The sequence below is a fragment of the Corapipo altera genome, unplaced genomic scaffold (assembly GCF_003945725.1).
Source record: "Corapipo altera isolate COAL_440 unplaced genomic scaffold, ASM394572v1 249, whole genome shotgun sequence".
Taxonomy (NCBI): Eukaryota; Metazoa; Chordata; class Aves; order Passeriformes; family Pipridae; genus Corapipo; species Corapipo altera.
The window spans coordinates 791657-1060142 of record NW_020884982.1 but is presented as its reverse complement, the minus strand read 5'-3'; the positions used below and the strand labels follow the sequence as shown (position 1 = coordinate 1060142).

Genomic DNA, 268486 nt, shown 5'->3' with positions numbered 1-268486 from the left:
GTATTTATGGCATAGTACTTCATAGTAAGAGCATGATGTTCCTGATACACAAACAGTACTGGTAATGGCTCAGACAACCAAATACATTTCTGCAATGCATAAACATGTTTCTCCTGAAGCTGGATGCAAAGAAATTGTGTGCCGAGGACAGGCTGTGTAAATTCTGCAAGTCTTCAGTACTCGTGAACGGGATTAGGGACAGTCTTATTTACTTCATCCCTACCACAGACCAACTTGAGGAGAAAGCTCAGTGATGATCTCCCTTATTTCCAGATACCAGAACTTCATCTGTTGTATTAATTACAAAAGTTAGAGTTCTTTCAAATGCAGAATTATCAGTAGCAGGTTTAATGTAGTTATTGCTAGCAGGGATAAATTTACCAGGATTTAAATTCCAATTGGTCTGACCAGGCCATGGAATACAAAAGATTTTCCAGAATGTTTTTGGTTCTGGAGGAATCTGGTGTCAGTGAAGGAGTTTCACTGGGAAGCACTAATTTCTCAAAAATATGAGAGAGAGAAGATTGTTAATTCCATTTGCATTTTTGAAAGACAAGGATTATTTAAATGTCTCATTTAATTAACATTCTTTTACCAATGAATGCCACTGTCACATGTTTAAATAGTCAAACCACCTCCCCATCTGCATGAAAAGCTCTCTTCGGGAGCAAGAAAGAACTCCTGTGCTTTCAGCTAAAAAGGTAAGATGTATTTTTTTTTTTTAGTGGAACCAGGCAGATCCCTGCTTCTTCTCTTTTGCCATTCAACACACATTGAGCTGTAAGCCCTTTTTGTCTTTATTATTCATTCAAAATGTCCTCTGTTGCTGGACAGTGCTAGAAGTGCAGGCCTTCTATGCATCTCTCTTTCTTCTGCTCTGGGACCACAATAACACCAGGGAGAGAAACTAAGTTTTAATTGGTACCAGCCCCACCTACTGCAGTAGATCTCTGTCACCAGGTTACCTCCATCCTCACACCAGCTCCTTCTTGTAGCTGGCTCTGAATGTTGAGCTCCCTGACAGGTGGGTTTGGGTCACCCATTGCACAGCAGTTCATCTGAAGCTGCAGGTCAGCAACTCCTGGAACAGCCACCTGCAATGGTGAGGGCCAGACAATGGATTCAAACTGAGAGAGAGTGCGTTTAGGTTAGATATTAGGAAAAAAGTCTTTCCCCTGAGGGCAGTGAGGCACTGGCACAGCCTGAGCTGTGCAGAGCAAATGAGAGAAAGAGTTCAAAGAAGCTCATCCAGAGAAGCTGTGGCTGCCCCATCCCTGGAAGTGTTCAAGGCCAGGTTGGATGGGGCTCTGAGCAACCTGGGATAGTGGAAGGCATCCCTGCCCATGGCAGGGGGGTTGGAACTGGGTGAACTTTAAGGTTCCTTCCAACCACAACCATTCTCTGATTCCATGAAAAGGAGTGGACAGCAGGTAAAGGCAGTGTCTTCCTCTTACTGTTACTGGAATGCTCCTTTTTTTCTCACCCAGACTGACCCTTCTTATCTCATGAAAGCTGACAGGATTGCAGCCTCAGGCTTCATGGCTGCAGACAGGTCTTCTAATCAGATAACTGTGTGAGTCAGGCACTGGCTTAGACCATGAGAACCTGCTGGCTTTGCTTACAGAACAGAGTCCTGTGGACTTTGGGGTGGTTTATGTGTTATTATTCAGGCCTGGCTAGTACCTCTGTGTTCCAAATCCCTGTTGTGCTCAAGGCCAGAAGAAGCTTCTTCCTTGAAAATCCTGTCATAGGAACAGACAGGCAGGAAAGAAAAAGAGGAAGGGAATATTACATCTCCTTTAGCAGACCGAGGAGGTATACATACATTTTTGGCTTTGACTTGCTGGCATGAGAATCAAACTTTTTCAGGCAGCCTGCCCTAAAAGAGGTGTCTTTTGCCTAAGGCTCAGGTGGTGCTGGTAAGACCATGGTCTCCAACCCCCTCCATGGAGGTTTCATTGCCTTTCTCATGGAGCAGTTGCATTTAGTGCAGCTCCAATATTTTCAGAAGCATCCTTCCCTGACAGAAGTGAAGAGCATAGTCCAGCCTACAATTGCTGGAGTTGCTACTCTGCTTAGTACAGAGCTGCATAATCTGAGCATGAATCCAAGCTTTTTTTCCCCCAAGTACTGTTTTCCAACTCGTACAGACTGTTTGTGGTTCTGGATGGTTTGGAGCTACCCTAGTCCTTGCCTTTCCACCAATGATTCGGGACACATCCCAGCACTTCAGAACTCTGTCTGGACTGCTGAGTGTGCTACAGGATAGATTTACAGGAATGTCAAATGGATTTGGGGAGGAGTCTTACATAACTTCTTAATAATTAAAAGCACCTAATCTCTCTGCTAACTTTTACAGACTTGCAAGCACCACTCCTCTACAGCAGTGAAACACAATCTAGTATATTGGTATTATTTGTCACAGCTCTGCCTTATCAACTAACATCATGCCCAAGTACCTCAGGAAACATGGTGATGCCAAGATATGATTTTCTCCATTGGAAAATCTTTAAAATAGACTACAATCCCAGTTCCATTCTAACCACCTGGATATTGCTTCCTATCATATTGCGTGCTGTGTATATTATTTATTACCTGAGCTAACTGTGTTACCTGTAATGCACCCATCCTTATGGCTTATAGTAATTTGAACCTGTGCAGGCAGAGCTATAAATCCACAGGGATCCCAGCAGGACCTGGCTCTACATTCCTATACATTCCAAAATTAGCAGGTATGCCTTTCTGGTTTTGTGCTTAGTAGATGCTGTGTAGACTGTGGATATAAAATAGTGTAATTTTCAGAAAGTTTTCATTTCCCTCTCCCTGAGATAAGTGTATAGAAAGCAGTAGATTTGTTCTCTATCTAGGAAAGAGATTAATTGTTTTCAAAACTTCTGAATGAAGTTCTGAGAGTTGCTAGCAGGGGTAAAAAGAAAAAAGTATTTGATACCTGTTGATACATTACTTAGAAATTAGGAAATGCTATTCCAAAGGAGAGACTAAGAACAGTGGGGTAAATGAATGAGTTTAAAGCACCATACACATTTCTCAACCATTCTGGGAAAATTTTACATCACCCAGCCCAATTTTTGGGACACAACAGCTGCAGTGCTCCTTTTATATACTCAGCATGTTTGATAGCACAGCCAGAGAGCATCAGCACATCTGTATGTGACACAGACGACTTCTATTCCTTCCTTAAGTCATGACAAAATGTGTGGTCCTAATTCACAAGCCAGTAGAACCACTGGACTTTATTCAGTCATTGAATAAATCCATTTCTCCCTTTCATATTAGAGAAACCATGATAGCATCACAAATAAGCTAAAAGAAGAAAAATATTTGAAGTCCAATTAATTACATCTCCCTCCAATTATCATTAGCAACTAAAAGTCCTTTCTCGGATGGCACTGGGCATCAATAACTTTTCTTCCCAATATATTGCTTAAATTGTAAGGTTGAAGGCTAAGCAGGACCCATCACCTATTCTGATCAGACTGTTGATTACAAGATAATCCCCTGAATATTTCATGCAGGAATGACAGTAAGTAAGGTAACTTGAGAACTTGAAATAGAGCTTTATAGAAAGGTTTCTGCACTTACCTCCTACCTGGAAGCACTGCAAAGCTTTGCAGATATAAAGAGACTCTTCCCCACAGAAACCAAACCACCTCCAAGATGGTTTAAGCCTCGAATGATGGGTCTTTGGATAGAGCTGGCTCTGCTGTAGAGCCCTGGTTCTGCATTAGCTGCTTTTTTGGCTTCTTCTCTTCCACTCCCTCTCCACTGCCTTCTGGGGAGTTAGGACAAAACATGCCTGTGCCTGTTATGTTGCTTGTTGAGGCGTTGTGGAGTATGAAGACAAGATGCTGAAGTTCCAGCAGAGAATTGCCATGGCCCCTCATGTCATGGGAACATTGTCTTTTTCCCCTTCTTTCCTCCATGAGGGTAATCACCAAAACAGAAGGTCTCGCTAATTAGCTTGTTTGTGGTTTGCTTAAAGCAGGATCAAGCCAGGATGGAAATAGCTGCTAGTGCTGCTCACTGCTTAAGCCAGTGCAGGAGCAGGTTGTGCTCAGGATCAGCATAGCCACATCCTATTAGCTCTGACGCAACTTCCAGCCAAACCTCCAGGCAACATGGAAACACACATGCCCGGTAAGTTTATTCTCTGCTTCATTGTTAATTGCTGCCTATGAGGTGGAATAGGTGGAAAGGGGATGGGGAACAGAGAAAAGAATACTTTGGAAGGATTCCTCTGGCTTCTTTCAGGACATTTGGAAAAAAAAAAAAAAGAAGTGAAATCTATGGCCCAGGTTACATACAGAGAGTTCAGAGATAAAACATGCAGAGTTCATTTCTTCTGAAGCCTCAGGAAGTGCAGCTGTGGGTCAGTGTTGTGATCCATGTGGAAAAGGCAATCACTAGGCAAATGCCTTGTGCTGGACTTCTGCTGCTTCCACCTGCATTTGCCTTATTGCAATGCAACTGTGGGGAGTGAGCAATATCCTTTTCCAGAAGACAATGTGCAGGAGTGAGCTCTCAATTCCCATCCAGGAGGAGCAAATCTGTTCAGTGCATAGAACCTTTGTGTTTGAGTTCCCAGTGTTCAAGTTTAGAATGACATTCAGCTGATGTTGAGTCACTATTGCTTTGCTGTTACAGTCTAAACTCTGTGGTTGTTTCCACGTTATCTCACCGTTGCTGGGGCTGTATCTCTGCTGTGATTTCCAAACTGTTACACAGCTCACAGAATCTTGCTGTTTCTGTGCTCTCCCATCCAGTTCCTTTCCTAAAATTTTTTCTATAGCAGACCACAGTGTGCTAGATTTAATGTCATTGCACTAGATTTAATGTCACTGCACTAGATTTAATGTCTACTGCTGATCTTTGAGTTATTCCAGTGCCCTTTTTCTATCTCAGGTCCTTCACTGTTAAAGTTAGTCCTGATATGGGCTTTAGGTCAGAAAAATGAGGTGCTTTCTGTAGTCTCTACATGTACAGTAGAATTGGAAAACAAACAAACAAACAAAGAAAAAACCACAAACAGCAGGAGAGGAGTCTGAAAAGTTATAGACAGAGTTGTACTATGTAGATGAAAAAGCCCAGCTTGTTCCAGAATTACTTCTCGTGCAAATCTCCATTAAACTCAACACAGCTCCAGAAGAGTGAGATTTCTTCCACTGTGTCTTCAAAACCACCATTTCAGTGCCTTTTAAGAATCATAGGAATTAAAGACAGGGCTGTTTTGATTGTCTCTAATACCGTCTAATGCAGCATGGTACAGATTAAAGCAAATTTCAGCTTAGAAGGTATGAAGTACAGGTGGGAAATTGAAGTATAGGTGTGATTTGGAAGATATAAGGGTTTAAGACAAGATCAGAGATGGACAGTTCTTCTAAGGCTTGAGGTAGGCAGCAGTCTCACATAGTTCCCTGACCACTTTAATTTTCAGCACCCTGTCCCAGCCATATGCCCTGGGCTAGCAGACTTCCTGGGGAATGAAACTGGGGATGTAACCAAAGGGAGGAAGAAGTGGAGCTAGAAGCAGAAAACAATTTTTCAGGTGTGCCAGTTCTTCCCTGTTCCCACCTACCTGTGTTCCCACCAAGAGACACACAAGGCAAATCTGAGTGCTTATGGAGTACCTCTCAGACTGCAGAGGGAAAGGGCAAAACCATCTGTGACAAGTCCTGACTAATGCCTTGGACAGCCTGGGTGAATCTGCCTGTCTGAACCACTTCCCAACACCCAGTTTGATTTGCCACATGCTGAGCCTCAAGGACAATCAGCAAGGAGGATCTCTTGGGTAGGAATCAGTATCTCAGTTGTCTTCCTCTGCATTTGACCTTTCATAATGGTGCTTCCCCCTTTCCTTCCCAATCTCCAGAATATGATTAAAGAAGAAATACTCTTTATAAAGAGAACCATCCAATGCAGAGTTTAATTATGGGACTGATTTTAGTAGCAGTTAAGTAGTAAAGGACTAAACACCTAAACAGTTCTTGAACCATCCTAAAAAAAAAAAAGAAATACCAGATATTTGAAATTTAACTGTCAAATTCTATCCTTCTGTCATTCAAATAAGGCATCTGAGAACACTGCACTTACCTAAAATCAGTTATACAAGTGCAGCTGGCTATATTGAAATCAGCAACTCTAGATGTGCATGTCCAGAGGTGAGAAGTCATTTGTTTACTGGAGACCTAAAGAGAACCATATTACATCTTTTTATTTATATATATATCCTTTGGAAAAGATATGTTTGAGTAAATCTACATAGAAACAGTAAATTCAAGTAGTTCTTTTTCCTGCCCTCTTGGAGGGTGGAAGGAATAAGTTTGCCAAACAGTGCTCCTAAATTGCAGATCTTTTGAACAGCCTTTCAGAGGAGTCTGTGCAATAATCTAACTGTGGTGTCTTTCAGAAATTGAGGTAATTTCTAATACTTAACTGGAAAGAGAGAAAGATAAATGAAAGCAGGCTACTGTCTGCGCTCTGGATGGCACTCACAGCGTATTCTGCAAGTAGCTGTGCTGAGATAATCTGATCATCTGGACCACTCAGATCAGTTAATTGGCTGTTACTCAGGATTTAATACAGAGCTCCTATATAGGCAGACTCCATTACTGCTTATTTTACAAGCCGTGTGGTCCTTTAGCACACCCTCTCAGTCCTTCCGCTTTTGACAGCATGTGCAACATCTTCATCCTGGCACTTTGGACAAGGACTTGGAAACACAAGGAGGGAGGTCAACTGGTGCACGTGTGGCCAACCTTTAAATTTACAAAAAGCTGAAGCAAAGGAGAGCAGAGAGACTGAGTGAGCAAACAGGTGTGAATTCACTGGCTGTGAATTGGCACTGGAGTCAGACCTGGTCACTGATCTCTGTCCTTGAGGTGTCTTGTCCTTGGAAGCCATTTACAACTTCAGGAAGTTTGACTGGAGGGGTGGCTCCCCAACTATTTTTCTAGAATCAGCGTGGTTCTTGAACATTTGTTTTCCAGTCTGAATTCAAGATTCACTGTACTGCTGTTCTCTGGGGAGACATATAAATATACACCAAAGCTATGCATGTGTGCATATATAAAATCTTTATATATATGCACATACATACACACACAGCTTGTTCCTATCGGTACTAATTCCTCCAGAATATTTACAGAATGAGAACATGTAAGGCCAGATGCAGTAAAGCCTTACAGGGTAGAATGAGGTCAGGCAGCATCTGAAGCAGAAGCCCATGAGGCTCTGCAGTACCACAGGCAAGTTCTATCAATGTGGAATTCGTTCAAAACAAAACATTTTGGTTCGGTTAGTTTGTTTTGCTAAGGTGAAAAGCTTTTGGGAGAACAGGAGTCTTCCAAATTCAGAAAAGGCAATTGCATTTCCATCAAAAAACTTATTCTGACTGGGAGTCCCTCACTGCCTCACCAGTTTACCGGTGCTAAGGTCAGATTTGTGACACGGTTTCTGGAGGCTGGGAAGCATAATGGAAATGAAATCATTTTATTATAAACGAACTGCAGCTTTTTTCCTAGGCCTAGTTAAAAGGACTGGAAAGAAAAAAGGTCTTTAATTGACTGTGTAAAGGTCTTGTGAGATATCCCAGACTTAGTCTGAAAATACTGGAGAAACATTGTGTGTGGCCTTTGGGAATGAAACCTTCACTTATTAATTATTTTCCTTGGAGTTTCCCTTGTGGCATCATTATGTGCTTCATTAAAGTAAACCAAGCACGAATCTCCTTGGGAGATCAGAAAGGGAAGCCTGGTGAGTCAATCTACTGTACTGTTCAAGTGCTGCTGGACCCTAATCTATTATTGATAGGAAACATAAGAATAATCATAACATTTAGGGGTCAGCTCCCTCCATCTCCAAGCTTTTCCTTCTTTAGCATTCCACTGTCTCCCCACTGTCTCATGGTTGTAGGTAAGTAGATCGAGCTTATTTACAGGGCATAGAAGGAGTTCAGTTAAATGAGGGGGAAATATGGATTCCAGACTTCAGAAATAACACTATGGATGCAGTGTCTCTCTGGATATACCAGAGCTGTTACTTCTTTTTCCTGGGGAAGATAAACGACCTGACTGGGGAGGCATTGGTGCTTTGTCTCTCTAGTGGTAGTGGACAGATGGGTGCACTACACCTTTGTCTTCTCCTTGGGATACTAATACTGGAAGGATCAAGCTCTAGTTTTTCCCCCACAGTAAGAGGTTCTCAAAGAAACTGCGTACAGATCAGTCAACCCTGTTTCAGTTATGGCACCACTAGAGGGGGAAAGAGTATGAAACATTTGCATGTCAACACAGCTTCTCTACCCATTTCTATCAGCATTTTTTCACTGTGCTACTGCCTATCTGGAATTGACCTGTTGGAGTGACTCCAGAGCAGGGCCAGCAAGTTGATTAGAGGGATGGAGCACGTCTCTTATGAGGAAAGGCTGAGAAGATTGGGACTGTTGGGCCTGGAAAAAAAAAAGGCCCTGAGGTAACCTAACTGTGGCCTTCCAGTACCTGAAGGGAGCCTACAAGAAATGTGGAGAGAGACTGGAGTGACAGCACAAGGGGGAATGGCCTCCAACTTACAGAGAGTAGGTTTAGATTTGATATTAGGTAGAAATTCTTTTTTGTGAGAGTGGTGAGGCACTGGCACAGGCTGCCCAAAGAAGTTGTGGATGCCCAATCCCTGGAAGTGTTCAAGACCAGATTGGATGGGGCTCTGAGCAACCTGGTCTAATGGAAGGTGTCCCTGCTATGGCAGGAGGTTGGAACTAAATGAACTTTAAGGTCTGTTATGCTGCACTGTGACCCTGTAATTTTTCAAATACAAGAGATGGTGAACAAGTTTAAAAATAAAGGATTCCAGACATTAGTCTCTCAAACCAAAACATATAGGTATAAACTTAGATGTCCTTAATGAGAATTTCACACCATTACATGTCCAAAAGTAGAGACTACTTTGGGGAAAATGACCATTATCCACAAATTTCTATACAGACCTGATGCCGCTAGATCTGCTCACCTCACACCACAACTGGAATACCATCCATTTCAGGCCCAGCTGTAAGCCATAAGAAAATGTGGCACAACTGGTTGGTGTTCATTTGGCTTCCACCTGCCATGAACACTGCATCCAGAGAACCAGAGTGCAGTCACTGGAGACACACAGATTGGGAAAGCATTTTGTCAATGTTCTCAGGCACATGGTGAAATTCCTAGGGCTGTGCAGAGCCAGGAATTGGACTCAATGACCCTTGTGGGTCTCTTCCAACTCAGAGTAATCTATGGTAGTAATCTATGGTTCTGTTCTTTGATGTCCTGAGAGGTGCTCAGCCAGCTGCAAGCACACTTTCCAGCTCCTAACCTCTTGACCAAATTTCAGGAGTACAAATGCTGTTGACCAACCAGGGTAGTGCTGTATCCCATTGTTCACCATTCCCCAGCAGTTCACACAGGTGAACCTGTTGTTCCTCTGCAGTTGTATTCGCCCCTCTCCCTTTACTGAAGTGCAGCAGCTGAAGTTGAATAGTGTCTTTTGACTGTATCTCCCAGTCCTTTAGGGAACTACCTGCACTAAACCTGCTTGATATAACAACACTTATCTCTCATTCTCAGACTTTCCTCTACCCTCCTCATACCCAACTCTGAATGGACAGAAGGCAGCAAAACCAGCAAGGGACTGTTTTTCAGCCTACAACAGCAAATACCTCACTGTTCCTCACAACAGGACTTCCTTGCACAGCAGCAGGACCAATGGAGCTCTTGAAGCACAAATGGCATCCTACAGTAGCTCTGTAAGTAGGATTTAATGTTCATTGACTTACCTCAAATCCCAGGTGTTTTCCAAAGTGTTTCTGTCCATCCCCGCCCTTCTTTACCTTAAACTGCATTGAAGATATTTCTCTTGTTCCAGCCAAGATCAGTTTCTTGGCATCTGACACAGTTTTTTGCTTCCCTTCCCTGCCCTGCTTTGCTCCACAGGCTCCAGAGGCTTGAAGCAGGGTGAGCAAAGCATGGTGCACTCCTCCTGTGCGTTAATCAAATCCATCCAGAGCTGGGAAAGCGACTATAAAAGTAAAATGGATAGTACAGCCCCAGGTGGTTCAGTTGTCTCTCAGTGTACAGGAAGAACTAATTGCTGCAGTAGTAATCTCACCAAGCTTTTCTTAATTGTTTGCTTTAGCCAAAATCCTTCAGAGCAAGAGAAGGGTGTTGCCATAACCTCTAGTGTAGGAAAAGATCTGCAGGTTGATGACTAAATTGGGTGTGTCTGTTCAAACCCTGAGCCAGCACATGCCCAGGGGCTAGGGGGGCCTGGATTGGAAGGTAGAAATGTAGTGTGGCTGCAGTCTTCAGAGCAGAGCTGTTGGGATGTATTTGTAGTGATGTATCGGCTATCAGAGGACTAGAATAAAATCATCATGAAATGCTGATCCTACCGTTCCATTTTCTTATTGCTTTATTTGAAGGCTTCTTGTCTTGAAAATGTCACTAGAAGCAGTGAAAGTGATACCAAAGATAATAATTTAAATTGATGTTTCTGACTTTTGCAATGGCTGTGAGAAAAGAGGAGTAAAAGATCCTGATAGTTTATTCAGTGGCATTTTGGAAAATTGCAACTTCTTTGCGTTCCTCCCTAATAAAGTCTTCTTGAGCCAGAATGTCACATGGTAAGGAAAGCAGTGCCAATTTAGGGCCAGGAAATGTCTTCACTAAAATCTATGGGAATTTTGATTTGCATTCTGTGCAACAGACACCCATAGTTGTGGGGGATAGTGCTTTGCTGGCAAGAGGGAGGAAAAGAGATAAGAGAGAGGGCGAGAGAGCTGTTGTTGAATCTCTTTATCTTATTGCTCTGTGTAACTCCAGCAACACCAAACGTTGCTATGGTGCTCTCTCAGGTGGCTGGGATGTGGCAGCTGGCTACACACGGTAATAAACAGGAAAACCTCTGAGTGACTTTTTATGTTCTCCAACCTCCTTGTTCCATCTCAAGCTTTTTTTCTGTGCTTCTCGTTTCTGCCCACACTCTCCAATAAAGGAGGAGAGGATGCTTAGAGCTCATCTTCTCCAGAACCAGCTAATGCATTGCCTTGTGCCAGTGGCCTGGTGGTGGTGATGTCATTACTCCTGCCCTCTATAGCCTGAAACTCTTTGGGAGGGAGACTAGAAATCTGCCTCCACAAGGAGGATATTTCTTCACTGTGGCAGAGATGGATCCAGAAGGTTTGCATGGACTGCCCGTGAGTACTACATGAAAATATATCTAATTAGGAAATGGGGAGTGGCAATAAAATGCAGTTTTATATTCTACCAGAAAGTGTAAGTTTAGATATGCCTAAAGGGGCTACATAAAGTCTGTATGCACAGTGTGTATACATATGAAGTGTATATACAGAAAATGTGTGGTAAGTGTAATACGCAGAACAGATCATTTGATGGTAATTTAGTGAGAGAATGAAGGATGTAGTGTGCATACAAAACCAAGATTCATTTAGTGATATGATGGCTGAAAGCTACTTTGTGGAAAACTAAGTGAAGCAAAACAAGAATCTGGGAGATATTTACATATATAATAATATGGACTTTTATATAATACCTTCAAAAATGTGCATTGTGGTAATAAATGAGAGAATTTCCATGCAGCATGTGTGGCTAACTTTGCATTCAGGACTACCAGTGTGGGTGATGGAAGGGGAAAGAAGAAACCTGTAACTGGTACCTGTCAAGATTTTGCCTGTTTAGCCACCCATGGGAACCATAAAAGTCTGGAATTAGGTTGCTTTGGATCAGGCTGACCCTATTTGAATGACACTGTGGAGAGTTCTGTGAAGGGTCTTACACTACAGGATTGTGCTGGGAATGTTGCTTGGTACCAGTTTTGGAAAACTTATGGGCTCCCTTAGTGAACAAGAAGTGCAAGTGAGTGCCCAGGTGTCAGAGCTCCACATGGGTGCTGCAGAACGGGGCACGATGGCAGGGTCAGCTTTAGAGCAGCTTTGCCCCAGAAAGGTTCAGAGAGTGGAGATGAGGAAGCAGGGATGGTCTGAGGGGGAAACTGAGTGCAATTTAGGTGATTTGAATGCTATTAATAATTGATTTCCTTTTGCAGTGTTACTGATCAATCACATGGTCTTTTCATAATACTTTAAAATACAAATCAGCTCTCACTGTTAGCCATCCATGGGATGTACCCTTTCTAATCCCTGGTGTTTTCCAAAGTGTTTCTGTCCATCCCCTCCCTTCTTGACCTTGAACTGCATTGAAGATATTTCTCTTGTTCAAGCAAAGATCAGTTTCTTGGCATCTGACACAGTTTTTGCTTCCCTTCCCTGCCCTGCTTTGCTCCACAGCACATACTTTCTCATCTCCCAGTGTTTGATGTGATCCTTATTCTCACTTCTCCGTCCCATTTCAAAGTGTGAGTGTCTTCTCCTGTATGGTCTGTGTATGTGCAGGACAGAGAGACAGTGAGGATTTGCTCCTCTGTGCCTGCCCCTTGGGGTAAGTATCCCACATGTTGGGATAAGGCCACTATCTCCAGCCATTTGTTTATGGTCAGAGGAGGAATGAAGTGTGACTGAAGCTGGTGTGCAGTGAATGTTTGTAGGTCACATCTACCCCCAGCTGACCTCCCGTCTGGATTCTTCACAGCTTCACGGTCTTAAGCTGTGCCAGGGCAGGTTTAGGTTGAATATTAGGAAGAAATTTTTTACAGAGAGAGTGATCAGATGTTGGAATGGGTTGCCCCTGGAGGTTATTAAGATGAGACTGGATATGGCATCAGTGCCATGGTCTGGTAACCACGGCGGAGTTGCATCAAGGGTTGGACTTGATGATCTCGGAGGTCCTTTCCAATCCAACTGATTCTATGATTCACATGCTTGTGTGGAGACAGACCCCACACCTACCTTCTCCTTGGGCTTTTTTGGTGTCTTTTCTGTGAGACTCCTGTGTTTCTCTCCCAGATTATCAACAACTACCTGGACGGGACACAAAGAGGGGCCATGGACAAGGCATCTCCAAGTGGGATGCATTTCAGGGACAGCAAGAGGAAGGTGGACTATGTGTTAGCCTACCACTACCGAAAACGCCTCACTCGGCCCCTGCCTGGGACGGGCTCACCAGAGCGGACCCACCGATCCGCCTCCTTGGCCCTGGTTTCCAACGGAGGCACCAGGAAGGGCTGTGTGGAGGATGATGGCCAGCGAGCCCTGCAGGAGTGGCCGGGGCTGCCAGGGGTGGAGGTGATGGCACTGAGCCCACTGGACGCCCTGGAGGAGGAGAAGCGGCTGCAGCGGGAGGAGTTCGAACGCAACCTGGTGGAAGCGGGGCTGGAGATAGAGAAAGACCCTGAGGTAAGGGGGGGAAACTCGAGCCTTGTGCCTGGCACTGGGTGTCCCGATGGGAATGGCCACTTTGGTGTCAGAGGTGGCCACGTGCAGGACGTGGCCATGGCTGGGCCGGGAGCCTGGCTGTGGCTTCACTCTTGGCTTGCATCGATGTTAACTGAGAGGCAAATCACACCTGTGCCATTTCTTAAAAATCACTGCTTAAAAACATCTCTTTAATACATCTTAAAAATAAATATATTTTAAACATCTCCTAAAAATATGCTGTTTTCCTCATAACGCAGTCTCGCTGGTTCCCATGTCATCATTTCTGGAGACACAGAAAATGTGGGATGTCCTGGAGATGAGTCTCATGCCCAGCTTGAGGAGCTGGTCCTGAAGACAGTTTGTTACTGCTGAACAGTGGTTCAGTACTGAACATCCCCAACGAGGGATATCCAGAAATATGCTGCAATCACTATTAAATATATATTATATATTTTTTGTGTATTATATATATTATTTATACATACCTAAAATACAGTGTGAAGCCAAGAAGATACCACGGGTGTTTCTGTGTTGCTTGGTTCTTACTACCTGAAAAAACTCTCGTTGTTATTGTTGTTCAATGTGCTATTGAGTAGCAATTTCACTCTTCAGCAGAAAACATATTTCTTTATCTATTGTTCTTATGACATGCAGCAAACACATTTTTCTTATATATATATAAAAAATAAATTTAAATATTGTTAAAATGAAGAAAATACCTCTTCAGTACTTTGCTGGAACACAAAGCACCGTTGAGACATTTCATATTTCCTCAGAATAACTCAGTGATTTTCAGTGTGACTCTCAGTATTCTTATCAGCCATATGTAAGTTCTGTGTCCTTTCTTTGTTCCATCTGTGAAATGAACAGCTCCTGTGCTGCAACAGGAGAACCTCCTAGACTCTCATGTTTTTAATCTCCACATGTGCATGGTGTTGCCTGGTTCTATGGTCGTGTCAGCTGGGAGCTGTGGTTGGGTTACTTGGGCTCAGGTCTTCCAAATCCCCTGTTGTTGCACTGAGTGCTGTGCTCTCCCTCTGTACCTCTTTGAAAGCCATGGGTATTTACATCTGTTGGAAGTCCCTGCGGGGTTCTAGTCTGAGGTGCTCTATTGCTTTGTTACACCAAACTTGAGGAACTTAGGGGCTGAGAACTTACAGCTCGTGTTGCTTCCAGTGCATCCTGTCAACACTTCCAAAACGTGGAGCAAATCACAGATTGCGTCTGAAAATTTGAGTCTGACTGACTTGGCACAGTGTGAGCAGGTTAAATCACTGGCAGGGATGGAAAGAAATAGAAAAGGCTTTTGACTCTTAACATTTTCCTTGTTTAATTTGCTGAGTTGCAGGTGGCTCTGGGTTGTATTTCACTGCACAGCCTGGCTAAGCCATCCTTGCACTGAAGAGAAAAGGGCGAGCTCAGATCCTGATTCTTTTATGCTGAACATTTGGGTTATGGTTCAATACATGGCTGTCTTGCTGCTATGATTTTTATAAACAAGTTTCATAAAACCCATGAGAAGAGCTGTTTTTGGAGACTTCTTTCAGTTCTGAATTTCATCAGAACCCAAAAAGTCTAGCAGGAGATTTGGATTTGATTATTTGACTCATTACTTACCCGAAGTCCAGCTGGATACAAATTCTGGTTCAGCTCCTTTCCAAGTGATGACATATGCTCTTAAATAATATACAAAATGATAAATGATGTTGTAGAGTGTTGATGAAGAAAAAACCTTTTGTCACAGTTTTCCTTACGAAGAGGAAAATGCTTTTGGTAAATGAACTGGGAAGTTCTCAGGAAACTATTTGCTGTTCAGTTTTTTAATGAGAAAAAAATTGATTGAAAATTACAAAAAATATAATTCCGTCGCTTCTCTAACTGTGTATGTACAGAGTCACTCCTGGGCCCTCCCTTTGCCTGTCCCAACACATAGGCTGTCTAATCAAAAGGGGAAAGAGGTTTTTTTCCTCCAGAATCTCCTGAGAATACTGGAAGGGACTATGCATTATCCTTTTTCTTCCCTGCCCATGACATGTGGCTTTTACTTCCTTTTCTTTTTCTCACTTCACTGTTGAGTTTTTTTTTCTTCTGTTAGTTAATTCATGTTGGAACATGCTGAAGGTTCTTGCTGTGTATTTCATAGAAAATGCTGATTAGGAACATGTGAAGGGGACAGCTGGCCTTATATGTTGATTAAAATTGCATGTTGAGCTGATATGAGAACAATTTTTGATTTTATTCGTGGGAAAAATATGTGTCTATAAGTTCATTAAACTCAGAATAGCCCTAAAACACCAGGTTTTTTGGTTTTATTTTTGTTTTGGAATAGTGGGAATTTCCATGATGCTTGTAAACATGTGGTGTTATTATGGTTGTTATATGCTAAATAACTACTGACAAACATCTTTCCCATTTGTATTGTCAATTCATTGTGTCAAAGAATAGAGAAAAGAAAACAAGTGAAGATACATAATTTGTGTGTGGGGAGAAGTGGATTACTCTTTTTTGAATTTGTGGAAAATAAGATTATGGTCTGTCTCTATAACCACCCAGTTATTATTTGTGAATTAAGGACTTTTTGACTAATTTTTCAACTTCCTAATAACTTTCTATCATTTGTTATTGCTATCCTCTAGAGAAACTCTTTTCTTTTAATACAACTTTTTGTTTGTTTGTGGTGGTTTTTTGTTTTGTTTTGTTTTGGGGTTTTTTTCCTGTTTTTAAACTGAGATTATATTTTGTATGTCCAAATCACATCTGATCCATAGCATGTGTTCATGTGTTATAGAAAATACTGCCACTATCAATTTTCAGTCTTGATGTGCTGTGTGTCAGGGACCAGAAGTGGTAGATCAGGTTCAAGGAGCAATTTGGTTGGTTGTCTCTTCAAATCTGAACATTTGGATGGTCCAATATAACCTGTGCTCATGAAATCAACTGAATTTGGATAACTTAGGGTTATGTGGAACTGATATTTGGTGGAAAGAAGAGGCAACTCCCTACTCACTTCTGATGACAGCAGCATAAGAAACTACTGTTTTGCATAGTTTACCATGAGTTAAAATAATGTTTGAATCTGTGGCTGGCCTGTTTGACCAGTCTACAAAGTTAGAAGTTTAGATAAAATAAACCTGGTAGGACTCTTGAATGTGCCCTCAAAAACTGCTTCTCGATTCCCAGGAGAGACAATAAATACCCTGGATATTGCAGGCAGTTCTTGGAATTTATTTATTTATTTATTTATTAGTTATTTTTTCTGGGGAAACTGTTGTGTTTTACCTAATGTGGACCACCAGTAGTTCCCTTAAATTTGAATTGCACTGCTGCTTTAATGACTGCAAATGCAACACACACTGTATTCAATTAGTATTACTTATGGCAAAGCATAATAGGCACAGAATAAGAAGAGGTTGGAGATGCACCTTGGCATTTGGACAAAGTAGGATAATTTTTGAGCACATTGGAAATGATTCTATGATTCTAAATGTACTTTACTAAAAAGCAACTAGGAATTGAAAATTATTTCAAGGGGAAGATGATGACAATTCTAAAACAAGGTGTAAATTACCCTCCAAGAAACTCGTATAATCTGAATTTTAGAGCTAGCATCATTTTGAAAATGCCTCATTAAACTTCCTTGATTGCATTACACTTCAAGGGAAGGAAGTCCTTAAGATCCTCAATGTGTCAGCTTGTGCAGCACTGTTAATAATATTACTGATGCTGATGGTTGTGGTTGGATTTTTCTTCTTCATATTCCAAGGCGTGGTTTTGATTTTTGTGGGGAAAAAAATGCACAAACTTAAAAACCAAACCTGCCAAACAAACCTCCCAACAACCTCCAACCTGAACCAAAGAAATGCTCATAGTGCTGCAGCTACATTTTATTTATGGGATTAAATTTACAATATTTCATTGTACTAAGGTGCTCCCCATTTGTCAGTGGGAAAAGGCTTTGTCTTCTGCCAGCTGTAAAGGAGAAAAGCAGCAAAAATAATATAATAGATATTCCTTAATTTAGGAGTAATTGAAACCCTGAAAAAAAAGTGATGTTCTCTTCCTAAATCAACGTAATTTTTGGATAATCCCAGTAAAAACATCTCATGCCTTTACTACATGGGAGACATCTTGCAAGTACTCAGTGTGAAAGTTTTAATTGTCTCAAAATATTAATTCCTGTAAAGTGCAGAGGAAATCTTAATATTAGCTAACATTAATTTTAAAAGGGTAGGGAAATTGAATATGAGTCCAAGACCTTTATCCATGTTAATGAATGCCTCCCAAAGCCAATGAGAATGCACACAGAGTAATGCAGTATTGAAAGCAGACGGGGGTCTTTTGTGCTCCAGGTCTTTGGACTTTGTATTTCAGTCTCTCAGCACTCAGAACAAGGCAATACTGCTTTGGGGAGCCAATTTATAAATATTTGATGCATATTTTTCAACCACTCTTGTTACAGAAACATTAATTAGCTAAAGCATGTTCTGCTCCTTTGTGTTATATGGAGCTGAAATGTAATACACAGCTCTTATAAAATTAAAGTTGAACAGGCAAGGCAAGGTTTTTAGTGATAGTGAAGTGAATGTGATGAAAATATTGACAAGTTGATGAACTATTTAAGAGGAAATTATGTCTCCATTTTAGAGAGGATTTTGGAGTAGCCCTATGGGAGTTAGGTGTGATTCAATCAGCATTAAAATAATGCTCCATGATAAAAGGTGGTGAGGTAAAATGGCTTTGCTGTCAAAGCTGGAAAGTCCGTATTATGAATCCTGTTTTTTAATGATTGTGTTGTGACTTGAATAGATGAATGGGCTGACAGACTCACTCTGTGTGTTTTAATTACCATCCAGACACTTAATGCTCAGCTATGAAGTATCTTAGTCAAAGTGGCTTCTAAGGGATTTAGAGAAAATTGAAAAGATGTACGAAAATCACCTGTGTGCTATCAATAATATTTATAAAGCTCTTGGGCCAGCAGTGGTAAAGGTAATCAATTTTCTTTAGACTGGGAAATGGAGGCATCAATATCCTGAATTTCATATGGTGGTAGATTGGGGTTTACATTCTGGTGGTATTTACAGTGGGAATTGGGCCATGTATTTTTTAAATAATGCTGTTTCTATCAGACTTGCCTGGTAGAAGTGGCCAATAGACTCTTTAATTCGTGTCTTCATTTCTCTGTGTCCTGTGCTGAGTTCTGTCACCTGCTGGAAGAACTACATCCATTTCTAGGTGGATGAGAAGCCCCCAGAAATGGCTTTGTGCATCTGTCAGGGTGTAGCAGGATGCTTGCAGGATAGGGAGTGAAAAGTAACAAGAATAACAAAATCAGCTGCTTGGCTTGTTCACAGATGATTCCCTCTAAACATTTTTTTAATTATCAGTGGTCTTGTTTGCAGCAGAAGTTTTAATCTGCAAATTAAATCCACGGGGATGGTTTGAAGCCCTGAGGGACGTCACAGTGCGCTGGTGACGCTGCCGTAGCCAGAGTGCCTGTGGAGGATGCTGAGGGAGTGAAAATTTCTGTAAGCTGGTTAGGCCAGTGCAGCTTGAATAGCAGTAGTTTCAGAGAAATAAAGTAGTAAAATATGAGGTAGTTTAGGGATTTTGGTCCTGTGATTTGTCACTTTTCTGAAATGTTAAAGGACAAAAGTCATGCTGCTGTTGATTCAGGTGAGGTGCTGTGTGAGGACTGCCCCAAACTGCTGCCCCATGCACCTCAACCTCTTCTTTGTCGGAGTCAGACATCCTGAATTTCACAGTTTCTTTTGAAGGGAAAAAGGGGCTTTGCTTTCCTGTCCCCAGGCCTCTGCCTACTTTGTCTATAGCAGCAAACAGCCCTCCGGGTATCTCTGGTACCAAAGGAGTGCTCACTTCTGCATTTCTGCTGATTGGATAATTACTCTGTGGTTTTGCTAATTTTTTAGGGGCACTGCTGGTTAGCCATGATTTCATACATCATGCAAAGGAAAACAGGGAGGCCTTCCTGAAACTCCTTTGTATAAATAAGAGTGCTGAGAATCCTCCTTGGGAGTGGATGCAACACTCTGTAGATAAGTGGTCCCTGTTTTTAATATGTTGCTTTTATACATATATACATTAATTTATGTACTGGTTTATGTTGTTGTTATAAAAGATCTGAGCTCAGGTTGTGCCTCTCTGTTCTTTTCTCATGGTTTTTTTTTTGCCTGTAAGAAAACAGATTAAAAGGCACTGCACGAAGTGTCATTCACCAGCTTCTGCCATCTCGGATTCAGGAGCGGATTCCAGCAGAGAAAAGGCTGGAGGGAATCTGACTATGGAAATTAGTCTTTGAAGGATGGGACTGTCTTATGGGAAAACACCAACTGTTCGTGTGTGTGGGGAGTGAGGGGGTGGAATTTGCTGTCTTTTGCTAGATCCAGGGAAAGGTAATGTAAATAATGACTCAGGCTTGTGGGATTCTTGTATAGTTTGAAATCTTTTAAGGTCTTCTTGTCTTACTCATTACTCTAATGGCTATGTGTGTCATTCTGCCCAAATTTGAGTTATTATTAGAAAGTCTGTTTCTCATGACACTGTGCCTAGACAGGCAAGCATATTCATCCAGGAAGTGAGACACTGGACAGAAGGAATTTTCCCCTTCCAGGTGCACAACAAGATATTTTACGTCGTGTACATTTCCAAGTGTTATATTGTATATGAGAAGGAGGAATTTTGGAGTAAAAACTGGATTCATATCCAAGATGTTAAGTGTGGACAGTGGAGGGGTCTTTTATAGAAAAAAAAAAGTAATTTCCCCTCAGAAATCAGCACACCCTCTTCAACACAAACTGCTTTTTACATCCTTTACAGACCTAAGTTCTAGGTAGGGGCTGAGCTCCAGCCACCCAGTAGTAGTTTCTGTGGATGAGCACAGATTTAGTGGGGGAAAGCTGCCACAGAGGGAAAGGTTAATTAACTGTGCCACGTGCCCACATCCTAAAAAAAAAAGGAAATTGTGATATCTAGGCCACACAGAAGCTGTAATCATGTTGTTTTCAATGTGTCTACCAGTCATTACAAAGTCTATTAAATCATAGGACAGGGTAAATAATGAAAAACTGTATCACTGTTCCAGTTGTCCCAGGTCAGCAATCGTTTTGTCCCAAATAGAACAACAAGGAAAGAAAATAATTTAGCAGAGTGGCATCAGGCTGCACAGTTTTCCCATTAACGTTAATGGGAGTTTGGTGTCTAAATCCCCATTCACAGCATGGAAAATTTACCCTTTGGGGTGGGTTCTCTCCTTGATACCCAGTGCTGATAAATGTGTACACTCTAGTAAATCACTGTTATGTGTGCAGGTGTGTGGCTCGTGGTGATAGGCCAAAGAATAAATGGTATTAGAGCTCGATTTATACAATATTGTGCTGTATTCTGTAATATTGTGTAATTTTTAATGCAGTTATTCCAGGTTACTGTTAATATAACAATGATTTAATCACCTGAAACCAAACAGTTTGACAAAATTGTTTATTTTGAACCAGTGCATGGATTTTTATTTGTTGTTTTTGTGGGGTTTCTGATTTTTGTTTGTTTGGTTAGTTGGTTTTGGGAGTTTTTGTTTATTTGTTTATGGAAATGGTGGATATTTTTGCTTTGGGCTTAATACTCAAGATCTGTCATCTAGGAATTAATTCATCAGTTCCCTGCTGGCTTCTCCCATCAATCCCTGGGTCTCTGTAATTATGTTATAACATTATAGAATCAATAAAATGATTGAGACCTATATACTATATCTTTTAAGGAAATTCTTAGTTAGATGATCTTGAAATTTCATAAGGTGTCCAGTGGTAAAACAAATGAGCAAAACATGTTTGAGAGAGAATGACATACTCATATTTAGGGGAGAAACAACTGAACAGCTTTGTAGACTGATATTCCTTCTTTTCTTTGGAAACAACAACCTTTCTAGGGGGAACATAAGGGCACCACTTATAAGCATTCTCCTGACAGTGGAGAGGTGGCCATTATTTTCCATAGGTTGGTGCCAGCACTGAGTGCACTGGAAGAATACCAACATCTTTGTCTTCTGGAGGAGCACAGTGCACTTCCCTTAGACATGCAATCATTTTACCAGTGGGGACAGGGAGAATTTCTCTGCAGGCTTTGTCTACATGTCCACTAAGCTCGGTCACGGTTTAGCTGGAGTAGTTTAATAATACAAAGAAAAATTAGCATCTCAGAGATATAGGATATATATTTAAGATCTTGCAAATACTTAAGGATTCCAACCTGACATCTCTGAAGTGCTAGTTCAAACTACTGTTATTTTTCTTTAGACCCTTAAAAATGGGAAAGAATATCCCTCCCCATCCTATAACTTAGGACTCTTCCTCAAATCATTCAAAGTCTGCTCCCATTGAAACTGGTCACAGGATGTGAAGGATTACTTGTCTTTCTCCAGGCATGTTCTGTGGGTCACCTTTAGTTTTTCAGGTTTTAGTTTTTCTGGATTTATGTGTAATTGCTTCTCTCCCTTGCTCAGCTCACTCCCATTATTCTCACTCATTTGTAAGTTGTAAAGCCCTGATGCCTGACTTGGACACTGCTGGTGTTCTTGTTCTTTTTAGAGCTCTCATATTCCATACTTCCATTTACAGGCTTTGAATAAGCACTGTTTACTTGCCTCTCAAGATTTGCACATGTTCAACTGCAACTGAAGCCTGTTAGGTCATCAGGACAAAGCAGTGTCCTAAAGATAGTGTAGCTATGGAAGGTCACTGGAAGGCTTCTGCATCCTTTCACTGTGCACAGTTGGGTTAGTGGGACCTATGAAATTTTATATGATATTTTTTGTTATGTAGGTGTACTGTCAGCCTTTGCAGCACAGCTCAAAGTGCCCTGTAGCTCTGGCAAGCCTGCCTGCTTGTCACAGGTCTCTGTGAGTTCACTGGATAATGTTTACTCTCTCCCTCCAGTGACACTGCTCAGCTTACATGGGTCAACACACGGTAACTGCTTCACCTCACCAGTGCTTGACCTGCTCACCTAACTCTGGCCTCTGCGTATTCACTGCCCTACCTTCACACCAGTCTCCTGCAGGACTGCCTGCCTGCCCACCACAGACCTCTGCCCTTCCCAGGAGGCTCCATTTCTGTCCATGATGCTCTTTCTTCTCCATATCCTATACCCATAGCAGTCCTGCCACTCCTCAGAGCGACTGTGAGTTTTTCTTTGGTCTGTCTTTCTTTTGTCCTTTTCTTTTGTCAGCCCTTCACTATTCCCTGATGTCCAGCAGTTGCAGACATGAACTCGTAACATCCAAGACATCTGAGAAAAATCCGTGCACTGCTACATACACAGGGACTTCATACTTCTCAGCTGCTTCCCTCTCAAAGACTTCTGTGAAAAGTTTTGGTCCTCCCTTATTCTCTCCTGTTTTAAAGTAAAGCCATCCTTGAGAAACTGCTCTCCCGAAGCTGGCAAAGTTTGGCTTTAGCCAGGCACCAAAGTTTGCTCATTAGAGGACTTGCTTTACTTTTCAACTGTTCTGTTGCAGGAGGCATTTGAGAGCACCATGGTAACGACATAAGTCACAGCCTACACCACAGGGGACCCCAGTTTGTTTTTCACCTGTGAGCCACAGTTCACCAGTGACGCTCCTGGAAAGTATTTGTTAGTTTAGGGATGTTTTGTCACATCTGGCCACCAACTGGCAAGTCTCTTCACAGAAAAATCAGCACAATAAATGCTTTTACAAGATCCAGCTGTAAATGGTTGGTAATTTCCAGATCTTCGTAATGCTCTATGAGCATTATCAGATGCAGGACAAAACCCACGTAATCAGGTGACTTGCTGGATTATGTTATTAAAGGCAGCTCATCTTAGTATTAAAAAGTAGGTGTGGTTTTATAATATAGTGATTCATAATCCTCCTGATATCAGTGTAGCTATTCTGTAGTCATGTACTGTGCTTCTTGTAATTCCCAACTTCCATTATTTCATAAAAGATGCAAATGTAATTATAAGGTAAAAGCAATTTTGTTAATGTAGTAGAATCCTAAGTACTGTGAAAGACTGATAGGTATCTCTAAGTTCTACTCCTCCACTCGTACATCAGTGGTAATTGCCAAAGAAAATAATAATTACGGAGCACTCCAGTTGTAATTAAAATCACAATAGTAAGTGTAGCCAAGGAACTGTGTATCAAAAACTGTAAACCAAATGCAGGAAGTGAGGCAATGGGCATCATCATGCTACCTGGACCCTTGAAATTAGATGGGAAGATGGAAGAAATGTAAGAGCAGAATCACAGAATTGGTAGGTTGGAAGGGACCACAGTGGGTCATCTGGTCCCACCTCACTGCTCCAGCAGGGTCATCCCAAAGCACATGGCACAGGATTGTGTCCAGATAGCTCTGGAATATCCCCAGTGAGGGAGACTCCACACCCTCTCTGGGCAATCTGTTCAGTGCTTGCTCACTGCACAGCAAAGAAGTTCTTCCTCATGTCCAGCTGGAACTTCCTGGGCATCAGTTCCTGCCCGTGGCCTCTTGTCCCATTGCTGGGCACCCCCGAGCAGAGCCTGGTCCATCCTCTGCCCTCTCCCTGCAGACACTGACCCACATGGATGAGGTCCCCTCTCAGTGTCTCCTCTGGAGGCTGAACAGCCCCAGATCCCTCAGCCTTTCCTCCTCAGGGAGATGCTCCAGTCCCTGAATCATCTCCGCAGCCTCCACTGGACCCGCTCCAGGAGCTCCATGTCCCTCCCGTCCTGAGGAGCCCAGGACTGGACACAGCACTCCAGATTAGCCTCACAGGGATGAATGGAGGGGCAGGATCACCTCTCTTAACCTACTGGCATTTCATTAGTACAAACCTAGGTGCTCTTTCAAGTACCAAGAGGACAGAATAAACTCCTGTTGCCTGATACTCTCCATAACCAAGTGCCTGTGTTCAGATGTGTGCTCGTATAATCAGTATAAAGGGGTAAGTGCCTTTGAAAAGTTCATCCTGACTCTCAGCTACCTGTAACACTAACAGCTATATTTATTAAAGACTACTTCTTAGAAATTATAAAATTTTAGTTACTAATCATAAAATAAATACCAATAAATTATGTAGAATTTTCTAGTTATTAAATATTGCTTGCCAATCTCTTTTGTTCAGTTGATGGGAAAAGGTGCACTGCTTCCATAAACTTGGTAATTTTTTTCCTCCAGTAAACTGTGTTTGTTTGACAAATACATCACAATCACACATTGATGTATACTTGCTACCTACAGGCAGCCAAAGTGTGCTGGAGTGGAAAGGGAAATGTGAAAAGCCCAAATGTGGTGGGAGCAGGAAGAGAAGGTTTGAATACCAAAGCAGTTTCCTTGGAGGCTCAATGTTCAAGCAGGGGTTTCTAATTTGGATATATATATATAACTGTGTGTATGTATACTGTGCATATCTATCTATACATATATATGTATCTATCTATACTAACATGTGGACTTTAGGGGAATTAAGGCACTTTTTAGATTTTCAGAGTTATGTAAACTTGTGTATGTGTGTTTGTGCTTTTAGTTGAAAGGAAGCATTGCAATTAGTTGTATTTTTTTTTTGTAAACACTCTCTATAAATATTTGAAAAGTGCTAACACATGTTGCAAATATTTAGTTAAGAGTCTTTGTTAAAACAAAATTTAAGAAAGCTCTAAAATCATAATATCCTACCAGTATTAAGAGGTCATTTTGTATATGTGTGAATGTTCCAGTTGAAACCTGCTTCAGCCAAAACATCTGTTCAGTTATCTTTGATTGATGTGTGAATATTTTGGCAAAAGCCCCACACAATATTTTTAATAGTGAATGCTAAACTTAAAGTTATATTTATAATGTTTTCACATCATGTGCAAAAGCTGTATAACCAGATCTGGATCTATGTGGTTACTGCTATTTATACTACTGTTGTGGTGTACAATAGATGAGAATCCAGCGTGTTCCAAATAAACACAGAAGAAAAAGATGGATTCTGTATTACCAAGGTCATAATTTCAGTGAAAGAATAGAGCAGAGTGGCCAAGATAAATTGTGGTGTGAGTACAAAGAAACAGTGATATGTGCCATCCTCTCAAACTTGTGCAAATTAGATCTTGATCTGACCAAATAATATTATGGTTAAGATATTACAGTGTATTCAAACTATCCTTGACCAACAAATAAAATATCTGGGTAATAGAAATGCCAGTATGGATATTTGGTAGTGGAAGGCAAAGACACAATTTTCTGTACTGTTTCTTTAGCAAGCCAAAATATGCAGATAATACACTGCCATGCCTTGGTCTCCCCATCCCTTATTGTTTGCCAATTACTGCTTAAATCTGCTAATTTTTTCCCTTGTTTGTTTTTTTTTGCTCCCAGTTTTTCAAAATAACTCTAAATCTCTCATCTCAGAATACTCTCCCTATTAAATGTCCAGAAGAAAAGGCATCTTGGGATCAGTATTAAACAGACAGACCCAATCATGCCCCCTGCAAATGGACCAGAGTTTTGCTTGAAACATCCATGTTTATTGAAGACTGCAAAAACAAGTGGTGGGGGGAAAAAAGGCCAAAAAAAACCTCTCCCATTTTTTCATTTCAGTCCTGATATATCCTTTCTTGTAAACTGGGAGTTAATGATATAGCTTGGTGTGTGATCACCTTTGAACTGTTCATGTATGTAACACTTCTCCAACCATGCCAGCTGTGAGGACAGTGAATATTTATCTATATATATAGCAGTTTATTATAAGAATGTGTCCTGACATTCTTTCTCCAGTAAATAGTCTCTTAAGTCCTTAGGAGCACACCCTACTGAGCCACTCAAAACTTAGCAGAAGAGTTTCTGCTACAGAAATGATTTCCTGTATGTTCAATCCGTGAATGCTCCTAAAGTGCTCTCTTAAGATATGAGCTTAAGTGTGTGACTCTCTCAGGGCTTTAAAAGTGATGGCTACATTCTGCAGGCCTTAATAGCTCTGATATAAAGACATATTTTTTCCCTATTGATTTCTGAAAGCTTTGACTTAGCACTTGTGAATTGCTATCGTATTGTATAGAAGGAAATACAGTGGAGACTAAATGTGTTATGGGACATGTCTGAGGATCACAATTTCTAATGTACAGGAATGATTTGTCTTGAGCATCCTCATCCACTGAGCTATAGGCAGACTTTACAAAACTCTCCTGAGAGTACCTGGCTTATGCTGTGCAAGATTTGGTTGAGGGAGGGGATTCTGTCCCCCTGCCCCACTCTGGGGAGACCCCCCCTGCAGTGCTGCCTCCAGATCTGGGGGCACAGCACAGCAAGGACATGGAGCTGTTGGAGCGAGTCCAGAGGAGGCACCAAGATGATCAGAGGGATGGAGCAGTTCTGCTGTGAGGAAAGGCTGAGAGAGTTGGGATTGTTCAGCCTGGAGAAGAGAAGCTTTGGGGTGACTTTTTTGGGTGACTTCCTGAAGGCAGCTCACAAGGAAGATGGAGAGAGACTATTTCCAAGGGCCTGGAGTGACAGGACAAGGGGGAATGGCTTCACACTGACAGAGAGGAGGTTTAGATTGGATATCAGGAAGAAAGTCTTCCCTGTGAGGGTGGGGAGGCCCTGGCACAGGTTGCCCAGAGAAGCTGTGGCTGCCCCATCCCTGGAAGTGTCCAAGGCCAGGTGGGATGGGGCTCTGAGCAACCTGGGATAGTGGAAGGTGTCCCTGCCCATCGCAGAGGTTTGCAAATAGATGATCTTTTAGGTCCCTTCCAACTCATGCCATTCTATGATTCTGTGATTTAGGTGTTCTGTTGCTGAACATATCTTCCCATTATTAATTTACAGCCCAGCATATTATGCACATGGATTTATTGCTTGACCTCCCTTTTGTGAATTTCTAATATTTATCAGAAAATCAATATGGTAAAAATGTAGGAAAAATATGGCACAAACATGCTGAAACAAAAGTACAAAAATGTTCAATGTGATGTAATATATATTTTTAAAAAGTTGTCTAGACAGAGTACAAGGTGATTTTCTTTGAGTAAGCTGATGTCAAAAAAGTAAAAAGATTTATGGAAATGACAAAATGCAGAATACTTCTAATGAGACATAAACTGGATTTTAAGATGTGAAAGATGGAAGATACTTACAGCTATCAGTGTATAGCATCATGTTTATTATAAAACTCTGGTAGTGATTTCCTGTAAATTTCTATTTGTTTGATACCACCAGATTTGGAATAACAAATCTTACCTTTTTGCTTTGCTAATTCATTTTCCCTGAAGGCACAAAACACTTTGGCATTGTATCAGGTTAATATTCAAATTCTGCATTCTATCTGCTAAGTATCTTTTTCATCATTGAAAGTTAATGATCCACCTGACCCTTACATCTCTAGAAGTGATTTCTACATAAAAATAATCTTCATAATCTCTATGTCAACCCAAAAGTAAAATCTTACTAAAATATGGGGGGTTTGCATGCGGTTGAGAAATGTATTGGGGGACCTACAGCTTTATAATGTGTCAAGTTTTAGCAAACATTGGTATTGTGAGAACATTTGCTGACAGTTTATTCTTAGAACTGTAACAGAAAACAAAACCCACATTTTAGTTACAATGACTTGGCGACTAATTTTTTTTTAATAATCCTCTTTTAATTTTTGTGTTACAAAGGATCAAATTGGCACTTGTATATTCTGACTGGCTGTCATGTTCTTTTTTATTTGCAGAGTGTCTCTGAATTTATGGTGATGGAGATGAGGGCATATAATGATGGGATGGATGACTGAAGTATGTGTTGTAATAGATATTCCACTGATATCTACTGAGTGACTACCCTTTGGAACATAATTTTTGGGGAACTGGGTATACTGGGGCCTGATTTTCAAAACTATTGATAACTCAGCACATTCTGCAGAGATCACTAGAACGTGCTGGCTCATGAACATTTCTAAAAATCTAATATTGTCTGTTTACTGTCTGATTTCAGTGATCATCATGCTCCTGTGGGAAGATACTATTTCCTTGGTACCATGTTAACTGAGGGTGCTGGCTCTCTTAGAGCCTCAGAAATATTGTAACACCACACTTTTGGTCCATGAACGAGGTATTTCTTGGACACTGATTCCCCAGTTTGCCAAACTTCTCCTGTTAGTCTCAGCTGCAAAATTTCAAGCAACTATTTTTCTTTCCTTGATGATTTGCTCAAATTTCAGGGCTGCTGCCTCTGTTCTTGCTGCCTTCTAATCATCTGCTTATCAACTCCACATTGCATCTGGAGAAGGCTTGTACTTCTCTGGCTGGGAACTGCCTCTCTAGGTATTGGCATAATTACCACAAAATGTGATTTGAGAGAGTCCATCAGTGCAGTTCTGTGCATATAACAGCTGCAATGGTAAAATGTTTAGGAAGCAACAGGAATGGCAGAAAAATTTATGACACTTTTCCTCTAATGTTCTCCCGATGACAAACACTTTCACTTCAGGTACTTTCCCTCACATGATGTAGTTTGCCTATCTGAAATCCTCCTTGAGGATCTCTATTCCAAAGTCTGGTTTATTTTCTTCTTGAAACATTTTTCAGTTTTTGCACCCACAAAGTCTTCTGACAAGGCAGAGTTATTTACCCACTGCGTTGATATCTATGCCCTTTTGTTTATTTTTAGTCTGGCTTTGAGGCCCTTTAGTGCTTGCTCTCAAAGAGGCACTGGGCTGTTCCTCCACAGCCCATCTGCTTATCATGCATCACTTTATAGACTTCTACAGTAACTTCCTTAAGTTTCCAGAACAAAAGGTCTCGGTCTCCTCGGTGACTCCTCTATAGCTGTCATAGCAAGGCTTTTAGGTATTTATGGTGATTCTTACCTTCCTCTGAACCCTTTTTTTTTAGTCTAACTTACCTCTTCGGAGGTGAGGAGACAAAGAGTGCACATTGAGTTGAAGATGTGGGTACAACTGTGTTTGAATGTTGGATTTTTTTAGAGTCTATTCTATCTTGCCTAATAGAAGGTAATGTTTGCTTTACTTCTTGGCTTTTATAAAATACTGAGCTGATATTTTTATGTTGCAACCCCAAGATGTCATTGCTGACTGCTATAGGTCGAATCAGAGGCCAGCATCTTATGTGTGAATCTGGATTTAACCCACAGATATTGCTTTATTTATATATTTGTGTTGAGAGCCACTTGTCATTGTTCAGGCTCTTACTCTTGCAAAGCTTTCCTGCTATTTTTAACAGTCTACTCTTATCCTTGCTACCTTGAAAACCTTCATCAGCGTTGTTTGCCTTCCTACTGCTTATCTTTTTCCAGGCCAATTAATATGATGTTTTATAGTGCTGACACTGCAAAATACCTTTGGTGACTCTTTTCTTCAGCAGTGCAGGTTCTCCTCCTACCCTTTCCTGCTGTTTAACTGATTATTTATCCACCCCAAGACATGTTGCCTTATCCAAAATGAGTCACATGATGTTACTGTGAGACTGCCAGTGCTTCTTCCCCATCTCTCCCCGTAGCAGTCCAGAGAGGTTTTGAATTCCCTGCCAGCAAACAAGCCAGCCCAAATACTTTGATTATCTTCATCTTAATCCCCTCCTAGTCAAGCCTCTGCAAATACAGCAGCCTTCCTTTCACTGCTACTGATCTTTGGGAAGAGACCTTGAAGGAACACACCATCCTGCAAGGGCTTGTAGCATATGATTAGGAGAACATGCTTATTACATGAAACACATTTGTGCCATCTGTTAACACTTTTAAATTAAAGTAACCCCCTTAAAATAATTTTGCTAAGAATGAATTGAAATTTAAAATCTTTCCACGCAAAATTGAATCATCCTTTTATAGGCTTGTTTGTTAATATCCCAGATCAAGTATTGAGTGATGAAGCAATATTTTAAGGTACCATTCTTCTGTTTTTCAGTTTGGTGTCCTAACTAACTCTTTTTATTTTTTTCTTTTTCTGTTTTTTTCCTAGAAATTGAGTCTACTAGAGTGGGGATTCAGTCTCTGTTTCATTAATCCCCCTACTGGTAACATGCCTGTTATCTGGTCTAAAGATTGACTTCCATGATCTTGCTGCTTCATCTGGAAAATTGTTTAGGTTATAAATCTCTGTGCAGATTAGTGTGTCTCATTCCCTCAAGGGGAATTACATTTTGCCCTTTTCTAATGTTAACTCTTTGGCCTCAAGAAGTTTGTTGATTTTATTATTGATAATCAAGTTCGATATGATGTATTTTACAGAATAGTGGCTTATTTTCTGGCTAATTTGGCACAGAGTGTAGCGAGGTCAGCTGATACTGATTACAGTGATTTTCCATTGACACTGCTGAAATACAGGAGATGGCAGAGGAGATACACTCCTCCCTTCATCTTTGAGGAAGTTTGACTTATGAATGGGGCTTTCAATTTTGCATTTTGTTATTATATATGGTATTCCTCAGTCTCAGAAGATGTACTGAAATTGTGCTACGCTTTTGCAGCAAGAAATTTGTGTCATTGACATATGAGAAATTTTCTGATAAAATTATTCTAAACAAATAGGGATGATTTTGCTTTACATTTAAAAGTCATGTTTTTCATGCTTTAGTAATTAGTGCCCATGGATAAACACTTGGAAAATAACAAGAAAAGTAAAGCAATTTTAAAATCCAAACTGTGTATTTAGAAGGAATTAAAATGACTGACAATCCTGGCATGTTTGTTGCTCACCTCCATGTATGTCCTGCATGGAGTACTGCAGGAATGCACAGGTCTGTGCCTCTTTATTTGGCAGACTCACCAATCTATTCTACATTTGTGCTTGAGTTTCTAACAGCTCGTTTTCATTCTGTTACGTGCCATTAAAAATTTCCATCTTCTTCAGGGGAAGCACGCCTGTGTTTTCAGGCTTCCTGTATCATCTTCCATTCAGAGACACTTCCTGTCTATACATGAGTGGGAAGATTTTGGTTGGAAAGGTAGCAATGCCATGAAGAAACATTGCAGAGGATTAGCAAAGTCAACTGTTTCATTCCACAGTGCTTTATCTAAGAAATTCAGATTATATTGTTGGGGTTTTTTGGGTTTTTTTTAGTGTGTTTTGGCCAGATTTTTCATGCCAGGGTATTCTGTTCTCTGCTTGTACACATTAATATATTACTTAATTGGTCATGTTTACAGGTGGGAGTAAGGGAAGAAAATAAACAGGAGATTTACACTGTCAGTCTTGGTAGAAATTAGAGAAGAGAAAGGCAAATTGTCAAAATGGGTAAATTAGAGCAGCATTGCTTAAGGTGTGAAATCATGACCTGAGCATGTCTATATACACGTGTAGTAAGGTAAATCTATAACCTGGAGAAATAATGAAAATAGAAAAGAGAAAGGTTGGCAAAAGACTACAGTTTCTTGAAGGAAATTGTGAAAGTTATAAGATGCACAAGATGTAGCCACACTCTCTTATTTATTGTATTACTTGAGCACTTCTCAATCTGTAACATATTCATCCTCACATTCCATTATCTTCATTTAATCAGACACAGAATTAAATTAATTGCCTCCAATTGCATAGATAACATGAGCAAGGAGTTGCTTTGGACTGACATATCCCTGTCAAGACATTCTGGGTCTTGATGTCTCACCTGGACTAGTGCCCTGCACTTCCTTTTGCTCGTGCAAGTGTCACACACTTTGGTATCCATGCTTGGTGATTTTGTATCTTGGATACAAAGCTTTTGGGACAGAAAAACACCATCCCTTGTACAGCTAGAGATTCAATACATCTGGCCCAGAGCACAGACACTTCTGCAGTCGCTGTCTGGATCTGGCAGTGCTGTGTCATGCAATCCAGTGCTGCCCGTGCTGGGGGCTAAAAGCTCAGCACTTGGCTCTGCTTTTGGGAAATAACCATGGCCAGAGGTCTGTGATAATAACAAGAAATTGCATTTTATTTGCACTATCACATCACGTTATTTGTCTCAATGTCCAGGGCTGGCATCAGCAGAGTAGACATTAATCTTGTACAATTGCATTTGCAGACATGACGGATCCGTTTGGTGATGGAATAAATGGGAAGATGATTATTTTTACTGAGCTACTAGGACCTGTCTTTTTTTTCCCCCCTCTCTACAAACTGCCTCACTGTTGCTTTTCTAATGCGTCTGTATTACCAATGTCAGCAAAAGATGTCTCATTATATTACCTGAAGCAATTAGAAGTTCCTGTCTGTGTGTGTCTGGTATTTTCCTGTCTATTTAATAAAAACTGAAAATGTTTAAATTCCAGTTAGTTTGTCTTTTAAGAAGGAAGTTTACATGCTTCAGGTTTTATTATTTATGCCTTTTCATTTTCTATGTATTTTTTTTTTTTTAATCATAAAGATTAGCGGTTCCTTTGGTATCCCTTATACAGTAAGTTGATGACTTTTTTCAGCTTCTTTCAACCCCTCAGTGTTACTCTTTTTCTTGTTAAGATATGCAGCAGAGAGGTATTTCTTTGGACAAGCATTTTAAAATAACTATTTATTTAGCATATAATTTATATATCACTATATTCCTTAAATAAAGAATGAGTGATTAGTGATTTCATGATGAGGAAATAATGAGAAATACTCACTAAAATACTGCATTCAGCAATGAATTTTGTATTTGCAAAATTCCTAGGAGCAATATGCTAACTACAAGAAGAGTCTGAATAAAATTATTTGTTTTGCCCTTTCTGTTGTCTTGGCTGTGACTAAAAAATATGATTATTATCTTTAGTACAATATGACTTAGCTCATATTAAAGGTGCCTAAATAAACTTAGTCTCACTTAGTTATGCTTGTCTGGCCATGTTTCAGAATGTTCAGCTTTCAGTAAAAACCATAATAATCAGTTTTTCAATAAGCACTAGTCAAATTATAACCAGTAGAAGTCCATCCTTCATATACATCTATATGAGAGCTTTTGTAGTTGCGTGGGTTTTTTTTCTGCTATGGCCTTGATGATGATAAGTTTGCAATAAATCTTAGACTTGCAGTTGATGCAGGTCCTAATGTATTTTACTGTTAAGGCAGGAAAGATCGAAAAAGTCTCCTTGGAGAAATTTAAATCTTACTCACCCTGTACATTTCCACTCTAAGACAGAAAAAAATGCAATGTAGACTGTTGTTAAAGTCCTGCTTTAAACTACTAAGAATACATGATAGACTGGAAGAAAAACCCAATATATTTTTCTTCATGTGCTGATTGAAAAACAAAGCAGACCTTCCAGATTTCCTTCCATTTGACTTTAATGCTGAGTTTTCCTATTGAAATGGGAAAACCTAATTCAACTTTAGAAATCAGAAAAGAAGCCAAGATATAAATATGTCTTCAATAATTGTGAAATAACTTATTGAAAAACTTCCACCCTTGAAACTTATTGGAAGAACTCTGTAATATGGAATATAGATTTGACCAAAAAAAAAAAAGGGATCATGAGAGCAACAAATCTGTTTGTCATCTGCATAGGAATAATTAGTCATTTGAATAATATAATCGAGGAGTGCAGTGATACAGACACAGAAAAATGCAGGGCCAAGGATAAAGTCCTGTGGGACATCAGCTGTAAGTGGAAAAGGACTGGATTAAGGATGGCTGTATTAAATAACAAGTGAATAGTCTAACAAAAATAACCTTAGCCAGCACTACATGTTGGCTTCAGTGACGCAGCCAGAGTACAGTGAATCAGCAGTGGTGATTTTGAGCATTGAAAATAGCAGAGTGACAGCAGTTCATCAGAGCAAACTGACAAACACACGAACCTTGATCCTTTCAGGGGATTCAGCAGACGACACCCTTTAGGGGATGTCTCCAGCAAACAGTTACGAACCCACTCTGGCAATGAGAAAAGCAAGTTCTAACTCCTGGTGATGTTTGCAACACAATAGGCACTCTGGGAATAAGTTAGTTGAACAGATCTTTGCCAGACATTATAAGGATAATGACAAAAAGGGCATGCAAAGACACCTGGAACTGTTGCAGGTGAAGCCTTGAAAAGTGGGGAAAGGAGCCTTAACAGAAGGGTAGCTCTGCAGGTTTTTATTTTGGTGACCCATAGGAAACTAGCTAGATGGTTTATCCCTTGAGATATGATATGAGATTGATGATTTAAAATGTATTTTAAATTTCTTTGATTCATTTGAATGGTAGGAATATATAGGAAGACATGGGAGATATTGTTCTAATAACCCCAGGCTGAATATTCAGCAGTCCATTGTTCTGCATCTTTTGTTTGCCATGGAACAGGAATCAGCTTGTCCTGTTTTCCCTATTTCATTTACTTTGCATTAGTCTTTATTAAAATTATCTCCATTTCCTATCTTGGGGTGATTTTTAAGCCTTTTAAAGATTTTTAATGGTCTGATTCCTCAGCATCTGATATCACTTCATGAGCAGCACAACCTTCCAACATATTTTTGTTCAAATATACAAAGGTCATATTCTTTTCTCTCAAATTATTTGACTGATTTTATTTGCAATCTGTGTAGTCATATGAGCCTGAGCTGGAAACAACCAATTAGATCAGACTGTCCCTCCTCTTGTCAGTGTGGAATATAGTCCCCCAGACAGGGGACACATGCTTGATTTTAGCCAAAAAGCTGAGAAGAAGCCTCCTGATCTTCACCCACTGAAATTTAAACTCTCATCTGCTATTAATCTATTTTCAGCAGATGATTACCAGAACATCTGCTCATGCCCAGTAAATTTTTACTTCCTTCTCTTAAAGCTGACTTCCCCAGTGGGCTGATGAAAGAGTCATTCTGCAGCTCATTCTTCTCTTTAAAATAGCACTGGTCCACTGAAGAAATGTTAGCTCATTTCCATCTAACTTTCTTTTTTAAAAAGGAGGCATTAGGAAACATTCAGCAAATGCATGTTTGGGGTTTACATGAAGCTGCAAGAATTTATATACTTTAAAAAGATTACAAACTCATTGTAAATGTTGATGCCAATGTGATATGACATAGCCTTGGAAGCTGGAATAAATTGCAGGCAGAACAAACAAAAAAATTACTAAGAGGAGAGGCTTTCCTGAGGTAGAAGTGCTACACAGTCTTTTAGATGTAGACATATATTTACACTCTTTTATTTCTGTTGAAAATTTCTCTTAATTCAAAGCTTTTGAGAAACAGAACTTTCTTGGAGTCAGTTTCCAACAGAACATGCTACATTTCCATGGATATGACCTATGTTCCCAGCTTTGTAGACTTATGCTGCCTGTTGATCATAGTCACATTGAACTTTATCTGTTAACATCCTTTCCCTAGACACATGCAACTATTTGTGTGTATGATGGGCACATGTGGGGCACCCCAGTTTTGCTTTTAAGCCCAACGTGTGACCCGGTTCTGTTTCTCATCAAGTTGGACACCCTGCTTCAGTTTTCTTGCCTCACTTCTTAATTTCAGGTTATATTAGGGAGTGCAAATAGAGGCTCATGCTTCCCTGAGGGCAGGGGACTTTCCTGATCCTTACACACATATGCGGAGGAAAAAACAAGGTGACAATATGCCCCAGTGTGCCCACAGATACACAGAGATCATTAATTTCAGCATTAATCAAACCTTTGAATCACCAAATCACTGAATTATTTATGTTGGAAAAGACCTCCAAGATCGAGTCCAACCTGTGACCGATCCCCACCTTCTGAACCAGCCCAGAGCACCGAGTGCCACATTCAGTCATTCCTTGAACACCCCCTGGTATGGGGACTCCACCACCTCCCTGGGCAGCCCCTGCCAATACCTGACCACTCTTTCAGTGAAAAAATTCTTCCTGAAAGCCTACTCATGTCCACTTCCGTGTCCTTCCCAAAAGGATATGGTCTGACAGTCTGCATTCAGAAGAGTGATGACAGAGGTGAGTTTTAAGGAGGCCTTTGGAAGCTGAGAAGGCAGTAGCTGTTGGGATTTTTGTCAAGGAAATTCCCTCAAAGGTGAGGTGCAGTATGATAGCTGGTGGTTGCCTTGGGACTTCTCTGATATTCTCTTTCTAATCTCCCATCCAACTTTTCTTCCCTACATTTCCACAGCAAGCATTCATCTCCGTGATTTGCTGATATCATTTCTTTGTGTGCATTGAGGAAAAATCTGTCTCAACCTGCCTGCATTTAATTGTTGTGCTTTTGCCAGGGGTGCTGCTTTATGCTCTCAGAGGGCCTTTGTGTAGGTCAGATGTGCTACGAGGGCATCACTCCCTCAACAGCCCAGCTTCCAGCAAACTGGCTGTGCAGAAGCCCTCCTGTGCAGTCTTATGCTTCTGCACAGCATAGCCAGTTATTTACATGAGCATGAGGCTCATATCTCTCTTCAGAAGTTAAATTTGCACGTTTTAGGGTTCCTACCTCAACTGCAGATATTTAGGGCAACAAATGTTGGGCCTGGTCCCCTGCAAGGAACTACTAATCTGATGAAGGGTCCGAGAAACAGCTGGGCAAAACTGAAAGTGGGAGCCTAAAGCAAAGCCCAGCCAGAGCAGGGGAAATGTTTTTCCTTGCTGGTTCAGATGGACATAAAAGCTCACTAATGAAGCCAGATAACTTTACAAAATATCAACACACAAAAAAGCTCTAGCTTGGGGTTTCTTGTTCACATGATTCCAAAATCTGGACCTGTAGCCTTCTGTCATCGTGGTGCACACACAGCTACACTGTATGCAGGAGATTTATGGATTTTAGAGCATTAGAAGATTCATCTTTTAAGGAAAATGTCACTTTGGAGCCCACTTGTAACACAAATTGACTACTCCCTGTGATTGCCTACTGATGAATGATTTAGTTGGAGCTGTCACTTTGGAACAGTACTGCTTCTGTTCAATAATATTTAAATACATTGTTTTGACTTTGTTTTATGTTTCAGAATAAGAGCCAAGGATTGAGTTTTGTCCGTATCCATGCACCTTGGCAAGTGCTTAGTCGAGAGGCAGAACTCCTTAAAATAAAAATGCCCACCAAAAAGGTAGGTATCTCCCATTTCCTATCAACAAATTGTATGACTGAGGGAGGAGGGATCAGAATGGTCATTAACTGCATATTTTATTCCACAGAGTTGTTTGGTTTTTTGTTTGTTTGAGGTTTTTTTTTCATATTGGTTGTTTTCACCCAGCAAAACCTTCAATGTTGTTCACATATCAGGCTGTTACAATTTGTCATTGTTGGAAGATTGGCCAAATCAAGCTTGCATACTCTTGCTGGATTGTGTTTGCACCCCAGGGGAAAAAATCTGAATATTTCTGATCAATCTTTGAAAATGAGGAGGTTTTGGATAACTACAGTATCTCTAGAAACTTTCTAGAAATGAACCTACATATTTAACAGTCTCTTTGATCCCTTCCCAGCTTCATTCCTTTTGTGCATTTTTAGTGACTGCTCATTTCTCCCTCCTCTGCCCTCATGGGAATTGTCTTCTATCTTTTTGCAGCAAAATTTTACACTATTTTAACGGATGAATATTGCCATGATGTTGGTCTGAGTTAAGGTCTTTCCAGGAGCTGCTGGTCTCCAATGGCCTCCCTAGTCATTCACAAATGGTTCTGCATCCCCTTGTCTCCTCTGATTGAGAGAAAAAGAATCATTTGTTATCCCTAGTGAAAAAATGGCAGCACTACCAGAAACCAAGCTTGACAGGAAAATTCTGTTCCTGTCCTATGGCTTTTTTTTTTTTTTTAATTTAAGACAGTTGGAAAAAGAATCAAAAATCAAGTTTGAAAAAACTGAAATCTTGTATATTGGGGATTTGGCAAGACAAAATGAAAAATTTAGTCAGTAACCACTAAAAGAAAATTCTATTTTTGTTCAGAGAGACAAAACGTTGTTCTCAAGGCACATTAGGTATTTTTTGTGATGTTATTTTATTTATTCAAGGATCCCATGAAGCCATTAAAAAAGTATTTTCTGTGGAAAATACTTCTCCAACTCCAAACACAACAAATTGGTTGCAATTATTTTTTTAATTGTTCGGTCTTAAATCATCTTTCAGAACAAATGACAGGCTGGGAAGAAGTACCTTTTGAGCACTTTTTACTATATATAAACTTCTGGGTGGGATAATACAGTTGGTTTTGGTGAGTGAGACTGGGCCACACTCAAATATGAGTGCAGGGAACAAACAGTAGGAGAAAAAGAAGGGAACAGCTGGGAGCGTTGCTCCATTCCCAGAGCTGTGATGTCTCTGGAATTAATGAGTCTTGGCGGAATGAGTCCCACGACTGGAGTTCTGGGATGGAGGACTAAAGGCTGTTCAGGAGGGATAGGCTGAGATGGAACATCCTGAATGGAAAGGCAAAGTTGCAGTTAGAGATTATAAAGTTGAGAGTTTCTGGGTGAGGATTAGGGGAATGGAAAACAAAGCAGATGTTGTTGTGGGTGTATTGTTTGCCCTGCCAGGGTGATAGGGCTGATCAGTTATATCCTAAAGGCAACTAGGTGAAATTACATTTCAAATTCTGAAACATTGACTGTGAATATTGTAATGCTGTCATATACAAGTCTGGCCAGTTCCTGAAGGGTGTTGAAGGATTCGATGAACCAGCTAGGAAAGGTGCCATCCTAGACTTAATATTGATAAATAGATAAGGACTTGTGGGATGTGTGATGGTACGAGGCTGTCTTGCCTAAATTTCAAGAGAGCAAAATTAAAGCTACTCGGTCAGCTAGTTAGCAGTGTTCCCTGAGAATATGCTTTTGAGGGCTTAGGGGTCCATGACTGCTGGTCAGCTTTAAGACCATATTTTAAAAGTGCAGGACCTTGTAATGCTGGTTTAAGTGAAGCAAGTGAGGCAGAAGACCAGCTTGGTTGAACAAGGAATTGCTCGTGGAGCTTAAGACGAAAAAGAAATTTTCCATCTCCAGAAATAAGACCAGGCCTCACAAGATTACAGAGCTGTGACTCACATATTCAGGGAGAAAACACAAAAGGCCAAAGCTCATCCAGAGTTAAAACTGGCCAGTGTTGTGTCATACTACAGAAAGGCTTTTTAAAGTGTCTTAACAGCAAGAGGTGGTGTAAGGAAAATATTGGACCAATATTTGTTGAAGATGGTCACCTGACAAATGGGGATGAAGAAAAAGTGGAGGCCTTCAGTGTTTGGTTTTTTTTTTTTGCCTCAGTCTTTTATATTAATGGTAGACCTTGGGCTGCCTGGTCCTCTAAGTCAGAGGACCACAGCTGTGGGAACAGAGACTTTCCATTTGTGGACACTGAATTCTTAAGGGACTGTCTGCATCAGCTGAATGTTCCTAAGTCCACAGGACCTTGGGAATTCATCCCAGAGTGCTGAAGGAGTTAGCATGACCCCTTTCAATCATCTGTCTCGGGAGTCTAGGGAGGTACTTACCGACTGGAAGCTAAACACTGTCATTAGAATTTACAAGAGGGAAGACCCAGGAAATTGCATACCTGTTATTCTAACCTCAGTACTGGGAATAATTGTGGAGAAGGTCATTCCAGGTGGTATTGAAAGGCACAGACAATATGGTTTCACAAAGGGAAAGTCCTGTCTAACTAATTTTATACCCTTCTTCTATAAGGTTTTCTGTCTAGTGGACAATGAGAAGGCAGTAGATGTGATTTTTTTTCTGGATTTTAGTAAAGCTTTTGATATTATCCCTCACAGCATCCTTCTGGACAGGTTTGACTATGAGATGAGCAGCACATGGAATGCTGGATGAAGAACTGGTTTGAAGGGGTCAGGGCTCTAAGTGTTGTAGTGGCTGGTGACCTCAGGGCTCAATTCTTGGGCTAGATCTGCTTAATATATTTATCAATGATTTAAATGCAAGAGTTGAATGCACCATTGACAAGTTTACTGACAATGGAAAGTGCTGTTGACCCTCTTTATGGGACGAGAAACCTTGCAGAGGGATCTAGATAGATTGGAGTATCGGGCAATAATCAGTAGTGTGAAATTCAACAAGAAGTGATGGGGTCTGACAGGCACAGGTACAAATTGGGTGAGGTGTGGCTGGAAAGCAGCCCTGCAGAGAGGGATCTGGGGGTGCAGGGGCATTGTGAGGCAGCAGTGTGTGCCCTGGCAGCCCTGAGGGCAAAGCCCATCCAGGGGGGCATCAAACACAGCCTGCCCAGCCCGTCAGAGACGGGATCCTCCTGCTGTGCCCAGCGTTGGGTTGGGGCCACCTGGAGCGCTGGGGGCAGTTCTGGGCCCCACGATTTCAGAAGGATGAGAAGGTCCTTGAAGGCATCCAGAGCAGGACAACAAAGCTGGTGGAAGGGCTGGAAGGAATGTGCTGCGATGAGGACATATTTGGTGAGGTTATCTGTGTTTCAGGGAAAAATACCTTCATATTTCTAAGAAGGTTCCAAGCGCTTCACATCAATCTAAACCAGCAAAAGCTGTATCCTTGCACTTAGAACTGTTCCACAGCCACGAGCCCGCCATCCTCCCTTCTAATGGCATGTGTTCATGTGCTGTCACACCATATAGCAATTATCACCCACCAATTATTTATTCTGCTGGGGCAGTATAATTTGCAGAAGGTAAAGGCCCTTCCTGCTTTGTTTGCTCTCTGTATTTCCAGTTACAAAGCCAAAATAATCACTCTGCCTTTTTATCATCTCCGTGCAGCTCCTAGTTTAGTTAGATTTCTTTGGGATAAAATATAACAAAATCATCTTTGGCTGAAAGATTGGATATTAGGAAGAGATTCTTCCCTGTGAGGGCGGCCAGGCCCTGGCACAGGTTGGCTGGAGAAGCTGTGGCTGCCCCATCCCTGGAAGTGTCCAAGCAGGTTGGATGGGGCTCTGAGCAACCTGGTCTAGTAGAAGGTGTCCCCTTCTGTGGCAGAGGGATGGAATGAGATGATCTTTAAGGTCCCTTCCAACCCAAACTGTTCTATGATTTGATGCCTTAAGCCCCTAAGGGTTTTTTATTTTTCCAATACTTGTAAGCCTTGTAAGTTTTATAAGTAGTGGAAGTAGACTCTAAAAGCAGCATCCCTTTCCCTGTAGCACCCTTGTTTACACATTCCTTAACCCTCTTACCCCATTCTATGCTCCCTATATCACTCCTACTCCCAAATCCAGTAGAAATGTTTAGTCTTTTGTCAAGGCAAGGCCTAGATTGTTTGGAGAACAGCATATCAGGGCCTGAACAACAAAATGAAGTCAAGAATTAGGTAACCATGTACCCTTTGTGCTCTGAAGAAGATGAAGATGGATGAACAGAGGGTCCCAAAGTACACCCCAGACCCATTTTCAGGGGGTGGACCCGGGGCGGTCCATAGCAAAGGCCACAGGGGGGACACATTTGGGATTGGATGGATGGTATTATAAAATGTAACATCTTTTGCCTTGGCATAATAAACCCTTTCTTATCTCACCCCCAATTAACTGCTCCGGGAGATTTTTTCAGTACCTAAATCCCATGGCAACAGATTTTATGATTCTACGGTATTTCTTGTATTAACAATTCTGCTCTGAGTTTTTCTCTGAAAGCAGCATTTTGGAAGTGCAACTGATATGTTTTGAAGCTGGCTCCCTGCCAAGTCTCCAAACCTTACCACAAGAAGTCCGTCCCCGCCCCCAAACCTCAGGGAGAAGAGGGGAAAAAAACAACCAAGAAAAACCGAAACGAGAGAGAGACAGCTAAAGCAATATGTATAAATATATTTACACTTATATTACAGTTACATACAATTGAAATATATATACAATTTCACAAGGAAAAGGGAAAGGGAAGGGGGAAGGGAAAAAAAGGAACAAAACCAAAATAAAATATATATATCCCGATCAATAGCCCAAGATCTAGCAACTAAGAGAATTAGCAAAGAATATCTTACTACTCTCCTTGGGACAATGGAGAGTCACTCTGGAACGATCGCCGGCAACCTCCACCTCCCAAGGTCAACAAGGCCTCACCAGGCCTCACTCCCCAACCCGACAGACTCAACAACAGGGAACCTGCACCTCCAAAGCCGCCAGAAGGAAAGAGGGCGAAGACCTTTCCTCCTTTCTTCTTATACCCCGGCTTATGTAAAAATCGTAGGGAATACTGGGTAAATCTGGTCCCTTCCTTGGTTACAAACTGGTCACCAAGGAAGGCCTAGACTAAACTACCACAGCAACTCATATGGGTTCAGGTGCTTGGTACTATATGGGAATATGTCTTCAGAGAAAACACTTATTTAATTACAGATTTAAACGCATGTGTGTAGCAAAATCTTTGGGTTTTTTTCTTCATTTTAGTGGATTTTTTGAAGGCACCTGCTAATGACCAGTTTTATTTACTCAGATGTATGAAATCACAGAAGAGGGAGGAATACTCAAGACATTAAACGAAATATGGTGCAAATTGACTGAACCTCTGCAACCCCAGGTGCCACAACAAGAAAATGCTAAGATGAAAAACCTGTCTTACCCATTTTCCAGAGAGAAAATATATTTGTGAGTATTTGAAAATGTGATAAACAATGAAAAAAGCTGTAATTTATCATTTAATGTTGTCACTTTTTCTACCTGTATTTCAGTCAAAATTCAGAAATTCATTGAATATTTCTGGAAATCCTGAGGAAATGCTCAAGTTGTCAGATTTTCAGTGGATTAACAGAAACCTAAGTTGCAAAGACCTTCTTCTGCTGGATAAAGCATTGGAAGCAGTGCATCAAATAAAATATCCATGTGTTTAGCTTGAAATGCAAAAATCCTACCACCAAATTCCTGATTATTTTATTCAGGATATTACTGCCTGTTTTGAAGAAACAGAGAACTAGTAAAAATCTGATAATATTTTCCCTCTTGATAGATTTATCATAGTAATTAAAATTTGTCTAATAATATGCAGATAAGGAATTCTTGACACTTGCCCTTTCACTCAGAATAATATTTCTGGGTCCGGTTTGACATTAAACATTCTTTTTTTTAACTTGTGAGTGTCTCCTTGTATTTATGGTTGATAAATAAAATTCAGTAATAAATACACTGACCCGCCATATCATTTATTGCCCTCTGACAAGTTTAATTAATTCTGAATACAAGTCAAATTGATGGAGGAGAATAAGCTGGGAAGCTAATTTCACATATCATGATTTTCAGGTTTAAGGGAAGGCATAATTCCAGTGGAATGGCTATTTGAAAGCAAGTGAAATGCTGACTGTTTGGTCGCCTGGAAAAGAGTAATGAACATGTACATTAGGCTGATTGAAACCTAATAGTATCACCTCAGAATGCTGTAGTGTTGAGTGGACGTTATAAGAAAAATATTAAAAGGTCATATTATGTAAACAATAGAAAGGTTATTATTTTATATTAGTTAATAACTGTGCATTTTTATGCCCAGTATAACTGCAATTCAGGTAAAACTCGGAATGTCTGTGTCTTAAATAACATAGTCTATTATGCTGTACTATGTCATCTATATTTTATTTCCTTTAAACATCTGTTTTTCTTATTAGCTGTGGTTTCTAAATGAATTCTAAATTAGAGGCTTATATGTTATCTTAATTATTACTTCCATGTCTCACAAGAGGACTGATTTTTTTTCCTTTTACTGTTTTAGGTATAACATCAAAGACAAAGACACCTTTTTTGACAATGCCACCCGCAGCCGAATAGTAAGTTAACAAAAGTAACATATTACCTTCTTATGGTGGGTGGGATTTGCTTTAGCAGGGAATGGTGGTAAATACTTTGCTAATCTCATCAATTTATGCATTTCTCTGTTCCTATAAAACGCTAAGAAGTCATATGTATCTAAGAAATCCCTTTCTGGAGCTACACAATGGTCCAGGAGTAGGAGGTGTTATACATGGAAACTACTGACTCCTCTCCCTTATTCAAAGCTCTTTTAAGCCCTTTTTCTAATTTTTAATCAGATTTTATTACACAGTATATATATTCCACATATATACATTCATATAATATTCAACTATACTTCATATAGTTTTATAAGGATGTGACACAGCAGGATTTAGCCTACAAGTCTTAGGGCAGATGATCCACTAGCAAAACTTGCTAAATCATTTAAATATATGTGCAAATGAACACTACAGAAGCCACCTATTTTAAAGCTTTGGTTTATTTGTAGCTCCATGGTGAAAGTCGTGCTAAAAGTGGATTTGAGCATTATCCCACTGTTCTTTTCCACAGGTGAGGGAAATTTTGAAGCGCACGTCTACAAAGGCCAGGAACAGCATGGGTAAGATGGAGGGAAGGGAGTTATTTGTGCGCTTCTGAAAGGAACTGCTTGGGTATCTCACAGAATATTGATTTTTCTAGCAGGACACAAAAGTATGCTGGCACACTTTCACAAAAAAAAAAAAAATGTAGATTTTGAAACAAATGCTTTTTCTGAGATATAAAGTCAGGCTTTTTGGACCATGAGTTGGATAGGACATGGTAATGGGAGATTGCTTTTCATTTCTACAGGTGCAGGATCTGGCACATAACTTGCATTTCATGAATTGTTATAAAATTGGATTTGATTACTCTATGATCTGCTTTTGAAAATTCAGATTTCAGGTGCAATATGTTGTATTATTTCTTGCAGGAGCATATTTTTCTTGCCATTTCAATAGAATAATACATCTTTCCAAATTATTTTTATTACTGCAGCCTTAAAAATTATCTCCATGAACTGCCTAGTGAAATATATGACTTAAATACGACCGTTTTGAAGACACTTTGGGGACAACTCTGAAATATTCAGAGCTATTGTTTTCTTGAGGTTCAGAATATATATAGGTGTGCTTATTCTCTTCTATCCCATTCATTGTGAGATCATGACACATATTTCCCTAGTGGCAAAGAAGTGATGGTGCTCCTTGTCTGGCATGTTTTCCTGAAATCTTTCTGCAAGTTTGACCACTTATGGACTGATCACAATGTCCAAGGATAATGTACCTGGAAAAGAATGTGCTGTAGCAAGATTCTTCACAGTCTTGGTGTGACTTTGTCCAGCAACAGATGTCTTTGGTACAGCAGCTGGGCTGGAAAATAGATTAATTTAGGTTTTCCTGAAATAGAGATACAATTTTTTTGAAGTTACATGAAAACCAAACCCAAACAAAAACCCCCAAACAAAAAGCTGTCTCTTTTTCAATCAAAAATGCTTGCCTTTTCCCACTACAAAGTTTCAAAGTTATGATTACTACACTGACACTGTTTCCTTTACAAAAAAATACCTGTAGACATCTCTAGAATCTGTTGAAAAATTAAGGTCTTTGGAGGGTGTTGGGGAGAAAGCTTGAGAGAAGCAATCCGTCCTACAAGGACATAGTAGAAAGGGAAAGAGCACTTTGTCAGTGGAGGTTTTTTGCCTCTCACTTAAAGTTTTCTCTGTTTTAATAGCTTGTTCTGGTTTATAGTGTAATAAAAGCCATTAGTATAGATCAAAGCATTAGCAGTGATTTTTCAGGATTTTTTTAATGCTAAGGTGAAAATACAGGCTGATGCACTTCAAGCTCAGGTCAGCTCAAGATCCCATTTGACATGAGGTAAATATTTTAGTGTTCCCATCCTTTCCATCTTTCTGGTCCACAGCCAAACCATGATTATGCATCATGTTCACCCTAAATTTACTAGTTGTTTTGGTCTTCTGAGACCTTCCCCCAAAAGTACTATGTTCCATATGTCACTAAGGCTTCCCCATTTCTCTGCTCTTAAGCTTAAAACCACTCATCATCATTGGTTTAAAAGATTTTTTTAAACATCATTGGGTTATTGTTTGGGGTTTTTTTAAGAGTTCATTGTTTATTTTGCACAAGAGGCAGGACAGTGATATTGAAGTGCTTGTAGCAGTCTTTGGTTGTCATAAACATGTTTCACAATACAATATGAAGAAAATAACAACACTTCAAACACATTAGCTTATACATTTTTTAACAACTTCTAGGTAATGTCATAAAACAAAGTCTGTAATGATGTTTTCTGTTTGTCTGTGCCTACCTGCTGACCATCTGAATTCTTTTTTCATTTAGGTATTAGCACACTAATAGCAAACAATGTTTATGATGCAGCATATCCACTTCATGATGTATGTATACACTATTAAATATCTAGTTCTCTGCTAGTATCACTCAGTAGTGCATAGACATTAATATTTGCTGTCTGTAACAATGAAAATATATTCTGTGTGATTCTAATATGAAAACTCATATATAAGTACATTTCAAGTTGTGACTTGAAAGTAAAATCAACAATGTAGGAACAACTCAGCAATCTTTTATTTAGTTTTATCTGCTTTTACATCAGTCATTAAATTATTTCCTTTCTCTAGGGTCATTATGAAGGCCAAACAGATGACATGAATGAAAGAAAGGTAAAATACATTGCAAATTTTATTTAATATTAGAATTAATGTGATAAATGGGAATTAATGTTCCAAATGCTATTGTAAATCACTAGCCAGAAGGTTCAAGCAGGTAGATGTTTTTACAAATGCATATAGTTTTTGCATTACATATTTTCCCATATTTCTGCATATCAAATTTTTTGCAAGATTTTTATAAAGTCTTCTATGAAGTTTGTGAGTAAATTAATTTGACATTTATTTCTTGAGGTGCGTCAAGGTTCTCTCCACATGCATAGATAAGATTTTTCAACCCGTCAGGAAGTAGAAGCTGTTAAATAATTTATATATTAATCTTCTTGTCCTAACCAAATGGTACCAGAGAACAGTGTTTACTAGAATAAAACGCAGTTGTATTTTTCATTTGGTTGTGCATGCATTTAAATGGCACGCGATTTCTAAAAATCTGCTTCCAATTATTTTGTAAATAAAGTTTCTATCAAAAGGCATTTGAAAATAGATCACCCACCAACTGTCTGCACCAGAGAAACTGTGAATTCAAACTGTGTTTAATACACATGCTTACTGTTAGAAATGGGGGAAAACATTTAATTACTTTACTCTATTAAGATCTGTTCCATGTTGTTCTCTAATGTTTACTCATTTTATTTTCCTTGATATGCAAACAATAGGATAGGAAATGAAGAGGGAAAATAGTAGGGAGAGGAAGGGGATGAGAGAAGAATGAAGGAAAAGGGAATGTCTGGATACTTACAGTACTTATTATACTAGAAATCAACTTACATATATTTTTGGTGACCTGTAAGTTATTTAATAATTTTTTTTTACTCTGGCATCAGATCTTGGTATGAACCATGTGTTCCTTGAAGGAGAGTTAGGAAAATGCCATTAATTGGCAAAACACAGCCAATAGTTCTCAAGAGTGCAATTGCCACAAATGATAACTACTTCGGCACTAAAATGGAGACTGAGCTCATAGGTCATACAAAGAAATTTGATTTCTCCAGTTCTGGGTTAGTAAAATTTGCAAACATAATCTCTGCAGGTTTTGGTGAATAATGTTAATATTTGGCCACTAGATGTCTTCATGTACCATATACAATTTAGTTCAGTGTATGAATCTTGGTGAGTAAAAGAGACAAAGTTAGAAAACTAACTATAAAGAAGCTTTTATATTTGTGCCCATTACTTTGAATTTTTTTGTTTGTCAAGAAATTGTCTGCTCTGCACTTACAGAATTTTCTCTGAGCAAGTGATAGAGGTACAGCAGTGGACTATGAGAGGCAGCTGCATGGATTACTGACTGAGAAGTAAAGAAAAATTTTTGGAGAAGAAAAAAAAATGAACATTAGTCAATGAAGGAAGATTGGGTACTGTGAAATAGTGGGGGAAGAGGACCTAAAAGAATTAGTGTCTGGAAAAATATTCACCCTACTAGTTGTATTTTGTGCTGCCTTCTTTTTATTCTGCCTATTAGGCTCAGTTATGAAGTGTTAAGTATTAAAGACATAAAAGCTTCTTTCCAGAAATACTTCATTGATTATTCACATATGTCCCTGCTGCCCAGCCATTGAATCTTCTGTAGTATTCCTATGCCTAACATCATCTGTTTTCTATCTGAATCTACTAGTCTCAGTGTTTAATTTCCTGAAAAAAACTGATCAGGTTTAAAGGAAAGAAGGGCATTTTCGAGCTTTTTTTTTTTTTTTCCTTTGGTTTCTACCCCTTTTTCAATTTTGCTTAGTACCTTCTATTTCAATTTTCTTTTGTGTAAGCCCAAAAAAATGAACTGAGTCCATCTGGGCTACTTATGCCAATAAGGCAGCACAAGTAATTAAGCTTTATGTACCAGTTCATAAAATAAAAGGTTAATCCTTATCAACCATCTTTAGAATTTCCTTGGAGAAAATGCATAGTGAAACAACACTTCTGTCACATCCTATGAGAGTTAGAAATCTGCAGTCAGTGGAGCCCTTAGAATAAGAAGGTTTCAGTCTTTCCTAAGTCTTGACTGGAATAAAGGATTTTCCCTGTTTCAGTGTGATTTCTGCACTAGAAAAAAAAATCTTTTTAAGAAAGCTATTGCACAGCAGCCTGGTAATAACTCACCATGAGTATAAACACTGTTTTGGTCTTTAAGCTTCCAGCCCACTGGCAAATTGTAACCCTTCCTTGATATCCGTATGTTTGACATTAAGAAATCCATGAGGGTTTTGTTACCTGCCTGGGAAATATGACCTGTTGTCATATACTACAGCAACATCCCCAGAATATTAGAAGCAGATTAGAGAATGTTATTATAAACTTACAGAGAGCACAATTTTTAAATGAAGCTGATAAAATACAATAAACTGTATTACAAAACTCGTCCTAGAATTCCTTTCAATTTAATAAATATCATGAAAGGAAGCACATTCCAGCTTCCAGATTAAGTTAATCTTGTAAAATTGCAGTGTTGGGACAGAGGTTTAGGGTGGGCAATGCACTGAATGGAAAATTTTCATGCCGCTTTTGCTGCAATGGCTTTTGGAATCAGAATAACCAGTGTGATTCCGAAGTCTGACATAATGCCACATGAGCCTCTTCCTAAACAGACAGCAATTTTAGAAAGATCTTTCTTTTTGCTCCTAAAATTCTGTAGCTGTGTTCAAAATAACTTTTAGGTATTTTTAAGAATTTAGTACTTTTAACTTTCTTCTTTTGTATATTTGAGTGAATGCATTTATTTATATGATTATTTTTGAAAGTAAATAACATTTTGTAGGTCGTGTTGTGGGGTAGTGGCAAGGGGTGATTTTGAATAGGCAACAACAAGTATTCATATGAAAATAGAAATATGTCAGCCTCTTCAACTCCTGATGAAGCCTAAGAAAGTCAAACATAGTCTCATCATTTCTTTCCACAATTGCAAAGCATCTGCTCTGTAAGGGCAATATTCTACAGTCCAAGACTCCACAGTCCTTGAATGTCATTGCTGAATTCCCAATTGCTTAAAAGGTTTGCTCCTTGATCTGCGAACAGAAAATACTTCATGCTGTACTTTTAATGAGTACACAATGGCATAGCTCTGTACACTTAAATTTTCATTATTCTGAACAATAATACTTCATCAGGAGGATGTTTGCAAAATCCAGGTCTTAGATGATCACTTGATATTTATTTAGTTCTTTCACATAGCATCTGCAGGAGGAGAGGCATTCTAAAGAGGAGGAAAATATGATTGGAAAACCTCAAAATATGTTGAGATAACTCTGCATTTACAGTATCTGGACTTTCTCCACACTTATATTAGTTGTACTGTCTGGTCCATAGAGTGGTGTAGCACTGCTGTCAGAATGGACCATCTCACGATGCAACTTCTGATAATTTCGGAAACTTTATGTGTTTTGTTCCTAACACCCTCTGCAGCTCTTGCTGGTTGTGTGTTGCTTGGTTTGTGTCTTACTCCCCACCAAAGTTTACAGAAGAATAGAAATGTCCAAAGTATTAACTCAGGTTACTTCATATAAACTACAATTTCCATTAGACAGGTGAGGGACAATCCGTGCACACAGCAAGGGAGGAAGTGGAGTCTGAGGTCACAGAATCACAGAATCATTTAGGCTGGGAAATAAGATCTAAAATCCAGTCCAACCTCTGTGGTTGGACTCGGTTGTCATTTCGAGGTCATTTTTTAGAGTCAGCAGATATTCCACACAGAAGTTCAAAACACAGTTTCAATCACTTCTCCAATTTTACTAGGAATGATGTGGAGACTTATTTGAAAGGAATTAACCTCACCTCTCATATCCTACTCTTTTTTTGAACTCCCTCCACTTCTTTTGGAAAAGAGGGACAATAGGTTTGACACCTATCTTTTTGGATGATAAAGACCTATAACCTGTAAGCAGGGACATAGTTAATTTAGTTTCACTTATAGTAATTTTCTCTCTTTTTTTTTTTAATGCACTCTGTATTTCAATAAACAGTTTTCAATGACCACGTTGTCTTAGACTGTCCACAGTCCTTTCATAGCCAAACATTCTATGATTCTATGACTGCCCTGATTTTTATTTCCCTCGGAAGATAGAATATGGTGACCAGTCAGCTAACAGATCATGATGATGTTTCCTCTAAGCTTCCTTTGTTCTTCACTTCATTCTGGAAAGCTTCATTTATGAACATCCTTTCTGATTATCAGTAGATTCATCCAAAGTTATAAAACATGCTGCTTTCAGATTAACTCTTTCACCAAGTTGTTAACTGCATAGTAGTTTCTGTCCACCATCTAGCTTTTGTTTCAGAGTAGTGTCAGGTCCTTCACACCTGAATTACCAGTTTCTTCGAGTAGGTGTGTGAAGAAAGTTGTGTTTCCACCATCCTCCCATTGCTGGTGGGGTCGGAGGCTTCTATAAATGTCTGAAAAATACACTTGTAAGTTTGTGTTGGAGTATGGAAAACTTCTTCTTTTTGGTGCACATATTTTTAACTCTTAGAAGATGTTTGTAAAAACAGAAGGGGTAACTTGTTTTAAGTTAATTTTCTGAATTTTTCTTTTTTAATTTATTTAGTTGCTGTATCGAGAATGGGCGAGATATGGAGCATTTTACAAGTTTCAGCCTATTCAGCTCATAAGGTAACATGGACTTGAGTAAAACATCAAGGGACCTGGTTCTTAGCTGATGTTAATTTCTAGTTACTTCAACAAATGAAATCTTGGATTGATGAGAACATTAAAAAAAATATTTTGACTGCTTTTCTGTGGCTCTGATGATTGTTTACTGTAACAAAAATACACTAAACAATTATGTACCTCTGGTTTTTTGTATCGTGCTTATCCCTGGAAGAATATCATACTCTAGGCTGTTTGTTTTGTTTTGTTTTGTTTTTCTAAAGTATGAGTTCTATCAAAAGAAAGGAATTTCCATTTACATTGATAAAGTTTTATTGGAGACTATGTTCATAAAAGCTGGTGAATAATCAGAAGCTGGTGTTCACATTGTGAATCAATGTGAAAGTATTTGACAGTTGATTTGATTTTTTTACTCCTGGTTTTACAAGTTTTAGTAATTTGAACACATCCATATGTGATCCCAGTGGTTTTCTTGTATATTTCTGAATTTTTTCTTTACAAACATAGAACAAGTTGGTCTTAAAATAAGACAAAACAAAGCTACCATGCTTTTTAAGGATTTCAGACAATATCTCTAAAAGAAAGCCAAAACAAAACAATTTTTGTTTTATGCTATAATATAATATAAAAATACTGTAATATTAAAACAATGCTACTATAATACTAATATAATAATAAAATAACTACTAATAATATAATATAATATAATAATACTATAAATATTGAGTAAAGAAAAGCAATATTTGAGAAGACTGCTGATTTGAAATATTCTGATATCTGTATAGGAATAAATGAACCGTGATATTAACAAAGAGAAAAAATAGGAAAAAACTCAACAAATACATGTTTCTAGATAATTTGGGTACATAAGAAATTTGGCATTTGTTACTATTTATCTTCTGAATAATGAAACTCCATCTAGGTTTTATTATATGATCTATTTTTGTGCCAGATTAATGTTCTTTTGGAATAACAGTTATTTCAGGGCAAGCTACTGTATGGAACAGGTAAACTCAGAACAAGAATACACCACCTGCTGTGTTGTTAGTAAATATTACAGCTGTAAAATTAAACTGTGACTGTCTAGAGGAATTTCCCCGTTTTCTTAGACCAGCTGAATTAAAAGTAAAGGTCCATCTGCTTACACTCCGTCTTCATTTGTATTTCACAGTCTCCATTGTAATGTTTCTCTATGCTGATATGATTTCATAGAAACTCTGTGGTTTAAACTTCTGTGAGAAAATTAAAAAAAAGACCAGACATGTGCAATTGATTCTCTGTGCTCAGAGAAGATTTTTCTTGCTTTTATCTTCCATGCTTTGCTTGACTGCAAGTTTGGCTGTTACCACTAAAATAAATGTGGTTTTTATTTCGTAGGTAATGTTAGAACTGTAGTGTATATATACCTGAGGAATGACCACCCCTCTCTTTCTGCAACTGCAGGAGGTTTCTGCACTTCTGCACTGTGGGGGGATTTGAGCTGTCTCAGTGCAGATACTTATTCCCTTGGCAGACATCAGTCACACTTTGTGCATTTTGATAATTTACTGTGATCCTTCTTTCTTAGATTGTTTAGATTATACCCAACATTTTTTTTCTGGTTATAGCAGGACTGTGAAATGTAGCAAGTTTATATTCAGGCTTTGATGGACAGAAGAAGCAGCATTTATTTTGCCTTAAACTGAAACCCTGTTTTGACTGGTGTTTTCAAGTGCATTAACTCTGTTGAAGTACATTGCTTAAATAATAACAAAATGTGAATATTATTACAGAATCTCACTGGTTATTACACTTGCTTAGTCTAATTTTTAATACAGCTTGCAACAGTGGAAATATTTTTAACTATTCCTCATTTACCTTTATTCAGTAGGAATGCAGACTGCAAGCCCTTCTTTAACTGAAGTGCCTATCCTGGAAGACTAGATGTGGCACTGTAGAATTATTATAAATTATTCCTGGTGCCTCAGCACCTTGCTTCTGACAACACAGTTGTCACAGGTTTCCAATTGATTGTACACCAAGGCTAGAAAACATGTATTTGTTATTCTCACTCTTGGTACAGGTCTCTTCTAAGGTCTGATATCCTGAGGGACTTTAACTGCACAGTCAGCCTTAGAAAATTTAAAAGTTCTGAATAACAAAAAGAAATAAAAGACCATGACAATATTCACTGACAGTTCCATTTACCTGTGTCTCTTAATCTGTATAAACATTTTGAGAGGGAAATCACAAATTATTTTCTAACAGATATCTTAGACCAGAAGTACTGAGTACCCTGTCTCTCAGTCACCCCTGGACTGGAAAGCCATGAGGGATGTATTTACAAGCAGAGGATGAAAGCTGCAGTTCTGGGACGTGCAGAGCTCTAGAGATTTGCACCTTTTTTGTCATTCAAGTTTAAGTATTGATTTTTACTAGGGAGGAGTTTCTCTAGTGTGCCTGTCTTGTAGGAATGCACTTATCAACAGTAGTTCTTCCCAGTCCTCACCATGTAATGTAAAAGGTGCTGTAATAACATCTGTAGTTCAGTGGTCTTCTTCTGTTTTGATGGTTTTCTGTCCTGAAATGAAGACGTGTTCAAACCCAGTTTTTAGGAATTTTTGCAGTGATACTACTGTTGATCCAGAGACATGGAGAACACTCCTTAGGAGTTTTATGACCCTCTGTGAAGAAAGCAGGTTTCATGATATTTTTGTATGTTATAGAGGGTTAATCAGAGTTTTAACTATATGATTCTAGAATTAATATGTTGTCCTTAGATCTACCCTCAGGGGTGGCTTAAAAGCCAGGCCAAGAAAATAAGTTTTCGAATCTCCAAGGATGGAGCCCACACAGCTTCTCTGGGCACCTTTTCCAGCAGTGCACCACTCTCAGGGGGAAGAAATTTTTCCTCCTGTCCAGATCAAATATTCCTTGATATGACTTACAGTCATTATTTTTTATCTTTTAGCAGTTCACCTCTGATGAGTTATAGGAAGTCAAGAAAATACACAGCAACTATAAGGAGTAGAATTTATAATAAATTATATTTCTGGTTGTAATGCAAATTTTGTCACTTAGGAGGTCTAAATGACAGAGGAAGGGTGTAATCCAAGGTTACTGCTATCACAAAGAGGTGGTTATCCTTCTGATACAAAATCTTATTACCTCCTGGAAAACCAGGAAGTTTTCTTCTTGATAGACCTCTTAAAGTGCCTGCAGGTGGAAACCCATGTAAGAACTGAAATTCTAGGTAGGGGACCATCACTGTAGAGAGAAGGTCCCCTTTTGATGTCTTGTTATTAATATAAGATTACCTCACCTTAGGAAAATCAAGCAGAGCTGGATAATCTTTAATTCTGATGGAGCTTATTTTAATACTAGTGCTTCTATAAGGTCCCAGCTAATCCATCTCCTTTTTCATGTTCTAATTCCTATTTCCCATTTCTTCACCAAACTTTATAATAGCTAACAGGCTACATCATCTATAGCATGATTACTTTCAAAGCTCCAAGTGCCTCTTGCTGCAAAGCCTAAAGCTGGGAACACATGTGGACATTAAGACTATGTATACAATAACTCTTTTTGCAGGAGTAGGTAGTAAAGCCTACTAACCAAAATATTATTTACAGTGTATAGCCCATAAATCAAAACTTGGGGAGTTTCTGTTGCTCAAACTGTCTACCTAATATATTTCCTCCTTCCTATCTTCAACTGTGTTTTCCTTGGGTATGGAAAATTGTTTGAACTTGGTGTGTAATGAATTCTGGCCTTTCCTCGCAGTGTACCCGTGGTGAACCTGCTCTTGAAAGAACAGTTACCAGTCCCCTCCTGCTCCTGCACATGGATGCTGTGTTCCTAAATCCTGTAGCTTGCTCTTCCTGGCAGTTTTTAAAACAGTGACAGACCTGTGATCCAAAGTTTGACTGTCTCAGCTCTGGACACTGTTGACTTCACTGTCAGTGTCCTGGGGTCTGTGTAGTGCAAGGCTCAATGTAAGCAATATAAGGCTCCCAAAGTGTTGTTGCTGGTTTGCCTTTTTACCTTTTGCTTCTTTCATCAGTCTTCACCATGGGAAACAAAAATGGGTATGTCTGCTCACCCTACTCAGGGGAGCTTTAAAGGAGAGATAAAATAAGAAAAGGGGAGATCTGCTGAAGTGGTGGGTTTATTTTCTTCAGACATAAGTGTTTCTTCCATGGTTAAGATTAATTTGTGGCATTGCATTCCCCTAATTGTGGCCATCTATCCTGCGTAATACACAAGCAAATCACTGCTTCTTTCAGCACCATGCTTTGTAGTCACATGTCTTGAGAAGGAACATTTGTCTCCCCATACAGTCAAGAATTCTAAGGACTTGAAAATAAAGTCTGTGGTGCCCCTCCCTAATTCCAGATGTACACACACATATTGTTCAGTCAGTCTTTATCCTAACTTTGGGGTTATTGATCCTCAAAGTGGAGATTCTCCTGTATGCTTTAATTCCTCTCCTTCCCTGTCACTCCTCAGTTTTTATTGTTAATTAAAATGACCAAATATCTGATCTTTATTTTTTGTGGAATGGAACCTCTTCAGCAGAAAGCAGCCCTGTAGTATGTGGTTATCTCGTGAGGGTTGAACAACCCTCCTCAATGCACTGGGTACCAGGGGAGTTCTCCTCTCTTTTTATAGTTTCCTTTTCCTTTGAGGGAGGAGGGAGCTTGCTTTCTCTTCGGATACTAATGACCAGTGTGTTGAGAGTGCTGTGCTTTCCCCCTTAGTCCAGTGAGTTACTGTAGCATTCCAAGACAAGGCTGATTCCTGCTATCCTGGAGAGAGTTCCCTTTACAAAGATGCTGAGCCTGTATGCAAGGAATTCTGTATTAGGACAAAGAGAAAACAGCTTTAAGCCTGGGAAAGTCCGAAGTGAGAAAACACAGTACTAAGTAGAAAAATGCCCATGAGCTCTACCAGTGACTTTGGCAGCTGTCCATCGAGCTCCTTCCCAAACCTCTGCCAAGAACATGCCTGAGGCAATAATCTGAGCATATCTTCTCACTTTAACCCTGTTGCACTCTGGGTCCAACATCTTTTTATAGTTCCAAGAAACTCTACAACAAAGTTTCGTTCCCACCATGTGATATATTCAGCTTGCAGTTCATCATTACAGGTCTAGGTTACGGTGGGAAGTGCTATGCCAGCATCCACTCATCCTTGGTGTCCTGCATGCCAGTTTTTACAGCAGAGAGCTCCTTGGAGGAAGCCAGAAGGAGATGGGGCAGAGTCCGAGATATTGAAAAAGGAACACTTTCTCCATCATTATAACTCTTTCCCCTTTCCAGTGTCTGTGTGATCTCATTACCTCTCACAACACCACTTTATTTATGAATAGACTTTAGCATCATGTCATACACCCATTAAATGGTCTGCATATTTGATGCTTGGTGCTAGGACAGCAATTTTCATGTGAGTTGTAGGGAATTTCCCCTCCCCTTGCTGGAACTTCTCATCACAGGGCTTACCCGAGTGCTCCAGCCATTGTTTATTGCAAAGCAGAGGGGTTTTGCTCATGATGCATAAATCACTGGAGAGTTTGCGTTGAATTATTCTGCTGGATGCTCTCTCTCCAGCCTCTGACTGGAGTGAGATGATTTACTTACAGCTCTGGGTTTCATAGACTTTGCCAGTCCTGTAGGAAGTGGTTCTCTGTCTGTTTGGCAAGAGCTTGGTCTTATTTATTGGTGCTTGTATGAGAGATGGAATTTTAAACTGATAGGCTTGTGTTGCAGTGGTGAGGAAAAACAGATCCCTGCTTTCTGATAAACATAATTCCCAGCCTTCAGGTCACTGCCTGAGCACTTATATCCTCATTACCACCCAGATTCCTTACTCCTTCAGTGGGATTTTCAAAAGCTAGGTCCAGCAAAAGATGTGCATATCTACATCTACATGTGCATATCTACATCTACAAGCCAAGGCTCTGAAGACTCAAGTTGCTGCACAGCTTCCTTCTGTCTCCCCCTTGAACTGTGGAGTTTATTAGGCAGCCAGAATTCAGTTTTCTCTGTGGGCAAAACTGTCTCAGGCTAAGTTCCACAGTGCCGGTATGAAGCCTAAATTTCACAGCCAGAAACTTATATTTTTTAATGGGCATGAATGATAGGTTCCAAACCAAAAGGTGTCTTTGGAGGGGTATTTTGATAAGAAATGAAAGTTTGTTCTTTCAAACTGGACAAGCAAAAGACAGAGCTGAGAGGCCACATTTGGAAACAAAAGAGAAAGTTCTGCATGTTTTAATATATATGTTCATGTGAATGTTTGTAAGCATCTAGAGGTGCATACGCATGGGAACTGCAGGGAGTGGGAAACAGCTTCTGCATTTGGGTGGTTCCAGTTTTGCTTATCTTTCTTGTGAAACTGCTCTTGACATCTTAATCTCTGCAGAAAGTACTGTCTGTGGCAGGCTGGGGTGAGAGGAGGTCCTTTTCTGACTCCTTGAGTGCTGACCAGGGGTTTAAGACCAACCCATATCTGGTTTAAAGTTATAGCCCAATACTAAGATGCCTTGTATGAGGATTCTCTCTCTCTGTACATAAGTTACATTAGGACAGATCGTAGCTTTGTCTGATTCAGTAATCTGTCTCTAACAGTGGAAAAATCCAGAAGAGAAGGGAAGAGATTAAGTTCTGGGCACCATGTAACAATTATTCCCAGAAAACACAAGCAGAAAGAAGATTTCCAACACAGGAAATCTTTGAACTTCCGCAAAGTTGCAACTGAAGTGCTCAAAGATCAGAGAATCACAGAATGGTTGTGGTTGGCAGGGACCTCTGGAAGTAATTTGGTCCAAAACCTGGGCTCAAACAGGGCCATCTAAAGCCAGTTTCCCAGGACTGTGACTAGATGTTACTTGAATATTTCTTAGAACAGGAAGACTCCACAACTTCCCTGGACAATCTATTTGAGTGCTCAATCAGCCTCACAGTAAAAAAGTGCGTCCTGATGTTCAGAGGGAGCATCCCGTGTTTTAGTCTGTGCTTGTCTCCTGTCACTGGGCACAACTGAAAAGAGCCTGCCTTAAACCTCTTTTTACACCAGGCAAAACAATCTCAGCTCTCTTATCTTTTCCTCACATGAAAGGTACTCCAGTCCTTAATCATCCTTATAGCCCTTCATTGGACTCTTTCAATGTGTCCCTGTCTTGTGCTGGGAAGACTGTACTGAACAATCTGGTATTTATTAACCTCTATTGACTTTAGTATTAATTGACATTAGAATTAACTCAGCCTCGAGAAGCCAGGCTGCCTGCTGTGGATCTTTAATTTTCCAGGTTTGTTATGCAGCCTGTCAAGGTACCTCTGAATGGCAGTATGACCCTCCTGGGGGTTTTCTTATCTTTAATGTGTCTGGAAATGGTTTCCAGGATTAGCTGCTCCGTGACCTTCCCTGATACTCAGGTGAGGCAGGTTGGCCTGTAGCCCTTCTTGAAGATGAGGGTGACATTTGTTTTCTTGGGCACTTTTACACTTTCCATCATCAATCAAAGGTTATCAAGAATTGCCTTGCAATGACATCTGCCAGCTCACTCAGCACTTGTGCATCCTGTCAGGGCCCGTGGATTTAAGTATTTCCACTTTTCTTAGTATTCCTTGACCTGACCCTCTTCCACTGAGGCTTCATCTTCCTTGCTCAAGCCTCTCCATCTGATCTCTGGGACCTGGAATTCCTGAAGGCCTGAAAGATAATGAGCCAGAAACTTGCACACACTTAACTTACAGTATGCACTTGAAGGTATTTTGTTTGCCTTTCCTTTTTTCACAGTCTCAGAAGTCTTGGGGACTACTAGTTTAAATTATAGTTAAACAAGAAAGTTGTGTAACTCTCTCATCGTCTCAAAATGACAAGAGGCAACCCTTGACATCTCCAGGCATGCAGTAATACTGTGAACAAAAACCAATTTTTTATAACTATTTTTATTAGAAATTATACATCTGTTTATTAGCCACTAGATGGTGTCTATCTGACAGTAGTAATACTTAGAGTGGAAGTACTTACCACTTCTTACTTACTAAAACAAACACATTAAATGAATTCAGATTCTAGTAAGGATTAACTGTGTTAGCTTGAAAACCAAGAAAGCATCAATGAAATATTAGTTATTATAAATGAAATTTATTTAGGAAAAGAAGCAAGTATTTGAGCTTCAGACTCTTAACCTAGATGATGAAAATTGTGCATATTATCTTGTGAAAACTGAAGATTAGGAAAGTGATAAAATATCAGTGACCTCACATTTGTTCAAGTAACAATAAGCTAGAAAAGCTAAGTCCTAATAGATATTAAAAAAACAGAAAGAAAATTACTAAGTAACCTCCTGTCCAGTTGAAAAGAAAGGCTGATTCACTGTACTGTATTAAATAGGTTACCCCTTAATTGTATGAGCTGACAGAGTTAGTTATGAGAAAAAAAATTATATTTATAACCGAATGAATTATTTGTTTCTTACATAGAGTGTCACTTGGTGTCCTGAGTAGTTTATAAAATGAAACTATACTCCCTTCCTCACAGGTAACCTCTGATTGACTTACATTAGTATTGACTCAGCCTCAGGAAGCCAGGATACCTGCTGAGGATTTTTAATTTTCCAGGTTTGGAGGGTTACTGATGCTTTTTTAAAATGCTAAATAAAGACAGAATAAAGGAAAGAAGGCTAAAGAGAGACAGAGTTTACATAGATTGTCTTATGCACGAGTTCTTGGAGGTGACAGGACAAACAGTGCATTACTACTCTGGCTGAAAATGTCTCTCCTTAGTAGTCTCTCTTGACATAAGGTTGAGGCCTGCAGTTATTGCATCTGAACTGCTGTGTATGAGTACATTGTTGGTTTTACATTCCTGAAAATCACATTCTCTTTGTGTCTAGATCTCTGATAAAAGGTCTCTTTAATCTGTGGGGATCTGGACATTTTACAAAGGCCGTGCACAAATCAATACCGTCAGGCACATGGTGTGACTTGGGGATGGTCCTGTGCAGGGCCAGGAGTTGGACTGGATGATCCTTGTGGGTCTCTTCCAATTTGGCTTACTCTGTGACCATGTGAAATCAAAACATGCCCTGTAGAAGCTCTGAAGTTTTTTATTTTCCCATAACAGAGGGGAGAATGCAGTTATAGCGCTTCTGACTACCCAGCATGTTTGCTTGCACATTTGGAAGGTAGTCAGCCCTAATTTCTGTCTGGGTCACATTACATGTCTTCTTATTATGCTTCTATTGTTCTTTCTATTACAGTCAGTAAACAAAAGCTTTTTTCAATTTATAATTCATCACCACAAATTATGCACTTTCAGTTGTATTCTGACAACTTCTTGGAATGGATGCATAAGGTTCATGAATCTATGAAGCTCAGTGAGCGGCTTGTCCTACTTTTATTTCTTTGCAGGATAAGGTTTGACCTTTTGCTATTTTAAATTTCAGTTTATACACAAATTCTGGGTTTTTTTATTATTATTATTATTTTATATATTAGTATTTATTATATATTTCCCCTCGGTTTTTGAGTACATTAGAATTCAAGAACTTGAATATTCCCTCCCTCCACACACATCAGCTGCTCCCTAAACAGAATCCTGTTATTTTGTTGAATAGTACTTTTTCTTAAGGGCCAAGAAACCAGGGGAAAACATAGTTCTACATTTAAGTGAATTTCAGAATTTCTGTTGTCTAACAAGTTGCAATTTTTAACAGTGGGTTTTTTTGTCCTAGAAGGGATCACTATTAATATTCCACAGTCTTTCAAAGAAAATATACCTGTAATTTAGACATGTTTGGCTCTAGACTTCAAGTATTGTTGGAGGATGCAGCAGATATTTGTTAACTAATGTTTTCAAACAAGAACTTTAACTCAATGGCTCTCGTGGCACATTTCTTCATTCTGCTTTCAGGGGAAAAGGGTCAGATTTGCAACCATATTCACAAACACCCCTATAATCACTCTCTACTGGATATTCTTCATTTTTATGTCCAGTTTAAGGAAAACCATGTGCTTATACTTTGGATAGTGGCTCCTTTTTCTTTTTTTCTCTCTATGCAGAACCAGTTGGCCTTTCTAATGGACTTTTTCTTTCCTACCTCAGACTCAACTGCAATGTAATTTTTCTGAGGTTCTCTAGTTGGTTTTTTCCCTCCTCTTAAAATTTTAATATAAAAAAGTTTTCCAGTCTCTTGGCAAGTTGTTCCAAGGGGGATTGTCTTCTGCCAGGATCCTTTCTTGGCTTCCATATTGCTCCATTTGGTGCACTCTCTGTATATCTGGATTTAGCAGTGCTGTGTTTCTTCTTGGGACTGTCTGGATGGAATGTGTGAATACAGTCAGGCACAAACATGGTAGAAATCTCTAAGATCTCTGGATGCACAGCAGCCTCAGTGCTGCTGCTGAGCAGTAATTCCACCCAGGTGTCCCAGATGGTTGCAATAAGTGCTTGAATCCTGCCCTGAGAAAATTTTAAATGGAAGAAAAACAACAAATCTAGAAAAGTTTGGACATAGGCAAGTCTACCTGGAGTGAAATGGTGGGGTGGACAGAGTTGTTACTGTTCCTGATTATCTTGCAGTGACTGACATTTTGTCTATGCTCTATCAGTCTTCCTGAATAAGTGTGCAGTTCTGAGATGGAAACTTCAATTTGGTGTGAAGCATTATCTCAGAACTGAGGACAAGTCTGTGTTCTTCACTTAATATGTGCTAGAAATTCATTCTCTGATTGTAAGGGTAGTCATTGTTCTACCTTCAGTTTAATAGTGGATTTTCTTCCAGTGACAAAGGCCCCTGAAAGAACCAATTGTGTTCCTGGCCCTCTGCAACAGGTTTCCATTTTTCCCACTGCTCCATCCCAGCTGTCCACAAGCCTGTACTGGGAACTGTCTTGCTGAAGGTCAGGAAGGGAACGTGCGCCTGGGCTGGAAGCTGGGGAGGGAAAGACTGTTTTTAAACTGGCCTTGGTAGTAGGGGCATTCTGACATGAAACTATACTTTTAGAGGACTTCTTGTCCTTCCTGACAGTAAAAAACCCAGAATCTTGTGCAAATAAGTTTATTTTGAAGGTGTAAGTAATACATGTGACTTGTTGGACCATTTGCATGGGGGAAATGTACCCGATAAGTAGCTGTAAATCAGTTTAGTCTTGCATAGAAACTATTGCGTGTAGAACATCCCTTCACCAAAGGGGTGGTGGAACGATTTGTAAAAATGAAATGACAGCTGGCCTAGAACTGGGTATGGAAATTAAAGAACTGAGGAGTTTTGAACAGATTTCCCAGTTAGGTGACTCACAGCGTCTTTTCCTTGCTTTTTTAACTTTGTTCCTGAACATCTCCAGAGTTCTTTCCAGCGTGTGTCACGCACCACATGCTCTATTCACATTCCAGGTATCCCACACTTGTTTTCACAGAGTCAAAAACTAAGTGTTTTTTTTCCTTCTCTGTTTCTCCCCCCTTCCCCAAACCTTGGTCTATTTATAAATTGCACAACTTGGCACAAGAGCACCGTGACCAACGTGCAAGAGTAGGGTTTAATAATCAGTTCTTCTTTCTGGTGTTGGTTTTGCAACCAGACAGACAAGGGTGCATTGCAGATGTCTGGTTTGAGTGTTATAAGGGTGAAGCACAAGAAACATAGTAAACATTTTCTCTGTGGCCTTCTCAATGCTTCTTATTCCAGTTATGGGAGGGAATACACTTCCTACAGGTGGTTGTTGTTGCTGTTGTTGTAATATTTTCATGTTGTTTCTGATGATTTGCTGCAAGTGCAACTCTAGTTCAGCTGCTGAAGGCGTTATGGATGATTTGGCCAAATCTTTCCTTGAAGACAAGGTTCTTACTCAAGAGAGCTCAGTGTTTGGTAGGGGGCCATTTAACCAGACTTTTTAAAGCTTCTCAAAGTGAAAGGTACGATGTTTCGCCTTATGCTGTATCAGCACAGAACAAGAGCCTTGGCTGCTGCTCCTGATAGGAGCAGTACACACTCCTTATCAAAGCCATTTGCCCCTTGCTTTGGGTGTCCTCATGGCACATGTGTGTATAAAGAGTTATTTCCCTGCATTAGATTACAGCTAATGTGGAAATAAAGCTCATGCAATGTTGAGGGCACACTCTGGTGTTCTGCATTATCCATGAGATACTTTGGAAAGGACTAATCCTTAGCTTGGTCTGGATATATGTGAACTGGATGCCAGTTAGCTGCTGAGGTACGACAAAACTCTCATCTCAGTTCCCCTCTTTTTCCATGCCAGTGCAAACTATGGGTAATTCCTTGAGTATAATAAAGTTAGACATATTTTATCCCAATGTAAATGAGAGAACATGCCAAGTTCTTGGTGTAAATATGCAAAAACTTGTAAAAATTCCTTTTCTTGACTTGTATCTTTCTCTACCATTGAAGAACACTTTTCTTTTCCTGTTCATTCACTACAGAATCCGGCAGTGGCTGCCATTACTTCTCCATAGGTTATTTCACTTTCTGGCACCATAGTGGAAAGAGATTGGGCACACCAGTCTTAATTATTTTTCTTTTTCAAAACAGCTAAGCCACAGAACCCTGTACAGTTTTCTTCTTGGCAATTGCTTTTTTCCATACTGCCAGGACATTGTTGAGCTTTTCTCACTTTCTTTTGGCACAGGTGAAAATAGCAACCCTTGGCTTTATAGGTTACAGATCACATTTATCACTAGAAGGCTCAAAAATTCTAGGGCAAGCCTCATGAGCCACAAACTTCAACTTCTCCGACCCTGGTCAGCTACTCTTTAATGCCTCTGGGATTTGAACACTTTCTGTGCTCATTTGAGGCCCTTTGTCAAAAGAACAGACAGTTTCAACAGCTTAGATTGTGGACTATTTTTCATGTCAGCTTTGACCCCTTTGAAGCACTTTGCTGGCTGTGCATGCTACCCAACTCTACAAACAAGGAAGCAGTAAGAAGACACAATCAGAATAATCTCCCTCTCCTCCTTCTTGTTCTGTGTTGTTAGGATGTGTTCAGTTATATTTGCCTTACTCTCACATGCAATGTGTGTCACTCCTCGGTCCAAAGGAAACTTGAGAGCAAATTGAGTTTCCCTCTATCCTGTGCTGTTCCAAGGCCATTGCTACTGTTTGTTGAATCACACAGGACTGAAAAAAAGCTGTAGACATTCTGATTATTTCTATATTTCAATCAAGTATTTCTTCCTTCGTTTCATATTAAGAAAATACTTAAAAACTCCCAACAAATGTGAACACAAAGAAAAACTACCTCCTAAGAGTTGCCTCAAAAATTACCTGGCATGTGCCAGGTCACAGGACAGTCTCACAAGATTCTGCTTATATTTGCCAGATCAAGACTTATGGTTACCATTTTATGAAATACACTGTATCATATCATATTTCTTCATATTCTCTCCGAATGTGATGATCCATTGCCCCAAGTGCTTAAAACCTATGCTGTGATGTGAATGTGAAGCTACTGATATAAGTTGTTTACTGATATAAGTTGTTTAAAGAATGGTTACTGCAAACAGTATTCCCATTCTGACTCGTACAAGTTGTCTTTCTGAAACAGAAGGATGACAGAGCTAATTAAGTTATTACCCAGAAAGTCCTGAAATTTCCTCATTTCTGTGCTGGTTATCCAAGTTATGGTATCCCCTTATACTGAAGATAATGCCTCTATATCACCTTGAAGTGATTTTGTTCTGTTTTCCCTTTTATGATTTCATGTGTCTTTTCGAAAGGATAAGCAACCTTGCTTAGACATAAGCAAATACAGGAACTCATGGAAGGAAAAGCTGGCAGGATTGCACTGCCAGCTTTTCTGTGTGAGAGCCTGGAACTGTGAAGTTAGTTGCAGCTGGGATGGTGTGAGAACAGCAGGATCTGTAGTAATAAAAACCCCCCACTGTTGTTTCCCTTATCCATTTCATCTGAGCTGGAAATGACTGTGGATTCTTGTCTTGTTGTCCCATGGCTCTCTGCCTTGGTTACAGTCCTGCTCCTGTCTCTCCTATGAAAGGAGCAGTCTGGCCCTCAGACCCAAATCCTGAAGTAGGAAATTTCAATTCGACTTATGCTGCTGAAAGAGCTTGAGCTCAATTCAATATATGTGGAGGTTTGTCATTAAACTTTGTCAAAATAGGATTGTATTTGTTAAAAGAAAGCCTGGGTCTCCAAAAATCTCATTTAACCATTTTCATTAGGAATAATTTAAATCTGGGGTGCTAAACTAGGGTAAAACCTTCCTAGTATGAGTGAGATGAGACTAAATCTCAAGGGATTCTGCTCAACCTTTATGAGGAGCAAGTCTTGTGTTTCTTTTATTACACAGGATATCATGAATTTCTTTCAGTTCTTGCTGCCACCACAGTGTGAACGTGTCTCACTGACTCAAAGGTCATGTCACGCCCTGAGTGCTCTCTGTGTGGCTGCTTTCTGTCCAGCATTGCTCCATCTCGTTCTCTGGCTTGTGGAATGTTTCTAACCATGTTGGGTTTTACCTAAATTTTGGTGACTTCTGGAGCTCTGTCAAGTTCTTGGTGTTTTGTAATATTTGTAATCACTCTCAACAGTGCTTTGGAATGATCAGTGAGGTTCATCCATGTTTAGTTTATTTGCTGCAGTGTGATTCATGAAGATGCTGGGCTGAGTACTAGCACTTGTTTATCAACATCTACAGTGGAATGTACCTCAGAGCAGAAACTGTTTTTTCAAAGCAGCTCCCCAGAGGCTGTTAACTGGACAAAACTATTCTTTCTGGAGAGCCAATTCTAGGTGTATAAATAAAATTTTCTTCTTTAACAGCAATTCAGGATTACTCATCTTTTAACATATTAGAAGATGCTGTCAGTATGATGTCCCATAGATGTCACTTCCATGACTCTCACCAGTTGAATCCAGGAGGCAAAAAATAATTGTATATCTGCAAACCCCTCTGAGGAGTCAAGTATTTTCCAATGTTTTCTACTATTTCACTGACTTAATTTTAGAGGTGCAAAATCCATGGTGTTCCCTAAGCACATATTAGGTATGTATTGTAATGATACCTACTTAATATGTGCTCAGGAGAATGATACAGGACTGTCTTTAACTCCTCAGAACAAGAGAAGCCCAAACTGCCAACTTCACAAATCACTTCCTTTGTTTGGTCATATTGTCTTCAAGATGCTCAGGGTTTTCATTCATGTCTTTGACAAGTAGTATTTTAACTTTTTGAGATTGTTAAGTAGCTATAAGACACATTTAAAAACTATACCCTTGACACATGGTTTTCTTTTTTTTTTTTTTCTTTTTAGGAAGTATTTTGGAGAAAAGATAGGACTTTATTTTGCATGGCTGGGTTTGTACACAGAATTCCTTATTCCATCTTCAGTAGTTGGGATTATTGTATTTCTTTATGGATGCATAACCATTGAAAGTGACATTCCTAGGTAAGTTCATCTGGGATCCACAATTTGTTGCTTGAAATTTATAAGACTGTGCTTTTTGTTCTTAATCCTTAGTGAATATGATTGCTTTTAACTTATGTGAAGAGCAGTGATGTATCATTACCAACCCTGTGAGCATTAGAAACACACATGCATTGAGCAGATATGACATTTGAATGTCACACAGGCTGTTCAGTGCCTCAGCTCCTGAAACAGAACTGTTTAGTGAGTCTACTGCATTAAGTTCTTTTTCTAGGACATTCATTTGCTTTTTATGAGTGTACATATATCCATGTTCACACAGAAAGTAATTTGAAAATCAGATTATTTGTACAAGGAAGATGAACAGCAGTTAGAAGATTTAGTGTATGCCAGCAGGTTCGGAGAGGAGATTCTGTCCCTCTGCCCCTCTCTGGGGAGACCCTCCCTACAGTTCTGCAGCTCGGAGGACCCAGCACAGCAAGGACATGGAACTGTTGGATTGAGTCCAGAGGAGGCACCAAGATGATCAGAGAGATGGAGCAGCTCTGCTGTGAGGAAAGGCTGAGAGAGTTGGGATTGTTCAGCCTGGAGAAGAGAAGCTTTAGGGTGAACTTCCAGTGCCTGAAGGGAGCCCACAAGGACGATGGAGAGAGACTTTGGACAAGGGCCTGCAGTGACAGGACAAGGGGGAATGGCTTCAGACTGAGAGAGGGCCGGTTTAGATTGGATATTAGGGAGAAATTCTTCCCTGTGAGGGTGGGGAGGCCCCGGCAGAGGCTGCCCAGAGAAGCTGTGGCTGCCCCATCCCTGGAAGTGCCCAAGGCCAGGTTGGATGGGGCTCTGAGCAACCTGGGATAGTGGAAGGTGTCCCTGCCCATGGCAGGGGGTTGGAACTAGATGATCTTTAGATCCCTTCCAACCCAAACCATTCTATGACTCTATGGTCTCCATAATATTCTCCATGTGGACAGTTAGAACAAAAATATTAAGTTTTGTGCTGTGTATCATGAGGGTGATACACTACATAAAACTGCCAAGGTGACACTGTGATGTCAACGTCTACTTTCAGTGTAAATAAAAAGGACACTTCCTCTTTGTTATCTGTGTCTGACTTCTGGTGGAGACAGGATATTGCATTACCAGTACTGCTGGTCACACTCACGATGGTTCCTGCATTTGCTTAAATGAACTGACAACTTTTAAAGTGAATCACTGCAGTAGGACAGGATTACTGATAGGTAAATGATGAACTGCATCACATCTGAGTCAGGGTCTGTTTTCTTAGCTTGATCTCAATGAATCTTGATGGGCTGTGCTTGACTGCATGAAAGCTTGTGCTAACATTTCAATTTTAATGAGATTTATGGCTAAGATGTATCTGCAGCACCCTCTACTGCCTTTTGAAATAGAAGAGAGCATTATTGTAACAACAGGAGAGCTGGAAACAGCTGTGTGCATTTCAAATGATATAATATTAAACATACTGATACTACAGTTGAATAGTTCTTTTTTTCATTTGAATTCACATGAAAAGCTATTTAATGATGGTCAATAGAGGAATAAACATAAACATCATATGCCAGCTATCCTTGAAGCAATGGTGCAAGTCTTTCCTTAGCTCGTGATCCTGGTAAGAACACTTGAGCTTTGAACTACTTGGTTCACCTAAATGAGTCTGTGCAGGTATGAACATCTTTCACAATCCAAGCCCTATGGAAAAGACTGAAAGCATAGTCAGCACTTTCAAGTAGGGTTTGGCCTGTTAAAGAAATAATGATAAAGATTTTTTAAAGATTTTTAGAAACTGAACACATAGGTAGCAAATAAGACCAAGAATTAAAAAATCAACCTTACAGTAAAGATTTTAAAATCTGTTTAAAAGTCTCTTTTCCTACATTTTTCTGCCCCCATATTAATGTACGTTTTCTCAAGGGCACTGAATTTCCTCTAAGACCACTTCAGTGTTCTTTTTCATTAACTTAAATCTTATCTGTATCAAATCATGTAACTGACTTCAGAGATGGCAAATTCCACTTTGTGTTTGAATGAGTTTTTTTAGTGTGGTAACCTCAGTGTTCAGTGATGCTACCTTCCCTAATTCACTAATGCAGGGTAGTGATCAGTCTGGTTGAGTGTTGTATTGTTTTTCTGTTGGTAAGGTGCCTGTAAGTATTTTAAAAATTAAAAAACATGGCAATAAGCTTTGAAGAAACACACAGTTTCTGTCAAGTGCAGGCCACATATCTTGCAAATAGCTTGATATCACTGCTGTACATCTCTGTTTTCTGAGCTGTAACGCTCAGAGGAATTTGTGCACTTGTCATTCCTAGTAAAGAGATGTGTGACCAACGCAATGCCTTCACCATGTGCCCCCTGTGTGACAAGTTCTGTGATTACTGGAACCTCAGCTCTGCTTGTGCTACTGCTCGAGCCAGTCACTTGTTTGACAACCCTGCCACAGTGTTCTTCTCCATCTTCATGGCTCTCTGGGGTGAGTATTGCTGTGCTTGTTAACAGTGTCACTTGATTTTTGGACTCTGGACAGAATAATAAAGTGCTGTTAGATTGAATGTGATGCTTTAGGAAGCAATCCTTGGGGGGGGCAGCGAGGGGCTGTCTGTGCTGAGGCTGGGGAAAGCAATATTACAAGGCTTTCTGCTGTCAGCACCAAGCTTTGGAATAAATGGAGAGCAGTTGGGTAATTCGGGGAGGAAAAATATGTCCTTTCTTCCCTACTGCCTTGTTTAGAATCATTGAATCATCAAGGCTGGAAAAGACCTTGTGCTGGTTTAAAGATAAACAGGCAGGGGAAATGAACCCAACTCAAAGGAGAGATTATAAGTCAGAATAACAATTTAATAAAATAATGCAATAAGTATGATTATACAGACAACCAATTGGTTTTAACCCACAAAACCCAAATGTGTAACACAGCACCCTGGGGCATGAACAGAGTGGTGTTCTTTGGGTCCCCTGAGTCCAAAGTAAAAGGAGAGGGGAAAAACCTGTTGATGAGAGTGCTGTTGCAGCCTAGTTGAAAAGTGGTGGTTGCAGTCCAGTCGAGAGTGGTGGTCTGCAGTCTGGTTGAGAGTGGTGATCTGCAGTCTTCCTCTGGATCCCACAAGTGGTTAAAAAAGTCCCAAGACTCCAAGATTATATATCCTTCAGTTCAGGCAGGAATACCCAGTACCTCCCTCAGGGCAGGGAGTTCCTCAATGGGCGTGAGGACAAGAGCACCCTCCTGTCTCGCAGGCCTCTTAACACCCAGTTTATAGCCTGAGGAGTCAGGCTCTATGTGCAGAGGGTGTAAATGGTCTACTGATACCAGTTTCTGGGAAATGGCCTGGAAGGCTATAGAATACACAGTTTTGGGTTACACCCATATAGTGATGAACTGGTCCCAGCTGTTCTAGCTAGGGCAGACCTCCAGGGTGATCGAGTCCAACCTGTGACCGATGCTCATCTTGTCGCCCAGACCAGAGCACTGAGTGCCATGTCCACTTCATTTCCTGAACACCTCCAGGGATGGGGACTCCACCACCTCCCTGGGCAACCCCTTCCAATGCCTGACCACCCTTTCAGTGAAGAAATTCTTCCCGATGTCCAACCTGAACCTTTCCTGGTGCAGCTTGAGGCCATTTTCTCTACGGAGGAAATTGTGCCTTTAATGGCACTTCTAATCTTTGCTGCTTCTTTGTTCTCTCTTCTTCCTCCTCTATCGACATTTAAGTCCTTTTAACACCTTCTGCATTTGGGGCCAGAATGCGTTTGAGGATTGCTATGGTGCAGACAGCTGAAAGGGTTTAATATAAGCACAGAGTGCACTTCCTTGAGGGACAACTTAGTCACATAATTTTATCAAAACTTTATGGGCTTTGAAGAACAATGGGACTATTTTCATTTTATTATAATCTGTTTTAAAGTATTCCATTTAAACAAGCTTGGTTTTCTTTAATGGCAAATATCCCTGTCTCACTGAGGATGTCAAAACACTTCATGAACACAAATGAATGCATTGTAGTATTATTCTTATTATTTCTGGCCTCACCTCTTCCCTGAAAAGTGTGTGTACTGTACTTGCATAAATTATTGCTGGTGTTATGCCCTTATACACTCTAGATCTTCTTTATTGTGAAAGTTAAAGGTGTTATTGCTACTGTAAAATGATTTTTTTATTTCCCTATCTGTTGCTCCCCGAAAGTAATTTTCATTCTTGATATAAAATGGAGCAAATATGTTATTGTAATATAGCCACTCCTCAGCAATTAGTGTGTTATGCTTTGCAACCCTATTAAAATTTTACAGCTTGTTTTAGAAAAGAGTGGTTGGTAGCTTGGTGTTCGGTCAGGACAACAGAATTTTTAAGGAACTTGCAGCCAGAACACGTCATGGAGGTAAGAAGAGTTTATTTACCAGTTCCTGGAAACCCTAGAGCAGAAATTAGGGAATATGTGAGAACTATAACTGAGAAATGGAAAAAGAGGATGAATTTATAGTCTCTCACAATGACTTCCTATTTCAGATTGCTACCAGTTACAGGGTGGACTGGCAGATAAAGTGTCGCAGCTTACGTTACCTTGTCCAAATTTCAGTGCAGCTGTTTGGGCAGCACCTGTGTGCAGGACAATTCATTTACTCTTTCATAGGTAAATAGCATTTTCCTGACAGAGAATCTCTCCTGTAAACTTGCATCCATGTAAATGACCATTTCCACACAGCCTCATCCAAAGCAATTATATTTTAGTATTAGCAATGTGTTGTGCAAAGGAAAATGTTGATACATCCTTGCACTAAGACAAATTAGTAGAATCTGTTATGGAACAGAAAAGGACAAAAAGTTCCATATGCACTGCTTTTAAAAAAGGCATACCAGAATAACAAAATTCGTTCTGAGCTGTAGCCCGCCTCCAAAAAATGTTTCCCACAGATTGGAAAAGTCTGTTCTTGGGACCATGATAACTGAGCTTGTCAGTGCACAAAAATACAGCCGGCGTATACAAAGAACAGCAAAGTGAAATAAAGTAGCCTTTACTAACTCTGCCCAGCTTGCCTCTTAAGTATTAGATTACACTAAATTTCGGTGCCTAACTGCTAGAAGACTCTACTGGTTGTATCTAGACCTCAATCTGTTGAAAGCAGTGCTCATTCACACACTGATTACAGCTGTACACTGAAAAGAGCTGTGTGGTCATCTGGGTTGCCTTCACTTCACCGTGGTGTTGGACATAAGAATTCTTTCATTCTGCTTGTCTTCTCCCATCCTTTAAAGAGTAGATGGCTTGCTATGGTCAATATCTCAAAAGGAGTCATGCTTTTACTAGCTGATCCTGATACCTTATAAAGTGTCTCTGTGATTCCAGCAATCCTGCTTGCAAGTGACCATATTCACAAAATAGAGAGGAATGCCTGGCTGACTGTGCTGAATGTCACTGGTGTTCTGGGATGATGGATTTCAGCTGTCAGAGGCATTTATTGCGACAGTTTCACAGAATCAAAAAATAGTTTGAGTTGGAAGGGACCTTAATGATCATCCAGTTTCAACCCCCTGCCATGGGCAGGGACACCTTCCACTAGCCCAGGTTGCTCCAAGCCCCATCCAACCTGGCCTTGGGCACTTCCAGGGATGAGGCAGTCACAGCTTCTCTGGGCAACCTGTGCCAGGGCCTCCCCACCCTCACAGTAAGGCATTTCTTCCTAATCTCTAATCTAAACCTGCTCTCTTACAGTTTAGTTTCTGTGCTAGTGTAAGTCAGTGCAAAATTGCTGATTTCAGAACAGGTGCTGCATCAAGCCAAGGAAGTTCTTACTGAGCTAAATGTGGAACTGACTTTTTGTATAACAGGAAAAAATTGAATGAGTGATAGCACCCTCTAAACTAACCAAATGCTTTTGTATTTAGGATATCTAAAAACCCTTGAGTTTTCAAACCATGCTAAATATAGCTTTTATATGTTCTCTCCCCTGTAAGGAAGGAGCACAGATAGGAGCTTAGTTGCATTATGTCTTGATTTGCTTTCAGTCCTGTCTTTAAATTATATTTATTTCTTACATGATGGGAGGATATCTGTGCAGAAAATATTTGCAGCAAACTGTTGGAATAGATTATGACATGTAAGATCCAGGTTATTTTCCTAGTGTTCTAACTTTTCACAGAGTTATCTTACAGTGTAGATGAAGTCAAAGGAAGCTGGATCTAACTCTCCATTGTTGTATGTCTTGTGGGGCCACCTAAAAGTTCTTTAAAGTCATGTAAATACTGTTGTAATCAAACAGTGTTTTTACAATACCCTTTTCACCAACTGAAAAGGTGAAGTGAAACATAAGTCAGTGGAAAATGGTGCTCACAGTTGTCTATAGGTATAGTTTTATCAGCATAGTGGGTGTTTCTGGTTGGCATGTCCTGGTTTAGTTTTGATATTGTTATCTGAAAATAGGTGCCAGCAAGTCATGAGTCAGAAGTGCTATTTCTAATAAATCTTTAAGTCCATAAATCATGAGCAGTGAGATAAAGGGCTGTCTGGAGGAAACAGGAATTGTGAGAGGAAAGCCAGGAGACTGTAAATATGAGAAAACAGTAAAGCATCTGTTCCTTCATATTAATAAAAAGGAGAAGCAGGAGGCTGAACCAGTCACCAACCCTTTAGAAAAAAGTGACCATGTCCATGCAGGACAAAGCCATTCAACTGTAGCACTATAATATATTGCAAAGTAAGATATTTTTCTACATATTAGTGGGTATCCTCATTATTTCAGTGGCAAGCTGCACCTACTTCATGGTGAATAAGAAGAGGTGATGTCTTGAGTGGTAACAGCAGATGTGGGTTCAGTTCCATTCTCTGACAAGAACTTACCAGTGGCTTTGGGCACCCCATGTTGTATCTTCCTCTATTTTATTTGTAAAAGACAGTAGTTATTGTTTCCGTGCTTTACTTGTGTTCCTTCTTTAAGACTGGGCCTGAGACTGTTTCTTGGTGCTTAATTATAAAGGGTCCATTGTTTTATTTTTTTTTTAAAGCTACTATGTTCCTTGAACAATGGAAGCGATTGCAGATGAGATTGAATTACTTCTGGGATCTAACTGGACTAGAGGAGGAAGAAGTAAGTTTCCTCTCCATGTGTTAATTTGCTGTATAAATTATCCTATATTTGAATATATGTATCCATAGTTTTCTCATGAGTGTTTTCTAGTTCAGTGCAGTTCGTAGTTGTGTTTTTCTAAAGGACTGTAGTTGCTACAGTTTTGAGCACCAAAGTGTCATTTAAGAAATCATCACCTCTATCTTACTAGTCAGCACTCTAATATTAATAATTAATGTTGAAAAGGATTATAAGTTCACAGTATGTCGTGTTCTGCTGACAACGCCTGTATGCCATTGTGCAGTGTGCAGCAACAAAATGACACAGGATAAATATTTTGTCCTATAGATGTTACTTCATTAGGTATAACTAAAATTCTCCGGGGTGATGATAGCCACAGGTCACATAAGCAATATTTGCATCCAGGTCTGTGTGACGTCTATGATGCCTTAGATACATCATCCTGAGCTCCAGGTACTCATGAAGAGAGCTGTTTCAAAGCAATAAATGGGGCTGGTTTCTTCAAAAAGTGCTTTACAATGAGCCATGGGGATTCCAGCTGTACCTGAATTGACTGAAAAGTGAGATATACTTGCTTATTGGCATTTACAATGTCCCTAATTTTGTTCTTAATTCTGTTCTTGGCCATTGGTCTGTTTAAATGCCTCTGTTTAAATGCTGAACTGCTTCTCATCAAAGGATTAATTTCTGACTAAAGAGAGTGCAGTTAGTAGCTATAAATATCATATTGAGAACAGGTAGACTTTGGACCTTCCCCTGGCAGTATATGCTGAGGTGTCTCTAAGGTCAGGGTCTTATTCAGGAATTCAGAACTGCAGCAATTAGATTCTTTTATGGCATGTGGTGAGCCAACTACCTGTCTGGAAAAATTCAATGTGCCTTGCTCTCTTCATTAACTCAATAAAATGTACTCCAGTTCCTGGAAAGTGAATTGCAGGCCTATCTTGATATGATGGGAGGTTTTGAATCCATTTCTTCTCTTGGTGTTCCAGTACAGTTCTTTAAACAACAGACCACAAACAAGCCTTCAGCCCTGCTGCTTGAGCTTAGCTAAAAAGAGGATGTAGAGTGCAAATAACATAGAAGGAAAGTAAGCTGATATCATGAACTTCATGATGTAGGATGGTGATAATATTATTCCACTTTCACCTATTCCCCAGATAGGTAAAATTGGATAAAATTAAAAGATAACCCTGAGAACAGAGAGCAGACTCCTGTATTCCTCTTATTCCATCACTATGCCATCATGCAGCAACATCTTTAACGAATGGGAGACCTCCCAAATATTCCCAAAAATTTCACTGATCACTTGACTACAACTTCCTCTATTTTTCACCTGATTTCTCAGCTTTTTCACTACTCTCTCTCCAGTTATGACATGGGTGATGCTCACAGTATAACCCTCCCAATCTGGGAGTTCTGATACAAGCCCAGTGCATCAGGACATCAGAAGTTTCTGCTTGTCCTATGTGGAATTCTATAGCAATTACAGTACAAAAGGAGAGGCTGGAGAGTCATCTGTTGGCTCTGCAGGGTAGTTGATGAACCAACTAGATTTTACTGAATTTCAACTTGCAGTACAAAATCCTAAGGTTTAGCTTAATATCTGTAAAATGCTGTGAAAGAATCTACAGATTTTGAGGTCCTGTGATGAAGAGGCCTGACACGGTGAAAGTTTGTGGATAGGAACTGTGGGATCAGCAGGAATCCTTTGTTTGTGACAAGTGAAGGAGTGCCAGACAAATCTCAACACAAGTTGAATAATTAGGAATGTAGAATCATAAAAATAAGGCTGGAATGGACCTTAAGGGGCCATCCCTTGTGCGTGGTAGGATCAACTCTACTTAAATCATTACGAAGAGATGTTTGTCTAATTTGTACTTAAATAAATTCAGCACTGGAGATTTCAATTCCTTCCTAGGTAATCTATTCTAATGCTTTTCTATCTGTATTGCTAATAAGCTTTTGCTAATGTTTTTTTTAAATCTCCTTGTTACATGTTAATTTTTTTCTCCTTTTTTTTTTCATCTTTTAAAGATAAAGAGAAGGAATAGTTCTGTCCCCTTTTCAACAAACCAACACAATATCATATCTCTGTCACCTCACTTTTTTTTTTAGATGAGCTAGCCTCTGCTCTTTCAGTCTTGATTCCTAAACATTTTCATACAATCATGGAATCATAGAATGGTTTGGGTTGGAAGGGACCTTAAAGATCATCCAGTTCCAATCCCCTGCCATGGACAGGGACACCTTCCACTAGACCAGGTTGCTCAGAGCCCCATCCAACCTGGCCTTGGACACTTAGAGGGATGGGGCAGCCACAGCTTCTCTGGGCAACCTGAGGCGGTGCCTCACCATCCTCACAGGGAAGAATTTCTTCCTAATATCTAATTTAATCCTACTCTTTGTCAATTTGAAGCCATTGCCCCTTGTCCTGTCACTCCAGGCCCTTGGAAATAGTCTCTCCTCATCTTCCCATCTATAGGCTCCCTTCAGGTATTTGAAGGATTTTCTATTTGTCTGTTTATTCTTGTTCCTTTCTGGATGTTTTCTAGCTGATCCAGTTCGTTTTTGAAGACTAATTTTCAAAATGGGCATCTCTTTACATGATCTCTTAAGCAAAAAGTCATGGTCTGTGTCATCTTCTATCAGCTCTTGGTACTTTTTGTGGCAAAACTCACAAAAATTAGACCAGGTTTTGTTTGCCTTTCGTTCATGAGATTCTTGAGATTCATGAAGATGAGGATAAAGTTGTCTGTAGGGAGATACTGGCACCAGGTTTCATTGGTAGTGAATTCATTACAAGTGTTTAAAATAATACTGGAAATTGGAAAATCTTGTCTGATGTTAGGACAGAAGGAACCAGAAGTGGAATGCACAAGATTACTTAACAGAGCAAGAAAAGGACAAGGAAGAAGTTCAGGAGGTTTACCAGTTTTAAGACTAGATGGGTTTAAGTAATGTATTATCAATTTCTTTAGGAAAGGAAGTTATGGAACGAAAGCATGGAGGAAAACAACCATAAAGATTTAAGAGCTGAGAAGTACTTTGTGAGAATAATATTATTGAAATAAATTGAAATAAATGCCTTCAGTGTAATTTTTCTCGACTCTTGACTATAAAGTTTTCAGTAAATTACTTTCTTTAAGCACACTGGGCCAAAACTTTTGCTTCAAAAGAGTCACACAAGAGATTAATTTAGTGCCTTTATTTGTAAATATCTTGGCAAGGGCAGTCTGAGAAAGCAGACTCCCCAAGGCTTACATGCATATTTGCAGCTGGCAGCTTTACAGACTTAGAACATTTGTGTTCTTACATCTGAAAACCACAAAAATAATAGGTAGCATTGGGTACAAACTGCAAAACAGATAATTGTGTTAAAAAGCAATTGAGCAACTGATAAATAAATAGCAGAGAAAAAGGAAAAAACCAAACTCAGCCCAGAACCATGACAACAGACAAAGCCTCGGAAATACATAAACACTCACAAAATCACAGAATCATTAAGGTTGGAAAAGACATCCAAGATCATCGAGTCCAACCTGTGACCAATCCCTACTTTGTCAACCAGACCAGAGCACTGAGTGCCACATCCAGCTGTTTCTTGAATACCTCCCTTGGCAGCCCATTCCAATGCTAGACAACCCTTTCCATGGAGAAATTCTTCCTGAAATTCATTCCCTCAACATGTCTTGCCACAAATGTGTGATTGTGTAACCCAATCAAACAGGTTGTGAATTTGTTTATAATTTAGGCTGTGTGATAAGGGATACGGCCAATTGATAAAGCAGGGGTGGAGGTGGGAGAATCCCACTCTTCTGCTTGTAAAGGAGCTGGTGAAGAAGTACAGAGGGACTCTAATTAATGATGTGGGCAGTAGAAACTATTGCCTTCCCATGAATCTTCAGAAATTGTATTTCTAGGACTTAGGATATTCCTGCTTTAGATTTTTTGGTGGAAGAGATTTTACATCATTTTTCTGTATAAACTGAAATAGAAATGCAACTATAAATGATGAAATTTTAGAATGTGGACCAGAACTTGGAAGTCAAATGGACAGAAAATCTGCCCTAACTGAAAGGCCAAGGATTCTCACTCATTGCTCTTGTTATTGCTTGAATAGTCATGTTGTCACACAGTTTCATTATAACAAAGAGGAGCTTGGATGTCTATCTTCATTAAGAACATTTTTGGTAAGATATAATTTCAAGTTAAAATCCTGTGCTCTGTAAAATGTTTACTAGCTTTTTTTTGTTGTTGTTTTTATTTTTTTGTTTATTTGTTTTTCTTTTCAAAATAATTCCCAAAGTCTCATTCTTCCTTCAAGATCCCTGTGGATTACAGCTGAGTTAAGAGACAGTAATAAGGAAGGTAAACTGGGTAAGATAGAATTAAATAGCAAGCTGACTTTGTGACATTAAATAAGTTTACACATCCACTCCATTCTGTCCTAACTCTATTTTGGTTTAAATTGGTGTTCTGTACTATGCTTTCAAAATTCATTGTGATCTGAGGAGTTTGATGTTTTCACATTTCCTTCCACTTTGCAAACTATAGGAGCAGATTCCTTTTTTGAAGTTTCAATAGTACCTACTAAACTTGGAAGTACAAGATATTTTTGTTTGCTTAAAAAATAAAGTAACTGTGTAGCCCTCTTGGAGAAAAAATGGTCAGTAATGTTAAAAGGGGAATTTGTGGCTACAATATTTTGTCTTGTCTCAAATCTCTCCTTTCATCCTCTCTACATCCTTTGGTTTCTTATGCCAATGACATCTTTACTTTGGATTCTTTTCCCCAGATGCATGATCTCACATTTTTCCCATACCTACTCTAATTTTCCTGTTAGGTCCACATTTCCAAATATTTTTGAACTCCTTGTCTGCTTTTTTTACTAGCTTTCCTCAGGTTTCATCCCTCTTTCCAGTGAATCTTCTCTCACCTTCATTAAATTCCAATTAACACTAGTTATTTAATGATCCCATGATAGCCCTGGCATACTAACCAATTCATTTCAACATTCTACTTAAGTCCTATGTTTAAGAGGATGAGAATTTTATTAGGATAGTTGGGAAGGGAATGCTGAAACCCGGATGTTGTCCCTCAGGTCTTTGGGGAAACTATTAAGGGGAAACTGTTGCTCCACTGAAAAATTACATGTGACGACCCCCTTTAAACATGTTTTAAGTTGTAGACTGTAAGAACCAAAGTAGGTGACAATTGTTTTGCTTGCCAAGAAGTTGGTAAAGATGTATGATTACATTTTTTCATTCCCAGACAGCTGATCCAGAGGTCTGCCCCAACATCCTGGGACTCTATTTAATTTTGCTCTTCTATGTCTCTTCTAGCTGACATATCAATGTGCTCTCATTTCCTTTCTTTTACAGAGTAGGTTTAGATTAGATATTAGGTTGAAATTGTTCCCTGTGAGGGTGGGGAGGCCCTGGCACAGGTTGCCCAGAAAAGCTGTGGCTGTCCCATCCCTGGAAGTGTTCCAGACCAAGTTGGATGGGGCTCTGAGCAACCTGGGATAGTGGAAGGTGTCCCTTGCCGTGGCAGGGGGGTTGGAACTGGGTAGTCTTAAGGTCTCTTCCAACCCAGGCCATTCTGTGATGCTGTGATTCACACAATTCCATTTACCAGTATAGGAGTATTTAAATAGATTGAATTTGAATTGTAAAATAAACAAAACCAAATGATGCTGTATTCTGCTGCAGTTACCCTCAAAATGTTATCTACAACTGAAATGACAGCATTTGGTTGTTTGATCCCAGCCTAAGGGCATTTAAAAATCTGAGGCCATATTTCAAAATTTAGTTTTGCAAGTAGTCTCCTGAAGCACTATCACTGTTCTCGCTCAATGAGAGCAAAGATCTATCTGTCTGGGAAATGTATTCCCATAATAGATCTTATAGTTTCTTTTAACTCCTTCAGTTTTATGTTGCTTTAGAATACCTTTGATAGCTGAAGTCCCGTGTACTTGCTCAGTGGCTTTTATCAAAGGTATCGTACAAATGATCTGGACTAAAAAGATTGGGGACATCTACCAGCAGCCCCATGTTGAGATATAAAACCATTTTTCTTTGGTTGAGCGTCCCTTTAGAGGGACAGTCTGAACAGATCCTTGGTGTGAATAACAAACTCTTCCTTGGACTTCTCACCCCACCACCCTCTGTCATCATCATCATAATAAAGAGAAGGGTTTGGTCCTTGATTTGTAATAATTAACCCTTCTGCAGCAAAGAACACCTGGGCTCTCTGCTCTGTTCATTCCAAGTTTCCATTATGCTTTGGGGCAGCAGCTGGGTCATTCCAATTTTTCCTTTTGGAAACCTTTCTTCCTATCAGTGTGCACTGATATGCTGCTCTGCTTGTGCACAGCATATTAGGATAAGGCTGTTCAATGAATTTATACTGGTTTTTTGACTTTAAGCATATGGCTTTTTTTTTTTTTTTTGATGGTAACTCCTTTGGTCTCCCAATCTGGAGTAGTTTCTAAGGTTTTATCTTTTCTTCTTATAAATCCAATGAATTTGTCACGTATGCTTTGTAAAATTCTGTTATCACTTTCTTCCTAAATCAAAAAGAAATTAAGGAGAGATGAGTTCACATCTTATGTTCTTATCAAACTAGATCGTTACCCATGCAGCCAGAATTTGCAATGTATACTGGGTGTACATGTATAGGTTTGAGGCAAATCCTGGAGACCATTCTCAGGGAAAATTCCCACTGACGTCAATCTGAGTTTAGCCTGAGTAAAGATTCCATGATTTCGCTTTTTGTTTTCAGAATGGGAATTACAGTTTTTCTACTCTGAGCGCTCATTTGGCCTCAAAGTACCTTGGCTCACATGGTTTTCAATAAGTGTCTGGCAGCTGTACTGGCAAACTTCCAGCGTCGTGGGATTCATATTTATCCCTACATGGACATTTGGCCTTCTTGAAGTCATCACAACTATTTCTAGCTTATAAAGTGTAGAACTCTTCCCATTTTCAGACAAAGAATTGATTCTGAATCATGCTCTTTTTACAGCTGAGTGGAACTGTCCCTTCACATCCATGTATGTATGGGTCAAATATCTCTGAGTCTGGACTGTAAAGAAATATTTTGTGCAAAATGTTCATAAAAGGAATATATAGAAATTTGCAGTCCAGGAAGATCTGTGGTCTGTTCAATCAAGGTTAAGATGACTTGGCAGATTCAGAGAAGACAGATCAACTAATTATCCAATCCAGATGTAGGTGTATGAAATGCTGTTAAAAAGGACATTGGCATCTCTAACTAGGAAAACTAAGCATAACTTGCCCAAATTTGAACAGAATATGCACTCAAAGCAAAACTGTCAATTGCAAACAGTAAGTTTGCAGTGTTCTGCTTGGCATTTATCTTCTCACCCTTTTTCCATTCAAGTCAGTTTTCAGAAGTTGCTCTGACCTCTGGAAGTTGCCCCTGGTGGCTCAGAATGCTGTGCTTACCAGAAAGTAAGATGAAAAAAAGGAAAAAAGCTGATTCAGATCTCCAGGTGCTGCCATAGAGTCATTAGATTTCTTAAGTCTAAAGATGTTTCTTGCATCTGACCTCTGTACTGTAGCTAAGGGAGTGTGACAAAAAATGATGCAGATCAAAAAGGTGGTGAAAACTTACAAAACATCAAGATAGAGGTGTTGACTGCAGCATCTTTAAACATTTACACTGATTTGTTTAGAAAGTGAGAAGCCCATCTTCAGTGTGGGGAAACCTATCCATATAAAGGTACCCACCCCAAACCCGGGTGGCATCCCCCAGGATGAGTGTCTGGATATCCCATCAGCTGGATTGATGGTGGAACCAGGACTGCTGAATTAACTCACTCTTTCTTTCTTTCGCTAATTATTTCTTGAATTCTTCTCTTCTTTTCTCTCTTCCTTTTCATTTTACCCCTTAATCCCAAACCCACTGCTGTGTGCTTGTGTTCAGGGACTAACATACCATTTTCCATGCCAGTTGTGCAATTTACTATTAAGACTTTCTAATTGTTTGCAGACCCTCTGACTATTCACCATGAGCATTTATGAAAATCAGGTGTCTCCTTCCCCTTAGTGCTGGGACATCACAGCTGGTCTAGTGGAAGGTGTCCCTGCCCCCATCAGGGGGATTGGAACGAGATGATCTTTAACGTCCCTTCCAACCCAAACCATTCTGTGATTTAAATGATAGTATGTCACATACCTTTTTAATAAATCAGGAAAATCTCATGATCAAGATAAATAATAGGTTGGGGGTCTCACAGTGTTCATATTCTTGTGTGCATCAGAGAATGGTAGAGGTTGTGTCTGAAGTAGTTAAAATGTTACAGATATGGAAAATGAACATCACCGGTATCCCTCAAGGAAGACTGCCAAAGTTCCATGTAGCCTCCATTGTATTGCTTATGAGGATTAAATAATTTTATTTAAAATGGTTTTTGGTCTCTTCATGGCTACCAGATTCATTAAAAAGTGTTAGTAACCAAAAATTTTTGATAGGGCTGATAAGCAAATGTTCTAATTATAGTAAAGATGATAATATGACCAATGCTAGAGGAATAGCCTTTTTTTGGTGGAAGGTATCAAATCTAAATTCCAGGCTCTGAATGAATTCAGAACTTGGTGGGAATGAGGAGATACATGACACTTGTCCTTTTTATGAACTGCTTTCTTTGAAAGCCTGGTGAATTTTTGCCACCATGCTTAATTTATACTCTAATTTGGAAAAGAAAATCATATTTTGAAAGGGAACCTTGAAAGGTTGTTTATAAGGGAAACTGGGCCAAATCCAGCAGCCCAAGAGAGGTGAAGCAGCCACAGCTCCACACCCCTGGGCTGCACCTATAGTGAAGCAAACCATGTATTCTCAGTAGACATTTGTACACAGAGCACATACACACAGCACACATGTGCACATATGCATGGACAGTACAAAGATCACACAGACATGCACAAAACACAACATAACAGCCTTATCCTGCTCTTCTCCCTCACTGCAGGGGTCTGTTAGGGAGAATATATATGTGTGTGCATATATATCATAGAATCATCAAATCAACTGGGTTGGAAAAGACCTCTGAGATCATCAAGTTCAACTCTTGATCCAACCCCTCCATGGTTCCCAGACCATGGCACTGATACCACATCCAGTCTCATCTTAAGACATCCAGGGATGGTGACTCCAGCCCCTCCCTGGGCAGCCCATTCCAGTGTCTGATCACTCTCTCTGTAAAAAATTTCTTTCTAATATCCAGCCTAAACTTCCACTGGCACAGCTTAAGACCGAGCCCTGTTGTCCATATGCACAAATGTACAATGCAGATCCCCCCAGCAGCTGGGGTCACTCACTCTGCCCAACAGCTCACCCTGGGCCCCAGTCTCCCCAGATTCAGGCACTCAGGTACAAGCCCACAATGCTACATCCCCTGTCCAGGTGCTCACTCACACACGCATCCTGCTCCCCCAGAGCTGACTGGGACTCCCTGGCCCCCCAGCAACCAAACCACCCTATTCTTGACCTTGAAGACACCACCCCACACCCTAGTGCGTCACACTCCCAGAGACCCCCAGACCCTGTGATCTCTCTGGCAGTTGGCTGGGATTCTCCTGGTCCCTCTGATAACCCAACTCCACCGTGGTCTCATCCTTAGAAACTTACACTTTCCTGATTCCCAGGCACTTCACCTACCTGCTAGCTGAGATGGGCTCTGGTGGGTAGAGCAGAGTGCTCTAGCAATGGCAAGGGACCATTCACCTTGAGTTTGAGTTGGACTCTATGATCCTTGTGGGTCCCTTCTAACTCAGAATATTCTGTGGTGGTGATCAGGATGATCTCCCCTAGCACTTAGATCCTCAGCCTCACACCTGTACTTCCTGCATGTGCTGTAGGTCAAACCACCAAACTGTTTGTATATGACCATCCCTTTTTATCCCCTTATCCATCTATTTTTTCACAGTTGTTCTTCCCCAGGTGGCTTAAATCTCTCCCTTGTCCACCTTTGGCTCCTCCTCCAAGCATTCCATAGTAAGTCCTGTGCAATCCCTAAATGCTCTTCCCCTGCATCCTGTAATGTATCAGATACCTTAAGGCAGTGATCCCCTTAGTCCAAAAGGTGCCATAGGGTTGAATCCTCTGGATGGCTTGGCTTGTGAATAAGTGACCATAATTTTGTGGGTTTTTTTCCCTTAATCATAATCACATGTTTGCTTATTTGTTTGTTTGTTTCAGGAGCATCCCAGACCAGAGTATGAAACCAAACTGCTGCAGAAAAAGCTGAAAAATAAAACCATCACAACAGACAACCCAAATGAGGTAAGATGCGGCTTACCCTTTTCATTTATGTTGGATTTGTGTTTTGCTATGTTGTGATTATCTTCTTGTCTGTGTCTGATAGTTTGCAAAAGGTGCTTTTTGGTGCTCTTAAACAGCCTTGTAAGTTGGTTGCTGGTGGTCTGGTGTCATGCAGGTTTTGAGGTCATCACTTTGCTGGCTCTGCAAACTAAAGCAATTTGCATAGAAATAGGGTTGACAGGTGGTTTAGGATCTAATCTGTGGAGTAGTGAATGATTCCTAAGATAATCAGTGCAAGAATTCTTACAGCAATGACCTAGAATGTCACTACTTTTTGGACTTATAGTGATTTTATTTGCATAGGTAACAATGGTGTCTTTAGTCATGTCTCAGTTACACAGTTGTGAAGTTTTGACAGCATTTCCAGGATAGATGGAAAAAATAATAATTGATAAATCATTTTTAGATTGAAGTGAGTTTATGATTTTTGTGGCTATTTCAAACCTTTTAGAACAGGTCCTTTTTTATCAATCTCCTCTTGTTGACAAAGGTGTATTTCCTAAGCATTCACAAATTCTGTAGACTTGGTCCATTAGGCTTGGTTAACCATTGCTCATTCCCTGCATACCACGTGTGCCAGTAAAGCCAAAGCATTCCAATACCATTTTCTGTTTCCAGGTAGAAGAAAACAGCTAAATTTTTTTAAACACTGAGGACCAGTATATGAACTGGAGAATACCTTAGGTTTGGTCCAACAAATTTAGCCCTGCAGCTTAAGGAAGAACTCCACTATCCCTTTCTTCTGGTCACCACCAGGATTGTGAAGTGTTTCTGGGGAATGTTTCATTTCAGTGAAACTGCTTTTCACTTGCTATGCCCCAGCTATGTCTCCACAGAAGACAATGAAAAATTCCCAGTTATTTTAGTGAGCTTTGGATCTTGCCCAGCATGAGCAGAGACTGTCACACAGCACTATGGATAGGTCTTCCCTTACACAATATGCAGTTCTCTTGGCCTTCCATGTGAGGGAAGGCTGTAAATTTGGATAAAACAGTTGCTGCTGTTCAGCTTTTTTTGTTTTAAAGTATGCGAAAACTGGGCACAAGTCGGTGACTGATGCTGTAGAATAGAATTATCTTGCTTACCTGAGATGCAGAAATCATAGCATTATAAGTTAGAAATTAATGTAAGGTAAAACAAAAAAAAAACAAGCAAAAAATAGTGAAAAAAAAAGTGTGGAAAATAAGGAACAATGCACTATAAAACCAGGAACAACTCTTTTCAGACATCAAGAATAAAAAGGCTTTCCTGAAATACTTTTTTCTTTAATTACTTTCTGTGCCAATGTGGATGGAAAAATTGCTGAATTTCTAAATCTTGAGTTAGTGTTCCCCAAACTACTGAAATATATTCTAAAACCAACTGAGCAGTTTTCTTTCAGTCAACATGCTGCTTACTAATTCTGTTGTAATTCTGTCCAGCAAACAGCACATTAGTTTGGGTTTGGAAGATGAGTTGCTCATATGTTTGTACCTCAATGTCTTATGGTATTATAAGAGCAAGAAATGATCATGTGAGACCTGCTGAAGAGAAAACAGGACAGTTCTTTAACTGGACTGTTATGTTTAATTAACTGTGGAGATGCACCATTACATTTTGCTCTGGAAGACCCTCAAAAGTTAGATATTAAAAGTGATGAGTATTTAAAACTTCAGTAATTCTTCAGCCCTCCTTTTAGAGGTTTCAGTCTTTTCTTTTTCCTACTTCAAATGGCTTTGTTTTATAATCTTTGCCAGACCATTAAATCAGGAGCTTTGCAGGGCAGGTTAATAGTAAGGCACAGGTTTCTGTGAGGCCTCTGGCTCAGTATTTCTGGTTGGGTGGAAGCCAGGGTACAGGACTTTGTCCTATTAACAGTGCAGATCTACTGGCTGGACAGGCATCAAAGTAGAGATGTCTCTGTAGTTTAAGATTCAATCCTCCTCGTTTCTTGGGTTTGTGTGAATACACAGATGTCTGTGAGGTGTCCATCTCTTCATAACTTGGTTGACAGTCTCACGTCATGGGAGAAGTCTCTGTGAAGTTGTCTCCTGAATATTTTTAGCTAATCAGTGTAAATTAAAGGCATATCTCTTTGATGTGGCTGGTCAACAACTGTAGCATGCTGTGTTAATATCAAAGGACAGAGTCTGGCACTGCTGCATGAAACTTCTCATTACTTATCTAATATGAAGTCAGAAGTCTCCAATTCAGCAGCTGTGGCTTGTTGGGATAGAAATGATGCCAAAGCTGTGGCTATTGTGAGAATACTGATTTAGAGCTTACTTAAAGGCATATATTTCTATAAAATTACTGGCTTGTTTCCAGTATGTTAATTCCTCTGTTCCGGTGAGGATGTGACAGGTTTTATGGCAAGAAACTGAGCTTTTATGTGCAAAGCTCTGTGTATGGTGGATTTTTTTTCCTTGCCTTATTCCAACAGGAAATTCCTGTGAAGCTAATTGAGTTATTTTTGCAAAGAAGAGTAAGGGGTTTGGTTATGGGCTGGTTTTGTGATTGCAGAAGAAAATTGACACCACTTACATACTCTCTTAAATGATAACTTGGGAATATCTGTTAAGAGAAAACCTACTTCAACATATAGTTTTCCCTGTCTGCTGTTGAAGTCATTAACTTTAATGAGTGTGGAAGATGCCCAGCACCTGTCAGGGCCAGTAAACATATGAGTCACTCTACCCAGGCAGCAAATTCCAAATCAGCTTGATGAGACTGGCAATAGAAAATATGACACATCTAATGTATTACTTGCCCAATGGGGTTTGTGTTCTAGAACACAGCTTTCATACAAAATACTGCTTAGTGTGTAATAAGCAAAGAACAAAATTTCAGCCTACACTACTCTGTGTGGTTCAGGCTCTTTTAATAAATATTTTATTGGTTATTTGGAGAGTGGTAAAGAACCTGTGAAGGCTCAAAGCACTTCACAGAAGATTGGTGTGAAGTTACTCTAACAATAACACCCTAGGGTTCTACTGTTTCCGAAGATAATTAATTTAAAGCTAAAGGAGTTGAAACATGTCTGAGGTCAAGTAGAAAATTCATAAACAGACAGTCCTTATGAATTAAAACATTCATTTTAAAAATGACAAGTTCTAAGGGACTGATTCAAGAAACCTGCAACGATCTGACCTATAGACAAGAGGACTGTTTAATTCTTTGTGGTCACATACTATTTACAAGAACATGTAGTGACAGGACGAGGGGCAATGGCTTCAAACTGATAGAGAGTGAGTTTAGATTGGATATCAGGGAGAAATTTTTCCCTGTGAGGGTGGTGAGGCCCTGACACAGGTGGTGAGGCCCTGCCCAGAGAAGCTGTGGCTGCCCCATCCCTGGAAGTGTCCAAGGCCAGGTTGGATGGGGCTCTGAGCAACCCGGTCAAGTGGAAGGTATCTCTGCCCATGGCAGGGGAGTGTTTTGTAATGAGATGGTCTTTAAAGTCCCTTCCAACCCAAACCACTCTATGATTCTATGATGTAAAGGCTTGCTTTGTGATTCATGTACATTAAAAGGCGTCTTGCAGCGGAGATGAGGGCTTACACATGCAGGAATGTGTGTGTCTGATAACACGTTCATGAAAATACAGCAGATGCAAATTTTGTAATGAAGCAATTAATGTATTTTGTTGTTCTAGTTTAATGCACTGTAACACTGAAGATCTTGACAGAAATATTTAATGAATAGGGTAAAGTTACTATATCTGCACAATGGTAACTAAGAAGGTGTTGGATATTTATAATCTTGTGATAAGTTGTTCTCTCTCTGCAATAGCGACATCCTCGATGGAATTACACACAGGTCAGGAAATGAAAATTGGTTTTGTGCCTGAAAACATGCAGATGGGGCTAATCCAACTCTCACTGGAGCTGATGGAAAGAAAGTTTCCAGTTGTTTTTAGGAGAAATGGATCAGGCCCTGACTCTTTTTCATTAAATATCCAGCTGATCTGGCAAACATGATGCAACATCTCATATATATATATATATATATATATATATATATATATATATTCTTATCTTTCCTATTTGGCAGGAAAATGAATAACTCATTCTACATATTTCTCAAGGAACATTTTCTTTATAGGGGCTGCTCTCTTGGCTCATGTCCTTACTTGGAGCCAATCCTGGGAATAATAGAATCTGACATTCTGTCTTTCCATTAATCCATTTTAGATATGAAAGTGGTGGAATAAGTTATTTAAATTGTTAATTCAACTAGTAATTGAAACAAAAGAAAGAACTACTTCTTTCTGGACCATTCCTTCAGTTAATAACTGAATTACACCAAGCTGGTTTGAAGAGGAAGGTTTCTAGTGTAAGAATGATACAGGTAAATATAAAGATGAATTGTACATTACTGACCAATATTTCATATATATATATTTAAAATTTCAACATTGCAAATTAGGAAATAGTAATTCTTGCTAGCAGTTGATTCCTTACCCAGTCTTGCATAAGCATATCTCCCACAAGGCCTAAGATGTTGGAGCCCATCTCTTCATTAAGCAAATCCTTTATAGGATTAGCTAAAAAAAAAAAAATCTTTTACTTTTTTTTTATATATTAGCTGAAACTCTGCAGAAGAAACCAAGATATTTGGTCACAAATATTAATTTGAACAACCAGAACTGTAAAAGAACTTTAAATAAACCCACAGTTCTTAACCACTAATACTTTAGCATTTACTGAACCTTATTATTAGTTTGATAAATCCATCAATTTGATCCAGTATTTCTTAAGTTGGCCAGTGTCTTTCTATCCTTTCATTTCTTTACTTGGACAAATAACTTTCTAAGCATATGTGATAGTAAGAGGAATATGTACTAAATGATCTTCTTCTTTTTCCTTTTCAACTTATTTCTTATCTTTAACTTTTGAAAATAAAAAATGATTGGATAAAAATAAGAGAACAATTGAAGATGGATGAGGACACTTATCAGGATAATCTTATACAGACCTCTCGTCTTCTTTATTGTTCAATATTTGTTTGGGTAACCAAGTGACATCACATTTGAAGGGTAAATGTTATAATTCTGATTATTTTAATGTATACTCGAGTTCTAGATTACAGCAGTTTTATATCAGAGTATTCATAAGCTGAATTTGTGTCTTCAAAAGACTGCTGATGTGGCATTTCAGTGCTTTTTTATTTAGATGTGTGGATTCTTTGACTACAGTGTATATGATGTGTATTCAAAGCTCTTCACTGTTGCTGTCTTGGAATTTAGTTATCTTTGTGTGGAGTAGTATAAGAAATGCAGCTAAAAATGTCCCACCTTCTCCCTGTTTCTCTGAAAACCTAAGGTGGGGCTTTCTCATTTTTATCAGACCAATGTATGGTCACAGTGCTGCGTTCCCGTATTTATGATTATATTCCTGTCAGCCTTCAGAAGGAGATACCTCTTTCTGTGCTCTTGATAAGATGAAAGAAAAACACTTAGAAATATAGTATAGTAGAATAATTCAAGTTGGGAAGGCTTTCAGGATTTTGTCTAGTCCAAAGGACTATCCTATCAAAGGAGTGTCAGCTGTGATATCAAACCAGGTTGCTCAGGATTTTATCCAGTTGGGTACCGAAAACCTCCAAGCATGGAGATGGTAGCACCTTTCCAAATGCTGCCTAACTGTCCTCATGGTGTGAAAGCTTCTCATTCCATCCAGCCAGATCCTCTCTGCTTTCAATTTATGACCATTGTCTCTCTTAGTCCCAGCATGAAACACTGTGAAGAGCCTGGCTCTGTCTTCTTGATGACCTCCTTAAACATGCTGAACAAACCTTGTTCCTCTTCCTTGGACAAGTGCTCCAGGGCTCTGCCCTTGACTCAGAGTAGTGTCATTTATTTTTTCAACTGGAGTGCCCAAAACTGAACACAGTATTTTAGGTTCAGGCTAGTGAGTGCTGAAAAGGTGATCATTTCTCTGGATCCACTGGTTAATGCTTCCCAGGGTGCTGTTGGCCTTTACTGCCAGGGCACATTCCTGGCCCTTGTTCAGCTTGCTGTCTAGACACCAAAGGGCCTTTTCAGTAGTCTGTTCTTCTGAAAGGAGTTTTCCTTTTCAAAGGCAAGTCTTTTAATTTGTGCTTGATGAATTTCTTGAAGTTTGTCCATCTGTGTCCCTTTGGATGGCAGCTGTGTGTTTAAGCATATCAACTGATGTCTCCCCAGTTTGATGTCATCTGCAAGCATTCCACCACCTCCTCCAGGTCCTTTAAATTCATTTAACAGGGCAGTCCTAGTATGACCACATCATTACTCCAGCTGTTCCAGGTTTCCAGGTAGAGTATTAGTTATCAGCTAACACCCTCTGAGCTAGACCATTGAACTTGTATTTTGCTGAAGTCAAGGCAAATGGCATTGACAAGTCTCCTCTTGCCCAGAAGTCTAGTCATTCTCTCACAGAAAGCAATCAGGGTTCTGCAACGTGATTCACCTTTGGTAAATCCGTGATGACTGTTCCCAGTCACCTTCTTTATGTGCTCAGAAATGGGTTTCTTCTCTTTTCAAGAGTCAAAAGTGAGGCTAACTCCTTAAGTATTCTTTTGTCCTTTCTGTGAAGATGGATACAAGATTGTTCTTTCTCCTGTTGTCAAAGGCCCTTCTGTTGTCGATGTCCTTCCAGAGATGATAGGATTCAACTTCCAATAACATCACCCTGTTCCTCTACCTCCCATTCCTCTTCTTCAGTCATAAGTCAATGAAATTACTGCTTATCTTTTGTAAAGGAATAAATAATCTTTTTTTTTGTCTAGACATCAAAATAGTGTTTAACTAGGAACACTGGATGCTTTTTTGATTCAACTATTGGAGGCTGAACAGCGCAGGTGAGAGCCAGGAGTTTAAGAAAAAAGTATCTTATGCTTGGGAGACTCTTTCTGCCAAAATACATATAAATATATATAAATATAATAGTTGTCTTTGTCAGAAGAGAGCTTTGAATGCAGAAACAAGAGAAGGCTGGGATGCTGTTTGTTGGTCTTATTTGTGTTACTTATTAAGATTTTGGCTCGAGGAAGCATTCTTTCTGGGGTGGTACTATAGCTTGCGTTGTTTAATCGTGTAACTCCAACCCAAGCATATGATTAAAGTTAAGCACATGTTCAGCGTCCTGAATACGGATACAATTAAATGTTTCTTTTTTGAATTGAGGCCTAAGCTTCTTATTGACGACATTAAGGATGATGCAGGTCTCTTTCCTATTAAATTAAATGGAAAGACTCATTCCTGCAGGTCCTATTCATCAGGACTTGGAATTAATGTGAGTTCTGCCTGAGTAAGTAATAAACTCTAAGTCCTTAAGTTTGCAGTTACTTCAGATGACTTACTATCACATTGTACCCAGTCAAAGACTGAAATACTGGGTTAGAAGACTACAGAAAAGCCCCAGGTTGAAAAATAAATCTCCAAAAGTCTGTTGGGGTTTCCTTTAACGCACATACTTGAACTTAAAGAAAAATTAGAAAGAAAAACTAGAGTATTCTCCCTCTCCTGTGTGCTGGTGACAAACTCTTGTATCTTGGAGTATATTTTTTACCTTCTCTCGAGCACATTTATAGGGTAAATTTCATGCTATTTATCTCCAAGGTCAAAACAGAAGCCCACATTTGGGACAAAAATGACACAAATTAGTTGTGGAAAAAACAGTCAGTTAAGTTAGTTGCCAAGAATTTTTTATTTGGTGCATACTGCAATCCTGTCTGCAATTTTAAAGAAATAAACTGCGTTTACATTCAGTTCCTTTGGGCGTCCATCCGATGAAGATTGAAATTCCACAAACTCCAAGCTTGAAGAGCTAAGGAACTCAATTTGAACTGCTCAACTTTTGCAGCTATTACTGTGCTTAATTGAAAAACACTTACCTGCTGATCTGCTGATTTTTATTTGATTTAGGGATATGATGGCAAAAACCCCTACTGTGGTAGTTCTTCTGGTAGATAAACTTGAATTCTTATCTGGTTATTCAAGTCAACTTTCTCTCCTATTGATGTCATATGGGTATTGTACTCTGAATTTAGTGAGACCAAACTTAAAATTATTAATTCACTGCTGCTTTCAACCTCTATTGCTCATGTAGCAGGAAATAAAGCTCGTTGGGATGCATGGATTAATTTAACTACTTCCAGTGGCATACTCCAAATCTAGTCTTAGATGCATCTAGAATGGTGCATAGGTAATGATATAAATAAAGATGGAATATTACCCTTTAAGCATTTTTCCACCTTTTAAACAGTGGAACTCCTCTGTTAAGGAGTTCAGTGGAAGATGACGGAGTGATATGTATGTGCTTGAACTAATCCTTTGTAGGTTAGCGTAGCTATTCAAAATTCAACCTTCCATGTGGTTTTCTTTAACTCTTAAATTTCCTGGAAATCCAACCACAAAATCAAAGAAGACTGATACAAAGCTTCTACAACTGTCTGATGTTGGAGTGCAAGAATAATTTAATCACTATTTTTTGGCCCAATTGTCAAATTTGGCTAAAATATTAAAACTAACATCAGCCTCGTGTTTAAAATAACCACCTCACTGGCACTGAAGTCTGTATAATCCCTTTCCCTCCAACCCCTATCCCTACAAAACCACAGTTAAGATTATCCTGATGGGCTTAAAGTGGGAGGGTTCTTTGCACATGTCTGGAATCTTCCCTAACCCATAGAGAGCAGTTGCCATCCTTTCTTGCATAACAAATTACAGTGACTTAGAGAAAGCATAGAGAACATAATGGGCAAAGTGTTGCAAGCTGTTTTGTTTGTTTTGGACCTGATTTTCCTGTCCTGTACCTTGATTTTCTTGCTGAGATTAATTGCTTGAAAAATAGGTGGAACCTCATTCCTTGAAGCAGCTTAAATACCTTTTTGAAAGTGTTCATACTTCTTTCTTATCTTTCAAAGAGGTCTTTAAAAATTAACCTAGTGTAATATTTGAAAATAGTTAGTATCTCAGGATATTAAGAACTTAGGGGTGCTGGTGGGTGAGAGGCTGGACCCAGAATTCTGCCCCTCTGCCCTGCTCTGGGGAGACCCACCTGCAGTGCTGCCTCCAGCTCTGGGGGCCCAGCACAGCAAGGACATGGAGCTGTAGAAAAGAGTTCAGAGGAGGGATACCAAGGTGATCAGAGGGATGGAGCAGCTCTGCTGTGAGGAAAGGCTGAGAGAGTTGGGATTGTTCAACCTGGAGAAGAGAAGCTTTGGGGTGACCTAATGGTGGCCTTCCAGGACCTGAAGGGAGCCCACAAGGAAGATGGAGAGAGACTATTTCCGAGGGCCTGGAGTGACAGGACAAGAGGGAAAGGCTTCTCTCTGACAGAGAGTAGGACTGGATTGGATATTAGGAAGAAATTCCTTCCTGTGAGCGTGGTGAGGTCCTGGCACAGGTTGCCCAGAGAAGCTGTGGCTGCCCCATCCCTGGGGACAGGTTGGATGGGGCTCTGAGCAACCTGGTCTAGTGGAAGGTGTCCCTGCTCATGGCAGGGGTTGGAACTGGATCATCTTTAAGGCCCCTTCCAACCCAAACCATGCCATAATTCTATGATTCTAAGTTGCCCACATGGTTTGTAGAGTTTCCATCCCTAGAGACAATTAAAGCCTGACTCGACAAAGGCCTAAGAAACCAGCTCCAACTGAGCCTACTTTAAGCAGGGTGTTGGACTAAGATGATCTCCAGAAGTCCCTTCCAACCCCTGTTGTGCAATTCTGTGAAATGCAGGAAAGAAATTATTCAAACAATTGCAAACAAATTGGTTTGACCACAATAGGCACATTTTGAAAGAAAATGTAATTTGAGCTTTAGTAGAAGTACTTGAGAAATAGGACAAAATGTAACTTGGGCTTACTAAAGGCAGATTAATAACCGTGCCATCTAAACTGGTGTCTTTGTTTAATGATATAATTTCTTTCCTGAGGAAGGGAAATGTAGTGTACTTCAGTAAACCCATGGAATGTTATGTCACAAGAGGAATATCGCATATCTAATAGGTTATAAATCAATACATTTCACTGGAACTGACTGGAAAAATACATATTGGAATTTTCATTTAAAACAAAAAGAGAAAATCTGACTTCAAAAGGCTGATTTGTCAGGGCAACTACAATGCCTTCCACCCACTGCTGTTTGGTGCTTCATGCCTCATTCTTACCTGCTGTCCTTCGTGTGATGATTCTTCCATCATCCAATTTCTTTTCTTTTATTTTTAATGAACCAAACATAGAGCACAGCATGCTGTGACAAAGGAGGGCAGCTGCTAATCCAGTCTAAGCAGAGGGAACATCACTCACTAGGTACCTAAAGAGGGAGAGTCCTGCACCCCCTGTACACCTTTTCACTCGTGTTTCTGGCAAACAGCAAGGGGTTTGTTGCATTTCACTATCACTGTGGGGCTAGAAGAGGTGACCTCAGTGTTTTTAAAGGTTCACAGGAATACCTGTGAAAGAGAGAGGGTTAGAATGCATATCCATTTGGACTTCTACAATTTATTTCTGTGATTGCTTTTTTGTTGCTTTTATTGCAGATAATGTACCACAGAGCTTGTTTTCCCTTCACCATTGTCCCTTCTCATCCTGATATTTATTTTTTGCCTCTCAGTCTACACAAAATTGTAGCTGAGTCTTTGTAAGTGTATGCCATGACTTCTTTTTCTCTCTGTGCTTCCTCTTTCCATGTATTTAAGTGCACAGCTGTCGATTCACACTGAAGAAATGAGTTCAAGTATCAGAAGTGGAAAAGGTGTTATGCTATATTTGTCCATGTAGACTTCATGTATTTCCCCTCCTCCCTATCTTTTAAAGGATTTAAAAGCATTATAGAGTTGGGGATATCTTGCTTGAAGAAAGCTAATGTGATGAATATGGGGAAACTTTGCAGGTGATCTATTTATTTTAAAAATGTGTGTGGATCTAAAGCTTTAGAGTGTAGGTAAGTCTTGTTCTTGACAGTTTCCCAATTAGGTGGTTAGGAGACTGCTTTAAATCTCTGCGTGGCTTTTGGTGAAAGTGGAGGTAGAAATTTCAGGCAAGCAAAATAAAATCCAGCCCAACAAATGGATCTTTAACAGTGAACCCTGGCAAGCCTGCACTGAAAATCTTGAGAGTCCCAGGTTTTCAGCAAGTTTCTCCAGTTTTCCCACTTTGCTCCTGGAGCTTTGTTCAGACACAGGACCTAAATGTGACACAGCCCTTAGGAGTGTCCCAGTGCAATAATTTAGCAACGAAACTCGCTAAAGGTTATGCTCTATTTCAGCTGAAAAATAATTGGAGTCCCTACAGCACACCAAAGCATTTCCCTGCCAAACCAGACCAGTGCATTGGCTGCAGTTTTATAAGGAAGACAAACCTTGAGTCTTTACCAGATGCCCTGTGCTGATGCTGGTGGAGCACAGATATTCAGCAGAGGTGGCTTAAGGGGTTCTCTGTTGTGGAAAATGGTACATTCCTCCTGCAGTCTCAGGGGTTTGGGCTGTTCTCGGGGAGGGATGCTGCTTGTTGATCCACAGGCTTGAGGTATAATGCTAATTGCAGCTGTTAGGAATGCAGGCCAGAGGATAAACTAAAAAAAAAATTAATTTTAATTTTATATATGGTTATGTTTTCAACAGAACCTAAACATCTTTACAACAGGTAGACAAAGAACCTAAGGCTTATGTATGCCTTTCGTAAGGAAAGATATAGTGCTAAATGCAAAAGAAAAAAGAAGAAATAACGCAATTCCAGGCACCCCTTGCACAATGGTTTCTTGGTAGGATGCTGTGTGGGAGATTACAATGCTGGAAAGCTCTAAAGAAATAGAGAAATTTTATCATTGAAGGTTTTATCGAATGGAAGTTACTGGTGGAGTTCTAAACAGAGAATTCTTGGTGGACTTCTTAAGGGAGGTTACTGGCAAAATCTTACATTCGTTAAGAGAAAATATGTGTTTCTTTAGAAAACTCTCTGAACTATTGGAAGAGAGTTTGTATGGATAACTAGGGCTTAGAAGCAGACTTTTTTGTTCCCTTTATTTTTTGCAAGTATACATAGGTAGCACAGGTGCACATTGGTACCATTTCCATAATATTTTTCTCCTTACACACGTGTCCAGTTGATACAAAGCCATGGAAAACCCAATCCCACAGAAGGAAATGAGTTTAATAGATATGTAAATAGATTTGTGAAAGCATTTGGGAATGCTTGCATGCTTTCACCCAGGACAATCTCCATGAATTAAGGTGTAATTTGAGTCATATCTGATTGGTACTTAGAGGTGCAAAAGTGGCCTAGCCAAAAACATAGGAAAATAGTCAATGAGAGAGGTACTTTTGGAGAAGACTGTACCAATATAGAAAGTCTTAAATTTCTAACTGCAGAGTTTAACTGTTAAACAACCTTTTTTTTTTTTTTTTTCTGTAAATGAAGACCTTGCAGAATTTTCATTAGATTGTTCACTCTTAAATTAAGGTGTTACGGAGGTGGATGAGATGTGGGACTAGAGATCATGTCAAAACCAGTGAGCTGCCTCTTGTGTAGTTCAGCTTAACAGAAGCAGGGGTGTTGGGCTCTGAAACGTGTCAGATATATCTGAAAGAGAGATATGCTGGTAATACTCACTATGTAGAGCTGTGGTTGGCTCAATTAAAGGGTCTGGCATCTCAAACAAAGCAGTCGCAACACAGGCCAGCAAAAAAAAGAGTTGACTCTATATTAATACAGAATTCAAGATAATTTACACAGAATTCAAGAATTCAAGATGTTTAGGAAACATGCATTAGTATGCATTTTTGCTGTTTAATATCGTAAAGAAAACTTCAAAATAGGCAGGAATACCTTTACCACTTTAGGGAAGTACTGCACTAACAAATGAGGTGAGAAAAATCCTGCTTTCAGAAACTGGTGTATCACAATATTGCCGTGGCTTTCAAAATGTGGCCAATAACATGACTGAAAATTGCTTGAAAGTTCTTCAGCCAATTAGCATTATCTTTTCATAATTAAATCAGCAATAGCTTGTAGATTTAACTAGCCCATTTTAATTTCTAAGGCTAGTACTTCATACTGACAGACAGCAATGCACGCAGTAAGTTTTATGTGGTGAGGAAGAAAATGTTTTATAGGGAATGTAAAAAGCTCTTATGGAATGGAGAGGTATTCCTTAATTGGGTTGTATATCATCAGGGTTTTAATAAATTTGATTAAGGGCTTGATTATGCTGTTCCTTTCTCCAGAGCCCTTGCTGAAGTCAAAGGGAGAGCTACAAATGGAAAGCTTGCAAGACAAGGTCCTGGCATGAGAGAGCATTAAGGAAAGCTTTATCCTGGAAAGCAGACACATAGCATCTGAATTTATCATAGTGTTCAAATTAGATATTTATAAGGAGTTTTCAATACATTAAAACCATCATTATCTATATTTTAGAAGTTACTGGCTTTACCTTGATTGCTCAGTAGAAATTACTCTGCAGTCAAAGCCCATCTGAGTGAGGGGGTGCTGTGTCATTTCACCTGACTTAGGCACAGACTGTCAAAGATAGTGATTGTGCAGATGCTGGAACTGGTGGAGGTTCTGATCAAAAACAGGTTATGAACAAAGAATGTTAAAACTTGAAGTTTTTCACAGGCTTTGGCATGTGCCTGGCTTTACCACCAGTACTAATCTTGCTAACTGGGGACTAGTCACAGCAGTAAAATTACCAGAAGGAATAAGAACCTTGAGTCATAAGGATTGTGTTAAGAATTGAGAGCTTCATGTAATTTACTGAGACAGTTTATTTTTGAAGAGGAAAATGGCACAATCAATATGCATTTGATTTCAAGTGTATTGATTCCAGATTTTCCTTTAAAAGTTAGTTAAGTAAGCTTTTTACTCAAAGTCCTTCCTTTATAGGAGTGTTTAAGAGAATGTGGAGCTTTTCAGAAGAAGGGGAGAAATAGTGCTTCTTATTGTATTGTATGTCTATATTTTAAAAGATTTTATGTGAAAAATATGTTGGTAGTGAATTATCTTGGAGTTTAAGTGCATAATTACCTTTTTCTGTGCATGAACATTAATGAATAACTTTGTAAGGATCACATTCCATTTAAATCACAACAGTGAACAATAAAAAGAAGCCAAATAATGCCTAAGATCATGAGCTTTGTTTTACATTACTGAAATCTCCTTTGGATAATTCTATGTTTGGAAAGGTTAGCAGTGTTAATGCAAGAGAGCATTGACATTCTTTTATTGAATGGCAGCACATTCCAGGCTCAAAGACTATGTCATGACCTCAGAAATTTAAAGTAATCTGGGTTTATGCTGCATTCTAAGGCTGAATATTTAAATGAATATTTAGTATTCAATAAAGCTGAATATATTTGGCTTTACAGAATATGAAACCATTACTGATTTACTCTTTCCTGAAATATCATGACACCAATGCATCTTATTTGTAACTCAATGCAAAATAAATGCTGTATCTTCGTGAGCTCATAGTAAACTGACCTGCATATTTAAATGATGCAAAAGTTTATTTTGTCTCATGATAACGACACAAGTTAAAATTGGAATGGTTTCTTCTGAATTGTGGCCTTCCAATACCTGAAGAGAGATTATAAGAAAGATGGAGAGAGACTATTTGCGAGAACATGTAGAGGCAGGACAAGGGGGAATGGTTTCAAACTGACAGAGTAGGTTTAGATTGGATATTAGGAAGAGGGTGTTGAGGCACTGGCAGAGGTTGTCCAGAGAAGTTTTGGATGCCCCATCCCTGGCAGTGTTCTTGACCAGGTTGCAGGGGGTTTGAACTCAATGATCTTTAGGGTCCCTTGCAACCCAAGGTATTCTAAGATGTATGAAATACTTCAAACCCTACATAAACTGTTGGTGAAGACTGCAAGCAAGCCAAGTGATTTGTTTCTTGTATAAACATTTGCCAAAAAGTTCCAAATTATTTACCATACCAACCAAAGTGAACTAAATGTGCTTAGGAAAGAGTTTTATGACTGAATTCACGAAAATGTCCTTACTTCTTACTTAAGATCTTATCTGTCATTAACTGAGAAAACAACAACCAGTTTATAAACAAAGCCAGTGTGGTATTAAGTCAAGTTGGGTATTTTTTCAGATATTCCTGCCAAGACCATGAAAGAAAGCAGGTAAAATGTTAATTTTCAGGTTCAATTAATCTATTTCACATCATGGAATTACTTTACTTTGAAAAGGGAATATTATTGCCTCTCCCTGACTGCAGTGAGTATTAGGACATGTAGACTTACATATGAAATTTGAGCAAAGATTATCCTGAGGAAAGCAGTGTTCTCCAATACAGATCCTGGCAGGAGCTTTGAGTGGTGTTGCAAAAATCAGAACAGTGGAGGTGAGCACACTTTTGAGTATTTACAGTGCCAAACTCACCAAACTGGTGTAACTAATCAAATGGTACTTCGCTGGTTGATTGTTTCTTTTTCTCATCTCATGTTTTTAAATAAAATAAAGGTGTCAAAGCTGTTTTGCTGTGGAGGACATTAACAGATAAACCAAAGGAATCTGTGTATGGAAGTGGGTTTCTGCTTCTGAAGACTGAACAATTTTCTCTTGAAGTGAACTAGGAATTCTCTAACAACAACATGAAGGGTATGAAAAAGCATAGCTGATTTTTATGGCTGTCTGTTAGTTCTAATTTTTGCCATGTCCAGCACGCTGAGGATAGCAGGTTTCCTATGAGCCAGGTTTAGGCATCACTTGGGGTTACTGTGTCTTAAGAGGCTTCTCAGATGTGTCTGTCTTCTTAAAAAACCCTTTATTTTCCCCATGTGCCCTGCTGGCTTCCAGTTTACCTACTAAGGATATCTGGGGGATGGGGACATAAGCAGTGTTGTTCTTCCCCTTGTTATTTGAGGCAGAGAACTGATTTCCTTCTACCTACACATAATTCTTTTTTGGACTGCTAAACTTGTTCATCTTAGTTGAGTCTGAAGCTGTACATGAGCTTGTAGTCTCTGATGGTGATCTGCAATAGGTTTTATGGAGTTGCTCCATGACTGCTGCTGAGATTTGGCTAGCACAGCTCTCCTTAGTCAAATTTTCCTTAGAAAGAGGTAATTACTTTTTCTGTGCTACTCTGCAACCAGTACAGGTTGGTAAATAGAAATGAAAACCTTTTTTTCTTGTATGGAACTGTAGAGGAAACCTTGTGAAAAATCAGTCCCTGCTTATGGGAAGGTGTCAATACCTGTCTAATTTTAATGAAAGACTGTTACTTTTGGGCTGGCAGAGAATGGCAAACCTGGGGAAAAATCTGAGATGCTGGGGCTGAAATTGGCTGAAGTGTCACTAATGAGTGATCTGCATGAGACAACACAGTGCTCTTCGAATATGTGAGTCTATATTCTTGTGTTTTCTGTGAGCAGTGAACACAGGTATTTCACTGAGAAATATTATTGGGGAACCCACTTGAGCTTTTCTTGGTAAATTTGTACCTGTTGATTTGTTTCTGTGTGTTTGGAGAGATGTCTGAAAATAATTTTTTGGATTTGTTTGTGATTTAAAGAATAGGGACTTGAAGAGGCTGTAGCCATGGGAATCATAAAACTTAGAAGGAGAAGTGGAGATGTATGTAATAACTGTAGCAGAAGCAAGAACAAGATGAATTTGGCTTAGAGGTAGGGGTGATGAAAGGAAGATTGAAAGACAAGGTATGAATGAGCCAAAAAATGACAAATCTGTAGTCAGGTGCAACTTCAAGATGTCATTTTCAGAAACAACAGTGTGCTTTCATACAGCTCTAATTTCCTTGTGTTATTGTGAATTTAACAGCACAGAAATTATCATGAAAATAGGAGGAATTTCACTCCTGACTTCATCTGCCTTTTACTTTCTGTAGGTTTCTATAGGAAGCAAGTTTTCATTTAACATTGAGGAAAACAATTCCTTTTTATCTCCTTAAGGTCTACGGATGATTTCAGTGTGAACTGAACCTTGGTTGGCAAGTATTCAGGACTGTTTTGCACAACCTCATGCCTGGTAACTGGAGTAAACTTATTTTAGAAGGAATATAGAGAGTAGATCCTGTTTTTTTAGGTGCTCATTTGTTTCTCTGAGGTTAAGACCATTCCCGTTGTCATGCATGTGCTGGACTAAATCTAGATGCTGTGTCCAAGTCCCTGTTTCTGGCAAATGGAGTTTGTATTTTACAAGTATCCAGGCACATACTTAAGTATGTTTCTGCTTAGCATTTTGTCTTCAGCCTCATTCTGCTTGTCAAAACCATGATCTTTTCACCACAGAGTTCTCTGCTGAACATAAACTCCAGTAGTAATGAAAGTAAGAATTATGTGAGGAATACACTGGCTTCCCTGAAATTGCAGGTTCCTGTCATCATAGATAATACATGTGCATGCAAACTGTAACTGTCACAGTAATTCTAGTGGTCCCAGCATGTTCCTGACTTACGTGTCACTGCTTCTGAACAAGATCTTGATCTCTACAGTGTAGATCTGGAGTAATTCACAAGGCTTAATTAAGGCTCAACAAGACCCAGTGCTGGGTCCTGCCCTTGGGTCACAACAACCCCCTGCAGCTCCAGGCTGGGGCACAGGGACTGGAAAGTGCCCAGTGGAAAAGGCCCTGGGGGTGCTGGTGACAGCAGCTGGACATGAGCCCAGGTGTGCCCGGGGGGCAGGAGGCCAATGACACCTGGCTTGGATCAGCAATATTGTGGCATCAGGACCAGGGCAGGGATTGTCCCCCTGTGCTGGGCACTGGTGAGGCCACACCTCAAATCTCATGTCCAGTTCAGGGCCTCTCACTGCTGGAAGAGCATTGAGGGGCTGGAGCATGTCCAGAGAAGGGCAACAAAGCTGGGGAAGGATCTGGAGCACAAGTGTGATGAGGAGTGACTGAGGGAGCTGGGAGGGCTCAGTCTGGAGAAAAGGAGGCTCAAGGGAGACCTTATTGCTCTCCACAGCTCCCTGACAGGAGGTTGTAGCCAGGCTCTGCTCTCAGGGAACAAGTGACAGGACAAGAGGAAGTGGTCTGAAGCTGTGTCAGGGGAGGTTCAGGTTGGATGTTAGGAAGAATTCTTTGTGGAAAGGGTGGTCAGGCATTGGAAGGGGCTGCCTGGGAAAGTGGTGGAGTCACCATTCCTGGAAGTGTTCAAAAAACATGTGGATGTGGCACTTGGGAAGATGGTTTAATAGTGATCATGTTCAGTTAGCAGTTGGACTCAATGACCTTAGAGGTCTTTTCCAACCTTAACAATTTTATGATTCTCTGAAAATCCTTATAAATTACACATGTGGAACTGAAATCATAATCTAGCACACTGCATATGTTGTTGCATCATAAGAAAAGAAAGCAAACCAAAGCAAACAAAACTGTCAATGAATGATTTCTTTCATATATGAAATTTATACTTCATTCATTGAATTCTCTAATTCTCATGATCTGGGTAAACAATTTTCTTTACAAAAAGTCAAAACCAACCTTAAACCCCCATGATTCTGAATTTCCAGAATTATTTATACTAGTGAGAGTGAAGATGTTAAATGTTGATCTTTTGTAACTGGAATATTATAGTAGCTTGTATTAAACATTTTTGTTTGTTTCTTAATCAAACTGCTACTATCCACATTAGTTCTGTCACTGATATAAATCCAGTCAGGCAAGCTGTCCAGCTACAAGTCCAAAGCTCCACAAAAGATGCTTCTGATTCACATGGTACATTTTAATGATACATTTTTAATTGTGTCATAAAAAGATATATCAATAATTCTCTACTCAAAGACAAGATTGTCATACGTAATCTTGGAGTGTTAGAAAACTATGTCAGTTTAATAATTGTTTCTTAACACATTAAGGTAGAAGCAGAGGTGTATGAGATTTAAATAGTTGATTTATAACAGACTCTTCTGTATTACTTAAGCAGAGGAATATCAGTTCACCAACCATTTCCTAAATCAGCTTTCTGAAGCATATCATTGGAGAGATAAGTCTGCTGTGCAGAGGTGATGTCTCCAGTGCAAGATTATTATGTCAGTTTTAACTGATGTGAACGGTTCTGCTGGAGGGATCACCTCAGAAACCTGCACTGTTTTATTCCTTAGTGCATTTTTCTAGCTCACTTATTGTTCTGCATTTTGTTTCTGAGATGTGCTTTTTCTGGTTTTCTTATAAAGTGAGCACTCAGTTTGGTGACTGCTACTTGATGAGCAGACCACAGTCCCCAGTCTTTCTGATTATGTGGTAGCCCCCTTCTGTCTTTTTTTGTAGAAGGACCGGTTTTTAAATCAGTATGGGTTTTGTTCTATTCAGTCCCAGTAGTAGCAATTAATATATACTCTGATAGATATTAGCCTATATCTACATTTCTGCAATATAATGATTCATTCTAAATCAATAAATGTCACAAAATATGATTGATGAATGACAGGTTTTTTATTCACACCCATTCTGTCAGCATAAGAATATACATACCTGTGCTCTGGAGATTTATTTTTTTTTCCCCTAAGCAGGATAAAATAGGTTTAAACAAAACCCAAGAACTTTATTTTATTCTAATTATAATTAGATTTTTTCACTTTTAGTACTGCTTTCAAACACTCAAAGAGAAGCATGGGCCAACTCTTACTCCATATTCAACAGCATTCACCTCCAGTTTCAGCACAAACTTGTGCTTACGATAAATTGGAATAATTCAAATTTCCTTCCAAGCCCCGATGCATTCAAAAACTAGATGAAATTATTAAATAATATATTTGTCATGAAAAAAAATTAAAAAAGGTCAAAGGAATTTTTCTATTCTCTATTCTCTATTCTATTCTATTCACAAAGAAAATGTAAACCAATTTTAGATGCCTTACTTAGAGTAGCTGCTTCTTGCAGTAACAAAGATAACAAGGATTTTCCTTTGGCAAAATGGAAGAAAGATACAGAAAACAGAGCATGCATAGCCCAGAATTTTTTCATCACGAAAGGGATGTTAGAGACTAATTTGAATTTCTTGTGTGGTATTTCCCTTTATCAAAGTAGAAAGGGTGAACATATTCCGAACCAATTAAGATGTATTTAGAAGCATGTTCTGAGCCTTTGGCCCACATGTGGAAAAGCATCTGAAGTCTTTTCCCATTGTCCATAAATCCAGGGAGTGCGTAGTAATCTGAATATGGAACTTGAATATTAAGGAGACAGAGTTCCAGCAGTCTGTGAGCTAATTTCTGTTTTGCCCAAGTTTGTGAATGCAGGTTGAGAGAAAGAAACCAGAATGAAACTTTGCCTGCTTTGCAACTCTGATTTTAAGTGACAGCTGTAATTCCTTCTTCTGTACTCCTAAGGCACAAGGCACCTCTGTGTCATTTTCCCTGCAGTTCATGTCATTTAGGGCCATTTCATTGGGTCAGGCTCAGTCTTTTCTAGAGAAACCTTTTAACAGTATCTTCTGAAACACACACACACAAAAATCAAGTGGAAATATAGAGCCCAGTAACACCAGTACAGCCACGAAACACTCACAAAATGAGTTTTCTGTTCCACACTTTGGGATGGAAAGGAAGTATTCCCATGACCTGACTCCATTCCCAGGACTCTGTAGGAGTCATAGCCAGGTTCAACCCTTGAAGGAAGAGAGCATTATCATGGACATTACAGAACTAAGTTACCTGTAGATCAACACTGGACCCAAAGCATATTCTAATCTGTGCACAGACAGCCATCATCTTTGAGATCCTCCAATAAATTCCCAGGTTTATGACTCCTGAAGTTTTATTACATACCTCAGAATATCTAATACTTTTTAAAAACCCTGTTTCTTGAAGTCCTGTGAACAGCGAAGCAGCATCATAGTTTTTTGTTAAATGATTGCTTTTGGACATCATAGAATCATAGAATGGCCTTGGTTGGAAGGGACTTTTGAAGATCACCTCATCCCAACCCCCCTGCTGTGGTCAGGGACACCTTCCACTAGACCAGATTGCTCAGAGCCACATCCAACCTGGCCTGACGAGGAAGAAAATCGGAAGAATAGTGAAGCATTTAGGAAAATTGACTTGAAAATTTTGAAAATTTGTATTTTCTAATATTACATTTCTGTACCAGTTACTGGTCTTTCTTGCAGCCCTCATATCAGGTTCTTCTAAATCCATATTTGACTGTCTCAGAGAACACTTGCCTGTAGCTGACAAGAGCCGTGAATGACCTTACAATCACCAAGAGGATGGCGCCAGACTCTTTTCAGTGGTACCCAGTGGCAGGATGAGGAGCAATGGCCATAAACTAAGACACAAGAAGTTCCACCTCAGCATGAGGAAGAAATTTTTTACACTGAGGATGACAAAGCACTGGAACAGCTGCCCAGGGAGGTCACGGAGTTTCCCTCTCTGGAGACATTCCAAACCCATCTGGATGCATTTCTGTGTCACCTCTGCTCCAGGTGACCTTGCCTTGGCAGGGGGGTTTGGACTGGATAATCTCCAGAGGTCCCTTCCAACCCGAATCGTTCTGTAATTTTGTGATGTCAGAGGTGGCTGGCTGGCACTCCCTCCCCTTAAGTTTCCGTGTCATGATCATTTTTTTTATAAGTCCACACTCTTCTTATCCCTCTCTATCACCTCTTCCGCAGTGTGTGGTGATGCTGAGGTGACTGTGCATGAGCATACTGTGTTTCTTTGCCTAATGCAAACACTTCTGCATGGGTGTTAAAAAACTCAAGGCCCTGGCTTGTGCCCTGAGCTCAGCTTTTACATAGTTCTGTGTGGAAGAAGCAGAAACAAATCCAGTACAATTGAGAAGTCTAATGATTAGGGAGATTGATGAGCTGATGCTGTGAAAAGGAGACTTGCTATTACAATTAACATTTTGCTGACTCTACACCTTTCCTATGTCAAGCATTAGGCACAGGGTACATTTCTTTATTAATACAAGTGTTATCAAACTATTAAACACAGACTAAAGCTTTGCTTCAGATGAGCTATGATATCATAGTTCACAGCACTCTCTTCAAAAGGTCATGAAATATATCAATTATTGTGATGTGTTTGAGATCTGCAGCAGAGGTTCTTCAGGGGGTTAATTGTTACTTTAGGCTACAGATTCTGCTAACTATGAAAATATAAAAGAATGATGATGAGAAGCTTTCAGATGAGAAATGTTGTCCTGTGGCTCTCTGTCTGTGTAATGGTGAACAGGGAGTAGGCAAAGCAAGGATCCTTCTGTGAATGGGGAATCCAATAGGAGCCCAGATCTCACAGGCAGTAGCAGAACAGATCTCATATCAAGTATTCAAGAAAATGAAAGCACAAGCCAGAGGAGTTGCCATGTCTTTCTGCTTTTCTGGTTTGCAACACCTGGGGAGAAATATGACTACAACACAAGTGAGTTTTCCATATAACTGCTTATGGAACAGCATGATGGATCCCTGCAGGTACAGGATTTGTCCCAATGTCCTCCTTTAGAGTGATATCAGTGGTTGCCATTAAACATAGCTTTATCTTGGGTGAGCTACTGAATGTTCTGGACTCTCTGAGTTCAATTAAGACTTGCATTAACAGAACAAGAATGCTGAATTATTAAACTGGGCACAAAGCAGCTTCCAGTTTTAAACAACAGAAATTCTCTCAAAACAGTGTCACAGCTTGGAATTCAACTGCAATGATGGGCCCACCCCTGAAAGTTTTGAAGACCAGGTTGGATGGAGCTCTGAGCAACCTGGGATAGTGGAAGGTGTCCCTGCCCATGGCAGGGGATTGGAATGAGATGACCTTTAAGATCCCTTCCAACTCAAACCATTCTGTGATTCTATGACTCTACTATTCAAGAGTATAATGAATTTCAGCAACAGTGGGGTCTTTGCAGTACCATTTTTAGCAGGGCACAGAATTTTGAATCCACAGAACTTAAAGATCAGCTTTATCACTGTATGTTTCCTCTCCCTGTAAGTACAAGCATTTGGCAAGATGTTTCTTCTTAATATAGTTATGATAAAAACATAATTCTTAGTCTTTCATTACTGTTGCATGTACTAGAATTTCTGCTGTTTTTCTCTTAAGCTTCTCTACACAAATATGGACAATACATTGTAGTGGTGCAGACACTGCTTCTCTCTTCTGAGAAAAGTTAAGAAGATTTTCTGAGAAAATGTATCTTCATTTGCAAATGCTGAATTTTTGCTCAGTATGTTGCCACCATACATTGAAACTCTGCTCCACTAGAATACTCTTTACTGCAGCTATTTTTTTTTTGTAAAACATGTTTTGATTTTAATAAAATATCTTAGTTCAACTTTTATAGAGTGAGGAGTTTCCAACTGTTGTTATTAAATGACTTCTTATTTCAAAATGGAATTTATGTTAAGGGGTTTTAAAAATAGAAGAAATCAAAACAAAATATGATAACTTGTTGACGTAAAACATTTGGTTCACAGTAATTAAAAACACTTTTGAAAACAAACACTTTAGCTTTTCATACTGATTTGGGACGTATCTCCCTCCTTCTTCTTCTCTCTTCCCTAAATGCTATGAAACTTTCATTGGAGAAAGAAAAATAATCACTTACTGCCCTTTTTATCTTGCTTAAGTACCTGTGAACCCTAGATTTTCATTACCACTTGTTCAGAACAGATCTTTTGACTCCTTTTTTGGACTGAAAATGACTCTTGGTCCATTTTCTTCATTATTCTGATCCTTTTGATCTCACCTAGGTTAAAGAAGAATAAAAGGAATAGTTTTGCTACCATCATTAAGATTCATTCTAACAGACATTTTGGAAATAAACAGAATGTTTTACAGAATTCTATGTCAAAATACCATCTCTGTCAATAGGGTAGTGTCTAAGATGAAAATTTGAACAGAGAGCAGGTGAACAACATGGAGCTGTGAAGAGAAGCAGTGAGAACAAAATAGGAGTAGAATAACTGTATTGTAGTGTAACCAGGGATTCTGTGATTCTGTGGGTAGAATTAGGAAACTGAGCAAAAGAGGGAGAAAATACAGAGACCTTTGCAAAGAGACAGTGGCCAGAGTCTCCAAATGAGATTGGATTTGACAAGCATATGTGAAAGGTGTGCTGGAGGTTCTTTAAGATGAGGCCATGTACTGTGTATGGAGAAATCATAGAATCATAAAATCACAGAATGGTTTGGGTTGGAAGGCACCTTAAAGATCATCCAGTTCCAACCCCCTGCCATGGGCAGGGACACCTTCCACTATCCCAGGTTGCTCAGAGCCCCATTCAACCTGGCTTTGAGCACTCCCAAGGATGGGGCAGCCACAGCTTCTCTGGGCAACCTGTGCCAGGGCCTCACCACACTCACAGGGAAAAATCTTTTCCTAATATCCAATCTAAACCTACTCTCTGTCAGTTTGAAGCCATTCCCCCTTGTCCTGTCACTCCAGGCCCTTGGAAATAGTCTCTCTCCATCTTCCTTGTGGGCTCCCTTCAGGTACTAGAAGGCCACAATTAGGTCACCCTAAAGTCTTTTCTTCCCCAGGCTGAACAATCCCCAACTCTCTCAACCTTTCCTCATAGCAGAGTTACTCCATCCCTCTGATCATCTTAGTGGCCTCCTCTGGACTTGCTCCAATAGGTTAGTGTGCTGGGAACCCTAGAAGAGGAATGCTAAGAAGGGAATAATGTAGATAAAGTCGTTGGTAGGTTTTTTTGTGAGGCACTGATGGAGAGATTCTCACTTCAGAGAAGCCTTCTGGTGGGAGGCAGGGCAAAGGAAATATGTGTCTTGCTAAAGAACAAGGCAAGGATGGAAAAATGTACACTCCAGAAATTCTGTGACAAAGGGGCCTTATGATGTCTGGGTTATTTCTAGAGCAGAAGAAATCTGCAGGGCTAGAAATTGTGACAGAACTCCTTTTGTAATTGCTGGGGAAACATCCCACCCACTCATTGTCCCCAGAGGGCATTATGGATTCAAAGACTGGCAATCCATACTGAATAGCATCTCTGAATAGCTTGTTTTTATGAAGAGTAGCCACCTGGCATCCCTGGGGGTACTGACAGTAGGATAATTCAGCAGAAGAGAAAGGGATGGAAGTGGGTGATGTTCATGTAATTTCTCTGAAGAGATATGCCGGGTTCCGTGTCCTGGGCTAATAGTAGGAAAGTGGGAGCTGAAATTTTCTGCTGGGCCTCTGAAGGCTAAAAGTGCAATGTTGGAAATTGGACTTAGAAATCTGAAGTTGGAGTTCACAAGACTCCTTTGAACCTGCCAGTGTTGTATCACTTCCAGACCTTTGTAAACCAGATTTCAGGGTTCAGTTGACCAACCACACACAGGCCATGCCTGGCAGGATTAGCACAGTGTTAGTTTTCACCTTCTCTAAAATAAGTTCATTTATTGAGCAAATAAGCAAACTGTTTTCTTTTGGCTGTTTCTCCTGCTGCCTGATGAAGCTCATCTGTGGTGAAATAAGTATTCAACATAAATCCCAATAGAAAAAACACACATCTTTTCTTAATAATACTGCACATTTAGTAAAATTATTTAAAAGGTTCCAGATGCTTAATCTGTTGTTAATATGCTCATTCTTATTTGGACATAAATGAAATTGCTTTGTTTCTGAAGGAATGATTCCATCTTATTCACATGAATATATAATTCTTAGTTCTCTTATAATCCCGTAGGTTGTTAGGCATTTCTACAGTTATGAGAAAAGTGACAATGATGCATTTTAGGAAATAGGTGATGCAGAAGCTGGTATCTGAGATATCAGACCATTATTATTCCCTCAGCCAATGCCAGATAAAGTTTTGTGAGCTGCTGATTTGGATGGACTGTTGGGCTGATATTAACAGGTCTGAACCTCTGCATAGTCAGGTTTTATGTTTAGAACATGGAGCTCTGGGGCATCTGAGCAGTCATTTTGTTAGAGTGGTGTCTAAGTTGCAAGACTTTGTATGTAGATTTTGCATTTCTGATTTTTGGCCTGAGACCGAGTGACAGGATGCCTTTGATTCAGACTTTGGGCTTCCTGGAAGGCACCTTTGCTTGCCCGTAAGATCTACAGGCCAGCTCTTTTTGGTTTGTCTGTTTGTTATATCTGTTATATCTGTTGACTCAGGAAGTTACACTTCCCAACTGAAGGTCAAGGGACAGGTCCCTCTTGGGTTTGCTACTTGTGTCAGTGAAGACAGAATATTTCGATGGGAATGAAGGAATTGGCAGCTCTGTTGGGTTGCCCTGCTGTGGACAAGTGAAAACAGCTTTTGTGAGTTGTTGGCTCAGCTTATTTTCTAACTCCTCAGCTTTGTGTTAAGGCCTTGGCTGCCATGAAGCCATTGTTCTGGTACTACAGGAAAAAATAAAATATGCAGGAATTAAGCCTAGAAGGGAACCCATGGAGACAACGTAGTTCCCTCACTGTGCTCCAAAGCAGGACCTGCTATACCCAGTGTCACGTTTGCCAGATGTTTCTTTGGACTGTTCTTAAAAATCTTCAGCAATGAAGGTGCCACAGCTTCCTTATGGAACTTGTCCCAGGCCTTACCTATGCCTGTTTGAAGGATTGAAGTCTGCATATTTCTGGGAACTCTGAGGAAATACTGCATTAGTGACTTCAGACTGAAAGCTGTTTTATGGTAAAAAGCCCTTCTTTCTTAACTTTTGCTGAAATTTGGTCATAGCGTAGGATTTTAATGCAAGATTCCATATCACTGTAAATTCTTTGGAATGCAGTCAGCACAGTGTCAGAATAGGAAGAGGTGTCAATAAGAGTAGTTTACATGGCAGGGTTATGTTCTTCTATGCTCTGCAGTAGGAGCTCTGAGTCTTCTGCACAGGCCGTGAAGGGAGAGGTGATGCCCCAGGAACAAAAGACATTTCAGTAGTCTAAAACCACAGAAGGTACATGGCAATAAAATGCTGCACAAGAGGCCTCCCTTGCAGCATTGCCTCTGAGTGAAAGGTATCTATTTCTCCAGAGTATTTCTGAATTTGTTCTGAAAGCTTAGCTAAATGACCTAGTTTATGAATAATTTTAGCAACAGGATCTTGTCCCCTTTCTGTGACACCAGAAGTTCAGAAAATCTTCAGCTTGGTCTGAGGACTTGGAGCAAGTCTCTGATGGGAAGTAGAGCATTAGAGAACACCCTTTTTGACTTATGACTCTTTCCAGAGATCCTCTTGGTGTCAATCATATCAAGTCATCTTGGTGATCCTTTCTCTAATTCTGGAAATGCTACAGGTAGGGACAGAACAGGCCTGTGTTCATCCAATGGAATACATGTACCCATGCTATTCTTGCTCTCTCTTGTGTGTAAACAACTGACAGAAACAAAGCCTCATTCCTTGCTGGATGGGAATGCCAGAGTTTTTCAAACCCAGTGCAGTAGAAGGCTAATTTTGTGCACACCACTTCCCATGTCATTCCATATAATTCAGGTACGTTGAAGTTACTCCCCTGAAAATTGTGCTTTAAACCAGTCATCTCTTCACTGCCTGTGAGGATGACCCAAGCATAAATCACCACCTTTTCTATCCTCTCCAGATTCATTTTCCCACAGTAACTCATTGCTCTCCAGGAATCTATTTAATATCACTTTTTACTTTGCTGAGCATTGTTGCTGTTTCTAATTATGTTCCTTGTTGTATCAGCATTAATTTCTCCTACTGGAATCTCATTCTGTTTCACACTTGTGTTTCTGCCTTCTCAACAGCCCAGTATTTAAGTCTCTGTTCTCTTCAGTATTCATAACCTTTCCTCATTTAGCATCCTCTGCAAATCCAACTGACATGACTTTCAGAGTTATTGCTATATTAAATGTAGGATAAACAGTATACTGCTCTCTGACTTGATACCACATCTCAGTTTCTTGTACATATTGCCACTACTTCCAACATTTATTTTTTGGAATGGGAGTATAGAAATTTGTTTTGTTGATATACTCAATTTTTTGTTAATAATAGGGAAAAAATCAGAGAAGCATCTTTAAGATGATAAAATGTGAAGCACCGATATCCACTGTTTCCCTTTTTGCCCACTTCTTTCGTATTAAATCCAACTGGGGCATTTCAAAGCAGCTTTCAATAGATCCGCATTTTACTGCCAACTACCAACAAAATTATTTCTTAAAAAAGGCAAATGATCTGGGATGCTGGTGGGAAGTAGCTCCCTGGAGATCTTCATGTGTTTCCTACGCAGTTTTAGCACATACATATAATTTGAATAAATATTACTTAATTCAATCTAGTGTGTGCATAGTTATTATTTCCCTGTTTGGAAACTGAAAAGGATTTAGAATTAGATTGTTTGGAGCTTTTGCTCTCCATCTTATATTTAGACCTAGGAAATCTAAAAAAAATTGTATGAAGTTGTTGTTGGCTTAGTGTAAAGCAGTTAAGATGTGCTTGTCAATTTAACATCTCTACCTCCTTGTGTTAAAAAAACCCCACAAGACAACAAACAAAAAAACAACACTGAAACAATCAAGTGACCAGGCATTGCAATTCTGTGGTTTGAAACTCCAGCTTTGGGAACACAGGGAAGTATCTTACTTCACCTTAACACTCTCTACAACTCCCTGACAGGAGGCTGTAGCCAGGTGGGAGTCGGCCTTTTCTCCCAGGCCAAAGTGAGATGCTGAGAGGACACAGTCTCAAGCTGTGCCAGGAGAGGTTTAGGTTGGACATTAGGAAGAATTTCTTCACAGAAAGGATGATTAGATACTGGAATGTGCTGCCCAGGGAGGTGGTGGAGTCACTGCCTCTGGAGATGTTTGAGGAAAGACTGGTTGTGGCACCATGATCTCATTGACATCGTGGTGTTTGGTCATAGGTTGGACTCAATGACCTTAGGAGTCTTTTCCAACCTACTTGATCCTGTGACTCATGAGGAAGTGACTGCCAATTTCATTCAGAAATGTATATAATTTACAAAAAAAAGAAATATATATTTGAATTTACATTTTGGAAAAATGAAACTGGATTCAAACTCTGATGGTTGTAATTCTGTGAATTCAGTTCTCAAATGTCTAATGATAATGCTCATAGTACCAAAATGTATGTATTTTATTAACTCTTCCAGCTCCACTAACTCCTGATTTCTGTCTTTGCCTTCCAGTGTTTTATTGACATCTCTTAATTACTATTCTGTACGCCTCCTCTCCCTCAGTGCATTTTGGGGGGAGACTGCGTGTGTTTGAAGATACAGGGTTGTTCATTATGGACTTGTAATTCTTATAGACTTTCTCCATAATTAGCCAAAAGAAACATTCTCCTGAGCCATGGGCTCAGAGCAAGAGGCAGTGTCAAGAGAAAGGCAGAAACAGTCATTCCCGCTACCCTGAAGAGGGACTTAGCGAGCAGCTGTTGCCCTCATGCTGCATCTGTGCCCACCCCTGGTGTCTCTGTTTCTCACCTCCCAGTCCTTTTTGTTCTGTGTGCTCATGGCATGGTGATGCCTCTCTATTGTTGGCTACAGAGATAAAGCAGAAGCGGTGCTTACACCAGCCCATTTCACAGACTGGTAGAATAATTCAGTGCGAGAAAGTGCGTGGGCAGGACTCTTGTATCTCCAAAATGTGTCTTTTTTGGAGCAGTCATGGAGAGAGCTGAAGGCTGCCTTGCTCTTGTACCCTGCCCCATCCTTTCTGTCTTCCCTTTGCTGACTGCTCACCGAGAACTCTTCTGCACAGCATCTCTATATTACTGGCAAAAGTTTTCCTCTGTAGATTGTGTCCCGCAATCGCGTTTCAATTTTTATAGATATTCAAAAGCTAGAATAAAAACTTCATTAACATTTTGCAGCTGGTAATAAATGCCCTGGAGTCAGGGAAAGAATTTGGCATAGCCACATCCCCCTTTTAATTCTTTCTTTGCTTCTCAGACTTTTCATTACCAACTTAAAAGTGTTGCTAAAATTTACACCACTCCTCTCTCCTCTGGTGTTGGTGTGATCATTCACAGTTTGTGCAAGCTAAATTTGAAATTGCCACCAAAGGAAACTGATAATGTGTTGCATGCCTCTTTCTCCCACTTTGTGTGGGGATAAGTGGCTTCACATGGTGTAAGACAATGGAGAAATGAGTTTTAAGTGTGCAATGCCAAAGCCCTAGGGTGGGATTTTCCTTCACTAGGAATTCTGTGATTGATTTCACAGGAGCAAGATGTTCAGCCTAGATTCTTCCAGCTAGGACACTGACACAGAACTGAGGCAGACAAGCTCCAAGGGAACACAGAAAAGACATCTTTCCTCAGAGTGTAGCACTAAGTGCATCTCTTCCAGAACTGAAATCATATGCTCAGTTAAATTTTTTAATTAAGTTCCTTTCATGATCAGGGAACTAATACATGCAGTTTAGAAAAGCAGCATGACTATTAAATGTTGCTACAAGACTCCCACATAAAGAATTGCAATTTGAGCTTTTCAAATTGCAAAATTGCCAACTGCCTTGGTTCCACTGGGCCCAAGGTGCTTATATTAAAGTGTATAATGGTGATTGAATGAGTGATTTTAAAGATAAAATTCAGGTAAACTGTTGTCTACCTAAGACAAATAGGTTTGAAGTAACAAAAGATTACATAATTTTGGAACTTTTTATATATTAGGGTGAACCTCTGCAAGTAGCTGGCTGTGTAACCAACACTTTTTAAAAGGACTTACACAGAGATGATAGTCCTGTGCTTAAAATAATTTACAGAGAGAAAGTCTTAAATTTAATCACTTCCAGTTATTAATATGTTGCTGAATTATGGGAACTGGTAAAAGGTAATTTTTTTGTTGAAAAATTATAGTGGATAAATTGTTTTAAAATGGGTTGCATTTATTATTCCATTAACTTCTCCATCAGATGTTCACAGGTTACATGAGAAAGTGTGAAACCAGATTGACTATTGCAGTAACGGTGCTCGGGATTTCAGGGTACAAAGGGGTTGAAAATTCAGGTGTAAGGTAGTGGCTATTGCTGATAATTGTTATTTTTCTACAGCAGCTCTTTGAAACTCACCTTGTTCTCCCTTTGTTTAAGTTGCCTGATAGGTCCATGTCCAGTCAAGATCAAAGCCTATTAAACTGATTTAACCATGCAAAGGAAGGCAGGATGTATGGCTCAGAGTCTGTTTCCCTTATGCTTGACTATATTTATGTAAGCATATTTTAAATCTATGTGTGGCATTTCTTTATGTTCTTTGAGAAAGTTCAGGGGTTACACAAAAATCCAGAAATGGAGCAGGGTATCCCTTCATGCCCTGAGTTTAATTTGTGACATTCCACTACCAACAGACCTGTGTACCAGTGTCAGTCTCTTTGGAAAATCCCACCAGATGTATTTGTACATCTGGCCCTTTGCCTTCTCAGGATCAGACTCAGTATGATTTATTAATCATCTACAAAGAGCATTGATAAACAATGAATATTTATGACTACAGATGTAACCCTATTGTTTGTGTAAATTATAGTGTTTTTCTGGTAATATTCTGAATGGCTCCGAGTTTACATAAATAATTCATACTTGTAAAGCCATATGTTAAACTGTCAGTGTAAAAAACTAAGTGCTGCCAGTTTTCCCTTGAACCATATGTAAATATCAAGAACTTGATATTAAACAGTGATATAAAGACTAAGCACCTTAATGCCATTTTCACAATAACAATTGCAATAAGCCACAGTGCACTAGATGCATTGAGTATCAAGAGCAAAATAATTTTTAAACATAGAAGAGAAAGGAACTATTTTTATTTCTGAAGAAACTACAGTGTATTAAATTAACCAAGTCCAGCTTTACAAATCTAAGTTACAGTGAGAGCAGACCTCCAGCCTTTTGCCATTATTACTATGTGAATGAAGCAGCTTGAAATATCTCCATGAAACTACTCAAGGAGCATTTTGTCTTTGAAATGAAGGTAGAATTCTCAGTAACATTGTCATATGTGCATGTGATTTTGAGTTCTTCTGACCCTACCTGTTTAGGTGCCTTACAGCTCATATCTGCATCCTAATACAGTCTAGGTACCTGCTGTTGCTGCAGGGGAGTGTGTGGAGTCTCCCTCACTGGAGATATTCCAGAGCTGTCTGGACATAATCCTGTGCCATGTGCTCTGGGATGACCCTGTTGCAGTAGGGAGGTGGGACCAGATGACCCACTGTGGTCCCTCCCAACCTTACCAATTCTGAAATTCTGTGATTTTGTGAACTGTACGTCCTATCTCAGTTCTAATTTATAACCAGAGCTAGTTTTTATCAAGGCACTCGATGCATGGATGTGTATGCATATATGTGTGAAATGATACATATACATATATATATAAAATAGAACCACAGAGTAGCCTGGGTTGAAAAGGAAACTTAAAGATCATCTTGTTCCAACCCCCTGCCATGGGCAGGGACACCGTCCACTAGACCAGGTTGCTCAGAGCCCCATCCAACCTGGCCTTGAACACTTCCAGGGGTGGAACCTCCACAGTTTCTCTGGGCTTTTGAATTTTCCTTTTTTTTTTTTTTTTTTTTAAGGAAGTTCAGAATATAGTGTTAAGACTCATAAGAACTACAAAGTACTTGGATTCAGGGATCCTTTCTTCCAGCACCTCTGTCGACAGAGATGAGGTTGGTGTCCTCTTTTCCACCACACTTCCCTGTGCTCCATGACTGGAATTACAACCCTCACCTAACCCAGTCATGATCATGCTATTATTTCTGGTCCTGTGGAAGGGGGGTGAGCATCTCCAGGCTCAGAGATTGGCTACTCATATGTGCTTTCATGGGTCTTGTTACATGAAAGGCCAAGGGAGTGGCCCATGTCAGGGCTGTAGCCGGTGGGAGATTTGCTTCCGATCGCATTTTCAGGGAAAGAATCACATCTGTGGGTTTGACTGATTGTTGTCCCCATTCTGAGTAAGTGGTCTCAGATAACAGGAAAGCTGAGAGATGACCTGATCACAGTTTGTACGAACGTACAGCCCAAACCAAAAATCCACCAGTAGATGCTCTTAACTGACAAATTTGCCGCTAAATGCCAAGGCTGGAAGATGCAGATAGGCAAATTCAGCTTGGAAATAAGCCATGTATTTTCAACAGCTGGGATAATTAGCAATTGGAATGACCTAATAAGGCTTGTAAGGGACTGTTCATCACAGAAATAGTCAAGCTATGATTAGAGGTTTCTTTAAAGCAAAAAAAAATCAGTTAAAACACATGTATTTATCCTCACAGCAAAAATTGTCTCAGAAGTTGTGTGATTACAAAGGAGACTAAGACTGGGTGGTTAAAAATAACATTGCTTAGCCTTAATATCCATTAATTTCCTTGATTCTTGCACACAATTCTCATAGCTCTCTATTCTGCATTACTTCCACAAATGATTTAGAGTGTGCCCAGTAAACTCCACTGAAAGCTCTCGGTGTCTGTGCTATTCTGCATGTTTCAAAGACAGTAAAAAGTTTTAAATTAAAGTTTTTGCAGTCCTTCAGATGTCTCCAAATGAGTCTTGGCAGTTTGTTTTCTATGTGCAATCCTGAAACAGAACATTGCTCACAAAACACAACCATCTTTACTCTTAAAATGCTGCTTGAGGGAGAAAGACAGAATATGTTGTTCTCTCTTCTAGTGGGTTTTAAACCAAAAGCTCATTTCATTCATTCCTTATCTTGAGTCTGCGATGCACAGGCAATGTTTTGGGTGTCACACAATTAAACAAGAGCTGTATGTGATACCACAGTTCATATTTCTAGATACTTATTTGGACAGCACAGTTTTTACACAAAAATAAAGCTTTTGTGTTAAAGTAGAAATTAAAGTAGAAACCTTGTAAGAATAGTGCAGTTATAAAAATGAGTTACTTGTTTGATGCTTCCTGGGCATATTTAGAGATGAACTTCTGGATTTTGTCATTGGAAATATAATTTTGCAGATTTTTGCTGTTGCTAGCTGTGCAAGACCTTTCGAAGCCAGGAGAGAGGGGGTTTGGATTCTGTTCTTCCCTGAGCATCTTTTGCTAAATTCCAGTCAATTATTGCAGCTCCGTGCAAGTCCAGTGAAATCGTCGGGACTGCCCAGGTGCAACCGCATTGAAGAGCCCAAATTTCAGCACTAGAGTTACAAAGCAGGATGCAGAAGAGAGAAAAGCTCTTGCTTTGCTTCCCAAGTGCAGGTTGAGCTGGCATGGCTGGTGGTTAGAAACACCTGCTTGGAGGAGGTGTTCTCTTATGGGAAAATATAAATAAACACCTGAAATACTTGTGATCTGAGCAAACTGGTTGTGGTTTAATTTACAGAGAAACATAGAAGTGTTCTCACAAAGCTGCCTGGTGCTGTCCAAATGCAGTGTATTTCCAGGTCTCCACAGCTCAGAGGCTCACCCACCTGAAGATACAGAGCTGCACATGCTGGATCTTTGCCATGATAGGCAACTCATAAGGAAATAAACCATCCAGATAAATCTGGATTGTGCTTAATTATATTTTTATTTCTTTTCTGATTTTTTTTTTTGTTTGTTAATAGGAAAAAGCTGTATCTCTTCAAGGAACACGTTCAGCACCTCATTAAATATTAAAACAGGAACACTCAGAACAACTGATTTTTCCTCCAATACCATTGCAAATCCATGGCTGTATTCAAAGAAAAAGAAAGAACGATTTTAAAGTGTATCTTTAGGTTTGTCTTTGCCACAAAAGAAAAAAAAAATCTATATGAGGTTTTCTGTCCGAATATAAATATTTCCCTGCACTACAGCTCCTCTTGGGGAATATTCCCCAGTGTAACATATCTCTCACAGAGAGTGTTCTTCAGGTGATCTGTTCCATCTTGTTACGTCAATAAATGCTTACATCAGTGGTCAGGACAGGGTATTGGCCATGTCCTATGAGAAACAGGACACATGAATGAATTCCACCAACTAAATAAACCACGATTGCTTCAGTGTGCAAGTGTTTTAGTAGCAGCCCAGGTGCTGCGGATACCTCTCAGTACAGCCTGTTAGCGGCTAGATGGCACTATTGCCAGAGGGAAGGATCTGTCCCCATAGCAAATACCAAGTGAATTCGTTTTCTTAGCAAGAAACTTAACAGAAGGTAGCTGTCCACTGCCCACTGTATTGAGTTACATTTCAAAGTTTTGGTTTTGCCATGTGTGCTGAGTAACTCAGTGATGTCTTCATCCAGCTTTTTCTTACTTCTTCTGCTGGCCCGGCATGTTTTTTTCAGATCTCCCTCTGGCTGAATGCTACAGAGAATGGCAGGGTGATGGCAAAGTCACCTAAGGTTAAAGGAAGCACATGCATGAAAGACCAAGGTGCCTAGATGGCATTGGTGACTGTCCTGGTGTCACCCCAGCCAGCAGCCAAGCCCCTCACAGCCGCTCCCTCGCTCCCCCACCAGCGGACTGGGGAGAGAATTGGAAGGGCAAAAGCCTGGGTTGAGATAAAGGCAGTTTAATAGGGGAAGGAAAAGCTGTGCACACAAGGAAAGCAAAACAAGGAATTAATTCACTGCTTCCCATGGGCGGGCAGGTGTTCAGCCATCTCTGGGAAAGCAGAGCTCCATCACGCCTGACAGTGACTTGGGATGACAAACACCATAATTCCAAACATCCACACCTTCCTCCATCTTCCTCCCACTGTATATACTGATCATGGTGCCATATGGTCTGGAATATCCCTTTGATCAGTTGGAGACGCTCTCCCAGCTATATCTCCTCCCAACTTCCCATGCACCTCCAGTGCCCTCACCAGCACTGGCAGCAGGAAAAACAGCAAAGGCCTTGGCTCTGTGCAAGCAACTGCTCAGCAATAACAAAAACATCTCTATACTATCACTCCTGTGTTCAGCACGGGTAAAAAACACAGCCTCATAGTAGCCACTGGAAGAAAATTAACTCTATCACAGCCAAAACCAGCACAGTGATCTTCTCTTCCTTCCTTTATCCACTTGTGCTCTCTCATCTTCCTAATTTGCACTGCCGAAGTGTTTGTCACTGCTCTGGACTCTGTTCAACCTGCATTGCTTTTTTCAGTGTGATTTTCCTCGTGCCCTTGCACCAATACCGTAGATGTACCTGGTGCCAGTGGCACCTCAGGAAAAGTGGGTGTAAAAAGGGTAAAAGGTTGCCTGATGTGGGGAAAGAGGGAGAAAAGTGTGAGATACAGCCCTGAAGGCACCAAGGTGAGAGCAGGAGGGGAGAAGTTACTCAAGGTGTCCAAGCAGAGATTTCCCTGCAGCCCCTGGAGAGCCCATGCTGGAGCAGGTTTATCCTGTAGGACTGAAGCCTCTGGAAAGACCCATGTTGGGGCAGTGAAACAGTGGAAGGAGGAAGGAGCGGCAGAGAGGAGTCCCTATGGACAGAAACCATCACCCACCATTCCCCATCCTCCTGCCCCACTTGGGGAGAGAAGTAAAAGAGTCAGGAATGAAGGAGGGGACTTGGCCCTGGGAAGAAGTTTTGAGGGAGGTGAAGTAGAGGAAGTTTAAATGTTTGTTTTAACTCCTGACCTTCCAAATCCATTTTAAATACTGATAAATTAAATTAATTTTCTCCAAGTCAAGTTTGCTTTGCCCATGATAACAATTGGAAAGTTATCTTCCTGTCCTTATTTCAGCTCACAAGCTTTTCCATCTGAATTTTCCCCCCCATCCTGCTCAGGAGGGAGAGAGCAGCTGGGTGAGCATCTGAGAGCCAACCAAGGTCAACACATTACAAGAGAAGGATTAATCTTGTCCTGTTCAGCAAGTTGGGTTTTTTTGAGGTGGTCCATGTTTCATTTAGTTATTCCCTGTAATAAATTGAAATTTTAATAATCAATTATGCTTTTAAATCTTTATTCCAGGAACTTATATTACTGAAGTTATCAATATTCAGGTGCTAAACCCAGGTGCTGATGATGGTAGATGCCTCTGCATTCCTAATGCATATGCTGAGACTACATAAGGCAAACACTAATATGTTCAATCCTTAAACTCTCCTGAAGTTGGCATTCTTAAATGAATTAATCCTAATGTCTCTTAATGCCTAAAAATGTAGGCTTAGGTACATCTTAGCTTCTTGTATTAATCTCTCAAAGTGCATGTCAATCATAGCTCAACTTGCCTAGTTTTTCTTCTTTCTTTTAACTATCCAACTCTGTTTTATTTAAAAAAAAAAACCAAAGAAACCCAAAAAAGAAAAGGTGGTAGGCAGGGCAAACAGGGCAGATTGTTGCTTCTGTTTCATAATGGACAACTGTTTCTTAGGGTATTCCCTAATTTCTCAGTTTTGTAAATTGTTGAGTCTTCCAGAATGTGAGGTTTTTCTTGACTTGGAAAGCCAGTGGGTCATGTTCAAATTCTTACCCATGTTTGAAAATACAGTAGCTGTCTTACCAAAACAATATTACAGAAATAGTAAGCAAACACCCCTAAACATGAAAAACCTTAGTTAATTTGTTACTCAGTATTTGACAACTGTGATTCATATGTGAAAGTTTGGTCTTGATGTTATGATTTCTTATTTTTCAAAATTCTTAAAGCTAGAGACATTTTTGAAGCAATTTTCTTTGTCATTTTGACTCTTCCTGGTCACTTTTTTATAAATCATAATTTTCTCTTTCTACCTCAGTACGGTTGCAAAATATTTTCTTCTTTCCTTTAACTGCTTTGGCTTTCATTCTACTGTTTTACTTCTTTAGTGTTTTTTCCCTAGTGAAATTATAAAACATGGTATCCTTCAGGCCTTCTTGGAGCATAATCACTTAGAACTTCTTAATGTCCTGTGTAATTGCTGAGCGGCAAAAGCCAAAGTGAAATGAAATGCATCTGTGTGTTCACAGAAATGCTTTTCCAAGTAGCCTTCCAGTCGAATGATGGACTCCATTTATGCACTGTATAGAATATTTATGTACTGCACACATTGGGCAGAATTGTTTGTGCTTCTGCTTGGGTTTGCTCTGGCCCAATCCTGCCAACACTCTCCCGAAGGAGACGCGCTTTGTTTGTGTGTTTGAACAGCAGAGCCGAGGAGAGGGGATGCTGAGTAATCCTCCTTCTCACAGCGTTTGAGGCACCACCACAATGGCAGTGGATGTGTAGACAGGATGGTGTCTTAGGTCTAATTGCACATCCCAGTAAACTCCCTGAGAAAAACCCACAGCCGCATTCCTGCACTTAGAGAATCCGCTGTATTCCTAATGCTACTTTGGGAAAACCTTATGCAAAGGCATAACGCTCCTAGATCTTTATGTTTATCTGAGGACAATCATGCCTTAGAAATGGTCTGCTGGAAACCTCTGACCTGAATTCTAATCTGATTTAAACTCATTTAAATTCAGAATAACCTTGGGCTAACTGCAGTGTAAGTATGGTACCAGTCCATGGAATAGCAATGGGTGGTTCACAGAAATACAAACAGCAGCTGGCTTTGTGTCCTTAGTTAATTTGATTATATTGTTTTAGGTTAACTTAAACAAAGTAGTGACCTTATTATTATTTTAAGAAACCTATTTTGAGAGGAGGGAGTCATATTTCTTATATAAATCCATCTTCAAATACCTTCTTTAGATGTACATGTGGCTGGAGATGGAGTTGAGTTTGTGTGGGGAGAGTAAGAGCATACTAGATTTCACTGATCACAGTTGTTTTAAATTATGCAATGAAGAGGGAGATGCTGTTTACCCATGAGGAAAACAAGGTTGGCAGCAGAGATCACAGAGGGGACTTGCTTTTGTAGTTTCTCTTTCCTACAGAAGAGGTACCAGGAGATGGATTCGGGTGACTTGCAGGAAATACGTGGATTACATTGGGCTAGTGTGACCATTAGACAAAAAAAAATGACTTCAGTGGTAATCAGCATTCTTGTCTTGACTTCTGTCTCAAGCACTATTCTTCTGTAATTTTACAAGAAGTAATTAAAAAAAAAATATTGAATTTTGTTTTGCTTAAATGTAAATTAAGGTGAGTCACAGGGCTTTCTCCCAATATGAAATTTAGTAAGACCTGGAAAGTTTTTTCAAATCATAGTTACATAGGATATTTCTGATTTTTGCAGATATTTTGTACACCTCATTTACTCTCTTACCCTCTTTTCTCTCCAATTAGACTCTATCTTAAAATATCGGTGTTCCAAATCGCATAATCTTCTTCAAAATCACAGCAGGGAATTTGAGAACGTGTTCCAACAACAAGTCTTACTAATTCTAGTATTTCCCATCATACAGTTCTGTCATGCCTGTTGTTTTGTCTGTGTGTTTTGTCTACAGGATGAAAAGGAGAAGCTGACATGCAGTGACCGTATGCCTGGATACGCAGCCAACTTCGGATTGATTTTATTTATGGTAACAAAACCTGCATTTCTTCACATTTATTACGTGTGAGAGACATTGTGATGAGCATCTTGAGTGGGAACCCTGAACTGGTGTTCTCAAATACGCTAAAAATCTGAAGCTAGGGTTATAACCTCCAGTTTGTGAGAAATACTAGGAGGGTTTATAGAGCTCAGGGCCTACCTCCAGCTTTATTCCCTTTTTCCAAAGGCTGCTTGTGGAAGGGCTGTTGGCTGGATGACTTGTTGTAATGGCAGCAGCTCATTATTAGGTTTTGCCTCTCCCGTGGGGTTTCTACTCCATCCTCTGTTATCCACAGTGCATTTGGTTGTGAGCACAGTATTATGCGTCTTGGTCACAGTGACATTCAGAAGCACTGAGCCTTCTGAACAGGTGACATAAGGGTGAAATAAAGCAGTTGCTGAGGAGTATTTGTCCAAGGCACATTCAGGGATGGGCTGCGCTGTAGTTGAGGAAGAACATGGTACACAATCCTCACTTGAGAACAAGAATGAGGTGTGCAGGTCAGCCGATTCTGAAGTGTGGACACCACTGTCCTCATGAAATTTCCAGCAACGCATAAACACATCATCAAGCTGCTGAACAATAGGAAAGAGTAGCTAACAAACCTTAAATTACATTGTAGAGGATCCCATTATCCCTCTGGTTAGTGTAATTGCTGACTGAAAGCTTGTTTTCACATCTACAGCCATGAAGTAGGCCTGTTTACACCATCGGAGCATCTAACATGGAAAATTCACTTTGGGCCTAGATTATTTTAAAATACCTAAATGTATTTCTAATTTACTCAAACTTGCATGTATTGCAACAGATGTCCTCTGAAGATTTTTTTTTTTTTTTGCTGACAAGCAAAAACATTTTGTGCTCAGATGGAAGACAACTTAATGTCTACACGTTCATAAATACATACACACATTTATAAAGATGTATGAATTGTATATTAAGCACATTTTCTGTACGTATTAGGTGTGTCCTTCATATATATATGTATGTATTTGCAATACCTTGAGTTAGTTTACCATCCTGAGGCAATACCAACCATTTACTTTTTAGACAAAACCTCTAACTTCATGACTTCACTTAAAGCAGAGTATACTAAGGATGACTAAGCACACAGCCCTGATTTAGCTTTTACAAGTCATTCTTTTGCAGACAAGGTGCTTACATGTGCTCTTGACTTTAGCCACATGTTTAAATCTGCCCTAAGCATGAGCTTAAAGTGCTTTCCTGAGTCATAGCCTATGTATTACATTCCCTGCTCACTGTAACTTCTTAGAGAGATTTATGAAGGGTTTATAACCTACAGTTTGTGAGATGTAAAATTCAGAGCTCCAATTCTTCAACTTCTGTTAGAGACTAATGGAACTAGGCTGACTTTCACCATTTGGTAAAACGGGTACAATGATTTTTTTTTAGAATATTTTGAACATTATTTATATGTAGGACAACTTGCAAACCTTGGATGGAATTCAAGCCAGCTCTTGATGAGGGAGAGCTGGCTCTGCTTTCCTATGTGGACATTACAATTTGCTCTTTATTATATGTGATGTTTCCTTTTTTGTCTGCTAGATTAGTTAAACAGGATTTGGAAACATAAAGTTTGCTGTTGGTCTGTGCAATGGAATTGTACTGGGGAAACTTAATTGGTCTGGTCTACCTCCGTTATTCACACAAATTTTTTTAGCTGTAAGCACTAAACATGTAATAGGTAATGAAATCTTGAATTTACATGTGTGTTTGCATTTCTACAGCACACGGACACAGAAGACTCAGACACAGACACTCACACACACACACACATTGTAATTTCTAGTGCTGCAGAAGTGATTGTTGAATTTTTAATACCCCCTGTTTCAAGCCCAAAGGGTCTGGTGTCCCAGATCCATAGGCTTTGTCCATGAAGATGTCTACATTACTATAGAATGATGCTGTTGTGTTCTGTCCCCCACCTTTACATCCCATACTTTCCCTGATGATTCTTGAAGCAGCGAATGGTATTCTAATTGTAAAATCTTTCCTCTTTTTTTTTTCCTCTTTATTTATGTACTTCTTTTGTGTCCTTCACTTTTGTAAATCCTCCTTCAAGAACTCTGTTTTTCTTTTTTTTTATTCCTTTTTATTAAAAGTGCAGGTTGAAAAAAACCATTGTGTTTGTTTCTCTTGCCCAGTCAGTCATATTTTACACCACCAAATAATTCCAAGGATTATTTTACACATTTATGAATGCTTTAAAGTCTGGTCACAGTTCTTTTGTTGTACACAAAGCCTCACTGGACTGCAGAGGGGGCCGCAGATCCAGCCTTGGTTTAAGCAATGTCTTTTGCAGGGATTTTAGGACAGAAGTTCACAAGTCTTATTTTTGCCTTGTAAGATCAGTGGTAGCAGGAGATCTGAACTCAGCTGGGCATCTACAAGTTTCACTTGAGTGTGATTAGCGATAACGTACGTCACACTTAATAAACTCCATGTTTAGAAGGTGAATTTTGTGGCAAAGATTTCTGAGCGTATGATGAAAATGTTGGTAGCTGCTGGAAGGGAGAAGGATGATGCAGAGCAGTGCCATCTCTGGAGCCTTTCTTTGTGTGCAGCACGTTTGACTCAGTCAGAGGAAGGAAGAAAACCAATTTGTGTCGTGGCACAAGAGCTCAGCCTGTTCTGCCTTTTGGACCTTTTTGCCTCTTCTTACTCACATGGTGTAATACTTGACTCTAGAATAGCCCTACTGGGGAGCCAAAGAACTATTTGGACATTAAATTTGTTATCCTACTTGGATGAAGGTAGCAGTGTAGCCCACGGGGTTTTATAGCTTCCTTCTCAGATCTAGTTTGCTTTCCTGTTTGTCTTCATTCATACCAGGCTCAGTAGGTGACCTTTCCTGCAGCCAATTTTCACATCTGTTTCTAAGCAGTTCAGTCCTTGACGGACTAGTTTAGATATTAAGGGAAGAAAGTGTTGGCCACAGCTGGGGGGGAGAACTGGCCAGATGAAATGTTGGCAATGACAACAAAACACAAAGCGGGCACTTGAACAAAAGGTGACTGCCTGACCTGGAATTTGGGCAAACGAGGTATTTTCAGGAATGAGAGAAAAGCTGTGAAGGTACAGGAACCATTCTTTCCCTCTCAGTGACTGTCTGGGGAGTGAGAACTGTGCTCTCACTCACCGTGCAGTCCTACAAGCCCTCCTCAATTTTCTCTTGTTGCTGGATGCACAGACAATGAAGACTCCTAAAGGAGTGTTTTTCCATCTGTTTCTAAGCAGATGTTTAAAAACATCTAGGCAACTGACAGTTTCTGAAGCTCTGGTGCTTTTGCAAAGCAAATATTTTTGTTCTTTAAGCAAATAAAACATTTTTTTTGGTAACTTTGTATACCTTGCAATTGCACTGCGTGAATGGAGGAGGCCAAAATAGTGCATTGCTCTGATAGTATCTCACTCTCCAGTAACCTTCTTCATTGCTGTGGATCCCTTCCATCCTTTGGCAAGGTTTAAGAGTTTGCTTGTTCATCTTCCATGATCTGAAGTTTCCTCTTTCTCTGTTCAGTGATGACTGTCCTTGACTCTGCTTCCTCTACTGTTGAGATATTCCTAAGTGGAAACTTGTGATGGAGAAAGGTATCTGTGGAGGCCCAGAGAGCTCATCATCTCCAGAATGATACATTCAAGTTTACTTTGCTGGTTTCCCTTGTCCACCACCACAGTAAAAACTTTCAAGGAAATCCACAGGGAAAAGAAACAGGAAAAGAGTGTTAGGAAGGTGATTAAGAGGAAAGAATCTGTGGCTCCAACTGAGAACAAGAAAGGATCTCAGGATAACTGTAGAGGTGGAAGGTGAATTAGATTAATTCCAGGTAGGGCTGGTTTTTTTCTCTCTTTACTGGGGGTTTTAGTCTCTACTGTAGAGATTGCAATGAACAAGTAAGAAAAAAGTTATGGTCTTTGTGTTCCTGCACCACTTCTGTCATAGCAAGAGCTGAGAAGGTAGTTCAGCATGAATCAGATTTCTTTCTGCATGGTTGGTAGGTAAGTCAAAAGAAAAAAGAAAAAAATAGATACCACAATTATAAATATTCTCTCAACACAATTAAAACTACAAAACAAAAGGAAAGAATATTTTATGCCATTGGAAAAGTTTTCAGTTAAATTTGTTTAGGCTCAAGTTCTTTTATTTAGACCATTATTTGAATGAAAAATATTAGCATGAAGCAAAAGCTCATCATTCACGCACATTTCATTTAAAGTTATTAAAACAGGTCTTTAAAAAGTAAAAATTAGATACTTTACAAGATCTAATATTTCATTACTATTTTCTGACAAAACTTATTTGTGAATTTCATCTGATATCTCCAGGAGTTTCTCCAAATCATTATCTTTTTAGTATGTTTACTAGTTCTCCATTAAGGCAAAATGTGCCTTGTTTCACCTTCAACCTTTAATAATGCTCTGAATCTCATTCTGGTTCTTTTGCAATAGTTCCTTTTCATGCAACAATCTTCCTCTGCATACAGGAATTCAATAAACTACTGTTGGATCGTTAAAACGAGCTGTTAAATTTCCTTAAACCCATGTTGTGAATCTGGGCCCCTAGGCCAAGTGAAATAATTACAATAGTCTAATCTTTCACATTTAGGTAGTCTCTTTCATCTGAGGATCTCAAGATGTTTTACCTAAAATAACGAATGTACACTGGAATTCTTGCCAAAGGCAAAAATGAAAGAGGAAAATGCATCTTCTCCCCCTTTTTCTGTTATGAGTATGAAAATTTGCTATTTTTATTGCTATTTTATTGATTTTTTTTTTTTTACTGTGGGGTGGTTTAGACTTTTTTTTTTTTTTTTTTAAACCAGAATACCATAGGCCTGTGAATTTCAAATTCTTCTTGTGGGAACTTGACCTTAAGTAGCAGGACTGACTTTCCTCGTCTCATGGGTCAAGGCCAACTCATGAGGGATGCCAAGGATACCAAGTGATTTCTGGGACACAAATGTAAAGTGAAGCCCTAGTAACCCTTCTTAGGTTAGTCTTAAAACAATAGTGACAGAGGAAATTATTTTTTTATTAGTTTGTAAGTTGCCACTTCCACTGTGCAGAGGTGGGGTGGTTTCAGCCAGTAAAGCCCATTTACCTACATACACATGAAGACCCTTCAGTCCAAGGCATCTGAATCTGCTGCCAGAGAAAAAGACCTTGCTCAGTAGCAGCATTTGAACCCAAACAACACGAGTTTCACCACATGAATGATGTGTGTAAGTTTAGTCAGAATGGATATGGCAACTTCAGGAATAGAATCAGTGTCACAGAATCATGGAAAGGCTTGGGTTGGAAGGGACTTTAAAGATTATTTACTTCAAATCCCCCTGCCGTGGGCAGGGATGCCATTCATACAATCATGTTGCTCAGAGTCCCATCCAACCCAGCCTGGAACACTTCCAGGGATGGGGCAACCACACCTTCTCTGGGCAACCTGTGCCAGGGCCCCACCACCCTCACAGGGAAGAATTTTTCAATAACATCTAACCTAAATATCTCCTTTTTTTTTTTTTTTTTTAGAACCATCTCCTCCTTGTCCTATCACTACCTGCCCATGTAAAAAGTCCCTCTTCCTCTTTTTTATAAACCCCCTTGCCCTTTAGGTACTGAAAGGTGCTATAAGGTCCCTCTGGAGCCTTCTCTTCTTCAGGCTGAATAACCCCAACTCTCTCAGCCTGTCCTCAGAGGAGAGGTGCTCCAGCCCTCTGATCATTCAGTGACACTTGAATTGTTGTACCAGCTTGGAGTTCTGCATCCATTTTCTTATTTGTGTCCCTGTCTGTGAGTTTTGAATCCTCACATTTTCATTTGATTATCCTCATATTATCATGTTACTCTAAGAAATAACTCATACCAGTTCGTGGAACTAACCCAACATCACAGCTTCTGTTTAAATGCCAGTAGCAAACTTGGACTAACCCATGTGTGCATTTCTTTGCAGATTATGCTGACGTTTTCAGCAGTTTTTGGTGTCATTGTGTACCGAATTACCACTGCAGCAGCTCTGTCATTCAGCACAAATGAGACAACCAGGTCAAATGTTCGAGTGACTGTGACTGCCACTGCTGTCATCATTAACCTCGTGGTGATACTTATCCTTGATGAAATTTATGGAGCTGTTGCCAAATGGCTGACAGAAATTGGTAAAACTATCTCACCACATTCCTCTCTAGTACATTACAAGTATTGACATGAGGGGATGCAAGGAGGCCCTAGTGGGAATATTTCCTCCTGGAGAGCGCCAGAGAAAATATTCAAGCCTGTGTAGGGTGAGGTGCTCAGGAGGTGTTCAGGGGGTCAAAGCTGCAGCATGGAACCTGTCCCTGGTAGGGATAATGAGCTTGGCCATAATGCCATGTTAGTGGAGCAGGGCTGTTTCCAGGGTGTCAGCTGATATTTCTGCACTGGCTCTGTGCCAAGGTCCACTTACCTAGACCTGCTTGAGCATTTTTGCCCTAGTATGTGTTTTGAATATACCTCTTTAGGGCTGGGAGCTGGGTTTACTGACAGTCATTAGGTTGTTTCGAAGATGTTGATGACTCTGGCAAATGCTTACTATGGTATTATTAACCATTTCTTTACCACTCAAATTCTTTTTTTTTTTTTTTTTTTATTTTAGAGGCATGTCTGGGCTGGACTTTTTTATAATGATACCTATTTCAGTTAGAGGTTGGCAACATATTTAAGTCCTTTAAAGGCAAGTCATTCATTTGACTAGTACAGAGATTTAGGCTGGAGTATTGTTTTGCTATATACACTAGGCCAAAGATGTTTACTAGAAGGGATTTAGACTGGGGTTTTGTTTTGTTGTATAAATTAGACCAAAGGTGTTTACTGATAGGGGTTTAACATGCAGTTCTTATAGCTACTATTATAGATATTATTTCCCACATGTTCACGTGTCACCTCTAATTCTAGATGCTTCAAAGTCTAGGAACATGAAGTTATTTATTCCAAGCCACCTCAAATGCCTTCAACTATAGCAAGTGCTCTACCTGTTAGTTTTGGGCATCTAAACTTAGACACCTAAATTAGAAACTTTATGACAATTGGTGCCTGATTACATCACTGTAAATTGCAGGTTCCCTCCCTGCAAAACCTGCTGTGATGTGAAGCTGGCTGGAACCAGCAGACTCCAGATTAAAACCTTGAAGAACTCTTAAGACTTCTGTTTCTTGTTCTCACTTTCTTTGGACGCTTTTAAAGTCACAAATGAATAAAATCTCTTTTAGTCCTGTTTTTCGAAAAACAGGATAGTTTTGTAGTTGAGATAATCCTGAATCTTTGAAATGTGGTCCTGTGGTTTTACCAGTAAGGACAGCCTATTAGTTTAGATTAAATTCATAAAGTATTTGAAAGAGACAAAGAGAAAGCAATTAATTTTCACAAAATGCCACTGTACATGGTTAACTTTATTTAGGCAACATTCCTAATCATCAATCAGATGTTTTGTTTAAGAACAAAACAGTCAGAATAATCTCTAGTGCTACAAATTCCAAGAGTTAGAGAGTTCATTTAGGCAGCTTTCACCAGTGCTAGACTCAGATGCCAAATGCAATCAAAATGTTATAAAAAAATTACTATTCATGCATGCTGATAAATGCTCCTTAACTTTTGAACTTTCATTTTGCTGAGCAGAGCAAAACATACTCCATTCTCTTTTCACACTGCAGTTAATTGACAAGCTGAGGAACACACTTGTGGGGCTGGAGGAATAGCTCTTGACAGCATAGGTTGCTATTGCAACCCCAAGTACCCTTGAATCTTTTTCAACTGAAAAGTTACATCTGTGAGCACAAGAGTTGTACCCCTGACAGCAGTTGCATTCATCATAGAATCAAAGTCGTGGATCTGCCTCAATACCTGCTCAGTCAGTGCTTGGGGTGGGGGGAAAAGTAGTAGTTTTGTTGTGATCAATACAGAGAGCTCGTACAGGATGGACTAGGACTCCTCTTGTAGGCCCAGCACTGGTGTTCCCTTATCACAGATCAGACCAACCAAAGTGCAGATTGTATCCTGGCACTCCCAGGTTGAACAGATCATCTTCAGTAATCAGGTGGTGCCAGACTACACTTACAGCTCATGTGCTCTACTTGTAACTTAGAACCATAGAATGGTTTGGGTTGGAAGGGATCTTAAAGATCATCCCGTTCCAACCCCCTGCCATGGGCAGGGACACCTTCCACTATCCCAGGTTGCTCAGAGCCCCGTCCAACCTGGCCTTGGACAACCTCTCTGGGCAACCTGTGCCAGGGCCTCATCACCCTCACAGGGAAGAATTCACTGAGGCCAAGGAAGAACCAGTCAAACAGGGATAAAATCCCAAACTACTTGTGTTTGTGTCTTACAAAAGCAGAAGCTACTTCAGTGAGCTCAGACTCATTCCACAGTTATCTCAGCTCATTCTCCCCCTGGAAGGTTTCAGCTGCCCAATTTGGGTGTAACATGCACAACCCACCATAATTCATCTTTTGGGGAGGTGTGGGGGGAATTTTTCTCTGTTCCTAAAACACCTCTTCTTGGCTGAATGCATTTCTTGTGCAGCAGACTAGACTGGCTAGAGGACAAATTCTACACATGCCTCTACGGCTATGGTATAGCATGTCTGAGTGTGGGGAGGGAGAGAAGGGCTGAGTGAGCCTCTGGGACCATATAAGGTGTGCAAATGTTCATCCAGAGGCTGAGCTCATCCTTGGGGGGGTTCTCTGTGAGGCAAAGATTGGGATTTTTCTCCCTCAAATTAAGAACACACCGCTGTTACCTGATATTCCTGCTGCCCTGAGCTGTTCTCCTATGGATCTATTCAGCACGTGGGATCACCTACAAAATGTCCAAATCCCTTGAAGGTTTAATTAAGCTTTTCTATACATCTAGGTGAACAAAGCCTTAGGGCTTATCAGATTGTGCACTGATTTTTGATGAAAATATAGTTGAAAGTATCACAAATAAAGCCTGGCAGTGGAGACTCATTAAGTTGGTAATTCCTTTAGTGCTCAAAAAAGCAACCGTGCTTCTTTTTTAAGAAAAAAAAAACCAAAAACAAAGCAAACAAAACAAGCAAACCGTGCCCAAAACAAAACTGTGCAAGTACAGCAGTATTCTCAATGAAATCCTTAAAACCAGAGCTCTGCATCTCCTTATTATTCCCCACTTCTGTTGTGCCACAGAAACTCAACCAAGAATAAAGTTAATTATAAAGTTATCTGCTCTCACATTAGTTACAGCGCAGGATGAGTGTGGAAATACAACAGTTTAACCCCTATAGAATATTTAAAAGGGAATTCTACTGTCCATTTGAAAAACCTACGTCTTATATGTTCTGCTGCTAAAAAGTTTCCATGGAAATTGGAAATAAATCTGGGAACGTAGTAATGAATACGGAAAACGTTTAAGCCTTATTTTTACAAATTATCTAAATAAATCTAGAATGTGCCTTTATTTTGCATGGCAATTAATAATTCAGTTAATGCCTGATTAAAAAAGGAGCTTAGTTTTGTGTTTAGCATTAAGCACCCTAACAATCTCATTACAGAAAAAAGGCTTGTGTACACAAAGCTAAGGAGACTTTTAAGGTTTTTTTTCTGGTTGAAAGTCTTGGTACTTTGCTTTCATCATTCATGAATTGAGAATATTAATGTTTTTTTGTTTCAGTTGTGTAACTGATACACTTGTGTATGTTAATATCTATAGTCTTACATGCATCAAAGTAATTTATACTGATTTTACTTTGTGCAATTGAATGTCAAGATCCAATTTTTTTCCCACTCAAACTCCAGATAACTAGGAGGAGAACCATGTAAATATATATTTTCTATCTGTTTTTATTGATATATACATTATGATGAGAGATATATGTATTTAATACTTATATTTGTATTAAAATGTATGTATTTAAAAAGAGATGCCAGAGCAAATGACAGAGGAGATCTGTGCTAAAATTTCATATGACCTGAAGCAGGGAAAACTCATGGGATCTGCCCAGGTCTCTCAGTAAGAGAATGAAAAAGGCCGGAAAAGTGAGGTATGGTCAGGTCCAGGGCAGATTTCAGAATCTGTTGGGGTGTTTGCCACCAGGGTATTGGATAGACAACCAAGATTAACTTGGGATGAGCTGTCAGAGGCCTGTCAGAAAAACAAGTTCATTATGGTGTCATTATTAATGTTTCTATCAAAGAGCCTCCAATTCCCATCTGGAAATTTGAGAAGACTCTGGAAATCAGACCTAGTGTGCTTTGGTACAAATTAAAAGTACAAAATCAAAATCAGTATGATCTCAAAGTTTGCAGGTTGGTTTATGGGGTTTTGTGTGTATTTGGGGATTCAGGGATTTCTACACATTTGCTAATTCAATTTTCTTGCTTTATTGGGTTTTTTTCCCCCAGAAATACCAAAAACAGAGAAAACCTTTGAGGAGAGACTGATTTTGAAGGCGTTTCTACTGAAGTTTGTGAATTCTTATGCACCAATTTTTTATGTTGCCTTTTTTAAAGGAAGGTAGGATAAAGATCCTTTACATATAGATATATATGTGTATATATATTCCTATATATGTTCATATTAGTTGGATCTGTGTTTAAAAATGGGCACTAAGGGCTACCTAACTACGGCCTGGGACTGAACAGCTTCACCAGCTCTGCAAAAAATATCATAAACAGAGTTGTTTAAAGCTGTCCTTTGACTGGCAGGGCATGATGTTGAGTACTGGCCTGAGCCTTGTTCTGAACTGCAACCAGTTCTTTCTAAAATAAGAGTAATCCCCACCTCAGAAAATAATCCCTTTTAGTTCAAAAAGGGTGTTGCTTTTAAAAGTGAAAGGTAGTGCTTACAGGCCTTCACCTTCCACATTTTAGCAAATTTTCCTTGAGGCATCATCCAGAAAAGAGAGGTTTTCCCATTTTGTTTAAAATTACGGAACTATTTTTTTTCTATTTCTTTCTCATCGTTTTGCATTTTTCTCCTGTATCAAGTTAAATTAAGGAATGGTTATGGTCAACTGGAAGCTGAGGTTTGGCAAATGAACTGATTGACCAAAAAGCTAATTCAGCTGTCCTGCTAAATAAGTGTGACTTCCTATGGGTTCAGGGTCACTGTCTTTTGGGACCAGGTCATCCACATGCTTTTGAATGGGAAGCTTAAAATGATTGTTTGCTAAAACTTTGGCAAAAAACTGTTTAGAACATCCTCTGGATTCTGTTCCATATCGTTTTTCTGTTCCTGTTGGGGGTTGTAAAATTTGTTAATCTGTGGTTTTCACTAATCCTATTCAGCATCTTTGATTTGAGGGTTAATGATACATTTTGCCAGTAGTTGTAAAGATTGTAAGGCCCCAACGAAAAATATCACTGAATTCTTTATTTTTTAACCATATTTTTGTATTGTATGGTTATAATAAAGTCAAATCTCACTGTTTCCCCCTGTGTTGTCAGAATAGTCTTGATTGTGTATAGATGTGTAAATAATTCTATTCAGGCATTACTCAGATGCAAGAGAATATGAGTTAGGATATGCGTTCCCATTTCTATTTGTGATCTCTAATCAAAAGAGGATATTTGTTATTATTTTGTTTTAACAAAGAAAACATATTTTATTAAATTTATTTTATCAAGACATATCAGAAAACAATTTGTAAAGGCCTACTGCTTTGAAATGATTTTAAATGATCAAAGTTGAGTCAGTGCTGAGCCTTTTAAAATTCATATTGAAGAAGCTGCTTCTGAAATATTGTAGCTAATATGAATGAATAATTATGGTGTTAAAGGCAGCTTATATTCCTGCTTTTTTATTAGTTCATATTTCCCATTTGTATATTATTTCATAGATTGTTATTGCTTTCAGGTTTGTTGGCCGTCCTGGTCGTTACGTGTATGTGTTTGAAGGGTATCGAATGGAAGAGGCAAGTACATATAAGTACATATGAAATTAAAACAACAAAAAAATCCTTAACACAGAGAAATATGTATACAGTGTATAGACAATAAGGGAAAAATAGAAAACACATTAAAACAAGAGTTTAAATCTTCACCATAAACAGATAAAATCCAAATTTTCCATCTAAGGCAATTTTATATTCTTTCTCTCTGCAGTTTGAGTACTTCATGGTCTCTCTCAGGTGAAGCCTCACCATTTCTATGCTTTACAACTGAGCACTTAGGCACAAACAGTACATGATTTGATTGAGGCCATTGGGAAACTTGAATCTGGCTTCTCCTTCTAGATCACTAGAAGCTTGGAAATTTTAATAGCCATTTTAATAGCCCATTGCCATTAGGTACTAAACCTGTAATTTTATTTTTTTTTCCAAAATTCCCTTTAATTGCTGTTGGTATTTCCTTGAAAACTGATAGATGTGCTCAAGGTTTTACAATAAAGCTTACATATAAGTCTTTGCAAGATTGAAGCCTTTCTTCCCCCCTGGGAGACATCAGGTTGGGAGAGTATTGGTGATACTGCATTATGTTTATTACATTGATTATATAGTAAATATTTTTAAAGGAAATATAGTAGCCCCAGGGCACAATAAGTTATTTCAGAGCTCTGCATATTTTCCATAATGGAGTTTTATGAGTGGAGATGAAATACCTTGTCAAGCACAGAATTGCAATGATGGATGAGCTCCGTGCTCCCACACAAATTGGTGGCAAGGGCAATGGGCACATGGAGACATTGGGAGCTCTCCCAAGTGGGTGCTTTTAAATTAATCCTCTTAATCCCTTCACACTCCATGGTTTTGTTTAATTACAGTGTGCTCCAGGAGGCTGTTTGATGGAACTCTGCATTCAGCTGAGCATCATCATGCTTGGAAAACAACTGATTCAAAATAATCTGTTTGAAATTGGAATCCCGTATGTATCCCAGCCTTCCCCATTACCATGCCTTATTCCCATGACACAGTAAATTAAAGGCTTGATCCTTATTCAGCTGAATGGGAACTTTTGCCACTGCCTTCAGTGGGTTCTAATTGAATGTGATGATAAATCACATTTTTGGTTGTGGTGAAATGATCTGGTTGTATTTTACACTGAATAATTGGCTATATCTGCAGCAAATGGCTTAAAGAAAGTGATTGAATATAATAAATAATTGATTTAAATTAATTTTAGAAACCTGGGAAAACAGGCAAGGTGTGATAGATCTCTTGGGAAGTTTTAGAGAAGCTTTTGGTATAGCAGTATTGAATACAAATTAGTTTAAAGTGGAGGAGAGCTAGCATGGGGAAAAGCAATAGCTCATCAAACATGTTAAAATCTCATATTTGATCTATGACTATTTTATGGGTTTACAGATGAAATGCACACATTTCCAAGGTGTCTGTGTGTCAGTGTGTCACTGTGTGAGGCCGGAGCTGGAGTATGGGAGAGATGCTGACACTGCAGTGGCTGCCAAGGATTCTCAGGGCACGTCCTCTGCTGCAAATACAGCAGGAAAACCCTCTCTGTCTGTCACCAGTGCCAAGGGGATCTTCAGGCTCTAAAAATCCATTGAGAATGTCCTGCTTCTGCCTCTTGGAAGGTATACTTCCTGGTGGTAGTGGCCTGTGAAATGTAGTAGAGGAGGAGTCTGACTTAGATGTCTCAACTCCACTGAAATTAGTCAGGATCTTTGAGCTCTGGTGTCAACAGCTTTTGGGTCGCAGCCATAAGGAAGGCCTTGGAGATGTTAACTAGAAACCAAGATAAGAGACACAAAAGATAGGAAATATATTTAAAATGAGCCATTTTTCTCCCTCCTCCAAGCAAGATCTCTTTTTTTCTTGGAAGGAATTTAAATAGAAAAAAAAAAATCCCAAACAAATCAGATGTGGATTATGGATGGTTTCATTATTCTTGTGTCAAAGTTCAATAGGGAGGCCTGTTTTCTGTCTACATCTCATTGGGTTTACATTTTATATTGAGAAAAGGGTGGTAAATCATTCCCAAAATATCTGACATGTTGAAGGCTTAAAGCTTTCTCAGTGTAATCCTGGGTGACATGTTTCTCGTCTTCCAAAAACTTACTGCTACTGGACTTTTTTAATGGTGATTTTATGATGTTGGAAATACTGTATTTATTATTTTTGACTCATGAAAGCATAGGCTGATCCAGTCCAAACAGAAACTCATGTCAAATTATTTCTCATTTCCCTCACTTTGTTGCAAGAATGTGACCGTTTCATCCCATTTTTCTCCTGCATTTCTTCTCACCCACCCTTCTGCCAACAAACTATGGTGGCCTCAATTTTTAAAACTGTTTAGAAACAAACATGCTTTCATTCTCTCCTCCCTAGATAAATAATCATTTCAGTCATAATGCTATCTTGTCATCCTGCAATAAGCATATCTAGTTTCCCCTTGCTTGTCTGCATTCTCAAGAAAATCATGTATATATCTGTAGGGCTCAGCCCTCTCACCAGACCTGTTTGCACCAGGAGAAGCACAGTGCTTTACTGAACCTTTAACTAAATTAGAATTAGCCTGCTATTTCTGCGTGGACCACTCCACTGATGTGGGCTAGATCCTTAATTGTACCCTGTTCTATGTCATCTGCCCCACATACACGGGCACAGACATGCTTTGGGGACTGATCCATCAGGTTTTCCCTTGGTTTTTTTTGGGGTGTCTACTTTTGCACAGGCTGCACACTGTGATAAACAGTCCTCTTGTGGCAGAAGAATAAATCAATGTCTTTTATCTACAGTTCCAACAGCTGTGTTTTTTCCCCCTTCTTGCCTTGTGCCTCTTTGAGAATCAGAGTGAATAATACAGATTCATCCATTGGCTCCCTGTATTTTCACTGAGGGCAGAGTACAGGTGCTGCAACCAACCTTTCCCATATGGAAAGGCAGAAGGGACCATCACAGATTTGTTCTTCAGAATCTGCTTCTGTCCTCCACATGTCTGTAACATGGAAGTACCTCTCTGCTAAGTTTTATGATGACCCACATCAGAAGTTTTTTCCTTACTGAAATCTCAAGATTTCAGGATTATTTGCAGAAAATCTTTTGATTTTTTCCCCAGAAAATGCAAGGCATTTCAGTTGTTTTGCAGAAGGTCATAAAGCTGTCCCATTTTCTGTCTCTTTCCTCAAGAATTCTGCCAAGTAGATGATAAACTGAGTTTACAAACAACACTCAGCCATTATACCTCTAGGATCCCAAATGCTGCCACAACTGGGAAGCATCTTCCAATGTCTTCATTCTGCTTTATCCAGAGTCAGTGCTGGATGAGAAGTTAAATTTCAAATGTCAGCCCTGCATTTGCTGGGGTTGCAGGGGACACATTCTTCTTTTTTCCTTCAATGGTTTTGTAGAAGCTGCTGCACAACTATGGTAGATGTGGTTTACTGGTCTCCTAAATCTTTCTGTGATTTCTTTTTTTTTTTTTTTTAAATTTGTGTACCCAAAAATATCAAACCAGCTAGTTAAATGCACCAACATTTGAACTACACAAAACTAAGCCCTCTTAAAGTGAAATGTGTATTCTGTGTGGCTGGAATTCACAAGTTTAACAGATGTAAATATGCCACAGTTCACTCCAATGTGTCACATACCATCATTCTTTTACTGTTGCCACAGGAACTGACCCTAAAATGCCGCAGGGCTTGAAAACTTTAACCTAGAGTTTCTTTTAAACCCCCTTTCTTCAGTTCTGCTTTTTTTTTTTTCCTGAACTTATTGAAAAAAATATCCATGTGGTTATTTTATTACTCTGTCTTTGACCTTGGTGCTAAACCCTTAGGGTGAAATCCTGGCCCTACTGAAGTTGATGGCAAAACTTCTATTGAATTTAGTGATTATGGTCTTTTTATTCAGCATCAGTTTCCATCACTTACTTCAAAATGCACTTAACTATGCTGGATGAGAATACAAAGAGTTAATAAAATCCATTTAAAGACACTCCTTCATAGCTATTATCTTTTGTGTTGTTTTCCACCTTTATTAAATTATTCTTAATTAAAGTTGTTGTTTTTCTTTGCTTGTTTGTTTCCTTGTTTTTTTTTTCCTTTGCTGCTCTGGATTGCTGCTTTCCTCTGACTGAAAAACCAATAAATCCCAAGCACAACTGAAACTCCCACAGAATCCAGGAAGTCTGAGTGTGCCAAAGAAGCATGGGTATACCATAAATTTGTGGAACAGAATAAGAGATTTGGATCCTTTTGTTCTTCTTCTGCCTCCTTCTTTTACCCCTTACCTGTGAATATGAGAAGGTCTTTCCTCACGTGAACAGACTGTAGGAATATGACTGAAGAAAAACATTGATCTTCAGTGCTCCTTTCCAAAATCAGGGAACAAAATTACAAACAAGGGCCGTAGAGTCTTGGTCACTGTTCTTCCTTTCCTCTAGACAGAAATGCTCCAGCTGCTCAACCAAATACTCTTTTCTGTTTAGCTTTCTTCCTGTACCCTTTTCTATCATGCTACAAATCAAAAAGCATCAGCTGGAAGAATAGCCTTAAAAAACCACCTAATACAAATAATCCTTCAGTCCTGGCAGCTGGAATCTAGGGCTTTTCTGTCTTTCTTGCATCTCTGTTCTAGCAAGTATTCTCAGAATCATAGAGTGGTTTGGGTTGGAAGGGACCTGAAAGATCATCCCGATCCAAACCCCCTGCCATGGGCAGGGACACCTTCCACTAGACCAGGTTGCTCAGAGCCCCATCCAACCTGGCCTTGGACATTTCCAGGGATGGGGCATCCACAGCTTCTCTGGGCAACCTGTACCAGGGTCTCACCACCCTCACAGGGAAGAATTTCTTCCTAATATCCAATCTAAACCTCCTCTCTGTCAGTTTGAAACCATTTTGCCTTGTCCTGTCACTCCAGGACTTGGAAATAGTCTCTCTCCATCTTTCTTGGGCGCTCCTTTCAGGTCCTGAAAGGCCACAATTAGATTAGTCCAGAGCCTTCTCTTTTCCAGGCTGAACAATCCCAACTCTCTCAGCCTTTTCCTCACAGCAGAGCTACTCCATCCCTCTGATCATCTTGCTGTCCCTCTCCAAATCCAGTTCCTAGAGACTGTCACAGGTGATCTGCCTTTGCAGTACCCAAGGACATTTGTTAATTGAGAGTCTTGAGAAATTCCTAACTGGACCTACAGTTCCAATCTTTCTGACAAGCTCTGGTAGAGATGCACTGTGAGGACTGCACAGCCACCAAAGACACAAAGACTTGTGCTCACAAAGTCCTATTTCAACCTGTCCTATTTCAACCTGCCCTCCAGAAGTTCTGCCTCTCCAGCCACTATATGTTGCACTGGGTCTCACTCCACAAATTTCTTATTTTTCCCAAGTCATCATCATGTCTAGATCCCCAAATCCTGATACTCCTTCTTGCTGTATAAACAGAGCAACAGTATAGTTATCTCTCTGATTTTTTTTAAAAAAGGCTTCATTTAAGTGCACCATGTGCTTAGAAGCCCAGCTAGGATCACTTGAGGTTTGACTCCCCTCTTCTTTTCCTCTTTTTTTTTTTCTCAGAAGCTTGAGGGAATCTTTTCCTCAGGCATGGGGCTGTAGTGATTTTATGCTCTCTTCAGATGTTGGTTAACTTGCATAATGCAATACCTGTTGGTTATATTGGGAATTGCAAACAGCATAATTAAACCCTGTTCCTGCCTCTTATCTAACTCAGTAGTTTGCTCCCAATCTATTGTGAGAATCTGCAACATCATTTTTAGCTGCTGTAGACATAGCCTGACAAAAACCTGTTCACTTTCTTTCTCTCTGGTCCCACGTCAATTCTTCCATGCTGTTCAGTCTCCTTAAGAATGCACCTTGCTTTTTGATATTCACTGGCAAAAGGACCAGAAATAATGGCTATTCTGCAGCTCTACCATTTTCTCTGCTTGCCCAAATTCACATGGAGTCATGAAAGTTTACTGCATGTGCCTCTTCAGCACAAAGCTTCCTGGGAAGCTCATCCTGAATGGGCAAACCTACCTCTTCCACACTGCCTGGCATGCAGAAATCAGAAGCTAAAATAATCTTCTGTCTGTCGACCTTGTTTAAAAATGTTGATCTGAGTAATTAAAAACCAGGTTTCACACAAGTGCATTTAAAAAGTGTACTCAGTTTTAAATCACAATCATATGTATGGCTATAGGGTTCTGCAAAAGTCATTTTCATGGCCCTATTGCTGTACAGCTGGAGAATAACACTCTGGAAATCCCTGATCTTTGTTCCTCTAACTTTCTGACACATTTCTGTTTGGTCTCAAACTTCACATGCTTGGATATGACACAAAGGTATATTTTTTTTTTCTGTGGAAAATTTGAAATAATTAGTTTGGCTTACTTTCAGTCAGTTGATATTTTAAAAAAATGTCGTAAAAGAAGCATACAGACACTCTTCAAAGCTGAGCTCCAAATGGTTAAAAATGCAGCTCCTCTTGCCTGGCTTACAGATAGCCAGATGAAAAATTAAAAATTATCCTGAGTGACTGAGTCCTGGATTTAGTGCATTCCCAAATAAACATTAAAAGCAACAACTATTGCTTTAGTTACTGAGTTCTCCTGGGAGGTTTGGGTGTGCAATAAACTCCACGTCTCAGTTCTGTGGGGCTCTAACCAGATCACACATACACAGACTTCACATCTAAACACACCCAAATTTTATCTCAGCTGCTGCACTGTGACAATGAGAGGATCTTCAGTGTCATCTGCCCACAGAAGTGTGAGGGACATTTATGGCTTGGATTTTTTTATTGGAACAGAAATCAGCACTGTCTTGAACTTATTGTCCGCTGTCCTCTGAGAGTCCCTCGCATTAGGAAATTAATTGGGGTATATTGGAAGAGCATCATGGGAATTCTTTGCTGGTTTTAAATCCTGCCCCAGTCTCCTACGTTCTGAATACTAGCATCACATCTGTCACAGACAAGTTCCCTTGGCTGCCATAAAAGCAGAGGGGGAGAAATGGAATTTTAGTGTATTGAAATGGCTGAGTTTGCACCATGTAGGAGGTAAATGTCTTTGTAGGGATTCACCTAATTCCCTCTTGTGAAACATTTGAAATCTTCCCCTACCCTTTTATTAAAACTGTGTAATCTGAGTGTTCTGGGTACCAAAATTCTTTGGTTAGCCCCAGCTTTGCCAAAGTACTGAGTATGTTACCATTGGACTTGTGAGCTACATCTTCATTGCACCTGAATCAAAGAATGGGGTTGACCTGTTGCTTTTTGAAGCTTTGTGATCCTGGGACTGACAGGGCCTGAGGCAATGTAGGTCTGTTTTAAGAGAGTCTGTCAATCCCCATTTCCTCCATCCTGGTGATGAAATTGGGTCCTGTAAACACCGGTCAGTGTAGAAATCCCTCAGCCACTCATTTCCAGGCTGCTACAGAGCCTTGTGCAACGTGGTGACACAGTGATCCTGTGTGCCTGAGTGTAAATTCAGGAATAAAGCAAAAAACCCACCCAGCAAAGCCTTTATAGTGTTTGCCAGCTTGCCTTGCCCTGATACTTAAATCAGGGTCTGAGAAAGGCAGTTCCGCTTCACTGGAGGCACAGAGGAAAACCCCTTCCCCCATATATTCTCTTCTCCAGGCCACACACCTACAGTTCAAAGGGTTTATCATAAGCTGTGGGAGAAGAGTTTGTGGGAGAGTCCTGCTTAGACTACTGGCAAGACATCACTGGAATTAATCTGGATTCTCACTCATATGGCACATATGTGAAGAACTATAAAATAGTGTCGTATGTTTTTGTGAAAGATAAAAATCATCTGCAAAAGAAAGGATAAATCTTGCTATTTTATGCTAATTCAACTGTGTTTCACCTCCTTGATTTTGAACAAATACTTCATTCTACTGTGTTTTTCCACGGAAATTTCTTGATGTGTAAAATAGTGTGATGCTGCTGACACATGTGCATTTAAAATGTCATCCCTGGGGGGTACATTTGGAGTACTTTACTCTTCTTTTAGAAATGGTTTTGTTTTACTCTCATGTCTTTGTCAGTGTCATGAAATTTGTACCCCCATTTTAGTGGGACAGTGATTGATACCACTATTTGTGCTATCAGTATGTTCTTGCACCCTCTTTATTTGGAAATATCATGGAATCACAGAATAGTTTGGCTTGGGAAGGACTTTAAAGATCAACTTACCATGGGCAGGGACACCTTCCACTAGACCAGGTTGCTCAGAGCTCCATCCAACCTGGCCTTGAACACTTCCAGGGAGAGGGCATCCACAACTTCTCTGGGCAAACTATGCATGTCTGGTAATTTTTTACCTTATTAGTATATTATACTGGCAGTTCCCAATTTCATGGCGAGAGAATAGTGCACCTATGGTTGATATGTAGCATGAAGCTATCACATAATCTTTTTACATTTTGTTAAAGGAGAGGTTCTCAGTGTGTTGTTCTTGAGAGTATTACTTATTACTAGCATTATTTAGGTCCAAGGTGCTTGAACTTCAGGCAGATCCCCATTGAATATCCATCTAGAGAGAAAAAAAAAATATTAAAAATACAGCCTGTCATCTGTCAATAAGCAGCATCAAAACTTCACAGGGTGGTGTAAACTCATCCTATTGTGCACCAAAGTAACATGAGATGAATTTTGTGTTGCTGCACAGAGACTTGAGCCAAATCTTGAGGGGGAAAAGAGGTAAAAAAAGATTTGATTCAATCTGAACTTTTGTTCATCAGGAAGCTAAAGAAGCTCTTCAGGAAGCTGAAGGATGAAAGAACCGAGCCAAAAGAAGTGGACACCAACCAACCAAAGGACCCTCAGCAGTGGGACCTCGACTATATTTTAGAACCTTTCACCGGACTGACTCCGGAATACATGGAAATGAGTAAGTTTCCTGAATTCCCTTTTCCTGCCTGCAATAACCATAGCTTTACATAGGACCAATCACCATAGATCACATGACTCTATATCATAAGTTGTTATGATAAAGAGGGAAAAAACCCCAAACACTTGTAGTTTGCAGAAATTACATGCAAAACAGTAGGAGTGTGAGAGTACCACAGTACCAACACAGCAATAATCATGAATCCCAGTATCTGTTACTACTTATACTGTCAGAGTCCAGTGTTCCCAGCTGAGAAAAGTGCACAGAAACCACAGAATCAATAGATATGGCTGGAAGGGATCCCTGGAGATCATTTAGTCCAACCCCTCCTTCAAGCAGGGTCAGCTAGAGCAGGTTGCTCAGGGATTTGTCCAGACGTCCAGTCGGGTTTTCAATATTTCCAGGGATGGAGACTCTATAATCTCTCTATGCAACCTGTTGTACCATTTGATCACTTTCACACAAAAAAGGAAAAAAAAAAGAAATAAAAGAGGTTTTTTAAATGTTTAAAATGCATTCCCTACATTTCCATTTGTGCCCAGTGCCTCTTGTCCTCTCATTGGGCACCCTTGAGAAGATTGTAGCTCTGTCTTCTTCAACCCACCGCATTGGTAAGATTTCCTGAGTCTTTTTTTCTTGTGGTACAACAACCCCAGTGCTCTCAGGTTCTCCTTGTACCTCAGGTCCTCCAGTCCCTTAATCACATTAATGGGTCTCCACTCTGTAGTGTGTCCATGTCCTTCTACTGGGGAACACAGAGCTGGAAAGAATACTTCAGGTGTGCTCACAGTAGTACTGAGTAGAGGGGAAAGATCCTTCTCTTGACCTTTCTCAAACACCTCCAGAGATGGGGACTCCACCACCTCCCTGGGCAGCCCCTTCCAATGCCTGACCACCCTGTTGGTGAAGAAATTCTTCCTGATGTCCAACCTGAACCTCCCCTGGAACAGCTTGAGGCCATTTCCTCTTGTCCTGTTGCCTGGGGGAGGCCGACCCCCACCTGGCTACAGCCTCCATTCAGAGAGCAATAAGGTCCCCAATGAGGCTCCTTTTCTCCAGGATAAAGACCACCAGCTCCTTCAGGCAGTCTTCACAGGACTTACTCTGTCAACCCTTCCCCATCTCCGTTCCCTTCAATGTCCTTCCAGCAGTGAGGGGCCCAGACTTGGACACAGGATTTGAGATGTGGCCTCACCAGTGCCCAGTACAGGGGGACAATGCCTGCCCTGGTCCTGCTGCCACACTATTGCTGATCCAAGCCAGGTGCCATTGGCCTCTTGCCCCCCTGGGCACACCTGGGCTCGTGTCCAGCTGCTGTCACCAGCACCCCCAGGGCCTTTTCCACTGGATATTGAGTTTGCCACTTTTTTTAAGGAAATCTAGGATGCACTTGGGAATTATTTCTCAGTCTACCACCTTTCACAGCATTACACCCTCTAGTTTCTTAAATGATATATGTTATTCCTCTGCATGCATCACCCTGCTGGAGTGGCTGATGTCACTAGTGGAGTGCACTGCCAGACATTCAGTCACGTGTCAAACCTGTGCAAAGTAGGAGCAATTCTATTAAATAGTATTCTAATTTTGTAAAGCTGATGCCTCTCCTGTGCATGTCATCTATGTGTTCATACATACTTCTGTTTTTCACAATTGATCAAACAGCTACTAAGTCATTTGAGATGCAGCATTACAATGTTTTCTGCATTCTGGAAGACAAGAATCAAGAAAGAAATTTGAAAGCACTGAGTTTGTTCAAATAAAATATCATCAATAATTCATTTTCTTTCCAGCATGTTTGGCATTGTGCCACTGTCCTCAGTAGTTATAATTTGGAAGTCTGGTTCCTTTGGCATCTTGATTACTCTTTGTTCAAGTAAAAATGTTGTGCTGATACCTATGAAACTATGTTTGAAATTCTGAGTACAGTAGCTGGCTGTATAAAGGGATACGGAGAGAAACCCCAACAACTAATTAGGTAGCAGCTCTAAGTAACAGCGAATTATACAATAATTCTGCTCTGTAAGGAATCCTCTGCTGCCTCCTCTCAGCTTTCACTGAGTTTGTTTGATCACATTCATCTTCTTGCATCCACTTACACTCTTCCACTGCTCCAGCAAGTGCAGGTCAAAAAGTGGGATAAAGATTCCACTACAGATAAATTATCCAAGGGAAAATATCAAGCATCTGATAGAGAATTCCAAACTGAAATACATACATGCCTTTTTTCCTCATTCTGATTTGTGCTTGTTATAAACTCCAAGGAATACATCTATGACTCAACAGAACCCAGGAGGACAGGGTTGCAAATAATCGCCAAATAACTCAGACTTACAGCCTTGGGACACAATCCAACTTCAGGAAAACAAACCTGAGAGGAAGCAGCACATAGGGATGCTCTAGAGTATTAAAAGGCTTGCTTCTTCACACCAGATGCAAACTAAAATTGCAGTGTACCCCTCAGCCCTGTAGCTGCCTCATGAGTAGAACCTGCAGAGGCAGGGAAGGAGAAAGGGGGAATAGTATAGGTGGGGGAAGTGGAAAGAGAGGAATAATCCAGGCAAACCCAGGCTTTAGGGCATAAAAGAATTCAGGAAGAACCAGAGCTTGTCAATGGGCATGGTATCTAAAACCAGAATCTGTGAAATATTGCTTGTGACAATTCCTGTTTTAATAAGTCACTATTCTCAAAACATCTGAAAGAGAATTCATTTTGTGGCAAAAAAGTTAAATACCATATGTAGATTATCTCTCTGTATAGAAATAGTTATATAAGTTTGCAGGTATAACTTGTAATCTAATTATAAATGAATATATGAAAATTTATAGAATGGTAGATTTATGTAAGTCTATAAATAAGAAAGGGTATACAAGGTATTTTATATGATGGCAGATTTGAATATCTCTTATGGATATTCAAATATCTAATGGACATGTTTACAGATCCGAACCTGTGGATCTGTAGTGTCATAAAGAAGCCCTCACCTCCCATCGTCTCCCTCTGAATTGTTTCAACTCAGATTAGAATCTGGCTCTGTGCCGCAGCTTCTCCTACCTCATCCCCCTCTGCACATGATGATAATTTTTTAAAAAATTGTCCTTTAGCATTGATTTTTTTTTTGCATGCATTAATTCAGCCAGAGGTGATTTTTCCTGCTGTAAACTTTAGGCAAACTTCTTTGCAATTTTTGCAATTAAACAACGGTGAAAAAATACATCTTCCCTTGTAAGAATTTTAATATTTTTGCTCCCATTGCATTTGAGATGATGCCATTACCCTGATTCAAGATGTCTGTGTATGACATCATCCTTGATTTATTCATAAGGACACTACTTGGATGCAAAGTTCTGCCTTGCTGGAATAACAGTAACACTGGTACGATGTTTGTCAACATTGCTTTGATTTGCTATCAGCAGTCTTGATTCTGCTGTGGGAAAAGTGATGCTCAGCTGCTTCGAGTTTGAACATAATTTCACTAATGTCAGATTTGTTTTATGAGTTCATTTAAGGCCACCTACTCAGAAAAGAAGCGGGTCAGTAGTCAGTCCTGCAAAGAAGACATGCTACAGTGGGGTTTTGACAGTGTGTTTTGACTCCAGACTACCTCTTGGATCTCCCATGTTTAGCCATTTGTTATGCTGTCCGTTAGGGAACTGGTCTTTTTTAAGTTTTAGGAGCAAGTTCTAGAAATTGCGAAAATAATTCAAATCATGGCCACTGAACTGAGTAGGGTAATGTGTTTTAGAAAAGAAATGTAGAAATATCACCATGATCTGTGAAGGTTTTAGGGTGCCTGCTCCAGGGAAGTGATCACAGCCCCACCCTGACAGAGTTCAAGGAGTGTTTGGACAACACTCTCAGGCACATGGTGGAATTGTTGGGGTGTTCTCTGCAGGGCCAGGAGCTGGACTCAATCCTCGTAGGTCTCTTCCAACCCAGAATATTCTCTGACTCTAAGATTTAACTTCTAGTACAGGGCCTAAGCTACTGATGTTATAAATCACTGGACACTAAGCCTGTAATTTAGACTAGTCCCTTGTGCCCAGATCATAAACAAGGCTGAGTACCTCATCCTGCAGTCATCAGGGATAATTAGACAGATGCCCTGAAAATGAATGGATTCATTACTAATCTAAACATCTGTTTACAGCAGGGGGATGAGCTCCCCAACTGGAGAAGTGCCCTGGCCAACTCTGTGGCATTCCAGACAAATGTGCAGTGGATGAAACCCAAGCTGCACCTCCCCAGCCCCGACTGCTGCCCTGGGTCCACATCCCTGCTCTCAGCTGTCAGGCTCACTGTGCTGGGACTCAGACCACCCACGCTGGCAGGAAGCACTTTTGCAGCTCAGCACTGAACTTGTCAGCTGGGGTTGTTCTGAAGGGCATCAAGCTGCAGGAGGCAGTTAAAGAGCTTATTTACCTATTTTTGTAATTCTGATTTGGGGGCAATGGGAAGGAAACAATGCAGCAAGTGCAGAGGAAGCATTTTTTCTCCCTGCACTGAATTGCTTAAAAAGGCAGAATGACTGGAATGTGAGGAGTATGATATTAAGAAGAGAGGAATCTGGCTGCTGTTTCAGAACTTCTTTCCTAATTTTCACACTGATTTACTCAGGCAAGCTCCCACTGGCATTAGTGGTTATCTGCTCAACCAACAATGAAGCAGCTGAATAAGGAGCTGCAGACTGGGCTTGCCTTTGGGTTTTCCCATACAGATGATGATAGGGTTTCGTGAAGAAACAGGCACAGCCAGATTATGTGTCCATGTGTGAGTATTCCCTACATTCAGGTTTAGGATACTCCTACTTTTAAGAGTGGGTGACATTTTTAAGATTACACAGAAAGCCTCTAACCAAGCTAAGACTTTTGACTCCGGGTCTGCTGTGCACTAGGCTGGATCCTAATCACAGACTGTCCCTGCCTTTTGTGTCCACATATCCAGTCTCTCCTACTGATTTCTATCAAAAGGGTGGACATGCCCCTTTCTGATGGAAACCTGAACTCTGGCCCAGTCTTCACATGGCAAACCATATATTCTCTGTGCAGTTTGTTATGAAGCAAAGTAACTCTGTTAAGGCACCACCTCTCTGAGGGATAGGGCCTGGAACAATCTCAGGATGTGTTTTGCAGTGTGATAAGCCACAGGTAAAGGAGTTATTGATGATAACTATCCCACTTAAATTTTGGAATGGCCATTTCTTTCCATTGCTTTCTTTTTTTTTCTGTTTTCTTATTCTAAGAAGCCTGAAGCCTTGGAGAGGCTTCCTCCTCTTCCACCTGCTGCCCTTGTTTATGTCTAGGTAGGTTAGTAGAAATAGTGAGATTTACTGGTTATGTTTTAATCTCCTTTATTTTCATATTGGGAAATGTTGTTCTGCCTTTGTTTAATGGAGTTTGGTTCTGCAAAATGTTAGTCCCTCTAGTCCATGCCAGCAAGACCACGAGCACCAGTGAAACAAGAGACAGTATGAAGTCTGATGGCAATGTAGAGCTGGTGCCTCTGATCATGACTGATCTGTTAATAATAACCATGAGGAATCACAAACATAAAAGATAGAGAAGTTGGAAAGAGAAGAACAATCCAGGTTTCTTTCACTGAGGCTACAACCATCTCTGTCTTAGAGCTACCCTGTGTTCAAGTGTCCTGGTAAGTTTTCAGATCACGTGTTCTACAAGGCTTTCTGGAGTTGCTCAGCTCTGTCAATGTTAATATTATCTTCTGTCAGACTAGGATTTTTAACATCAGTTAAAACTGATTGGATCAGTTGCTTGGTGAACTTGTTCCTCAGGATTCCCACTTCCAGCTGTCCCCAAGCCAACTCCTCTAACACCAGAGCCCAAAGCAAAAGTGTCTGTCTGTGGGAAGCTTTCTCATTATTTACACTGGATGTCATGGGAAGGAGAAATGATAGTTTCTACTGGCTTGTTGGCTTCATATCCATCCTCCTTATCCACAAACCCATGAGCCTGCAGAGAACTCTTTGCCACAGGAAAATACTCCCAGAGAAGTACAGCTACTTGTAATTTGGTCTCTTTTAGACAGGAAAGGTGACATGTTGAGCCCGTGGGCTAACAACTACTGACACTACGATATTTTCTCCTTTCGGTTGTGGGCAACCACATTTGAAGAAACAGATGGACCCAGCCTATTATTACGTGGCTCTCTGGTTGGTGTCGCTACCACAAATTGGACTGAGAGATTTGGGGTGGTTTATTCTGGAGAAGAGAAAACTCTGGGGGGATTTTACAACAGCCTTCCAGTAATTAGAGGGGGCTGAAAAGAAAGATGGGGAACAGACTTTTTAGCAGGGCCTGTTGAGAGTGAAAAAGAGGTAACGGTTTTAAACTAAAAGAGGGTAGATTTAGATTACATATTAGACAGAAGTTTTTTACAATGAGGGTGGTAGAACACTGGCACATGTTGCCCAAAGAGGTGGTGGATGCCCCATCCCTGGAAACATTCGAGGTCAGGCTGACCTGGGCTCTGAGCAACATGACCTGCTGAATGTCCCCTCTCATCGCAGAGGATTTGCACCAGATGACCTTTAAAGGTCCCTTCCAGCCCAAACTGCTCCATGATTCCATGATTATTTTTTAGAGTAAAAGTCATATGTAAATCTAAGAAAAGAGAAAACTTAAGAAGGTAAAACCCAAAGCCTACGAGTCAGGCAGACTTCTGTTGACTTCAGTGGCGTTTTTCAGATCTCAGTAGTGTGAGAGGAAGAGGCCAACACCTTACCATAGCAAATAAACTCTTAAGTTTTCCTTCAGGGAAAGCTTTTGTGGATCATTTCTTCAGTGAGCTGAACTTTGAATCTGATTTCAGTCAGCAGATTGTGCTGAACTTTTTTGTTGAACAGGTCTTGGCTGTCAGTAGCAAGTCTGCACAAAGTTTTGATTTGCACAGTGAAATGCCTGATGACTGTTTGTTTTGATATTATTAACTGATACATAGCTGTATTTTTTAGCAGTCACTCTTCAGCAGAGGTACTCTTAAAGTTCCTGAGTGATCAGAAAATTTTGCTCAAGTAATCCTGAAACATAAATAGCCAGTGTCAGCATGTGTCAAATTTGTCATTAGCAATTCCTGTTTCTAAAACTGTGCAATGACTTTTGACCCAGCCCAACACCCTGTGAGTTCCCAAAGCAGGCATCATGTACAACAATTTCCTGGTCCACAGAGTAGCAAGTTTGCAATGTGTAACTAGCCTGCAGTGATAGGAGTTGGCAAGAAATTGATGTTTAGAGTAGCAATAAATATCACTAATGAAACAAATTTTGTGAAATTGGCTCCAAAAGCAGCTAAATGATGCACATGGATGTCTGAAATTTATACCACTCATAGTTTCTTGAGAAGAAACTGATATCAGCAATGATTTTTAGATTATTTCATTAGATCTTTCCTTCTCTAGTCAAACCCCTTTAGGATTCCAGGCTTCATGTGGCAATTAATTAAAAACATTTTTCCTCAAAGAGAAATCATAATAAAGGGTTTTGTCATCCAACTTCTGTAAAAAAACAATGGCAAAACTCCCTTTTGGATTCTAAGAAGAAAATCATCAGATCCAATGTCTGTAGCTACTGACTATCATAAGGATTAATCTGACAGATTTGGAAGAATTTCCCCTAAAGCAGGAAAAACCATCAAAAAGGCAATGTGTGAGGCAGCAAAAGAAAAAAAATTGCTGAAGAGAAACCTGCATTTTTCTATAATCTCTATAATGAGAATGGTTATGAAAATTACCAACTCAGGCTGTTATGTGTAGGCTTGTTGCATACATTTACTACACCTTTTCCTTAAATTTTTCAGCCAGGCTTGGCTATGTTGAAGTTTCATCTGTATATAAGAAGTTTCTTCTTAGAACTTGGAAAGTTCCTTAGCACAGGAGTCATCCTTTTGTTGTTTACTTCCAGCAACAGATGATCCTATGACAGATATTATTGATACAGAAGTAACAAAGAAAGCAACACAATCACAAAAAATTACCTTTTCTTAAGTTAGGTTTTGATGTTAAAGGTACTGGGATTGCTCACACTAGATCCTAGCGTTGCTCACACTCCTCAGTGTGTAAATCTTGTAGAACCTGGCTGATATTCCCCATGGAAGGTTTTGTGCTGGGGACTGATTCTGCATCCCTTACACAACTAGCACTCTCCAGATCCATAATTTAAAAACCTTGATTTCTGCTCTTAATCAGACTTTGGATGCCAGAGTTAGAGGGCCAGAGTGTGCTGTCGTTGTTGGGCTTGAGTTCTGTTCAGGCCCTGCACAGAGGAAGAGCTTCTGGGCAGAGTGGACTTCTGGGAAGGGCTGTGGTCTGAGAGACTTCTTTTGATGCTGTTTGTGTTTTATAGCTTTTGTCTCAGGGCCCAAGCCTGGATGAGATGTTGCAGATGTGGCATTAGGTGTTGAGAACCTCATGGACTGGCTCTGAGCCCTTGACCTCTTTCCTGCTCAAGTCAGACAGCGAAGGCACCGGTAATATGTGGTTTGGGCTTTTAGTCTCATCAGAGATAGACTCTGTCACTGACAGCACATTTAGTGTCCTGCTTTGGCATTATTTCCTATGTCCTTGACTTCCCCCTATACACAGCCTTCAAACATTTTGTTCACCAGCTTGTGCCATGAGGTTGGGTGATGTCCACCTCTATTTTCTCCTGGCTGGACTGCTAGGGAAATAGAAAACCTATGGAATAGGCTGGATATCCAGAGGTCCAGCTCCTGGGTCTCTTTAGCCTTTTCCCTGAACAGAAACACTAAAAGAGCTTTGTATGGAGACCTTGTGGCACAAAAGAGAATGTAAAAAGGGTATTTCCAGGTTGCCATCAGGTTCTCCAGCCAAAAAAAAAAGGATGGTTTTGTGTCAACTGTCCTTGGTGGCACAGTGTTTGTGAGTGCCCTAAATGTATTGTATATGTTCCAACTGTGATTGGACATGCATCCACAGAACTCCAAGGATTCTTCTCTTTTTAATCCATTCAGATTTGCTTCTAGAAACACTGATCACACTCAACATGTACCTGTAAATTGCCAAGGTGTTCAAAGACTGTTCGTTTTAAATGCTTGTTTGTTAGCTTACTAAACAAGACCATCTGAATGATGGTGTGCTTTGTTTTGGTTTTGGGATTTTGAGTTTGCTTTTGGGGCTTCAGCTTTTTTTTTTTTTTTTTTGGTTTTACCTGTTTTTTGCATCATTTACACTTTCATAAAAGGGAGTCTAGAAGGTTGAAGAGATTTCAAGGTGGCCACACAAACACATCTGGCGTAGCATTTTCTATGAAGACTTATTTGCACAGTTATCCAGAAGTTCTTTGCATACCTTCAACATTTTTTCATGAACTTGAATAAAAATTAAACTGCATTTTCCCAGGCAGTGAATAAAGGGCCTGTGAGCAACATCAAAGCAAATGTGTGTGTGGTTTATTCTTAAAGCATTACAAATACATTGATTTTTTTTTTTTTAGCAGAATCCTCCCAGCTCTATTCCTGTTAAATTCACTTAAAACCAAATAGAGCATATTTTGGTGCTATGTATTTTTCGCAGCATTTCACAGTTTTTGGAGACATTAACATCTGGTTTTATTTCCTTGTTAATTCCTTTTCCTGACTCTGAACATAAAATATTCAGGAAAGGATGATTTCAAGGATAGGATGTTTGTATGCTTTTAAAAAGCTCCATCTTAGCGTATGTTGGGATATACAATTTATTGCACAGCAAAACAAGAATAATATACTATATATATAAATAACATATAATATATAAATATACAAATATAAAACACACAAAACAATAACAAATATACAGAGATAATAGTTTATTGTGCAAGTATGTTGTTTCTGAGAAGAGAAAAGGAGGAATATCAGAAGACCTGCACACAAAAAAGATGCATTGAGAGAAGATCCTGGAGAAAGCTGTTTCAATTGTAGGTTGTGACAACAGTGCTGAAGGAAATTATTTTAAACTAAAATGTTGTGCTATTTTTACCTCTATTTTCACAAAAACCCTGCAACAGACTCCTCCCACAGAGGAGAGAGGACTTATACAAAACTTGTACTTGTCAAAAAAGAAGCCACAGTAAATATGGCCTCATACACACCAACTCTTTTTCTGTACTATTGTTTTCATAATTCTGAAATGTAGATCACAGTCAGATTTATTAGTTCAATCTTAATGGGATCACTGCCTCTGCATTCAAGCAGCACAGATTTTGGTCCCTTTCTTTTTCTTCTACTTCTCATCAGTTTGCTGGAGTAATAAACCTTTCTCACTTCTCTGAAGTATTACTTTAAACAAGAAAGGGATCCAGCCTCATGAGTAGCTTTCACTGCTGATGCCTCCTGTCTTCCATGGAAGACACAAACTTTTAGGCAATTTGTTAATTCTCCACCCCCTCAGAGAAATAAGTAAAGAGTCAACTGCCTTTCAGATTCTCGTGGTACCCAATAGAGATTCATCCAGATGAGACTGCTCCTGAAGTGACACTGAAAGAGGCAGGAGTTAAGAATACTCTGCCCACCCAAAATCTGAAGAAGGGGTGTTGGTGGAATAGGATTTTCTACCAGACTATTCCAAGCATCTCAAGAGCACTGAGACTTGCCAGAAAAACATAGTTGTGTCAGCACTGTGCTTTTGCAGGGTGACGTTGGTTCCTTATCTGCTTACTGGAGAATTTGTCTGCATGAAAACTCCTAATGCAATGCTGGGAACAGGAGGACACAAAAATGTGCCATCCACTGCAAAGTGAGAGGGTTTCCTTTGGGTGGGTGGGTTGGTTTTTTTCCCCCCTGTGGAAGAAGACAGGGTTAATTAGTTGTGTATCTGTTCTAGCAAGCATAAAGAACTCAGGAGGAATGTACTTCCTTGCTTGTTCTTTAGGACCAGTGAACTATCACTTCCTTTCTCACAAGGAATATATATGTGTAATATTCATTTGTTAAGGTTGAAAGAGGAAGATTTGTAAATTGGGAGGATATCAGTGACATAAGGAGGGATCGAAGTGCTATTCAACACCACAGGCTCATTGCATCCACAGAAATGCTTATTCTGTTCGTGCTTTTGACAGATTACCACTAAGTTTTTCAAAGAAAGCTGGAAAGAAATAGTGGCACCTTGTAGGTTTTTTCCTCTTGTTTGATTGTGCATAATTTTTCTTAGAGGCAAAAGGCAGGGAAGAATGGCACAGTCTGAATCAGTTAATTATGTATAAATGCAGAAGAATGTACACTGAACCCTTTGTCCTTTATTAAATTTAGTATTTCCTTTGGCTTGTGCTTGTGCTAGTGACTTGAAGCATTATTAGAAACATTCATGAAGCATAGTGACAAACCTTTCTCTCTTTTGTAACCTTGCTTTGTGATATTTATCACTGGGACCAAACTGGGAAGTGGAATTTCATGGGCCTCGTGAGGCACAAGGCTCATCAACAATTTGCTGTCAGCTGCTCCCTTCAGAAGCTATCACAAATATTTCTTTTCCAGTTATCCAGTTTGGCTTTGTCACGCTCTTTGTTGCCTCCTTCCCTCTGGCACCTCTCTTTGCTCTCCTGAACAACGTCATAGAAGTCCGTCTTGATGCAAAGAAGTTTGTTACTGAACTGAGGAGGCCAGACACAGTGAGAGCAAAAGATATAGGTAAGCAATGAAAAAGCTTTGCGGTGAAGATAATGCAAAAAATGCAATTAAAAAAAAAAAAAAGAAGAAAAATTATAGTAAATCCATTAACAAGTTCTGGTTTTCCTTTACAGGAATTTGGTATGACATTTTGAGTGGCATTGGAAAGCTTTCAGTTATCATTAATGTAAGTATTTGGTTATACTAGTTTCTAACCATGATCTTTGGCGCTTATATTGTCCCTTCAACATAATTTAAAAGTGAAGTCTAATTTTCTCTATTTGCCAAGAAAATAAGTTGGACTTGATGATCTCAGAAGTCTTTTCCAACCTAGTTGATTCTGTGATTCTGTGACATCTAAATTATCCAGTTCATTCTTGTTGAATTGCAAAACATGATTTAATTACAAATTACCATTCCCTCATCCCATTGTCTCTATTCTCACGTTATGTAGATCAGGAAGACTAATCCATATAAGAACAACCAGTGAAGGGGAGGTAAAGCAGGCAACACTCCACATAATAAATAAAGACCTACTTCCCATTCATACCCACAGATTTTTGGTTACTCTGCCATTGTAACTATTGGTATGAAGAAAAAAAATGTAAATATTACATCTTGGATTCTAGGACCAGGAAAAAAAAATCTTAGTGGGAAAATACATTCTTTTACAGAACAAAAACAATTACTTCAATATAATGTGTGTCTGGTATACAGATATATTATGTTTATTGTTCTATATGTATTCTTTAAGTAAAATTTTCCTGATACGTTTTATGATAAAAAAGACTCATGCCCTAGGAGTTTAATTGTAGTACTAACTAGTGGGTTTTTAACCCATAGATCATAAACTTACAGAATTATTTAAGCTGCAAAAGACCTTTAAGATCATGAAGTCCAACCATAAAATATCAAAGACATCAAAGGCCTTTAGAAAATCAGAGGATTTTCACTACTGAAGGGATATTATGATGTCAGGCACAAATTGCAGTTGTCTAGCACTGCTCTGTGCTGGATGAGCAAAACTCTACAGCCTCTTGTTTTTATCTGAATACACTTTGCAGATTTATTATCCTTGGTTATTTTCTGTATCAAAAAAACTCTGAAAATATTTATTTACTGGGGATTCCATTAAAATATCAGTAAGATTTTTTTCTTGACAGAAAAGTATACATGTTCATACCCATTTGAAAAAAATATCGAATGCCCAGTTATGTCTCTGCATCTGAATAATATTTATACAAGAAAATATTATTTAGAAAAATGTAATTTTAAATAATCATAGAATCACAGAATGGTTTGGGTTGGAAGGGACCTTAAAGATTATCTCATTTCAACCCCTCTGCCATGGACAGGGACAACTTTCACCAGACCAGGTTGCTCCAAGCCCTGACCAACCTGGTCTTTAACTCTTCCAGGGATGAGGCAGCCACAGCGTCTCTGGGAAACCTGTGCCAGGGCCTCACCACCCTCAAAGGGAAGGATTTTTTCTAATATCTGATCTAAATCTACTCTCTGTTAGTTTGAAGCCATTTCCCCTTGTCCTGTCACTCCATGCCCTTGTAACAAGTCCTTCTCCAGCCCTCTTGGAGCCCTTTCAGGCACTGGAAGGGACTCTAAGGTCTCCCTGGAGCCTTCTCTTCTCCAGGCAGAACAACTCCACTTCTCTCAGCCTTTCCTCATAGGAGAGGTGCTCCATCCCTCTGATCATCTTCATGGCCTCCTCTGGACCTGCTCCCACAGGACTAAGTCCAGAGGACAAATCAAAGGAATTCTTATTGATATGATCTAGATACTTCTGTGTCTGGTTGACTTCACAATTACTGGGATACCAGTTTTATGAGAGTTTTATACCAGCATGAGATCCACCCATGTCAGATGTGTAAATCCTGATGCAGAGGGGAAAATGGAGGATGAATACTTTACACTGAACAGGTTTGTCTCAGATAACACTGTGTAACTACAACAAAATATGCTCCAAATTATACTAACTAGCTATTATGTCTTGTTGCAGGTTTGTTTGTTTTTTTTTTTTTTTAAACTAGTAATAAGCCTCCTAATGGCTTTAGGGATGGAAAGAATTGGAGAAATGGAGAGTACATTAATTGCTTTTGCTGCTCTATGCTGTAAGAAATACTGCACTTTCCTAACTTAGCCTTCCCCTGGAGAGACAGAGCAGGTTACTGTGCTTTTATATATGCAAATATTCCGTACCATTCGATTCTCACTTCATCACCACTCCAAATTTACTTGCACATGAAAATAATGAACCTGAAACACGTCATTCATAGATTCATGATGCTGTTGTTTGGTTGGGTGTTTTTTTGTCTCCCAGGCTTTTGTAATTGCTGTCACGTCCGATTTCATTCCACGCCTTATGTACCAATATGCATACAGTCAGAATGGAACCATGCATGGCTTCATCAATCACACGCTCTCCTACTTCAATGTCAGTCATCTCAAGGCTGGGACACAGCCAGCAAACTCTCTGTTTGCACAGGATGTTTTATTCTGCAGGTAAAGTACCTCTTTTCAAAGTGGGAACTGATAATATTCAATTATACAGCCACATATTCAGTAATATTCATGAGCCTTTGTGCAGATGGTTTTAAAAGTACAGCTTTTGGAGTATTCCCACTGTGTTAGAAGGTTCTTAAAAGGGTTTTGCCAGTGCAAAAGGCAAAATAGGCAATTTAGGCAGACTTACTCAAATGAAAATATATTTTATTTATTGAAAGACAAAGCTTTCATTAAAAAGAATTAATTTTTAAAATGGACACCCAGTAATTAGAACCACACTTTCTTTTTTACTGAGATCTGAGTTTTCAATATATTATGCCCATCTTTAAAACCTGCACCATTTGCCATCTACATGCCTTATATTTCAAATTCATCTTTCAAACTGGGGAAACAAGGCTCAATTTCCTTTAAAAGATGTCCAAAATGTCAGATGCCTATGGAGTAGTTCTAGTTTGCAAGAGAAATCACTAAGGCGGTTCCAGGGCTTTCAAAGTAACGTTGTTTTTTTATAAAAATTTGCAGAAATTCAAAGAGCTGGTTTAAGGCAGTGCAACACAAGGCTGCTCAAAACTGGGTCAGTGTTATATTCAACAGCCTGCCTCACCTTCCTTGTGGACTCCCTTGAAACCCACTGTGCTTGGTCTCTGCAATGGCACAAAATCAGCATAAAAGTTCCTTTTCCATTTCTTTAAGGAGAGCCTTAATTTATATGAGTTTTACTACACATGGGTCTTTAATTGACCTACCTTGTTTTGTTGCCTAATATATCTCACACTTAGAATCCCACTGGTTTTAAGCAGGGTATTTATCTCACCCAACTACAACCCACACAAATTACACATCTCAGTTCCTTTACTGGAAGCAGAAGAAATAGGGAGAGAAATCTGGCCCTGTGACTCCAACTCTGCTCTTGGGGTTGCCTTTGGGGTGTACCTGCCTTCTCACCTTGACTACAACAGAAGATAGGAGAGTGCACAGCTAAGACCTCTACTTTCTGATATACTTGTAAGACAGCGAAATGCTTTTCCACCCTCAGTTCCTAGCATTTTTAATTTGTTTCCCCGAATTAGCCTGTGTTTTCCTTCAGCAAACATCTTGATTCACTTCTCTGTGGCTTTGATACTTTCACTGTGCTACTATTTACCTGGTGTCAGCCTCTGTTCCTGAGTGCCACTGTGTTTGGTGGTGGGTGTGTGAACAACAGTGATAAAATGCTCTCCTCACATTAGCATGGCCAAATACAGCCAAATTACTTAACAGAGCCCAAATACAGGGAAGAAAGGAATAATCTACACTAAGCATAATAGTGGTTCCTGCCTGATAATATCAAATCCATGCCGCTGAGAAGAAGGAAAAAATTAGTAAGTGTTTGATCATGTGCTAATCTGAATGGGAAAGTACTGTGAGGGTGTTTCTGTTCTGTTATCAGGAAACAATTAGGAGAAGATATCAACAGCCACATACACTTTCTCATTATCATCCTCCTCTTTTCAATCTTATCAAAATCTCAGCTTTGGACACAGCTATCACTGTGATAAAATATGGGGTATCTGGCTTATGTCCCAAGGGACAGGCAACAAACACTGCCCCTTATGCTGGAAATAAAATCTGTATTTCTTTTTCTGGCAAATATGTTGGGAACAAGCTGACCTCTCTTATTCTTAGATTTCTGTGACCTCTGGAGATAAATGTGGTTACAATAAGCCTGAATTTTGCTCCATACGGGCATTGCCAGAGATTAAGGTGTCTTTAAAAAAACCTTAACAAGCCAGAAACAGCTCTGCCACCGAACATACAGAATACATTCTTTGAATGTTTTAGGCAGCATTTTCTCCAATGCTGTGAACTCCTTGACACTGCTGCCAAATAAACATTGCTGCAGCGACGCTCTGACGCACAGCGTTAGTTTTAATGATTTTTTTTTTCCACAGAAAAATGACATTTGTGTAGCTGAAGGCAAACTAAAAGCAAAGCTTGCTAAGATATGTGACATTTTTATTGGTTTGGCCCTTTTAATCCTTATAATCTGTTGTGATAGTGGGATACATAAAAGTATGCTGGTCACACTGAAAAGAAGAAAGCAGCAGATATGGACTCATTAAAGGGACTTTAACATGGATCCGCTCTGATATTCACGGAATTCATAAAGTGTCTTTGAATGAATTAATTTTCTTAGTATCCTGGGATTCATCTCATCAACTCCTAATGATCAGTGCTGAATTCTAACATTTTTCCTTGACTAATTTTTATATACTCCCTCATTGCTGAAGAAGTACTTTCTTGTGATTCAGGATGTTTTCCTCGAAGATCAGCTGAAAAAGGAAATTAAACAGATGAGCATATTTGGACTGATTTGCAGTTCCACCTACATGTACAATTTGATATGTTTTTTACCAGTCTTTCTTTTTTCCCACACAATATACTTCTGAAATACAATAGCATCTTTCTCTTAGCTCTGGCTTCACTCTTGTCTGAGTATTGTGTGGTTTTCTCCATCCATCATCACTTCCCCAACTTTTCTCTACTTTCAGTGTGTATTTTTCTATTTTCCCTCAGAACTTTTCTGTACTTCATTCTTCAACCGTATTGACTACTTCATAATCTTGTCCTTTTTCAGTGGTATTAGAGTTGCTTACTATTTTTTGAAACACAATAGTCTTTGCAGCATTTATTGTTTGCTGTTCCTGTCATACCTGCTGAAACAAGTATTTTAGAAATAAAGAATTGAAGAGATGAGGGAATCACAGAATAATAAAGTCAGAGAATATCCTAAATTGAAAGGACCCACAAGGATCATGAAGTCCAACTCCTGGCCCTGCATGGGACCACCCCAAGAATTACACCTGACTCTCAGTGCCTGAGAGCATTGTCCAAACACTTTTTGAACTGAAAAGATGGTCTTTGTAAAAGAGAAACTACCTGTGGAATATAGTGGTTAGAAAAGGGACAGGTTATTGCACTCTGGAGTCCCATGTGACACAGAATAATTAAAAAGGGAGGTGGGGAGGAGGCCCAGCTACCTCATCTGTAGCTCTGGCAAAATATCCCTTCCCTGTAAATCATTTGCTAGTGTTCTGTTGAATGTAGATTCAGGCATCACAAGCCCTGTGATTTCCAGCTGAGCCAGGTGAAATTTCCAAGGGGTCTGATGTCCTGCAACACTTACATAGTTTGTGAAGCTCTGAATACATCAAATGGAAAACCCACCACAGTTGGTGACCCTTCCAGGTGAACCTGGGCTGCATTTCAAGACTGGGATTGATTTATAGTGCTAGGCAAAATCCACAACAAACTTAGTGGTTTTCCTTGGCTTTGATTTTCAAGCAGATTAAATTCAAGGGATCTGACTCTGGCCCTCGCTGCAGGGCTTGGACACAGATTTAAGCAACATGTGGGAATCCACAATGTCCAGAAAGGTACCAGAGGGGTGATCTCACAGTTGCAGGCACAGCACAGGAATCCTGAGTAAGATGCAATGGAGAGCTCAGCTGCTTTGCTTAAACTGCTGCACAAAACAAACAAACCAGGGCCTAATACAGCCCAGGTAGTGCTTCCATAAATTAGTACAGCCCCCAGTTGTTTTTAAAGTCGTTTTTTCCTCCTCTCCCACCTCCCTCTCCCCTTGTGTCTCCAGAAGCTGCAGCACAGAATTACATCCAGCATTTCAGACTCAATTTCTTGGGGGTGAGGAGTGGCAGGATGTAGAGGATGCATGGATTGTAAATGTATAATTTAACGTGCAAAACCATGTGGATAGAACCTGAAGGTAATTTTGGTAAGCACACCTGCAAACTGAAGCTGACAGATGTTATATATGAACTTTCTCCATTATCCCCCAATGGAGGCTTTTCCAGAGTCTAATGAATCTCACTGTCAGAACGGGTTTTGTGGTATTCAAAACAGATTTTCCCTTTCTTAATTTCATCCCATTACTCGTAGTCAAACACTGGGAACAGCACTAAATTATCCCTTTCAGTCCTAAGGGCACAATTTGTGCATGGTTATCATGTCCAACTGTGGCTGTTACTTACCAAAGTGGAGCAATACATGTGCTGCTCTTTAATCTTTTCTGGTGAGTCAGTCTCCTCAGCCCTTGTATTGTTTTGCTGAACTAACTTCAATTTGTTGCTATTTTTTTCTTTGGTTTCCTTCCCTGTCCCCCCCCTTTTTTTTTAATCTTTTTTCCCCTCTGAAATCTGCACAGCTGAATGGCTGAATGCAGCATTCCAGGTGTGGGTTTACCTGAGCTGCTCAAAGAAAGGCTAATACCCCTCCCAGCACCATCATGACTTGTGTTTATACACCCACAAGTCATACTGTCCTGCTGCCATATTTCAAACTTGTGCTAACCTGCTGGACACTGCAAGCTCCAGGCCATTTTCATTGCATTTTCTTTCAAACTCTATCCTTTTGAAGATCCTTCACTTGTTTTATTTGTAATTATTTTCCATTTCCCCGTATTATTCTCATTGTGTTTCCTGTATTTATTTCTTATTGCTTTCTGTGTTTCCTGCTATATGCAAAACTTTCCAATTTAGGAGCATCTGTGATTTTTATTAGCCTGTTGTTTACTTCCAAATGATTGATGATAATACTAAAAGCAACAGTCTTTACACTAAACCACTAAGGCTCTGTTTTATCCTGTCTAAGGCTAGACAGTTAATTTAGGAAGCGCCTTTTCCATGGCTCCCCCTTTCATTAATGCCAAGACAGGAACCACCAAAGTGAAAGTCACATTTTATGTGGGCTGAATTATTCCCTAAATGAATCAAGGTTTAGGTGAGATGAATGCAGGCTTATCTCCTTCTGAAAATACCTTGTACTAACTCTCTGCTTTCACTTCAGCACTTTATTCCCTGTACACTGAGGTCAATTTAACACCAGGAATAAAAAGGGGACATTTGTCAGTCCTGTAAAATCTGGACATTTCCAACATTAGAACAATGTTCTGATTTTGGTTACAACTGTGAAAACCAGGCTAAGCTTGTTAAATTCAGTGGAGGTAGTCCAGCTTTAATTCTGGAGTTGTATTTCATAATAAGAGTTGAAGTGGGAACATCTGGAGGGTTTGATTCTTTGGTTTTTGTGACTCTAAAATCATGTTAATCAAAGCAATTGGTGCTGGAGGAAATTGCTGGAACTGTGTGATAACTGAGCTGTCTCCACTGACAGGTTCAAAGACTACAGAGAACCGCCTTGGTCCCCAAACCAGTATGAGTTTTCTAAGCAGTACTGGGCAGTCTTATCTGCTCGCTTGGCTTTTGTTATTCTATTTCAGGTAAGTCTGGTGAGTTGCTTCAATTTATTTCAGAAATATAGTAAAAAACAGATTGGAATGCACATGCCAAAGCAGCCCATGTCCATTAGAGCTTTTCTCTTTGCGCATACCCAGCCTGCTGAGGGGTTAGTGGGCTGCAGCACAGGTTCTCCCTTTGGAGCCCTGCTGAACTTCCTCAGCAGAGCTTTCTTTTCCCTTCATGGAAGACAGTGCCACAGCCTGTATTAGCCTGTGGCACTAGCAGGGATCCCAAAAAACCCAGGCTCTTGAACATTCAACTGGACTCTGTCGACTTTTATACTCTCAGGGGGTGATAAAACCTCCAAGGTCTTTTGCTACTTTCTTGAAATAAGCGCAGCAAATTCTTCTCAGTGTGAAGATTTCATTAGCAAGGGATTTGCTATTATGATTTGCCTTCTGGATGGCTTCCTTCTCCTCTCCTCCGTGAGCTGGGATCCTTCCACAGGGTCCATCACTCTTGTAAAAATCTGCCTTTTTTTTCCACCTCACCTGCCAAGTACTCTCAGTGTTACTGTGAATCTTGCCTGGTTTGTATTGCCCTCTTCTGCTTCTTTGCTGTGCCTTCAGTAATTTTCCACCACTGGCTGCAAAACAGTTGAAACCAACTGTTTCTGCTGGGCTTCAAATGGAAGAAAGGCCTTCTGCCTGTTCTGCCAGAGTACATTCCCTGGTTAATTAGCTCCATTGTCTGGGCTGGGGACAGAGAGTTCATTCTAGCAGCCTTGTCAGCAAACATTCTCACACATTTTGAGGCATTACACAACACAGCAGTTTTCAAAGAATTACCATGATAGCATCATTTATCTGTACATTTCGTAAACAGCAAAACTTTTTGCCTAGTCTGCTTCCTGCTTGGTGTTATGAGCATCATCTGTAGTGACCTTGACAGGTGAGGTTTGAGGTTGTGGCTTGCAGGTTTTGGTAGTGTAAAAACAATCCTGCTTGTCTGCAGAGAGAAGGATTTGAGGATAGAATGACCATGAAAGTTGTATACGGTCTGCTCAGGCCACATTGGCAGCACGTGGGTGTGGTCTGTGTTGGAGGATGCCCTTATATTAATGGATTCTGAACTCAGTCTCAAGGAACTGGATGCTGAGAACTGAGCACCTGTGGATGCCTGTAAGGAATAAGGCGGTTTTTGTTCATGAATCATTTGACAAATCCAAGTCCTTTCCCATTTCAAACCTAACTGAAGCACACGTTCAATACAGCCACTCCATCGAGGGGTAGCTTTGCATAAACCTGAGCTGTTTCTTGAAAAAAAAGCCTTACTCAAGTGCTTACTACCACACACCATCAGCAAAATGTATTTGATACCTGTGTCATAGCAGTAGAAAAGGTTTGGTTTTGCTCCAGTGTGAGTATTTTGGATTTTTCACACTTGCTTCACATCTGTTGCTGTGTTTGCAGAACCTGGTGATGTTCCTCAGTGTTCTGGTTGACTGGATGATCCCTGACATCCCCAAGGACATCAGTCAACAGATCAAGAAGGAGAAGAGCGTGCTTGTTGACTTCTTCCTGAAGGAGGAGCATGAGAAACTGAAGCTGATAGAAAGCTTTATGGCACGCGACAAGCGGAAGCACAAAAGTGGGACGAAGAGCAGAAGGAGCCGGGCCGCCAGCTTCTCCCAGTTTACCCGGAGTTCCAAAGGCAGCTTCACCTCCTTTAGCTCACAGCACACGGTGGTGTGACTCCCTAGGGAAGAGGAACATGCTGTGCTTACCTCTGCAACACCTGCTTACTGTGTGATGTGATTCTGAGTCCAGAGCAAGGGAGGGAGAGACAGTCAAGCAAGGGACAGGGAGCAAAAGAGAGGCTTCTTTTGCTTCCTTAGAAACTCCATATACAAGGGACTCTGTTATATTTTATATGCTATCTGGGCTGCAGCATTTCCAGACTTTATCAGTGCAAGATAAGGGCTATATTGTGGCTGTAGCTGGTTTTTGTGGTGATGTGACTCGGGTAGGCATGTGGGAATTCTCCCGGCTCATGCAGTCTCTGCAGTAGGACTGCAACCATCCCTCTGCCTGCAGACATCCCGTGGGGATGGGGACACTCCTGCTCTCATATCTACCTTTGGGCAGGTCTGAATGACCATGGAGAAGTGCACACAACTCATGGTCTCATTGCTTGTAGCTGCCAGTGGGCAGTTGACAAACATTTGGAGCCTCGAGGAGTCATTGTGCCTTCCTAACATACACTGCCACGAGGTGCTACCCTTGCAGGGCAGGCAGGGCTGTTGGTAAAGGTACAGAGATGTGGAAACACAAGGAACTAAAATCCTTGTGCACTTGCATCCGCAGATATATTGCTTTTTGCTTAGCAGGAGCTTGAATGCGTGTGCTGATGAGCTGGGAGGCCACAACATGTGCATCAGAATGACTGAAGCTGCTACAACCAGGGAAGCTCCTTGTTGTTCATTGTCCTGAACACAAAAAAACCCCAAACAAACCCCTGCATGTTTGATTCTTCTCTCACTTAAGCTGGGAATTCAGCCAGTATCAGAGGAATCACGCCACTGAACCACCAGGGTGAAGCTGAGGAGTGAGACTGGAATTAAGCCCTGTAAATCATGTGGCATTTTCATGTACATCGCGCATAAAGTAACAAAAATTGCTGCTGTTGTGATTTACTGTAAAGTAAAATATTTTGCAGAACTGCATTTCATTGGAAGATACACATGTTCACTAACCAAGCTTTCACCTACAAGCATTTAATGAATAAATTTGTTCTGTCATGAATGAAAATGAAACTTTCTTAAAAAATCTGTTTCTTTTATTGTGGGCTCTGTCTTTTACTGATCTTGAAATTCAGACTCAGGGTAAAAGATTTTCTTTTCATCCTGTCTTCTCAACAATACTTTCAAAAATACAAACCAAAGAAGTGCTTCAGTTTCAAACCTTCTATAAGATTGCTCTTTAACATTACGATCATATTTTATATATTTCTGAAGCCTAAGATTTCATTGTTCTTGTAGATGGAAAGATTTTTCTTTTATGACATCTTTTGTATTATGAAAGATGTCAAAATAATAGTGTGGAGGGGTTTTTTGTTTGTTTTTCTCTTTTTTTTTTTTAATTCAGTGTCTAAACTAAAGCAAATCAAAATGGGAGAACTGTTTCAGGGTGGGCTGAAATTAAAAAAAAAATCATTTTGGAGTTTCACTTTTTAAATTTACTTTCAGGTAATTTATCCCTCCTATATAGTAATCAAATTTGAAATGATAACATCATCTTGAATAAAATTGCAAGTGTTGAACTTTGTTGAAAAAAAAGTCTGACCTTTCCAAATGTTTTCTTCTTTTTCCTTGTCAAAACTCATTTGCTGAATTTTAAATGAATTCAGAGACAGTTATTCCCCTTTCAGAAACTGGGTTTTTTGTTTGTTTGTTTGTTGGTTGGTTTTTTTGTTTCTTTGTTTTGTTTTTTGTTTTTTTTTTTTAAATTAATAATTACTTGCTAGGGGTATTGCCCAGATCTCAGTTTGGCTATATATGCCTAAGATTACAAATACAGCTTGTAAATGTGCAAAAATGTGTAGTATTACAATATGTCTCCCTTTTTGATGCATACATTATCTAAAAGAAGATATTTGAGGAGCTTCTGCCATAATGATCTGTGTGTAAACTATTGACAATTTATACGTTTGTTTTTTCTGATTGACTGAGATAGGAAATTCATAGGGAAAAAGTCCTCTTTAATACAATTTTAGCTTTTTCTTAGTATACACACCTCAGAGTCACCTGTGGTCATGTAAACTGCATTCTTGTCATGCAGAAAATCATCTGGGGGAGGCTCAGAGGATTGGATTTGTATGGCCAAAACATAACTTAAAATTTTAGGCATCCAAAGCAGTGTGGGCAGCAGGGGAAGAGGGGATTCTGCTCCTCTGCCCCACCCTGGAGAGACCCCCCTGCAGTGCTGCCTCCAGCTCTGGGGGCCCAGCACAGCAAGGACATGGAGCTGTTGGAGCGAGTCCAGAGGAGGCACCAAGATGATCAGAGGGATGGAGCAGCTCTGCTGTGAGGAAAGGCTGAGAGAGTTGGGATTGTTCAGCCTGGAGAAGAGAAGCTTTGGGGGGACCTAATGGTGGCCTTCCAGGACCTGAAGGGAGCCCACAGGAAAGATGGAGAGAGACTATTTCCAAGGGCCTGAAGTGACAGGAGAAGGGGCAATGGCTTCAAACTGACAGAGAGTATGTTTAGATTGGATATTAGGAAGAAATTCTTCCCTCTGAGGGTGGGGAGGCCCTGACAAAGGTTGCCCAGAGAAGCTGTGGCTGCCCCATCCCTGGAAGTGTCCAAGACCAGATTGGATGGGGCTCTGAGCAACCTGGTCTAGTGGAAGGTGTCCCTGCCCATGGCAGGCGCTTGGAACAAGATGGTCTTTAAGGTCCCTTCCAACTCAAACTATTCTGATTCTCTGTCCATCTCCTTCCCTACCCTGAGCAGGAATCCCAATGTCTTCCTATTAGATTGTGTGTTTTGACTTTAGTCTACAGAAGATCATCACCAAACCTCCCAAGTCAGGGTTCTTAAGATGTTAAGATCACAGAAAAAAATAACAGCTGCTTCTAGCAGTGATCCAGCATTCCCAAGTCACCATTTGGTTTTGTTTGTTTAAATTTTTCTAGGTGCTTGAATTAATTTTATTTTTCTATAAGAATTTGTCTCCCTTCTCAAAATCTGTGACGGGGCTGAGACATAACCTTTGGTTTCCCTCCTCTAAGATTAACATTTAAAAGGGGGAATTCTATCTCCTTGAAAACAAATTGTCTCATTTTACTTTCAAAAGACCAGGAGGCTCTGTTGGGGATTCCATGGTCTAATACATTTAAGCAGTCAGTATTAATAACATCTATTCCCTCATTTAGAAGAGGATACTCTGGTGGTGGATTTGGAAGTTTGAAACTTTTGGGGCTTTGGAACTGTTGATGTTTGCTGTTTACAACTCTAGTTGATTGAAATTCAATCCATTCTCTTCAAAAAGCCTCTGATGGGGAGAAACTTTATGTTTCCAACTAGTAGAAATATCAATGCTGCCAGACCTTTAGATTATCATAATGGTCCCTCTCTTTTTCCAGGAATGTGGGAAGGTGTGCAGAAATGGGTTTAGAAAGAGAATGCAGGCAGGTTACATGGCACCCTTATCTCCAGTGACTTGTTTGATGAAAGATATTCAGAGTTAAGGGTCTTCTTAAAATAGAACCATTTTGTACACCCTCCCTCCACCCAGGAAATACCTTTTTAAAAACTATGAGTCACTGGAAAACAGTCAGAAAATTCTATCCCAAAGTCAAGTGCATTAGGATGTTGTTACACAGAATTTCCATAACAAGCAACTGAAATGCTTGCTATGGTCCAAAAATGATAATGTGTTTCTAGATTTCCTAGCAGAAGGAACTAGAGAAGCCAGCAGATGTACGCTGATGCTCTGAGAGTTCTCCTGAGGTTTATATATTTCACCCAAACAAGGCTGGGAAAGAGGCACAGCAGCAATCACGGCTGACGTCCAGATGGGATCTCCCATGATATCACAGACAGGACAGACAGCTCAGTTATCTTTATCTGTGATGTGGCTTCTGTTTTTCTCTTAAACTTGAGAGTTTCATTCACTGAGAATTCCTGCATGTTTGGTACCTGACTCAGGTGCAGTCCCTGAGGGTTGCATCCTTTGTTACATTTCTATGGCAACCTCTGGATTCTCCTGACACCGCTTCCCGTCAGCTGCTGTAATTGTAGATCACTGATCAGGTGTTCATTCATTCTCAGTTTCTAACTTATCTCTTTTGGACAAAGGCAGACTTTATCTGCTCCCTTTTTATCAGTATGATACTTGTAAGTCTACCCACAAAGCCCCCCTTGCCATAAGTTGTGTCTCAGAAGCAGAGAGTGGCTGTTCCAAGAGATGTGCATGGAAAGCTCTCTGGAGGGACCAGGAGAATAGAGATGCAAGTAGAAACGCAGAGGTAACAAAACCTGTGAGCTATCGCCACTCCTTGCTTTAGCAATGAAAACCAGCTAAAATCTCTGCCAAAGAAAGGAAAAAAACAGCTTTTGTGGCACTCAAAGTCTTCCTTTTTCCAGGAAGAAAAGGGTAGCCTATGTGGAAGTATGTCTGTTAAATTACTGCTTCACCATGCACAATATTTACCACTGTTAGCAATAAACTCTTCTGACTACAATAATATAACATCTGTTGCTGTTATGCAGTCTCACCCTTTAATTAGGCACAGATGGTCTTTCTGTTCCCCGTCTGGTCTGATTATTTTGCTTTTGAAGAGAAAATATAAACCAGTTTTGTTTGTGACCTATTCTTTGTAGGTAAATTCCTCCACACCTAATACTGGGTAACTTATGTGTCCAGTAACACAAGTTTTTCAGACACAACAGTGCCTTTATTACACTTAGAGGTAGGGAGAGAGAAGGAGGATGTACACCTGAACTCCCAGTTCTTACCTTGTAAAGGCCATCAGCCCATGGTTCTTCTGAAAGGCCCACAGACAATGGAGGATGAATAATATTTTTACAAAAAAAAAAAAATGAGTACAGAATCTGTGCTCATTTTGCCCTACGTGCATCTTTTTCAGGGAAGTTTCTCTGCATTAGTTATTTTCTAAATGTGTTTTAATCTGTACTAAATCCCTCAGTACTACCAAAACTCTGAATATTCCCATCCTTTACCCATCATCTGCAAATGTACTCAATTATTAATTGATTACTAAATTATTAATAGCTGAAATAATTAACAGCGTGCCTTACTGCTTCTTTCACACCCCCAACAGAATTCTTAAAATCAACCAGATTCAGTAGCAACTCCTGAGACAGATTGATAACATGCTTTATTTATACATAATAATCTGATGAAATCTTTTTATTTATATGTATTTTCAGTTGCTTGTTGACAAAATTCTGCAGCTTTTCCTGGTTCTTAAGAGAGTCACTAACAATGACTCCTACTCTCACCTACAGTGTTTCCAAGCTATTTCCAGTTCCACAGATACACTTTTAATGAGCAAAATGATTACTATCAAAGAATTACATACATATCATTAATGTGGCCACCTGAGACAAGATCCCCAGATTCAAACCTGAGTGGAAGCCTTTCTTTGGCTTCAGTATCCCCTTGATCAGAGAGCATTTCCTCTATGCAACTCTGTGTGCAGCTTTTCACCAGTTAGGTAGAGAAATGTGTCTGTAGTGAAAAAATGTGCATCCACAGCAAACTTCCATTGCTGTGGTCCTGAATGAATCCCACTATGGAAAATGTGTGGAGCCAGCAGTTTGGGATTTGACCCTGCATTTTCCTGAGATAGGATCTCTCTTCAAAGCCAACTGGCAACTGACTGATGTCTTGTCAGACTTGGCTTTAGTAAATTTGACTTTCTGAACTGTTACCACTCTGTGCTTCCATGTCGCATGGAATTAAGGCTGACACAACTATGAGTCAGTTTGGAAAGTTGTGATCCTTGAATTAAAATATATAAGGAATATTGATCCAACACCTGTTTAAATCTATGCATTTTCTGTAACACAGACAAATTCTCGTAACAGGGTGCCTGTTATCAAATGCTGTAGTATTTGATTTCAGCAAGTTTAGGGAGAGAATAAACAGGGAAGCAACATGATCCAACAACTTGGAAAGGTTACTGCAGCCCTCTAACTGAACCAGGTATTTTTGGGAAAGGCAGTGAAAGCTGTGCCTTTAAAATTAGAAAGAAGCTGGTTTGGAAGGTGGAACTGGGGAGCAGGAAAACAGGTCCATGAAGGTGTGAGAATAAAGGTCTCTGCACACTGTTTGCTGGAAGACACATGCATTTCAGAGCTTACCAACATAATATTCTAGTCCACAGTCTCACTCTTTGCTGGAGCAAACTGTTCTCTGCTGAAAGAAAAATTACAGGAAGAAATCACAGCCCTACCTGAATCTGCTCCATGAGGTGAAGTCTGTTTTTTGAGTGATTCCTGACTCCTCTGATGAATTTTATGCACAAAAGGCAGGAGAAACTCAAGCAAAAATCTGTGGAATTTTTGACTGCAGAAATGCAGAGAGAAATTCCAACATTTTTTACCCAGTGGTTAAACAGAGAGTCCCATCCCAATGAGCTAATTCTTAACAGGATTATTTTCCAAAAGCTTTTCCAGTGGCCAATTTTTAAATAAGGGACAAACAAATATGACAATAATGTTATATTCAGTCTTACAGGTGTGTTTTAAGCTTTCCTCTGGGATCTAGATTTTTAGTTTCTTTCTCATCTCTTATGAAGCTTCTTTTCTTGTTGTTTTTCTTTTTTTTTAAAAATTATTATTATTTTTTAAAAAACCAGTTACATATGGCTGGTACAATTCAAATCTCAGCTAAATTTGACAAAACATCCTTCTATTGATGCTGGGTGAGGGTTTTTACTTCTAGTTGTTGTTTTGCTCCATCTAATCTTTTGAGAAAAAGCAACATATTTTCATAAGAGTTTGGAAACACTGAAGGTCAGTAAGGACAAGAACCTATGAGGACATTTAGATCTAAAATAGCATTCTTACTGCCAGGGCTCTGATTAAGAGCTTGAAAAAGGGGAAGATTTAGTTTACAAAATGTGGATTTAGCTATGAAACTAAAATAAATAAACGGTAAAGACTGGATTAAGAAGTTTCTTTTTTTTTTCCTTCCTCCAACAAGAATAAATAAATATACTCATAACATGTTTTATTCATTCAAATAACATGTAGAACTGGTTCCAGTAGATGGAGCAAGAAAGCAGAAGGAAAACAATGCCACGTACCCAGAGTACTCAATCAAAGGAGGTGGGCATTGAATTATAGAACCATTTAGGTTGGAAAGACCTTTAAGGTCATTGCATCCAACATGTTCATGAGTCAGGACATGAACTGCATACACGTTCACAAAAGATGTTTCAAACCATGGGAGGAGAAAGCACTTCGAAAGCTACTCCATGGCTTCAAGTTCAGTCAGAACCACCCTTCACATAACTGACCCTGACAGGAGTTTTTCCTTCAAATTGGCTTAGTAGCTGAAGAAAAATAACCACTTGGGATTTTCTCGAGAGCCAAGAAAATAGATTAATTATAACTGGCTTGTTATTCTCTTGGCTTTAGTGGAGATTAGGGAGGCTTAATCCTTCAACAAAAGCTAATGCTGTGAAGAAGTATTAAAAGAGACAAGCTTTACATATCCCATATGATCTTCGGCCTCTTATTTTTCACTGCCTCTCTCTCCCGACTCTGTGTGCTGGATGATGCCTTGTTTACTAATGGGTTGAGCATCATGTGCTGCAGGAAATGTGGCCAGAGGCCCTGCACAGGCACAGGCTCCTGGGAGACACCTCAGCACCTCAGTAGCCAAAATAAGGCCAAACTCTTCATTTGCGATAAAAAGACTGTTATTTTCTTGTTTGGTTGGTTTCTATTTTCCTTTCCCCCCCAAGTTAACATCTTCTAGAAGACAATAAAACCCAACAAAACAAATCCCACTTGTATTGGTGAAAAAAAATGGGAAGAGGTCATCCTCACACCAGTGATTATTTTTTTGAACTGGACCTATTTATCACAGAAGCCTCCGGCGGACGAGCAGCAACATCCGCGAGGTCTGTGTCCCATCACTGGCCCAGGAAGTCTGTGACACCCAGCTTAAGGGAAAAGGGAACATCTGCAAGCATGACTTCTTCCTCTACTGACAGTGAGGAGGAGGGTCTCCTTCCTCCTCCAGGCTCAAGGGAAGTCAGACATTCTCTTTCTTGCTTCTTCCCTTACTCCTAAACCTGAGACTCAGCCCCGTGCAATCACTTCTAAGCCCTGTGTGATCACCCCCACTGGAAGGTGTTTTCCATGACATTTCCACAGAATTTTGTGACAGCAATGCACAGCTTGACCTCACTTTCCAGCTTCATCTCTGTGCAATTTCCTGAGGTTTTTTTGCCAAAGTTGAACTGAACAAGCTATTCTGAAAACAACATAAAAAATTACGGTCCATTTCTTTTTAAAATCATTTGGAAAAGAATTTAAAAAAAAACCCCAAGAAAAATATTGCAAAGGTGCTAAACTTCTTTAAATGTGCTTCCTTTGTAAAATGCATCTTTGACAGAGACTTGTTTTATGTTTTTGTTTGGCAGATAAAGGATCTGAATTGGAAGAGATGGTGTGCTGGTACCTGACTGCAAGGCTGCCTCGAAGCAGCGGCTGGCCAGGCTACAACTGCTGATTCAGGTGGGACACACACTTAGGTGTGCAGGTTTGCATGGTTTCATATTTTATCTTTCTCTTGACCAAAAAAACCAGTTTTTCTAGTCATTTTTTCTCCTTTATCAGGTTCAAAGCTCTGGTAAAAAGCAATGACTCACTTGTCTCCTACAAAATAACCCTTTACTCAGATGTGTTCTCGTTGTCCAGCAGCATGTGCCTGCCATGGGCACAGAGAGATCTGTACGGTCTGTGTCTGGGACATGGTGTGCAAGAAAGACAATGGAAAGGTACAGGGATGTTCCCACACACCAGATCACACTCCAGGTGTGTATCCAGCTATGTACCCACTCATCTATTGCAGGGCCAAGATGAGGAGTGTGGACACCTGATGTGAAGAAGTAAACACAGCTCTCCTCCTCCTCTCTCCTTCCCTCCCCTTTTCCTTTCAGTAAAAGTGGAAGACATGAGTGATGAGAGCCAGCATATCAGGGAAGGAACAGAGCCAGGGAACCAGGAGACTGTGCTCACACAGCATTTTACAGCTGTTGGCTGCCATTGCACAGACAAACAATTGCATGGAGACCTTTCCAAGTTGTACAGGACCATAACTTCTGTCTGGGACTGGGAAGGCAAAACAGTGAGTGAATGAAGAACAGAGAGATGTCTGACACTATTAATTAGTCTATATTTGTACAAGAATGTGTGTCTGGACATAAACATTTTCCATTCCAAGCTGTCGCATAGTTGCCCATGTCAGTCACTCAGGCATCACTCAGGCCTTGCACAGCACATCCTTGCAGAGATGGCACATCTCAAAGAAGCACAAGGGTAAAGCTACTGAACAAGAATTCTGCTCAGAATGTCTATAAATAATTTTTAATTAACACCACCTTGGGAAAAAAAAAGAGTATTTTGCTTGTAGATGCTTTGTGATGGGAAAGGGTGGGATTTGTTAAATAAATAATTCTTTTTGAATTAGTCACCAGGTCTAATTAAGAGATACCAAAGGGACAAGGAATCAGAAGAGCAAGTTTAAAGGAATATCTAGCTAAAACACAAGATAAAATTAGTATTTGAAAATATCTAAATAAACAGTGTGTGTGAGTGTTTTCCTTGGGATGAGCCAAGGGAAATATTTTCCTGGGGTTTGGCCCATACAATATGTAACAGATTAAACCAATCTGGTTGCTCTTTTGAATGAATTACACAATTAGTGGATAAAAGGAGATACAGTTGATGCTAAAGCAAAGCCTGTGTGTCATTGGAACAGTATTACCTTGTAAATCCTGTCCTGTTATGTTACATTCTTTTAAAGAATTAACTTACTTTGACTCCAAGGGGCTCACACCTGATTTCACCTGTTTGAAAGTGGAAACGACTCTTTGATTCCTTGCAAAAATTTTAGAAAACTCAGCTCTACTGGCAAGAAGACTGCACTTGCTGGGGGATTTTTCATTTTAAACAGAGATACAATTAATATCTCTAATTTGATCCCAGGAAAATCTATTAGTCACAGCCTCGCCCTTCGAGGTATCCAGGCAGCCCAGCAGATCTCTGCCCTTACTAACAAGGTTTGCCTAAAGCCTGGTGGGTTTCATTCCAACAGCCACTAAGTGGCTTAAAACATGCAGATGCTGAAGGCAACTCATGATTTCTCATCTCAGCATCGTGGATATGGAGACCAGACACCCCTTTTCAGCGACCACCTGCTCTCCTCTCTCAGACATAAATCAGCCGCACAAACAAAGCCGAGGTGAGAGGAGATTCGATCAGAAATCTGATAAGAAAATCCAGATCCTGTGCCGTCACTGCTGGGGCACACTCCCCAGCTGTTCCTGCTTTCTAACTCTGTAACTTCAGTGAACTTTGAAGTGCAACTCTAGCTCTGTAAATGAGATAAAACAAAACACAAAGCAAACATGAGATTTAAGGGTGCAAAATGCCTGTTGTGGCACTTGGTGAACGTTAAATGCACAACCTTTTACTAAAACATAAAATTTACCTCTGTCCACACTACAGGTTGCTACTAACAGTAAACCTGTACTGTTGCTGAATTTCCTGACACTGCTGTTCAAGACGGATGTTTTTTTTTATATGCTTGTGTGTGTGTCAGTGATTCCTAGACTCAAAGTCACATGAAGCTGGGAAGAGCTTTGGGAGCCTATACCAGCAACACATGAACAATAGGTGTCATAAAACCACTGTAATCATTAAAAAAAAGCCATGTTTTTCAAACTCAGGAAATTAAAAAAATTAATTTATACTTACATATATTTAGTTAAATATAACATAAATCCAAGAATGCTAACAGAAAAATACACCAACAGTTAAAACATCTTTAAATTCTTTACTGGAGGAAAAGTATATATAAAACATATTGCATTTTAAATCAATTTCTTTTAATGTGAACACTGAAATGTATTAATGATAATTATGTGTCTGTTACATAAGACTATATCTGCATGAACTTGCACATTCTCAAAGAAGTCACTCAACTCAAAATAAGAATAAGAACTCATCTCCTTCTGTGTCTTAAGTCAACATCCAGCTGTGACAGTGTTATACTATGTTTTAATAGTCTATGTGTATACAGACAGAGGAAGGAAATGGGTCTCCAAACTGGACTTGAAGTCCAAATAATAAAATAATAAATAAAATAAAAAAATAAAAATAAGGTAGCAAATTTTATCATTTTTAAAAAATATATGCATGAGATATGCTGGAAAGAAAGTGTATTATAGCTCAGATCCTTAGCTTGGGACAACTGAAAGAAGTTTACTGTTGTAAATGCAAGAAGATTTAAACCACATTACTCTCTTGTCTTTATCTGAAATCCTTTTGTTTGACTTGATTTTGGGTTTCCCCTTCTCTCCATTTCTCCCATCTCCAAAAATAAGTACAGGTTATAAGAGAAAAAGGTAAAAAGTGGATCGTTTCCTTCTCTGCCATAAAAATTTCTCTGTTAAATGTTGCATATCCCACACGAAATGATTCAGGAGTGGTGCTGAGGGTTATAGTGAGGGAAGACAGTGTTATTCCAGCCACTCTTTGAGCTGGCACAGGATCGATCTCCTTTCAATCTTAGCACAACTTGCTGCAAAAACTGGAATGAACTCTCCCTTTGCCGTGCATGGCATTACTCAAATGAGTCTCCATTCCTTCCAGTGTCAAGGAAAAAGGCCTTTTAATTACTGTTAAATGCACGGGAGATGTGTTATATTACATGTTAACTAGTGACAGACAAATGTGGGACCTGTAAAAGGATGAGGTAGGTTTATTTCTTTATTTATTAAATACCATAGTTATCAGATGTATTTGAAGATTTTTGTGCTCCTTTTACATTTCCCACTCCCATTCTATTTTGAATGTGCTATTCACATGTTTTGTTTTGAATGTTTCTCCCAGGATTTTAAGTAAATAGATAATAGAAAAAGGTTAAACTTTTGCTCTGGTAGTATAAACCCCTCTGCATCTGCCAGTTGCTCTGGGGACATTATTTGCAGCCGAAAGTGATACTTTTGAATTTAAATGCCAGGAGAACTTGTGTCTGGCCGCTGGAGTATGACAGGTAGCTCACTTTCCTCTTTTTTATTTAAAAAAAAAGTCTGTCCTTGGGCCACATTTCCATCCTGTAGAATTCTGGTAGAGCTAAATTCCCAGATGTAAATGTACTGCCTCCATCATGTTACTACTGACATTCAGCACTGGTTATCCAAGCTTTCATCTCTTCATCTTTAAAACACTGCCATCTGTTGTTTCCAGACGGTTCAGTCTTCTGTTTATCCAAAACTTTGTTCCAGGCCATATGGAAAAAATATCTATTTTCAATTAATCATCATATTTTCTTAAAATATACCAGAGTGATGAGAAAAAAATAGGCATTGCTTACGCAGAGCTGTTCGTGAAGGAGATGACAACTTATTACGCACTGTAGCTTCAGGATTTTGACCATGTGGTCATTCAGTGCATTTAGATACCACAAAAGCTGGCCAATTTTGCAATAACACAAACACACTTCAAACATTTCAATGCTGTTATCATATATATATATTTCATTGGTACTAGTGTATTGATCTACTTGTTCCCATTGGAAACTTTTCTAGTATTTTCCTTCTGTAGTAGGAAATTTGTCATAGGACCATAAAATCATAGAATGGTTTGGGTTGGAAGGAACTTTAAAGTTCCAACCCCCCTGCCATGGGCAGGGACACCTTCCACTAGACCAGGTTGCTCAGAGCCCCATCCAACCTGGTCTTGAACACACATCCCCTGGTCAGGGATGGGGCAGCCACAGCTTCTCTGGGCAACCTGTGTCAGGGCCTCATCACCCTTACAGGAAAGAATTTCTTCCTAATATCCAGTCTAAACATACTCTCTGTCAGTTTGAAGCCATTGCCCCTTGTCCTGTCACTCCAGGCCCTTGGAAATAGTCTCTCCCCTTCTTTTCTGTAGGCTCCCTTCAGGTCCTGGAAGGCCACAATTAGGTCACCTCAAAGCCTTCTCTTCTCCAGGCTGAACAATCCCAACTCTCTCAGCCTTTCCTCACAGCAGAGCTACTCCATCCCTCTGATCATCTTGGTGTCCCTCCTTGTTCCCCCAGCTCCATATCCTTGCTGTGCTGGGCCCCCAGAGCTGGAGGCAGCACTGCAGGGGGGTCTCCCCAGAGCGGGGCAGAGGGGCAGAATCCCCCCTCCCCTGCTGCCATTCAAAACCCTTAGATGTTATATTAAATTGGTGATGTTAGGACTCTGCTAAAATGTTGTAAGAATGGGGGGGTCACACTGCTGACACCTACAGGAGCAAGGTACAGGGCTTGGAAGTAGATTAGTTGCTCCTTCAGACTATTTCCAGCCTGGGTCTCTGGACTGAAGTCTGTTCACGTCTGGACCCCTTCAGGTACAGTTTTGAATTGTTGTTCCAGGTTAGCTTCCTCCAAAAATAACCCTGTTATGTCTACTGTGAGACCATATGAAGCAAAGGGCAGTAAGAAGAGACAATGAGGACATTACCTTCCATTCAGAGCAGAAACGAAGACAGTAAAATTAGTCAGTGGAGGTATTAATCTAGGAATCCATTTCAATGAGATCAAGTCCATCTTTTCTTTCCTGAACCTGAATTTCTGATATAAATAATTTTCAATGCTAAATATGAAGGAGATATCACGCTTGGGCAGAGATAGATTTCTTCAGAACTAAAAAAGAAATAAATATAAAAGGATGCTATTTTTAGGAACAGACTATGCGTTTCATTCCTCAGTTCAAAGGAATACTTAAAATGAGAAGTTGAGTTTCCATTCAAAGCCACCCTCTTTGATGCATCCTTCAAACAACTGCAAGATTTTCTTCTTCTGAGTTACAGTCTTCTCCTCCCAGCCACCCACAAACACCAGCCTCCCCCAGAGTCATGGAGATTATGGCTCTGTAAAGTGACCCAAGTTGAAACTAAGGAGGAAAACAGGTGCCAGGTGGCCAGTACAGACTGGTACAGAACTGCTTGGATCTTTGGAACCGTTCCTCACCTCTAAATTTGCCAGCTCTCAGTGCACTCAGAGGAAGGAAAGAAAAGGCAGTTGTACAGATGTGGGAAACCCTGCAGACAAGATCAAAATCTATCTGCATGCTAAGTGTACAGATATTATTAATGTGTGTTACATTTAATTAATCAGAAAATTAGCAAGCCCTAGTTGAACAGTGATTCCTTTCTGGTAGATAATTACATGCTGCTTCTCAGCTTGAAACAGTGCCAGATATATTTTTTGCCCATAACTTGTGGTACTTCATCCAATTTTAATCCACTTGAGAGTGCTTAACTGCACATCCACTGCAGTTCTAGGAGCGAGAATTGTGTGAGTGCTGTGTAAAATGTTCTACCTCAAGTGTAAGACATGGACAACTTAGTATCTTTCTCTGTTAATTTATTTTTTTTTTTTTAATCATTAAAAGACTACTCAGCCAGGTAGACAGTTAGAATGACCTTGGGTTTTGGATTTCCCAGAACCTTTAACCTCTACACCCTTCTATAAAGCTCATCTCTGTAGAATATCATGTTTTTAATCAGCTCGCTTTACCTCTCATAAGCTCATTCAGCCTTTTCCAAAACTACTTGTTTTAAAAACCTTCAGTGTTTATATCTTGGTGTCAGTGAAGTGGAGATCCCTGAGTGATACTCCACATACCCATTTTTGGGACAATTTTTCACTTGTTCTCTGGCAGCGGTGATCTTAGCCCAGGAGCTAAGCTAAGCTGAGCTAAGTTGAGGTGTGAGCTAAGTTGAGCTCACAAGAAAACAAAGTCCTTGCCATGAATTTACAACCAAGTGGAGTTTTTTGTTGTTGGTGGGGTTTTTTGTGGGTTTTTTTTTGTTATTTGGTTATTTGCTATTTGGTTATTGGAATTGCTAAGAAAGAAAGTAAGGTTGCTTTTCCTTTTCCCTATAGGAAACTGTAGGCACAAGTATATGGTGCAGTGCTGGGCAGAAGAAACTGAGCCAGCTCTGAATGGAAACATGTATTGGGAATAGCAGGCAATGTCAGCTTGGAGCTGGAATTGTGTTTATTAAGGAACACCAGAGGGTAAGAGGCTGAGGTAGAGGCCCAAACTATCTCAAGAAAGCAGTCCTCTAATGTTAGTTCCATTTTGCATGGAGCACAAGCAGTGGGCTTCTTTAATAAAATAAAAATATATTTTTCCTAGCTATGGTGACTAGAAAGAAGCTGTGGCGTAACAGGATCAGTTTGTGGTCTTGCTTCCCTGATTTTTCCCTTGGTAATGTGAAAAATGGCATATAGTGTTTGGGCTGCTCTGTGGTTTTTGCATGGATTTTTCATCTGGAAAGGAGAATTATTCTCCAAAATAATTACAGAGCCCTAAACTGATCCCTGCCCATTGATGAGTCTGTTGGTGGACACATTTTCCTCATGGCCCCAGCATGACAGAGAGCAGGTTTCATCTGATAACCCTCCAAACACCTCACCCTGAAGACACTCCTGCTGCTCTTTAGCATCACTGATAATGTCACTGATATTCCACTTGCTTCTAGACTGGTAGTAGGTGTTTTTGGTGTTCATAGGTGGGAAAGCTGAAAACATGGGAGCCACCCCCTGTCAGGGTGCAGGTCCATCTCAGGAAAACCTTGAGAAGAGATTCTAACTGTGTCCACAGCTGAGCAGGTCTGACATCAGACAGCACTTCTGATTTTGAAAATGTGTTGCCTGAAGGGCAGGAAACACTGTGAGGTCTGTGTTACCTTCAGCCCTTTGGAGATTTTTATGTATTAAATATTTGCATGACTCTCGGCACAGGCAGTTCATGAACACACACTCAGGGCTGCTGAAAGAGCTGCATTGCCCCTGGGTCCTGCTCCTATTCTAAGACATAAATTATTAACTTCCCCTTTGTCCTCATATATTCTTTCATTTACTTTCATGACACAACTTCGGTGATTACCAACAACTTTTCTATCTTGGCCCATTCCTCTTGATGGTTGAGTCATTAAATTTCCATTGTCTACCTGACACAAATAAATAAAACATCTCTTCAAAAGAGGTTTTCCTGCAGGGCTCCTCCTGTGCTCAATGGTTTATGACTGAGACATTGGCATGGGAAGCACAAGTTCACACCTGGTTGTTATGGTAAGTGAGGAGAATCACCTCAGGATCATTTCACTTACCCCCATACAACCGAGTTCTGCCTCCTGAAGGTGTTCTGGGCTATGGGAAACATCCTCATGGGTCTGCCTGATTTGTCACAAATCCTGTGGGAGACCTTTCCATTAGGACAGTTGGGAGTGAGCTTGACTATCCTTGGCAAGCTCAAATGGATAGAGACACGTACATAAAACAACAGAATTGAGTTGTTGGTCTCTCCTCTTTGCCCAATATTGTACCTGCACAGTGCTGTAAATAACACATTTTGCATTTTGAGTCAGATGGGAAGTTCTTGGCAATGTTACCCCAAACTGAATTTTACTGCCTTACAGGTGAGAAGTTATGGAATGGCTGCTCCTGCCACAGGAAAAGATGGAAAGAAAGAATATCAGTGTACTTCAGTTTGGATGTGAGTCAGGTGGTGCACAGGCAGGAATGCTGAAAAATCTGTGACATTTGATACAGAAACCTGAATGACAGATAAAGGGAAGAAAAGCTTGGAAACAAATACTCCATAAGAGGAGAAAAACAATAAGATTAAAGACTCTATGAGTGTTCTTGTTAATAGACTTTAACACTGCTCAAGACTGAAAATCAGGGAAGGTCAAGCTTTATTTTCTTTGCCTTTTTTTTTTCTAAGACAAACTTCTCAAGTTATGTACTTCCCCAGAGACAGAGGAATATGGCTTTTGTGGCACTGGGCTTTGGATAGCTTAGTAGTTTTGGCTAATTCCACATGTGTCTTTGGACACGAAAATATTTTTATAAGCATCAAAATATTTTTATAGCCCTGTTGATCATTATCTCAAGGTGCTACTGTGGTCACAAAGTGACCGGACAAATATGGCATCTATTTACTCCACAGATCTCTTAACCAAGGGACAAAGGTTGGACTTTGGCAGACACAATTAACAGACCTCAGTGTCTTCGTGGCTGTGGGAGTCCAGCTGGACAAAGGGAAAAAATGCTGAGATTTGGGGAAATTCGTGAATCTGTCGGTGAGAACTGGGACTTCTGAAGCTGAGGCTGGTCCTGATTTTCTTCCCCTCTTGGGACCTTTCTCAAAGCTGAGGTGTTTAAGTGTCAATCCCATCCTGCTGCTGGCAACATGAAGATTATTCAAGGGCGTGTCTTAAACCTCTCTGCTGTTAGTTGTGTGTTGAAAACACTTAGGAGACTAGTGGTGAGTGAATTCCCTTTGTGTGAAGTACTTTATGTCCCGTACTTATTTAAGATCCCCTTTTGTCTGCTTGAGTGTGTATGACGAGTGGAATTCATTCAGGATGTTGCTGAGGCAAATGGAATGTTAGGGGAAGACAGAGAAACATCACATGGAACTGAAGTAGGTTTCCTCTGGCCATCCTTGATAGAATTTTTATCTTAGCTACAGGACAAAAAACAGCCATTCTTCATGAAAGTTTGAATGATGCTACATCAAAAATTGCAAGAAGCCAGTGTGAGGAAACAAGCCTGCAAACATGTCAGTGTCTTTTTTTTTGTTTCCAGATAAAACTCATCCAAACATCTCAGATGCCAAAATTTGAATACTTTTATGTTTCATAATATAAAACCTAACAAGTGAAAATACAAGGGTGATATGGTAACACTCCATGTCCTCCCTTAGCTGCCAACTCAACGTGTTTGTTAACTGTATCTTACCTGAAAAATATGAATTCGTGCTGAGGGTGATATGCTGTCTGGAAGTAAAATCCACAAACAGGGCTGGAAGTTGGGTAGAATATGTTTTTTCTGTAAATACTACATGTATCTGTGTGTTTGTGTTTGTGAGAGAGAGAGAGAGAGCGCAACGATCTTGGAATACAGGGAGACTGTTCAGCAGAAGGAACCATTCCTCTGAAACCTTCTTCTGTGTCCTGTGACAAAGGAGTGTATTTGGGCATGGTCACTTCACAATGATGTTCCCAAAGAGGCAGAACCTTGTCTGCACCAGGAGCAGCCCAATGTTCGCAGGAGACACGGGCGGCCTTGTTAATCATGACTCTGCTGAATAACCTTGTGGCCTTATCCTCATCACCCCGTGTCATTCCTTTACCCTGGCTTGTGCTTCATCCCCTGGCCCTTTGTTCTGTCTGTAATTAGCATGTCAGCCTTGCAGGGCACTGACCACACTCCCTTATCTCTGTGGAGGCTTTTGTGACCTTAACATAGATGAATGGAAGACAATGACCTCTCTCATATCATTGCTTTGGATGATTTTGGCCATAGCCCCTTTCTCATCCAGAGTACATTTAATCATGTAATACATAGATTTCCATCTGGTTTGCATATCCTGAATAAGCTGCTGAAATTGAATGGTTTTATACTCAGCTGCATTCCATGCAAGGGTTTTGCAAACTTTGGTAGACTGGTTAAAGTGGATCTTTCCCCTCTCCCTGCCTTCATTATGGTGAGAGCCAGTGGAATTTGCTGTGGATGAAACCAATAAACTTCAGCACTGGCTTCTTTCTGCTAAAGAAAAATAGAGCAGAGCAGAGAGATGTGGGAGGTGGAGGTTTTATTCCTGGTCTGATCTCCTGGGTGACCTTGAGGAAGTTGCCTCACTGCCGTAACTCTCATCCTATGCTTTTGTATCCTGGCTGTTGAGACTAGAAGTGCTTTTCAGGGGAAGGATTGTTTCTGCATGCTTATGAAGTGGTTCACCAGCCATTATCCTGGTTGAGATATTAAGGCTCTTTTGTAACATTCCTAAAATAAGAAGATTTACTGACAGGAGAAATGGCTTCTACTGACAAGAGAAATAAGTTCTAATATAGATGTGGAAGCGAAGGGACAAGCAGAACAGCAAAGCTGTGAGGCCTGTTGGTTACTTTGATAAAACTTACACAAGTTTCACAGTCTCTGCACAATCAATTCAGCTGATAATTAGGCATTGCACCAAAAAAAACCCCTTAGCAACAAATACACACACACAAAATCCCAAACCAAAACACCTGCATTTTTTGGTGAACTGCTTTCTTTTCTTGAAATATTTTCTTTTTGTTCTGTTCTGGTGAAATAAATATACTGGCCAGTGCCACTAAAAAATCTATACATATACTGGTAAATATTATTTATTATATATGTCTCTCACAGAAACTATAATTGGGATAGAGGAGGTTAAAATTCTCAGAAGACTATGTTATTTTATCAGATTTCTCAGGATAACTTAGGGAAGTTACTTAGGGATTCTCATTATGGGGAGATTATACTTTTCATCTTTTTTGTGCAATGGTCTGAAACAAATGTCTTAACATAAAAAAAATTCTCAGTGCCCATCAGATGTGGAGATAATTTCGATAGAAGTCAGTTCTTTGGACTAACTTCTCTTTGGAGAGTTAGTTCTATGTTGTACATCTCCAAAGAGAGCTTGGATCTTGCAAAAATTACTAGGGATCTGCACTCTTAAAAGGATCTGCACCACTTGCAAGTCTAGGGCCTCAGGGAAGAGCTGGTAGCCAAATATGCTTAAATAGAGTTGGAGATACCACTGCCTAACAGGCATGCAGCCAGAAAACATCTGTATTTTCAAGTGAGCATCTAAAGCCAGTCGCCTGCTTTTTCAGAAACAGCCCCTAATCCTATTTATGACCCTGTGATTGACAGGCATCTGCATTCCAGACGAAGTACAGAAGAGTTCTCAATTACAGGAAATATGTAGAAAGTTGCATCAGGTTATTTGCTCATTAGACTTCCCCCTCAGTGGCTGTGGGAGTGCATGGCATGTTGGTAAACCCTCCTGCTGCTGATCATTTGTCTGTCATAATGTGATCAGCCATTCATTCCTAATGAAAAGCTAATGCCTCGGGAGAATCCAAAGGTTGGAGTTCAGCTTGGCTGCTTATGAAGATAAAAGGGGGAGAGCTAATTCTGAACGGATGTCATTTGTGTTTCCATGTGGCTGTGTCTGCTTTTATCTTTTTTTAAAACCTGTCCAAAGCTTCTTGGTGTTTAAGGATTTTTAGTGTCACTGAATTGCTTGATACAGGGAAGCAGGATGTCTTCTCTTGATGTCTTCTTTTGGGGAGGGGTAAATTGGCTTCCAGAGGATCAGCTGATGCTGACACCAGGACTCTGTTCTCAGCAGTCATTTAGCCCTGTCCAGGTCTAACATGGTGCTTCTCAACTGTACATATTCATCTTCCCACTTCACAGGTTGGGAACTGAGGCATGGGGTGAACTGTGACTGGGTAAAGTTCATCCATGTCATCACTGCTGTGTTAGAAATTTAGTCCCCCATTTACCCATTTGGTGCTCTCATTAGTGCTGCTTTCACCTGTCAAAGGCATGAGCTAGAACTAGTAATTTGGGGTGTTTCCACTATAATTTCTAGTGGGGAAAAAAGAAAACAACCTGTGCTGGTTTATTTCCATAGCTGTTACAAAGTGCCATTGGTTCGTGTGTGATGATCCCTGGGATGTGGGTGGGATATAGGAGATAAAAAAATGAGATAGGACTTTCCTATGACTGCAGAGCTCCTCAGGCAAAAATGACAAGAGTCTGTGTAGCTTAAGTTTCTTCCCTAGGATGAAAGGGTGAGAGAGACACTGAACGAATGGACCTAAGAACTGATTGCATGTAAACAGGGCTGAGCACATACTTTGTAAGACACTGAGGCAGAAATCCTTTTAACCATTCCCAGAAGAGAGTTAGATAGAAATATGGTCTCCAAGGCACTTTTCTTCCTGACCGTGACTCCACTGATGTTTTTTTCTGGCAGCAGTGCTGACTGCAGCAAGTCCTCTCAGGTGCTGGTTGAGCAGTTTCATGGCTCCCTGGACTGCAGCACTGAGCAAGGCTGTTCAAAAATGTCTTTTAAACATAACTGGGCTCCCCTGCCCACCTCATTTGGCAGGTCCAACCTGGGTAGTTCATGTATGGAAGCACTGGATAGTTCCAAAGGACAACCTGCACTTTCAAAATACAGAGGAATTGGGTGTGCATTGACTACTAGGATAAATTACAGATTCTCCACGTATAGACAAGGTTCACAGTTCAATGCTGTTTTAGTTCAAGTTATTTGCCCATCTTGAAACCTCACATGTCCAATATCTGAGTTAATTCCAGGAAATCATGTGCCCATTTCAGACATGGAAGACTGAAGGGAGGCACAGCTGAAATGAGCTGTGAGTGTATGAGTAAATAATAAGCATCTTTTTCTCTCCCCCTCTCCCAGCACCCACTGCTCTGAAAGACTCTGGGCACCTTGACAAAATTTAACTCAAACAATCTTTTCTAACTGGTCAGCATGTCCCTAAGTAAACCTTAAAACCACTGCAGAGTTAGGCAAGAGAGGAAATAGCAAATCCTGACATCTCCTACACACGCAATGCCTGGAGCAACACACGGAGATGGATTAGAAAGAAATGAAAACATCTTGAACTTATCCTTAGAAGTGTTTGCCACAACTGGACGTTGGCATGTGAGAAGGGGAGGTTGTCAGCATCATAGGCCACTGTAGATGAAACTATTACTTTGTGGGCTAATCTAGGAGTCTTTAACCTTAGCAAATACTCTTTTGCTGATGCAATTACCTTTTTAATAGAAGTCTCACGATGCAATTCCATAATCCTTGAACTATTCAGCAAATTCAGGTGCAGATCACTGCAGATCTGAAACTTTGTATCGGAAACTCTCAAAAAACTTGTCTTGAAAAGCAGAAGAAGAACAGGAATTCAACTACATTTTGCTACTGGGAAGCTGCTGTAGTGTGTTTAGCACCTGAGGCATTCTACCACAATAAAGTTATTAAAAAAAAAAATCATGAAACTCTCTGCTTCAGGAGATGTTCCCCACCTGTATTCCTCAGGATTGCACCCAAAACACCCTACTACTTTAGGTTATCAGGCAAAAATCTTCAAAATTACTTGGACATGAGACTCAAAGGGATACTGTGGAAGTTTGCCAATGATACTAAATTGGGAGGAGCTATTGATTCCCTCGAAGTCAGAGAGTCACTGCAGAGAGATCCAGACACATTTGAGGGCTGGCATTTTGTCCCCACTGCCAAATGTGCAAAGAAGTTGCCTCTTCCCTCTCTGCTCTCTCCCCCTCCCCTCCCCTCCCACCCCCTCATTTCCCATCCCCTCTCCTCTCTTTTTTCACTCTTGGAAGCTCTTTGCTCTGGAAATTTCCATCTGGAAGGCTGACATTAAATCACCCTGGAGCCTTCTCTTTTCCAGGTTGAACAGTCTGCCTTTCCTTGTAGGAGAGGTGCTGCATCCCTCCAACCATAAATCTGAGTTCTCTAAACCAAAAACCCACCAATCCTGTCTAGACTAGTAGCCTATATTGTTGTTGGCTCAGTGGACACTTAGAGAGATGAAAAAACAAAAAACAAAAACCCAACCGGTAGTCATGCCAATGGAATACAGAAAATTCCTTTGAAATATGCTTTAGGAGTAACATTTTTCATTTTTACACAAACTAAATCTGGCATCCTTACACAGATCATGCAGATCAAGGTGTATCTCATCTTGCAAGAAGTATCAATGTCCTCACTGCCTGTGTATTCACAAGGTCCATGAAGCAGAGAGAAGTACCACACACTCTAAGATGGATGTGGCCATATGGATGCCCTATACGTTTACAACCTGTCTGGATGTTCCTGTAATATGCCTTTCCTAGCTGAGAATCAATAACCCATGAAGCTGTATCCAGCTCATATGGGATGTGGAATTGCTAAGGTTGTCTCTTATTGTGTTCTGGGGTTATACTTCCGGGTTTGCTGCCTACTGATGGATGATTTGACCTTGGTAAATTAGCTGTGCTCTTGTATTATTCTGTAGGGATGCACTCATGGAATACAAGTGCTTCTCAGTGCTGAGCTAAAGCAGTTCAACGTGGTATTAAATCTAAGTCAGATTAAATAACTCCTTGTCTCTTGACCTGAACATATCAGTGCTTCAGATAACTATATATAGGCGGTGGAAAAAATTCATTGCCTACAACTAACATTGTTTACAAAATTCTCTAAATAGGGCAATTTTCCATTGCCAAATATAGACTCTTTAATGAAGCAGGAGAGCCAGAATCCCTGCAGAACTCCCTTTATCATCTCTGAAGCTTGACCATCAGAGGACAGGAACTGTCACAGCAATCCTTTGTACTCTCCCTTGGCTTGCATCTTCACTCACACCTCACCAAAGCCAAGGAGAGTCTTTGCATTGGCTTCTAAGTTACCTGGAACTGGCCTGATCATCCAAATGCGCGCACTCAGTTTTTTCTTTTCAGGTCAAAATATTTGTTTTAACTTCCAAAAGACAGAGCATCCAGGCTGTTAGGCAGAACTCTGATTAAAAGCCTTCACGGAGTACCTTCACCTAAAGAGTGGAGCATATATAGATGCTTAGGACTCTGTTATTTTTGGAATGGTTTTGGTAGTTCTGTGCATGGATAAGAAGGAGCCGAACACTCACTCTCTGTGCTGAGCAAATAAATCTGACCACAATGATGTTACAGGGGAGCCATTCCAATTACACTGTAACATCTACCAAAGCAGTGTCAGGGCTTGGAAACAGAGGTATCCAAAAGCAATTGTTAAGTATGATTATTGTCATGATTGTTTTATAAGTCCCCTGGGGAATGGGGAAAAGGAATCAAACTGAAGTGTTGAAAGTTGGAATATGCAAAGTGGGAACACATCTTCTGTTCTGTTAACTGTGCACATGCTGAGAAGGCAGAAACCTGGTCTTCTGAGGTGTGGTGAGGGGGGATACTCCTTATATCCTGAGTTAGCTCCCTGCAATGACAAGAAAACCACTGTCCCTTCCCCATGAAGTGCCAGGTATATCTAAATTTAAATAAATAAATAAATAAATTTCAGGTTAATTCCTAGCCCTCTTACAATAAACAGCAATTTTCCATGGATTTCCATCTTTAATAAGAGCATAAATCATTATGTCTCATATTTGAAAAAAATTCCATAACCACAGAGATGGACAATGCTAAGACAAAAGAGGGTAATAAAATAGAGGTAAAATGTTAACTTTAAAAATAGAACTAATTTTACACATCTCCATTTCAAAGAATAATACAACTGAAAATAGGGAAATTAATAATTATTGTCCAACTTTTATGAAAAGACTCCTTCTACTCATTACGGGGCTGTAAGATTAAATTATGTATTTACTTTTGGAGACAGACTATTTCCAAGGACCTGGAGTGACAGGACAAGGGGTACTGGCTTCAAACTGACAGAGAGAATGTCTGGGTAATATATTAGGGAGAAATTCTTCCCTGTGAGGGTGGAGAGGCCCTGGCACAGGTTGCCCAGAGAAGCTGTGGCTGCTCCATCCCTGGAAGTGCTGAAGGCCAGGTTGGATGGGGCTCTGAGCAACCTGGGATAGTGGAAGGTGTCCTCGTCTGTGGCAGGGGGATGGAATGAGAGGATCTTTAAGGTCCCTTCCAATCCAAATCATTGTCCAGTTCTATGATTATCTGATGATTCTATGAGTTTTATGGATCAACATGAGTAGTACTTTTACCGAAGTTCCATTTCAATTAGCAAATGAGGAGTCCAACCCTTCCAAACCTCTACGTATGATTTCAAACCTGTGAACAGTGTTGCCACACACTGATTTTGCACTGTGTGAAGCCAAGCATGTGTATAAGTCTTTTTATAAGTGGAACCATAGGATCTTTGTTCAAATTACTCTTCTTTTATCCACTTATTTTCTTGAAATTATACCTCAGATGTGACTTAAATAGAATACATGACCCTGACCCCAAGCGCATTTAGGTAATAATAAAGATATTCTAGCATTTGTTGTTGGTATTGCAGGTGCTTTTTGTCATTTATTTAAAACAGAGATAAAATGTTTGAGTCACTCTGAAACAGGGATATTTTGTCAACTAAGACCTGACAGCAGGGAAGCCAGTGCCAAATTGGCAACCAGTGTCCACACTTCAGCTGGACTTGAATTTTCCTAATTGCCTGTATTGCTGCTAGCTGACAAACAAGGACATAAGCAGCAGTGTATAAGCTGCATGCCATTCATTAATTTCCTCTCATGAGCCAATGTGTCCCCAGAGACTTTCCTCTTCTATCAGATCATTGCCCTGTAAGGAATGGATTTAAAATGCAGCTATCTGGGAACTTTGATGTATGCTCTTGAAGAAAAACCCTTTCTTGTGGAATGCTAGAGATTGATATTTCTTGTCCCTTGGCCTCTTCCCTCCTCCCATCAAACATCAGAAAACAAGTGGGCAAAATCCTTGTAGGCAACTGCTGTTTCTCCACTAGGTGCTTTCTCCCAGGAATGCAGGCACAAGAAAAAAATGTACAGCAGCAGATCTCTGGTCTGCTTTCATAGATGTGGGGGTCTGAGGTCAGCCCTGCAGATCTAAGACTGGGATTTTCCCTTTGGTCTTTGCATCTTGGCTGAGTTCTTGCTAAACCACTTGGCCTGTCTGTCTATAGGCACCTAATCCATGACGTCCTGCCGTGCAACAGGCAGCTTGGAGCTGCTTCTCCACAGAGCTTTGAATCACTGAGTTTGTCAGAACAAGTGGCTAAGTCAGAGTGGACGCTGCCTTATCTAACTGATTGCATTTGGAATGGCTTCATGCTTCACAGTGCTTTACAGATGCTTTTTTGGAGTGTTTAAGCAAAAGACAGCTACCAGAGGAAAAGCTGTTTCTGAAGACATTTGGCTCTCACAGCGAATTCTTTTGCCAAAGAAAACTCTGTGTTCCAATTCTGTGAGAACCACTGGAAACATTTCTCCTGCTGTTGTCTGCTCCACTTTGCTTTCTCAAGCAAGTGCCTATTGTCTTCACTAGAAAGGAAACATCTCCCTTAGACTCTCTTTTTCCCTCCATCAGGGCTGCTTCTTTTGATTCCTCATTTTTCCTTTTGCAAATATTACAGGTTTCTGCTGCCGACTACTTTATCTCCTTCCTTATCATGTTGCTTTTTGGCCAACAGTCTTTATAGAAACCTTTTTTTTAGCTCTGGAAATAAGGAGTGAAGAGGCAATTTCACATAATCTAAAATAGCCACCAGACCATTGTATGCTAAACAGCACTTTCATTTTGTATAGGGCCTTGTTGGACACATCCCTGGCTGCAGGAACTTGCACACCAGCCATCAGTATGTGTGTGTGGTATAAGCATCTAATGTGGCATATGATAGCATTTGATACATCAAAAGATGAAATTTTAAGCTCCAATACATTAAAAAAAGTATATGCTGACTTAACCAAATTCTTATGTCTACACATATTCAAGGGAGCACAAATCCAGCTTTTAAACAATTAAACCAAACTTTACAGCAAGCTATATAAAGTGACCTATTCCATCAAAGCATAGTTGCATCACAAAATAATCTTATTCTGCCTTCATATCTAGGGACACACATGCTGTGAGCTGCTTCATGTTAAAGCAATGACAAAAAGTATTTTAAAACTTTTTGCCTCTCCAGCTAATAAATCTTTTGGTACCTAATTTTTTAAGAGTATGTCTGTGGAAAGGCCAGTCTGGCTCAGAAAGTAAAAGGTTTCAAACTCTCTGAAGTTCCTTAGCCCTGTTTATCTGCTACCTCACCCAGAGATATTTAATATAATCATTGGAACATTTCCTGTTTGATTTTCTTATCCCTGTATGTTAAATTTTTCCCACCTCCTAATACCTTACAAGGAACATTTGTTATTATGGCAGGGTATAAAGCAGTCCCCTTAAGTGAATTTCTATTATTAAGAGGTCTTGAGATGATAAACTAAACCCCATTAATTGACTACAGGATGCATGAATGCTTAACCTATTAGTAATGTTTGCATTGTGTAATATTAAATGCAAAATTCATGTTCCAGTTGCCATATGTTCAACGTCCATCACCCCACCCCAATATCTTCAGGGATGCTCTTGGATGTAGGATCCAGCCCACGGGTCCCTTCTAATCTCGCTCCAACACTGCCTTCAGAGCTGCTACTCCAGCATGAACACAGTATAAGAAAAAAGCAACCAGGCAAAGATATTCATTAAGAATCCAATTTTCGGTTGCATCTGGCAGGTTTTCATGACGTGCCAATAGCATGTAATCAGTCATGCTAATGACACACTGCAAAAACGTTACAACCCACACAGCTACACAAAACATGAAGTGGGAACTACTTCCACTAAGCAGAGGGGTCTGGTATCACCCTTACTAAAATGACTGGTATAAAACATATTAGTGGGGAAAGCAGGACCACGACATTTCGGGACATTCCAATTAGTGGGGGAAAACCCCCCACGTTTCCTGAAACAAGCTGCAGCAAATGAAACTTGCACAGCAATTCCTCTGGTGCTAAGATGTCTGAGGAGGTCATAGCCTCCTGTGTCTGGAGGCAATCAAAGATGAGTGGTTTATGGCTTGTGTGCAAGTCAGAGTTATTGCAAATATAGGGTTTTATTTGGTGATACGAATTTAATGAAGTTTTACGAAGTAAAATATTTTCAATATTGACCCTAATGTTGATTTCATATTTGTGGAAACATGAGCAGAATATAGATTAAACTCAGTGTCAGGAGGAAAATGATGGCATTGGGAAAACAGCTAAGATTAGCTTCTAACCATAACGAAAAATATGCAAAAAACTAAGCTTTTATTTCTGCATTTAAATGGTTATATTATTCAATATAAACAAATAAATCCCATAAACAAACCCATACTTCTTTTTCAGAGGGGTGGGAATTTTAAGGTCCCTTCCAGCCCAAACCATTCTATAGTTCTGTGATATAGAACAGCTATTTCAAAGCAAGCCTTTGACCAGATCTGTGGTCTATTAATAACCCCTAACTGCAGAAATACCCTCCTGCCTGTCCCAAAGCCATGATGTCACCTTTCATGACTGACAGGAACCCTTGTATATGGCATTTTGGGGGCTTTGTGGTGGACAAAGGTCTGGGTACACTGTATAGGCTCCACCTGTCCTCTGCAGCAATGCTGGGACAGCCTTGGGCAGCAAGACTAAGAGGAAACTCTCCTTTAAAACCCTCTTGATATAATTCTGGTGTCTTGTGCTTCGAAAGTCTCCTTCCCATCCATGTGACTGTAAGAGTAAGTGCTATAAGTTGAAATGTTTATTAACCATGAGAGTCACTAAATGCTGGAGATGAGAAAAATGTTACAATTCCTTTGACAAGGAGCAGAAAATGGAAGCAGAAAATGGATGTACAAGATCACTTTGCCAATGGAGAGCCTACAAATCGTTATCTGTGCCCTGTCATTGGGGTGTTTCTACTCTCCCTTCAAAATATTTGACACTCTGTGATTCAGTTATAGAGGAGAGGGAAGCTATAAATCCATGACTGAGGGTATTTTCGCTTACTTTGACCAGTCCAAAGTGCTTTGAAATTGTTTTGATTAGATGGGGATTTATTGTGGGCATTATGCTGAAAAAATTAGAAATATCAGATGAGCAATGTTTGTTGCAATGATTTGAGATCTTTTAGGGCACATTTTGATTATTTTTTTTATTTTTCTTTCTGGACTTGTAGAATGTACCTTAACACTAATCATTGATCAGAGTAACTCACCAGAGGGGGAATTAACTGTGATGCTACCTCACTGCTTTTGTGATGAAGCTATAATAGAGCATCCCACTCCTGGGTAACTTTGTGCATGTCAGTAAATACAGTCCTGCTGACTTTTATTCACATGCTTGTACAGGACTGCACAGACTGAAGTCAAAAGGAGAACTCATATGCTTAGAGTTAAGGACATGCTTAAATATTTCCTGGACTGGGGCCTGCCTTCTCCCAGTGGAGAATTATGCTCTTACACAGGTTTTTGCCCCAGTGTGCTTGTGGAAATCTGGCCCTTTAAGTTCTGCAGAGCAGAACTGCTCCAGTCTTTCCGTAGCCATTTTGCAAGTGCTGACTGCTGGGAGCCTGTTCTGCCTCCCAACTGGTACCTGTCGTGCTTTTCCACAGCCCTCTCCTGATTTCTGAATCTCACATGTGGGATCAGAAAAGGTTCATCTAGAGGTAAGTCTGACTTTTCTTATGTGTTTGATCATGGTGAAAATGCTGTAGCACATCATTTGCTGGTATGAATATCCATAGCCTTGAAAAATTGTCTCTATTCTTTAGCCAGTACTGAAGAGCAGGGTTTGTTCCAGGATGCAGCATTTTGCCAGATTACACCGATAAAGCAGCCCTCTGTAGGCTACTTCTCTTGCAATTTGAAGCAATATTTTTGTTTTTCCCTCTAGCTCAGGCAGCTCAGTGCTTCACTGTCATTAGTAAATGCTTAAAACAGGTGCAAGGCAGGTGTTCTGTTTATTGCATAAGCAAAGTTCAGTATTCTTGGATTTGAAAATCCAAGGCAGAGGTAGCAGCTGAAGGTAATAAGAGGCACGGTAGCTAAAAGGGATGTGATGTGTCAAACAGATGTCAATGGATGCCATTCTCAGATCTCTGTGATTCACTAAACAGCAGCAGCAAATGTTGCCACCTTTGATACAAACCATATTATGTCAGCTAAAAATATTGATGCCACTGAATGGTTTAAAACTAGTTCCTGAAGGCTATAACACTGGGATAATAAGGATACTGGAATAATAAGGGTATTGGAATAATAACTTCAGAATAATAAAGAATAGTATTTGCAAAAAAAAGGAAACAAATTTGGAAGCCTGATTTCCATGAAAAAACAGAAGTTTTAATCGAAAGAGCTGACAGGTTTGTCTACAAATTAATGTTTGATGAAGCACTAGGGGATCTACAGAGTCTTCTTGTATGAATGTGGTTAGTCTGCAGGAAATTCATAAGTAAGCTCAGCAATCTGCCCTTTCCTTCCAGCATGCCAGCAGCTTATCCAGGGAAAATGTGAGTAGCAGCTACTATGTCATAAAGCAGTCACTGGTTATGCTGTAAGATGATGATCTTTTTCTGCCTTGTTCCTTTTTCAAGCTTTGCAGGAGATTTAGGAAGAGCTACTGAGAGTTTAAGATAAAAAAAACGCAGAAGCTGTCACTGTTCTATTGTGTACCACAGCTTGAAGGAAAAATATGAAACTTTTTGACTTAAACTCAGTGGGGAATACTGAGCTGGCAGAAAGCAGAGTGCAGAGATGCAGACAGTATCAGTGGCTGTGTCCTCTGCTGCTACAAAATGTGATGCTTGGGAAGTGTTAAGAGTGTTTTCAGCTCCTGAACCTGCAGTCTCTTGGATCTTGTGACCTGTGATTCTTCTGTGGTTCTTTGAGTGTTGCCGGTCCTCACTGTCAAACAGAGGAGCCACCGACAGATGAATATTTAAATCCTTGCTGCATTGCACCTGTTGCACTTCTGGAGTGCACAAATTATCTGCAATCACCCTGAGCCGGGGTACAGTTCATGTCTATGCTCTGCCTGGGGTCAGTCACTGCAGTCACAGAATCACAGCATGGGTCACACTGGAAGGGACCACAGTGGGGCATTTAGTCTCACCTCCCTGCTTCAGCAGGGTCATCCCAGAGCACATGGCACAGGAATGTGTCCAGACAGCTCTGGAACATCCCCAGGGAGGGAGACTCCACATTCTCTCTGGGCAATCTGTTCAGTGCTCGCTCACTGCACAGCAAAGAAGTTCTTCCTCATGTCCAGCTGGAACTTCCTGGGCATCAGTTCCTGCCCGTGGCCTCTTGTGCCATTGCTGGGCACCCCCGAGCAGAGCCTGGTCCATCCTCTGCCCCCTCCCTGCAGACACTGACACACATGCATGAGGTCTCCTCTCAGTGTCTCCTCTGGAGGCTGAACAGCCCCAGCTCCCTCAGCCTTTCCTCCTCAGGGAGATGCTCCAGTCTCTGAATCATCTTTGCAGTCTCTGCTGGACCCTCCCCAGGAGCTCCGTATTTCTCTTGAGGAGCCAGAACTGGACACAACATTCCAGATGTGGCCTCACCAGGGCTGAGTAAAGGGGCAGGATCAGCCCCTTTGACCTGCTGGTAATGCTCTTCCCCATGCCCCCTGGGATCCCACTGACCTTCTTGGCCTTCAGGACACACTGCTGGCTCATGGGCAGTCACAGCAATCCTAAATCACGGGGCCAAGTGTTGTCCTTGGAGCAGTGGAAATGGTCAGAGTGGCACTGGGGCAGAATGAGAGTGTTCATCCCTCTGGGGTTCAACATGCCCCTGGATTTCACTAATTACTTCAAACACCAGCAGCAATGAAGGCTGCTTTCCCAGCATCCTGCCTTTTGTGCAGGTGCCACAGGAAGATTTTTCTGTGGACTTGCAGCCCAAATGTTGCCTTTACAGGCACTAGAAAGCATTATCTGGTACAGAAGAGACGTCTGCTCCCAAGTGCATGCAAATGTGTTTTGATGTGCTGTCTTCCTACTCCTTGGCTGGTGTTATGGGAACAACATCAATACAGTGGGAAATCCTTTTAAAACGTCTAATATTTCACTGTTACTTTGAAGACTGCTGCCCTGGCCTGTGGGACAGAGCTTTGCTGCCACCCTGGAGGAATGTGATCCTGCCTTTCTCCCCACGAAACCGTCCTGGCTGAGGGCCTGGCAGAGCCTATTTCTGATAAAGCAGACGGTGTCTTTCCATTCAACCACCTTTCATTCAACCACCAAAGAAAACTTTGTTCTGCCTTGCTGTACAGCTGTTATTTTACAGCTCTGTGTTTCCAGATTCAGGAATCAGTTATATTTTTAACTTCCAAAATGTCTTTCCCATTAGTGCTTTCCCATTTGATCTGAGTGGGTGGCCTTCAGCTCCTTGGCCTCAATCAATGCTTAACCTTGCTTGGTCTTTTTACTGATTTATCCTGTCCCCTGCCCAGCCCAGAAATGGTTGATTGTCTTGCACCCAATTCATCACTTCTATTGTAAACTGCTCATTTGAGGACTGGCATTTTGTCCCCACTGCCCGATGTCCAAAGATGTCTCTTCCCCTCCGTTCCCTCCTGCCCTCCCTCTCTCTCTCTCCACAGCTCTCTTTTTTCACTCTTTGAAGCTGTTTGCCCTTTGGATTTCCATCTCCTATGCACCCTTCTGCATGACCCTTTAATTTTCAATCAGTGTTAACACCTTTAACTTCATTTTCAGTGCTCACACTTGTGCTGTAAACACCTGAGTCTTCCTCTTGACAGAACACCTTAATTTGAAATTCTGGCCTTGTGCTTCTCACTCCATACCACTTTCCTTTTCCTAACAGGGATTTGTAGATAAACCATAGTAGGGACAAGTCTTCCAGCCTGTGGAAGGCTTTTGGAATTGCAGAGCACAGTAGGTCTGTAAAAAAAGAAATCAAAAATCGCAGCCATTTCATGGGGCAAAAGGTAACCAATAACTATATAAATGTATATTTACCTGTGATGAACTACTATATTTTTAATTATTTTAAGAGAAAACTAATACCTTTATGGGATAGATTCATGTTGTCTCAGCATTTGACTGGTGATACCAAAAATCTCTCTCAATTAGCCCGAACACCCCAAAAGTAAGAAGCTCTTACTTTTAATCTGTAGGTGCACATCAAGCTGGGAGGAAAGTGGTCTGCAAATTGGGTTGTGATCCTGATAGATCCTCTTTTTGTCTTTCTTTTAAGTCTTTGACATCCCCAAGACAGGGATGCCCAACCTGTAGCACACAAGCTGCTTCCAACTGGCCAAATAATTAATCTCACAGTCTGGTTTGGCCACCTTTCCTTAGAGTCCCTCACATATGAGTGACAAGCTGATAAATTAATCTGAAGAATTAATTAGGACAGAAAAGAACAGAAAAGGAAACAGCCAGGAAACATGAACATCCAGAACATTCATCCAGAACATGAAATTAACTGTTATTGAAGAGAAATTTTAAGGCAAATGTGAGCAGTCCAACAGCAGTTTGTCAGCTGCAGTGACAACTATTTTACTATTTGTTTCGAACACCTCTGGATCTCCACAGTGAAGGATGTTCACCTATCCTGATATCCAGGATGACATCAAACAGCATTTAAGTCAAAAATCACAGGAAGGAGGCATACAGGAGGAGGCAGAAAGGAAATAGCCTGACACAGGTTGCCCAGAGAAGCTGTGGCTGCCCCATCCCTGGAAGTGCTGAAGGCCAGGTTGGATGGGGCTCTGAGCAGCCCGGTCTAGTGGAAGATGTCCTTGCCCATGGCAGGGGATTGGAAGGAGGTGATCTTTGAGATCCCTTCCAACTCAAGCCATTCTGTGATTCTTTAATTCAAAGTACTTTCATTATCCCACATAAAGTTTAAGGATCTGGAGTACTAGTCAGATCACAAGAGACAAAAAGAGGGTGAGTGTTTGTTCATCCATTTCTCCTATTACATAGTCTCCTCTGCTGGTAAGAACCCCAAATCTCCCAAGCTCTCTTGTCATGGTCCTATCCAAATTCCATGTTCAAACATTTGAAAAGTCTCCTCGATGGTTTTATCCTTCTGCTGCCAAAGAAGTAGTGTCTGTGCTGAAGTAGTTTGCGCTGGGTGGGGAGGAGATCTCCAAAGTGCCCCATTAACAAGTACTTGCCTTTCTGCTCCTAAAGGGCAGACCATATGTTCCTTTTCCAGCAGCCATCAAGAGCTGTGGCTGGGCAAGAGCTGGGCACTGAAGTAAGTCTGCATGGATCATCTGCGTGGCACTCACTGCCAGCAAGACAGGAGGCTGGAATCAGCTATTTTTAATGCAAATAGTGCCACTAAACACTGCTTCTTTTTGCTTGTGTTTGTCCCATATATGTTAAACTGGGAGAGGGAGGAGCAATCGTGTTGTACAACTGATATCTTACTTTTTCAGGTCACTTTAGGCTTGATCCACTTCCCTCTGGAAGAGATGGATGCTGTGTTTTGGCCCCACTGCACCTAATCTGACACCTTGATGCAAAGTGCTCATGACTGTGAGCTGGGGAGGCCAAGCTGCAGAGCTGTGTCCCAGTCTCTGCCACTCAACTTATAGTGACAATCACTTCTAATAAGGGGAGCAACAGCTTTTTTTGTCTCTGAGTTAAGGCAATACTGAGCCCAGATATCAACAGAAGGGGAAAGGCAAGAAAATGGGACCTGTTTTGCCTATAAGACACTACATTTGTAAGTGGATGGTGATTTACTCCCTTATCTACACAACTAACACTCACCAAAACAGTATGAGAAGGCAAAAGTGCTCAACATTGCTTGGGGTGACCCCACTCCCAGGTCTCTTTCTATGTAGGGAGAAGAAAAGTTACTTCTGTGACAAGGACCCTTTTAGTCTAGACAAGCAGTCTTATGCTGGGAGAATCTCTCAGCTTTCTGTGTGTTTGCTTTAAATCTTCCATAGATTTCTAGAGCCGTTCATTAAGGACCCGGAAGGGCTTAGGACCTCCTTGTAACAACTCAGGTGTTGAATGGGGTGTATTAAGGGTAGGAGGGAAAAATTCAGAGAAACAGCAGGGAAGTTTCTTGGACATGTAACTAAAATATTCACCTGCGGTTGTAGAACCTCCTAAGCAGCTCTATGAACAACAGTCATGAGGCAAGGAGAAAGTAATCTCAGATCACTACCTGAAACATTTTCTGTTTCCTCAGCACCTTTTAGAAAGTGCTGGTGTCAAACCCCTTATTTTAAGGGAAGTGTCCAATTTGCCTTCAAATATTGATGTGGCACCTAAGTCACTAGGGTGGTCTTGATAATTTCAGCCCAGGTCTAAGGCTTTTTCCACAGTTACCCACTGAATGACTTCTTCCCTTGGAATTTCCAGTTACCTTTGCATGTAACTCATATCCCTTTCCCAAACACCCTGTCCAGGCAATCACATTCATACCCAAGTCTCTTTGAATGACTTTTTCAAGTGAGAATTTGTGAAGTACTGCCAAGAGCTTTACTGCTAATTTCATGGTCTGATTTCTAAATACAATGAATGATCAGGGGTTTTTTAGGTGTTTTCTTTTCTTTGTCCTATAAATCCATGGTGTGCTATTGATCATGGTTCAATTACTAAGCACATAATTCAGGACCCACTAGAAATTTTTTAAGCTTTTTGCAAAATTCCATAGACCTTGAATCATATCTTAAATGATTGCAGATTTTATTCTAGGATTTTTAAGCAAAATTTATAGGATGGGAACTATTAATCTTGCTCATATTATTGTTGCATGTGGGGGTTTTTTTAGTGAACAGCTATCATTTCCAGGAATAAAATCCCTAAGGAACGTTATTATTACCCCAGGCCTTAAAATATTTGTCCATGTGCTCAGCTTTAAGCACAGGGTTAATTTTACCAGCTTCTAGACAGCTCCTCTTCTCTTTAAAACTGAACATAATCTTTAGGGCTATTTTGGATCAAGACCTGTACAAGCAGGCTGAGTGAACTAAATCCATTTAACTGGCTCTCAGTAAATCCTGATCCTGATTGTGGTTTGTTTTTTTGGGGTGGGGAAATGGATCTATAAACCACTCCTACAGAGACTCTCAGCAGAGACTCACTAAATACTTTAAGGATGAAAACCTTCCTGACAGCAGAATTTCAGCTCAAGCTGTTATATTTTACTTTCATTGGAAAGGGATAGATTTTACAAGGCAGTAATCAGAGAAGAATGAACCCTATGAGGAAAAAAAAAATAAAAATCAAAGGTCAGCTGATCTTTTGTCCTAAGATTGTAAATTTTGGATTTTTTTTTTTCCTCAGCTCCTACTTTTCTCTTCTATACTTGTCTTTATTAAACTCTAGTTTTGGCTTTGCAGTGAATTTCCTGGTATCAGCTTTTGTGTTATTTGCTGTATTCACACCTCCTGAGCTGTAGTTTTTCACTTATGGAACCTGCACTGTTCCCACTGAGCAAGGCATTGCTTGGGGCAATGAATATTTAGTAAACACTTTGTGGAATAATGGACAACCTCAGGCCTGACAGAAGCAGACACTTTAGATTATGTTTGGGGATCGTAAAATTTTTGGTATTTATTAAGATATTATGGAGAAGCAGATGAAGAGAAAAATCTCAATGAAATTTTTCCAAGCCCACAAATTCAAGCTGTACACTCTAGTTTGCAGACCAAGTAAGGCTAAAAAATTCAGGATGTGATGCTTACCCATAATCAATCATTTAAGTTTATTTCAGATTATAGTTCTGGGATGTTTCTCATGTTGTAAAAGTTATCATGCTAATTATACTCCATATTTACCTACGGAAAAATACTTGAAAAAGAAAAAACATAAAGTTTGTGGTGAATGAAAAAGAAGCTGAGGTAGGCAGCTCTGTTCAGTAGGACTGGGATCTTTGTCCACTGTTGTCTAGAGCAGTTGTGTTTCTGAACAAGAGCATCTTCACTGAGCTTGTAGTGTGTATATGCTATCTTGATTTCCCAGTGTTTCCTTTGTTGACAATAGCTAGGAATTTCAGAATTTAATTCTGAGTGTCAGTACCTGCAAATCTAATTTTGAGTTCTTACCATTTCTGCAAGCAAAACAAGGCCATTGAAGTTCTATCTGAAGCAAGAATCAGAGTTAATTTTGAATTCTCTGCGTTGTGGTTCTCAGGGGAGACTATTCAGGGGGTGACATGGAAAGCCCCTGGGGTTTGCCTGGGGAGCTGCACTGAATCAGTCTCAGATCTGACAACACTATCCCTCCTTGCAGAGCAGATATAGTTTAAAGCATAGAAGTGTAGGCCTCTATAATCTATCAGATTAAATAATTCCATTGGCATTCATCACATAGCTATACAGGCAGCAGTCATGTGGTATATAGAAATTGAGAGTCTGAACTAGTACAGAGCTGACCACCTGCTCTAAAATGTCACAGATGTAATCCCAAGCTTTATTGCATCAGTAAAAACTGGGACAAATCCCACTGAAGACATTAAACCTTCGTGAGATTGGAATAAAGGTTTTATTAGTTGTATGTGTGACTTAAACACTTCCCACTATTCACATTGGTTTTTTTCTGTACATCCTAGATGTGAGTTAAACTGTTCGAGAGTAAATATTGCTAAAAAAATCCCACCCACTTTTACCTTCCTCTTTAGTCTTTCACTTTCTGTGAGCCAGGTCTAGGCTGCAGCATTGCCTTGATATTTCCTAAACTTGACGTGTGAAATGGCAGTATGGATCCTTCTCTTAGAGATCCCATGGAAGGAGGTGAAGGACCTGTCTGGGATCAGCCTCTGAGAGAATGGAATTGACACCCTCAAGTCTCCCTGGAATTTATAAAAAGCCCCTCTCCTCAATCCATCATGGTACTGCTGTGCTTTTGGTTTCCACTCACATGCAAATCCTCCCCTCAGCAAGATCTGCATCAGAAGACTTCACCACACAATCTTGTAGTGAACCACCACTACTGTAAGAGGAAGCCTAAAGAGAAAACAGATCATTAAATAACTCTACTAATGAGAATTTTCCTCTTTCTGTCAAAGTTCTCCTCTCCAGCTCCCTCGTATCACTCTGAGAAAACTACATGCAGCAGGCCTTTCTCAGAAAGCCGTATCTTCCATTTCTGTGGAAAAAAAGAAACCAAAACAAAACAAGAAAAAACCATGAGAGTTTGAGACAAAACTGTTCCCATGAGAACTCCCTTTTCCATAATTGCTGTTATCTGATTATTGTGGGAGAAGGGTTTTTTTTTCACCTTTCCCCCCCCTAGGACAAGTACCATGTCCCGATGCCAAGTCTCAGGAATCCAAGACGGCCAAGATTATTGACCCAGGGAATATGTGCCTCTGAGTCAGATCCTGAGGTCAGGAGGATCCTGACAACTGTGTTTTATGTATTTGAAGGATCTAATTTTCAAGGAAGCAGGGTAATAGTTATTGCCCCCCATCCCACTCTTTCTACCCTTCAGCTCTCCAGCTGATCAGATCCTACTCCCTCAAGACTTGACTGTCCTTGTGATATGGCACAGACACTGTGACTGCGGCAGCTGAGCTCTCACTCTCTGCCGAACAGAAACATTTCCTTCCTGATAGCTTTTACCTTAGGATATAAGTCCAGAGATCCTGCTCTGCCCTGTTCCTTGGCTCATCTATTGGGGTTATTCTGCGTGCTCTGCCAGCAGTGTGGAAATGAGCAAATTTCTGTTTTCTGAACTTAACGAGAATCACATTTAGTAGATTTGTGTAATAACGAAGATTAAAAAAAATGATCCTCCATATGACCAGTGGGCTGTGTCACACACAAATCTGACTAGGGCTATTTGTAATAACTTGACAAAAGCTGTCATTCGATATTTTAAAACATATTTAATCTCGGAGCCTGAGAAACCAATTCTGTCACTTTCACACATTTGGTTTCACTGTCTACTGTACAAATGTGGGACTTGAAACTTCTACATTGCCCAACAGCTTTAGAGCCATGTTTCTGCTTCATTATCCACAAAGACTGCACACCACAAACATCTATGAGCAGTAAGTTGAGGTGGTTATTGTACAAAATATGGTGTGTAAAACAAAACCAAGATTCGTATTAAAATTCCTTTCTCAGAAACTGAGAACATAAATAAGAATCAACAGAGGTTATTTACAGTGTTAGACAATATTTTACTGCATATTTCCATTTACAGGGTTTTTTTTCTTTTGTAAATTGCTGCTAAATATGTGTGTACTGGTCATACCAGACAGTTCAAAACTTTTTTTAAAACCTAAATCTCTGGAACTGGACAAAGTAATGAACAATTTTTATGACACTGATGTTAAAAAACCTTGGCTTGTGTTGTGTGGTAGATAATGCTTTCAATTTAGGCTCCCCCTTATGCATTCAATTTGGATTTAATACCTTCTGAGCCAAATTCTGCCCTCACTTAAGAGCCTCATCATCCCAAGTGCTGACAATGGGGACTGCAGAGGATAAGTGAGAGCAAGGCTTCATCATTTGTGCTCAGTGAGCGTGGTTAATTCCTCATCAACACAGCGAGATTAACCCCAATTAATAGAGGTTCATTTTCCTTTTGAATTACTGTTTCAGATGATCTAATGGTATTTATTTAACCCTTATTATAGCAGGAAAGAGCCTTTCATCTGATGTTACTGTTGAGCAGCTGAATTCTCCTTTGCTTTCCTAAATCTCTGCAAGAGGTTTGCCACCCAACAGTTTTGACTCCCTATTTTTTTCTGAGCTTACTTTCCTTTTTTCACCCCCTCCATGGATGTGAAATATTTTTGCTTAGAGGAAAGGAACATCCTACCTTCTTCCTTAGGAGCGTCTTCTGGACGCACTGATGTTTTCTGTTAAATGGTCTCAACATAATGTACAAATAATGAAGCTCGTCTGTCAATGATTCTCTCTCCTCCCTGTAACACAGCTAAAGAGTCACAACATGCTGTGTTTTAGAGAGGGTCAATTGATCTGCTGCAACCACAGCATCCTTTTACAGAAGATCTATCCAGATTCACATAAGGCATGTTCCTGGGCAGGCAAAAAATGTGAACTGAGAAACTGTCCTTTGTCCAAGATCACCCCTGGCAGTGTCCAAGGCCAGGTTGGATGGGGCTCTGAGCAACCTGGTCAAGTGGAAGGTGTCCCTGCCCATGGCAGGGGAGCTGGAACGAGGTGATCTTTGGGTCCCTTCCAACTCAAAGCATTCTATGATTCTGTGATCTACTGGGCATCTGAACCCTGGGGCATGCAGAAAGAAAGCTTTGATCACTGGCCCTTGATTGTGTAACTTGCAACTCAGAAATGAAAGGTGTATGAAGGCAGATGTGAAGATGGCCCAGGGCTGCCCCACTCTCTCTTTACTCCTTGCTGTTGTGTACACAGACATTTCTCGACCATGATTTAGAGTAGCCTGGTCATCGTTTCATCCAATTGTGTGGGTAAGAGCTCCAAAATAGGACCCTGTGATCAAAATGTCCGGAAACATGAGGTCATGACATCAAAAGGCCAGTTCCGTAGCGAAAGTATGGCTTTCAGGTGCCGCTGCCTTCAAAGGTCAGCACTAAAACAAAGGAGAAATCTATATTTGGGAACATTCATGCAAAGCACTACCGTTTGCTGTTTGCCAGAGGTACCAAGGCAATTAGAGATTACAAAAATAAACCAACAAAAAAACCCCAAAACAAACAAAAAAGCCCCAATCCAACCTAACAAACAAAACCAAACAAAATCCAAACCAACAACAACAACAATAAAAAAAAAAAAAAAAGGAAAAAAATTATCCAGCTCATGGAAGTAAGAAACAGAGGTTAGTTACATAATTAAACTAGGAATGTCATTACTGAGCTCTGCCATAACCTGCACAGAACTGCATGGACCTACAGTGGTAGCGAATGGCCAACTTTCCCGGGAAAGTTTTTTGTTATCCTTGTATTGCTTGGTTTTTTTACACCACATCTGTGCTTGCTTCGTCATTCTGCCATCTGCTGTAACAAAATACAGACAAAGCATTTCAGAGAACAACCTCTCCACACTTTAAAATGCTCCAAGCCAGAGAACAGCCTTTTATTTCTCACAAGCTGTAGTGCTTATCATCCTATCCTCCTCCTCCTCCTCTTCCTCCTCCCCCTGCCCCACATGCATGATGAATTACACACGCTTACCAAGCGTGGAGAACACAGAATCCCATTGATTTTGCCACAATGTTTCTATTAAAGGAAATGAATGTTTCTGCGCTTTTGCTTCGCTGAAAGGTCAGAAATAGCAGGTCATTATCATCAAATTTTTAATTTTGAAACTCCCAATCAGGCTCGTTTCCTGTTTGGTATTGTCTGCAGATACACAATGTACAGCAGAGAGAAGGACTCGGGTTGCTAAAGGATGGAAATAACAGAGTATGAGGAGAGTGGTTTTGAGCACACACTCTGTAAAGTCCAGTCAAAGTTTCTTCCTGGTGCAGCCGCGCAAATCTCTTGGTAGCAGTAAACTCACTGCACAGACTTCATTCCTGAACACATGTTCAAAGGTGATAAAATAAATGCAGATGGTTTCCCAAAACCTCAGTGGAGCATTTTTTGCTGTTACTAAATGGACTGTAAAAAAACTAGGGGGAAAAAAACCAGAGAAAATACAGTTTGACACAGACAGGCAATTTCAGAACAGCATTTGGTCATCTGGGAGAAAATCTAAATAAAATCTGTGTTTATAAGATCCATTGGCAAAACAATATTGACAGAATATCTGAGCTGCCTATTGGAAGTGATTTTTAGAATGGTTAAATTAAACAAGCTAGCGAGCTGAATATTTTGCTTATTTACTTAACACATCCAAACAAATAGTTGGATAGGAATTTTGAATTCATTGTGCCACGACCAAAGTTGACAATAAAACCATCCCCAGCTACAGTGAAAGCAGAATTAGACCTTAACAAATTTATTACAGGCTTTGTTTACAAACTCGTTACAAAATTATACAGCATCTTATGCGTACACAGGATTTACAGGAACACGTTACTGATGTGTGTGATTGCTCCACTCTCTGGTCAAGATCTGCAGGTTTTTCTTCACCTGAGGCCTGATCCAGCTTCCACTGGAGAAGGTGAGACTTTTTTTTCCATGGACTTTCGTGGAAACTGGATCAGATCCAGAGGGTAACACTTCCGTTCATTGTTTTCCTGGGGTGGGAAAGAGGCAGTTGACCTAAAAACCTTACACACCACACTTCTTTCTCATTTCATGTGTTTCAGATGACAGGAGTATTTACTCTGAGACATTTTTGCTGGCTGCCTGTGTTAGAGTTAAGAGTCAAAGACCAGTTCCTCTTACTGGATCTACAGTGGAAAATGACAATTGATTTTCTTTGAACTTTTAAAGAACGAATCTCCCTTGATTTTCACTGAGAAGAAACTAAGGTATTAGGATCAACTCTGATGTTGTTTACATTGCTATAAAGCTACATTTTCTCCACTGTCTTCAAGAGAGTTTCTCTGGATTTACAGTGACGTAAATAAAAGTGGCATCCTCACTGCAACAACAAGGTAGTTTGTGATTAATAGGATTTAACCAAACTAAGTTAGTCTTCTTACCTCCTCTTCTCGCATGGAGATAGACCCGTCTGGCATGGTGAAACAAGATTTCTAAACTTAATGATCCATGACAATATCAGCTCTCAATTACTCCCAGCATCTGCAAATGATCTTTATTTGGGAATTCAGGGTGCAAAATTAAGCTTTTAACCTGCAAAAAAAATCCAGCGGGGCAAGACTCTGAAAAATATGCTTTTACCCCCAAGCTAAAAAATTTTAGTTGAAATTTAAGCTTTCCTACTAGTAAAACTAGCAAAAGCTCTGTGGGGGATTTTGGTTTTTTAATGTTTGCCAGGGAATGAGAAAACTGGAAATATTCTAGTCAGATCTTTCAGATACTGAGTTCTCTGTTATATTACATCCTCTCATTTTAACGATTGCCTTGGTATGGAACCTCTGAAGTTCTTATTGCTTGAAGCAAAGTAAGGTACTGCAAGGTGATGACATTTCCTGGGAGGTAAATAGCCTGGCCTCACGTTGAGAATTGAGATGGTTCTCAGAAACCTTGCTTGTGGCCTCCCCTGCAGAAACACCACCTACACGCTCCAACCTGGCTTCCAGAGACACAACTATTCCAGTGCTAGGCCTCATGGGCAACCTGTCTGATTCTCCGGTGGTTTTATGGTGTGTAACGCTCTCTGTAAGGGATTAGGGGAGACCACACAATTTGCTGCCTGTCACGGCCTGCTGCAGGTTTGAAGTTGATTTTCCAGGAGTGAAAGCTGTACGAACAAAAGAATCCTGAAACCTCGGGTTTGAGTGCTCTGATCTCATTTTCACTTGTGATGCTGAACACGCAGTGAAAGCCAGAGTGGAAAACCTTCAGACACTACAGTTGTAAAACTGTTTGAGTGGCTGGTGTTTTCCAGCCCTGCCTGGGTGTTAGATCTATCTGGACACAGATAACATGCAGTCCAATCTTAATTCTGTTGATAACCATGGACTTTCCTTTATTTTATGGGAGTGGGATCCCATCCAGGGCATTACACAGCTAACGTGTAATAGACCTTCTCTTCAAGTAATGTCATTATTCCTGTCCCCAGTGGAGCTACATGACAATCCAAAGAAGAGTTTGAGGTATATATTTGCAAGTACATTTGCCTGTCCTAAGCAACAAATCTGTTTAATTGAGGAACTTCATTATCACTACATACTCTGTGGATTTTAGTCACCATCCATTTCAAGTTCCTGTGAAAGGTACCAGGTTTCTCCAGCAGTTCTAAACATTTTTTGCCCTGTGAAAAATGAAGAATGGATTGTTCAGAAGAATGGCTTTGTATGGGTGTGTGGCTTTGATATCCATGCCAGGATATTGTATCTTTCTTTTCTACAATTTCCAAGCCAAGGGCTCTTTTCAGGTTGAGACACCACTAGCTTTGTTTCTAATTTAAAAACTCTGACAGAGAGAAATGATCCAGCAATGCAAGCAGAAGATAATGATTCATGTGAGGAGAAGGAGGCTGATCACAATAAACCATCTTTCATGTATTATATTAATGATCCGTTTAGATTGGTCCTTGGCTTCAGTAAGTTTCAGTTACAAATATTTTATATTTTTTCATATTTTTTCAATGATGCACTGGCAGCATTAGAAACAGTTGCAAAACAAATGTGCTTCAGAAACATAAACGGAAGTTGCTGGATTATTAGCAGCCATCCTGAAATGCTAACAGAGGAAAAATGGTAATTTCACTGGCAAAACTGGCATAATACACAAACACTTTATTTTAGGGCTACCTGATGTCTGTAAATTTGACATCATCTGCAGGCTACAGCACGTACTTTGGTCCATGTTTGTTTTGGCGGTGAGGAGTCAACATTGCATCAATTAAATGTGAATGTATAGAGCAGGGAATATAAATATGTACACAACTCTTGGCATTGATCTGATTTTTAACAAGTTTACTAAATGACAGTCACTGGTTTGACAATACTGAATGAAAAATACTGATTTTACACAGATTTAACAGGAAGGTTACGGTATGCTGCCGACAAGCAGTGTCACAAACATAGTCTAAAAAAACCTGGAGTTGCCCACAGCAGAGGCACACACCCTTTGCTCTTGTTTATTGAGAGAGAAAGCTTATATACTGTAGATTTGCTGAAGTTTAATAAATAAGGTCAACTTATAATATATATAAAACAATATAAACATTTATATGCTACATGCATATCATATAATTTAAAGTAATAATTTATATAGGAAAGAGATGCAGATTTATGTTCTTCCTATTTTCCTCGACAACGCGCACACGCAGGAGGTGTCTATCCTTATCCATCTCCAGCCTACCAGTTTGTTGTTTTCTGAAGTCAGTGCTCTAACATAAGTTTGGGATGTCTTGCATTGGGAATTCCAGTGCTTGTCATCGATGCCACGGCAGCCGTTTTTCACGGGCTTGGCTTCTTTACACCTCGTTTCATAAAAGTATTGCTTAACTGGAGAGTTGCCCGTTTTAATTTCTCCCAGAACAGTTACCTGGTGTCCTCTGATGTCGATGGCAGAGGATTTGTCCGTGACCCACAAACTTTCACTGTCACAAACGGAATATTCCCCTCGGTGGCCCTTGTGCTCCGCGTACCTCTTCCGCCGGGAGGTTCTGTTCACCACGGAATTCCCAATATAATCCTCCATGAGGTACAGCGGCGGCGGCTCCAGCGGCGTGTTGTCACTCAAGAGGACTCGGGGAGAGTTGTAGCGTCTCTGCTGCCTCAAGAGATCTGTATCCACTGAGATAACTGGCTGGAAGTCTGATTTCACATTTTCCTCTCCGTCCATGTCTTGCTGAGTGTCTGCTTTCTGCACCGTGTTTTGATAGTTTTCCTTAATATCTACCATCTGCTTGGAAAGCTTGTTTTTTAAAATGTCTGCCTGGATAAGTTTGATAATAAGAGAATTTATCGAATCTTCTGGCAAACTCCTTTGATCCATGTTGGTAGACTGGATGCCACGAAGATAAGCGAGAAATATCACATAAAACAAGATGGACATCACCTTGTTCACCTGTAAGATCTGCAAAGAAACAGAAAGTCAACATAAAAACAATTAAAGGGGGAAGTTTTTTAGAGGCTGTAAACATGAAAATTGGGAATTTTTATTATAACATCTGCACTTTATAGATGCAGATATATACAGATACAGAAACACAAGCTATGTGTTTCTTTGAAGATATTATTTGTTACACTTTATAAAGAGTGTAACTCACTTCTGAGGATTTTTTTTTCATTCCCTTTCTCTCTATGGTGCTATAAGGGAAAATATTCTTGAAGGAAAATCGTGCAGACAAGCAGCAAAATGGAGCTTTTCGTATTTTGAACTTCAGAAAATACTAGCTAGGCCCCTGTAGTAAAAGTAGGGAATTCAGATGGATCCACAGGTCTTTTGGTAGTGATTTTTTGCAGAGTTGGAACCTGTTGTTTTATTTTGTTCAATTTGGGTTTTTTTGTTAAATGAAGTTGCTTCATTACATTTATATAAAGTGGAACAAAACTGACAGTAATTAGAAATATTCAAGAGCAGGTGGAGGACACCCCTCTCCCCACCCTCCTCAAAAAAAAAAAAAAAGAATTTAGTTCAAAGGTTGAAGATTTTGAAAACTGTGCATAAAAACCTGTTAATTCTTTGCCATCCACTGCTATATGTAGATTCCTGTGGGTGTCCTTTCAATTATAGCTTCAGACCATATTCTAGAAGCTCCTTTGTAATTTCTTTTTAAGCCTTTGTGGGTTTTTTTGTGTAGTTGAGAACCATGCACATCCATCTAAGGAGGTGTTTTTATTTCCTGTGGACACCTGTATATTTTGTATTAGCACCCATACTTAAAGGAAATCAATTTTCAATGTAAAAATACTGATGGAAGCAAACCATTCACTTCAGAGCACACCTCCTTTATAAACTTGTTGCATAAGCAGTGGATTGAAGAATGAAATTTCAAACTGAGAGCACCTTCATCTCATGTAATAGACTCTGGCTGTAGCACTGATTCAAGCGACTCAGAACAGTCTTGAATATGATACTCCTGCACTGCAAACACATCCACCACACATCTGATACCACCAACACTCTGGGATGAGGGCACAGAGTCACAGACCATGGAGCAGATGGAGCTGAAAGGATCCTCAGGACATCATCTAGTCCAATCCCACTGCTCAGAGTAGCATCAGCCAGAGCAGCTTGCACAGAGCTGTGCCTAGTCAGGTTTTGAATATCTCCATGGATAGAGACTCCACAAGCCCTCTAGGCAACCTGTTCCAGTGTTTGACCACCCTTGCACTTAAAAAAATTAATTGTCATGTTTCAGTGGTATTTCCTATATCTCATTTGTTCCCATTGCCTATTGTCCTTTCATGGGACACCTCTAAGAAGAGTTTTGCCCCATCTTTTTTACTGCCTGCCATCAGGTATTTCTGCACTTCCATAAGATCCCCCTGAGACTTCTCTTCTCCAGCATGAACAGCCCCAGGCATCTCAGCCTCTCCTCATATGGCAGTTGCCCTAATCCCTTAATCATTTTCATGGACTAACTCCTGTATATCCAGGTCTCTCCTGTACATCCATGTCTCTCTTGTACTGGTTGGTCAGAACTGGACACAGCACTGCAGATGTGGCCTCCCCAGTGCTGAGTTGAGGGGAAAGATCCCCTCCCTTGAGCTGCTGGTAACATTCTGAGTACTCTGTTTTTTTTCACTGGAGAAACTGTGGAAATATCAGACATCTTGAACAGAAAATTTTCTACTTTAAAAAAAAAAATTAAAAAAAATCATAATTTTCTGTTTAAAAGAGTGAACCATTTTCTGTATAAGAAGGCAAAGAAAAAAAAAGATGAAAAAAATTTTGCTGCACAACCCTCTATCCACAATAAGTAAAATTCCTTTTCGCAAGATTGAGTCCCCACTTCATAGTTTGGAACTGCAGCAAAATCAGAGCTACCCTCTGTGGATGTGTGAGCTGCCCTTTTATGGACAAGAAATGTGTTTTCTCCATTCTCAGTTTGTCACAGTATGAGTTCACCTAAATCTAGACTGTTGCTTGCAGCAATGTTTTGCTTTGGGGGGAAAAAAAATCTAAGATGTTCAGTTACCATACAATTACTGTCACACCTAAATAAATACTAACTTAATGTAGATGGATCTCAGAGCCCAGACTGTACTGTATGAAAAATTGCAGAGCAATTTAGTCTTCTCTCAGAAAATTATTTGCTTTTAAAACCAGTAAAAATATTATTAAACACATGTCATTCAGCAGATTTCTTGCAGCACTCAGGAGAGCAAACCCACATGCAGCATGACACACAAATCTATAGGATGGTGAGTAAAGCTCTGACAACGCTCTGCTCAAAGGCTGAGAGCATTATTCATGCCAACATGCAGCTGCATGCAATCACTGCTCTGCTTAGTCTCAAAACTAAGTGGCACTAGCAAAATACACAAGTTGGAGCAGGTGATGAGGTGGGAAAAGTAAGACTGGAGTTCCTGCAGACTCTCTTTAATGTCATACTGCACACAAAAAAGAAGGGCTGGGGATCTCGGAGTTGGAACAGTTCAAATAAGCTATTTTTCTTGTCCACAGAGGAACCCCATTAATGGGAAAAATGCCTAAAAGTATTTTGCTGAACTTCATGTGATATGTCTTGTGGATTTGGTGAGAAAGATGTTAACCTACTCTGAAGTTTGATGTGTAGTTTGATTTACAGTTGGCAAATTATTTGCTGCAAAAGTAAAAATATGCCAGAACAAACCTTTATCCTTTTTCTGGGTGCAAAATTTTGACAGGAAACACAAACATTTGGTAAGATTACAATTTTCAGGGAGTTCTTCTGAGACAATTCAACAAGAAGGTTCATCAGTGGTGTTCAGAAATTCTAGGACTAGAAACAGTCAGTCTGTCCATAAAGTCCAGCACCTCAGAACATAAGACACTGTTCTAGATGGGAGAAATGGACATTACTGGGAAACCACAGCTGTTTTATGGCCTTGGCTATAATATGGTCATGACACCTTAAAAGTATATCGATTTGTAGGTCTGGGGAGAATTGCTTTTGATAAATGACCCTTTGCCCAAAATGGAACATTGTGCCTGTCAGAACTGAAGATAATTTGAAATGATTTTTTTTTTTGCATATGTGTTGTTAAATCCATAAAAAGCAGAGAAAAATGTAAAACTTCAAAATGTTTATGTTTTCATATTTTCAAAGCAAATCATTCTGATGTTTCTGAATAAGCTTCAGATATACAGGGGAATTCACAAAGCAGAGCAAGTGCTTACTCAGAGTAGCCCAGTAAGTTATCTATGGAGGAGACTTGGATTAAAGGTAAGATTTCAACACAGGTATCCTGTCTAAGAGAAGACTGACTTAACTTCCAGGCTCCTGGGGCGTGGACTTATAAGGATCTCAGGAGAAGTTCTTTCTTTGGCCTTTTGAAGAATGGTATAAAAATCTCCCAAGTATTTAGCCCTTCACGTGACTTCTTCTGTTCTTTCGTTAATTTTTTCTTAAATTCAAATGATTCATTTCAGGTAGAAAGACAGATTTTGTTCAAGCCAAAGTTTTCTTAGGCAGCTGATATCAGTGAGATATTTTCGTTGTTCTACAAGGTTCTTCTTGAAATTTTCCACATGTAAATTCCTAACAAAAGTTCATTTTGGCTGTCCATGTGGGCTGTTGGTAGTCAAGTAAATGTGCTGAATGGCCCTAGAAATGGACAGAATACTTCTTTACACTCCTACAGGTAGTACAGATTAGATTACACTTAGGATCTGAGTTTGGGTCCCAAAGCCATTCCACTGGGAAGTCATTCCCACTTGTCCTGTCGCTAAAATTCCTGATGAAGAGCCCCTCTCTGGCTTCCTTGTAGGTCCCTTCAGACACAGGAAGGTTGCTATGAGGTCTCCATGCACCAATCTTCTCTTCTCCATGCTGAACAACTCCAATATTCCAGAAAACTGTTTTTCCTGAGCTGCTGAGAAGCTACGCACCAGTTCTGCTGTCGTGCTCTGCTATTCTTTGTGCCCTTCAAGATGTTGGGTCACACCTTTGGTGCTTTGAGCTCTGGCTAGAAGTAATTAAAAAGAGGGTGAGAAGCATATCGCTCTCATATCAGCCCTTGAGTGTGCTTGGAAAACACTCTGCTATGTGCAGTTTGGAAAAGCACTGGACATAAAGGTAGGAGGATTCTTAGAGTTTGTCCCTTTGCAGAGCTCTTCTTTCAGAAATACATTGGCTTTCTAAAGTGATTACAGACTTGGCAACAGAAACAAAGAAGATCCTGAAGGTAACAAGGACTATAACTAAGTGACATTAAGCATCATGAATGGTCCAAAGGATTTGTGGGAGAATATATCACAGCATGGCTGGAAAAACAGCATATCCTTGTAGTAGACTGCTAATTTGCACTAAACAAGTTTGAGTCAAACATTGCTGACATTGTGGTACAGCAGGTAAAAGCAAACAGCACAGAAAAGGAAAGCTCATGCATTGCAAAGCTGTTTGGTCTTCTAGTTGTGGCTTAGTTTTACTTTATTTTAATCGTTTATATTCCTGCCTATCACTGCAGTGTCAGTGGGGTACTAATGTTGTCTGGTGGTCCGAGGAAGGTCTAAATTTAGGAGAAGTAAATAAGGTTACCTCTTCCCTCCATCAGTAACTTAAATCCTCAATAACCTCTGACAAATCACTTTCTGCTCTTTTCAGACTCAACACTCTATGTAGTAGAGGAAAGCTTGGCTTCATTTTGAAAAAAAAATAAATGGATTACTTTATTTTGATCAGTCTCTGAACAGTCTACACAGCTGAGGAGCAAAGCATCATCTAAAATATTCTGTGAAAAGAATGAAATCCTAGTACTGTGAAAATTCCCTAAGTATTTACTTGTAAGTCATTGCTAAGAGGAACTGGAATAGAAGGAAAAGTAACTGGTGAATTTTACATTCAGCATTGGAATCACAGAATCACAGCATATGCTGAGTTGGAAGGGACCCACAAGAATCATTGAGTCTGACTCAACTCTGCACAGGACCAACCCCAGCAGTCAGACTATGTGCCTGAGGGTATCATCCAAATGCTTCTTGAGCTCTGTCAGCCTTGGTGCTGTGTCCACTGCCCCGAGGAGCCTGTTCAGTGCCCAACCACCCTCTAGGGGGAAGAACCTCTTTCTAATATTCAACCTGAATCTCCCCTGACACAACTCCAGGCCATTGCCTGTGTCCTGTCCCTGGTCCCCACAGAGCAGAGCTCAGTGCCTGCCCATCCTCTTCCCCTCCTGAGGAAGTTGTAGCTGCAATGAGGTCTCCTCTTCTCCAGTTGAACACACCAAGTGCCCTCAGTGTCCTCACACGACCTCCCCTCAGGGCCCTTCACCATCTTCGCAGCCTCTTTTGGACACTCTCTAATGGCTTCATATCTTTCTGATATTGTGGTGCCCAAAACTGCCCCAATGTTGCAGGTGAGGCCGCCTCAGGTCAGAGCAGAGCAGGGCAATCCCCTCCCTGGCCCGGCTAGAGATGCTGTCCCTGAATCCCCCCAGGACAGGGTTGGCCCTCCTGGCTGCCAGGGCACTGCTGACTCATGTCCAACTGGCCACTGACCAGGACTCCCAGGGCCCTTTCCCAACACTGCTCTCTAGCATCACATTCCCCAGTCTGTCTGTACATCCAGGGTTGTCCCATCCCAGGGGCAGAATTCGGCACTTTCCCTCATTGAATTTCAAATGGTTGGTGATTGCCCAGCACTCTAATTTATCAGAGTCTCTCTGCAGGGTCTCCCTGCTTTTGAGGGACACAACAGCTCCTCCCAGTTTTGCATCATCTGCAAACTTGCTCAGTGTCCCTTCCAGTCCTAGGTCTAAGTCATTTTTGAGGATGTTGAAGAGCACTGGGCCTAAGATGGAGCCCTGTGGAACCCCATTAGTGAAGGTCCCTCGTCTGATGCCATCCCAGTCACTGTCACCCTCTGTACTAGAGCCTATTGCTCTATTGTACATGAGCCTATTGCTCCCCCACCACATGATGAGTTTATCCATCTGTGGAATGGACATTTTGTCCAGAAGGATACTGAGAGAGACAGTATTCAAAGCTTTACTGAAATCCAAAAAGATCACATAAGCTGGCTTCCCCTGATCAACCAGGTGGGTCACCTTGTCCTAAAAGAAAATCAGGTTTGATCAGCAGGACTTTCCCCTCATGAAGCCATGCTGACTGTGACCAATGACTGTGTTATCTTTCAGGTGTTTTTCAATATTCCCAGAGTAATCCTCTCCATAACTTTACCAGGCATTGAAGTGAGACTGACAGGACTGTAGTTTCCGAGGTCCTGCTTCTTGCCCTTCAGGGCAATGTTTGCCAGTTTCCAGTTACCTGGGACCTCTCTGGATTCCCAAGACTGATCAAAAATCATCAAAAGAGGTTTTGCAATGACATCAGCAGCTCTTTCAGGATTCTTGGATAAATCCCATCAGGCTCCATAGATTTGTAGGGATCCATCTGGAGCAGCAGATCCCACACAGTTTCAGGGTCGACTGGGAGTTGATCATTCTTGCAGTCAAGGGCACTGAGACCCCCTTGGTCTGTCATCCATGTTGAAGACTGAAGCAAAGAAAGTATTAAACACCATTGCCTTGTCTGTCTCTGTTTGTAAGGTGACCATCCCCATCCTGCAACAGGCCAAGGATATTTCTATGCTGTCTATTGCCATTAAATATTTGAGAAAACTCTTTTTATTGTCCCCCACATTTCTGGTAGCTTCAACTCCAGTCGAGCTTTGGGCACACAGATTTTCTCCCTACAGCAGCAAGCAGCATCTCCGAATTCTTGACCTTATCACTTGACCTTGCTTCTACTGGGCATACATCTTCCTTTTTTTGCCTTATTTCCAAGACAAGATCCCTGTTCAGCCAAGCCAGCCTTCTGCCTCGCCTGCTTGACTTCCAGCGTTTGGGAATTGCCTGCTCCTGTGCCCTTAGGAGGTGATGTTTGAAAAGTTACCAGCGCTGATGGACCCCAGCACCTGCAAAAGTGTTTTCCCAGGGAACCTTACTCACTAATTCCCTGAGCAGCCTGAAGTCTGCTACTCGGCATGATTTGTGTAAGTCAGCTTGAAGCATTTGCTACTTTCTAAAAAATTTTGGAGCAGCTTCTGTTCTTCAGATCAAGCAACTAATGATCATTTGTGTGTTTGACAGCTTTTTCAGGTTTTTATCAAAGTGTAATTAATTTAATTACATAACTGTAATTAAACTCATTGCTTGCTAAGCACTGCTTTCCCATACTCTCAAGTAGTGGAAAGCCCTGTTGATTCTCTCTTCCTAATAACTATGTTGAGAAGAAATGCAACCCTTCTCCTTTGTGCTTGGTGGAAAATGCAGAAGGTACGGAACAAGAAAAATATCACTGCATTCTCAATGTTCAAAAAGATGGGAATATGAAATAATTGCATATGAAAATTTGCACTGTATTTCAGAGTAGTAATCGACTATTTGCACATGTGCCTGTAGAAGGATTTATTGAAGTAGATTGCTGCAGAGTGCTGAATGTCCCTACAGGCACTATGACCCTCCTGAACGTTTCTACTTCTCAGGACATGGAAATTTCAACACATATGGATTGAAGTTGAAGCTTTCACAAGAACCAGACCCTCTAAGAAGCCAAAGAATTCAGAGACAAAATCTAGTGGGACTGAGTTATGGCAGCCCTGAGTGTTAACCCTCCCATCCTGGGTGCCAACCAAACTGTAATTAGAGAGAAGGAATTTAAAACTAATTCATTCTTCTTGCAGATGGGCAGGGGAGAGCGGCTGCACACTCCAATGGGGGAGACCACCAAAGTTTCTTAATTTCTGCAGCAGGTCAATTGCCTTTAATCATGCTTTACTGAAGGCTATTTTCAAAAAAGACACATCTGAGCACTAAGCCCAAACAGCCTCCAGTGACTGGTGTATACCTAATCTCTCATGGAAATGGAGTTCAGCCTACTGAGTTACTGACATTTCCTTTTCCTCTTTAAATGACTGGCAGATCAAAATACAGCAGGACAACTGTTCACTCCAGCACAAAAAACTCATCTGCACTTTGAACAATGCTATTTATGATTATCATTGTGACCATAACCCTACTTGTCATTGAGGAAAGCTTTCCCAACTGGTGACATCTTCCTGAGGAACACTTTTGCAATAATACATCTTCTGCAAGCAGCAATCTGTTCTTGGAGGAGTTAAATGAGCTGTGTAGAGTCACAGCAACATCTATTCATTCACACAGGTGATTGCAACAGCATGTGTGTCCACCACAAATATATCTATATCTTTTCGGGGATGAAGATGTGGTTGCCTTACACGTACCTACCCTTTTCCAAGAGAAAGGTCAAGAGCAGTTCCTCAGTGCTTACCTAACTGTTTGGAACAGCAGCTGCTTCTCACACCTTGTGCACAGTTAATTCTGCTAGGTTTTAGCCCTGCACTTCCCTCCCCCGCCACCGACATCGGGTGGTGTTCAGGGCACTTAAGACCTCCCTGGAGGCATTTGACACTCCCCAGCATCCTCTCGCCATCCCACTGAGGGGCTCAGCCATGAATAATGTCCGGTATAATGTCAGCCATATAAGCTCCATCCCCAGCTGTATAATCAGCCACAGAAGTTTCCTCAGTCACAATGAGGTTCTTCTCTGGTTTAATTCCTTTCCTCACTGACATTCATGTGACATGTTTACATATTTACACCTATCTGTCTCTGCTCTGACTGCCGTGGTGTGATTTTGCATTAACCAGTCGACTGATTACTCTGTGTATTGAGAAGGTCGGAAGAAGAAGTTTGAAGGCTGGGATCCCAGTTTCTCTGATTTGTTGGAAGAGTTTGGCCAAGTCTATATCTCTTTTCATTACTTTCTGTATCTGTAAAGTAAGAAATTCTATGCAATGGTGTTGGGGTTTTATCACCCTAGATATATACCCTGGCATCCTTTAGTCTTTCACTCCAAGAACTGCCTGTTTTTCCCCTGCTGAGAGAGCAAAAGTAAGGATTTCTTCTCTCCACACAAGGCACAATAGCAGTGCAGTAGGATACCCTTTGTGCTGCATGTCTGTTTTGAGAGTAACAAGACATCTTAACAAATATATTTCCATAAATGTACACAGTGTAAATCATCCTCTGGGTACTTTTACTGTTCTAGAGGATGAACAGCTGGAGAGCAGCTGTGGGGAGGACTTAGGGGTGCTGGTGGGTGAGAGGCTGGACCTGCCCTGGCTGTGTTCACTGGCACCCAGAAAGCCCCCGTGCCCTGGGCTGCACCCAAAGCAGTGTGGGCAGCAGGGAAGAGGGGGAATCTGCCCCTCTGCTCTGGGGAGACCCCCCTGCAGTGCTGCCTCCAGCTCTGGGGGCCCAGCACAGCAAGGACATGGAGCTGTTGGAGCGAGTCCAGAGGAGACTGTGTAGTTGGTAAGGGGACTGGAGCAGCTCTGCTGTGAGGAAAGGCTGAGAGAGTTGGGATTGTTCAGCTTGGAGAAGAGAAGGCTCCAGGGTGACCTAATTGTGGCTTTCCAGTACCTGAAGGGAGCCTAGAACAAAGATGGGAAGAGACTATTTCCAAGGGTCTGGAGTGACAGGACAAGGGGGAATGGTTTCAAACTGACAAACATTAGGTTTAGATTGGATATTAGGAAAAAATTCTTCCCTGTGAGGGTGGTGAGGCCCTGGCACAGGTTGCCCAGAGAAGCTGTGGCTGCTCCATCCCCGGAAGTGTTGAAGGCCAGGCTGGATGGGGCTCTGAGCAACCTGGGATAGTGGAAGGTGTCCCTGTCCATGGCAGGGAGTTGAACAAGATGGTCTTTCAGGTCCCTTCCAACCTAAACCATTCTATGCATCTCACATCACTGATATTTGAACAGTCCGTAAACATTTATCTTGATTAAGTAGGAGGGATACCATTGCTCCTATTTTAAAAGAGCATAAACCGGAATACTCAGAACTCACATGATATTTGTGGGGTCATACAGATTGGGATTTTCATGTTGCATTGACTGGTCAGGGAAGTCAACCTGTAATACTGTATGGAGGTTTGGTTGATCAATGACAAGAGTGAAATGCAAGGAAATTAAAAACAAAGTCATTTTCTTAGTCATGGTAAAGAAATAAAGCTGTGGTTGAGCAAACAATTTCCACAAAAGCTGAATTATTTCTACATATTATTCACTGTGTAGCTCTGAAGACTGCCCAAAGTAAATCATGGTAGCAGATAATTTAAGCTGATATACTGTGTGTTAGTTAATATTTTCATTACTCTTTGTTAATAGCATCAGGGCCAAGCAGCAAACAAATTAAATTTGCAGCTGAATTTGGAGGGGATGCAAACAGCAGTAAGCAAAGAGAAATACAATCTCTGCTGGGGAGATGGAGACATAAAATATTGGCAGAAAATCGCAAAATGAAAGTCAAAGTAGAAATTAAAAGTTAACGTGCTGTGGGAATGCTGGTATTGAACAGTGATATACAGAGGGGAAAAGAAACTTAGAAAGGAGCAATATCTGATCAGACCCAGGAATGAACTAAAACTTTGGAAAGGCACAGTATTTAATAAAGACAAATACTGAGGCATTTCTTTGCAGAGTTAAAAGGGAATTGTAGCTTTTTGTAGCACAGGAGTGAAACTGGGAAAGCTGCTTGAAAGGTGGAAGGTATTGTCATATGAAAAGAAAATCAGGAAAGAACAACAAAAATGACTGAAAGGGTTGGAAAACTGACCTCTGAGGAAATTGCCTTGAAGGTGCAAGGCTTTGCTGTGAGCTGACAGAAAGGCTATGAGAAAAAACCCAGAGTAAAGATCTGGAAAGCATGAGCATTGGTGAAAGAGAACATTCATTTTGGGGTGGGGCAAAAGAGTGCAATCAGGAAAACTGGGATTAAGCTAAGGAAAGGGAAGTTAGGCTGATCATCAAAAGCAGTTTTCCAGCTCTGCAAGATGTTTGTAACAAACCCAAAGCCACACCAAAGAGGACTGGTTTCATGTTTCGTCGCAGCCCTGAAACTCCATCTAAGTCTTTTTTTGAAACGGTTTGAAGATCCATTAACCTTTCAAGTCAACCTGGACCTACTTTGGCTCAACCAGAGCTGATTAATTGTTTTGTATTAAAATCAGGCCGTTGAGGGCTTAAGTTTTCCATAATTAAAGTTGAGAGCAGTCTGCCAGACGAAACTCACTTCTTTCACCTCCCCACAATTCTGAGGGGTTCAAGCCTGACCTTATAATAGATTATTCTCACTGTTCTATTTATAAATGCCAGAGGTGGGTTTTGTCTGTTTAGGTAGCAGGAGGAGAAAGGGAAACATCTCTCAGATGATTTGAATTTTGTCCCTCTCCTTAGGCTATGAAAGGCCAGCCTCCTGGATACCCTGTGATGTAGGATGATCTGGAATGTTTTTGCATTTATATTCCCACTGGCCAATTCATTTTTTTGGAAAAAAAAGTTACAGAAAAAAATAGGAAAGAGAGTTTTAAACTGTTATTTGTTAGTTTTTCTGATATTAGGAATCCAAAAGGGACAACTTAAACTTTCAATTTCAATCATTATTTTGCAAGATTTTGTATGGAGAGCAAAAGCTTTCTATTTTGTTTTTGTTCAGAAGCTGAAAACTTCCTCTTCCATCTTTTTTAATACCTTCCATTTCTGTTTTCATTGATGAAGTAGAGAAAACAGTGAAATCAAGCAAGCAAAGAGAAAAAAGCAAGGAGTCCAACTTCAAAAATGTTAGTCTCATTGTGAAAAATCTTTCATACCTAATCCCAGTTTATGGGTACAGACAGGACTCCCACCCATGAGGAAACAGAAATACTGTAATAGGAATGCTAGCTAGAAATGAAATAAGCTTTTGTTCAGTTAGAATTAAAATAGATCCTGAAGTTAACCTAAGACCAAGAAAAAAAAAGGATTTATTTGGTTTTCCGGCAGCTCTGCTGTGACCGTTGAATACAAATTTTCGCATTGAGAGTATGGAATCACAGAATCATACAGGTTGGAAAAGATCGCCAAGATCATCAAGTCCAACCCTTACTGATCACCACCTTGTCAACTAAATCAGATCACTGAGTGCCTCATCCAGTTGCTTCTTGAACACCTCCAGAGATGAGGACTCCACCACCTCCCTGGGCAGCCCCTGTCAATGCCTGACCACCCTTTCAGTGAAGAAATTCTTCCTCATGTCCAACCTGAACCTCCCTTAGCCCAATTTGAGGCCATTTCCTCTTGTCCTGTCACTTGTTCCCTGGGGGCAGAGCCTGACCCCACCTGGCTACAACCTCCTGTTAGGGAGTTGTAAAGAGCAATAAGATCTCCCCTGAGTCTCCTTTTCTCCAGGTTGAGCCCCCCCCCCCAGTCCCCCCAGCTGCTCCTCCCAGGACTTGTGCTCCAGACCCTTCCTCAGCTCCACTGCCCTTCTCTGGACACGCTCCAGCCTCTCAATACCCTTCCTGCGGTGAAGTCCCAGAACTGGATGCAGGATTTGAGGTGTGGCCTCACCAGTGCCCAGGACAGAGGGGATGGTGTGAGAGCAGCACCGCCTCTTACAAGGCCCAGTCAGATTTTTTAGGTACCGTTTGCTTAGAAGGAACAGCTTTGTTCCTCGAGAGTTTGTCCCAGTCACTGACTCTGTGTGAGCCTTGCTGTGCCTCCTCATGCCATGCGTGCTCCATGGGACTGGGATTGAGACAAGCTGTGACACAAGAGGTTTGGTGGGGAAGATACGCTTCATTTCATCCAAAACTGCACCTGTGTTTGCTTTTCAAAAGCCCATGACTCTAGGTTTCTCTAAAGCCACACAAATACATCCATGGCCACTTCATGAATCAAAATCTGCTTTCTGAATGTTCCCTGTTCCTCAAAGGTTCACGAACCTCCAAATAAAAAAAATTCTTGTTAGGCTTGCAGGTGCAAAGTATCTGATGCAGCATTCTCTAGCAAAGGACCCTAGACCTGATCCATATACCTTAAACCCACCAACAGGAACTCGCTGAATTCAGCATGAATTGGACAAAGCTTTTGCACAGTGAGGGGTGTGGGGGAATGACAATGTTAACACACACAGTTGATGTTTGATCCTTATTTTATCATACATGCAGCATGCAACTGAATTGTTTGCATCAGGACCACGTGAGCAATTAGAATAGCTTTGTATAATTAGTATCTTTTCCGTGCCATTTGCACAGGTGGAGTAGCTTGCTCACAGCCAACTTAAAATTAGGTTTTTAAAGTTATTCTCAGAGAAACGGGAGTCTTGTATTTCTGATAAAATACAGGTTAGTGCTTTGGAGGGAAAAGGGGAAAAGTGTACTTCCTTGCAAAAGATGTAAGACTTCAAAAAGAGCTTGTATAAGTAAAAGCTTTTCTATTCTGACCAGCTAAGTAAGCTGGCTAAGAGGAGAGATCACCTCTACCAAAAACCCTTCTCACTTTTACACTGTGAAATCATGAGGGCTCTCCCAGAACTGCTCCCAGCTGCACAGTGAGACCCTTGAATCCTTCCTGTGGAGAAGAGCTCATGAATACAATGTGTGCCCATGAAAGGCTTGTGTTTTTTCACATTATGTCCGAATCTTTCAAAAAGCCATTGCCCATTTAGAGAAAAAACGTCATTCTACTAATTGGCATTACTTTATAGCAAATTGTTTACATGTAGGCCTGTCCTGAGGGTAAAGACTGTTCTGGTAAATCGGGCTACTCTGCATTTTTTTTGCTTGTAAAAATCTGCCTGAAGTGGAACTTTGCTTGTGAGTCCCCTAGTTCATCAATGTGTATGTGGATAAAATTTCCAGTATGCATTTCTCCTCGAGACATGGAAGTTTTCCAATTTTAACTCTCAGTTAACACTTTGCTGTGAGTTTGACTATATTTAGGGGTTAATGCTCAAGGGGTGGAGAGATTATTCTGGTCTCAGGCTAGCAGTGTATGATTTTTAAATTTGTGTATTGCCCTGATGCAATGTAGATTGCTCACACGTTCGGCTCATGGTTGAATGTTTTGCCAAATTGCATCCAAAATCTGCTAATTTGCAGACAAATTAGGGTCTCTACAAGCATTTCTGAAGTCAAAGAATGATCTCTGTGTTCTCCTGTTGTGCTAATGCAAGCTCTGCCCCTCTGCCAGGTCCAAAGCTCATCTGAAAACTGCCTTGGGTTTTGCTTTATCCTTATCTTTTAATCTAGATGCTGTTTTGCTGTTGATACACAGTGCCTTCCCCCTCCCCCATGCCAAAAATCTTTGAAAGGGGAATTTTAGAACTGAAGAAATTTTGGTTATGAAAAAAAGTTATAGAAGGTCAGGATTAAAGTAACTTTCAGGGTATGAGAACAAGGAATGGAAACTAATTTTTTTAACAGACTTTTGTTCACCTCTTGTTGTATGCACACTTAGTTCATGTCATGAAAGAATCCTACTGACATCTAACCACCACAAAATTCATAGAATCACAGAGTCATAGAATGATTTGGGTAAGAAGGGGCCTTAAAGATCATCTAGTTCAACCCCCTTGCTAACAGAGGGTAAGAAGAGGCTGCTGGCAGCCTTGCTGCAGGCATGGCAGCTTTTCTTCATAACTAAGAGTGGCTTTGTCAACCAAGTGCTTTTGCTGTTGTTTTACGGTTTAGAAACTAATGCCCAGGCAGGTTGTGTGACTTTTCCTAGATCATGGGAGGCCAAGGTCATGTGAGAAGACAATTGGAGAGTGGGTATTCAGACCTTCCTCTCTTGAGGTGTAGGCTGTGGTTAGTTCTACGCCCTGGACTAACCTCTTCCTTCAGGTTCTTCCCCAAACTCTGCTAGCCTCAACCAAAGTCCACTGAGTCAGCTAACCAAAACCAAAAGGAATTCCATGCAATATTTCTTCCTGTTGAAGTGGTAAGTAAAGGAAACAGTCCTTACTCTAGCAAAGTCAAAAGTGACTGGGAAGCAAGCAAAGGGAGGAAAAAGGATGTGGAAAACATTGCCAAAGGTGTCCATGACTGGCTCATGCAGAAGATCTCAGGTGCCTTGAGGAATTAAGAATAACTTGGAATGAGCTTTAAAAAAGGATCAGGCCAATGTAAATCGGCTGTAACAGTTCAGTAGTTTTCCCCAGGAACCAACAAAACAATCAAGGGAGGGATTTTTAATTCTGCACTTAGGAAAAGCCTGGTCCTAGACTTCAATTTGCACAGTAGAAATCCCTGATTAAAAAGGAGCCAAAGACTGTTGAGCTTCAGGAAGTAGGAGAATTAGGGATGCTTACTTTGGACGATGGTGTAACTTTACAGTGTAGCCTATACGAGGGAAGATGCACAGCTGCATCTCCCCAGGAGCAGAGCACAGAATATATTGTGAGTCAGTCACAGTTCCTCCCTATCTTCCCTCCACCACCACATGCACTCCCTTTGCTCTGCTACAAAAGTCAATTACTTCATCCTTATTTTTTTTTTATTTTTTTTTTCATGGAGCAGTTTTCTCTCCCATGCTCCCAGCCAGCTCCTTTGGCTAGCAAGGAAGCGGAGTGGGGTGAAGCCTGGGCTCTCTGCACTTCTGTCATCTCAGCATCCCCTCTCCACCCACTTCCTCTCAGCAGGGAGTATTGGGTGAGCAGTCCCTGCTCCTCTTGCTGCAGGCAGAGTTGTATTAACAGTCCTGGGAGCAAAGCTGGGGGAGAGGGAGGGACACTCCTTCCTCGTTCCCTCCCTTCCTCTCTCTTATATTCCTGTCTGAATGCCAGCACTGGCGACCTGTGGTGACTTTAACCCAGCAAGTGCATTCAGTATAGATTCCCAAGTAAAGACCCATGTCAAAATGAGACAGGATGTTACCAGTGCTGGAAAATGAGGGAACATGTATCCTGAAACCTGTGAAAGACCAGCCTCTTCCTAACCTGCTCTCAGTCTGTTGCTAGAAAATATGGAAAAGAGCCCATTGCACAAACAAAACAAAGCAATCACATCCTTAGGAACTTTGGGGAGGCAAACATATGGGGAAACTCTTTACTCAAGGTGAGAGGTCAGTCAACATCTTGGGATAACTGCATGTAAAGGGGATAGAAAGTTCTCAGGCCTTTCTGACAGTGGGAATGCAAAGAGCTTTGCTGAGCTACATGCAGGAGTAAAGGGCTTTTTCAAGGGTAGGAAACTTTTCCTGTGGCTGGCTCTGATGGGAAGCTTACACATATTCAGGAAATATCTCCTGTGCCCTCCCAGGAAAAAACAAAACCCCTCACATATGTCTCTTTTCTGACCTGTGCTCCCATCATCTCACCCTAAACCAGCATCTCTGGGTTGGAAACACTTCAACCCTTAGAAGCTTCTTCCTTGACCATGTCATGAAGACCTCTTTCTTGTCAGCACACATAAGGCGGGCACAGTTTGTGATTTCAGACTTTCAGTATAGCTTTGATTAGGATATAGGTGAATGGATAGCAGAATAGAACCTGGCAGGTCAAACCTGGGGGGTTCAGACCATTTGGACTATGGAACTCAAGTGCATGTGCAGAAATCATATTTACAAGCAAAATACTTTGCTAGAGTTATTTAGAAAAGATAAGACACATATTTTTGGACTGCTAGAAATTAAGGAAAGTTCCTAGGAACATTTATTCCCGTTTTAAACTATTAAATGGTATTATGCTTGGAGACAGTTTTGTGTATGCAACTCTTAAAAACCAAAGCTTGAGGCCAAATTCTGCTCTTGGTCACGCAGAAAGCAGGCGACTGTGGACTGAGTTGCATGTAACTGAGGTCATAATCTGGCATTGAGTCCGAGCTGGCTCGGTTTTCTACTAAGCTAAAATCTGTCCTGGTAAGTTGTTCTGAGGAAATCCAATAGGGAATGGGCCCGGTGTTAATGCTCACCATCAACATGATTCTAAATAAACTGGAGGAATTTAAGAAACAATGGTGTGTCTTCTGATTAACAGTTGTTCATACAGATTTAAAATAACTCTGTAGACTTGAGTGGTGCTACTTCAGATTTACCTGGAGAAAACGTGACTTTGTGTTTGGAAGACCTTCTATGACAGATCTCAAACAAAAGTACTTAGAAAGCATATAGAAAATTCTGAACGTGGTAGTAAACCCAACTTATTTTCTTTTTCTCTTTTCTATGCCCTATCAACAAGTTAAAACTAAGATCAGCATTTATCCAAATTCTTTCCTTCTCCTTAAATTTGGGAAAAATGCTGAGCCTCCACTATAAAGCTTGAAGTGGTCTGTTTTGCTGGTTCACTTGGTCTACAGCTATGTGAAAGAAAAAAAAATAACATTACTGCAAGAAAGGGGACTGGTTTGTCTGCATTCTAATGAAAGAAATGCCTTAAAAGACAAGTATCACTGCACAAAAACATATAGTAATTTTCCTGCATTCTTCCTAACCTGGCAGTGAAAAATAGAGTTTTATACACAGAATAAAGACAATACATGATCTCTGAATTGTCCTTTATTTGTTTCTAACTGAAGAGAAATTTTAGTACTAAAATAAGATATTAGGTTAGAGATTTGAAATAAAAGTTCTGGATTAACAGAAGGACAGGAAGGACATTGATCTTTTGGAGGAGTCCAGAGGAGTCCATCAAGATGATCAGAGGGACGGGGCAGCTCTGCTGTGAGGAAAGGCTGAGAGAATTGGGATTGTTTAGCCTGGAGAACAGAAGGCTTCAAAGTGACCTTATTTCCCCATTACTTGTTCTGGTGATTGCCTTCTGGTGTCTAATTCAAGACAGACTAAACCATGAGAACATTTCCAGGACATGAATTTTTTCCAGACAGGTAAAAAAAGGTAAAATGCTCATTTTGTATGGGAGAAGTCTTATAGAACTCCTAGTGAAAGTAAAAGAGAATATAAAGAAAGAAGATTTAAAAACATTACATGTTGAACGTTAAAAAAAAAAAACCTTTAAAATGTTATTAGCTCCTGTCCTTTGTGTTCTGGGAAGGCAAAATTGCAGCCAAATGAAAACAAAAGAAACTAAACCCTACAAACAGCATAGAAAGGTGAAACGAAGAATGAATAATGTTTATCATTATTTCTCTTCAGAACACAGATAATGGCTGACTCCCCTAAATAAATGCATAAATAAATAAGAATTGTATTCCTTTTGAAGCTTCCATGGTTAGAAATTTCCTTATGGAGTTCCCTGTCATTTTCTTTCTTGAAAACATTCATGCTCCTTGCTTTAGTTACCCTTTAGGGTAACATGTTCCATATGTAACATAGTTTTTGTATGAAACAGTTTAGATACAATTCTCCTTTCCTCCCCCTGACCCAATTTTAAGGTCTTACTGCTATGGAGGACTAATCTGGACCTGTTTGATCAGACATTTATAAATGTCATTCAACTCACCACAACTTTTTTTTTCCCCCTTTCCATAACAATAAGCCCAACCAAGTTGTTCTTTGGTAAGTGTTGCTATTATAAACTCCTTTAAACTCTACCTCTAATTGAACAGTGCTTCCTGACTCAGTTAGTTATTATACTACTTGCTTTCATTCAAGTGAATTTTTAGAGTAATGCAACACAGAAGCTTATTATCTTCTTTTTTTCCTGGTTGCTATTCTCTGGAGTAGACGCCAAAGAGGATTTGGTTTTGCTAACAGTGACTTCCCAAGTATTTTTTTATGCTTTCCATACAACACAAATTTTTTCCTGCTCAAATACTTCTTTTGATCTGATTTCTTGGAATAAATTGCATTTAGCATCTTCACAAGCTTTGTTTTCTTTATGCTTTCTCATTAGTCTTCTGTGTAAGAAATGTATACACTAAAAATTGTTCAGATTGTTCAGTTCACTGATTCAAAAATTCTCACTCTTGTTTCCTGTGCCTCACCTCTTTCTCTAACACTAGTTTAGACTGGAGGAAGATCCAGTGCAGCTGATAAAATGAAACTTGTGCAAACCAAGCACACATGAGAAAAGAAGGGCCCCCTCTCTTTCTGATTTTGTTGTCCCAATATTCACATTCTTCAAATATCCAAAACTATAACCCTGACAAAATGTCTTTTCAGTGAGTTAATCTGCTTGCTATCAGTTTAGCTTGTGTTTGTTCTACTGGTAGGAAAAAAGATCAAACAAATTGTTTTAGAATGGATCACATAGAAAAGTTGCACTAGTTAAAATTTTAACTGAGCCTGTATCAAAACCACACTGGTTTATACCAGGATCAGTCAGGGACTGCACTGTTAGGAAAAATTTCTTCATGGAAAGGACTGTAAAGCATTGGAACAGATTGTACAGGAAAGTAGTGGAGTCACCATCCCTGGAAGTGTCCAAAAAACATGTGGATATGGCATTTGAGGACATGGGTTAGTGGTGAACACAGTAGAACTGGGTTACTAGTTGGCCTCAATGATCTTAGGTCTTTTGCAACCTTAACAATCCTTTCTTCTTGCCTTTTACACAGCTATATGGGCAGAAGGCTCTCTAAATCCCTCCTGGCAAAAATGGATTTTCCCTTCTCCAGTGTGCTTTGCTGGTGGAAAATAGCCCCATCTATACATGATTTTGCCTCTTGTGGCTGTTTCCTGATGGAATAAAGCCAGCAAACACACTGTAGGCCCCAGTCAGACCTACACATGTTTTAAAATGAACGTTGCTGTCAGGCAAGGTCTACCTGTACAGCATGAACACAGATGTGCTGCTGCAAAGGCCTTGTGTTGTATAGTTTATTCTTGGGAAAGGGCATGGCTCTGTTGCTACTTAAATCCCTTTTCTTGTCATGTGCTGTCATCCCATTAGAGAGCTTTGTTGGCAGGGGTGACAGGCAGAATCATGGCTCCAGACAACCCCTTCTGTTCTCCTCAGCTTTAGAAAACTTGTGATTTGGTATCTCCATAGTATGTACTTTCATGATATTCCCATCAAACTGAACTCTTCTCCAATTATTCCTGTTTTCCAGGTGCAAATCTGTCTGACAAAGAGACGAGCTGACCTGCCAAGGCCTGCAGGAGGCTCATGGTGTGCCAGCACTGGACTGAAATGAGCCAAAGTAAGCAATGGCCAGAGAAGCTTCTGGGTTTGAACCTGCTGATTCCTGCAGCAGAACACTTCCTTGAGTAGTACCAAATTGTTTTGCTGTAACGTAGTGTCTTGTGGTTGGATTCTTTGGTTTCCTAAAAAGTCAAACCGCAACTGAAACTCCTGCAGCAGTTGGGATGTTCTTAAATTCCTATGCTTTAGGGATTGCCTGCTACCGATGTCTCCAGGATTCGCTCTCTTGGCTGGACTTGCCTCAGTGAGAGCACTAACACAGCACTCCCACCTTTTCTCTCTGCCCTTCTGTTTCCATGACCTTTGAAAAAGTCAAACACCTTAAGATCCTCTCTCAACAGTGTCCAAGTTAAAAGTTTATTAGGAGGACCTGAGGAACAGAAACATAGAATTTATCACCAAATAAGCCTCACGTATTACAGAAATTGCTGGAAACTGGGTGAGAAGAGCTAAGACATGGAGATCACTTCTGGGTTTTGCCCCTTTACCATTGTAGCCTCTGGGTCTCTGTTGCACAGAGCTGTTATTTCACTCTCTCTGCTGCAGCCCCAGTTCCTCCTGGTGTCTACCAATAGTCCTGAGCAACAGCAGGAAACATTCCTCTCTGCCATCTCTGCAGAACAGCTTCCAGGGGAAAGGATAGGAGCTGCAAAACCTAGGCCCCTGCTGTTAGGCAGGTACATTCTTACTCCAGAGAAGTTCCTGAAAGCTTTAACTCAGGTAGGCAAAGGAGGACAGGTTTTGAAAGCAGAAAATTGAGCAAATTAGCAGGCAATAACTGAAGTTTCCACCTCTAATCCAATTCTTACACTGGTTTATAGTCACTTAGAGCCCTGCAAAGTCAAGATGGTGTTGAGGAGTACAGAAGAAATTGGTGTTAGGATCTTACCTACTTGGAATTTTTCTAGTTCTGAGAGAACAGCAGTCTGACATCCCCTCAGACATCATTTATGATGCACTACTTCTGTAGTGTTCAGGAATAGTGCATGTCTTTGATTTGAGTACAAATTGGCTCTTGGGCATAAATAAAGATTGAGAAGCCAAAGTTTGTGTCAGGATCTCAGTTTTGAACTCAGTATCCTTGGAACTGAATCTGTGCTTTGATTTATCACTTTTGTTCCAGCTTGAATTATGTTATAACCAGAACCTGCACGAATTGCTTCTCAGGTATTTCTGTTCTTTATCATTATCTTGATTTGTTTCTATAGGATAGTTAAGACAAAGCCCCTCGTGAAAGGATGAGAAATCCTCTGTTCACACTCAGGAGAAATGTCTGCCACAATGCTGACTTTTCTGACTAGACTGCAGGATTCTGTCAGCCTGTTTAAGCTCAGAAAAAAGTTTACTTTGCTGAACAGTCTTTTTTTAGTGTAAAGAAGAGTAGAACATTCTTTTGAAATGAAGAAAATTTTAAAAATCCCACCAAATCAAAGTGCAGTCACATACTCTACTGATGAAGAGACTGTAGGAACCTATATTGACTACAATTGTATGTAGAGAAAGAAACAACATTTAACATAGAACAAACGAACAAAGTAAGTGGCATTTCTTAAAGCTGAATCTAGGAATTGCAAAGAGTCAAAAATGCTTTAAATCACTGGAACTTGTTTCGGGTACAAAGAAACTAATTGGGATTTGAAGTACTATTTATTATGGAGAAGAGTGATCCCAAAAGCTGAGAGAGTGTCAAAGAGTTAAAAGTTATGAATTTACCAAGAAAAAACATGAGTCAATATCAAAAAGTTTCCAAGATGACCATCTGAAAATATTTTGGGTTCAATTCAACAGATCAAAAGAGCTTGCTTGAATTGAACTTTAAAATAAATATATAAAAAAATAGGTTTAGAAGTACAAGCTGTTTAATTGTTTGAAGTGAACATGCTTTCCTTTCACACAATTTGAATTTAATTTATTAGAGTTTTCTGATTCAAAACCATTTCATGAATGTGGGAAGACTGGGATGTATGGTGTATTTATTGCTAAGTGAGAATCTCATCTGGTTGCTGCAAGTCAGTGCAGTCAATTCTTGACCTGAAGGATAATGCCATTACAGTGGGATCATAAGGTGTTACAATATTGTCCAAAGGATCTGAGGGACAAGCATGTAAAAGCCTTGGAAGTCTATTTTGTCTGACAATACAGGCATCTGAATTTTGCCTAGAAGTTTATATTTTCTGCAGTTTAACGTTGCTGACTAGTGGTTTGCATCCCTGTGAGGATCTGGCCCTTAACTGAAAATATTCCAATGCTTTGTGAAATTATATCATTCAGTGAAAAAAACCCAACAAATCTTGATTGTCAGCATGTGTCACGCAGGAGCTGTTTTTTGGTTTGGTGCCAGTGCACTTTTTCACCAGTTCTTAGATTGACAAGTGTATTTCTTCATGATAAATTAAAAAAAAAAATAAATAAAAATCTCCTCTCCTCCCTCCTGCCCATCTTTGCTCTTCTCCCAGCTGTCATCACTGTTTACAGTTTGAGTAAGCAAAAATATATATATTTACAAGTACAGCTTACTGCTGTGTTTGCTGGTATAGACTGCCTGGGGGCATATCTGTGAATGGAGCACATACATAAATATACCCCCTTCTCCTGTCAGCCTCTCCCCTCCCCTACCTTGTTTTCTTAAGCTGTGTGTTAAATCTCTTCTGTTGGATTCTGTTGGATTCTGATTTTGGAGGGAGACTAACGTCTTCCCTCATGGCTGTACGTGAGTGCTGTCAGATCTTGGGCACTAAACATGAGGTTCCCACCACTCCCAAACCTCCTGTCCTTCCCAAACACTGCTGTTCCCTCTCTCCTGCCCTGTGAACCTGCCCACTGGATTAACTGAGGTCACGGAGCAGGAGGAACGTCGTGTTGCAGCTGAACTGTTCCACCTCTTGGGGTTGTGTGTGAAAGTAGAAGATTTTATTTTCAGCTGCAGCCTCATGCTAATGGCCCTTCTCCCAACTGGACATGTGCCCATTGGACAATCCCAGAGCATCCTGGTTGCCTGCCAGCCCCAGATGCCAGAAGCATGTCCCCACTTCCTCTCCCCTTGCATGATGAAGTCTGCGGGGTCTCATCCACCATAAGGCAGGAAAGTCACATCTTGCATGCTTTTGGGGCAGTGGATCCTTATGAAGGCCTCCAGATGTTATTGTAATAGCAATTAAAAATCTACCATAACTAACTGAATAATGGACAATAAATTTTAAATCAGGTTTTTCATATGGTTTTATAAAAATGTGACAAACATCCATGGTCTCATCAGAACTAGGCTTCAGCATTGTGCTTGTGGCATTCCAACTGCTCCCGACTGCAAGTCCTGCTGAGGCCAAATGAAAGCTGATGGTTCCAGGAAGTTTTGCAGGATTTCTTCTCAGTGCTCATCTAGTCAGAAAGCAGTCACAGCACCAAACCTGACACAGTTCAAGAAGCGTTCGGACAATACTCCCAGGCACGTGGTGTGACTCTTGGGGATGGTCCTGTGCTCGCCCAGGAGCTGGACTCAATGGTCTTTGTGAGTCCCTTCCAACTCAGCACACTCTGTGATTCTGAGCATCCAGCGGTTAAATTCACTAACCTGTGTTCAGTCCCTAACTCCCATGGGAATTGCCCTTATAAGTTTGGGAAAGACATTAAGGACTTGTTTATGCTGCTAAAATTAACTTGATTTTTTTACTCCAGTGTTACTGCTGAACACTTAGCTGCTACATGTTATACCAGTAGAGACAAAACATGTTAGTTTTAGTCTGAAGTGTATTTGCTGAAGTTGATTCAGTAGCACAGTTGAAGGTTTTGTTTGTTTGTTTTGTAACTAGGATGCATTTAGTGGTTCTGAAGTAAAAGAAGAATGCAGCTTTTTAAAGATACTTTTCTACCTAGGAAATGGGCATGATAGTAATTAAATTTCTCTCCATGACACTGTTGAGTACAGTGTAAAAGCTGACAGACTGTATTTGTTGTGGGAGCCATTGTGGGAGATGAAGATAGCTCTGTACCCAAGGTTTCCAGGATATATTCAGGTATGGACAAAAATATATTTAGATATTTGTTTCAACTCTGCATTTCACTCATCTGTGTCACGATAACTAAAAATAAAAACTACAGGGAAACTAGGCTATTGCTTGCCACTCTTTCCCTGTCTGCAGGATATCTGTGGCAAAGGTTTACATGAAGGTAGCTGTAAATTATATGATAGACACAGACCTGGTAGAAGACTTGTGATTGATGTACACAATGATCATGTGGTCTGTGGGTAGTCTGAACAGGGCTTGAGAAAGGTGTGAACCCACTCACTCCTCACCTCCAGAAGGATACTAACAGTGTTTTCTGCTGATGGTGCATTAGATCATAAAATCACAGAATCATAGAATGGTGTGAGGTGGAAGGGAGCTTAAAGATCACTTGGTCCCAACCCCCCTGCTATGGGCAGGGACACCTTCCACCAGATCAGGTTGCTCAGAGCCCCATCCAGCCTGGCCTTCATATATTTGGGCTTGTTTTTGATACTGATGATGATACTGATCTTCCTAATAAAATTTATCTAGGCAGTAACTTTGGATCACAGATTCTTATTCGATTTTTGGAAGACCACGTAGAATCAATCTCTTTCAGTTGCCAGAAGTGCTTTGGTGCTTTTACAGGTCTCAGGACAAATTACCAAACACTCTGGGAAGTAAAAATAACTTTAAAGCCCCCATCCTCTGTCAGCCTTTTTAAAATGGCTCAACCTTTTTAAACAGTATAGATATTTGAGGAGTATTACTGAGATAGTGCTCTATGCTTTGCATCCACCATCTGGACAAGTCCTGCTGTTATGTTGTCTATCAAAGACGCAGCTTTCCTGGAATGTGGAATTGATAAAAAATAGAATCCAGCATTATATTCCCTACACAGATAAACTGTATCAACAACAGATTTAGCACATGAAGTTCAAGTAGAACTACCTTTGGTTGACAATTTTGTTCTGCAAAAAAATACATTTCTTGGTTAATGTGTGGAATCACTGCAATATTTTTCATCAAGTCCTCTCCTCCAGTTTTCACACTAAATTGATAGGAGAAAGTATGGAAGTGGTTTCTAGTTGATAAATTATGTTAGTGGAAAAAAACCCGCAATTTATCACCCTAAAAAATGGACACAGTGAAGCGAATTACAAGTCTGAAGTGTTCAGTGGTCATAGTTTCACTGATCCCAAGGGTAGACTTTCCTTGTTTTTCTTTCATGCAGGTTACATGACATAATCAGAGACTGTGATCCTGTGTTTTTCTCCATCTTTTATGACTTTTTTGTTGATCATTGATTTATAATCTGACAGTCAGAAACATGAAAAATAAAAGTAATACAATGTATAAAAAAAGAATCCAGCTAAGGTCCATCCATGCACTTTGTCAATTGTTTTTAGCTATTTTTTGGGCTTCTAAGCAAACAGCTGTGTATACCCTATACAACATGTTTCAGGACCAGTCCAGCTCCAAAAGAAATTAGTGGGAGTCTGCCTGTCTCCTTTTGGAGACATGGAATGGGACTGATAAAGCTGTGAGAAATACTGGGGAAACCTTTGGGGACACTTACTCAGAATTACTTAATGAGTCAGGATGAAAATACACAATCCCTCTGGTATTCCCTAATCCTTCATATTTTCAGTACTACAATATGTCAACAGGCTGGAGACCAGAATTTATCCTCTAAACACACTATACCCACAGTGATACCAAACAGTGGGGGCTGTAATCTCTTTACATCATTCATGTCAGCGCTGTTTCCAAGGGATGCAAGTTCTGAGAGCTGAAGAGTGAGGTCACTCATGTCTCCTCCACCTTTTTGTCCCTAATGCTCCCAGGCATGACTACATCCAGGATGGCATGGATTACCAGTTTAGGAATATTAACTATCCAATGTGAATGGTCCTCTGCATCCTTAGGCTAAGCTCTAACTTTTAGTACTTTCAAATACATTACCTGACATAATTTCTGCTTTGAAGGTCTGAAAAGCCTGGCAACGTGTATGAATTCAAATCTTGGCCGCCTATATATGTATGAACACACTCCTGATGTCTTTACCCTTCATTTTTAAAGTATCACTTTCTTTTCCCGAGACTTAACGTGCTCAGAATGTGGTTTTTTTCCACAGAATTGTCCCACTAAAATGGCAACTTTATGTCTGTCTGTCACTCCTGTTTGAGCTGGACCGTCTGCTGCAATGTCTGACTGATGGCTGACCCACTTTGCACCCTCAAATCTTACAGCAGGGACTTCTGAAATAACAAATCAGGGTCTCGTTTGCCTGACAGATATTAATTGTGACTAAGACATCACAGTGTGGCACAGCAAGAGAAATGCTGCTTTATATTTGAACCGTCTGGGAACAAGGACCTCAACAGGCACAAATGAAAGTTTTCTTTAAAAAGAACACACGAGTCACTCCAAACAAGTCATCTTTCAAAATGCCCTGAGGAAGGAAACACAGCCACTATGTCCTGTAAAGCTCAAAGCAAATAAGAAGAGCTAAGTATAAATAAAGTAAATTGAGGATGAGTACTGAAGAAACTCGACACAGATAAAGCAGAAAAAGTGATGCAATTCTGCCATAAATAGGTCATGCTAATTACCTATGTATAATATTTATACTTAACAATAAAGGAAATTCATCCAAAGGCAATCATTCATGAAAACTAGTAACATTTTCATTAAAAACAGACTAAGGCTTGTCTTCATGTTAAGCCCATTATGCTGCAAAAGTGTAATTAAATGAATTTCAGCAACTCTATACCTCTTCATTTTTTCAGGAGTCTCGGGCTATTTAATAAGCCAGCATCATTGCAATAGTTTCTTGTTTTTATAAACACAAAGTCAAACCACTAAAGGATAAACTCTTTCTTAGAAACAATTTTTCAGTATTGAGTTTTACCTGCAAATTCAGTTTTTCAGGATTTACTCTGTATGTAGCAGGGGATGGGCTCCTTTTCATGGTGCATGGAAGTGCATGAAAGAAGAGACATGGAGCTTCAGTTTTATGCTATACACAGAAAGAAGTGAGGCAAAACAGATTTAGTTGCCTTAACTCCTAGGTTTTCAATGTTCCTCACTTTTTTTAAAGATTTGTACTATCAACAATGATTATTAATCCTCCATTTCACTTTTTCACTAGAAGTGATTGTAAGAGGGTGGATGAAATACTCCAGGGATCCTGTTCTCGCATTCCAGCCCTGGGATCAAACACGGATTTCACCTCCTAAAGTGATTCCATCTTACAGTTGAAAGCTACACTGTCTGGGGAGGCCACAACCCAAGTTGTGGACTGTAGAAGTTTCTCTCAGCATAGGCAACTCTTCAGATTTCTCATCCAGGTTTTTTTGTTTTCATTTTTTTATGTTGCCTTCATTTGGCTCCAGTTGGCACACCAGTAGATCGGAGGCGTCAAGTTTCTCCTCACAAATCATAATAGCCATAAGGACTGTATTTAATGAAGTGACTCCCACCTCAGCAGAATGAGACTGCTTTGACTATATTATTATGATAATCAACAATTAAGTTGGCATTTGCCAGCCATAACCACAGATGTCTTCCTTGAAGTGTGGGAGAAACAGCACTAATGTCAAATACCACAGTGTGGGAACACTTGGCACACAACACCAGCATAAGAAAATGGAGCATTTGGCCATGCTCCTGGAAGATACTGTGATTGAAGTGACATAAATACTTAATTAGGAGAATCCATGCATCAACAAGCACTGCACCTACTTTACTGCAAAAGTGTTGGAGAAATCGCAGCATTTTTCATTATTCTTCAGCTCTTCTGCCATGGAGGTATCTGAGACAAACATATGTCTGACTCTGATTTTAAGAAGGCTGCTGAGAGGCCCTCCTTTATCTTTGATCTCTACATGTACAATAAGCAGAGCCTCCACAGCAATGCCTTTGAGCGGCGAACCACCTCTAAATCACAGCCCAGTAGTAGTGTTCATATTTGGCTTGTGCATGTCTTTCTCAGTTCCAGTACAGTAAGTTCAATCGGCTTGGAGCTGAACTGCAGCACAGCCATTAATCAAAACCCTATAAAATTGAGTTCCAGGAATTTATAAATACATAATACAAATATGAGCTGTGGGATCCTTTTCTGTAAACACTCCATCTCAGCAATGCTTCATGTCTCCCTGAGCACCATAACTTCACCAGCCAGAATAGCTCGTTCTTGATTTCTATCTGCCTCAACACTGTTACCTTGTTTTGTGCCTCTTTTCAGCTTAGAGTCATTGTGAAGGGGAGAGAGGAAGAAAAGTGCCATCACCACAAAAGCCTACCTATTTTTTTCCATGGGACAAGCAGGTCATGACTCATAGGTTTGTATTCAACTGTTTTTGTTATTTCTGGATTGAGATGGACAGGACTGGATCCCTCCTACCCACATTCCACTAGCCTGTCCAAGAAGTTCAGTGTAACTCTAAAGTCCATCAAAGTACTTAGGATTCTCTCCACTAACTTCATCAGGATTGGTCTATGGGGTACTAATATCTTTGCTTTCAGAATGGGCAAAAAAAAAATACTACTTTTTGGGTTTTTTTTTCTGAAGGAATGTTCTCTCTGTTTATGATTTCCTTTTATACGAATACTCTCCTTTCCTTCCCTTCACTGCTATTCTGTATTAAAACCCCCATTTTCAGCTGTCATAGGGGATGATTTAATACTGAAAGTTTTTCCATTGGTTTCATCTCCTGCAGACATCACTTGACATCCTGAAAGGTTGCTGGGTGATTGTTTTGCAGAGTGCTGAGTATGGAGATCAGTTTCTTTGCCTTCCAGGGTTGACCTGCAAAGGGCTTTCCCAGTGAATTAATTTGCTTTCGTGTTGTTTTGTCCTGTCTTATTCAGACTACACTATGATGGCATAAGCACATGTTGGTCTCTGACTCAAGAAGTCTTGTAAAGTGGAGAGAAGAGTTTTCTTGTAGGTGTTTGGGTTTTTTACTTTTTACTTTTAGTTTGGAATGTAAGCTGGACTCGGTAATTCATAAAGCACAGAAGACATTCATTGTAACCAAAGTAAGTGGAGTTAATGTTTAATTTTTCATTTTTAAGTGCTGATTCAGAACATAACACTGCACATGCAGTTTACAAGGCTCCCACCACTAGCATTTGGACTCCATTTTAAACTTATAAATCATAAGCTAAGTATAGTGCTTGTTTGCGTCTGTTAAATATTTCCCTCTCGTTTGTTCTTATCAACATCCACTAATGATATATACATATGTCATGCAAGACAGCAAATATGTAGAGGTTTCAAGGAAAAGTTCTGTGCCATATCTCTGCTGATTAATGTGTAAATGTGCATAAAATCTAGGACAGTGATAACCTTTAGCATAGGCTGGAGGAAAGAACACAGCAGATAAATGTGCTTCTATGAAAAGCGAGACAGCAAAACTTATGTGCCACCCAGCCTCCATTTCAGGGACTCCAGATGATTGTGTTCCTTAGTCCTGTTCATTCCCAGGTGTATTTCACTCAGTCTGAGAGGCAGGAAATTGCATTTTCATCTTTATTCTTCCGCCAGCTGTAAGCTAAACCCATACTTGAAGGCTATAGCAACAAATCCATTAAGCACAGAAATCTCCTGCCACTGTGCTCATCAGTCATTTTAACTCAGTGCTTCTATTTTCCAGGGTTGTACCATATGGAAGAGGAGTCTTGCCTACATGATGCATCTGTGAGAAGTAGCAGGTGAGGCTTTGCACAGTGCTGCTGGTACTAGAACTAGCAAGAGTAGGTTTAGATTGGATATTAGGAAAAATTCTTCCCTGTGAGGGTGGTAAGACACTGGCACAGGTTTCCCAGAGAAACTGTGGATGCCCCTCCCTGGAAGTGTTGAAGGCCAGGTTGGATGGGGCTCTAAGCAAACGTGGTCTAGTGAAAGGTGTCCCCGCCCATGGCAGGGGGTTGGAACGACATGATCCTTCAGGTCCCTTCTAACCCAAACCATTCTACGATTCTGTGATTAAGAAATGGAGAAGATCCTCGAGTGCATACCTGTGGATCAAGCCGAATGATGCATCTGAGACTAAGAGATCGTATAAACAACCTGTTCAGCAAACTTGTGTGAATTTTGCAGCCAAATCCGCCTACTGATACAACCTGGTTACAGAGTGAGACCTTACTTATACCTCTCTTTCTAAGTGATTGTTTCATGAGGAAAAAATTAAGATATGAGCCAAAAAAGTGCATGAAAATAAGTGTAGATATTTCCTGATACCTCTCAACACAGGAACCAGTGGACTAAAGACCATTTGCCTTGTAACTGTCCCAGGATAGATAAGGGTTTTACTCAAGTGCTCACCCACTGGTGTTTCTTTCCATTCAATATTCCCAAAGGAATTCTGCAGTCTCCAGTAAGACACACTGCTCTAGAAGGGCCTTTGATAAATTAGAACAAACTTTGCATGGATGTTCCAGGCATCTCATATAGTTCTTAAGACATTCAAAAATGTGAACTTTTTTCCTGACTGGCTACGAGAAGGAATCCCAGTGATGTTGCAACAAACAACCCCTTGCTTTACTTTTCCAAGGTATGTGGCATTAACAATGTATTTCACATGAGAAAAGTCATAGTTCATGCTTTCCAGATCTTGCCATTTGGGTTTCCCTTGCTGATAATTAGCTCAAGCTGCTGGTACAGATTTTTGTCCCTCCTAATGCGACAGTGAAGCAAGAGGAGAACTGCTTGGCTGAAGGATCAGGCAGGCACAGGATGTCCTCCTAACAACAAAAAGTTTCTTAGAAAACATTTAGTTTTCATCACAGGAGGTGACCAAAAACAGGATAGATGAACAGATATTTATTCACAGAAAGAGTCTTTGAGCAAGACAATGGTGATCTCTTCATTTCCATTTATGACGCTGTGGGATTTTCTTAACTGGATCTTTTACTCTCTGGGAGCTCTAGGGCTGCTGCAAGAGGAGAGAGAGTTGTGTCTCATGCACAAGAACGTGTTTGCAAATTTATGGTTAACAGATGACAGAACTTGCACAGAAATACTATGATATGTTATTTCAAGTTATGTATGAATGTCTATTTCTCAATTCATTGCCTTTGTAAACTCACTGGAAAGCAAAAGGTAACAGATCCTAAAAAAAAAAAAAATGTCTAACTCCCAAAACTACCAGATTAAGTTTGCTGGATTTCCTAAACTTTTTTTTCCTTTACTTATTTTTGTATCACTGTGTAAGAAAAACACAGAATATCACACTGATTCTGAACCCACAGTGTGTATGGGCAGAAATCCAGGTTTGCCAGCCTGAGAGGGAATGCATTTGGCCCTGTATCTCTCTGTCTTACTAAAATAGTTATTGAGAACTGGTAAACAAAACATGTAACGATGGTTTCATAACTTCCTTGGATAATTGTATGCAACCACATATAATTACAATTATCCTCTGTTTACATGACACCTCAATAGATCTGCTGACTTCTCTGCAGCCTCTATACATACAGTGCCATGAAATGCAAACACTTACATCTTCCTAAACATCCATTAGCAAGCATGCTGTGAAAGGCTGTGTATGGAGGGGGATATCAGCCAAGCATGTCACAGTCTGGGTTTATAAGGAAGAGCTCAGAATCTTTTATGTCTGCATGAATTATGGTTAAGTAGTTCCATTGTAAGAACAGAAAAAAATCCAGTAAGAACCTCACAAATACTTCAAAATTCATAGAAAACCAAAACAAACTTGTTGGAAAGGAAAAACTGGGATGAGGACAATGTTTTACCCACAGTCCCAGGTAACAATAGGAACTGTAAGTATCCCATCCTTGCAGAAAGCCAACAAGCCCTCTAGTAGAAGTCTAGCACATAGCAGGTGTTGAAAATGGAAATGCAATTTCCCAGCTAGGCAGACATCCAATATTTATGAGCCAAGTCTGTGGAAATAGCAAACTGCCAATAGGGACAGAATAATTTAACGGAAAATCAAGGAAGTTTTCCACTTCAAGAAAAATTGTCATTCACCTTGTGTCTGATCTTACTCCTACTGCTGTCTGAATGCATTGTCTGGTGATGAAGCCATCACACAAGATACTACCACAAAGACAGTATCCTCATGGCTGGAGCTGACCACAGCTATGTAAGCATTTGGAAGAGCCAAGGGATGAATGGGTGAGAAACAGAAAAATAATCACAGGCACCTGACAGGAAAAACAGCCTCCTGACTTGCAGCAGCACCTCTCCTACTTCCTAAACAGTGCTTTAGACCCAGATTAAATGCAATCTAGTGTTGAATTTATATTTTCTTTTGACAATGTCGCAGCTTTGTCAGATATGCTCAGAAACTTCTGCCATGTTGGGTAGAAATATTCCATGAGAAACAAAAGGTGCTGTGAGATTTACGGAGCATGGAAGTGTGACCCTTGCACTTTTGGACCAAGGTCAGAACCAGCACTGCATAACTAGAATGGCTCTGGAGAGCCAGGCCTTGAATACACCTCCTGCCCAGGCAGAATCTGAAGGCACTTGGATTTGCTCTGTAGTTATAAGGGAGAAGAATTGATAATTGCCAGACAGAGGGATCTGTGCCTGTCAACACTCCTATCTCAAAAGTCAACTCCCAAATTTGCTTGAGAATTTCCTGTCTCCTTCTGATAAGGCTCCTGTCTGCTTTTGGCAGACTATCTACACGGAACTGCCAAACTATGCATAACAAGCCGTGTTTCATGGGTATTTGCACAAATTTGGATACTGCTGGCACCACACATGGCCCAGATAACACTGGATCAATGCAGAACATTAAGGTGTGGAGAACTGAATGAATATGTCAAAAATATTAATATATTCAATGATTTCCCCTTTTTCCTTCTGTCTGAAACTCCCTCTGCTAGAAGACTAGGAAGGAGGCTGGGCTCAGGGAAAACTCCTGGAAAAACAGGCCGTGTGATCAATTTGGTGAAAGAGCCCGTGGCCGGGTCTCTGTCAGGGGTGAACTTCAGCTTTCAGAACTAGTTTTAGGTGAATTATGACACCCCTGCCACCACCCCAGTGTGTTTGTTATTCAGGCAGACGCGCCAAATAACCTCCGCGAAGTGACTGCTTTTTTTGAGCTGGAACTCATTCCTGGAGAGTTTATTGTAAGCACTTGGTCAGAGTCACAGCAAGACACTTTGGAGCCTGTTTTGGCAACCTTTCCCCCTCCCTTCTCTCTGCTTTGGGCTCCTTCCAGCTGTTGCCAGCAAAGACTCCTGCATCCCCAAAGATCTCCAGACCCTCCTTTTGGAGAAGGGCAATGGCTCTGCCACGTGTCCCTTTTGAAGCCTCTCTGAAGTGATGACCCTGATCACCTTATTCCTTGCTTGGCTGTGTATGTACTGCTTAAATGTCAGGCTGTACTGCTAAATATATGAAATGGGTTTGTCTCACCCTCTCCAACACACTCCACTTTCAAGAAGTCTCCACACAGATACTTATTTTTACGGATTTATGATAACTACTCTCAGCTCAAAGTCCAGAATTCCTTTAAAAGTGCATGAACTTAAAGGAGTGATTATGGAAAGCAAACCAAAAAGGGACACTAAACACTGGCAAAATGATCCTGATAGGCAATTCTTTTTCTGTTCATGAAGAAATGTTTCTGTTCCTCAAACTGTACTTATTATTATTTATTTTTTTTTAGGAGATGCATCACCTATAACCTGGAACTACAAAGGTCAACATAAAAGGCATTTTTATATCTAGAAAGTAAGGTGGGTTGTATCAATGAGTCCACAAAATTTATACTGTGGAGTTTTAGAGATGGAGGCTGAACAGAGCTTTGCACCTGATCCATGAAAGGTGAAGTCTGATCCGGCTGAAGTCCCTCAAAAACTTTCTCTTCATCTCAGTGAATCTCAAGAGCTGAGTGTAGAGATGGAAAAGTGTAAAGAAATCAACCTACCCCAAAAATAAAAGAAACAAGAATGAATGAATGAATAAACAACTGAATGAATGACAGAAGGCTGAGCTGGGTTTTAGCAATGCATTACTAATAAGAGCCAGTGGAAGGGTGTTTAAATATGCAGTACTTGGGTTCTAGCAATGCATTACTAATTACAGCTCAAGAAATCTTCCTTGAAGCATTCACTCAAACTGGTTTGGATGTGAGTTAATCTGTGTGGATATGACATTGGCAGACCACTGCCTGAGAGATTCTCGCCCCAAAATATTTGTAATGCAAGAGTTCAACATGAAAATACATATCCTAATGAGTCAATACTTGGGGATTTAAAAACACATGGTAAAGGTAATCCAATTTTTTTTTAAAGAATATAGGGATTTTGCTGTGATGAGCATTAGCTGTCTGTCAACTGGTATCTTCAGCCCATGACTTGAAGGCTCTCACCCAGTTATATGGGAAACTTAGCTGGAATTCGACAGATGAAGTCCTATGAAAAGATTTCACACTATAATATGATACATTGGGTAGTACCTTTTCTTTCGGGAAAAAAATCACATCCCCATGCCCAGTGAGAAGGGCTGCATTTTTCAGATGCACACCCTTCTACAACCTGGTGATAAAAGGAATTTACTCTCTTAAAGCTATGAGCTAGTGCAAGTTCCTACTTGCTGTGGGTGAAAGGGCCTGAAAGCTTTGGTCCCAGTCTTCTCCAACAGCACAATTATGAACTCTCAGGGACTGCTGATCCCTCTGAAAGAGCTGTACTCATCAGGATGTCAGAAAAATACATTTCTTTTCCAGTACCAGGGCCCCACTAAAACCTTTGAATTCTCTGGATTTACAGAGGCAGTAAATAAGACAACTGTACACACTGGACCGCCAGCACTGAAGATCACAAGTTTAGGCTGTGAATGGCTGTTTCCCTTGATGCAACGTGCAATAAATAAACTGAAACAGGACAACAAATTGACCTTGCTTATGAACTAAAAGAGAAAGCTATCTTCAAATTATTTGGGTGTAAGTAACCATCAGAAAACAAAACAAAAATAAGAATCAAGAGGTGGTTGGTCTTCCAGAATTTCCCAACACAGAGACAGTCTGGACTAACTCCTAGTTGCTCCTAAACAGTGGTTAAAAATAGGTATGATCACAAAATAAACATGAAAATATTTCTTGGAACAGAAATATTCTTTAGCCATATAGTTATTGCTTTAGAATTGGGATTGTTCAGCCTGGAGAAGAGAAGGTTTTTAGGTGATCTGTTTGTGGCCTTGCAGTACCTGAAGAGAGCCTGCAGGAAAGATGGAGAGAGACTATTTCCAAGGGTCTGGAGTGACAGGACAAAAAGGAATGGCCTCAAGTTGACAGAGAGTAGGGTTAGATTGGATATTACAGTGAAATTTTTCCCTGTGAGGGTGGTGAGGCCCTGGGACAGGCTGCCCAGAGAAGTTGTGGCTGCCCCATCCCTGGAAGTGTTGAAGGCCAGGTTGGATGGGGCTCTGAGCAACCTGGGATAGTGGAAGGTGTCTCTGCCCATGGCAGGGGAGTTGGAGTTAGATAATATTTAGGGTCCCTTCCAACCCAAACTATTCCATGATTCTATAATTTTATGATTATTGCTGTACCCTGCAGCTCCCCCTATGTACTCCCACTATGCCTTTCTAGCCTGTTTTGTTGAGGAAAAAATTTTTCAGGATCACATTGCCTCTAATCCCTCCCACTAATTTCTAAATACTCAGGTTCATTTCAAGCAAATCCGTTAGTGGTGCAAAATTCTGAAAAACACCAAGTTCCTATGAGTTTCATGATAACTGGTGGAAAAGGACACCTGGTCTCTCTCAGTAGCTTTTAAACTGTGCATAAGCAGAGCTCTCAAATAGCTAAAGCACATTTAGGAAGTCAGAGAACATGGAAAAGAGATAAAACACTGTTTAGGTGCTCACAGGGCAGGGAGGTGAGCGAAGGACAGGAGGAGGAAGCTGAGGTGCAGCAGAATGAAAGGGAGTGAAGCTCAGGGAAGGAGTACAGGCACAGGAGACAAGTGATAAGAAACCAGACTTCATTCATGTAACTGCCAACAAACAACTAATTCTGGCTTAGTCGCTGTTATTTGGAAAATAATTTATGTTAAACTCAAATCCAGACACTTTTATACCAGAATGGATTATGCACACATGGACATGCTGATAAATTAAAGCTTGCTTTAAATTAACACTTTAGGCTTTACCTAAAAGTTTGGGATTTCTTTGTTGTTGGGGAAAAAACCTAAATATTTTTTACATGAACAAAAAATTTATTGTGAAGGAATTAAATATTACCAAGAAGAAAAGAAATAAGGTTGAAGAAAAGTTAACACAATTTTTTTTGTGGAGAGGTAATTCTGTGGTTAAGACACAACCATTACACTAAATCTGTACATACATCTAGGAGGGAACACAACAAGGGTCAGAGTTACTAAAAGTCTTTCATGAAATGGGAAGGCAAGTAAACAAAACTGTTAAATCATCATCTGATTATGTTGATGGAGAAGTATTGCAGAAGTCTGATACTGCTATTCTTTTTCTGTGCCTCTAAACAATTTTGAAAAACAAACCCCTTGATTTTAACCATTAAAGATGGTTTCAATTTCTCTCTTTGCAACAGAGGAATGCAGTGATGCCTTTTCCTTAATTCCTTTTTCTGTCTGAGTTCTGTCTAACCAGCATCAAGGCACAGTGCACTGTAGAAGGAGAAAAATGAGGAAAAGTAGATTATATGTAAAGCATGAAGAGCAGAAAGATGATGAGAAAATAGAGATGCCAAAGGTCCTTAAAGAGCCTAACCTTTTCTGAAGTCAAGAAGAAGGGATTCAAACAGGAGTTTGTCTTCTCACAAAAATAAGGAACGCATCGAAAAAGGACATGAGCAACAATAATTGTGTCATTTATGTCTTGGGGGCTTGGTCAGAGGTCATAGATTTGCTTCATAGGAAAAGCAAAGAGGAAGAGGAGAGGAAGAACAAGACAGTGATCACCCTGGGGTAAAGAAATTTTGAAAGGTATCAGCATCACATAAAATTTAAAAAAAAAATAATTGGTGGGACGGAAGTTTTTTTACACCACATGTTTGAGGTTTTTTCAATCAAATAGGAAATTTCAGAGCAGTTTGTGGCCCACATCTGTTAAGATGGTGCTGGGGCACAGAGGCATCAAACTGAGAAAAAGAAAACTACAAACTCCTGATCTATGTTTAGGGGGAGAAAAAAAGTAATGAAAAGTTGCCAGGTTGCACAGCAGAAACAAAACAAATTGCATGTTTTGGAGGAAGAGCAGGAGACGGCCACAGCTGACTGGGTTACCAAACCACAAACCCATAGGAACATGCAGACAGAGAAGATAATTGAGGACTACAAGCAAAATTTGACAAAAGGCAATCAGAGCCAGCTTGTAAAAGAAGCATAAAGGATTTCATTATGCATGGAAAAACAGTACCAGTTTATGCAGCTCCAGCTTTTGGAAAGATTTGTTTTGCAACTATGAAGCGAAATTGTTCTGCAAAAGATGGCAAAAGAGGGCTAAGCCTATTCATCAAGAAATTCAGTGTGTGAGCATTCTGTGTGGCTGAAGAAAGGAAGTATTGATTGAAACTGTTGGATAACTTTATATATACATATACATATTAGAGTCATAGAAGCATAAACTGGTTTGGGTGGGAAGGGACCTTAAAGATCATCCAGTTCCAACCCTCCTGCCATGGGCAGGGACACCTTCCACTATCCCAGGTTGCTCAGAGCCCCATCCAACCTGGTCTTGGACACTTCCAGGGATGGGGCAGCCACAGCTTCTCTGGGCAACCTGTGCCAAGCCTCCCCACCCTCACAGGCAGGAATTTCTCCCTAATATCCAATCTAAACCTGCTCTCTGTCAGTTTGAAGCCATTCCTCCTTGTCTTGTCACTCCAGACCCTTGTAAATAGTCTCATTCCCATGAATCCAAACTAGAACTTTCTGACTTACAGATTTTGCCTTTGTATCCAGGTTAAAGTTTGAAATGATGGAAAAACCTCAAGAAATGCTATGATGTTATGCGAAGGTGTTTAACTCCAGAGTTGCCTCTAAGCTATGTTAAGAGATACTCTGGGATACTTCTTTAAGAGAAGTAGGTACACAGAAGTGGAAGATGTGAGAAAGAGATGCAATATATTTACCTCAAAAGAGTGTAGGAAAATCGAAACATGAACAAAAAAGCTTTTAAAAAAGTGGAATTCATGTCACCAATGATGGTGAGTTCACAGAACTTAGATCTGGGCCAAGGTTGGTACAGGTTCCCTATTTGTGTTTTTGGGGATCTTCATTACCAGTCTCATTATTTGCTGAAGGTGTGTTGTTTGCTCAAATGTCCTTCAGGGGAAAGTTTAAAACAAGGACACCTACACATGTAGTCATAAGATTAAAGCCAGAGGTGGTGTGAATTCTCAAAATTGAAATGCAAAGAAGAAAAAAAAAAAAGGAAATCTACTAAGTTAAGGAACATGAAATCTTCATTCTTGTTCTGTGTCCAGTCAGTGCACACGTAGATATATATATATATATGCACACATATGTATATGTACACATAAATATCTATTTTATATATATATATGTTAATATATACACAAATAATTTCCAATATTTAAATCAGAAAAGACAGTGAATCAGACCCTATCCAGAGACTGAACTGCTCTGTGATGGTTTATATGCTTCTAATTTCCCACACAAAGACTTACAGGTGCTATATTCCATTTCAAACTGTTATAAGAACAAGGTCCAAATTAACTACAAATAAATTTTAATTGACATAATATTAAAAGATTACGACGGAGCTAATGGACTTTAACTGAAATGAAGACTGCAGTGTTAAAAGTAGCATCGGAAAGACCAAGGCAGAGAATTTCCTGTGGCATAAGAGGTAAGTCTTCAAACTCATTTCTTTCATATTTTGTGCCTAAATGTGTAGTTTTCAAGATAGCTGAACAATTAAGAGACAAAGAGATACTGAAAAAAACCTTTGCAAAATCATTTATCTTTAGTGTAATTTAGGCCTTGTTGACACAGGGTTTTGATGTTGATAATTGGCAAAGCTGGCTGGCAATGAACAAACTTGACACCTGGCTCTCTTCATACTAATCTTTCAGTCTTTCCAGATGGCAGAGTTTACTTTTGTTCCCATCTGTTCCTTTTCAGTAAGAAAAAAGGAAGGGAAAACCAAAATTGCTAAAATATTTTATGGCTTTTAAAAGTATCTTTGAGGTTCTTTTCAAGTCCTTTATTCTGGACCACATTCCAGTGCAAGGCTGGTGATGGCACCTACGATTATTTCCCTCAGATCAAAGGTAAAATGCTGGTTTCAAATTTCATATTTTGCCTGAGATAATTCGTCTGGATGAAATACATGGATGGAAAAACTGAAAGGGCTGGAGTCACCTCATCAGCACTTGCAAAAAGTGTAGAGAAAACAAGCAAGGAAGCAAACAAACAAGAGTAGTATCAGACTTGTGATTAGCCAACATTTGATGCCATCTCACAGTGGACAGGTCAGAGCAGAATTTCAGATGAAGCTTTGCTAGTTCAGATCTGGAAAACTGTTTTTACACTGAGAAAACTTTTTGTTTGTTTGTGCAGAAACAACCACGCTCATTTCCCTGGTTATTTCTAATAGTTTCTCTGCTGAGTTCTCAGGTCTTGACTCTGGTCTAAATTTTTACTGCCTCAAGATGAACTTATTCCCTGGGGGTCCATTAGGCTTCTTCCATGTAAGTGGGGTCAGAAATAGGCCTCTGTTAAGCTAGTTATCTCCAGAGCTAGCAACTGGCTATTCAAGAAAATTTAGTAGGAGGAAAATAGAATCTGATGGATGGGAAAAGAGAAAAAAACCCCGAAGTGAAATCCATCAATGGAAATCTGCCAGGTAACCAGGAAATAATTTTGGATACTACTTTGTAGTCTATAAGTTTCCATGTATTACTAAAAAATATCAGTTAATCAGTAAAACATTCAGAAAACAATTAGAAGAAACAAGTCTCCCCAAATAGCTATAAATATTTAGGGATATTAATAAATCAAAATGAAAATAATCAAATGCATGGACCTTACTGAAGGAAGTTTGTGGTGCCCATATGTACTCTGCTCTTGTGAGACCCCACCTGGAATATTGCTCCATTTCTGGTGCACCCAAAATAAGAAGGACATGGAACTGTTGGAGCAAGTCCAGAGGAGGCCATGAAGTTGATAAGGGGATTGGAGCACCTCCCCTATGAAGCCAGGCTGAGAAGGTTGGGGCTGTTCAACCTGGAGGAAAGAAGGTTGTGTGGAGGCCTCACAGCACCTTCCAGTATCTGAAGAGGCCTACAAGGAGAGTGGAGAGGGACTTTTCTTCAGGAATTGTAGTGACAGGACAAGAGGCAATGACTTCAAATCAAAAGAAGGGAAGTTTAGGTTAGATATATAGAAGAAATTATTTACTGCGAGGGTAGTGAGGCCCTGGAATAGGTTGACACAAGAGAAGTTGTGGAAGACCCATCCCTGGAAGTGTTGAAGGCCAGGTTGGATGGGGCTCTGAGCAACCTGGGATAGTGGAAGGTGTCCCTGCTCATGGCAGGGGGTTGGAATGAGATGGTCTTTAAGGTCCCTTCCAATTCAAGCGATTCTGTGATAGCGAGAAGCTGATTACACCTTTCTCTTGCCAGTGCTTTGGCACAGTTCCTGTAGAGGACCAAGAAGATTTCTAACTCCAGTCATCCTAGAAGATCATGTTGTCCTGAGAGAACTGGTCACAGGCTATGGCTTATTTCATGTATCCCACCAAGCAGCCTGATTACCTGAGAGGACCCTCAGTGTGTTTGCATTGACCTGGCGGAGGAAGGGACCACTGTACATAGTGGGATGTATTAACATCAATCTGCAGAGTGTTTCTGGCAATCTGTTCCTGGAGATCTCTGCAATGTCATCGAAGCAGAAATAAGGCTTCTTCTCCTGGTGCAGTTTTGCTAATAGATTGGAGGATCTGGAGACTCTCCATAAGCAAAGGTACAGGCATCTTAATTTGTATAAAGTTACCTTCTTGAATTCTGTCACAGTTGTTTCTGGGCTACAGATACATCAATTATCTTTGGGAGATGGTACTAAGCCTTTCACACACTCACAAAATCATTTAGATTTTGAAGGACCTCCAGGATCACCAAGTCCAACCAGTGCCCGATCCCCACCTTGTCACCCAGCCCAGAGCAGAGTGCCACATCCAGTGATTTCTGAGATCTCCAGGGATGAGGACTCCACCACCTCTCTAGACAGCCCGTTCCAATATCTAATCACCCTTTCAGTGAAGAAATTCTTTGTGATGTCCAACCTAAACCTTCCCCTGGCACAGTTTGAGGCCATTTCTTCTTGTCCTGTTGCCTGGGAGAAGAGATCAACCCCACCTGGCTTACAACCTCCTTTCAGTAGAAGGTGATGAGGTCTCCCCTGAGCCTCCTTTTCTCCAGGCTAAACACCCCCAGCTCCCTCAGCTGCTTCTCAGAGGACTTGTGCTCCAGACCCTTCCCCAGCTCCATTGCCCTTCTCTGGACTCACTCCAGCCCCTCAATGTCCTTCTTGAAGTGAGAGGCCCAGGACTTGAGGTGCAGCCCCACCACTGCAACCTCTTTCTTTTGAGAAAGGGCTGTTCTCCACGAACAAGTTAGTTATTAAAATATTTCTGTTACTCTCAACAATGATACCTTTTATTTTCACTTCTTCCTCAAAGAATGCCATCACAAAAAATGATCTCTAGAAGTTAACTAAAGAAAAATTAAATGGGAACCAAACTGCTACTCTAAAAAGGTCTATTGCCAGTTGTCCTACTGCCATCCAGGACTGTGTTGTTGCTAACAACTGTACATGGGAAAGCACTCAATACTGTAGTAATGAATGGCACTCAAGTTGGATGGGGGATGGTATGAAAATTTTAAGTGGAGTGGTGGAAGCCCAGTCACTTGATGAATTTAAAATTAGATATGACAGAGCTTTGAAGAATATGCTATCTGGCTGGTTGGGATCTTAGAACCACAGACCATATTAGGAGATATTAGACTGTGCTAGGAGATAGATTTTGTTGGGTTTAATTCCCCAGTCCTGAGGAATTTCACTTTACCTTCCAAGCCCAGCAGCTTTCAGACTCTCTTGTGGGGGAACAATATTGTGCTCTTGGTAGTTCCAGGTTAACAGGCTTCCCTGGTGTTATCCTTGCAGCTCCAAGTACCAGTTCCCCGGTTTCTGGATGGCTGGTGTCTCTAACAGCCAACAGATGGGTCAACAAGGACACTGGGTTTTGAGCAAGGGGGAAGCCTGCCAGCTTTTTAAACTTTGGTGTCCATGGGGACTTAGTTGAGATTTAGTAGAACAAACAGGGGAATGTTTTGTTTCGGAGGAACTGACAAATTCCAGCAAAAAAAGAAAACAACAAAGAAAAGGATTTATTGCAATTTTTCTGAACAAATATACCAGTGATCTAATATAGGCATATTTCCCCCCTCTCTGATTTTTATGATTCAGCATACAAAAAGATTTTGGATGTGCATTCATTGTTTGGGAAAAAAACCAACAAATATGTAAATTCAAGGTTACAGACTCATTAATTTTAGTAGGATTCCCTGGGTGCAGCTGAGGGCAGAATTTGGCCTGCAGTCAGGTGGGTTTCCGTGTTTGCTCAGCTGGGGACCCCTGATTCTGTGTCAATCAGAAATAAATGCATCGGGTTCAGTGGACGTGCTGGTGTCAAACCAGAAACCGAGCCAGTTAAAGCACAATCTGAGCTGGAGATGCAGAGAAAGATTGAGGTAAACAAATGAACTCACCAATGAACAACTAAACCGACAAAATTTGCTTAATGGTGGTTCAAAGGACTGATAACACTAAAAATTCATCAGTTCTTATTTCAGATAAATGAGGCAAATGAGAGCAACTTATGACAGAAATGTAAAATTAACAGGAAGATTTCTTAGTAGAGGAAAGATAGAAAAAAAAAAAAGAGAAAAATCACTGGACTTTAAAAACATATCTGTTTCCCCAAAACGCAAACTCTTCCAAGGGAGACCACTCCCTATCCTAGCAGATGTGAAAAGCAGCTTTAGCTTCTCAGGGCAAGATTTAACTCCATGAAGCTTTTGTTTGTTTTTGTTTTGTTTCATTAAAATAACACAACAACAACAACAAAAGCTCCACCTGAGACTCATCTCATAGCAGTATTTAGATTGTTTTACTTTTCTCAGAGACTTAAACAGTTACCCTTTCAACAAAAAACTAAACATAGTTCTTGAGTGTTTCAAACATATAGAGGCAATTTGAACACAGAAATGGAACCTCTCAGCAGAAAAGAAAAAAAAAGTTTCTTCCCCTATTGCTTCATGAACAGCTTTTGCATTAATACATTGTTCTAAGTCAATATAGAGCCCATGTAGGAAGAAAGACATATTAAGTTAATATTTCCTAAAGGTGTTCCAATATGGTGAGATGTTTGCCATCTCTCTCAGAAGGAGTTTTATTCCATAAAAGTCATAGAATCATAAAATGGTTTGAGTTGGAGGGGACCTTAAAGATCATCCAGTTCCAACACCCTGCCACGGGCAGGGACACCTTCCACTATCCCTGGTTGCTCAGAGCCCCATCCAACCTGGCCTTGGACACTTGCAGGGATGGGGCAGCCACAGCTTCTCTGGGCAACCTGTGCCAGGGCCTCACCACCCTCAAGGGGAAGAATTCTTTCCTAATATTCAATCTAAACCTGCTCTCTGTCAGTTTGAAGCCGTTCCTCCTTGTCCTGTTGCTCCAGAGATGTTATAATACCACTCATTGCTCATCAGATGAAAATGTCTTCCCCCTTTTTTTTCATAGAATCATAGCATATCCTGAGTTGAAAGGGACCCACAAGGATTATCAAGTCCAACTCCTGGGCCTGCACAGGGCACCCCAACAATCCCACCATATGCCTGAAATCATTGTCCAAACGCTCCTTGAGCTCTGTCAGGTTTGGGACCGTGACCACTACCCTGGGGAGCCTGTTCAGTGCCCCACCACTCTCTGGGGGAAGAAACTTTTCCTAGTGTCCTACCTAAACCTCTCCTGACACCACTTCAAGCCATTCTCTCAAGCCCTGTCCCTGGTCACCAGAGAGCAGAGCTCAGTGCCTGCCCCTCTGCTTCCCCTCCCGAGGAAGTTGTAACTGCAGTGAGGTCTCCCCTCAGTCTCCTCTTCTCCAGCTGAACACACCAAGAGACCTCAGTCAATCCTCATATGGTTTCACCTCTTATTTTAAAAAAGAAATTTATTTTGTTCAAAATCTTGAAGGATCGCACTTCTTCCAGCCTAAGTCATTCGGGTTTTTTTATGTTACTAAAGAAATTGGTGCTTGAGAGAGAACTGAAATTAGAGGGCAACTATGTGAGACCTCTGGTGGTCAGGAAGGACCAGTTGGGACCACTGTGAGGGAGTCTGGCCTGAGCATAGATGCTGCTTATGTGAGTGACAGAGCTGAGGTGGATGTGAAATACATCAGAACACCATTGTGATGACAAGATCACAGAATCATAGACTGGAATGGATTGGAAGGCACAGCAAAGATCATATCATTCCAACCTCACTGCCATGGACAGGGACACCTTCCATTAGACCAGGCTGCTCAGAGCCCCATCCAACCTGGCCTTGGACACTTCCCTGAGATGAAAGCAGGCACAATTTCTAGAAAAATTCCAAGAGTTGGTCAATGCAACAAAGAACAAAGAGAAAAATGGGCAGAGAATAAGAGATTCAGAGGAGAAGAACCTAAGATAATAGATCTAGGGAAAATCAATTCAGAGCACCTGTATTAAATTTCAGGGAGGAAGTTGGAAAGGCATAATATTGAAAATTAGCTAACTGTGATTTAAACAATGAATTAGTGCTATATTTATTAGACAGATGTTCTTTTACAGTAGAAGGAAGACAGGGAAAAGAGAAATAGAGAGTGCAAAAGTCAGTGTAATTACAGAAGGGAGACAAAGAAATGAAAGAGTTCTCCTATTTTTGATACATCACCTTTATTCCTGAATACTCTAGTGCCAAAAAGTTGTGAATGAAATTGAGGGAAGTCATAAAACCGAAAAAAGTATAATTAAAAAATAGATGAAAAAGTTTAAAGAAAAAAACCCAACATATTAACTCCGTGAGATAAAGAATGGAATTAAACAAAGGACAGCTTAAGTCAATTATTTGAGGAATATATTTAGTAAACAGTGACAAGGAAGGAACGTTGCTCAAGATGTTGGGGGATCCAAGTGGAATAACATGCAAATGTGTATAAACAGCAAAGAAAACCTACCCTTTCAGGAGGATTTTTTTATGTTGTGGAATTATCTGCATCATTCATTTGGAAAGTCAGTCATGTAAAACAAGACTGTGCAAATTATTTAAGAAATGAGTGGAGGAATTTTTTTTACTTATCACAGGAGCTGAAAACATTGAAGTGAATAAATATTTTATAGCTTTTGGATATACAAATCCAGGAAAGACCCCCTACCATGTGAAATGACATATCTTTCTTAATGGCTGTAGGTTTGTTATGTAATCCAGTGCAAGGTAAAGTTTCTCTGTTTCTAAGGTGGAGTTTATTTTCACTGCTACCTTGCAGTTTGGTTTTGTGCATACCACGTGCTAGGACTGTGTAGGAAAGTGCAGGGAATGCTACAGAAAGGACACACAGAGACATGTTTGCACATTCTTCCAGAGCATTTCTTAAATATTTCTGCTGTAGCCATTGCATCTAAGGAACGGGTTTTTTTATTTTTTACCTCAACTGACTATTTATTATTTATTTTATTCCCCTAAGACATCACTCTTATCATTATCATTTAGCATTTCTGAAACCAATCTCATCACAGATCTCACCATTTAGTGGTACTATGAGTTTATCTCACATACAGCACACTGGGGAAACTGGTGAAATACCTCCCTCAGATATACAAGGTCTGTATGTGATTTGGCTTGAAGCAGAAACAAAACATTGCCCAAATCCCATCTCTCAAGGAGATAGAGTCTGATTTTGTGGCAAGTGTGTCCACCTCCTGGTTGAGGCAGAAGCCACAGGAGAGGATGCTATCTTAGAACTTGTCTAACCACAGAGCTATTCAGAAGCAGCTGTTGGGTTTAAATTTCATACTCACAACCTGAATTCACTTCAGAGCATAGACAAGCCTTTAAAAGTTCACATAGAGCACAAAGTACTTCTTCCTTCTCTAACTCTACAGTTCACTGCCAGTTACCTCTGACTATATCGATTTAGACTTCTGGCAAATGTGGGTGAATTTTTGTAGGGCATTGCCTAGAAATACATATTTTTGAATTAACTAGATTAACACTTTCTCACATGCTAACTCAGCTAATGTAAGATAAAACATGGAAGATCTATAGCAGGGGCAAACTCAAAATAAAGGAATTTATTGCTGGAAGGAGTGAAAGAGCAACTGAGAAGAAGCCCATTTATTGCAGTGGTTCCATTATGGGTAACATGCACAGTGGAAGCCCAGGAAATGTTGGAGGAGTGCTGCAAATCTTTCCTTGTAGGATGCAATTCCCCAACAGTGTTTCCATCACCTCTGGCGTGGGTTTGATATAGATAACACAGAAGGACCTTGTTCTACAGAATCTGTATATTTACATGGTTAGGAAGTGGTGACTCCTTCTGAAGTACCAGCAGACTGGCAACAAGCCATGTACACTGGTTTCCCAGCACTGCCTGATGGAGACATGGAATACTCTGTTATCCTTTCCATGTGCATTGAAATGCAACCAGTGCATTACTTCTCTGAGCCACAGGTAACCCCCAACAAACTTTGTTTCAACATGTTCAGACGCACAATCTTCCCCAACACACCAGCATCCTCATTCACACACATCTTCATCACACATTCCCTCAGATGGAAATTTTGAACACCAGTTTAGAAGCCAAATTGGGAAAGACACTTTTGCCTGTGCGTGAAAAGGTGAAGAGAAGAGAGAGGCAGAGAAAGATAAGAGAGGGAGGAGTGTATGGTCCTGCTCTGACCTTTCAAATGCTTGCTGCCCTGAAGGAGAGGGCCACCTTGCTTAGTTTACTTGGACAATGTGAAGAAAGGAGACTTAACTGAAGTGGATGCTTGAGTGTGGTATTTCTTTTAAGGGAAGTATAATCTTCCTTGAGGCTTTCTGTGGGGGAGTCCCTTTCCCCTGTGGGCATGATACGATCAGGAACGTAGCTGTGTGTATTCCCTCTAGCACTCATTGCACAACCTTGAAACCACTCCACATCCACCCTTATGGCTTCTCTCCTCACACGAACGTCCCATCTGTCCCCTCGGAAAGTGCCTTATCCCCACATCCCCCAACGACAGATGCACGAACACTCTCCCACACAGGAACAGCTGCCATCCACCTCTGTCATCCCTGCCCACGCCACTCTGCTTTCCACTGTCCACTCCCAGTCACCACCAGGGGACACACACACATGGCCCTGCACCAGCAAACATCTGCAGGGACACCCAGATGTCCCAGCCCTTGCAAACAGATTTCTCTGGCTGTGTCGTGGCTGTGAAGGAGTCCAGGCAGGCACAAACACCCCACACACAGATCAGTTGCTCTCGCTTTGATCCCCTTCCTGCAACAATCCAGAAGGAATTGTAGCCATCAGTCCCTTTCCCTCTTCTCAGCCAGCTGGCAGGTTGATGCCATGGTTTGGTTTTTATTTTCCCAGAGGCCAGGCCATCACCCTGGGTCACACTGGTGGCAGTGGGCTGAGCAGGCTGTGGTCTGTGGTTCATCCAAGTTGAATCCCAGTGTCTGGGACTGCATCTCCCCCTCATGGACAAATGCTCCACTGTTCTTCCACCTTCAGCCTGCCATGATGGGAAGTTCACTCCCACCAGAGGAGAAAGGTGCTTTTTGCAGACAACAACCAGCTGCAAGCACTGCCAGGAAAACTATCCAGCTGGAGAGCTTGAGCTGGACTCCACAGTGGGAAACAAGTGAAAAAAAACTAGGACAATGGGTTCCCCACACAACCCATGGCTACACAAACACTAATTGTCTATTATTTTACAGCCTGCTTATCTTTTTCAGCAGGAATGGATCCTTGGAATAAACAGGAAAGGGACCCATGAACCATGATCCATGTGACTGATGGTATGCAAGGTCTGGGCTCAGAGGCTTCAACTTTTAAGCTTAGAGGTTCTTTGTGATCGGTCTGACTTCTTCCAGTGCAAGTCTCCCAGGATTACTCACAATCTTGTGACCAGCTATGGTGGAAATGAGCACTTTCCTACCCAGTGTAGGGCAGTACTTAAGAAGACACTGAAGCCTTAGGCAAGCTGGACAATTTGAAGATGTTCGTAGAACACTTTTGAAGAACAGATGCATTTGTTTTGAAGGGAAAGAAGTTCTTAGTGTTTCTCTCTCACACCCAAGATGTATCCTATGTTTTCAACCTTCAACAAACTGCACTGCTTCAAGCCATGGATAAAGCTAGTCCTGTTTCCTTTGACTGACATCTGTAGTCCTTATGTGCACTTCAACCCAATGGTTGTTCATCCAAGAACCTTTTTAACTACCTAGTAGCCCTGTTAACTTGTCCCAGAGAAATCCTCCTGCCTTTTTGTGCCAGCAGCACTGAAGTTTTAACTCACAAAAATAAGCTATATTAATATGCTTCAAAATGAAGCTGGTTTAAATGTTGTAGTTAGACATACTAGGATTTTCTCAGGATTATTCAGCAGTTTTTCACAAAAAAAAACCTGCAAAAAAAAAAATCTCTGAAGGAGCGTCTGCTTACTGTGCAAGTCAAGCAGAAGGTAAGTACCTCTAGCACACGTTCGGTGCTACCCACGCACCAAACCATTTTCTCTGTTAGTCATCTTTCCCTACCCTCCTTCTAAATGCAAACATTGCTTTCTTAGCACTCACGAAACTCACCTCTGTGCTGTGCCTTACATAACTGATTTCGACACGGAGCGTTGTGCCACAAGCGCAGTGGACACGTGATCCTCCAGTCAGCCTCTGAAAGCCATCTTACCCCCCAGCATGGCTTCCTGGGTGGGTGTTTGCAGCTTCAAGGCCCTTGCAGCACTCCAGGACACTTACACACCCCTAAAGGGTTTCAGCTTCTTCCTGCGTTGTTCTCATCTCGTGCTCGCCTCTGCAACTCCACCAGTCGCACAAGCACAACACTCACTGGGCATAAGTGTCCCCGACCCTCACACAGAACCAGCATCCCATATATCCATGCACTTATTGTCAATGACTGTATGGATTTACCTGTGCCTCTTGCTTTCTCTCCCCTTGCACTGAACTCCCAGTCTGCTCTCATTCTGCATGTGCGTAGGGCCCCTTGCACACTCAGCCTGCCTTAAACTAAGAGGCAGATAACTACAGATGGCTTAAACCATCATAAACTTTTTCTCACTCCTCATCACTCTTCCCTCCCCCATAAGCGGTTTTCCTTCTCCCAGGCCCCACACCCAGGTCTGCAATCCTCACCTGTGCTTCCCTCATTTATTCAGAGCATGCTGTGGGCACAGATCTCTCTTATCAGGCACAACTTTTCACTCCTTTCACCTTTCTTTCCACAGCCCTCGCGAGCAGGCACGGGCTGACAGGTACCTTCCTCCCTTACACACCATTGTGTGTCGACCTACGCTGAGCTTCTCACCCCTTGTAACATGAACTGTCATTCCCATTCACTTCCACTTCATGCTCTACATCTCCCAACTCCACTCTCCTCCTCACAAACTTCACACTTTACTTCTGACCTTAGAACAGCCATGTGGCTTATACAGCCCTCCAGGTAGTTTTCCCTCCCATTCCTTCTCCTCCCACTCCTTGATATCTTTAGTCATTTCTCTCCACGAGCACATTTGTTCCATTCCCTCCTGTTGTTTCGCTTAACCAGTACCTACCACAGAGATATAAACACATTTGCTACGTCTGTTGTAACAGAAAACTGCTCTTTTATTTTTTTGTGTGTGTATGTGTTCTGCTCCTCCCACAGTCTTCAGTCTTCACATTATTCCTTACTCACCATTTTTGGCCTCAAATGATTTCCCTGTAACATATTGCCAGTTCTTTCCCTGTTTTACTCCACCTGCCCAGTCAGGAGGCATCCTCTGTTCTGCTGACCAAACCACTACTGCACCATGGCATTATTTCCTCTCTTTGCCTACTAAGCAATACAATCCTAAATTTCCTCTCACCCTCTACTCTTTTGCCCTGTGCCTCCTCTAAACCAGGCATCTTTACAGAAAACCCAGCTCTTCATTTCTTCCTCATTCATGCCTCCTACACTCCTTACTTTTTCCCCATTCTCATTCTTCTCAACACCTGCAACGTCTTTATATTCTTGTTCACCCTGCCCTTATGATTTCCACTCTCTTGAATTCTTCACAGCACCTTCCCATGGTTTTTTCTTCAGTTCCGTCTCTCCCTTGTATTCAGTCAGCACACTCCAGCAGGTTTCCAACCTCATCTGAAATTTCTCTAATCAGCTACCCCTTCTCATACTTATGGGACCCTATATCCCTTTCCCCTCATATCACCCTATCTCCATCCAGCTCATTTTTTCCTCTGCATTCCTGTTCTCAGCACATGTTTCCACCACCATGCAAGCCTCCCCTTTCATAGCACCTTCCTTGTAAATACATCCTCGTATCTATTTCTTGACAGAATCAAAGGTGTCTCCTTTTGACGCCCCCCACGAGCATCATGTAGCCGATTATTTTCCACACCTCTCTCCAAATAGCCAATAGTTCACATTTTAATTCCTCCTCCAAACATCCTTTGTGCCCTGCGCTTTCACCTTTCTCCCTCCACTCCCACTCCATACCCAACCTCCCCCTTGCAGACCCTGGCACCCTTGTTTGTCCCTTTCATATCCTCATCCAGCCTCCAGTCTGTACCTTTTGCCATCTCTCTCAAGTGTTACTTCCCCTTCTGAGCTTCTACACTTTTTTCCACCCACAAAGATCCTCTTTTTTCAGTTGACTTGCAGCAGTTTCCTTTTTGAGTTGACCAACTTTGCACAGTTCACCTGCCCTTATCACCCTGATGCACAACAATAATACAGAGCACCTTATTCCTGATATATAATACTTTATATGTAAAATTTCATTTTTCTTTCCCTGAGAAAAAAAAAAAGAAAAAACCAAACAACCCACAACAGAACAAACCAAACAAAACCTCCGAAACCTACGTGTTTTGCGTGCCTCAACATACAGCACCCTTCTCCACAAAGCACTCTCCTCCTGGCTCTGCTGGTCCATCCTCTTCTCCCCGTGTTTTGGGTCCACCACCTGCAATCATGCCTAGTTTTCCTCCCCCCACCACACTCACACACAGAGCTCCTGGTACTGACACGTGAATCTAAGACCAGTCTTTTTACTACTAGCAGCTGGAACCATGCTGAACTCCCTTCCATTCTCTGCTGCTTTTGTCTGCTTTGACACAAAGCAAGGCTTTTTTTGCCCTTTTTTTTTTTTTTTTTTAATTATTATTAGATTTTCCTTTTTCTTACATCCCATTTTTAGATGTTTCTTGCACCACTCCTCCACTTACAGGCTTGCACAGATCAGGTATTTCTGTGCCTGAGAATGTCTCTCCTATTTGTCTGGATATTTTCCTGAAGGCACAATGTAAAGGCAAAACTTTAAATACCATTTCCACTCCTCATGCAACAAATCACACAAGCCTGAGAGCAAAGAGTGCTTTCTGAAAGGTTGTAGCTCATAACAATTGCCTGGACCATATAACACACATCCCTGTCTATTTAAAAAGGGGGGAGGGGAGAGAAGCAACCCCCCTCACACTCACAGAGTCATCTCTAAATAACTGGTTTTGCAATATAGGAACCAGAGAATGTGCACATAGCAGCCTTATTCAATCCAAAATATCCATCTCTCCAGATACTGCATATTTATAGTTCAGAGATAGGACCAACACAGAGCTTTCCCGTTTATTTTAATGAAGGATTAAGAACTGATCAGAAAACTATCTGAACCATTCAAGGACTTTTTCCCCTCTTGGCTAAGAGCAGTTTGGTGTCTCCATGAGGACTCGCCAGTAACTGACGCTCTAAGCTGCATTTCAGCTGTTTAGATGAGAAACAGCTTTCTATTTTGCTCTCTATATGTGCGTCTACGTTGATTAGTTGTGTGCTGCATTCCTAGAAGGAACTTAGCAAACGCTGGAACCTGCAGCGTAGGAATAGTTTCCCTGCCATCCTAGCACAGACTGAGTGTTTCTTTTCCACCTAGACACAGATGTGCAGGGAGTCTTTTGATCTCCAGTTCCTCGCAGAGAATTTAGTGTTTGGGTTTGAGGAGAATGAGGATTGATTCAGAGGTCATGAATAGGGTTTCCAGTGTCTGGCACTCACACACACAAAAAAAAGAGAACTCCAGTGAAGCTGGTTACCTGAGACAGACGAGGTCTAGAAATTGGGAATTTTGACTTTGCTTGTCAGGGGCTCTAACTTTGCCGGAGGGCGAGCGTGCTACGTACTGAGGCTGGTTCTTGCAAACCCACGGTCAAGACTTTCAACGCCTTTTGTTATATCTGAACTTGCTCATTTCCCTCTTAAAAACAAGAGTCTCCTTTGCTTTTGCCTCTTAATTCAGACTCCTTTAGCACCTTGTATTTCTCCTCTGCTGTTTTCTTGCCAGGGACCCGAACAACAGTGTGAGGAGCCGCAGGAGAGGGGAACCTCAGGACTAAACTGTAGGGCAAGTAGGGGTGGGGGAAGGAGGAGGCACAATGGGAAAGGCAACATGTGGGACAGATCTACTGCTTACAAGACCCCCACCTCCTCCCCATTATACTTCTTTAAAAAAACCCTCTCCCCCCCTCCCCTCCCCGCCCTCTTAGGACCCTATTAGAAAACGTCAAATTTCCCTTACCGTGGTAGGAGTAACCATGGCATCCGTGTGAATGTTTCCAGAAAAGTCGACATGAAGAGAAAGGTGGATGTAAATACGTTCATTCAAAGTCCCAAAGTTGGTCTGCTTGGGTTGTGCAGAGTTGCTCTATGGGAGAGGAGCCTTAAACTCTGAGTCCCGTGAACATAATCTGCTCGATTATAACAAACCAGCTCAGCCAGATGGCTCTGTGCTCCGTGGATTAACCCCTTTATTGCCACACTCTGCTTTCTCTACCTACCTCGCCTGGCTGGGGAAATTCAGAGAATAGGGCATTTTTTTGAAAATGATAAAACTGTCGTAAAGGTCATTTTTCCCCTAAAAAAAACATCTTGTATCTATTTTCTTCTCCTTTTTTTTTTTTAATCTGATTGACGTTCTTATTCCTCTTCCTGGCAAAATCTTTTCATATTATTAAGAACAGTATTAGCACCAGGGAACATTTTAGAGAATTCTTTTGTTAAATCATAACCATCTCTTCCAGGCTGCAATTCTCAGAAGATGAGTATTTTATTGCAGGAATGTCTCTGTGTTTGCACTCTAATGGTCCATGCACTCCCCCCGCCCCCACCCCCCTCTCCCCCACGCTCTCTCTGTCTCCCACATGCACACTGACACACATGCACACATTTTGCTCAAATTGCCAGCATGTGTTACTATTCTTACCCATATTCAGAAGTCATTATAGGACATGTAAAACAGGTGAAATAGAGACACGGAACTAGAATGCCATAAGCTTTCTCGCTCTGGTTCCTCTTTTTATTTTCTTTTTTTTTTTCTTTTTATCATTTGTGAATCTTAGACAAATTTATTTCTTTGCTCAGCATTTCTGTCAATGAAGTCACCCACCATGACACAAAAATAAGTGTTGCAAGAAATATCCACTGTTAAGGACAGGCTTTAGGATGTATTTGTGTCCATTCCTCCTGTTTTGACTTGCAGATTAGTCCATTAAGTAAAGGATGGGAAGTGCCAAAAACATGGAAAGTTCATCAGCAACCAGCAGCGACTGGTTTTTCAAACTTTTTATTTAGAGTGATCACTCACAGAGATGGCTGATAAATTTAGCTGCATGCCTCAAAGTCTCCCTCTAAATTTACATGCTTAAGTCATCTTCTGTTTGATTCAGACATAATTGAGCAAGTCATAACCAAAAGAACGTGGTCATATAAGATGTGATAAAACACTTTAAATCTTAAGGGTTGCCAGATTGTTTCCTTAAAGAACGCTTCCTTTACTAGCTAATGGAGTTTTTTCCTTTGCTGTTTAACTAAAGAATTTTTCCTTTCTCCCCTCCCTCTATAAAGATGATTGGCCCTCTCATTCTGCCAAAGCATTGTACCATCTTCTTTAAGACATTTCAATCTACCTAGAGAGTCGTCACAGTTTTGTTGAAATATTTTCCACCATAGATTGAAATATGGATGATGTTGGTTGTTGTTGCTCTTTACCTGAATTTTTCCAGCCATAAAATTATACTCTCTAGGGGACTTTACAATTTGTATCCATCTCATAAATTCTGCCTGAATCACTTGTTCCCTTTGGCTGCTGAGAAGGAAAGAGTCATCTTCCACCACTGTCTTCTAAGAATTCTCTACTAAAACTTGCTGCTCTGCCAATCAAAAAACCACTCAAACTTTGAATAACTCTAGAATCAATGGGTTTTGTATTCACCCTGTACCTAAATGCTGTTTTCATCCTATTTAGAACTTTTTCAGCTAAGAGGAGGGAACTAGAATTAAATCCTGTGAGTCCCCCACCCAGCCCTGGTACTGCAGTCAGATCTGAGAAATGCCTAAAATGTGACTCAGCTTTTAATCTCCTGAAGTAGACAAACAGTGCTAGGAATAGAAGAACTTTCCTGTGGCTGGTGAACGTTCCTCTGGAGACAGGCAAAGGGTTAAGCATGTGAAGGCAACCCTTGCGCGGGAACTTCACATTTGCAGCAAGCCCGGTTAAAAAAAAAGAAGCAAAAGGAGAAGTCTAGAAGCAAATGTCTTGAGCAGAGGGGCTGCCTACCTTTGGTGGGAGGCAAACCTATCAGAGCACAAGTGGAGGGGTTTTGCCCTGTGCCTGAATTTGTGGGCAATCAGAGGCCTTGTAATTTGAGACGTGACACCTTAATCTTGCCAAATACGTGTGCACTGCAAAAAGCATTGTAGGCAGGGTGTTTTCACAGCTATAGAAAATGGAGACATGTTTGGTCCTTCAAGTTTTCTAACCTTTCTTCTACAGATGTTTCTGTTGTTCAGAAGTTGCTTCTTTCTACATATTTTTACCTTTTCATCCATTATTCTGGGGGTGGGGTTGTTTTTTCCTAATGCTTACCCTTAGCAGAAATGGATTTCTTTTATGCTTTAAACATGTTTCTGAATTTTTTATGAGAAGCAATCAAGCTCCCAAATGGTCACCTCATTTCATCTGTTGCCCTTGGGTCTGAGGTTCTGACATGGCAAAATAAATAAAAAAATATGTTACTTTGAACAAGAACAAGGCTCTGTTCTGCCTTGAAGAATCTGAAATATTGCTCAGAGCATGCTGTGGAAAGTCATCTTTGAATTCTGGTACTTTTAATTGGAATAATTAGTAGGCATTGATCTGATTAATTAGGCACTTGATCAGACTTCAAAACATGTGATATTATATATACTTTGAAGACATGTATTTTTCTCTATGCATTAACAGATACTACTGTGATCGTGTTTGATGATAAAAAATTGAATATTTATAGGGAAGATATGCATGTGAGTATGCAAATAGATAAAAATTTTATTGGGTTTAATGCATGCCTTGGGCCATTCTAAAAGCAGGGGGGGTGTGTCATAATGTTTAGCTTTTGCAACAGCACCACTTTGTGGTTGAAATTCCAAATAGATCCCGAAAGGGGAAATGACTGTAGGGACACTATATGAACCTCAGCAAGTTTGAGCAGTTCCTATGGTGGTTTTCTATCCATCAACAAACACACCTGAGATGGAAATATGTTCCACCCACATGGTCCTCCCTTCATAAGAGGGTAGTTTTGAAGTAAAGGCAAAGAAGAAGAAGAAGTAGAAGCAGAAGATTAACTCTGAACATTTTGTCTTAGATCTTCAATACAGGAGGATGTTCACCTTTCCAGTGTCAAAATCGCTTTCATTCAGGTTTCCAGAATTTATTGAAGGGTCTGACAGCATCTCTAGAAAAGATTTCTTACTTGAAATGTGCTACAAATGCTTTGTTAAAAGTAAAAATGAATTCAAGTATGGTTTTATGGTGGTAGAAATGGTGGTAGAAAAGAATAGGTTATTTTAGAAAATATTTATTTAAACATTATGTTAATATTGTTTTAAGACTACAAATGGTGCCGTTTCAGAGCTGAAAGAATTTCTGAAACCTCATTGGCATTGGGCTTCTATATAGAATCCCAGAATCACAGGAAAGGGAATGTTGGAAGGGTCCACAGAGGGTCGTGTAGTGCCACCTCCCTGCTCCAGCAGGGTCATCCCAGAGCACATTGCACAGGGTTGTGTTCAGATGGCTCCGGAATATCCCCAGGGAGGGAGACTCCACATTCTCTCTGGGCAATCTGTTCAGTGCTCGCTCACTGCACAGCAAAGAAGTTCTTCCTCATGTCCAGCTGGAACTTCCTGGGCATCAGTTCCTGCCCGTGGCCTCTTGTCCCATTGCTGGGCACCCCCGAGCAGAGCCTGGTCCATCCTCTGTCCCCTCCCTGCAGACACTGACACACATGGATGAGGTCCCCTCTCAGTCCTCTCTTGAGCCATCATATATACTCACATTTGGGTTTTCCTTGCACCCAGGCTAGACAAGTGAGAAAAATTAAATAAAAATTCCAAGCAGGATTCACAAACATGGTCAAACTTGGTTCTGACATGGATTTCTTGGAAGTTATCTTCTGCAGTTTTTCCTCTTTCTCGAAAAACATAATCTGCTAAATTCTCAAAATAATTACAACAGCTCATAACAATTAGCATGGTAGATCAAGGATGACACAGGGGCAAACAGGTACCCAGAGCTGTGGCCATGCCAAGAGGTAGGACGGGAAAAATGCATGTAAATAAGCAGGAATGACAGTCACACCCTAAAAGCCATTACTCTTTAGACCTCTTCCTGAAACAAGACATTTTACAGTTAGCTTTTATGCAGTTCACCTGCAAACCTATTTCCTTGACAGAGAATGAGCAAAGTGAGATTAGATGGGATTTTTAAAATAGAGTTAATTAAAATAATAAGCAACAGACTATTTTGCATCTACTAATTACAACTACTAGTACTTTTTTGTGAGAAATGTTTTGCATACATACATCACACAGCAGTTTTACATACACAACACAGCAGTATTCACTCCAAATTTTTAAGTGTTTTACAAATATTTTTCATACATTTCAATATATTTCAATATATTTTCAATATATTTCAAAGCTTCCCTGTTGCTTGGAATGTAGGGATCTGTACTCCTATACCAAAATAAAGCCATATATTAAGTAATATACAAGAGGGGACTTACACTTGCCAATATATAGCTGTGGTTTTGGATTAGATTTATGGATGATTACAAATCTCTCTACTACTAATGTGCTACATCATTTATTAGCTTAGCACATATTTTGGACTTATTTATATTTTTTACTTACTTATTTGCCTTTTTCTGATGGTATCTAATTTTTTTCGGAGACGATCTTTACTGCAGGAGCAATCCAGAATTGCTGCAGGAGGACAAAGTTAGTTGATGATAGGCAACATTTTGAGAAGTGAAATCTATTCCTTGTAACCATAAGCATACTTTTGCAACCCCTACTCATTTGTTATGATTACCAAACTAGAACTTCCATAAATATCTGTAAAAAGAATCCTAAGGAAAAAAATCAAATTAAAGCTGTATGAAGAAGTTTATTTCCAATATTTATTCTGGAACTGGGAAAAGGTGCCTTCAGTTTTTAATGGTTCAGTTTTTAATGTTACTCCCAGTAACAGCACCATTCTTTTGTGAGGAAGAAAAATTCCAATCTGGGACATATAAAGAGATGCATAAAGCACTTTGGTAAGATGTCAACTGGGATGCAGGATCCAGCTCTTATCATAGTCAAATCAGAGAAGACCTGGAAAATGACAGAAGCAATGATTAAATGATGTATTAACATGATTAAATATAGTTTAAAACACACAATATGATGAAAAATGAAAATTGGAATTGCTTATCAAAGATGAGAGAACTTGCAAGGTGTTATGATTGAATACTTTGAGCAATTTTGCATCTGCAAGAGAGAAGATCACATCCTGAACCACTGGGAGAAGAAGTTGCAGCACGATTTAGTCAAGTTAGACATGAGGAAAAAGCAGACCCAAGCTCCAGATCTGGTTGCCTTATTGAAGGTCCACCCCAACAGAGTAAAGAAAACTGTCAGGATCCACAAGGCTGTAATTGATCCTGCACTGAGGCAAGGCAAGGTCTAGGTAATCTGTCTCAGCCCATCTTTCCCATG

At 40.4% G+C, this 268486-nt stretch overlaps 2 protein-coding genes and 1 long non-coding RNA gene across 3 annotated transcripts; 2 read left to right on the top strand and 1 right to left on the bottom strand.

Moving 5' to 3' along the window:
* Positions 1–42378: 42378 nt before the first annotated feature.
* On the top strand, positions 42379–166195 carry ANO2 (anoctamin 2). The gene is made up of 22 exons (XM_027665935.1): positions 42379–42520; positions 42606–42757; positions 43869–43923; positions 44459–44507; positions 46288–46343; positions 46587–46628; positions 51170–51234; positions 66508–66642; positions 68952–69112; positions 73637–73719; positions 83950–84033; positions 123172–123246; positions 129227–129428; positions 133668–133779; positions 135121–135178; positions 136027–136127; positions 143911–144059; positions 155539–155691; positions 155805–155857; positions 158006–158187; positions 163363–163468; positions 164900–166195. The coding sequence occupies exons 2-22, from the start codon at positions 42606–42608 to the stop codon at positions 165179–165181; spliced, it is 2355 nt and encodes a 784-aa protein (XP_027521736.1). The 5' UTR covers positions 42379–42520; the 3' UTR covers positions 165182–166195.
* Positions 166196–194175: 27980 nt separating this feature from the next.
* Positions 194176–234247, top strand: LOC113957996. Its single transcript, XR_003531365.1, has 2 exons — positions 194176–194293; positions 230052–234247. It is a non-coding gene; the product is annotated as an uncharacterized LOC113957996 (long non-coding RNA).
* Positions 206683–263140, bottom strand: NTF3 (neurotrophin 3). Its single transcript, XM_027665955.1, has 2 exons — positions 262983–263140; positions 206683–210185 (listed from the first exon to the last, which is right to left on the bottom strand). The coding sequence occupies exons 1-2, from the start codon at positions 262998–263000 to the stop codon at positions 209394–209396; spliced, it is 810 nt and encodes a 269-aa protein (XP_027521756.1). The 5' UTR covers positions 263001–263140; the 3' UTR covers positions 206683–209393.
* Positions 263141–268486: the final 5346 nt, after the last annotated feature.

Excerpts from the sequence above, each read along its gene's own strand:
- ANO2 (XM_027665935.1), top strand. The coding sequence starts at position 42,606 with ATGTATGAAATCACAGAAGAGGGAGGAATACTCAAGACATTAAACGAA. Across the intron at positions 42,758-43,868 it reads TCCAGAGAGAAAATATATTT|GTATAACATCAAAGACAAAG; the intron begins GTGAGTATTTGA and ends TTACTGTTTTAG. Across the intron at positions 84,034-123,171 it reads CAACAGACAACCCAAATGAG|GATGAAAAGGAGAAGCTGAC; the intron begins GTAAGATGCGGC and ends TTTTGTCTACAG.